The sequence below is a fragment of the Pleurodeles waltl genome, chromosome 8, assembly GCF_031143425.1.
Source record: "Pleurodeles waltl isolate 20211129_DDA chromosome 8, aPleWal1.hap1.20221129, whole genome shotgun sequence".
In the NCBI taxonomy this organism is placed as follows: domain Eukaryota; kingdom Metazoa; phylum Chordata; class Amphibia; order Caudata; family Salamandridae; genus Pleurodeles; species Pleurodeles waltl.
Window position 1 is genome coordinate 19,541,849 of NC_090447.1, and position 288,358 is coordinate 19,830,206.

The 288,358-nt window shown below is 44.4% G+C and overlaps 2 protein-coding genes across 2 annotated transcripts; one reads left to right on the forward strand and one right to left on the reverse strand.

The window, feature by feature from the left end:
• Nucleotides 1-695: 695 nt before the first annotated feature.
• Nucleotides 696-134,235, forward strand: LOC138249311 (vomeronasal type-2 receptor 26-like). The gene is made up of 9 exons (XM_069203269.1): nt 696-752; nt 3,182-4,033; nt 15,734-15,849; nt 19,935-20,226; nt 56,379-57,230; nt 85,941-86,840; nt 92,137-92,364; nt 126,348-126,471; nt 133,311-134,235. Exons 1-9 carry the CDS (start codon nt 696-698, stop codon nt 134,231-134,233), a joined length of 4,344 nt encoding a protein of 1,447 aa, XP_069059370.1. The 3' UTR covers nt 134,234-134,235.
• A 17,361-nt stretch (nt 134,236-151,596) lies between these two features.
• LOC138249312 (extracellular calcium-sensing receptor-like) lies at nt 151,597-262,939 on the reverse strand. Its single transcript, XM_069203270.1, has 6 exons — nt 262,648-262,939; nt 249,596-249,627; nt 248,595-249,425; nt 243,491-243,715; nt 227,625-227,748; nt 151,597-152,519 (listed from the first exon to the last, which is right to left on the reverse strand). Exons 1-6 carry the CDS (start codon nt 262,937-262,939, stop codon nt 151,597-151,599), a joined length of 2,427 nt encoding a protein of 808 aa, XP_069059371.1.
• Between the last annotated feature and the right edge of the window lie 25,419 nt (nt 262,940-288,358).

The window sequence follows — 288,358 nt, forward strand, 5'->3', positions numbered from 1 at the left end:
AGCAAACACTCTGCTTCCAGCGGATGAAGGTATTGCTCCTGCATTCAGGGAGCTGCATTTCTGCAGGAGGTGGGAAGCTGGCTGGGACCCTGGAGGCCTTGAGGCTACCCTCACAGTCGTGAATGGAGCAGAAAGAGGCAGAATAAAGGTCAGAAACTAGGAAAAAGAGGCAAGATAAAGGTGAGAAAGGGACAGAAAGAGTCACAATAAAGATCACTGATAAGCAGAAAGAGGAAAAATAACAATGAGAAAGGAGCAGAAAGAGACAGAATAAAGGTCAGAAATGAGCAGAAGGTGGCACACCAAATGTCATTAACAGGCAGAGAGCTGCAAAATAAAGGTGAGAAACTAGCAGAAAGAGACAAATAAAGTTCAGAAATGAGCAGAAAGAGGCAGAACAAAGGTCAGTAACAAACAGAACGCAGCAAAATAATGGTGAGAAATTAGCAGAAGGAGGCAGAATAAAGGTCAGAGACTGACAGAAGGAGGTCGAATAGAGGTCAGCAATGAACAGAAAGAGGAAAAAAAATGTGAGAAACTAAATAAAAGGCAGAATAAGGGTAAGAAATGAGCAGAACAAGGCAGAATAAGGGTAAGATATGAGCAGAACGAGGAATATTAAAGTTCAGCAATGAGCAGAAAGAGGCAAAACAAAGGTCGGCAATGAGCAAAAAGAGGCAAAATAAAGGTTAGCAATGAGCAGAAAGAGGCAAAATAAAGGTGAAAAACAAACAGAAAGAAGCAGAACAGAAGTAAGAAATGAGAAGAAAGAGGCAAAATAGATGTAAAAAATGAGCAGAAAGAATGTAAAATAAAGGTCAGAAACAAGCAGCAAGAGGCAAAATAAAGGTCAGAAACAATCAGTAAGAGGAAGAATAAAGGTCAGAAGGGAGCAGAAAGAGGCAAAATAGAGGTCAGAAATGAGCAGAAAGAGGCAAAGTAAAGGTCAGGAGGAAGCAGAAAGAGGCAAAATAACAGGCAGAATGAGCACAAAGATGAAAACTAAAAGGCAGAACAAGCGGAAAGAAGCAAAATAGAGGGCAGAAGCAAGCAGAGAAGAGGCAGAAAATGAGAAGAGAAGGCACAAAGCCGAAGGCAGCAGAGGGCAGCAAAATGCAGGCAAGCTGGACAGGAGGACCTCTCACAGGGGTAGCTGGCATAAGGACCTGCTCCCGTGCCCCCCCTACTTTTTTGTACTGTGTACCCACTGACAGATCTACACATACACTCACACACCCTCTCACAGGCCCACTGACACACCCACTCAGAGATCCAACCAAATACTATCGCACAGTCTCACAGACCCACTAAGAGACTCAGGCACACACTCACAGATCCAGTCAGAGACTCACACACCCACTGACTGACCCACTCACTCACTCGCCCACTCACAGACCCACTCAAAGATGCACACATCAACTCACATACCCACTCAGACACTCATGCACCCACTCACTCACTCACTCAGAGACTCATCCATCCACTCACAGACTTTCAATGACACTCATGCACCCACTTCCAGACCCACTCAGACACTAATGCACCCAGTCAAAGGTTCACACAGGCACTCATACACCCACTGACACAGCCATGTACTCACCCATACAGTCATTCACCCACCCACTCACAGCCACTCATACACCCAGAAAAACACTCACACACCCACTCAGAGACCCATACAGTCACTCACACACCCACTCAACTACCTACACAGCCACTCGCACACCACTCTGAAAGGTTACAGGTTACTGTTCGGAAATACATTTTTTCTTTTTAAATGTTGAAATGCACTAAAAAGAAGCAAAGGATGTTATAGTTACAAATTAGAATTAAAAAAACATTAGAAATTCACTGAAGAAACCAAAGGTTACAGGGACATTATAGTTAGGCTCAGATTTCACTTGTACAAAACCAGTGAAATTCAGCAGTTATAGTAACCTGAACTAGCTATAACTTCCGTCGCCACAATGCACTGCTTAGGACCTCACTTATTACATCATTCATGACATGGTCAATGACATTACTGATGGAATCATCCAGTGAGTGTAATTGTGTCCTAAAAGTTTCTGAGAGTTAAAAATTTACTAAGCTACTGCATATGTTAAATCGCTTTTCTTTTTGTACTAATGATGAGTCATACTGTCCCTAATATAGGTTATCTGAGTGGCACTGTGACTGTCTGTCTCAGTGTGGGAGTGGATGTCTGAACGGCTGAATGGGTATGGGAGTGGGTGTGTGAGTGGCTGTATGGATAGGTGGGTGTGTATGTTAGTGTTTGTATTGGTGGCTGGGTGAGTGGCTCAATGGGTGGATCAGTGTGTGTGTGTGTGGCTGTATGGGTGACCAGGTGGTTGTGTGAATGGTTCTATGAGTGAGTGACTGGTTGTATAAGTGGATGAATGGATGAGTGGCTGGTTGACTGGATGTATGGGTAAGTGGGTGTGTGAGTGGCAGTTTTGCACAGTAAGTATTTGTGTGAATAGCTGTATAGCTGAGTGAGTGGACATGTGAGTGATTGTATTGATGTGTGAATGGGTATGTAAGTGGTTTTGTGGAAGAGTGAATGGATGTGTGAGTGGTTGTATGGATGAATGAGTAGCTCTGTTAGCAGCTGTATGGGTGAGTGAGGGAGTGAGTGACTATGTGAGTGGCTGTATTGCTGAGTAGTTTTTGCCATATGTTTCCTGAGTTCTCCTGACGAGAATCTGTAGAATTACGTATCTTCTCTACTATAGAATCATTTGACACCAAGGATGTTTTAACATCAGGAAAAAAAATTTGTAGCTTTGTAAAATCCTGAAACTTTCAACTGCTTAGAAAACCTCAATCCTTCCTATGTGATAATGATAACAAATGTTTGTTTGCTCATAAACATTCTTTAAGATTACTTGAGTGCCATGTTTGCTCTCAAATCCATCTTGAGCCTTTAGAAATATCATAATGGAGGCAAGGATATTGCAAATACCCTAAAAGGTTGGGAACACACCCAAATTTACTATAGATGTCTTGTGTGTCATTTTGCAAACAATATAGTATGTAATAATTTCATAGTGAGCATGGAGTTGACAAATAGTAAACACTCTTCACAGTTGTCTTCACAGTTTGCTTGTTGTTATGGATTAGATAAATGTCAAGTTGATGTTTCTTTTTGTTGAAAGTAAATCTTATTAAATTCTAATAGATCAGCCATTCAGCGGTAACCTCCATCCTGAGGGACAAGTTACAGTTCCCATCCTTCCTACGCACCATCTCCGGCAGCGCTCTCACGAATATTGCCCTGGCACGTTTAATGGGGCACTTTGGTTGGACATGGGTGGGATTGATCATTTCTGATGATGAGATCGGTTTGCAGGGAGGTCAAGCCATACGGATGGGAATCGAAGCAGATGGTGGCTGTGTGGCTTTCGTGGAGAGGATTCACCTGCGGTACTCCAAGGAGAGGGTGCTCCAAGTGGCTGAAATAATACAAAGACATTCAGTGAAGACAATTATAGTTCACAGTGCTGAGCTTCATGTGAAGGTGTTATTGGAAATTCTTTATGAGCATAATCTTAGTAGAAAGATCTGGGTATTCTCAACATCATTTGGTATGTCTCCTGGATTCTTTGCAGGCAAAGCCTGGAAAATATTAAATGGGGCTTTAGTTCTTAAACCTTACACAGGCAGCATGCCAGGGTTCCAAGGGTTTCTTCACCACCTCAATCCGAGCATGACTCCTGGTGATATTTTTATCAGGCTTTTCTGGGAGAAAGCCTTCACGTGTACATGGCTAGAGGACAAAGAGAACAGTACCAACCTCATGGAGTCAGTTGGTAAACCTGGAATGGAGTCGGTACCTTGCTCCCCAGACAGTTTGATGGATGAAATGGCCATATCTTTATTTGAGCTGAATGATTTGAGCTATACATACCACAGTTACATAGCAGTGTTTGCCATCGCTCACTCATTAAACTTTTTCCTTTCCTGCACAATTGAACAAGGACCTTTCAACAAGGAAGTCTGTGCTGATATAAATGACATCCGACCATGGAAGGTAACACAATCAAATGTCTCACATGAAATACGATGACCCTAAAATATGAGATGTAACCATGTTCTAGAACAGATTTGTCAGGTGTATATTGGGATTGTAGAATTCAAGGTAAGTAGCTTAATTTGCCTAGTGATGGCAAGATTGGACAAGACATAAACTATATCTTCTATTATATTCATCCATTTTCTGTGACATTATATTCACATTTTATGGGTAAGTATAATTGTGATTCATGGTAAACCAATCTAAAGTGGGGAACATGTTACTATTTAAAGCTTCCTTGCTGCTTTTATATCTCTATTGGACTAAACCAACCAAGCCTCCTTATTGTTCACAAGTTTGCAAACAATACCCTGGGTCCTCTGAAAGCTGTCACTCTCACATTACCTTTCCACTGCCTGTTCATTGTCGTCCTTCGGTGTTTAATGCTTTCTGTGTGTTCCACTGGGCGATCCTTATAAAAAAAGCTGACCCACATCTCATTCCTGGAAGTAGCTGCAGAACAAAAGCAAGACTTCTCATCCTAAAACACAAAATTCTTGATTGAGTCTAGTCTACGTCAGGAGATAACTAACAAAGAACCTCATCACCCTTATCCTCCTATTGCCTGATGACTGACTAGCTCCTGCCTCCACTACCTTATTTGCTGGTGCACCTGCACCACTAGCCTTTTCCATAATTGCAAAGTGTATGATCTAGAAAAGCTAGACACCACGACATAGAATTAAACTCCACTGCACTCACACATAGAATAAAAAAGTCAATCCACCTAGCACTGCAGCTGGTGCCAATAAAAATCAATCTCCAGCCCAACGAGGAGACTTAGGGGCATATTTATCAAATTTACAAGCACAAAGCAAGCTGTGCTGGGTGAAAGGGATACGGCAGCAATGTGCCATCTTTAACATTATATGACACATCCCTGCTCTCTGCCTGCGCGGCACACTATCTGCTGCCTGGGTTACAGGCAGGATTGTTTTTGGGCGGGAAGGGGCACCTTCCTGCACAGAAATAATCCTCAGAAGCATTTCCCTCTTTCTATGTGGGCTGCAGAATGCATTAGGAGAAATTACCATATTTCTCCTAGTAACACCTCCTCTGGGGAGACGCAGCATTTTGACGCATTTCCAAGTCTACCAATAATGGTAAATCTAGGAAAGCAACAAAACACATGGGTGGATGGGTGGAAACACCCATGCTCGAACCATGTAACACCTCCCTAGGCAGAGTAATGCAAGGCAGCGACTTGCGCTACCTTGCGTTACTACGCATTTGCTAAGCGACGCAGGGCTACGCAAGGTGTAAAGAAAAGAAAGGATATAAATATTTGCATGACATAGTACAATGTAGTCGTTATATGGGGTAATTGTAGGCTCATAACATCAGAATTTCTTCATTTTTATGTTGAAGCTCTTATAAATATAAAAGTCAATTTCAAATCTCTTTTAACGCTTTTTTAACTTTTTTAATTCATATGAATATATTTTTACTTGTAAGTTAATGCTTCTTCCTAATGGTTATGCAGTTTTAGACTATTACTTATGTAACTTTGGACCTGATTTAAATGTTGGCAGAGAGGTTAATGTGTCACAACAGTTAGGGATATTCTGTCCCCCGAATTCTAAATATCATTGTTTCCTATGGTATTTAGATTTTGGCAGACGAGATATCCATCACCGTTGCGCGGTGGGGGCTGCCCGGGGCTGTATGTTTAATTACGGGGAAGGGAAGACCTAGCTCCCGTCCGTGAGCCATTATATGCCCAAGGCAGCCCACCCCCGGGACCACATTTCATAAGGGGAGACTTGCCTGGCCCCTATACCTGAGGCACCCTAGGCCCAGGGGGGGGCCACACTTGGGGCTGAAATGTCCTTGAAAGGGGAGTGGAGGTACATGCCCCACTCCTTGAGCCTTCTAAGGGGCTAGTGACTCCATCCCCGGGGCCGCTTACCTTAATTAATTGGGAGAGTTACAGTGCATCCTCCCTCTCTGAGTCATTATAGTCTCTAGGGAGCCCACTCCCAGGGCCGAAACATCCAAGAAAGGGAGCAGCCATGGGACTTCTGAGCCTTGAATAGGTCCTGGGGACCCTGCCCCCAGGGCCATTATCGTCTGGGACTAGTTCACTTGCTGTAACCTGGGGAGCCCACCTCCTGTACATAGCAGGTTCCCTGCCTGCACCAGCTCTGGGAGGGAAACTTGTGTTTGCTCCTGCCTGGCGGTAACATTTTTGAAACTCCCACCAAACGGGTGTGCGCAGTAGTTTTTGGGTGAGAATTGACCCCTCTGCGGAGACCACTCTCTTGGATGGCAAGTATTTGTAGTAGAGAGTGTGGATGGACTGGTCTCTCCACTGAGACAATTTTCTTGAATGACATGTGTACATTGGAGTGGGTAGTGAGGGGCTACCTTCTCCACTTGGACCTCTTTCCAAGGTCATTAGAGTGAAGAGTAATCTCTGATAAGCAACTAGCATCCCCTTAAGACTGCTTTCCACAGTGACAAATATGCATACTTGGGTGTATTCAGAGATTTCCTACTGATTTCTACTTTTCAAGCACCTGCAAGAGTCTTACAAAATTGTAACTTTTTTTCAAAAAATATTTTTCATTTTTTCATCACAGTACTTATGCCTTACAGTCCTCCTTTCAATACCTATGGGGGGGATATGCATTTCTCCTAATAGAGTGTATTGAGAATTTACTTTTTTTTCCATCACAGTAAGTGCCTTACAAGACCTCTTGAGAAAACCTTAGGTGGACAGATGTCTTTCTCCTGCCTCCTTATATAGCTTTTTAGTTCATTATTACAACACCACACATTTTTCACAGTAAACAGTAATGGCGGCCTTTTAATTTCTTAACCTCCACGAGCCAGCCAATCAGATTGCTCCCTCCCACAGGAGCAGGAAAGCTGACCGGTAAACACGCCTCTTGACCAATCACAGGGCTTAATTTGTTTGGGACTCTTGAGAGCCTCTCACGGACCCAACCATCCAAATATTTTTAAACCTTAATTTCTCAAAAACTACTGAACGAATTTACACTAAATCCCAAAAACCACAAAAAAGTTCTTTATATCATGTATCTCGCACTATGGCCCAAATTTAAGAAAAAATTGGCGCATCACATATGATGTGTCACTTTTTCTGTGCCTCCCTACCAGCACCTACCAGCACCATCGTTGCAAAGTATTTATTTATATGATATATATATATATATCATATGGTATATGATTTATCATCAAATTTTTGATGCTATTGTGGTGCTTTTCTACACTAGCATCAAAAGTGCACGGAAGCCCATAGGTTTCTGTGAGAGCGTTATTTTAATGCCTGCTCTGAGGTGTTGCCCTTTGTTACCTCTATCATCCTAAGCTGCTAGAACACTTCTAATCTACTAATAAGGGCTAACTGGACCTGGCTCAAGGTGTAAGTACCACAAGGTACCCACTATAAGCCAGGACAGCTTCCTACATTGGTGGTGCAGCGGTAGGATAAGTAATTGTAACTGCTTTACGACTTTGTCATTGGTGCATTTCATAAGAAAAACATATACCAAATACTTCAGAATATACACATTGACCTGAACAGTTTAGCTTTCCTTCTCTAAAACGTTCTACAAAGTTTCTGAAAAGTTTCTGCAAACTTTTTAAAGTTTTCAAAAGTTTAGAAAAGTTTTTCTCTGTTCTTTCAAAAGTTCCAAAAACGTTTTTCTCTCTCTGTCCTAAACCTTTTTCTATCATGTCTGCAGTAGAGCTTACTCCCACAGTTGTCCAGGCAACTTATGGGAGTCTACACTTTAAAAGTTTGAGGGGTCTCTGAATTGAAAGAGGTTTAGAAATTGGAAAGAATCCTACAAAAGATCTTCTCCTCAGCCTTCTCCTAGAAAGTGACCAGTCTGGCCCATCCCAGGCCCAGGAGGTAGAGGAGGGGGGTACCCAGTCAGACTCAGAGGAGTCCCCTGAGGTTGCTGGGGAGGGTTCTTCCAAGGACCTGTCAGATAGCAGGCCACCTAGTGACACTGGTAGTGGGAGGGGGTCACACATTAGTAGGGCACCTTTCACTCGTAAATGCCAGGTTACTATGGTCCAGTCAGTTAGGGACAGGTCCAACTCTGCCAATTCCCACATAACGTCTGTGTCTCACAATTCCCAAGACTCCCACCCTGAGGATAACTTAATGGAAAGGGAACTCAGAAAGCTGAGGTTGGAATATGCCAGGCTGAAGCTTAAGCAGCAGCAGCTGGCCTTAGACAGGAAATCTCTGGATGTGGAAAGGGAAAGGCAAAGGTTGGGGTTAGTTCCCCACGGTGACAGCAGCAGTGTTTTTGATAATAATCCTGTTAGGGAGCAAGATTCCAGAAACCTGCATAGGATAGTCCCCACTTACAAGGAGGGGGATGACATTAACACGTGGTTTGCTGCACTTGAGAGGGCCTGTATGGTACAGTTGGTCCCTCAAAGGCAGTGGGCTGCTATCTTGTGGCTATCTTTCACTGGGTAGGGATAGGCTCCTTATTGTCAGAGAAAGTGATGCTAATAACTACAAAGTTTTGAAAGATGCACTCTTGGATGTATTTGGCTTAACCACTGAACAATACAGGATTAAGTTTAGAGACACCAGAAAAGAGTCCTCTCAAGACTGGACAAACTTTGTAGACTGTTCAGTGAAGGCCTTGGAGGGTTGGTTACATAGCAGTAAGGTAACTGACTATGAAAGGCTGTATAATCTAATCCTGAGAGAGCATATTTTGAACAATTGTGTGTCTAATGTGTTGCATCAGTACTTGGTAGACTCAGATCTGACCTCTCCCCAAGAATTGGGAAAGAAGGCAGACAAATGGGTCAGTTCAAGAGTGAACAGAAAAGTTCATACAGAAGGTGACAAGGATGGCAAGAAGAAAGATGGTGAGAAATCTCAGGATAAGCATGGGGATAATGGTAAAACTAAAGATCCTTCTTCAAATCCTAAACACATCTTTAGGGGGTAGGGATAAATCAACTTCTTCCTCTTCTACACAACCCACACACATTAAAAAACCTTGGTGCTATGTGTGTAAAAATAAAGGCCATAGGCCAGGGGATAAGTCCTGCCCAGGTAAACCCCCTGAGCCTACCACCACTAATACATCAAACTCTAGTGCCCCTAGCAGTAGTGGTAACAGTGGTAGGACTGCTGGCAACAGTCAAAATAAGGGTGTAGTTGGGTTTACTTTTGGGTCCATCATAGAAATTGGGGTAGTCAGTCCCAAGACAGTTTCTGTCACACCTGGTGGCATTGGCCTTACCACACTGGCTGCTTGTCCCCTTACAATGGATAAGTGCAGGCAGACAGTTTCAATAAATGGTGTTGAGGCCCAGTTCTACAGGGACACAGGTGCCAGTATCACTTTGGTGACTGAAAAACTAGTGTCTCCTGCACAGCACATCATTGGACAACAGTACAAGATTATTGATGTCCATAACTCCACTAAGTTCCTGCCCTTAGCTATAATTCAGTTTAGTTGGGGTGGAGTTACTGGCCCTAAGCAGGTGGCAGTATCACCTAGTGTACCTGTAGACTGTCTCTTAGGTAATGACCTAGAGGACTCAGGTTGGGCTGAGGTAGAGTTTAATACCCATGCAGCCATGCTGGGTATCACTGAGGAATTACTTCCTCTCATTTCAGCTGAAATGAAAAAGCAAAGGAGAGAAAAAGGCCTGAAAACTCAGGATCCTTCTCCAACAACAGGTGAAAAGGGCATCAAGTATCCCCTACCCACCCTGCCATTCAGGATACCATTCCTGTGGTGGGAAAAACCTCTCCTGGGGTGGCACCTGTACCAAGGGAACCATCACCTGGCACAGCTGTACTCCCTGAGACAGAGGTACCTCTCTGTGGGATAACTAAAATTGGTGAGAAAAAGTGCACCATTGTAGTTAACATGGAGCATCCCTTCAACCCTCCCAGAGAAACTTTAGTGCAGCAACCCTGCACTACCTCACAACACTTAGGACAGCAGCCCTGCCCTAGGGTGGAGCTCATAGGACAGCACCCCTGCCCTGCTCCAACTCAAGAAAAACTGCATCCTTGTTCTCTCTTACAGCCATATGGACAACGTTTTTGCCCAGCTATAGCTCTATTGAGACAGGATCCCTGTCTGGCATTCTCATCACTTGATATAGGTCCAGTGGACAATTCCCACTTAAACATACTAATAGGAACTCTAAGAATATAACTTCACATTGTTGGCAAGCTAAAAAACTTCAAACAGGGTGGTTTACACCCCCACAGGGAAGTAACCATATAGTGGATGATAAAGGGAGTAACCATCTATTGCAGAGCTACTCTCCAATTATCACCACTTAGCCAATAATAATAATAACTCAACTGGCCAAGGTTAGCCTTATTGTCCTTCGTTTGGGGGCGGGGTTGTTTAGGAAGGTAGCCTCTTTCTAGCCTTGTTACCCCCACTTTTGGCCTGTTTGTGAGTATATGTCAGGGTGTTTTTAATGTCTCACTGGGATCCTGCTAGCCAGGGCCCAGTGCTCATAGTGAAAACCCTATGTTGTCAGTATGTTTGATATGTGTCACTGGGATCCTGCTAGCCAGGACCCCAGTGCTCAAGTGCTCATAAGTTTGTGGCCTATATGTGTCCCCTGTGTGGTGCCTAACTGTATCACTGAGGATCTGCCAACCAGAACCTCAGTGTTTATGCTCTCTCTGCTTTTAAAATTGTCACTGCAGGCTAGTGACTAATTTTACTCATTCTGATTGGCACACAGGAACACCCTTATAATTCCCTGGTATATGGTACCCTGGTACCCAGGGTATTGGGGTTCCAGGAGATCCCTATGGGCTGCAGCCTTTCTTTTGCCACTCATAGGGAGCTCAGACAATTCTTACACAGTACTGCCACTGCAGCCTGAGTGAAAAAACGTCCACGTTATTTCAGAGCCATTTTACACTGCACTTAAGTAACTTATAAGTCACCTATATGTCTAACCCTCACTTAGTGAAGGTAAGGTGGAACGTTACTTAGTGTGAGGGCACCCTGGCACCAGCCAAGGTGCCCCCACATTGTTCAGGGCAATTTCCCCAGACTTTGTGAGTGCGGGGACACCATTATATGTGTGCACTACATATAGGTCAATACCTATAAGTAGCGTCACCATGGTAACTCTGAACATGGTCATGTAACATGTCTAGGATCATAGAATTGTCCCCCAATACAATTCTGGTAATGGGGGGACAATTCCATGCATCCCCGGGGCTCCAGCATAGAGCCAAACTAACTCTCTGGGGTTTTCTCTGCAGCTACTGCTGCTGCCAACCCTCAGGCAGGTTTCTGCCCCCCTGGGGCCTGGGCAGCCCAGTCCCAAGAAGGCAGAGCAAGGGATTTCCTCTGAGAGAGGGTGTTACACCCTCTCTCTCTGGAAATAGGTGTTAAGGGCCTGAGAGGAGTAGCCTCTCCTGGCCTCTGGAAATGATTTGAAGGGCACAGATGGTGCCCTCCTTTCATAAACCAGTCTACACCGGTTCAAGGATCCCCCCAGCCCTGCTCTGGCGCAAAACTGGACAAAGGAAAGGGGAGTGACCACTCCCCTGACCAGCAACTCCCCAGGGGAGGTGCCCAGAGCTCCCCCAGTGTGTCCCAGACCTCTGCCATCTTGAATGCAGAGGTGGGAGGGCACAATAGAGACCTCTGAGTGGCCAGTGCTAGTAGGTGACAGCAGAGCCCCCTCCTGATAGGTGCTTACCTCTCTCTGTAGCCAATCCTCCTCTGAGGGTTATTTAGGGTCTCTCCCGTGGGTTTCTCGTCAGATAACGAATACAGAGTTCCTCCGCACTTCCCTCTTCGACTTCTGACAAGGATCGACCGCTGACTGCTTCAGGATGACTGCAAAACCGCAACAAAGTAGCAAGAAGACTACCAGCAACATTGTAGCTCCTCAACCTGCCAACTTTCTCGACTGTTTCCTGGTGGTGCATGCTCTGAGGGGTGTCTGCCTTCACCCTGCACTGGAATCCAAGAAGAAATCTCCCGTGGGTCGACGGAATCTTCCCCCTGCCAACGTAGGCACCAAACTTCTGCATCACCAGTCCTCTGGGTCCCCTCTCATCTTGACGAGCATGGTCCCTGGAACATGGGAGCTGGATAGTCCAGTGGCCCTTCTGTCCAAATTTGGTGGAGGTAAGTCCTTGCCTCCCCCGCCAGACAGTAATCCTGTGTACTGCGGGAACTGCAGCTGCTAGGGCTTCTGTGCACTTTTGCAAGACCTCCTTCGTGCACAGCCTCGCCCAGGTCCCCAGCACTCAGTCCTGCATTGTCCAACCCGCTGAGCTGGACTCCGACTTCGTGGGACTCTCTTTTGTTGTACTGAATCGACCGTCGTGCTCAGATCTTCTGAATGCCTGTTCAGGTGCTTCTGCAGGAGCTGCCTGCTTCTGCGTGGGCTCTCTGTATTGCTGAGTGCCCCCTCTATCTCCTCTTCCAAGGGGTGACCTCCTGGTCCTTCCTGGGCCCTGGCAGCACCCAAAACCTTCAACCGTGATTCTTGCAGCTAGCATGGCTTGTTTGCGGTCTTTCTGCATGGAAACAACTCTGCATTCTCCAGCACGTTGTGAGACATCTTCTGACCAAAGGAGAAGTTCCTGGCACCTTCTCTTGTTGCAGAATCTTCAGCCTCTTCCACCCGGAGGCAGCCCTTTTGCACCTTCACCCGGGGTTTAGTGGGCTCCTTCCCCCCCTGGACACTTGCGTGACTCTTGGACTTGGTCCCCTTCCTTTGCAGGTCCTCAGGTCCAGGAATCCGTCTTCAGTGCTTTGCAGTCAGTTGTTGTCTTTGCAGAATCCCCTATCTCGACTTTACTGTCTTTCTGGGGTAGTAGGGTAACTTTACTCCTACTTTTCAGGGTCTTGGGGTGGGGTATCTTGGACACCCTTAGTGTTTTCTTACACTCCCAGCGACCCTCTACACACTACACTAGGCCTGGGGTCCATTTGTGGTTCGCATTCCAGTTTTGGAGTATATGGTTTGTGTTGCCCCTATTGTCTCCAATTGCATTCTATTGTGTTCTCCAGTGTTTGCACTACTTTTCTAACTGTTTACTTACCTGATTTTGGTTTGTGTGTATATTTTGTGTATATTACTTACCTCCTAAGGGAGTATATCCTCTGAGATACTTATGGCATATTGTCACTAAAATAAAGTACCTTTATTTTTAGAAACTCTGAGTATTGTGTTTTCTTGTGATATAGTGCTAAGTGACATACGTGGTATAGTAGGAGCTTTGCATGTCTCCTAGTTCAGCCTAAGATGCTCTGCTATAGCTACCTTATATCAGCCTAAGCTGCTAGAACACTTCTAATCTACTAATAAGGGATAACTGGACCTGGCACAAGGTGTAAGTACCACAAGGTACCCACTATAAGGCGGGCCAGCCTCCTACACCTTGGACACGACAATGGTGCAATAATAATTCATCATTTAAATACCTTACCATTTGTCAATTCATACTCATTAAAACACTTTTTGTGTGTTTATGGTTTTCTAGTTAAAACGGGAGCATGTGTGGGGTTAAGTTACTCCTGATACTCTCCTTTTGTGTTTCAATTCATAGTCATTAACATAAACAAAGGACAACAGCTGACTGGGATACACTGTTTTGGAATAGGCAAATGTCCCATTGAAACGTATGTATTGCTGTAAGTGCTTCATATAGGAAAAAATCATATTGCACAGGTAATCAGCGAACAAGGTTGTTTTAACATTTTACTTCACAATCATTGTGCTCATACAAATTTTACATTCTATATGATCTTACCCTTTTTGACATCCCAAGTGGGATTAGACTAATGAAATCATAAAGTCTCATTACAGCACCAAATGGTGTACAAGCCCATTGAAGCACGCAAATGCAATTAAGCATCATCAATACAATTGCCCCTCAAGTGGGTTGCATACTATTCTGATACCTGTTCGTCATATCACTCTAGTGGGTAATTCAAACCGTCAGGAAATGTCCTTCCTTGTGCACAAATATCTCTCTCACTATATACATATTTATATAGCAATTAAGATGTTAGAGTTATTTCAAGTAACTATAACTTGTGCACTAAGGTAACTATAACTGGTGCCCCCGCCATGCACAGTTATCTCATCAATAATTTTACTGCAAATGTTACAGTGACATTACCAATGGTGTTATGAAAGAAAGTTGTCATTCGTGATGTCATATCTGTGGGGATAGAAGTGCTGCATTTCGGTTGCAAGACATTCATACATACCACTGTGATTCGGTATTAGAAGGGTTGCCCTCAACACGCCCCTTCCTCACAGCGAATCCCACACCCTAATTGGGAGTCGGTAACAGGTTAACAAATTGCTATTTATGCTTGGGATATGTGAAATGCCTTTTTGCATTTGCAAATAGGCAGATTCACAGAATCAGCCCAATTGCAACTTTGAAAAAGGCATCATACATGTGGTCCTTGGTTCCAAAGAACTCTTTTGAACACAGCTTGTTTACAGGTTGGTAGGCCATGGACCAGTATCAGCTAATGTTTTGTTGCCTTACTCCCTCTTCCCTTGCATAGCTGGAAAGATTACACCCCACCATTTTCAAAGTTCAGCTGCCACCACTGGATGTTATTCGGTATTAAAAGAATTATTATCTGTGTATCCTTCCTCTCGAGGAACAGTGGTTCCATTTATCGTCAAAGTGCAGTTTAAATGTCACATTGTAACAAATGATCAAACTGAAAAAGTGTTTTTGATCTTTTGTAGTAATTATGTAGAAGCTTTAACATAGAATATCATTACATCAAGATACAGAGGGTTCAGATCCGGGTCAGAGCGAAGGTACCAGTGGTGTGACATCACATAATAATAGACTCCCTCAATATCCTCTGTTCTCTGAAGATACATCTTGAGGCAAACGTAATAACAGTAATTAAAGATGCATGCTTGTATTTATTGTGACTTATAATTAAAAGGCCATATCTAATCACAATACAGTAATTACTATCTATCTTAGGAGCAATTATGTATCATCCTTGGAGTGATGTCTTGGAGTGGCATGTCACCCTCTGTTCAGATAACACCTGGGTCCTTGAAGGAGTATTTGGGCCACCATATAACCCTTGATCCGGTGAGGGCACCAGTCATATGGCAGCATTGCACTCTGTGGCTAGCAATTCAAACAGCCTGGTATCAGAAGGTGAAAAGGTATGCCTTACAGTGTCACTACAGAGAAAGGCTGCCAGGCATCACAGCCAATTAAATCCCAAGAATAAATAATTAAGCTTTGAACCACTTTAATACTTTGGAGGAACATTTTGTGATTTTCTGCCAGGGAGCCCTCTGCATATTTCTGCTGATTTTCGGCCTTCGGTCTTAGACCTGCAGTGATTTTCAAACTCTGCCCTGTGGCAGGTCTTAGAAAAGAGCTACCTCATGCAGCCTGCCAGACACTACCTTTGGAAGCTGCAAGCCTCCCAGGAGAAGAGCTTATTAAGCTCATCCTCTAGGCACTACACATGAAATTAAACCCATAATTGTTGTCTCTGATCCTTTATCTAAAAAAATCTCTCAACAGAAGCCTTGGAGTCCTCCAGAGCAACAATGGTCCTCTTTCCCTGCATGGTGTTTTTCCTCCTCTGCTCTGTGGGTAAGGGCACCCAGAACCCTCCATGTGACCTTCATGTCTGGAAGCAGGACTCCTACTCCAGGGATGGGGATATCATCATCGGGGGATCCTTCGTCATTCAGTCAACATTCGTCTCCTCAGAGCCAACATTTCATGAGGAACCTCAACTAGTAACCTGTGAAGGGTAAGAGAATAATGTGTCCTGTGTCATTTAATGCCCTGTCAGACAGTATTCTTTTCAGTTTTTTAGGATTCTACTATAGGTCAACAGGTGTATATCATATACAAATTTCCCATCTCACTGTATGTCATATATAATAGAATTGACATTTCCATCTCTAATATCTCACATATATCATGATAACAGACCAGAACAATATAGCACTATAAATGCACAAGTCACTATTCTCCACTCCACCCACCAGGATTCAGTTCTTTTTCTGGTTACACACACACATACATCTGCAGTGCTGCAATTAACCTTAATTCTAATTGAATCTGTTGCAGAGAAGGTGCTTTCTGCAGACTCACAAATTTCTCTCACGGCTTTCTTCCTGACTTCCTAATTTTGTTTACCACCATCATCGACCACATGCGTCCTCCTTACAAGATGCTGGGAAGATGATGGGGAAGTTAACCAAAGTTGCTCTGCTGCATTGCATGAAAGGGAGAGTGCAAAGCATCATCATATCTACTACAATATGGTGCTGTTTTTCTCTCCACCTGTGCTGATGTTCTTCAAGCCTGCCTTACACTTTGTACGCACCCTTGCACCATAGTGGCCTGTCTACTATTGTTAGTTGATAGAGCTTAGAGTCAGAATGTATGGGTAATTGGATGAAAATGCTTATGTGCCACCCATGGTTCTCCAGCTTGATGCAAAGTAGCACAAAGTTGCACATTGCTTTCATTTCAGTTTACTTTCCAGTGCTGTAAAGTAAATCCCAATTCTACATTGTGACACAAGCCTGGTGCAAAGTGTTAGTATATCTGACCCTTAGAATGTTTGTTTGGAAGACTTCCACAACAGCACTGGTCTGCTTTCCTGTTTATTCCAAACTACCCCTCGTAAGGTCTTTCAGAGCTCCACGCATGTGAGTTAATGATTTATCCTAATCCCTAGATATTGATCTTTTTAAACTAACCCCAGATATTCATCCTGCTCTTGCAGACATACCAGTGCTGCCCATTTCCAAAATCAATCTCCTTGTCCCTTCCCTCATCTCGTTACTAATCAATTGTTTAGTACATTTTGCTAGGGCCTCAATCCAGTACGGACAAGAGAGTGTGGAGCATCATTCACTTCCATCAGGAGTCAACAGGCATACAGTATAATGGAAATGTTCTCACTCCACTGTCTTTATGAATGCCATTTCAAGGATCAACACATTGTGATGATAGAGTATGCTGAAAGCTAATTGTGAATAGCAGAGTAGGGGCCAGATGTAGGAAGCATTTTGCATGGCGCAAACTGCAAAAATCGCAGTTTGCGCCATGCAAAAACGCGCATCGCGATGCACATTCCCATTTTGCGAGTCGGTACCGACTTGCAAAATGGGAATGAGAGTCGCAAAGAGGAAGGGGTGTTCCCTTCCTATTTGCGACTCGCACCGCGATGCAGAATTGCTTTGTGACCGCGGTCGCACAGCAATTCACAGTTACCCCCAGTGTCACACTGGTGGTAACCCATTCGCAAAAGGGAAGGGGTCCCTATGGGAACCCTTTCCTTTGTGAATGTCGCTAGCAATGTTTTTTCAGAGCAGGCAGTGGTCCAATGGTCAGTGGAGGTGTCTCGCCACAGATACCTGTGAGGTATCTCAACACAGGCACTCATGTGGTTTCTCAATGTAGGCACTATGAGGTAACTCACCGCAGATAATCGTGAGGTATCTCACTGTAGATACCCATGAGGTATTTCACCACAGATGCCTGTGAGGTATTTTACAAATATACTGTTGAGGTGTCTCACAGCAGATAGCCGTGAGGCATCTCACTGTAGATCCCTGTGAGGTGTCTCATCACAGATACCTGTGAGGTATCTCACCTCAGGCACTCTTGAGGTTTGTCAATGTAGGCAGCATGAGGTATATCACGGCAGATAATCGTGAGGTATCTCACTGTAGATACCCATGAGGTATCTCATCACAGATACCCATGAAGTATCTCTCCATACCTTAACACAGACACCTATGTGCTATCTCACCACAAGTACCATTGAGGTATCTTGACTCATGTACCCATGAGGTGTCCCACCACACCCCAGATTCCCATGAGGTATCTCACTGCTGATGCAACTTTAATAAATAGAGATAATGACAACCACAGAAATGCAGGTATTCATTGTAGGAGGTCCTTTGTAGATCTTTAGTAGATGAGTTTGGCGTGTGTCGATCCCTAGTTTGCATCTCTGATGTATGTAAGTATAGATGACGTAAATCACCTCCATCTGACCAGGACTATGCTATGAATATTTTGAGTGAATGCATAATTCCTTTCACTTAGTATCCTCATTCTTGTGTTAAATTTCTTCTTTCTTAAAACATCCCCCAACACTCTCAGAAATACTCAATAATCATTGATTTAACATTTCCTGTCATCCCAATCCATTTTGTCATCATCAGCTGCAGTTTGTTTCACAAATTGTTTACATTTTTTCTATTGCCTTTATTCAATTCTGAGATGAATGTGGTCAGTGCATCTAGTTTCTTCATAAAACTATGGTGGCTTTCTACTCATATGTAAGGTAGGCCTGGGTGGAATTTCAATCACGCCAGAGTAATTTGGGTAGTTCTGCGTTACTCTTTGACACAGGATTACTGATAATTATGTGGTTAATCTTCCTGGCATAATCATGATTAAATTGGGGAAAAAATTAAAACGCTAGAGCACATTTAGTAAGTGGCCGCTTGAAGCCTCCATTTATGTTCTGCTGCTGGTACTGAACCTTTGCTCTCAACTTTGGCCTTAACGTTGTGAGAAACCTCTGTCCCAGCAACATCGTAAGGTTCTTCATAGGACCTCCTCAATTTGTACCTTCAAATATTGAATTTGAAAGAACAAGAAGAGAGATTTTGACCATCCAGCAGGTGTGATAACCGCTATGGGGCCAGTAACCACCCCAACCCCAAGTTGACATACTCAGATGGCTGGTAACAATTGGTCGCCTCGTGTGAGGAGAAGTGTGTTGACCCTTTTCAGGGAAAATTGTCAGAAGTTTGTTGTGTCTCTGACATGAAAGGGTTTTTCCTTCAGCGCAGTTAGAAGCTACTATCAGATTTTTATATTTTTTCAAATGTTTCCCTCTGCTTCATTTATCATGCCACAGTGAGATCTCAATCTTGTGCTGACCTTTATGATGCATGAGCCCTTCAGGAAGCTCCATAGATGGATTGTTTGGTGTCTTACTCTGAAAACTATGTTACCCAATGAAATTCCTTCTGACAACATATTAGTGGGCTTCAGACTTTGTTGGTTCAACCTCCATATATGACCATTCTCCTCAGAACAAATTTGTTCTATGAACATAGCCATCCTTTCTTCTGAAATGCATGTCACTTTTCAATGTGGACAGTCTGTTGAACTACCTGCATTCTCAACCACACCCATCCAAGGAGAATTAAAGATTCCACCAACTGGATCCACTCTGGGCCGTTAGCTTCTCTAGCGGCAGGAATAATGAGACTACATTGAAGACCAGCAGTTTATTAGTTTCACTGTAGAAAAGATGTGAAAGGCAGTCAAAACAATAATATCCCCTGTGCTGTCCTATTTAAGGGGTCTCCAACCTTTTCTATAGTGAAAGCTACTTATCAGTGAAAATCATTGTGAGCTATGAATGCTATGCCGTTCGTGCATTGTTACCACAAACCCACACGTCCATCTTTGTTGACTTTAAGCCTAATGTCCATAGAGCTAGATCCAATGGTTTAAATAAAATACTTTGACTAGGGGCACTATGACAGGACTGCTATGTGTGTCAGTGAGAGTGCGGTCTTTGGGTATGTATGCACATGTTTGCATATGAATGGGATAAATGTGTATGGATGACTGACAGCCTGTGCAATATTTCCTTGTGACACGGGACATACCAAGGTGCATGCCATATAAACACCACATACAAACATAACTACAAGGCATGAAACAACTTGGGGTTAAATTATTTCTATTGTCTTTCTGTTTCAGAAATGTTGTTGAGTACCTTGTTAATGTACTGTTTAGGCCTTGATTACATAGACTAACAGATAACACACACTGTGCCTTATGCTTCAGATTTTACATCCGGAATTACCGTGCAGTGCTGGCCATGGTTTTTGCAATAGACATGATTAACCGGACCCCTGAGTTACTACACAACATTACCTTGGGCTTCAGGATCTTCGATTCCTGCATGTCTGAGATGAGAGCCATCCAGGCGACCTTGGAGCTTCTCTCAGGAAAGAAGGGGCCAATTCCTGGATATAGATGTCCCACACATCCACCACTGGCTGGAATAATCGGAGAAACTATGTCGTACTTAAGTGTCCCAATGGCCAGGATAATGGGTGTCCTTCACTATCCACAGGTAAACAGTAGTACAATGTCATTCTACGTACTAATCAAACCAGCATGCTACACATGCTCTGGAATTCTCCATCATTCAGGTGCCCTAAATATGATATGGATCTGAAAATGGTAGCATGGTTAGACCCAGGTGTCTTCAGTTCACAAACACCAATGCTTCCTAAACTTATTAGAACTGTGACCCATTTTTTAGAAGAAAAAACGTTTATGACCCCCCTAGCTTTATTGCACGAGGTGGTGCGATTTGTTAATGTAACTAACACTTTGTGTGGTAGTGCACTGTCATTTGCAGACAGCTTATTTTCCATTGAAATGGCCACTGATTGTGTACAGACATCCAGTTTTAATGACAAAACTAATGGCACACAAATGAGAATGGGTTTCAGTGAATATTTTTCATTTGTGTATCATCAAGTAAAGTATCTTATTAAAATCGTTCATCACACTTCAGAATTCAAAAACATGCTTTCCTAAATGCTAAAGGTGTACAGTTCATTTACAGGTATTTACATTTTGTTGTGTGTTTAAAAAAATGGCATCCTAGAGCCTTTCTTTTCACACTCCTTGTACTCCAGCAAAATTGTCACATAATTCATTTGACCTTTCCTTCTCCGACTGCAAAGTGGGAGGAGTTTGGAAACACCAACACTCATGATAAAAGAATAAGCAGCAATTTGCCAGAACCTTTAGCCCAACATTTGACCTCTGTCTTTGCAGTGCAACAGATGTGACAAAATTAATGTAGACTCTAATGGCATCTTTAAATATTGTTTGGACTTTCACAATCCACCAAAAATCACCACAAATCTGCTTGTGGGCCACAGTTTGGGAAACACTGACGTACACACCCAGATCACAATGTTGAAGATAATGCTAACCATAGAGGAGAATGTACGAGTGGAATTTCTTCCACAATGTTAAAATAATATTAAACGGGCACATGCTTCTCTGTCATGAGGTCACGAAGCAAAACAATTCACTGACACGATTTGTGGCCCGCCAGGACTTAGCTTGCGGGCAATCCCTCTATTTGTTTTATACATCCATATTCAACCATGCTCCCAGGTACCATTTTCTAAGTCTCTGAGATTCAATGACAATAGAAGGGACTAAATATCTCTAACTATCCTATTTTTTTATGTTACTCCTGCTTCTGTCACTCAGTCTTATTCTCTGTTTAGTTCTCTCTGTCTTCTTTTTCACTCTCTCCAATACTTTCTGTTACTCAAGCTCTCTATTTATGCTCTCTCATTTATTCACTTTTTTTCTGCCTGTTTCCTTTCCCTCTCTCATTCTCTCACTCTTTCTCCTCTCGCATACTCCATCCCCCCTTCATGTTATTACATAACTCACTTTACGCCCTACAGGCTCATAAAACAGGCCTTCGTCTCTGAGGTCTCCTATAAAAGACTATCAAGTTAAGGCCCCAGATCTACTGCAAATCCTGCAGTCATAATCTGTGTTTTATATTTCAGTTCATACACAGGGCCAGACAGGTGTTATAAACCTGGAAGTAAGACATTTTGACGATCACTTTTTAACCTCATTAGATCTTTAAAGCTTTCTTCTGAAGCAATGTCAGAAATGGATGTGCTTATTCTAATCTCAAGTCTATTGCTTACATTTCAGTATAATGTCCATGGCACACAGACACATTATTAACAGATGGCCCAATTTACAAACAACATTTTGCAATACTTACAGCAGTACTACAGTAGTACTACCTAATTACTACAAAGCATGATTCACAAACCTACATGTGTAAATCTCGACCTGCACCACTCTTTTCTTTACTTTGTGGAGATCCTCAAACATGTAAGTTTACTATTTACTAGTAAATGCTGATGGGTGCAGGGGGAGAGGGTGGATAAATAGGCTAACTACCACTAAGTGGGAGGGGTTTAGAGAGGACTAACAAGGAGTTTAGGAAGGGTTAGGTAGGTGTTTAGGGAGGAATATGAACCTACCCACAAAAGAGTAAACCTAGTGCTGTTCACAAAGTGCATTTCTAAAGTTACGACAGTTAAAAAGGACTAATAACAGCATTAACCATACTTCATCTCAAAGCCAGAGTAAGTCCAGCATCACTCGTGTCCAACCACTGGTACTGCAACGCCTTCCGATAGAAAATAATGGAGGTAGGATTTTAAGATAAAACCCCATAGGAAATAATGCTAAATTAAACTATTTGAATGAGCTATAAATATAAATGTATTCATTTTATTGTATAAATATTAGTCTAAAAATAACATGCATTTACTTTAAATTGTTAATTAGAAATGAAAGTAACATCATTTTTATTAAACTATATTAAAATTACTTTTAAAAATTCTATCCACCACTTTTAATCTTTTTTACTAAACAGTAAAAAGTATACTTTGTTTCATCTCTTGGTTTGATTTTTGTTTAATGAAACTGTGAGAAATCAATTCTAATTTAATAGAATATATATTCGCATTAATTACATTTTAAACTAAAGTTAAGTTATTAGTTCTGTAGCATGTTTTATTTTATCCTACATTTAAAATAAATGTATACAATTAATTTAAAATAATAATTAATGTAAAGTATTTTTACCTATGTATTTTTTTAAGTTTAATAAATGTTTTTACTTTTCCCTATACTTTACCATATATATATAACCACCATTGGAAATGAGGTATCCCTTTAGTAAAGTTGGGGAAAAGTGGAATTACTTGATGAAACTTGGAAAAAAGTAGTAAAAGTAATATTTTAATAATTTAAATATGTTTTAAATTATTCTTTTTTTAATTTATAAAAAAAAAAAATCCCACCGAAAGTAAAATGCTTATATTTATTTATTATGTATTAGAAATAAAAAATTGCTTTGTGGAGAATTAATTTAGAATAATATCATTATTTTTTTAAGTTTAAGTTTCATTTGTTTTTAAATACAAAAGGTTATCAACAATCATACAGTAATAATTATTATGTAATTAGATTTACATTGTTAGCATTACATTATTTTTATCTATATAGTTAAAAGGCCAAATTTAATTAAATTAATTTACCATAATTTCCTATTGCCATACATAACCTTCAGTGTGCTAGTGCCAGACTTTTCTCCAATATGCCAGTGACTGCATTTTGCGTTGGATGCTTGTATAAGCAATGACCAACTGCAGGCTTGCAACCTTAACTCCGCAGTACTACTCACTCTCATTCTTATTCATCATTTTCTCTCACTCTTGCAATCACACTTGCTGTCACTCATTCTCACTTACATTTATTGACACTCACTTTTACTCACACACACACACACAGACTCACACACACTAATACATACACAAGAGCTCTAACAAACAAAAACTTGCACGCTTGCTACAACTTTTAAAAGCATTTCATTTGACTTACCTCAGCTGCCAGCAAAGGCACCATCTCGTCTCCTGGTGCTTCATTTTTATTACTCATAGGGCTTGTTAGGGGCTTTAGGGGCAAGCCAGTAGTTACAGCTCTGACACTTTGTGACCCCTATGTTTACAGGAGTAAATGTAGTTTAGAAAAATATATATTGGCAATGTAGTCAGTGCAAACCCCGATTTGGGAAAGCGCATCTCTAGACAAATAGTGCCTTGAGCATTTTCTCTCCAAAGGATGAAATAAACTTAGGGGCATATTTATGAGCCTCTAGCGCCACTGGAGTGCCACTTTTTGTGACGCTCTGGTGGCGCAATGCCCTGCGCTGTATTTACAAGGTGGCGTTAAGCCACTTTTTGTGGCTTAACGCCACTTTTATAAATACGACCCCTTCACACGCAGCCCTTTGCGTGGAAGGGGCGTGCTATGGGTGTTACTGTGGGTGTGTTACAGCAACACCCCTTACATTTTGACACTGCCTCAGATTTACAAGTTTGCAAGGATGATAGTGCAAGAATGCCGGCGTTGGCGCTGGCAGCTAAATTTAGCGCCAATGCAGGGGACAACACAGCGCATCCTTGCATTGTGAAAATGATGGAGCGCGGCGCTGCCAATTTTGGAGCAGCGTCGCACTCCGTCATTTTCCTTTAAATATGGGCCTTAAACTGATGGAGGACACAGAGCTGCAACAAGTCATACTGCCCAATAACAATTTAGATTTTTGGCAAGAAAATCTATGAAGTAACTCTCAATGCAGAATTATTCATTATTTGTTTGCACTAGCAAAGCAAAGCTCTCTGGAGAGGTCACAATATGCCATTCTTGACACAACATAAAACCGCTGTTAAAAACAACTAAAATGGATGACAAGTTTTGAGCTTGATTTTCAATGTTAAATTAGTATTGTCAGTGACAATGCAGGAGAAATGTAAAAAGCAAATCTCTGTAGTGTAATATAGAAAGAGTGCAGCAGTTCATTAGGAAAGGAAATACTCTTAACTATGTAATATCCAATTGCAGAAGTATTCAGTATCGGTTGTCATTGAGGCTGATTTTACACTCAACTGGGCTATTTTGAAGGTCAGACAAATACATTCCTTCAAACTTACCTTTTAAATAGGATTAAACATTTGACTTTTTGGGGCAAACTATAACTGGAATGGTTGCAAGCGATTGTTGCTTGCTCGCACTCCCTTGCAACCTGTTTTAAATACCTGCATTCATCGTCAGAGTACGTTCCTCCTCATACCAGTTGAAACTGGAAACAGATAAGTACTGGTGCAATCGCTGTGCTGTCCACTGTGCTCAGGATACTGGGAGCTGGGGCATCTGCAGTCTGACTGCAAAACTCATGCTGATGAGTGCGTAGGTGCCAATGCTCACTTTACTGCTTGCAGCTGTGCTAGTTATTAATCATGCCTTCCCCTACTCCTCACAGGGTGAGATGGGGTCAATGAGGCTAGAACTCCTCACCCTACCCTGTGAGAAGCTGTCACAGTGATTGACATGCAGCCTGGGCATTACCATCCTTAGAGCCTCATTTTTACGGTTGGGGGACCGCCATGTTGGCGGTGGCCTTCAGAACGTCATTGGTAAGGCGGATGTGACCGCCGTATTACGAGTTTGGTGGTCATACCAACAAAAGGCCAGCAGCAGTCTGCCGGCACTGCCAAGCAGCACAAACCACCATGGTGCAGAGGAAGCACATACGGGCCGGCGGAGACAGTGTTTCCGCAGGACTCAATATGAGGTTGCACACAGCCAGTGTGACCGTGGCAGTCCAATCACCACATATCAGAAGGCGGAAACGGACAGTAGAAAGGGAGGCACTCACCTGCAGGGAGCCTTACACGTCTGAGGCCACCATGAAACCATTCACAAACATCACTCTGCAGCCGCTGATCATCGGAAGACATCAAAATCAATGACGTTGTGGACACAAACAACTGTAAGTACACACACCTACCTGCATCACCAACCATAAAAACAGCTTGTAGAGCTGGCAACCACATCATGGGGAGGCACACCAGGGGCAGCAGGTACGCATCGCAAACAATACATACTCACAAACAGACATCAACACAGACACAATATGAACACTTTGGCCAACACACTCACACTGCACAAAGCCACACAGCTCTGTCACAGGGAGACTGAAACTGTAAACTTCGTACTTGTACAGCACACTACTCACCCGTTAGGGTCTCAAGGCTCTGTACGCATACCACTGTGGAACCCCTCCTGTCTTTTCCCCTGCGAGGTGCCCACTCCTGGGCAACCTCCAAGGTGAAGCCAGGCATCCCAGCACTGTTGGGGCTGTTGTGGAGATTAAGCAAGCTATTGCCCAGAGTTACAGAGTGGGACCTATGAATTAGATTAGGCACTGATGGGAGATATATCAGGTCTGAGGAAATTGAGCCCAAGACCCACCAAGGTGGGAATTGAACCCTGGTCCCGGGACAGATTTCAGCATCAGGGTCTGCCGCTCTAACCATTGAGCCACACTTCTCCACTGAAGGCTACATAACATTGTCACATGCATCAACAACACACCTACAACCATATACAAATACAACTCACACACTCACATTCCACACTGGCCAGGGACTGTCCTCACATACACAAACACCACCATCAGTAAACAACCCACCAATAGACACACACATCACAGCACAATTGAAGCACAATGGCATGTACAAAACATAGAGACACAAATAGACCAAGAACAACATGACAACTATGCCTATGCAGTTGGGATGGAGCCATCGGAGTCACCCAGGGAAGGGGACTGCACTGGGATAAATAACACTTTGAACAGGCCCCTAAACAACATGTTCACAGGAAATGGCCCAACACGGGTCTCAGAGACAAACAGTACTAAAACCAATAGTCATGTACATCTGTGCAGTAGGAAAGGGCAAGTTACCAATCAGATACAATTCCTACTGAATGGGACATACCTCTACAGGTGCTAGCTGCAGGGTACACAAATCGAAATGGACAAATCCACAGGCAAATGCAAACACAGCTAGCACAATTTAACACAATCCACATCTGCACAAACAAAACTCAAGATGACACACATCATATGTATAAACAAGCCATATCAGGGCGACAAGTCTAACACCATACCTACACACATTGGACAACACAAAAAAATAGCATACAAAGTAGTACACAATGCCATGATACCACCATTGCATTTACACACACACATACCTATGTACATAACATACACCCTTCTCTTGGGGGACAACATCACTGCTCACAAACTCACGTACTGCAAACAACAGCACATGGAGCAGCAACCAGGCCCAAACACACACAACTGGAGGCACAGAACCAAAGTTACTCAGAAACAATATCAAACTAGAAAAGGAGGTGAAGGACAAATGTATATCCAATGTATATCCAAAGAAAACAACTGTTTGGGTTTAACAATGAGAACAATATCAATCTCCGAAGGTCATTGGCCAGCCCAAACTTGACTCCCAACTGCCATATAACCTCCACAGGAAGGATTTTCGTGGGTGGGAGAGATCAGCTTTGGGAGGGGGGTTTGGTTTTGGGAGGGGTGATCTTCTTGGGAGGGGTGGGCTTCTTCTTCGGGGGAGAGGTGTGGGTACTTGTAGGGGGTCTGAGGAGGCCTTGGAGGTGGAAAGGGACAGCCTGGGAGCTTGGTGGGGTCCTTCTGAGTCTGGGATGGGGTGGGGAACAGGGCAAAGGTTAAGGTCAAACATCCAAAGTTTTTTGGACAGACGGGGACAGTAAAGAGAAGGAGGTTGGGATTTGGAGGTTGAGGGAGTGGTTGTCTGATGTGTAGGTGTGAATGTTGTGGGTTCGTGCTTATGGGAGGTATGCTTATGTGTGGTGGGTGTCTGTTGGGTGGGTGAGTGAGCATGCATGTATGTTTCTAGGGCCTGGGGTGCTGGAGGTGCTAGGGATGCTGGGGTGGGTGAGTGTCTGTTGGGGTGGTGACTGTAGGTATGGCGTATGTGGTGAATGTACGTGGGTCTGTAGTTATGGTGTCTACAGGTGTGCTTGTGGTGGATGTCTGGGGGTCTGCTGGGGTAGTGTCTGCAGGTAGAATGGGTTTGGTGGCTGTGTCAGTGACTGTTTTGGTGGTGTCTGTAGGTATGCTGGATGTCGTGTGTGTGGTGGTGGGGGCGTCAGGTCAAGTTGTGAGTGTTGCTGTGTCTGTGGGTGGATGTTGTTTGTGTTGGTGCCGGTGTGTCTTGTGGTGCTTGTGTTTGTGTGTGCTCTGTCTGCTGAGGTGAATATCTGTGGATCTCTTGAAATACTTTGGGTAGGTAGGGGAAGGAGGGATTTGGACTGGGTAGAGGTAGATGGATGGGGGACGGAAGACGCGGGGTGACTGGCTGCATCAGTAAGGAGGCCAGAACCTGGAAAGATCTCTGAGGGCCAGCTGTTGCACCATGAAGGCCTTCCAGGAATGCATTAGTCTGGTGTAGCTGACATGACAATCCACGGAGGGCATTCACAAAGGCTGTCAGACCCACAGAGATACTTCTCAGGAGGTCAAAAGCTTCCTCACTAAGGGCAGTAGGGGCAACAGGGGCTGGGCCAGAGGTACCTGTGGCAAAGAAGACACCCACCCTCTTGGGGGAGTGGGCACGGCCAACAGGGTGGGGAGCAACAAGGAGGGAGGTGATAGAATGTGGGTTGCAGACAAGGATGGTACTGGAGGATTTCCCGTTGGGTCCACCACCACTGGGGAGTGGTGACTGGAGGAAGAAATCTGAGGATGTTGGTGATCTCCCAGTCTCCCCATGGCAGTCCCCTCACCCTCCAGGCCACTGGGTCCCTCTGTGTCTGTGGTGTCTTGGCCCAAGATCACAGGCCAGATGCTTCCCCACTTGGCTCAGCCCTGTCTCCTTCGCTTGAATGTGCTGCAAAAAGAATGAAAAATAAGGTCATAATGTGTCCGTTATAACACTTCAATCACAACTCTGATTGACATACAATTCCCACATGTCAAGTAGGCCCCACCAAAAACGTACACCTACGTGGCACATGCATGTGTTAAAACATATGCATTAATGCCATCTGGATTTACTAAAGTTGCCCACAGGAAAATCAGGGTCTCACACATCTACAATTACATGGCTGAATTCTAACCTCTCTAACCGTTAAGCTGTGCCACATGTAGCAGAACTAAATTACGTTTTGGTAAATATTAGTATCCCATTGTAAAGTCCATTCCCACAGTTCACACACAAGGTCTTGCACAGATTTATTTGGCATATACATAATGGACTAACAATTAGAATTGATGCCATGAAATCCTGGTATCCAAAGTGCAATATCCTGGAGTAGGTGACATTGAATTACCCAAGTCACACTGTAAGCATGTCTACAATGTACACTTCAACAAATGACAACTGTCCCAATAGAGGGAAAGAGTAGTAACAATGTTACTCAGACGTCAGGTTCAATATGTCAGGGAGAGATGTCTCCTGAATACACAAAACAGTGAATCACTAAGCCCCAGGATAGTGACCAACTAATATCTAACACCCATTACAATGGCATTATCTTGGTGTATTTGTAGTAACCATGTGTCCTTTGCATGTTGGAGAGACACAGAACTTCCAATGACTTATAGAAGGACCTCAATGTGTTGTCCAATGAGAAGCAACATCACTATCCACATCTTGGACATGCCAACCCTGGTGTCTGTCTGTGGATGAATGCCTGTACCCAAACACATGTAATGTCAATATAACTGCAAGTCACTCAATGACACATGCCAGCAGGCACGCCACAACCCTTAACCATTACACATGTGCAGTGCACTTTTACTCATGAATCCACATCAAGGGCATAGATAAACACAGAATGGTTCCACAATTTGGGCCTAACTGTCATGTCCCTCATTGCTACTGCAGTTCTACATGCCAAATGACATATTATGACGTATGAATGTATCTGTCAGACAATAAACAATGATGACACACTCCTGTCTGTGGCACACCATGAAATGTACCACAGTTTTAACTGTACCATTCCACAAACACTTTTCCATGCACATACAGGGAGTGCAGAATTATTAGGCAAGTTGTATTTTTGAGGATTAATTTTATTATTGAACAACAACCATGTTCTCAATGAACCCAAAAAACTCATTAATATCAAAGCTAAATATTTTTGGAAGTAGTTTTTAGTTTGTTTTTAGTTTTAGCTATGTTAGGGGGATATCTGTGTGTGCAGGTGACTATTACTGTGCATAATTATTAGGCAACTTAACAAAAAACAAATATATACCCATTTCAATTATTTATTATTACCAGTGAAACCAATATAACATCTCAACATTCACAAATATACATTTCTGACATTCAAAAACAAAACAAAAACAAATCAGTGACCAATATAGCCACCTTTCTTTGCAAGGACACTCAAAAGCCTGCCATCCATGGATTCTGTCAGTGTTTTGATCTGTTCACCATCAACATTGCGTGCAGCAGCAACCACAGCCTCCCAGACACTGTTCAGAGAGGTGTACTGTTTTCCTTCCTTGTAAATCTCACATTTGATGATGGACCACAGGTTCTCAATGGGGTTCAGATCAGGTGAACAAGGAGGCCATGTCATTAGATTTCCTTCTTTTATACCCTTTCTTGCCAGCCACACTGTGGAGTACTTGGACGCGTGTGATGGAGCATTGCCCTGCATGAAAATCATGTTTTTCCTGAAGGATGCAGACTTCTTCCTGTACCACTGCTTGAAGAAGGTGTCTTCCAGGAACTGGCAGTAGGACTGGGAGTTGAGCTTGACTCCATCCTCAACCCGAAAAGGCCCCACAAGCTCATCTTTGATGATACCAGCCCAAACCAGTACTCCACCTCCACCTTGCTGGCGTCTGAGTCGGACTGGAGCTCTCTGCCCTTTACCAATCCAGCCACGGGCCCATCCATCTGGCCCATCAAGACTCACTCTCATTTCATCAGTCCATAAAACCTTTGAAAAATCAGTCTTGAGATATTTCTTGGCCCAGTCTTGACGTTTCAGCTTGTGTGTCTTGTTCAGTGGTGGTCGTCTTTCAGCCTTTCTTACCTTGGCCATGTCTCTGAGTATTGCACACCTTGTGCTTTTGGGCACTCCAGTGATGTTGCAGCTCTGACATATGGGCAAACTGGTGGCAAGTGGCATCGTGGCAGCTGCACGCTTGACTTTTCTCAGTTCATGGGCAGTTATTTTGCGCCTTGGTTTTTCCACACGCTTCTTGCGACCCTGTTGACTATTTTGAATGAAACGCTTGATTGTTCGATGATCACGCTTCAGAAGCTTTGCAATTTTAAGAGTGCTGCATCCCTCTGCAAGATATCTCACTATTTTGGACTTTTCTGAGCCTGTCAAGTCCTTCTTTTGACCCATTTTGCCAAAGGAAAGGAAGTTGCCTAATAATTATGCACACCTGATATAGGGTGTTGATGTCATTAGACCACACCCCTTCTCATTACAGAGATGCACATCACCTAATATGCTTAATTGGTAGTAGGCTTTCGAGCCTATACAGCTTGGAGTAAGACAACATGCATAAAGAGGATGATGTGGTCAAAATACTCATTTGCCTAATAATTCTGCACTCCCTGTATATGTGAGAGAATACAGACACCATCCCATCAGCACGGGTAGAACATGCATGAAATTGAAGATTAAGAATGTTTTCTAAAGAGAAAATGACACATGCTGACATATAGATAGAAGGAAGGTGTGCAGCAGTCATGGGACATAAATCAGGTCAATTACCCACTTACAAAGGGAAAGTAGATTGCTACATCTGCAAACAATTATCCATGTAAGCCACGTCACTTGTATGATGAACACCTATACATCTCAAACTGCAGTGAGGCACCAGCACCCATCATATACTGAAGATAACTAGCTTATGGGTAGCAGATGTCTATATACACATATACCCAGGCACATGGTAGAGGACAGTGATCCATAACCTACTTCCCTTTGGCCTGTAACATTTAGGAGTAGTGATCTGTAGGTTAATAATTACACTCACTACAGCAAGAAACAGTACATGAATGAGCAAGTGGTTTGAGGATTCCCCCCAGTCTTGTCATAGGTCCCAGGTCCAAAAGGCAAGGCACATCAGTTTGATGCATATGACATGTCAACACAAACAATCTCCTATCTAATGTGTGACACATGGCTCATCCCTAATTGTCTTGGGGAGCAGTCAGTACCTCATGCAATCACTTGGCACAGGCAGGTATTTGTCATGTACTCACTCCCTTTTGGCAGCTGTGCTGCACGCAAACGCCCATCAAGCACCGGGTAGGCCACCAGCAGAATGCGGGCCACTAGGAGGGGGTCATTGTCCCTCGGGCACTCTTCCCACATTGGGAGGACAGCCCAAGCTGGGCCTTTGCAATCTTCCAGGTCCAGCGTCTCAAGTCTTCCTACGTCTTGCACAGTGGCCGCTCCGCTGGCTGTGGACCTCCAGGGTCTGACTCCTGAAAAGTTACCAGACAGACAGGCAGAGAGGGTACACCAGTTGGAGTTAGAGATGCTTAGGATAAAAATGTAGAGGGCAATGGAGGAGAGGAGGATGGCCATAGAAGAAAAGAAGATGCTCCTGGCTCATGAGCTTAGTTTGAGGGAATTAGATCAGAGGAGCCAGTCTAGTAGAGATGGTGGCATCAGTACCAAGGCGCAGCCTGAGAGGAGGGTGCACATTCCTAAAGATATAGTGAAGGATTATAAGAGGGAGGATGACATATACCTGTGGTTTAAGAGGTGTGAGTCTGCTCTCCACATGAATCTGGTCCCTGAAGCACATGGGGGGTGGGCCTGTGGAAGCACTTTGAGGTAGAGGGGAGGTATACTCTGACATCCTTAGGGGATCCTCAGGGGCTTACTTACTCTATCATAAAGAACGCCCTACTGACCTGGTATGGTAGCATCCCTGAACAGTATAAGGACAAGTTTAGGTCCTGCGAAATGAAGGAATTCCAAACATGATTGGAATGTGTTGACTCTGTTTGCCGGTCATTGGATGGTTGGGTGAAGGGCAGTAAGGTTTTGAGGGGCTATACAATTTGATTGCTTGGGAATATTTGTATAGTCTTTATTTTCCAGAGCTGCGCCATCACCTGATTGACAGCAAACTGACTGATCCCAGGAAGCTTGCACAGGAAGCAGATGATTGGGAGAGCACCAGGGTTCAGAATAGGTATGGAGGAGACCACACCAAGGGTGGACAGGGTCCCTCTCAGAAGAATAAGGGGGTAAAGGTAATCAGGGGGAGTCTATAAAGGGCCCCAACCTAGTACCCAGGGTAAGGACTCCCAGCCCCCAGCTGAAAAGAAGCCTTGGTTTTCCAAAGGGAAACCTGCAGAGGGAAGTTCCCGCAAATGTTATGCATGTGACCATGTGAGTCATGTGAGCGGGGACCCCAAATGTCCCAAGTGGACACCCGCACCCAGTAGTGCTCAGTCACAGGGTTTGGCCAGTGTAGCGCTTGGCGAGGAGTTAGTTCCGGGTGGGTGAAAGCCAGATGAGATGACCCTTGTCATGCTAGGGCACAGTGAGGTGGTCCAGGGAACCATTGTGCCTAAAACACAGGCAGTGGGTGGCCATAAATGGACAGAGGGTGGAGGCTCTGAGAGACACAGAAGCTAGTGTGATTACTGTGAGAAGTTACGTGGTGTCTGAAGAGCCGATGGATCCCCATTTACTTCACCAAGTAGTTGCAGTAGACAACTCAGTTCGTTTGTGCAGAGTAGTGCAGGTTCCATTTGAATGAGGGGGGGCCTCAGGTGCCTTGAGAGTAGCAGTGAGTCCAACCATGCCTGTAGATTGTCTGGTTTGCAATGACCTGGAGGATTCCCCTTGAAAGGAGGTGGAACACAGGTCTCACTTGGAGAAGTTGGGTCCGCCTGGCTGTGTTTGTGTGCCCACCTGGTCGATGGCAGCCCGTCAGGGTGATCAGGAGACCTTGGAGCCTGAAAGAGTGCCCCAAGTGTCTGACAGAAAGAGGATGGGTAAGGGGCATGGGAAACCCGCTTCAGACGTTCTCACGCATGGTCCAGGAGGAGGCTGAACCTGAGGGGGATGCCCTGGAGCCCACAAGGGAACAATGGGCTGAACTGGAGGAGGTCCCTGAGCTGACTCAGTGGCAGCAGTAAGGGGACCCACCAGGGAGGCATTCCATGAGGCACAGAAGACATGCCCTACTCTGGAGGGTTTGTGGCAGCAGGCTGCAGACCAGGAGTCTGGCATGGAGTATGGATTAGACTTGATCTACTGGGAGGATGGCCTCCTATATAGTGAGCCTAAGGTTGCTGAACCTGGGTCAGCCTGTATGCTGATGATACCCCAGTGCTTCAGAGCCTTCCTACTGGGTCTGGCTCATGATGTGCCTTTGGCTGGTTATTTGGGGCAAAAAAAGACCTTTGAATGGTTTGTCACACACTTCTAATGGCCCCAAAATGCACAGGCACTCAGATGCACACTGTGGGTCTTGCCAAACTTGTCAGATAAGTGGCAAACATAGGGGGAAAATGCAAGTCTCCCTTCCAACCTTTTCCTGTGGTCAGCACCCCCTTTGAAGGGGTTTGTATTGACATTGTGGGGTTTATGGAGCCCAAGACAGCCATGGGTGACAGGTTTATCCTGGTCTTGCTGGACCATGCCACCAGGGACCCAGAAGCCATTCCTTTGAGGTCAATCACCTCCCATGTGGTGGGACGTGCTTTGATGGGGTTTTTACCTGCATGGGGTTCCCCAAGGAGGTGGTATCAACTTATATGAAGTCTCTGTGGAAGGAGTGGGAGTGACATATAATTAAGTAACGGTTTGGTTGTGAGATTTAACCACACTTTGAAAGTCATGATCATGGGCCTGTCAAAGCCCTTGAGACATAAGTGGGACATCCTCTTGCTATGCCTTCTGTTCGCCTACAGGGAGGATCCTCAAAAGGGTCTTGGATTTAGTCCCTTTGAGTTACTGTATGGCCACCCTGTCAGGGGACCTTTGAGTCTGGTTAGAGAAGGCTTGGAGAAAGCCTCCAGTAAGCCCCCCCAGATGTATTCAGTTTGATGCTGGCTTTTAGCAACCAGACAGTTCGCTTCAGGAAGCTCGCCCAAGGGAACCTGGAAGCAAGCCAGGAAAATATGAAGCACTGGTATGACCAGAATGTCACTCTGGTTGATTTCCAAACTGGACAAAAAGTTTGGGTGATGACCGCAGTGGAGCCTAGGGCTCTCCAAGATAAGTGGACTAGGCCCTTTGATATAGTGGAGCGCAAGAGTGAATTCACCTATCTGGTGAACTCGCGGACTCCAGGAACCCTTTGAGGGTCCTACATGTGAACCGCCTCAAGCCCCATTTTGAGGGGATAGAGCTAACAATGCTCTTGGCAACAGATGATGGGGTGGAGGAAGAGAATGAGCCTCTTCCTGACCTCCTGTCTGCCAAAGAGAAGAATGGGTCAGTGGAGGGTGTGGAGGGTGTGAACATCTTCCCCTCCCTGACACCAGAGGGCCTGTCGCCAAGTGTTGGGATAGTTTGCCCTTCTATTTTCCTTGATCCCCGGGGTCACTCATCTGTGTAGACATGATGTGGACACTGGGGACAGTCCTCCTGTTAAACATAGGGTTTACAGAGTGACCAACAAGGTTAGGGCCAACATAAAGGATGAGGTATCCAAAATGTTAGACCTTAGGGTTTTTGAGCTTTCCAGTAGCCCAGGTTCTGTTTGGATTACCAGGTACTCACTGCGGTCATAAAGACTGACGGGCACCCCACCCACTGAGCTGATGAGCTCATTGATCAGTTAGGGGCTGTCAAATATCTAAGTACTTTTGATTTGACCTCTGGATATTGGCAGATTTCTCTGAGTGAAGGGGCTAAGGAGAGGTCTGTATTTTCCACCCCAGATGGGCGCTACCAATTTAGGGTGATGTCCTTTGGGTTGACGAATGCCCCTGCCACATTTCAGAGGTTGGTCAACCAGGTGTTTGCTGGGCTGGATGATTTCAGTGCAGCCCACCTGGAAGACATTGCTGTGTTCTGCTCCCCTTGGGAAGGACACTTTCAGCACCTCTTCAAAGTGAACTTAGGTGGAGTGCAATTGAGCGTGAAGCTTGGTTGTGGTCTGGGCACTGAAGAAGCTGAGCCTACTTGTTTGGGACTCACTTCCGGGTTCACACAGACCACAGGTCCCTCAGGTGGTTAATGCAGATGAGGGGTGAGAACCCAAACTGTTGAGGTGGTCTATCTCCCTACAGGGAATGGACTTTATGGTGGAACACCACCCTGGAACAGAACACGCCAATGCTGATGGTATGTCCAGAACCTTCCACCTTAGAGAAGAGAACTCCCATGAGGTTGGGCAGTTCTCCCCATTTTTAGCTGGGGGGACATGTATTAGACCTGGCATCCTTGGCGTGGACTCTCCTGTCTTTGTGCCTCTGCTGCTCATGTCCTGGCTGTGTGCTGGACTCTGTTTTTGCTGTTTCTGGCACTCTGGGCACTTTACCACTGCTGACCAGTGCTAAAGTGCAAGTGTTCCCTGTGTAAAGTATATGGGTAATTGGCTTTTCCCTGATTGACATATTTGATTTACTAGTAAATCCCTAGTAAAGTGCACTAGAGGTGCCTAGGGCCTGTAAATTAAATACTACTAGTGGGCCTGCAGCACTGATTGTGCCACCCACACTAGTAGCCCTGTAAACATGACTCAGACCTGCCACTGCAGTGTCTGTGTGTGCAGTTTTAAACTGCCAATTCGATTTGGCAAGTGTACCCACTTTCCAGGCCTAAACTTCCTCCTCCTGTTATTACTAAACTTGTTTTTGTCGGCCTTAGTACTCTGTACACTTTATTGCTCGTAAAGTGTTTGTTCGTTCTCCTTTAAACATGGTGAAATTTGCTTATACCCAATTGGTGCATTTAATTTACCTGTAAGTCCCTAGTAAAGTGGTACTACATATACCCCGGGCCTGTCAATTAAATGCTACTAGTGGGCCTGCAGCACTTCCTGAGCCACCCTATTTAGTAGCATTTTAAAACTGGCGCAGCTGTTGCAGCCTGTGTGTGCAGTCTTACACTCTCATTTCAAGCTGGCAAAATAACCTTTTTGTCGGGCCTAAACTTGCATTTTTGATACATGTAGGTCACCCCTGTGATAGGTCTTAAACATCCCATAGGCCAGGTTGCTGTGTAATGTTTAGACAGACACTTTTATCCTTTACATGTCCTGGTAGTTTAGAACACTTAAGTTTGTTTTTCCACTACTGATAGGTCTGCCTTTCCCATAGGATAGCATTGGATTACCCGATTACATTTACTAAGTCATAATTTTCAATTGGGAGCATTTAGGAAAGTCACATTTATCCTTTAAGGAGTTGTAATTGAAAACCTTCTCTATTGGTAAAGATGAATATAAAGTCACAGTTCCGAAAATGTCCCTTTTAAAAAGTTGGTATTTTCTTGTCCTTACCATTTGGTGCCTGCAGCCTGTATCTGACGTAACATGCTTTACTATAAAGGGAGTCTCTATGACACACTCTTCTAAGAATGAAAACATTTAAAGAAAAAACATTATTTGCTACTGGAACAATCTGTTTCCCAGTACACCCAAAACAACTTCACAGAATATTATAAAAACAGCAAGAAGGCACATTTTAAATAGTGAAAACAAAATGGACATTTCTAACATTTTTTAAAAGTCACTTAAAATGTCATCTAGAACCAAACACCCTAATGTCTACTTTTATGCGCTATACTGCTTAGCATAGAAGGTGAGCAACTTGCAGTCTAGAGTTTCTTAGGGAGAAGAGATGCATTCTGTACCTTGATGACAGCAAAGACTGCCTTTAGCAGCAGATGTGCAAAGACAGTGTTCCCTGCAAAGGGCAAACACACACTGCAGAAGCAATCAATCAGTCTTCCTTTGGGACGCAGCGTTAACGTTTCAGTCTTCAGGAAGATGTAACATCCTGAAGAGCGAAGTGAATAAAATTAATGGGGTGTAATACTAGGGGACTAGTGGCGCTCAAGATACTAGTTGGCCAAGTAAATAATTAAGGGGTGCCTGCACAAGGGAAAACACCCATCCCTTGAAGGTTTGCATTAAACCCAACAATTTACACAAGCAATGTGAGGCCCCCCCTCTCCCAATGGTAGCCACTCCACAAATCAAATATGTTGAGACTCTAGTGAGTATTGTTAGAGAAGACACATCCTATAGATTTAATGCCAACTGTTACAATGTCCAATCCAATCCAGAAGTTTATTGAATCAAATCTTCAAATTTTACAGCAACCATCCATGGAAATACACTCCGAGTCGTCATGGGAAATTCTCTAATCCCAAACGACTTCTTCAGGGCTATAAATCGTAAGCAAATTATTTAAATTAGAAACCAAAATGCTCAAACTCCATCATTAAATAAAGTGTATAAGTCCCATTTACATCAATTAGAATCAGACCCCAAAGTCAAGTGAGAGGAAAGAGATTCCGTCTATTTACAAAGGATATTTTGTTGTTTTAACCAAAAGAAAAATAGTATACCCAAATTACAAGTTCCAAGTCACCAAAAGAAACCAGTAAGAGTGCTTTCAGTCACCAAATAAACCATATTTCACATGCAATCCCAAACTCATGTGACAGTGTAATCATCACCCTAGTTTATGAACACATATGCTTTGTGTCAAGCTTTAAAAGCCCAGTATATATTGTCCAAGCACTATATCCAGTGAATTAATAGTAGACAACTCACAATTGTCCTCTACCAAGTTATACATAACCCCTAATCGTACCTTGTGTCCTCAAAATCCAATAAACTGTAAATCCTCTCCATTAGTAACTATTGTTCCTAATATATCTGCTCTGAAGTGCGAAGTGTGTCGGTGGTAGGTGAGACCAGCTTAGGCAGAATCTTGGGAGAAAATCTGTATGAAAGACCTATGATGATAAGCAGTCAAATGTTCATCCTTATATACTAAACTTGTCAGAAACTGGAATTTCTGGCATAAGTTTAAGAATGTCTGACATAGATTATGTGCTTCAAGGTATGTGTCCTCGACATTTCATTATGATCATATAAGTTAAAGAACGTCAATTCAGACTACACTATTTTGGTTAAATGTCTTTATGTATTCTTAGTTATCCTTCACATGGTGAAAAGTAGACATTTGACTCAGACAGATGTTTCATTGATGGTCGTATCTGTGTCATTAGTCAATTGCATTGACACTTTCACAGTTCTTAGAAAGATAAGGTATTCACTGAAAAAAACAAAGGTTACAGGGAAAACTCTCAATACGTATTATCTTATTCTACGGACCATTTATGTATACCGCATGGTTTTTGGAAAATCTAAAACACATATATACACTTATTATACATGATATCTGACTACAGTTTTCTATTATAGTGTTAAAAAATACCTTTTAAAACAGTTTTTAGTGTAATATACAAAGTGTGTTTTGTGTGTTCGCTGCGACATCGTTCTTCACGGCGAGCAACATCATTGTGATTATCATGTGACCTAGAAATAGGGCTCTGTGATTGGAGTAGACACTTTCAAACACTTTCAAAGGAAGTTCCCTCCTTTTCATTCTTCCTGAAAGTTCTGCTTCATTTAGTTGAACTTTTCAGCAGTGTTGGGCTGTTTTGGGATTTGTCGCTTGTCAAAATAGCCACTGGAGGGAGAAAAATCCAGAAGTATTGGAGGCGAGAGAAGACAAAGATGTGTAGGTGGTTTCAGACCAAGCAGGAGCAACTAACCAACTGCAGCAAGAAGAGCGCTCTGAAGATGAGAGGCCAGCACCGTGTGACCAGAGTGTGGCATGGGAGTCTCTTGCAATCCCTTCTGGGGATCCAAAACTGTGGACAAATTAGTAAAAAGACCATTGTGCGAAAAATCCTATCAAGAGGACCTTCAAAAAAATATTCCTGCGGTATCACCAGCATGGTCCATCACCTGAAGACCATCGAAGACACCTTGAGACGGCCATGCAGAGTCAAGCAGGAGAAGGAGCATCGTCCCCAACCACAGCTGCTGCTGGAGAGACCCTTTCAAGAGAGGAGCAATCTCAAGGGTCCGAGCACCATCCTGAGCTCCGTGATGTGGGAATGCACTGCTTAAAAAGCAGTATCACTCTTACAACGGAGAGCAATCCTTTCACCTGATATTAGAAGCTGCAAGGAATCACAGTAGTTAACCTTTTTATGTTATTCATAGTTCTCGCCGCTGTTTTTAGAGTTGTTTCTCTTTCATGAGATAGGTTTTGAGTTCTTCATGCCATTTTGTTAAACCAAAAAATCCAAAAAAAGTACAAAATTGTTTGAAAAAAATAATAATTAAAATCAGTTAAAAAAAGAAGAAAAAAATGTTCTTCTTACAACCGCATTCCAAGGTTAAAAAATAAATAATGTATGTGTGTGTTTATATTTAAAGGGAGTATTGAATGATTGAATAGGCTGATTGCTAGAAGTATGACTATGGTGTCTGCAGAGGTGAATGAGACCATGTATGGGTGAATGAGGGAGTGCATACCTTTGTGAATATAAATAAGTCAGTGAGTGCATGAGTTGAGTATGGAAGTTTGACTGCGTGCATGAGTGTATGTATGGGTGACTTAGTGAATGCATGAGTGGTGAATGGGTAACTGTGTGCATGAGAGGTGTATGGGTGAGTGAGTCAGGGCATGAGTGTGGTATGTGTCAGTGAATGAATGTATAAATGGTGCATGGGTGAGTGGGTGAGGGTATGAATGGTGCATGAGTAACTCACTGGGTGTATAGCTGATGTATGGATGAGTGAATGAGTGCATGATTGGTGCATGTGTGATTCACTGAGTGCATAAGTGTGTGTATGAGTGAATGAGTGAGTGCATAAGTGATGCATGAGTGACTGAGTGACAGCATGAGTGTTTGTATGGGTGAATGAGTGAATGCATGAGTGGAGTATGGGTCATTGTATGAGTGTATGCTTGTATGGGTAGGTAAGTGAGCGCATCAGTGGTTTCTGGGTGATTGACTGAGTGGATGATTGCATCTATGGGTGAGTGAGTGAGTGCATCACAAGTGAATGGGTGATTGAATGCTTTAGTGGTGTATGGGTAAGTTAGTGAGTACATGTGTAATTGGGTGAGTGAGTGTGTGAGTGTATTAATAGTGTATACAAGGTTTACTGAGTGGATGAGTGGTGTTATGGGTGAGTGAATGCATGCATGTGAGGTACATGTTTGAGTGATTGTGTGCATGAGGGGGTGTATGGATAAGTCAGGGAGTGCATGACTGGGGTATGGGAGGCTGCCTAAGTGCACGAGTGTATGCAAGGTGAATTAGTGAATGCATGAGCTATGAATGGGTGACTGATTGTGTGCATGAGAGGTGTATGGGTGAGTTTGTTAGTGTATGAATGCTGTATGCATCAGTGAATGAGTGTATGGATGGTGTATTGGAGAGTGGGTGTGAGTATGAATGGTGCATGGGTGACTCACTGCATGTATGACTACATGTATGGATGAGTGAGTGTATGAGTAGTGCATGGATGATAGACTGAGTGCATGAGTGCAGGTATGAGTGAATGAGTGAGTGCACAAGTGGTGCATGGGTTTTTGAGTGACTGCATGAGTGTTTGTATGGGTGAGTGATTGTATGCATGAGTGGTGTATGGGTGATTGTCTGATGATGTGTGGGTAAGTGAGTGCATGAGCGGTTTTTGGGAGATTGAGTGGATGAGTTGTAAATGGATGATTGGTTGAGTGGTTCAGTGGTTCATGGGTGAGTCAGTGAGTGCATGTGTGATTGGATGGGTGGGTGAGTGAGTGTTGGAGGTATGTAGTGTGCTAAACATTGTACACTGTGCAGAGGGTCTGGTGAACCACATGCTGGGTTACAGAGGTAAAAACTAGACTACCTAATGCTTTAATTTTTGTGGTCGAGCAGTTAGGCCAATCTTGGAGAAGTGCAAAGCATTTGTTGTACTCACGGTATCATTAAATGACGACACACACTCAAAAGAATAACTTGAGACCAATTTGCAAAAATACTTCAGATTTTTATTAAAAATGTTAAGACCAGGATCATCAAAATTGGGCAAGTACTTTTTAAGTTATGAATTTCTAATGTTTAGAAAATGTCTCAGTTCTGTGCATAATTACACACCATAGGAATCAATGGAGAAATTGTTTGATAATGTATATAAAACCAGGCAATGCATTTACCAATGTCAACCTTTTCCAGGTAGGTCGAGATCATTGGTGGGCCCCGTGGAGCAGCTGGAGAAGTTGAGGAGGCTTCCCGTGTCAGCAGGAGCAGCTGCAGAAAGTCATTGGAGCTGGTGCAAGGCCACTACGGGGGACCACTTAGAAAAGCACTGCACAGGTGGACTTCAAGGTGAGTCCAGTGGGTCCTCTTGGAGTGTTGCGGTAGCAAGGAGTGGGGGACCCTTAGGGCACAGCTGGATCTTCAGTGCAGGGCACAGAGCTGCTGGGTGCAGAGCAAATTGGTGAGTCGGGAGCTGTGCGCAAATGTGCTCTTAGAAGCAGGAGGTAGTTCGTGGTGAGGGTCACTTGCAGGTCATCAGGGGAACTCTGGTGGGAGGTCCTGGTGTTTTCTGAAGTCCCTTGACTGGGGCTTTCTCTAGTCCTTTTTAACTCCAGAGTGAACTGTCCTTCTGGGTGTTCGATGTGGAGTGACCGGTTCCTGGGGCTATTGCACTGTTAGGCCACTGGAGGTCAAGGGGCCACCAACCTTAGCACACTGGTATGTTTTGACTTCACAGTCTGTCAAATGAAATTTGGTCCAGGTGCAGCATCGGGTTCCTAGGTCAGAAGGCAGTCAGTGATCTGTACTTCACTGGTCTCCTAGTCCTTGTTGCAGGAGAGTGATGCCTTTACTCTGGATGGAGATCTTCAGCAATTTGCAGAAGAGTGGAGGACCTCTGGGGGTTTGTAGAGTCCATCTGGTGTTTGATCAACCCCTCAGCAGTGATTGCCAAGTTCTGGGTGTAGCAGGCAAGCTATGGCACATTTTTCTTGGTCCAGTAGGGAATCAGTTCTCGAGCCTTGGGTTTTCTTTGTTGCTGGTCTTTTTGTGTCTTTGGAATCTGAATCTCTGGTCTAGGGGTGCCCACTAAATGTTAGATTTAGTGGGTGTTTAGGGGAGTACCTTGTAGTGACCAATGGGTCACTTCCTTAGGGTAGCTACACCCACTAAGTGACCACTTCTTGAGGACAGGGGTCACTACACATGATTGGCTTTCCTTTTTATACATGAGGGAGGAAAATGAAATGGAGGGGTCACCTCGCATGCAACACATTGGGGGTTATGCGAGCTGGGGCTGACCACTCCTCCTGTTCTTTGTGTGTTTTCCCGCCATTCCTCCCGCCAACAGTGGGGGTTTGCAATGGGTACAGCCATCTGGTTCTTGCAGTAGGCTTGGTGTTTACGTTTCAAAGGTGGTAAGCCCTTCGAAGCTCGCTAGCAGGGCAGTGCACATTCCTGAGGAAGAAGGTGTAACACCTCTATCCAGGAAGGGCTATGTTCTGGGACCCAGAGAGCAAAAGCTCTCACCCCAGGGTTCCAGAATCTTGTCTGGTGATTGCAGGCTGGGTGTGACCAGCCAGAAGTCATGCCAGTGTTAGTTTTGCAGGGGTCACCTCTAAGGTGGTCCCTGGGTGCATTTTGCAATAAATCCAAACCTGGTATCAGTTTAGATTTATCATTCTGAGTTGCTTGATACCAAACAACCCAGGGTTCAGAGTGACCATCATGCATCTGTGAAACTCGTACTGACCAGTGTCCAGCACATGCATTTAAAATGTCTGCTCTGTTCACTTACTATATCCCAGGATTGGCAAGGACACAGTAGGGGAATATAGCTCATGCATCTATGTCCTCACACACAGCATAGTGCACCCTGCCTTAGGGCTGGAAGGCCTGCCAGAGGGATAACTTACCTATATTGCATGCAGGTTAGAATGGACAGGGCACAGAGGCTGTGTGTTATGCCAAGTTTGCATTTTCAGATTGCACCAGGACACTCAGCCTGCAATGGCATTACTGGGTGCATCTGGGTGCATGGTCCTAGAGGGTGGTGCACAATCTGTGTTGCTGTGCCCAGAGGCCTACCCGTAGCACCCCTTGCCCTGGGTGCCTAAGTACCATTCATTAGGGACTTATAGTACCAGCTAAAGGTGTTGCTAACTGTGCCAATGAATCACAACAGTTTTGGGAAAGAGATCTGGCCCAGGGAGCCTGGTAGCAGGGGCCCTGGGCACTAACAAATTTCAGATCACACCAAATACCAGGTAAAAAGTGGTGGCTTACCATAACAAAAGAGACCTCTTCTCACAGTCAGTGAGGGAATTAGTGGTGTATGAGAGGTTTAATGAATGGATGAATGTGTTTATGGGTGAGTGAATGCAAGCATGCGAGCTACGTGGGTGAGTGATTGTGTGTATTGTGGTGTGTATGGATAAGTCAGGGACTACATGAGTGGAGGATGGGAGGTTAGCTGAGTGCATCAATGTATCAATGGGTGAGTTAGTGAATGCATGAGTGGTATGTGGGTAATTGTCTGAGTGTATCAGTGCTTCTTTGAGTGAGTAAGAGAGTGCATGAGACGTTTTAGGGAGATTGAGTGCATGAGTGCATATATGGGTGATTGTCTGAGTGTATCTGTGCTACATGGGTGAGAGAGTGCGTATATGAGAGGTCTATGAATGAGACAATGAGTGCATGACTGTAAGCGTAAGTAAATGAATGTATAGAAGGTATATGAGTGAATGAGGGGTACGAATGGCGCATGGGTGACTGATTGTGTGTATGAGTGTGTGTATAGGTGAGTGAGTGAGTGGATGAATGAATTGATGGTTGAGTGAGTGAGCATATCAGTGGTGTATGGGTGACTAATTGAATTTATGAATGATACTTGATTGTTTGTATGAGTCCATGTATGGATGAGAGAGTGAGTGTATGAGAGGTGGATTGGCTATTTACTGAGTACATGAGTACGTTTATCCCTAAGTGAGTGAGTGTATGACTACTTGAAAGCTTTTATTTTAACACAGAATATTGAAATACGATACAGAGAGATGAAACTATGTTTGAAGAACTGTTCATAAAACTTTGTTCAACTACATCTGGTATTGGAAAAGAAAAAGAAGATAGAGATGTATCAGTATTTAATGTTCAAACATAGACAAATATTACAATAGTCATCACTTATATTGTAAGAATACATTGCACTGTACAATATAATTAATTTTGATTGTTTTGCTGTTCTCAGCTACATAATCTTTCATCTTAAATGATGGTTTGTATAAATTATCATCTTTGAACAGCCGCACAGTTGATCACTAGAAAGAAGTGATACTATGCTTCACACTCACTACATTTAATTAATTACTACCATTTGCTCTAGTTACTACAGTAATCTAAACAAGCTTTTTAAAAATGTTTCTTCAGTTATTACTTCTGGTACAATATCTGAAAATAATATGATGTACCGTTCAATTTTAACAATCCAACTGAAAATATCTTCCCTGCTAGTCCAAATGTTGTCTACAATGCTCATAATCCATGGTCATAGAAGTACGCACAGGACTATTTTTCGTTAGTTAGCATGTAGAAGTTTGGTTGAAGAAATAAAAGGGGACTTTTTCTTTAGTTTAGAATTAATTGTATTGCTTGATGTTGAGGCTGCTGTAATTGGAATATCCTTCCAGTTTCAGACTTTAATTTCTCCGTAGGGCGTTGAATTCTTATATTGATTTCTTTCTGCAATATTAACAGTTCTCTTGAGATTTGACGATCTTTTTGAAAGACATTACCCTTAATAGGCTGAATAAAATCTAATAAACAGATAAAGCCCGTACAGCAAACACGGCTTACACTTGTTTAACTATTTTTTTTCATTAGAACTTTGGTTAGAGAAACAGAAGATATGAATTACGTAGTTTGAAGGGAAGTTTTTCTCTGTACTTTAGGTTGATGTCATTGCATTCTGTTAATCCACTTTTGCTATTCAAATACACAGGGTAGCACCCAGAGGATGAAGGATAAAAGTCAAAGTAGTGAATGTTTTTCCTGAAAACAATATTTGCACTGCTTTGAGGTTTGTAATTTCAGTTTCCAATTCTTCGTAGAAATAATGAAGAGGCAAAGTGTGATCTGCAATTTGGGAAGGCTTTATTCTGGTAAGCTTTTCTATACAGTTTGTGGAATGACACATTTTCACAATCTGGTGCCGTTAAGTAAATAAATTGTCCATAGTTAACGACAGAGGTACATGTATGGGAGCAGTCTTCACATCCCTGGATCCATTTGTAGCTGAGTCCAAAAAGATCATCAATATTTACTTCTTCTTGTTCTAAGACTCAAAGCAACACCATAATAAATTCTTCTGAATCTTGCTAAGTGTTCAGAGTAAATGTTAAAGATCCAGTACATACATCTGAAAGATCTCAGATCCCTGAAGCAGAATGTGTTACAGTTCTATCATTCATTAGACGTTGTAGCAAACTATATAGAGCAGAGCACATTCTCTTACTTGACTTCTGTTCAATTTGGTTTACTACATGAGGTAAATACAATAGTACATTGGCATAGCAGTTGACACCTGAACTGTTTCCTAACTGGTATCTAACAATTTCACTATCATTTTCCAGTTTTCTCTTCTTAGCAGCATATGTCTTTTCCTTTTGTCCTTTCTTTTCTTCAGGGTCTGTGAACTGTTTTGTAATCTTCTACTTTGGACCCAGTATACGTTTCTCATGAAAAGGGTACTGCCCTAAATGAGGAGTGTAAAGATTTCTTAACCAATTATACTCTCGGACACAGTTTACATCACCACTAACCTTACCTTCATCAAAGTCAATTCAAAACAAGTCAGACAAACTTCTAATCCATGACAATGCTACAAATGACATTCTTTCTTTGAAACCTGAGCTTCCACTGTTAACCAAAGCTGCATCTAGACTTAGACTTTATGAGTTATAGACCATTACTGCATATGCTAAAGACAGAGGAAACTGTTGTCTTCGAATGTATAAATCCTTTACAAGCAGAAAGCATACAACACACCAGCCAATCTTCTTAACATCATCTAACTGATCAAAATTTACAGCCAACTATTCTACCTCATCTCTATTTGAACATTAATTAAATCAACAAACTTACCCATTGTACCATTTATTAAGCCTTCCTCAACCTTTGAATTGCATTGTAAAATAACTCAACAGTTTTTACAGACACATAAATGCTTTTCTAGTCCTGATGTTTTTGATACTGATTTTTCCAAAGAATCACATTTTGCTTGTAGTTTATTTGACAGTAAGATTGTGACTCCTTGATGTACCATTTTATCAATAGTTCTAATTTCCAAAAACGTTCCTTTCTCCAGTTGAAGAAACTTTTCTTTAAAGTTTGAGCACTCTTGAAGTGTTGTTAATAAACAAACTATTGATTGCTCTTCTGTGATGACATTGAACATTAGTTCTGCTGCTGTTATGGTGAATGAGAAGAGAGTTTGAATTAGACTACGTTGCAAAGCACACTTCCCCTGTTTTGTAAGAACTCCAACTCTAATGTCTTTCGGTATGACTCCGTATTCTCTATCAGATGCTTGGCACATATGTTTTACTAATTCTTTGGTTAAACTCAAAGTTTAACCAAATGTTTACGTTGCCAGTACTTCCTAATGAATTTCAGGTTTCATTATGGAGAAGAGTCTTGAAACATGGTTGTTATTTTACAGGTATAAGTTGGAGTAGGTCATCCAAGACTACTACATGTTTTCCTCCAAATAGTACATAATAGTTTGCCTTAAAACTTACTGCATCCCTAAATGTATGAAAGCAAGCATTATGTTTGAACCATGCTTACTTCATCAATGATTTGAAGACTATTTTTTTGAATACTCTGGATACTTCATGGCAAGGGTCACCAGATAACTTCTGATACTCAAGTTCATTGTCATATTCAAAAGGTAGCAATACAAGTTGATGCAGAGTAATTCCTTTAATAGTATTAGCAGCTAATCCTGTTGGTGCTGTTACAACAAATGACAAATTAGTATCCGTTGTCATTTGTAGGTAAATGGTGAGAACTTTAATTAGGAACTTTTTCCCAGTACCAGCCTGTCCACTGAAATACAGTAATATTGGTTTATATGTAGAACAGTCACAAAGTTTTTAGTCATGAAGAAATCTGTGTTCTATTTTTGTTTTAACTTCATTGAAAATTTCTCTCTGTTCATTATTTAGTTGTTCTCCACTTCATTCATTGCTATATCTGCCTCACTTTGAATTACTGGTTCTCCAAGAGGATTTTGACTTGCTGATGCAGAACTTTGGCTGCTCGGTGAACTATAACTGGCTATTTCAGCTGCAATAGTTTCTTCTTGTTCAACCTAAGCTTACAACATTTGTATGTTGGAAACACAGAACAATGAATAGTATATTTTACAGCATTGAATGAATCTTCGTAACTGTCATGGTGTCCAATTTGATCTGTTTCAGCCTGACATTGTTTAAAGAGTTGCAATAGTACCAAGTATCTATCTGGAGTTTGGCAACTCAGCTTTCTATGAGTAATGATATTTCTTTTGTTGAGTCTTACCAGACAACCATCACATCAAGTAACTGCAAACCTTCCTTCTTCAATTTTTTCTCAGACATTAATTCTATATGTATAATGCTGTAGTACTTCATAGAGACATATCTTTTCACAATGTGCACTTCTTCTTGTGTAGTATAAGTCCAGCATGTTAGTCTGCAGAATGTCTCTACTCTCAGGATCAACTTCTGCAAGATATTCTATTTCTGGAAAATAGTTTAATACTCTATTACGTCTGCTTGAAAGGCCTAGGCTTACCCACGCAATTCCTCTTGATTTAGAGAACAAACTTGCAGAGCTCAACCTATCTGCACCTATCCAATTTCCCTATGAGAAAGCATTTCCAAGCTAAAATTGTACAATTTTTCGCAGAGACTTTTCACTGTTGAAATCTCTTTCCACATCTCTTTCATTTCTGTTTTTTCTGCCTATGTTACGTAAGAAGTGACGTAGTGAGCTGCAGCATTAGAATTATCAGCAACACATTGTATGTCCACGTTTGCATTCCACATCCTTAAAATAACAGAATTAAAGTCATTTATATATTTTGAATCTTCTGTTCTTTTGATGTTGTACGTATGTTTCAGTGATTTCCATGTCAAGGTGTGTCTCACTGCAGAAAAAAAGCTATTCACTCTTCCTTCTGAGCTAACAGGACGTGGCAATCCAAATAAACATTTTGTATAAAATTTGACTTTTGATTTGTATGTTTAACGACAATATTCGCCACAGCTGTGATTTTTAAATCGTAGAACTTGTTGTTTTAATCCCTTGTCAGCATTTTCTTTCAGAATGGCATGTGTCACATACTGCACTATGAAAGATAAGGCAGAGTCATCACTGTCTGTTCTAAACTCTGGGGCATCTTTTACTCATAGGAGCATACGAATGTGTGGAGCACCTATAGCTTGGTACTCTTTGTGGCAGAAAAAATCAGTGACTTCACCAAGAGGTGGATTTGTGTTGTAGTGAGTGTGTCTACATCATATACAAACACAATCTGTTTTCTCTGAATTTTCTTCATGAAAGTTATCAACAGTAAGAGATAGTTCATGTTCTGCTACAGCTGCAGAATCCAACTGTTCATTTTCTGTGCACTGCTCTTGAGGTCCAAACTAATGAAACAGGACATCATCACAGATCTTTTCTAACTCTATCACTGTTGCATACAAAAGAACTCCATTCATTTCCACTAAACATAGTGCAGGACTCTTCACATGGTAAAGCCTCCTAACTAGAGTATGCATTTGTGAGTGGTGTTCAGCTAACATTCTAAAATGATGAAAGGTGCTTAGGCACACTTTCTTCGAGAAATATGCTAGTGAATGTCCCTGTAGATTTGTAGATTTTCTTACTTTGCATGAATCTAGTCTTTGTAAAAGTATATTTTTCTGTTTAAGACTTTTGCATGAAAAGTTTTGTATAACATTTCTGACTATATCAAAAGATTGCTGTCAAAATATAAAAATACTACTACAATTACACTTATACACTGGGCCCTGTGTACACCTTCAATGATCCTCATCAACTATGACTTGTTCTACATTTCTAGGTACCATTACCTCTTTTTCAATAGGAAAACCATCTTTTGTTTCATAACAGTGTCCAGATTAATCAACTACCTGCTCTAGTCTGTTCTCTTGAAAGAAGCTTTCTTCATTAAAGAAAGGCTCAGTACTAGAAGAATTCTCCACTAAGAAGATTTGATTCTGTTTATAAGTCCTTTCTTTGGAGTTTTTTTCTCCTACTCAACACTATTTTATCTAGTGTTATCATTCTATTCAAAATCTAGATTAATAGCTTCCTTATCAACTATACTCTCAGAATATTTCTTTTATCTCACAGCTTCTCGTCTTCTTTTATACTTCTTCATACTTCTAATTCGATTGTTGATTACTCTACTATGAAACATTCTGATTCTTATTTCCTTGAACTGACATTGCCTTTTAATTAAAGTTTATAGTTCAGTGTAGATTGTTTTATTTCAAATATTATGTACTATTACTCCTTTCTTATTTGATGTTGAAGTTCGTTTCTTTTCCACTTCATTTTGCTATCTCTCGAGTGACCACATACTATTTTAAGAAATGCCTTTGTTCTCTTACCAGCAGCTTGTTTTTCTTTCTGTACTTTCTTTCATTTTGCCCTTTTGTTTCTCAGTTGTGAGGAGGTTGTATTGTTGTTTTTTGTCTCTTTCTTCTCTGAGTTTTTAATGGCACGGCAACTGTGGCCCCTTCAGAAGAAATGAATACCCGAAATAAAGAATCACAATGTATTTGAATTATATATCTAGACCAACATTATTCTATTAATTATTAACTTTATTTCTATCTCTTTTATCTGAGAACTAAGTTTTAGAAAGCAACTTCAGTAATGCAGCAATATATTAAAGAGGACCTCAAAAGACCATGCCTAGTAGGATATCTACAATATGTCAGACAGACCACATATTTCTATTTAAACAACACATTGAAAGTTGTTTTACAGGCTATTTTCATTCAGTATTGAGAGACCACAGAGGAACTGTACAGTAAAAGGCCTCATTCATGATACATTATATATATGTACCTCTGGTAGAGAATACATGGTATGTGAGTGTGTCTCTAATTCACTTTGGTATTACTGCATAAGTAAATACTTTTCGAGTATGTCAGTGAATGCATAAGTGTCCTTATTTGTCTTCCACTGGCCGAGACACACCATGCAAGCTTTGGAAACATGAATATTAGTTCTCTGTTGATTACCATACTTTATGTAGTGGTCATCTTCGTACTCTAAACATTTCAAAACAAAAACTATGTTTGTCAATCACCAAACCACAATGCACCATGCTTAATGGAATACATACAACATATCATAAAGGTGACATATTTCTACTTAAATATGAGCTTCAGAGTTCAGAAAGGGGTTTTACAGGCCAAATTTAGTGACTAGTGACAGAGAGCATACAAAGTCTAGACTCATAGGCCTTATTCATCATTGAAGCAGTATTGCTTTGCATATCCGAACAGATCATGTCAGTAGTTAGCTATATTTCTAAGTAAATAAAGGTATGTAGGTTTACTAGAGCTATCACATGTCTTAGTGTATCAGCTACAATGTTGCTATCTGTTTTATGACTCGTATGACTCTGTAAATCTCTACATAACTGCTGGCCATATACCTCAGTGCCTCTGTTAGAGAATATAGGACTATATGAGTGGGTCTCCATTTTCCTTTTTATATTGCTGCATATCTAAATGGTTTTTGAATATGTCACTAAATGCACAACTGTCGCTGTTTTACTGCCTGAGTCACAGTATGCATGCTTTAGAAACATGACTGTCAGGCTGTTAGTGATTGTGGTATTGTATGTAGTGCTTGGCTTAGTGCTGTAAAAGTGCTCAACTAACATTGTAATGCTGAAAAGTATGTTTCTAAATCACTGACGCAGAATGCACCATGCTAAATTGCATACGTACAACATATCACGGAGATGAGATATTTCCACTTTAATGTGACTTGGAGAGTTCAGAAAGAGGTTTACAAGGCATTTTTAGTCAACAGAGGCAAATGAGAGAGAAAGTAATAGGCCTCATCCATGATTGAAGCAACATCTCTCTGTATATCTGAGTAGATCATGTGAGTACTTGCCTCTATTTCTGAGGAAATGCAGTTGTCTACCAGTAGCAGCAGTATCAACTATTTTAGGGCATCTGTCAGTATCTGACTGCCTGGTTCAGAAGCTGTACGACTGTAAATTGTTTCATAAGTGGCTGATGATATACGTCAGTATCCTTGTTACAGAATACAGAGCTATATAAAAGGTTTCTGAGTATGACAAATGAGAATAATAGGCCTCATCCATGCTTGAAAGAGCATTTCTCTGCATACGTGAGTAAATCATGTTAGTACTTGGCTATATTTCTGAGTGAATGCAGGTGTCTACGTCTAGTAGTATTATCAGATATATTAGTGCATCTGCCAGTATCTATCTACCTCTTTTATGACTAGTACTACCCTGTAAATCTGCATGTAAATGCTGTTCATATATGTCAGTACCTCTGTTAGAGAATACAGGACTATGACAGCGTGTCTCCAATTACCTGTGAAATTGCTGCATATGTAAAATGGTTTCTGAGTTTGTCACTAAATGGAGAAATGTCTCTGTTTGTGTTTTACTGCCTGAGTCACAGCATTCATGGTTTGGAAGTATGACTGACATGTTATTGGTGATTGCCATAGTGTATTTACTGCTTGTTTCAGTGATCTGAAAGTGCTGAACTAAGAGGCATATTTACAAGCCACTTGGACCACCTTAACACTGCTATAGTGTTATTTTTTGGCACTAAGGCAGCGCTAAGGTGGCTTTCCTGCAGCGCAATATCTACAAAGTGGAGCAATGCTTGAATTGCACCACTTTGCAACCCCTTGTGTCACATTAAACCTGCATCGTGCATAATGTATGCAAGGGGGCGTTCTACAGCAGGGAGGCCTGAAATAATGGCACAGTGAACTCTACAACATTTTACTGCACTGTATGTTTCATAATTTTTAACGCCTCCTCAGAGCAAGAATTAAAATGACACACCCACTATATACGAGGGGCCTCCCTGTGCTTTGCTGCACTAGTGTCACTATTTGTGATGCTATTGAGGCAAAGCACCACAATATCATCAACAATTTTGTCACTATTGTGCCAAAGACCACATTGGTGCACCATATGTGAAATATGGCGCAAGTATGTTTCCAAATCACTGAAGCTCAATCCCCATGCTTAATACCTACAACATATGACAGAGATGACATACTTTCATTTAAATGTGAGTTTGAGAGTTCCGAAATTGGTTTTACAAGCTAATTTCAGTCAATAGTGACAAATGAGAGACAAAGTCTAGACTTCTAGGCCTCATCTATCATTCAAACAGTATTTCTCACCACACCTGAGTATATCAAGTGAGTACTTGGCTATATTTCTAAATAAATGCCGGCGTCTACCACTAGTAGCACTATCAGATATTTCAGTGCACCTACGATTATGTTTCTACTTGTTTTATGACTAGAATGAACTGTAGATCTCTAAATAACTGCTGATCATATACGTCATTACCTCTGTTAGAGAATACAGGACTTTGTGAGAGTGTTTCCATTTGCCTTTGAAATTATTTAAAAAATGTTTAAATAAATTACCATCCAAGCACATAGACAGATACTCTATAATTTACCAACATCTATCCTACCAGACTTGTAATACATTCATCTGAACATTGACAAAATGACGCTTCACATGCACCTGTCATAATTTTGTTTCTTTCAATTTTTGTTTTTTTTTCAAACAGAAAAAATAGGACTACAAATCATGGAATTCTAAGTAATACATCCTTTGTATGCATATAATATTCAAATATAGACTTATACAACTATCACATCTTGTAATATATTGTAAAGCTTGACTTGAACACTTAGATTACACTGTCTTTCTAGGAATTGCAGCATGCAATAAATTATAATATTAAGTACTGACAGTTCATTGGCAATATATAGTAAAAGAACTTGTAACAAAGCTACTCTTTACCTCACACAAAGTGCATGTTACCTATTAATAAACATATACAACTATTAAGACTAATCTTAAAAGGTAATCTCACCTTTTTTCAACCTAATACTATATATCTCAATCAATCAATCAATCAATCATTTATTTATAAAGCGCACTATGTACCCGTTAGGTTTCGAGGTGCTGGGGGGGGGGGGGGGGGCGGGAAGGGAGAGCTGTTAGCGGTCGAAAAGCCAGGTCTTGAGGAGTCTCCTGAAGGCGAGGTGGTCCTGGGTCTGGCGTAGTGATGTGGGGAGGGAGTTCCAGGTCTTGGCGGCGAGGAAGGAGAAGGATCTGCCGCCGGAGGTCTTGCGCTGGATTCTGGGGACGATGGCGAGGGCGAGATTGGCAGAGCGGAGTTGACGTGTGGGAGTGTAAAAGTTGAGTCTGGAGTTGAGGTAGGTAGGTCCGTTGTTGTGAAGAGCCTTGTGAGCGTGGGTGAGGAGTTTAAAGGTGATCCTCTTGTCCACAGGGAGCCAGTGGAGGTCCTTCAGGTGAGGGGAGATGTGACATCGGCGGGGTATGTCGAGGATCAGGCGGGCGGATGCATTTTGGATACGCTGGAGTCGTTTGATGTCTTTAGTTGGGATGCCTGTGTAGAGTGCGTTGCTGTAGTCAAGTCTGCTGCTGACGAGGGCTTGGGTCAGGGTCTTTCTGGTTCCTGTTGGGATCCACTTGAAAATTCTGCGGAGCATTCGAAGGGTGTTGAAGCAGGAAGCAGCCTGTTTCAACAAACTAGCACACAGTTATGTATTTTAAAGATTCTTCCCTCACTATTAAATTAACTTTACGTACCTGGAAATTGAGTACGTTGATGAAATATTATTGTTTACCCAATTCGGCCCTCAGTTTGACAAAGACATGAAACATGTTCATAAAACTGTTTCTGCATTTCTCAGGGACCATAACACAGGCTGTGTACACAACAACAACTTACGCTTTAACATGACTGGGATATATAGAAGTGATCATGTGCACTTTACAGATGACGGCAACATAATTTTTTTTTCAAACCTGAAACTCTGCATCCGGTTTTACATGCAACTATCTCATATCAACAATGAACACAAAAGTCTCCTGTGAGGGCCACCCTGTAGCCCAAAATTCTTGTTTTTTACTGAATCAGGCTTTCTATAACACCAACCCATTCAAAATGCATAACTATATCTATAAGCAATTTTCACTATGAGTGTGAATGCGTGCATGAGGGTGCCATTGGGTCTCTGAATGGGTGCGTTAGGGAGTCAATGGATCAGTGAATATGTGAATCAGGGTGTGAGAGGGTCTGCAAATGAGTGCATGAGGATATAAATGAGTATGCAAATCAGCTTGTCCGAGTGTGATTGGGTCTGTAAATGGGCACATCAGTGTGTGAGTGGATCTGAGAATAGGTGCATCAGGGTGTCAGTGGGTCTGCAAATGGATGTGTATGGGTATGGCTGGTTGTTTCTGTGAATGGGTGCTTGAGGGAATGATTAGATCTGCGAATGGGCACATCAGGGTGTGATTGGGTGTGCGAAAAGGTGCATCAGGATAACAGTGAGTCTGTGAATGAATGCGTCTACGAATAGGTACATCAGGGGGTGAGTGGATCTGTGAATGTGTGCATCAGGGTGTGAGTGAATCTGTGAATGGGTTCATCAGTGTGTGACTGGATCTGGGAATATGTACATTGGGGGTGAGTGGGTCTGTGAATGGGTGCATTATGGTTTGAGTGGATCTGTGAATGGGTATCTGTGGTTTCCACTGTGTATGTGAATAGGTGCATGAGGGTATGATTGTTTCTGTGAATGGGTACATCTGGGTGTGATTCGATCTGCGAATGGCTGCATCAGGGTGTCACTGACTCTGTGAGAAGGTGTGTCAGGGTAGACTGGATCTGCAAATGGGTGCATCAGAGTGTTACTGGATCTGCAAATGGGTGTATCAAGGCCTGAATGGATCTGCAAATGGGTGTATCAGGGGGTGACTAGATCTTTGAATGTGTGTGTGAGGTTGTCACTGGATATGAAAATGGGTGCATGAGTGTGTAACTGGGTCTGTGATGGGTGCATGAGGGTGTGAGTGGGTCTGTGAATGGAACCATGAGTGCGTGAGTGGGTCTGCAAATGGGTGCATCAGGTAAGGAGTGATATTCAGATATTTTTGTCCTCGATATTCTGGACACCATATTTTGTCCCACAATAGTTTTGTTCTCGAAATTCTGTCACTGATGATTGAGCACTCTATAAAAGATATAAATAAATAAATACATAATGATGACAAATGTGTGTGCTTGCCAGTGAGCATTCTTTTAGACACCTTGAATGTCATTCTTGCTCTCAAATTCACCTCGAGCTTTCTGAAATACCTTTATTCAGTCACTGGTATTGCCAACAAGCTAAAATATTGAGAACGTGCCCACATTTGAAAGTGGTGCTTTGTGTGCCATTTTGCAAACAATGTAGAATGTTAACATTTTTATAGTGAGCATGGAGTTGTCAAATACCAAACAATCTTCACAGTTTGCTTGTTGTTTTTAAATAGATAAATGTCCACTTGGTATTTTTTTTATAAAAGTAAACCACCTTTGATTCTAATAGATCAGCCATTCAGCAGTAACCTCCATTCTGAGTGACAAGTTACAGTTTCCATCCTTTCTTCGCACCATCCCTAGCAACAATCTCATGAATATTGCCCTGGCACGTTTAATGAGACACTTTGGTTGGACCTGGGTGGGAATGATCATTTCTGATGACGAGATTGGTTTACAGGGTGGACAAGCCATACGGATGGGTATCGAGGCAGATGGTGGCTGTGTAGCTTTCATGGAGAGGATTCACCTGCGATACTCGAGGGAGAGGGTATTCCAAGTGGCTGAAATAATACAACAGCATTCAGCGAGGACGATTATATTTGTCGGGGCTGAGCTTCATGTGAAAGTGTTATTGGAGACTCTTTATGTGCAGAATGTTAATGGAAAAATCTTGGTATTTTCAACATCCTCTAGTATGTCTCCTGGATTCTTTGCAGGGAAATCCTGGAAAATATTAAATGGAGCTTTAGTTCTTAAACCTCACACAGGCAGCATGCCAGGTTTCCAAGGGTTCCTTCACCACCTCAATCCTAGCATGACTCCTGGTGATATTTTTATCAGGCTCTTCTGGGAGAAAGCCTTCACGTGTACATGGCTAGAGCACAAAGAGAACAGTACCAACCTCATGGAGCCAGTTGGTAAACCTGGAATGGAGTCGGTACCTTGCTCCCCAGACAGTTTGATGGATGAAATGGCCACATCTTTATTTGAGCTGAATGATCTGAGCTACACATACCACAGTTACTTAGCAGTTTTTGCCATCGCTCATGCATTACACTTTCTCCTTTCCTGCACAATTGTCCAAGGACCTTTTATCAAAGAAGCCTGTACTGATATGAATGACATCCGACCATGGCAGGTAACATAGTCAAATGTCATATGAAGTATGATGACCGTGAAACATGAGATATAACCATATTCTGAAACTGATTTCTCAGTGGTATATTTGGATAGTAGAATGCAAGATAAAAACCTGAATGTACCTTGTGATTGTGATGGCCAGATTATACAAAGATCTAACTATACCTTCTATTATATTCATCCATCTTCTGTGATATTAGATCCACATTTTATGGTCCTTGAATATACACAGAGGGCCCGATTAACAAATTGCACTTTGTAGTATGTTTCGTAATACCACAAAAAATACTACAAATTGCAATTTAAAAACAATTTGCTATGTTTTATTCCTCCACACTACCTATACCTGCGTGTGCAGAGTCCCCTACCCCTACTGCGGAGTCTCCGCAGACGTAAGTATATTTTTCAGTAGTAAATGGCGTGACACATAGGGGAGCAATTAAAAAAATTGCAGATTTACAAAGGGGACGGGATTAGAGAGGAGTAAAAATAATTTGGTGGGGGCAGAGAGGGCTTTAGGGAGGAACTTAAACCACCCCCATATGAGTAAGCAAACTGCAGTACCTATGGGCATGTAACCTACACTTTTGTAGTAAGTTTACCCTCTCAGTTTGTGAACGCCTCCCCATGTAGATCATACTATCACAAATTTTAACGTCTTTAAACTCATCAGCTGGAATATTTTGGGACCAACTGCAAAAATCAAAGACTCAAACTGGCTGACCTATGTGAATAACTTTGGTGTGATATGCCTCCAAGAAACATGGGCTACTTCGAGGGGTTTAAGTCATTTTTATTCCTGCAAGCCAATCTAGCGCTGTCGCGTAGGCTCTCATTATTCTAATGAGACTACTGGATTTTGAGACTCATTCTTAACCCACTGCTGGTGACACCTGTCACTCCAATCTGGGTTTTGCTCCCGCTAACTAGCAGTGCCTCATCTCTACCCAAGAATAGGGATGACTGGGCAGCCGAGTGCATGACATATTTGGGTTCTCAGGGAAGTCGTGGTCACTCAGGTCTCATCCGGTTCCCTCATTTACAATTCAGTCTCATATATAAATGACAAACAGAAGCAGTATATGTTCCAATAATGAGTTTAATTAAATGACTGCATCTTAGATAGCAAGGCGTGAGCTACAACAACCAGGATGATACAACATGACAGTATTAAAATTGTGACGAGAAAAGTGAAGCATAAAAACAACGCTATCATATCGTCACTATTGTCAATGGACTAATTAATACCTAGGCTAGGATAGAGCACAGCATGTTAAGCTCTAAGTCTGCCCTTCAGGTTCCCCTGGGAAAACATCAACCCCCATACCTGGGCAAAGGCCTGCTGTCTGCGTTAGCATCTGTAGCAAAGCATTTGGCAAACAGCATACAGTTGTGGTTCCCTGGCTGGAATCTCCCTCTAACGTGTAAGGGACAAGGAAGTGTTTTTATAATAACACAGCTGATATTCTGAGAAAGTGTCCCTACATAAAGATGTGTATTTTCTACAAATGTTGGAGACTAAACTTCTACCACGTTCACCAGCAATGTACCGTGCTGTAGCCTTGGAAAAAGCACAGAGTGATCAAGAATGTCTTGTTTGAGAACATAGTGCTGGCCTGGGCAAAAACAGGTAGATAGACGGAAATAAAACAAGACCGTAAAAATGGTTATTGTAACAATAATAAGACAAAGCTGAATAAAATATATCTAGGTTAAAGTGCACAGCGGCCTAGTGTGTTAAAATAACGTGCATTGAGCTATAACTAAAATGGCTACACAACAGCGCTGGAAGGTGGTTTGGTCACTTTCATGTCTCTTGTAATGCAAGAAGATATTGAGGTACTCTCTACCGGGGTCTCCACCTTACAAGCTCTGTCACTTTTCTTTGTTGTTGCCCCAAAATTATGTTGTTAAACTTTTAGGATGCAAAAAGATTCCATCAAGATGTGCATAACCTACATATTCTGGACTCTTTTCTGAGCAAGTTAGAGGGAACAAAATGAGTGTCAACCCATCTAGTTGTGGAGGGGGATTTTAACTCCCATTTGTGTGAAAGCCCCATTGAATCACATATTATCTCAGAGATGTTTGTAATTAGAAGGTTTACATATGGTACCACTTTACAAAGGAATCTTTTAAATACTATTCTTGTTGAATATGACCTTGATTTCTCCTTGGACAAACTCGTTTACTCTCATTCAATGGATGGAAATGCAACTTTCATTGGTAAGGGGTGTGCCTCAATAATAGATTATGGGGTCATTACAACCCTGGCGGTACAAGACCTGGCAGACCATGGCTGAAATGACGGAAGCACTGCCAACAGGCTGGCGGTGCTTCCCTGGTCATTATGGTTTCCCGCCACAATGGCTCCGGCGGTAGTAATCCGCCAGGGCAGCGCTGCTAGCAGCGCTGCCTAGGGGACTACCGCCAGCCTTTTCCTGGTGGTTTGAACCGCCAGGAAAAGGCTGGTGGTACAGGGAGTCGTGGGCTCCCTGACAGGGCCCCATGCAGCTTTTCACTGTCTGCATAGCAGACAGTGAAAAGCTCGACAGGTGCAACTGCACCCGTCGCACGGCCGCAACACCGCCGGCTCCATTTGGAGCCGGCTCCTATGTTGCGGCCGAGATCCCCGCTGGGCCGGGGGCGGAAACCAGGTTTCCGCCCGCAGGCCCGGGGGGGGGATCTCATAATGACCGCGGCGGGGGTGCGGCTGCACTGGCGGCCGCCCGGACGTCAGATCTTGGCGGGCGGCTGTAGCCGCCCACCAAGGTCATAATGAGGGCCTATATCTTTGTTTCATTCCTTATCTTTCTTAAGATCCTAGATGTCAGAATTCATTGCAGTCTATTTAGATCTATTTAGAGATCATAGCCCTGTCTGTACCAAGCAGAAAAACTGATTTCTCATGGGGTTGGGGGCCTTTTGAAGCCTACTATTCAGGGTCGAATACACAGGTGCACTTAGGTAGCTGCTGAGGGCTTTAAACAGAACCTTTATTCAAGTTGCTCAAATAAGTTTTCGATCTGTTTAAATAATGAATCAGGTTCAAATGAGGTTCTAGGGACCTTCCCGTCCATTGCATGCAAAGTCTTGGAGCTTCTTACTCTTCCTGTAGGAGTTAAACTCGTAGCCACACCTAAATGGTTCAATAGAATGTTCTCCAAAGCTTTAAGACACCTCCAAAGGGCTTTAAAAGACAACGTCAAAAATAGTGTTAGGGTTGGGTCATGTCAAAGGAAGTACACTTTAGAAGTTAGTAGGAAACAGAATGCCATAAGGGATAGGGCCTGGGCAAGCCTGTTTGATGCCAGTTGTTTAAAGAATATTGCTAAATTCTGGGGAATTATTGACCAGCCTTGTTTTGCCTCAGAGGAGGCCCATTCTTTATCCCACCATATTGCAGCTCAGAGTTGGCTCTCTTTCTTTGTGGAAATTTACAAGGATGTGTCTCATATGGCTTATCCTGTTGGTATGCAACCTATAGCCTAGGCCTTGAATCTAATTTTTACAATGGTCAAAGTGAAGAAGGGAATCCTGGAGCTGACTAAAAATAAGGCACATGGGCCTGACGGGATTACACCCAACCTTTATATATGTGACATTGACACCTGGGCACCGGTTTTGGCTCACACCCTGAATGCTGCGGTCAGGACGGGACTTTCCTCTTCCTGGGCTACCTCCATTATAATCCTAGTTTTAAAAACGGAGACCGGGATAACCCCTAGTGCTACAGATCAACCTTTCTGATTGAGTCTATCAAGGTTGCAGGACCTGTTCTCTAGGATAGACTATCATCCAAGGTTGCAGAACAAAATATCATCTCAGACCTCTGGTTTGGATTCAGGCCTGGCAGATCGACCATTGACCAGTATCGGAACTTATACGTGGTCCTGAGCCAATTTAGTGGCTCCCAAAGGTTCTATCCATCTTGCTTTCATATATCTTACCTAGGTAAATTGTGATAAACTATAGAGGATTGTTTTAGACATGGGGGCTCACCAGGAGGGACCTTCATGCCCACACCATGACAACAGTTAGATACACTACTGATTCTAACTGCAAGCAATGCTTTAAAACTGGAAGGGGGTCAAACGGGGTGTATCCTGGCCCCTTTTTACTCACATTGTATATCGGCAGGTTAGAACAGGTTTAGGTGAACGCCCGGGCTGACTGTCCGCAGATAGGAGGCATCTGCTGCCAGTCCTGCTTTATGTGGACAACGCAGTGTTGATGACAAAAACGGAAAGGAGACTTCAAATCCTTATGTGTGCTTTTGCAGGCTATATGGACATGTTTGACTTTAATATTAACATCAGCATATCCCATGTAATGGTGGCAGGACCTAGTTCCACTAAATTGAAAATCTTTCATGCAAGGTTTCAGAACTTAGCCAGGATTAAAGTATTTTTGAACATGGGAGATTTGTTTGATCCGGATTTATGTTGGAGCCCCTTGTTAAATGAAAAAAAGACTGACCTAATAAGGATCAATGCAGAAGTATGGAGGTTCGCCTTCAAATTGGGCAGGATGCCATTTAGGGCACTAGTGCAAGTCTACCTGGCAATATGTGTGTCTAAAGTGTTTTATGGGAGTGATATTTGGAGATATATTAAAAAATTATTCTTTACAGGAAGTTAAAAACAAATTTCTTAGGTGACTTCTGTGTGTTCCCTGATGCCTCCCCTCCTTTATAGTACATGAAGAATAGGGGGTTAATTATCTCATGGACAATATAGCACTTCGCCCCCTCTTGTGTTGGATAGATATTGGCATCTCAGCTGAAAATTGAGGTCCTGCTAGAGTGCCTCTCCCTCGACCATGCCCTTCAATTTCTTGGTTTAAATATATTAAGGCATTGTTGCAGAGTCTAGGAAGGGTAGAGCTATTTACTAACCCTGCAGAGATTGTTAAGGGTGATTGCATTTGGGTCGGAGAAAATGTTTTGAAACAGAGGCTGCTAGATGCAGCTCTTCAGAAGTTGTTCGGGTGGGTATATGTCCTGTTGACGACCACTCAATTCACAGAACCTTATCCAACTATTATAACCTCTAATCATGACTGATAACTGCTTGCTAGGTTTGGGATAATTTTGTCACCCCAGTTGTTAGCATCTCCACAGGGTTGGCCGGACGTTCAATTTTCATTACCCTGAGGAGGCGACCAGGTGTCTCCGAAGGACACAATGCATTTTATTATGTTCTGCTGATACTACGAAGCCCCCAGGTAACCTTATACTGTTTGTTTCCTTAACGGCTTGTCCATTTAAACAAGCTCGACTGGCTGTCTTGTTCTTAAAATTGCTTTCTGCAGATATCATTTTTAACATTGCTAGTTTTTTAAAAGCCAAATTGAGACTAGGGAACTTGAGGGGTGATTGAGTGTATCTATGGTGTTAGGTCCTCTCAGAGGTTCCTTTTTTTCATGATTGAAGTTTTTTAAATATATTTTATATTTTAAATTATTAACCTAATAAAGCTTATTAAATTGAATTGAATTGTGACTGCTGAAAGCCATAAACTTACTACAAAGTGTAAACTTACCTAAAAGTGTAGTTACCCTCTGAATCAGATCCACTGGTCCAAAGTGGGAGAAAACATTAATATTTAAAGCCTTCGAGTTGCTTATAAGTTTCTATTTAACTGAACCATCCAAGCCTTTTAATCTTTGTCACAATGGAGCAAACAGTGTTCTGGGTCCTCTGAAAGCTGTTACATTAAAACTATGCCACTGCCTGTTCATTCTAGTCCCATAGTGTCCAATGTTGTTTGCATGTTCTACCAGACTTTCCTCATAAAAGAATCTGGCCCACAGATCATTCCTGGAGAGGCTGGGGATCAAAAACAAGGCTTCTCTTCCTCGAACACAAAACTCTTGATTGAGACTAGCCTATGTCTGGACAAACAAAGAAGGAACCTCAACCTTATCCTCCTACTGCCTGACGCCTGACTAGCTCCGGCCTCCACTACCTTCTTTGCCAGTCTACCTGCACCACTAGCCTTTTCATAATTGTAAGAGGTATGATCTAGAAAAGGTAGACACCATAACATAGTATTGAACTCCACTGTAGTCACACATAATATGACAGTCAATCCAGCTAGCACTGCTGATGGTGCCAATAACAAAGACTTCTCCAATCCATGAGGAGACTAACGTCAGTAAAGATATAAATATTTGCATGATGCAGTACAATGTGCTTATTTTTGGGGTAAATTTTGTATCATAACATAGGAATTTCTTTTTTTATGTTGAACCGCCAATAAACATAACATATGAAAGTCAATTTCAAATCTCTTTCAGCATTTTTTTTTTTTTTTTTAATTCATATGGATATATGTTTTAGATATACGTGCATGCTTCTTTCTAATTGTTATGCAGTTTTAGACTATTAATTTGATAATCTGTATTTCTCTTGGAAAAAAGAACACTTAAGTGAATTAAATATACATTTTGAAAATATTTTAGCTAACATATTAAAGAATGGCAGGTGTGTTGTTCTGTACATGTTAAACCCATTTCAGTGTTCAAAGTACCTTCTAGCATATATGTGTGTCTCACGTATGCCGTGCATTTGCTTTATATGCCCCACCCCCTTTGCAATTTTTCAACATCCCTTAGGCGTGGTGTCATACACTATGCAGTCACTTTATGGCTCCTACTGAAAGACTTCTGTTTCTCTGTCTGCCCCTGTACTTTTTTGCAAATTATTTCAGATATTCCTACCTGCCTTTAGGTAGGGAGGGGCTCCATCACTCACAGCCCCTATATGAGCCCCTAAAAACTCAAATAATATATTGTCAAGTAAGCTTACCTTACATGTGTCTACTAGTTTGTTCTAAAGACACCATGCTGTGTTTTTAAATTAAAAAGTAACATTACTTGCAATTGTTTTTTGTTTATTTTTGTGAAAAATATACTTAAATGAATAATAATGTGTAGGTTTTTTCTAAGAAATGTATGTTTTTGTCAACATTAATGCCAGTCAGCAATACAATATTTAATGGAAGTAATTTGCATTGTTTTAATTCTTGGCCTTTTTAGTTTTACTGGTTTTACTGTTTTTAACCTGCATATGAATATAATGCATTATATTACAAAATGCCTTATTATGTTAAATTGGTACTGTGTAAGTGGTAAGCTACATTTTGTTCAGTACTTTCAATGCTCTCAAACAGTATCAAGTCAAATTGTATGCATTTTAATTGGAAAAGGATATCAGTTTGGTTTGCAAATATTTAAATGAGGTCACATACCTGATGATAACAACAAACCAGTTGGAAAACTATACTCACTAAATAAATCACATGTTAAGTCATTTTTATTCTGACATGATTGTTCTTACCAATCAGTGGTTAAAATTCTGGATATTGAGTGCTTTTTTGAGGTTGGCATGTCTTTGAAATCATTTCTATTTGTTGCTTGAACTTTTTCCACATTTCTCCTGAAGTCTAAATCCAAGGAGATTGCTGGATCCATAGGGAGGAGCAGTAGACTGTCACGCATAATATACACAGATTTCAGTTGTGCAGGTGCTAAACCAGTTTAGAATTTGTGGTCCGTGACAGACAGCAGTTGTTCCAACAGTACATAATATTTCCTGTCTGTGCCATCTTAATTTGATTATTTTATACATAGTATGCAATTTTCTTTGACATATTCCCAGTTCACACAATTGTTTTAAATAAAGGCAGATAGTTTCTCATTGCATACCTTGTATCTCAGTACATGCTTTATTTTTCATGCATTTCCATGGCCCAAAAGTGTCTCTTTCCTACTGGCTTTAACCCAAAACAACATCAATAATGTCATGACTGCACATTTTGGAGATCACCATCTTGTCAGTAAACACCAGGACAGTATAAATTGTGACAATCCAGACCTGTTGGGTATGGATGTTGGATTTCTGCCTTTTTGCATAGTTCACAAACCACAAGTATCTTACCAAGTGCAGTACTCATGACCTCACTTTTAATGCAACAGCTGAAATTTCAAATATTGTAAATAATATTCTTCCAGGTGAGATTACATATTACATTAGTTTTACCACTTTAAGAGAACAACTGTGAATGTAGTCATAATTACGGGTTTGGCTATAGATTTTTCTTTAATTTTGCTTTTGAGTGTTGTTTATTTATTAGCATAGATATTGTATTGTTTTAAGTATTGCTTTTCGTGTGCATCTTATAGTTTGCATGGCTGTTGCATGAGTTAAGAATTATGCTCCAAACCATAACCTACAAATTCAAATGGATTTTTGATTTTATTACATAACTATAACTACACTTTGTGATTTTGTAAGCACATTTCTGAAACATATATTGAGGTATCATAAGCAATGTTCACCTTGACTTCAATTTGGCAACTGATTTTTTGCACAATTTTTAAGTATTTGATCATATTTCCCACCCAAATGTGCCCTTCGTCCAAGCCCCAGTTTCACAAGGCCAGCACATATGGAGCTGGCCACAAAGCCTGACATATGGGCTGACACTGTACTTAGGCACATAGGTGGCTAACCCCTTGTTGTGCCCAATATTGAGGAATGTGCATCATGGGTTGAACTCCGCGAAGAGACTAAAAAACTCCACTGCGATACATGAAGTTCCGCAAGTGGTGCAGTGCGATAGGTCATGCCATTTGCGCTGATTATTAGCACTGGGTGTTTGTCCTGTGCTGAAAAATCTGCTCCAACAGCATCATGTGCAGCGCAAGAGGTCGCAACTTCTTTTCTGCTGCTTGAGTAAATTTTCTACTCGAGCAGCAGCTCCCTCAAAGCGAACGGAAGGTTTTGCAACACAAGCGGTAGCGACCATTCGTGACCTCCCGCATTGGGAAATCTCACTGGGAGGCGGTCTAGAATAAGATTTTCATCACTTGTTCTTGCCACCGTAACATTGGTGAGTGCTAATGAGGAAACAACCTCTGTTTTGCTCTGCAGTTTTTCAGAACTCTGCACTCTAAGTGGAGCGCAGATTGGGAAAAACTCTGAAAATCTGCAAGCAGAGCAAAGTTTACCACCCACCCCTAACTCAGAGATAGACCTTAGAGCAGGACATGCCCCTATGCACAGTGGGAGTTCAACACTACCTGCACACAGCCCAATACCACCCATGAATGGGAGGAGCCAAGCACAGCGGTAGTACAACAAATCAAGTAGACACACTTCCTTGAGTAAAGTTCTCCTTTCATACCAAGATTTGTGTAATTAAGTTCAGCCATTTTTCTATATTCAAGAGAGTTAAAATGAGAAATGTCACTTTTAGGATACCCCAGTCTGCCCAATGCTTAGAAACAAAAACCCAAAATAGAACAATGTTTATTGGAAGGTTTCATGCAGGTTTATCAAACAGCATCAAAAATATCTCAAAATGCTTTTCCCCATTCTTTTTTCTATAGGAACATTAGCCACACCTACAGCTCAAACTGATGAACAGATTTACACCAAATTCACCAAATTGTTCAGTAGTTCTGGAGAAATTGAGGGCAAACAAAGATTATATACATCATGCCGTGGAGTATCTATGGAGCTCACAGATTTCATTCTGAGATCTGATTGGCTACCACCACCTCAACCAGGAAGTGGTGGCAGCCATCTTAGGACTCAGAAGTCAGCTCCAAGTTGTAAAACAAAAAGTTAAAAAAAAAATAGGGGGCAGGTTTGGGATACCTTGACCCCACCTGCAGCCCCAATTTTGTTTTTCAAATTGTTCCACAAATTCACATTGTTCTCCCTTTATTAATTACTCATGCCCAAGGGGTAGGCCCCCAAAACCTAATAAGGCTCAAAGGAGGGGGAATGCACAGCCCTCCCTTTAAAATAAGGTATGACCCATGGGGATGGGGCACATGAGGCCTATTAAGGCTCAGGAAGGGTAGGCATGTGCTTCCATCCCTTTATTAAATACTCAGACTGGGGGAATGGGGTCCCCAGGGCCTAATAAGGCTCGGGGATTGAGGTCACACAGCCCCTCTATTGTTTAATTGTTTTTGGCTCCAGGTATGGGGTCTCTTGGGCTCCTTCTCCTTTTTCATTATTTTTCACCCAAAGGGATGTGTTCTCTGGGGTCCAAGAAGGCTCAGAGATGGGAGGCACATGCACTGTTCCCTGTTAATTTGTTTTTGGCCACAGGGTTGTGGTAACAGGGGCCAAGAAATGCTTGGGAATGTGGGCTGTGTGGCCCCTTCCCTTTTTTATTGACTTTGGCCCCAGGGGATGGGTCCCTGGGGCCTGCTAAGGTTTGGTGAGGGAGCCCCACTCCCACCTCTCCTTGGAATTTGGCCCTGTGGAATCGGGTCCCCAGGCCTATTAAGCCATTGTGATGCAGGTCATGCGACTCCCTCCCATTTTTTATAGAATTTGGCCCAAGGGATGTGGTCCCTGAGGCCTATTAGGGCTTTTTTAAGTGAATTTCAAGCATCCTTTTAATGTAAAGTAATATTTTATTACCAAAGAGAACTGTAAGTAATTGGGTTATTGGCTGATGGGGGTAAAAACCCCATTCAGGCAACAAACACAGTCCTTGTCAGGTTGAACCACAAATGTCACTAAACTAACCTGCCATGAACCCTTTAGTAGCTTGGCACAAATGTAATCAGGCTTAACTTAGAGGTACTGTGTAATGTATTTGCCCCTTCCCCTGCCCAGGCTCCAAGAGGTCTTGGGTGGCAAAAGACTGGTGTCAAGTTCTGTGCGAGTGCGCTGGTGGCAGCTCCTTTGAAATCTAAGTAGGACGGTGAGCAGCCCCCAACCCCCATCCTGCCAGAACCTAATCCCTCTTAGTCTCACTGTCTAGGATGAAGACACCAAGGTCAACTGCCAACTACACCTAGTTATGTGAACTAGGATACAAGCTGCAGTCATCAAAACTTGCATTTTCAGAATTGCAACTTAAAAACTGAATTTACCTTTAAAAAGAAACATAAATTACAATTCATTGACACCAAACTTAACATTTCTACCTATTTCCAATCAAAAGGTAGCACTTATTAAATGAACTGAGGTTACCCAATGTTATCCTATGGAAGAGGTAGGTGTTGCAGTAGTGGGAAATGATTTTACAAGGTTTTCACAAACAGGACATCTCAGATTTAAACCTACATGCTCCACGTTTTCTGGTATCGGGGTGAGCCTGAAACATCCACCCATACTTCCTACTTGGCAGTGCAGCAGGAGGGCCATGCTGTTGATCGGCGCACCTGTGGTGATTAAATCCAATCGCCCACAACCATGTTGCGGGGCGCCACATTTGCCAGAGCCGGGGGAGCCTAAAATGCCCACCCACACTTCCCACCTGGCAGTGGGGCATGGGGGCTGCACTGCCGATCAGCGCACCTGGAGGCGCTTAAATCCAGCAGTGCTCACTACCAAGGCATTTGACGCCACATTTTCCAGGGCCGGGGGAGCCTGAAACACCCACCCACACTTCCCACCTGGCAGTGCAGCAGAAGTGCTGTGCTTCTGATTAGCGCACCTGGAGGCACTTAAATCCAGCGGCTCACACCCGTGGCACAGGATGCATGTGTGACGTGCCTGGGAGCATGCCTGGATGAAGACCGGGCCAAGACCAAGCCTATCTTTGCCCATCACCAACTGGCATTGGTGGGGCTGGGTATACCCTCTTTCATCAGGACCCGAATATTTGAGAGGTCGAGGGCCATTAATCAAGTGAGTAATTACTGCAGCAGATAAGCTGCTGGTGTGTGGGGCGTTAATTATCGGGAAGCATAAAGCGGGGAACACTGTGGCACCAGCAAGCAGGGCAAAGAAATCAAGAAAACCACTGCGGCATGCAGCAATTGGGCCACCTTTGAGTGCTGATGACAGCATACTCTCTGATAATGACAATCTTATCGGAGAGGTAGAATCATTGTTAAATGGCACGTTAACTAAAGGGACAAAGAATGGGGTGCAAAGTAAGGTCCGTGACATTTTTAAGAAGTCGAGGAATGCTGCAATGTCCGCTTGAGATGGCACCATAGTTGTGCCATACACCACAGTGACTTGGCTGAGCCAATTGGGCCACTTATCAATGACATGGCTCTGCCCAGATTACCTCTCTCACCAACAGTAGTAACTAACAAGAGTATATCTTGTTCAAATAGGTTTGCCCCTTTTGCCACAATTGAAAGCAATGTTATATCTATTAATGTCCTGGATGAACCCCACAGTAAGTCTAAAGATGGAACAATAGCTTCAGGTCCTGAGCTCGCCCCCCATGACCGCAGCACCAACCTGCTGCCTCCTGCCTCTGTCCCCTGACCACGCAGCTGTTTGCGTGTTCGAGGCCCTCCTCCACCCGCAGGCATCCTCCTGCGCCTCATCCCTGGGGTCTAGTGGGCTCTGACTAGCTTCACTTGACCCGTGTGCCGCTTTCCGCCGTCCCGTAAGTGTTTTTCGTTTTTTTCGCTTTTTTCAGCGCCTCGCCGCCGGCGCTTCTGCCCCCTTTGTGCCCCCCTGATTGCTGTCTCCCCGATCGTATATTGTGCCATTTTGTTTTTCTGATTGTGTGCTTTTTCTTATTGTAACTGCTTGTATTTTGCTCGTTTTCAGTGTTTTGCCCCTTGTGCGCTCCCCGTTCCCTGCCGCTGCCTCCCTGCGGCCCCGCCCCCCTCGCGCCCCCATTTGCCGCTCCCTCCCGTCTCCCGCCTCCCAGCTGCTCCTCCCTCCCCCCTCCCTTCTTAATGGCTGGCGCTGCGCGTCGCGAGTGAGCGACCTCTGACCTGTTTCAGGTCCTGAGCTCGCCCCCCACGACCGCAGCACCAACCTGCTGCCTCCTGCCTCTGTCCCCTGACCACGCTGCTGTTTGCGTGTTCGAGGCCCTCCTCCACCCGCAGGCATCCTCCTGCGCCTCATCCCTGGGGTCTAGTGGGCTCTGACTAGCTTCACTTGACCCGTGTGCCGCTTTCCGCCGTCCCGTAAGTGTTTTTTCGGTTTTTTCGCTTTTTTCAGCGCCTCGCCGCCGGCGCTTCTGCCCCCTTTGTGCCCCCCTGATTGCTGTCTCCCCGATCGTATATTGTGCCATTTTGTTTTTCTGATTGTGTGCTTTTTCTTATTGTAACTGCTTGTATTTTGCTCGTTTTCAGTGTTTTGCCCCTTGTGCGCTCCCCGTTCCCTGCCGCTGCCTCCCTGCGGCCCCGCCCCCCCTCGCGCCCCCATTTGCCGCTCCCTCCCGTCTCCCGCCTCCCAGCTGCTCCTCCCTCCCCCTCCCTTCTTAATGGCTGGCGCTGCGCGTCGCGAGTGAGCGACCTCTGACCTGTTTCAGGTCCTGAGCTCGCCCCCCACGACCGCAGCACCAACCTGCTGCCTCCTGCCTCTGTCCCCTGACCACGCTGCTGTTTGCGTGTTCGAGGCCCTCCTCCACCCGCAGGCATCCTCCTGCGCCTCATCCCTGGGGTCTAGTGGGCTCTGACTAGCTTCACTTGACCCGTGTGCCGCTTTCCGCCGTCCCGTAAGTGTTTTTCGTTTTTTTCGCTTTTTTCAGCGCCTCGCCGCCGGCGCTTCTGCCCCCTTTGTGCCCCCCTGATTGCTGTCTCCCCGATCGTATATTGTGCCATTTTGTTTTTCTGATTGTGTGCTTTTTCTTATTGTAACTGCTTGTATTTTGCTCGTTTTCAGTGTTTTGCCCCTTGTGCGCTCCCCGTTCCCTGCCGCTGCCTCCCTGCGGCCCCGCCCCCCCTCACGCCCCCATTTGCCGCTCCCTCCCGTCTCCCGCCTCCCAGCTGCTCCTCCCTCCCCCCTCCCTTCTTAATGGCTGGCGCTGCGCGTCCGCGCCGCTGGCGCGCCGGAGGCGCGCCAGAGGCAAGCCCGTCTGCGCCCGTCCGCGCCTGGACCGCGCCCAGCGCCACACCCCCTGGCCCTTGCGCCCCCCGCATCCGCTACTCGATCAACGAACTCCGCGCCTTCAACCCCGGCCCCTCCACTGAATGCTACCGGGCATCCCCGAAGCACACTAAAGGACCTTTTTCCTGCCGTACCTGCAACTTCTCCTGCATCAGAACGACCAATCCAACTACGAAAACATCCAACCCCAACCACCTGAACTGCATCCTCATCAACACCCGCTCCGCACGAAAACACGCCATCGAGCTCTGGGATTTGCTCGACACCACTGCTCCTGACGTGGCTTTCCTGACCGAAACCTGGTGGAACGACTCCTCGTCTCCGGACATCGCCATCGCCATACCGGACGGCTACAAAATCACCAGAAAAGATCGAACCAACGGAATCGGCGGCGGAATAGCCATCGCTCACAAAGCTACCCTCAAAATCCACACCCACTCGGACGACACCCTCAGGACAGCCGAACACCTCCACTTCCAGATCCACACAGACCCCAACACGACCCTCAGAGGAACCCTCATTTACCGCCCTCCAGGACCAAGACCCCCCTTCAACGACACCATCGCCGACCTTGCAAGCACCCACGCCCTCGCTTCCCCGGATTACATCCTCCTGGGAGATCTGAACTACCATCTGGAAAATGCCAATGACGTCAACACCGCGTCACTGACCTCCAACCTCCTCAACCTCGGTCTCCGCCAGCTAGTCAACACACCTACCCACATCGCCGGACACACCCTTGACCCCCTCTTCACCTCTAGCAACCACATTTCCTTCAGCCACACCTCCGAACTCCACTGGACTGACCATCACTGTGTCCATTTCACCTATAAGAAAACCACAGAGCAACACCGCATCCAGCTACCTCCCCACCGCCGCTGGGGCAAAATCACCCAAGAACAACTGACCAGCACCCTCGTCAACAACCTTCCACCCAACGCAATCGACCCGAGCACAGCCGCCATCAACCTCCATCAATGGATCCTCGACTGCGCCAACACCCTTGCCCCTCTCAAGAAACCCACCACCACCCAAGGAAAGAGAAAACCAGCCTGGTTCACAGACGATCTCACCACCTCCAAAAGCAACTGCCAGAAACTCAAAAAGAAATGGATCCAAGAACGCACACCCGACAACCTCGCCGCCCTCAAAAACGCCAACCACGAACACCACCAACGGATCCGCACCGCCAAGCGCGCCCACTTCACCGAACGCATCAACAACAACGCCCACGACTGCAAAGAACTCTTCGGCATCGTGAAGGAACTCTCCAATCCGAAAGCCAACTCCAACGACATCCCGCCCTCCCAGAAACTCTGCGACGACCTCTCCACCTTCTTCCACCAGAAAATCACCACCATCCACGACAGCTTCATCACCGGTCCACCGCCAGACCCCACCCCCGACGTCTCCTCCCGCGACTGCCGCCTCACCGCCTGGACCCACGTGGACGAGGCAGAAACCATAGCAACCATGAACACCATCCACTCAGGCTCCCCCACGGACCCCTGCCCCCATCATGTTTTCAACTCAGCCAACGCCACCATCGCCCCCGAACTCCGCAAGATCATCAACCTTTCCTTCACTTCTGCCACCTTCCCGGACAGCTGGAAACACGCAGAAATCCAACCCCTCCTCAAAAAACCCAAGGCTGACCCCAACGACCTCAAAAACTTCCGTCCGATCTCTCTCCTCCCTTTTCCAGCGAAAGTCATCGAGAAGATCGTCAACACTCAGCTCACCCACTTCCTCGAAGACAATTCCATCCTGGACCCCTCACAATCCGGATTCAGACGAAACCACAGCACTGAGACCGCCCTTCTCGCCGCCACAGATGACATCAGACATCAAATGGACAACGGCGAAACCTCAGCCCTCATCCTCCTCGACCTATCAGCCGCTTTTGACACCGTCTGCCACCGCACCCTACTGACCCGCCTCCAGGAAGCCGGCATCCAAGATAAAGCCCTCCACTGGATCTCATCCTTCCTCTCCGACAGAACGCAGAGAGTCCGTCTCTCCCCTTTCCGCTCCAAAGCCACCAACCTCATCTGCGGCGTCCCCCAAGGATCCTCCCTCAGCCCCACGTTGTTCAACGTCTACATGGCCCCCCTCGCTCAACTGGCCCGCCAACATCATCTCAGCATCATCTCCTACGCCGACGATACCCAGCTCGTCCTCTCCCTGACCAAAGACCCGCTCACCGCCAAAACAAACCTCCACGAGGGACTAAAATCCATCGCCGATTGGATGAACAACAGTCGCCTGAAACTCAACTCCGACAAGACGGAAGTCCTCATCCTCGGACGCACTCCCTCGGCCTGGAACGACTCATGTTGGCCCTCCGTCCTCGGACCCCCACCCACCCCTGCCAGCCACGCAAGAAACCTCGGCTTCATCCTGGACTCCGCCCTCACCATGTCCAAACAGGTCAGCGCCGTCTCCTCCTCCTGTTTCAACACCCTCCGAATGCTCCGCAGAATCTTCAAGTGGATTCCAACAGAAACCAGAAAGACGGTGACCCAGGCCCTCGTCAGCAGCAGACTTGACTACGGCAACGCACTCTACACTGGCATCCCAACCAAAGACATCAAACGCCTCCAACGTATCCAAAATGCCTCCGCCCGACTGATCCTCAACATACCCCGCCGAAGTCACATCTCCCCTCACCTAAAGGAACTCCACTGGCTCCCGGTAGACAAGAGGATCACCTTCAAACTCCTGACCCACGCTCACAAGGCACTTCACAACACCGGACCCTCCTACCTCAACACCAGACTCCACTTCTACACCCCAACACGTCAACTCCGATCCGCCAACCTCGCCCTCGCCATCGTACCCCGAATCCAGCGCAAGACATCCGGCGGCAGATCCTTCTCCTTCCTCGCCGCCAAGACCTGGAACTCTCTCCCCACATCCCTTCGCCAGACCCAGGACCTCCTCGCATTCAGAAGGCTCCTCAAGACCTGGCTCTTCGACCGCTAAACCAGCAGCGCTCCCCCCCCCCCCACCCCCCCTCAGCGCCTCGAAACCCTGACGGGTACATAGCGCGCTTTATAAATACTATGATTGATTGATTGATTGATAGCAAAGGAATACAATGGTGACTCTGAAACTTTACATTTTAAATTGGATGAACTAAAAACATTAGCTATTGCTCTGGATAGCAGGATTGATAACCTTGCAGCGAAGCTAGAAGAACGTAGATCCATATGTGGATTTAAGGAGGATAATAGTGATGTATAGGCTGAAGAGAAATTCGGAGACACCTCATATAGAGGATGGGCCCCTCGCAGTGCAACACACACTGGGGGTTCTTGGTCAAGGTGCCATTTCTGTTCCTTGGAAGGGCCCTGTGGTGACTAACAACCCACCTGCATCAAAGCGATTGATTTGTCCTGATGAGAGGGCCAGACTGGGTAGTAGATTCACTGGCAACTTTAACCCACCTGCTCTCAAGGATATTAATGGTTATTCTGAGAATTTTAATTCCAGGGAGTGTAGAAGCATGAAACCAAATTTAAGTTTGATGCCTTTTCCCATAGGAGATGATTATGTCCCAGATGAATGGTCTTACCCAAAGCCCAAAAAAGACATTCTAGACTGCAGGGATCTGATTCATTTAACTCAGGTATCTAAATTGAAAATACTGCAACATTGATTAATAAAGTTACTTTTTGGTTCAGGATGAAACTTAACTGCTTGTCCTTAGTAAGGTCTGATATTATCTACGTGAGGAGACACACATCTAATTAAACAGCGAATGATTATATTGCAGTACAGATGAGACCTAGCACATTGATTGACAACCTCATAAATATTGAGTTGCGCGCTTGCCATCTCAGAGAGGGACAACTGACAGCAATTAGATTGAAACTATTATCCCCAGAGATTTGATCAGGAGAGAGATCTGAGGGGGTGCTTTGGTGCGTATACAACAGAAACCATTAAAACATGAACCACGTACACTGCTCCACAAGCTATTTATTCTCGATAAAGTGGATTGACTGCATTCTGGGAATAGTATTGAGCTTAATTTTTTTATGCCTAGGTTAACGCAGTTGTGTCCTAATTTTGAAGACAAGTCTGTGATGGAGGTTGACCCTAATATATCCCCCACTGATCCTCTAGGCACCACCAATAATGATTTAGATGTGGTGTAAGAGGATTTATTATCCCTGGAGAACATCAATGATAGGGAGAACAGTGTGGACCATGCACTTATTATACGAGAAGCAGCTTTCTGTCGCGCCACTACCAGCCCCTCCAAGATGGGAGGGTTGGTAGAGCCGCTACTCTGTGAGGCCATCCCAAAATCTGGAAGTAGCATAGTTGGAGGAGTCAGCATGAATCCTAGTGTTCATCTAATGCTGATGTCATGGACCAGGCCCATCTTTGCCCATTATCAACCGGCATAGGCCAGGCTGGGTGTACCCTCTTTCATCAGGACCCGAACATTTGAGAGGTCGAGGGCCATTAATCAAGTGAGTAATTACTACAGTAGATAAGCTGCCGGTGTGTGGGGTGTTAAATATGGGGAAGCATAAAGCGGGGGACACTGTGACACCAGCAAGCAGCGCCAAGAAATCAAGGAAAGCAGCAACTAGGCCACCTTTGAGTGCTAATGACAGCATATTCTGTGATACTGACAATCTTATCAGGGAGGTAGAATCATTGTCAAATGGCACATTAATGCTGAATGGTTGTCTTACATAGAGAAGTGTGACATGTATATGTTTCAAGAGACCTGGGCCACAGAGAAAATATTTGTTAATGGTCATACCTGACATACCATTAAGCCAAGCCACCAGTGAGGTTTGGGAGGGCTAGCAGGGGCTTTCTAATTTTGTTGAGGAATGATTTGCCTAGCCCCTGCAAGATCATGCAGAAGACTTCCTTATGCTCTGGCCATCACTATAACTTTCCGTTCCAGAGTTCGTATTGCTTTTATTAATATATATACAACAGGTTATAGTGAAAAAAGATTCTCCAACCTTATTTTCTCTGGAAGAGACACTTGAAACTGCGCAAGCTGATGTAAAAATCCTCATAGCAGGTGACTGAAATAGTTCATTCATACTCTCCCCAATTTTGAGTGAGGTCACTGCTCTAGAGGATGAAATGTGGAACATCCCCTGTGTAGCTGGAAAACCATGTTGTAATTATATAGCTACCGCTCTTAAGAGGGGCAGCTACTCTGGGGTCATTGTTTACATCCTATTAGATGTGAGATTGTGGGCTCTCCTGGAAGATATGAAAGTTGAGAATCATTCGGATAGTGACCACAATCCTGTGATCTTGTCCTTAACTGGGGAAGCATTAAGAAAGGACAATAGTACCTATGTGACTATGGTCCCTGAACCTATTGTTGCCAACAATGGTCGCTACCTTTCTTGGCCTACAGAAATGTCAGATCAAAATTTGTATCCAAAGATTTATGATCTTTTTGTATCTCAATTCTCCAGATATGCTGGATATCAACCTTCAGACTTCCCCATTTTGGACAAATTCGTAGAATTGAAGGAATTGTTTTACATGAAAAATCATGGGGCAGAGGGAATGAGTAAAACAGTTAGATGGTTTAATGCGGGCTGTAAAGTAGCTAAAACTCACCTGAGACAGGCTATAAAGGAGGGGAATAGAGAGGGAATAGTGATAGACAGGAAAGATTACAGTAGAACTCCTAATAATCCAAAAAAAGAGTGGTGGGACTCGATTTAGAGAGATGTGTTAAAAGCAGCAAGTAGGAGAGACACACAGTCATTATGGAAGTTGCTGGCTGTAATAGGGTCTGATGGTGGAAGTCCCCATCAATATCATATGAGTCTTGACAGCTGGGTCTCCCACTTTACTAGCTTATATGACCCTGAGGGTTTCTCCGAGCATATATGTAGCAAGGACAAGGTACTTCCTGGGGATCATGTATTGGAGCATGAAAAAAGGGGCACGAGAAGTTCAGTATTTTTTAGCCTGAACAATACAGTTAGGGCAATTATTGCACTCAAAAGTGCTATGGCCCCCAGTTCAGATAAAATTCCAAGTGACCTTTACAATTAGAGACATTAGTTTGGAGTAGCTATATAAACCTGTTATCTAAAGCTATTTCTAAGGGAGGGCATATATCTCAGACATGGAGGAGCGCTGAGATCATTCCAATCTACAAAAAAGTGGGTGCCACTTGTTCCTCCAACTACAGACCCAAAAATGTTCCTGACAACCTTCAGAAAATCTTTGCCAGACAAGTTTTAGAAAAATGGTTACTGTGGGTAGAGGAAGAGAAAATCTTGCCCCCCTCACAGGCATGCTTCCGACCAAAGACCAGTACTACAGACCAGGCTTTTAGGAAGGGTGGTTTCTACTGGAAATATGGCTGTACGTAGCCTGCGTAGATCTTAAGGCTGCGTTTGATCTTATTCCTCAGAAAATGCTGTGGCAAGTGTTATTGAATATGGGGTTCCCTTAAACTTGCTTGAATTGATTATTAAGCTATATTCAAAGTATTACGCCGAGGTGTATTGGGGCAGCAGGGGAGAACTGACTGATAGGATTGCCATCAGACATGGTGTACGCGAAGGGTGTGTGCTTGCTCCCACACTATTCACACTTTATTTGAATTATGTGGTGCAGGAACTTCTTGCCTACAAAAAGGATTGCTCTAATGTGAATAATGTAAAAAAAAACATCTTACTTTTCACTGATGACTCTCTACTAATATCCAAAACACCACTGGGGCTGCAGGTGCTTATTGATAAATGTATGAATTGTTGTATGACCAGAGAACTGGAGTTAAATGCAGGGAAGGCTAAAGATATGATTTTAGGTCAGAGGGGAGATAGGAATATGCTAATCTGAGTGGGTGACACAATATTAGAAACGGTTATTTCTTTCAACTACCTTGGGGTTAAATTACTAGTGATCTCAAATGGCTGCCCAAGTGAACTAAATCCTCTTTAACCTTTGAACACATATCCAATACCTTCATGTGGGTATATAAGAATACTGAATGTCAATCGGTCTCCCCAGCTTTAGCAGTCTATCAAGCCAAGGCACAAGGTCCTTGGTGCAGAGATCTGGGGTCATAGTAATAAGAGATGCTTAGCTGCTGCAGAAAGCTGTAATACTACCTGCAAGCACTCCACTGACCCCACTTTATTTAGACCTTGACTTGTGGAGAATTGCTGATTTGGCTGCTTTAAAGCCTCTGGACTATTGGGTTTGTTTATGGTCTACCAATGAACTGAGCCACTGTAGGGATTCCTTCAGCAAATGTCAAACGCATTCCCTGGGTGAAGTCAGTGTGTGACAGGTTTTGCAGATTGAGTTTAGGGAGGGTTTGGGTTGAGCCACAATTACTGTGTAAAGCTGATATCAATGTGCTTAAGAACCATCATTGGGAATAAATAGATGAGCAGCGTGCTTTGGTTGATGACCATTGTTCTTTGACATGTAAGTTCTTGGAAATTCTTTCTGTTGTATTTTATTTGCATGTAATGAAATGTTGTTTTGCTTTGACGGTTGTTGGCAACTGAAAGATGCATTTATGCTGCTACTACTAAACCTACATGTCCAACTTTTTAAATGTGCTGCACCCTGCTTGAAGGGACATTTAGGGTCTACCGTAGGGGTGCCACATGTATTAAAAGGGAAGGTGTAGACTTGGCAAGAGGTGGATGTTGCTGGTTCGAATTGGCAGTTTAAACATGTGCAAAGGCTGTGATGGCAGACCTGAAGCACGCTTCGAAGTGCTACATGAGTGGGTGACACAATAAGCACTGCAGGCTCATGCATTTAGTTTACAATCAATGGGTACTTGCAGTAGAAAATTACTAGGGACTTATAAGTGAACTAGATGCACCAATTGGGTGTAAGCCAATTTTACCATGCTTAGGGGAGTGAGCACAATCATCTTAGCCCTGGACAGCAGTGGTGAAGTGCACAGGCCAAGAAACATTAAGTCTAGCGTGCAGGAAGGAGAAGGCAAAAAGTATGGGAGAAGACCACACCAAAGGCTGACATCTCTAGGTGTAACAACAGCCCCATGCAACACATTTTTGGAATGGGGTTTGCTGCAGAGCCTAGCTGCTTCAGAACCCTACTGGTGCCCAGTAACCTGCTGCACATGAGCTGTGCAAAGCAGGGGTCAGGACCAGGGCCTGGCAACCAAACCACATTAGCATGCACAGCTGATTATGTGATATTACAATATAAACAGTGTCATTTTCAATAAGGCAGACCTAATGACTCTGTCAGAGTGTCAAAACACCATGATATAAGGCTTTATGACAGGTTCAGCATGTATGCATGAATAAATCACATGTATTGCCTTTGTCAAAAAATCACTAATATTTTTATAGTCAAATGTATATTTTATGAATTGAAGTGATTGTCAAAAAAAATATATTATGTTTTATTAACAAAAAGTATAAACATGTCCGTGAGTCTTTTTAACATTTATCAAACAACAACGTGCAGCCATGGAATCAACCTTAAGGGGCTTTGCATTTAAGTTAACAGATATAGAGCTCCAGCTAGAAGTGCTTTCAAGATATGTGGTAGGCTGTTCTCCAGTCATAGATTTGATGACCAGGAGACTTAGGGGTATATTTTTGAAATGTGGCTCTGCACCCAGTGCAGCGCCACTTTTCTTGTGCCCCTTAGCACACTCCTAACACCACCATCTGTGCGCCATATTTACAATACAGCGCACTATGGCAGTAGTTAGGGGGACTAGCATAAAAAATGTTGACATTAGTCCGGTGCTTTGCAGGACTAGCATAAAAAATGTTGACGCTAATCCTGCAAAGCACCCAGAGGCCCATTGAATATAATGGGAGGCTCTTTTTAATGCCTGCAAAGAGCAGGCGTTAAAAATGCTGATACAAATGGTGTAAAGAAATCTCACAGATTACTTTGTGCCAGTTTTACGGCCTTCTTAACACTGGAACACCCCCCCTTGCATACATTATGCCTGGCTCAGGCATAATGTGGTGCAAGGGGTTACAAAGTGGCACAATACATGCATTGCTCCACTTTGTAAATATGGTGCGGCGTTATTGCCACTCTAATACCACAGCAGCGTAAAAAAATGATGCTAATGTGATGCAAGGTGGCACTAGGGCCTTCATAAATATGGCCCCTAATGTTTTTTTTATGTTGCTAGGAGGCTGTTGTACTCCCTGAAGCCTCCAAAGATTAAATAAAATGCTTGATCGTGTCCCTGCCTCTTCTGGGGCCACCGCCAGATTATACAAAATCAGTAAAAAGCCCTTGCAGGCCATTATGGGCTGATCCACGCTGGAGCAGTAAATAATAAATGAGCAGCTCCTGATGCTTTTTTGCCATTCTTTTTCTATTTGTCTCACATTTTCTGGATGCTCTCTGTTCCCATCCACAACACCCATATCTTTAAATTTAGTTGAGGGCTATGGGGGAGTCCCAAGGCCCTAAAGCGGACAACATTGTTTTTTTTTTTTTTTTTTTACACACCTGGGGTGCCCACCCTGGCAACTCACATCATTTTCCATGTTGGGGAATGCAGGGGAAACACTAAGGGTACCACATCCTCACAGGATCCCCTGTCAACAGACATCACCGGGTGCAGCCGGAACCGGCATTGTACTCGCCCAACTGGGGGCAGCTTATTTTTTTGCTTCTACTGGAAGAGCATGGGCATGGAGAAACTTTTGTGTTCCCTCACAAATAGAGCACATAGTATGGCTGGGGAAAGGGGCTGCTCCCCTCCCCTTAATTTAATAAACAGCTCCAGGTTATAGGGTTCCAGGGTGCCTCAGTGATGCTCAGGGAGGGATGCGACATGCTCCCTCCCCATTAATTAAGAAATCAGCCCAGGGGGACGGTGACGGTGACCCAGGTGCTCATGATTGCTAATTCATTCTATGACACTCCACTGTTCAACAGTCCACTCTACAACACTCTATTCTACGGTACTCTCTTCCACTTTACTCTGACATGTATCTCAATGGCACGTTACTTCACTCTAATTCTAATTCTATGACACTATACTTGATGCCACTCTATCAGTGACATGCCACTCTACTCTAGAATACACCACTCCACTATGTGACATTCCACTCCACTCCATGCCACTCCACTCTACTCCCCTCTATTCAATGATTCTGTGGCATGTCACTCCACTGTACTTTATGACATGCCACTTCACTCTACACTACACCACCCTATGCTTCTCTAGTCTACCCTGCAACACTCTATGTCATGGCATTCGAGACTACAACACTATACAAGATAATACTCTATGACACTCAATTGTATGCCAGTACACTCTACTAAACTGTACTCTACTCCACTCTATGACACTGTACAACACTATACTCCACTATATGGCACTGTACACAACTCTGCTTCAAGCAACTTCCTCTATGCCACTCAACAACACTTTAATCCACTCAACTTTATGACATAATACTCCACTCTACTCCTTTTCTCCACTCTACACCAATCTATACCACTCCACACTACTCCAATCTATACTACTATACACAGTTACACTCTATGCCACTACACAACACTATCATACTCCACTCTACACAATTCTACATGGCAATACTCCACTCTATAATACTCCTCTCTATGATACTCTGCTCCACTCAACTCCATGACACTCCACTTAATAACACTCCACTCCATGACACTCTACTCCACTATACGGTGCTCTATACCACTTTACGATACTGTACTCGAAGACACACCAGTTAACTCCACTCTGCTCTATGACATGCTACTCCACTGTACAACATACCATCCCACTCTATGACTTCCCACACCACTCTACTCCCCTCTACACTAGGGCAGTTTATGGTATGCCACTTTATGACACACCACTGTATGCCACTCCACTCAACAGCACACAACTCCACTCTATGTAACTTTGTTCAACCTCACGACAGTCTATGCCATGACACTCTATGTCATTGTAATCCATGCCACAATACTGAAGGAGATGAAACTGTATAAAACTCCCTTCTATGCCACTCTACTCTAAGCCACTCTGCAACACTCTACTCCACTCTATTCCACAGTATGATACTCTGCTCCACTCTATGCTACTCTACACTATAGTCCTATCATCAACAATGTACTCAACTCCCTCTACATGCCTCTTTAATTCAGTCTATTCTATGACACACTACTCCACTGTACTATACTACTACACTTTATGTCACTCCACTTTATAGTACTCTATGTCACCCCACTCAACCACACTCTACTCCACTCTGCCATTCTACTCCAAAACACTGTATTCCACTCTACGCCAGTCCACTCAGCTACTCTATGACACTCCACTCTAAAACACCCCCACTCTACTATACTACTCTTTACAACACTCTCCTCCACTCTAGTCTCAGACACTCCATTCAACAGCACTCTATGCCTCTCTACTCAACTCTATCCCACTCCACTCTACAACACTCTACTCCACTCAGTGGCACTCTACAGCACTCCCCTCTGTGCCACTCCACGATATGACACTGTACTCCATTCTAAATCCAGTCAGATATCATTGCAGTAGTCTATTATTCAGTTACCCTGCACTATGAAGCTATTATATAGCACATGTTTCACTTACCTTACACTTACCATTTATTTATATTTATATGAATTACAATTTTATACTTCTGATATCTGGAAAATGTATCATTAGTAATGGTATAAGCTTTGTATCTTGAAATATATAGTTAGTTATCAAAATATATTTGTTTCTTTTATTTAAAAAAACATTCTTTATCTTAGTTTTTAACATTTTCAAAGGTCAACATGACCAAGTAATAAGACACATTCTTAATAGCAAACAGGAGGACAACAAAGGGAAATAAAACTAAGACTGCCAGGGAGGACACTGGTCTACCATGACCAGCTTCTGATGTATGGTCATACTCCTTTCTCCAGTAACAATGACAGTATGGCAGAGAAGACAGTATGTTGCAATACTGCCATACAACTCGATAATTTATTTTTCTTCCTCAACAGATGGATTGGCACCATGGCACCAGGAGCATGAGTTTGTTTAGGGACAGATGCTCCCATCTGTGGTGGAGAGGCAGATGTAGCAGAAAAAGTCAAAGGTGCAACTGGAGAGTCAGATCCAGGAGGTGTGGTGGGGGTGCTGATGAAAAAAGAGAAGTTGAAGGTATTGCAGTAGTCGAAGAAGTGGCTGCTGCTGATATTTCTGCTTCCGCCTCTTTAATTTCATTCTGATGCCTTCCTTTGGCATGCTCCATCCTAGTGAAATGCCAGCTGGCTGTGGTACTAAATGAGTATTGTTTCAAGTTCCCACAGGAAATTAATGTGCAAGTTACCATTTTGGAGGTCACCTTTTGCCCTCTGGGTGGCAATGAGAAGTATGCCCAGATTTATACTTTTTTTGCACCACATTTGCGTAATTTTTTGACGCAGAAGCGGCGCAAACTTACAAAATACAATTATATTTTTTTGCACGTTACATATTCTAATGGTATCTCCATTACCCAATTAGTTGCTCCTGGGGAATATATTGTAGGGCCAACAGATGAAGATGAGGTACAAAGAAAGATGGAGGAAGTGGAAACTGTAGTGCTTGAGAGTGAGCCCACTATATCCCATGGCCACTTCAGCAGTGTTTCATCCCCTGCACAGCCATCAGCTGTAGAGTGTGAGGATGCCATACAGATACCCACTGCAACCCTCCAGCCAGTCATTAGGTCCCAACAACAGCATTCCAACCTGCATGGCCATAGCCTATGACAAACTTCGCAGACTTCTGGTTCACAAGCCATTGGCGACCAACAGGCATTGTTCAGTGGGGTGGAGACATCAGTTCTGCAGGTTCAGCTCCCTCCTGCAGCACAAACAAATTAGGATGGCCAACCACAATTTGCAGCTCATGCAACAGTCCATTAAAGTGGGGTTCAGCACAATTTCCAAACAATTGGCTGACAATCATGGTCGTATGGACACATAAATCGACCTACTGACAGGTGCCATAGTGAAACTGTGTGCTAAGATGTCTGAGGACACTTGAAGACGCAGGGAGAGAAGCAATGCAGAACGAATGGATTCCACAAATAGGGCCTTTGGGTGACTAGCACAGGCCACCGCCACACTATGGAGACATACTGTGATGTGACAGGTGGAGATGGACCACATCGGTGAGGATGTGTCCAGGGGTCTTGGCCAGATCACAGCTGCAGTCAGCCCATATTGCCCCAGGTGTGGGTGCAGGGCCTCCTGACCTTGAAATCTCTAGCGTCAGTGACATGCCTGCCACAGAGACAACTGTGGTTCAATGCAGTACCAGTCGCACTCCTGCACCTCAACAAGGAAGTACTAAGCAAACTGGACACACTTCCAGGGACTAAAGGTGGTGCTAAACTCAGGGAGTTGAAACATTGTGCTTCTTTCTTTCATGTTGGTGCTGACTGCATGGTGTATAATTTATTGTCAATTACAGATTGCCTGTCAACTGTTTGTGACACTGGCCATTAAAGGTATCTTTAGTTTGAGCATGCAATCAAGTGTGGCACAATTATTTTAACAATGTTGTGTATTGTGGCATGTCTTAGCCAGTGATGTAATGTGTAGCAATGTTTTCCCTGTGCCTTCTCCCCTGAGCTGCTCTGCTCTCCTATGGTGGTTGATGAGCAGGTGGACCAGGATCCTGCTCCTCTGATTCTGAATCAGACACCACACTGTATAGGCTTCTCCTGCAGGCAATGTTGTGTAAGATGGTGCATGTTGCAACAATTTTATAGGCAGTTTCTAGTCTGGATTGCAAGGCTCTGTCACTCTTTTTGAGGTAGCATAAACAGGATTTTAGGAGTCCAAATGTGTGCTCAATCACAGTCCTGGTGCATCGATGTGCAGTGTTATATCACCATTCGATTGAGGTTGCTGGAGAGAGGTAGGGTGTGAGGATCGGTTGGCGAAGGGCATACACACTGTCACCTGTGATATATAAAAATATGAGTCAACATACATTTTGTGCATATTGGGCACAAACATGAGCATTTACATTATGTGCCAGTACCTAATAAGTATCTGTTATCAAACTCCCCACGTTCCAGTCTCCTGTATAGTCTGCTGTGCATAAATATGTAGGAGACATGTGTACTCCCTGGATATTGTGATATGATGTTGTTGACTATGCTATGGACATTGCAAACCCCTTGTATTGTGAGGGAAAGCATGTTTTTCCTGTTCCTGAATAGGTATTCAGTATTAGATGGGGGGCATATGGCTACATGTGCCCCATCTATGCACTTTGTCACGTGGGGAAAATTAGCAATGCGGCAACACTGCAATTTTGTAATACGCATTTCCTCACCATTCCTGGGCATATATATATGGTAATGGTACTGAGAATCATGGCATCAAGGACAGAGTGAAAGAAATGCAAGAGCACACTTTGTGACACCCCACCGGCAACAGGTACCACATCCTGGTATCTACCAGTGCACAGGACCTGGGCTGGGTTGGAATGGAGGTGCTGCTTAGAGTACTACTTTTTTTAGGTGTGGTGTTGAGAGTTCAATTAAATCTAAAACCACAGTGCTATTTAGCCAGCATTTGTCAAATATCTCTTCCTCAGTTTGGTCAATGATGGTCAGCCTGACTCTGAATATCTGCTCTTTTCTCCACCTGCACCTCTTCTGAACAGCCAGTATTCAAATTCGCCTTTCTATCACCTACAGTGCAGCCATTGTGGATAGCCATGGTGCATTCTGGGCCTGCTTTTATAGTTTGCACCTATTTACCACCTGGTTTGAATTGGTGGTAAATTTCATGTGCACACGGGTGAAATAGCGACAAAACACTCTTTGTGACTTCATTAGAAGCCACTGTGTGGGAACGCAGTGGAGCCTGCGGCGCCCTGTGGAGAGCAAACTCACTCAAGTGGAGCGGATCTTACTGCACACTGAGCAAGAGATTGCCTGGGGTCCCGCGGAGATGGCACTATTGTCGGTGGCGCGGGCTGAGCACCTCTCTCTGTTGGAGCAGTTACGCTGTTTAAATTACGCCGCCCACTCGGTGCGTACCCATGCCTCTGCTGATAAATCAGACAGACTTCTGGCGTGGCTGACCAGGGGTGAGCGAGAATATGGCCCGATCGTAGAGATACGCTCAATGTCTGGTATAGAGTTCCATACACCCTCAGAGATACATACAGCGTTCACGCACCAGTACAGGACCCTCTATCACTCTGTTGTGCCGCAGAACCAACAGACCTGTGCAGAATTCCTTTCGGCAATCACACTACCCCGCCTGACAGCGGCACAACGGTCCGCACTAGAGGAGCCCCTTGAGCTCTCTGAAATTCAGGCTAGTATACATGAACTCTCTGCGGGTAGAACTCCTGGCCCAGACGGTCTTCCGGCCGACTTTTATAAGACCTTTGCCTCTATTCTCGGACCCCATCTCCTCCGTGTGTATGAGGACTCTGTACAGGGAGGATCACTGCCGACATCGCAGAATGAGGCGCTGCTGGTGTCGCTTCCCAAGCCAGGGAAGGACCCATTGGAGCTTGGCTCCTATCGACCATTGGCAATGCTCAACACAGATTATAAAATAATGGGCAAGACACTAGCGGCGCAGTTGGCACCAATGATGCCGGACCTCGTTCTCGCAGACCAGAACGGTTTTGTGCCTACACGAGATACATCACATAGCATCAGGCGGCTGTTCCATGTTATGCATTACACCGGAATGTCCGTTGGCAGGATGCCTTTTCCTCGACCTGGAGAAGGCATTTTATTAGTTTGAATGGCCATACCTTTTTGGAGTCTTACGACAATTTGGCCTTGGACCTCTTTTCCTCCGTATGATTAAACTACTGTACACGAGCCCCTGGTCCGGGTCAAGATGGTTGGAGGTATCTCGGAGCCGGTTGAGGTGTGCAGGGGCATGAGACAGGGCTGCCCTCTCTCCCCGGTGCTGTTCTCCCTCACCATGGAGCCCCTGGCTGCAGTGCTACATAGTTGGAGCCCCCACTGGAGTATTCCGCTAGGAGACGGTATACATACCGTGTCACTATATGCTGACAACCTCTTATTGTATTTTAGGAACGTTACGCAGGTTCCTCCAGAAGTTGGGACAATTTTGCATCACTTTGCCACCCTTTCCGGGCTACGGGTCAATTGGGCAAAGTCCTGTCTTTTTCCCTTTGATCCTAGACTCCCAGACCCAAGGTAACACCTCTCTGGAGTTGTAGTTCCCTGGCTGCCACACACGTTTATATACTTAGGCATTCAAATCTATCACCGAAAAGAGGACCTGTTGGATGGAAACCTTAGAAAGGCAGTGTCCTCCATCAGATCCCAAATGGTCTTCTGGCAAACGCTGCCACTATCTGTAGCAGGCAGAAATGCCCTCTTGAAAATGATTGTGCTGCCACAATTACTATATTACTTCTCCAATCTCCCACAATATATACCGGCCAGCTTCTTTAGGGAATTGGAACCTAAATTAAGAGAATTTATCTGGAATAAAGTGCGTTGTAGAGTTGCATTTAAGAAGCTTTATTTGCCACTAACACAGGGTGGTCCTTCAGCACCTTACCTGGAGCATTATTATTTGGCATCTCAGCTCCAATGGGTGTCCAGATGGCTGGCGGGGCTTCATCTCCCTGACACGGCGACTACCGTGGGACCCTGGTCTCTTCTAAGAGTGACGCATCTGTTCCACCCACTTACGCGCTCTGCGCCGCCGGAGGAGCTTCTCCTCAAAGTGGCCCATAGCTGCTATCGCAGGTCCTTGCGACTCACGAGAGGGATTGTCCCATTTGCCCCAGCCTTGGCGCTCTTGGGCACGCCTCGTGCCTCCGGAGTCGTCACTGGGGCAGAGTTAAGGACATGGCACACTGCGGATCTACACAAATTGGGTGACCTGTACAGTGAGGGCAAGCTGATTCCGTTCACCACGGGTCTCCCGGTTGGACAGTTTCTACTATACAACACACTACTACGCTCTTTATCGAGGGAGTGGGGAGATTTAACGACCGCCCCCCCCCAACCCATCTACTCATACAGTACATACAGGACAGAGCAGACATCTGATCAAATGGTTCACGGAAGCTCTCCGAACTCACTCGGTGCACGAGTATGATGTGCTGCGCATGGCCTCGGAGTGTGACTCAACCACGCCCTTCACGGACAAGCAGTGGGCGTCTGTTATTGCTAGCCACACCACTATACCCCACAACTCCAGATTTAGACTCATACAATTCTACATAATACATAGGGCAAACCTTACCTCAGCTCACATTAATAGATACTTCCTTCGCTCTGACGCAGCTTGCCCCCATTTCAAATATTTAAATACAGATCTCCTACACATGCTGTGGTTCTGCCCCTCCTTGCATAGCTACTAGGGAGCCGTGGTCAATTGTTTAACAGCATGCACAGAGCGCGACATACCGTCTACATGGGAGGTCTGTGTTTTGGGTTTATTTCCTAGGGGTCCTCGCCACAGGGCCACCACAAGATTTCTAGATTTGGGATTTGTAACAGCTAAACAACTGATAACTCGCAACTGGAAATCGGTGGAGGCGCCCAATGCGTTGGCCTGGAAATGATCATTCATGACCTGGGCGGGTGCTGAGGGGTTGGCGCTGAGGAGAGAAGATGCACTTGGCCTGTGCAAATACCCACTATCAGACAGCTGGGATGCGATGCTGACACCCTTACAAACTCCATAAACAGACTCCACCTCAGCGGAGATAAACTAGCATTTAAAGACAGTCCAGCATTAATCAAACACTGGGAGTAATATGGGAAGCTCACCGACACGCCCACTAAACATTCCACCCTCACCCTAAACAGCCAAACTGGGGCAAGGTATTCACTATGCAACTGGGACCCAAGCGCGGCTCAAAGCTACACCAGCACACGCATATGACACTGAGGGGATTCCACACACAAGAAGGCACAACACTACCACTATCAAAAACTTGTAGATAAGGTACTCCTTTGTTCATGAATGTTATTGTTTCTATTTGATGTTAATCCATGATCTCCATTTATAAATAACTGTGCAACTGTATACACATTTAAAGGGAAAAGCGACAGAAACAATGGATTGACTAGTATTCTGTGTTTAAATCCAGAGACCCGATTCCTGCATCAAAGAAAATGCCTATACCCAATCCAGGCAAGCCCCGCCCCCTGTACAATGTGACACATAAACTCGGATAATTCATCCATTTTCCTAACTAACGTTACTGTAAATGCACCGTCTGTTGCTGGCATTACTCACGAACCTCTTTAATGTATAATTGATGCAATTGTTTATTGTGTGACCATTACTATAACGCATAACTGTTACGAAATAACTGTAATAACAATTGAAATAACAATAAAAAGATTCCTGAAAAAAACACTCTTTGTGACTGCCTCATTCATCCAAATAGTCAGTATTTGTGATTCCCTAATACCGACTCGCTATTTGGAGTCCCAGGGCCAGATGTAGGAAGGGTTTTGCGAAAAACGCCGTTTGCAAGGCGCAAAAGCCCTTACGCGATGCAGAAACACATTTTGCGAGTCAGTACCGACTCGCAAAATGTGTTTCCGACTCGCAAATAGGAAGGGGTGTTCCCTTCCTATTTGCGAGTCGCATCACGATGTAGAGTTGATTTGTGACCACGAAAGCGGTCGCAAATCAACTCGCAGTTACCATCCACTTGAAGTAACTCATTGGCAAACAGGAAGAGGTCCCCATGGGACCCCTTCCCCTTTGTGAATGCTCACAAAATATTTTTTCCTATGGACCACTGCCTACTCTGAAAAAAACCGAAACAAAAAGGTTTCAGTATTTTTTCCTTTAAGGAAAACGGGCTGCAGATAGAAAAAAAAACTGCTTTATTAAAAAGCAGTCACGGACATGGTGGTCTGCTGTCTCCAGCAGGCCACCATCCCCGTGAGGGCCTAGACTCGCTATGGGGTCGCAAACTGCGACCCACCTCATAAATAATTATGAGGTGGGTCTTTGCGACCCCATTGCGAGTCGCAGAAGGTGTCTGAGACACCTTTCTGCATCGCAAATTGCGAGTTGTAATTTGCGAGTCGCTCTGACTCGCAAATTGCAAGTCACAATTTGCCACTTACCTGCATCTGGCCCCCAATATTTTGCAAGTCGCAATTCAGTCGCATCCCTAATTTGGGTTAACCCATTTGTGACCGATTTGAGACTCACAGCTCATTTGTACATCTGGCCCATAGTGCTTACATGCGTTTGTGTCTGTTGCAAATGGAGTGGGACACCCAACAAGCATCATCTATGTGAAAAATGCATATCAGCTGATAACACCATTCATTGTTCAAATTGTATATTTAAAAGTACATTACAAGGATAATAATGTGAGACCACTATACGTTGTAATGATAATAAAACTAATATACATGATTAGTACAAACTATTCTCATCTGAATAAATGTTTTATGTAATGACTTTTGTTTCTCTTCTCTTGGAAGTAGTTATAACCAAACTAATATGTTCGAGTTATATTTAAAACAAACAGATACAATCAACATTTAAAAAGGCCCATGTGTAAAATGAAAGTTATTTAGCTGTATGAAGTTATGTTAATTTTTATGTTGTCACACTTATTGTTTTCATCATGTCTTTGTGGCTGAATTGATTAATTGACCCTGACAGAAACATTTGCAATAATTTGAAAAATGCTTCACTCTGCATGTTTCTGTTTTTAAAGGAGTTGGACTGCCCCCTACATGTTGTACCTTTCTCCTTTTCTGGCTTGAGTTATCATTTGGGTTTATCTTGAATTTGGTTTTGTCCCTAGTAATCAAAATGACATAGCATGTGCTCAGAGGCCTCGTCTGTCTCTTGACATGACTGAGGTCCTACAATTGTCCTGTGAACTCGAGGGCTGCAATGACAGATGGTAGACAACTGTCCCAGCTGTGAGTTTGGCTGAGAGAGCAGTGTTTGCATGGTTACATGGTATGTGACTACACAGTAAGGATCATTTGTTTCATGACGTGTGATGGGAGTTGTTTGAAGTATGGCACAATACATGTTTGCCTCTCCCAACAATGACCTCCTTACTGTCTGTATTACATGTGTGTAGTTGTAGGCTTCAAGATGCATGACTGGTGTTTGTAAAGGGGCTGGGCAGGCAGGACCGGATCTGCTCAGCTATGCGCCTCAGGATTTCAGATCCCAATTGACCCTGGCTTCACCTCACCCTAGATACAAAAGTTCTTCTGAGCCTGGATACGATTTGCCCTTCTAAGATGGGTCAGCTATACCCTGACTGCAAATTTCTGACTATGAAATGACAGTGGTATTTGCCAAGTTAAAGCTGATTAGATGCAGGCCCCATGAGATATAGGGCCTCCTCAGATCCTAGTTGGCTAGAATGCAGGTACAGGAAGCACGTACATAATTTGTGTGTTGGGGGCTGGGAACAGGATTCATGGTTGACGTCAGACTCAGACCACGACCTGTGGTAGCCTATATATTGGCAGAAGGAAACGGATAAACTGCTAATACATGTGCATGAGCCCTATAAACTGAGGATGATCCATAGGGATCTCACCAGAGAAGACATTTGGGGCCAGATGTACTAACATTAGTAACAGAGATTACCAAATAGCAAAATTGTGAATCACTCTTTGGTAATCGTTATTACTAATGTGCTGAAGTTATATCTGACCCTAATTTCCTAAATAGCGATTCATAGTGGGTCATGGATAGATCTTTCTCATGTGTATTAATGAGGTATGTCACAGTTTGTGACCCACTAGGATTTGCTGCCATCATAGGGATGGTGGCCTGCTGGGGTCAGCAGACTCCCAGTGTCTAAGATTGCTTTAAATAAAACAGTCTTTCTTAAAGGAAAACAGGATGCATTAAAAGAAAAATCAAACATTTAACTTTTATGTAGAATGTACGCAGGGGTCCATCAGGAAAGTCATCCCAAGAGGACCCCTTTCCATTTGCATATGGGTTACAACCAAGTATCAATGTTTTGTGACTGCATTTCGGTGGGAGAGGATGCTTTTTTTAACTCATTTTTTAATATTCCATCCTATAGATTCTTCATTATCTAAAACACCTGCATGTTAAGATGGACACAGGGGATGAAATCTTCTTTGATGAACATGGAGACTCTCCTGCCCCCTTCGATATCCTCAATATTCAGATATCCCAGAAGGAGGAATTCCAGGCAATGAAGGTGGGGACAATAGACCCAATGGCCCCAGAGGGCAAAACAATAACCATTAACATGAGCGCCATCTTCTGGAGCGATGGATTCTCCAAGGTGAGTTTACAATATACAGTGTGAGAGGGCAAAGTATGGTAGTCTCTCTTTCTATCTCTCTTTCTATTGCTATCGCTCCCTCTGTTTATTTCTCTTTGCCAGAAGCTCTTTCCTTCCATCTTGCTATCTCTTTCACACTCTCTTTCCATTTTACTCATCCTTTTTTTCATCCTCTCTGTCTCGCCCCCTCCTACTCGTTAGCTCTCTTCCACTCTCTGTTTCACTCATTTGCCCAATCTCTTCATGTCACTCTCCTTTACGAATTCCTATGTAGTTTCTTCTTTGGTCCCTTTTCATCTCTGTCTCTCACTTCCATCTGCTGTTTCTCCTGCATCCACCCACCAGTCCTTCTCTTGCTTCATCTTTCCCACACTCTTATTCTCCACTTTACTGTCTTCGGAATGCTTACCCATTAGTTCTATTTATTTTCACTTGCTCCCCCTCCCCTCTCTTTATATTCTTCTCTTTCCTGAATACCACTGTCTCTTACTGTTTGTCATCCCCTGTCCTTGCTCTCCATCTTCAGTTTCTGTAACTCTTCACTCCCAGCAGCTCTTCCTTAAATCTCCGATTCACATTCTCTCAGTCTTTCTTGCTCCCGGTCCAACTTCTTCCATATCCATTTCCCTTTCTTTTCTCACCTTTCTTCAAATTTGCTAAGAATTCATTGACCTAGCCAGTTATAACACTTGTGGCCTGCATGGGAGTTTTGAGGTCTTGGGTGGTGTCTCTATTATTCTGCCTTCCTGGCAACTTTGGATTTGGACCCATCTTTCCTCATTCAATTTGAGGGTGAAGAGCTCTGCACTGTGTGGTCATTTGAATGATTTCTCCCTGATTATAATTTCAGGAGCCTCAGGTGTTTTTTCCCCAGATGCCCTACCCATCCCAAAATACCAGTAGTTATAAAAACTCAGCAAGAGAATATCATATTGTGACTTTTAATTGGGAAGCAGTATATTTTTATCAGGGTACATAAAGGTTAGTGACATTATAGGAATTCTAATGATATCTTACTTCACTTTAAAAACAAAATTAGACATTAACTGCAAAAACAAAGTGTCATAGTTACAATATGTTGGCTCAGGGCAGCACCCAAAGCTTCTTGCAGTGCTGCCCTGCGCCAAAAGAAAAGTGCAGGAACACGCTGTATCTACAACGCATTCCTATACTCTTCCACTGTGCTGCCACACAATTGGCTGCCAAGCACCAACGCAGGCATCCTTGCACCATGGTGCAAGGGTTTCTGTGTTGTAGTAATGATCACTTTCCTGCACAAAAACAATTATTGGAGGTGGTTTCCTCCAATTCTGGTTTCCAGAATGCAGCACACATAGAAAGAGTTAAAAAAGGAGAAATAAAGTTACTTCTCGTTACACCTCTCCTGGGGAGTTGTAGGCTTTTGACGCACTCCCAGGTTTCTATATCATTGTAAATCTGGGAAGATGTCAAAATCAATGGGTGTTGCATTGACGCATGGTAAGACAACACAAGGGATTTGGGCTGCATTGCCTTACTCCATATCTGCAAGGACATGAAAAGCCATGCAAACTGACTTTGCATGGCCTTTTAGACATAGGCCTGCAGCCTGTGTCGCAGGTGCATCAAAAACAGTGACACATTGATGGCAGAAGCTGCTTGTAAATATGCCCCAGAGATTAAAGGATCATTATACTTGATTGAAAAAGCCAGTTAAAACATATTGTTTTATATTAACAAAACCACTCAAAATCACCAGTTATAGTTATCTCAAGTAAGTATTGCTTGTGCCATAAAGTAACTATAACCCACTCCTCGCCATGCACAGTGTTGTCATCTATGATGTCATCTCAGATGTTGCAGTGATGTTTTTAATGATGTCATTGAACATGTCATGTGTGATGTAATATGTCAGGTAATTAGTTTGTAAAGTGGCCATGCAAGTCTAATTTGAAAAAAAGCTCATAGTTTTACAAAGTTTGCTTGTAAGGCTAATTGGTATGTTGGCAAAACGATGCATGAGTTGAAGGAATAATAATTTTCATTATTGCTGTTGTACCCGCAGCATGAAGTTTGATGCTCGGCAATTGTCACCCCATAGTTCTCTTTGATGACATGCCCTGCTACCCAAGTATTTAACCAGATTCTCACACCACTCTAGTGGAAATTAGGGATATCTTCAAGAAAGGTATTGGAGGCAGGGAGTGTCAGTTCTTGACTGTTATTTTGTCAACAAAATGGTCAACGTACACACCACATTTGAGTCACAAAAAAGCAAGCTCATCAAGCGAAAGACTTGGAGACTCTAATGAAAGGAGTGGCCATGTGTTTCTCGATACACCTCTCAATATAAGTTAATTTGTAGAGCTGGTAATACACAGGCAGAAAAGTGTCACTACACATGTTCACATTGTTTGGGCTCAAGTGTGAGAGTCTCTGCTCTCCTGCTGTTGCTGGGAGTACCTTGCCACGAACAAGAAATAAAGTCCGCAGCTGGGGTGTGTCAATTCAACTGAAGTTATCTCTTCCTGTTATTTTCCTGAATAGTTATGGGAAAGGTAAAAGTTTCTTTTGTGAGTAGGATTTGTGGACATTTCACTTCGGAACAAACACCCAAACACTCATGTTCATCGGCATTAAAAACACAGCTCAAAGTCTGCATACAGGTAATTAGGCATTAGGTTGGGTCCTTCCCGCCAATCGCCCTCACTGGCTGAGGTCCTGGCTCCGCAGGGGCTGGAAGTGCCCACCTTCCACTTTAACTCATCCTCAGCGTGGAGCTCCCATCTATTTCTGCATCCGTTGTATACTCAGATGCCACTGAGGTTGCAGTGGTGGGGGATGAGTGTTCCTTCACAATGTTTTCAGGATACCTGGGAACTTCATCCCATTGCATACTTGTTCAAATGATGGAAATGACTATGGGCCTAATATAGAGTTTGGCGGATGGGGTTACTCAGTCACAAACATGATGGATATCCCATCTGCTGTATTGCCGTTCCATTATATCCTATGGGAATCATAGTAGGGCGGACAGGATATCCGTCATGTTTCTGATGGAGTAACCTGTCTGCCAAACTCTAAATCAGCCCCTACATTATCCCCTATTCGGAACCTTTGGAGGTTAAAACAACATTCATCGAATGGACACCACATCTGCTCAGCATAAAACTTTCCATACTGCTGGGCAATCACAATTCGCAGTTCAATAAATTGGCTACAACACTGTCTTTCCCCAGACAACTGAGAGGATGCCAGTTTTTCAGAAAGGACAACTCTCTATTCACATACTTACTTGGCAAAAAAAAGATAAGGTAAAACCCTTGCTTTCAATTCATGGCTATAGCAATGTTAACATGACACCACTGCTGCAAGAACTAGTCACTGGTGAATGTAGTTTTATAGGCCCAGTCCAATCGGAGAAGTTCAATGGTCGAGTACATGCTATTTTGAAAACATAGATGCCCTCACCCGGTAATAAAAAACAACCCAGCCTTTGCAAAGATCACAGTTTCTCCTTTCACATCAATAACATAGCTTTAAATACACGCCTTTACGAACCATATGCCTTTCCCACGCATGCCTTTTCTAAGAGAGAGAGAGAGAATTTTAAATTCATTCATTTTAAATTCATTGTAATTTGTATTCTATCCACCCCCCCAAATTTTTAAATGAATTATATTTTTTCAAGATTGGTGATTACAGCAGAGTCTGTAAGGGTGCGGGGGGTGTACACTGAACTGCATGTATTTTTGCTGCACTATTTCTTAGCGCAAAATACATCCTCACATCCATTTTTGGACCCAAAGTTGCATTTTTCACTGTGAAAATAGCACCAAATGCCCACTCCACCCTGGAATTCCACTGAATTTTAACGTAATTCCACACAATTCCTCAGTATTAAATTCCAACAATTCCTCCAAACCCTAATCTGTATAAAACTATTCTTACCTTGCATGGTAAAGGATTCTGTGTGATAATGATACACATGGTAAAGACTGCATGGTAAAGCTTGCTTCTCATGGCAGGTGGAAACACTTAAGTCGCTAAATTAACCTTAGCTCAGCTCTCTGGGAGCTATAGCAACTTAGAGGCAATGTATAAACTATTTGTGCAGTACACAAAGAGTAATAAGGTCACAACACATCACATGAAAAATCCCAACCCAATTTAGAAACCTAAAATCTAATATGGTAAAGCAGAGTCATGATTTTTTAAAGTTTCAATGTGAAAGTATTTCCAAAAAGAATTAGGCACCAACCAGAGTCATCTGGTTGTGCTTGACCTGTACTTAGGGCACGTTAAGGGTGACTGCAATGGAGAGCGAGTCATATACAGAAACGAGGTTTGAACCAGGTTCGAACCAGACTGAGGTTTTAGCTTTTAAAAGTCTCAAAAATGGAAGTCAAAAATCCACAGCAAGGCACCAGGCTGTGGCTGAAAAGGGCCAAAGAGGGGTTTTATCTTCAGACTCAGAGTCTGACCACCACATTACGATCCTGGTGGTCAGACCGGTGATCCTGATGGGCTGATGGTGATGGAGGTCAGAATCAGCCAATGCTGCTCTGCACGCCCTGCTGATTATGACCTGGTTCTCCGCCAGCTTTTTCATGTTGGTATCACTGCAAGGTCCCACTGAATTCGATCTTCTGCTGCCGAAAAGCTCACAGTAGGAGCAGCCTGAATCTTTGGCTAAGAGGCCACTCACGTTCATGGGATCTGCTTCATAACTTAGTTGTGGTCCTCCGGAGGTCTTTGGAGACAAAAAGGTTCTAAGTCTTATGTTTCTGGAAAAGTTAGGAGGAATGCACTTTGCCACCAGCTATGGGTTGAGGACCTGGGGCGTAGCACTTGGGGGTCACAACTCAAAATAGCAGAAGCTGGGTCCAGGGCATGTCCAGTTAAAATTGGTCAGCTGAGCAGGTGCGGAAAAGGCCTTTTGTAGCTTGTTGTGTCCCTGTATCTTGATTAAGAGGTCAGTCTTAGGCACCTTAGAGTCCATTTCGTTGTTCTTCATATATGAAGGAAAGCAGGTCCAGTCACCTAGGCTCTTTTTAGGACACAGACAGTAGGTCCAGTCCTGTTTGTTTCTTCCACAGGTCCAGTAAGTGTTCCAAGGAGGGTACTGTGGGTGCCACATTTATGCCTGAGACCAGCCTGTTGTAGTAGAACCTGGCCACTCCCTAAACAATGGGGTAAACGTTCCTGGGAGTGGCCCTACACAGTTTTGCAGCATTTACTATGTGCCCTACTGCAAACAATCACACAATTCACCTCTCTATTTAAAACCAAGATGTCAGAATATTTCTTCTCCTGCACAGACCTTCTTTTCCTTTCCTGGAGGTGTGGCCAGAGAAATGAGCAACCCCTCCTCTGTGGTCACTCAAAACTGGTCTTAGAGGCATCTGCTAGCTCAGTGGGATTGGAGCCTGACTCACCAGAGGGACAAATTAGGGGTCAGGTGCAGGTGGCTATTTCTGCCTGAGATGCAGTAGGTCTCTTTGAACTTTATTAAATTCCTAGATACAGTCCAGATGATCATCCTGCCAGAGAAGCAGAACATCTCCCCAATGCAAGGCCTTTGTCTCAGCTCTGGGTGCAAGTTCACATCTCATCAAGGGGGCTATTCAGATACTAGGTGGCAATTTAAGCTCATACAAATGGGCATCTAGAGGCTATAGGTAGGGAAAACTTAACTTTCTAAAAGTAACTTTTCTAAAATATATATGACAAATCTGACTGCACCACTGAACTGGGCTTGTAATAACGATTCAGAAAGTTAAAAAATGATCTTTAAAAAAGATTCCTTGCTGGAAATAACAATATTAAATATAATATTGTATCCCAATGCTTGTCTTTGAAACAGCCAACCCAGCTGCAGTGAAATTAGCTTTAAGGGTGTTTTCATTGTAAGTACACTTTTAACATTAAACTTCTACATGTCTGAGTTGTTTTTCAATGGTAGTGAATTTGTTTTATAAGTTGTACTCACGAGCAGGAACTCTGTTTTTCCCACAGTGACAGCAATAGTTTACCATCTGTCCCCAAACTATTATGACCAGTTTGGAAAAATAAATCCTCCCTCCCCACTCCCTGTGATCAATCAAGCACAACAATCAGTGAAGCATATTCTTAACAATCAGTTCACCATTGTCTTGGGGTGCTTTTTAAATAATGGGGTCCAGTACATTTGTTTTACGATTCATTTTTGCTACCTGCAGGAATCACAATGATCTGGGACAGGCAAGCATCATCCCATTATCCAAAACATACTCCAGTAAAGGTTGCTCTTGGGTATCCAATTTGTGGACCATTTTCAGAAAATACAATGTTGGTTTCTCCATGGCCGGAAGTGTCTATCATTTCCTGCCCATTCCTTCACTATGGGTAGGTTTGAAGTCTTCCATTTTACTGCAGTTAGTTGCTTAGCAGCTAGGAACCTGAAAGTTTCTCCAGTCTCTGTTCAACAAACTTTCCAGTTCCGAAGGTCAGACGCCCAGGGCCAACACTGTTGGGTTCATTGTTAATGAGTAGCCAATTACCACCCTTATGCAACCAAGAATCTATTTCTCGAATAATCTTAGTTTCAGACACAGCTACCAAATATGCATGATATTTTCCTCTTGACCGTATCCTGTCCCGCACTGGAGCTCTGCATAGCTACACATTTGCTTCAAATGGACTGGTGTAATGAACCAGTGCATCATTATTTTATAATAAATTCTCTGTTTTGTATGCTTTTCACTTGTCAATAAAGCTTACCTGGTTTATGAATGAGTATAATACTTGCCTGTGCCATTACGTGGATTACCATTTGAGAGTAAAAAGTAGTTAAAAGGTGTTAGCAGATGGTGAAGTAACTCAGATTTGATCTTGGAAGGCCCCGATCTTTTCTAAACTCTTGACCAATCTGGCGTCTCCTCCTGTTTTAACAGTACTTATTTGCCTATGGGCAGCACCACTGGAATTGTGCAGCAGGATGGGCAAATTATGTGGCAGGGTTCAGAAAATTTTGCAGCAAGAAAAGGCAAATAGTGTGGCATAATGCAGAACATTTTGTTATAATATTACTTCATTATTTTGTCATGTTTACACTTTCTGGAAATTGTTTGCACTTCATTAGTTCCAGTTAGCACTCAAATATGGCAATGAGCAAAGGAAAGGTGACTGGTCAGCATTAACAAAAGGCCTTCCGCTGCATGGCAACACGTATCCTTGAGTTTTTGCTACCTTATGAACCATTTGAGCTAGAAACAAAATGTTTTTTTTTGTTAAAATCGGAGGATTAAGCAGTAGATGATGTATTATGTGGTAAATGGAGCAAATGCAAAAAAAGCAGCAGCCGCACAATCCTATACATTCAGTGGCCCTGCCTATGGCCAATTGAATCCTTAACTAACAGGCAAGGAGCTTGTCTGTTTTATTGGCCAACTTATAGAATGTTTGCCGTAGGCATAGTATTGCTTTTTCTTATTTTTCGGTGGCCATGAGATCTATTTCCCCTTTCAGAGAAACAGCCACTTATGAGTCTTCTAGGAATCCTACTCTTCTACGGCATTCCAATTGCAATTTTAGGTCAGTCTCCAGAGAGGTTCTACAAAAAATAGACACTGTTCTCAAAAAACTGCCTTGAATCTGTCTCATGTTACATTGGGAGTGGTTTCGCTAGAGGTGTTCTTATCAAAATACTGGGTGATTCTCTGACTTAGCACCTGACACATCGGACTGTTTCTCTGGAGGTACTTTTCAAATCTTTGGTCTGGCCTGAAGCGAAAGCCCGTTCATCTTCCCCGTCCCCAGTAAAGTACTGTGCGGTCTGATATTGTTATGGTGCTGATAGTAACTGAATGGGTGCCACCTAGAATTTCCTAGGTTCCCCGCATCACATCTATATGCAAATTTGATCTATGGAAATAGGAGATAGGAGATATAGGTGAATTTCTTAGCTTCAGGACTCTTAGTACGCCAGATGTCCACCAGGAGCATGTCTCAGAATACCCGCAACAGAGCCAGCAAAATTGTGCTGTGACGCTAGAGATCTTGCTTATTGTCTGATTGTCTGAGACATCAGAGTCAAATTAAAGTCTCCTGTCCATATCAGGCTAGGTGAATTCAACTCTCCTACCTTGTACAATAGACAGGCCGTCAAGCTTCCCAGTCCCCGAGTGATGGAATATATATGGAAAATGTTACATGGGTGCCCCTGGTATCTCATTTCTGTATAAATGTAGCAGCCCTCTTTCACACCTACAACCACTCTGGTTACCTCAACTTGAAAGTCTTTGTGAAGACCAATTATTATTCCTTCCCCCTTCTTGACTGTAGTTGCCGCTACGTATAGGTTGGATATTGCATGTGTGTCATGCAGTGGGTGTCTGTGATTCTCCAGTAGGTTTCCTTGGGAGGACCCCCTCATGTCTCTTCAGATCTTCTGCCATTTTGTTCTGGAGTTCAAGCCATTTTTGGCACTACCGCTGTGTTCAGTGCAGACTCCCGTGTGAATCTGCAGAGGTCCCAAACCCCAATTAAGAAAACATCCACCCACTCACACGTTCACTCACACAGCCACACAACCATTCACACACCCATTCACACATCCATACAGATGCCCACACACCCATACAGTGACTCATACATCCAGTCAGAGAACCAGAGAACCACTCACACACCCACTCACAGACCCACACTGGCACTCACATAGCCACGTACACACCGATACAGCCACCTACACACCCACTCACATACTCGTATAGCAGAACTACTTTCATACCCACTCAGACACCCATACAGCCACTGGCACACCACTCAGTGACCCACAAAACCACCTCCACACCCACTTCCAAACCCACACCCACACAACCACTGACACACGTACTCACATACCCATACAGCCACTCACACACCCACTCACAGATCCACAGAATGCAATTGGCTGTATGTGGGGGTTTGCTGCAGAGTCTGGCTACATGTCAGACACTGCGGCCAACCCTCCACAGCAAATGTGCTGTGTGCAGCGTGGGGTTGGCTGCATGTAGGGTGTTGGCCACAAAAAAGAAAGGTTACAGGGAGATCAGTTGTATGTGGTTATTAGTTTTTTGCTTGAGTGAGTCAAATATAGGGGTGGAAGGTACGCTCTACTCCGCCAGCAGAGCTCGCAGAGCTTTCCCACTCCGCACTCCTCTTGGAGTGTAGAGTTCAGCATAAACTCAGTCAACCACTGTGCAGTGGAGTTTACTGGTGCTGACCCCTATAGTTGCATACAATGTCTCTGCCTCCACTCTTGTTTCTTACTTTCTTTTCAGCTCGCCCATTGGTTGTGAAATGTTTGAATATCTGCTTCTATTGGCCCATCTGCTTTTCACCTCCTGAATCTGCATTGTCATTGGTGTTTGGTCCATCGCCTCTTGTGGTGACAATAGGATTTGAGGATGTTTCAGTCTGCCTCTGATATATTCTCTTAGGTGCGATGGGGCACAGACCTCTCTGGCCTGGTTACCGCTTTTGCAGCCACTTACGCTGTTTCTGTTGTGCTGTTTTCTGTGCATTCTGTCTCACCAGGTGACCCTCAATGATGTGACACTCAGTAGGACAAATATGGCAGAGGTAAGGCAGAAAGTCCAACTATAGCAATGAGAAGGTTGTGCATGTCTTTCTCTGTGAGCAAGCTGTCCCACCAGAAGCCGGTAGAGGGCAAAGAGTCAGACAGGCAGAAAGCTTGTTGCTGCCAGTGCACAACTTGTGCATTTCCCACAGGATGATTGTTTTTTATCTTCTAGGATGCCATATATGCACAATTCACATACATTCCACACGTTTACCTTACAAGCTAATTGATGTGACAGGCTCAGCTCATCAAAGCTCACTTCTGAAAGACCTCCGGAGATGCTGTGAATTACACCTGGATGACAATGAACTGGCCTGGCCACACACAGTGAGCGGGTCCAGGGCTCTTGTGACATTGTTGACTTTGCAATGCTTGAAGGAGGAAGGGTTTTCTGTTACAGCCCCTACAGACAGAATTCTCTTCCTCAGTGACAGTGCTTTGAAACCCCATAGGAGCATAGACTGTGGAGATAATCCCACTTAAAACTTACAGTTTCCACCAGCTATGGGGGAAGGAGCCACTCTGGGAGATGAAATGGCTGCATGGCCGAATTTACCGCTTTTATTTTTGATCTCTTGGTAGCCAGCTGCAAAAAGCCTGGTGGTAACGCTCACGTTTCATCAGTGTTTGTTGGCTCTGTTGGTGATGAAAACGGTGTCTGGTGTCAAAAGGTTTATGAGCTACATCTAAAGCAAGCCATAAAATTCTTGCTTTAAGCCTGTGCTTAGCAATGCGAAGATAATAGGATGCCACGGAATTCCTGCCCACTCGTAGAACCCCGCAGAATCGTGCAAAGTTTTTCACTAACTCTGCAGAATTCCACGGAGTAAAACTCCACGTGCCCCTCCCAGGCCTAGTCAAATATAGGATGGGAAGGTAATGTTAGGGTACCCTTGCTCCTGCAGGAGTCGCACATGAGTTCAACCCCACTGTCCCCCAACAAGGGAGTTGTAAAATCAGGTAATGACAAGGTAGGGTAGTTCATAAAAGATACTTTTTTTTTGTTGTTTTTGCTTTTTCTGGGGAAAACTAAAACATGCATCTTCGTGAAAAACATATTTGGAAAAAGAGGAACTATGAACTTAGAGTTCAAAAAATGGAAAAATAACTTACTGCCTGGGTGGTCTGGTGGGAATTTGTAGGTTGTCTCTCCCAGCACAACTTATTCCTGAGGCAAAAATGATTCTACCTCACAGACTGCAGTACCTTACCTTGTTGAGGTATGCAGAGTCTGCCTCCCTGCCTCCCTAGCCTGCACCTCAGGTGGCACAGAAGCCACAGTTTGTTTGTGCTGATGCTGTAGCACTAGAGGTTGAAGCATCTTCAGCACTTCTTTGCTTCGCTGCACGTGCGATGCATGGATCACAAATGGTACCACATCCCTGTGGTGCCAAATAATTACTGCTTCCTTGTGCCACTAGAGAACATCTTATGGAACAATTTGCAAGTCTCCTGGTCACTGTCAGATGAAGATAGGCTCTTTGCGGAATAACTCCACACAAATCAAAAATCGGGAAAAAGTTCTGAGGGCAGCAATATGTGACTCAACATTAATAGCATTCTCCAAAAAGTGGAAATTATGGTGGGTTCTTCCTCTAATAAACTATGACATTAATATTAACCAATCAAATCTCTTTGATGGGGGCCTAGATGCTCTTTCAGGCCTCCCACGAGGATCATAAAAAGAAAGTCAGTAATATTGTGTTATATTTGTAATATACCCTGGCCAGCTATTATTATTATTTTTTAATAAAAACGTAAATGGTGAGTATGTAGTTGAAATGACTTTATTGTGCTAATTTCAACTTTCAAGGAAAGTACCCTCCTGTGTGGTAGTCCTCTTCAGTGCAATCCAAAATTTCCACCCCCCCCAGAGTGCACATGGGAGATTTTTGACTGGTTCTCACAGACCTCTCCCAAGAGTTTCTATTCCAAACACAGTAAAAATCATTCAAATGCATTTAAATCAGGGTTCTCCAAGCTATGGCACATGGGCCACATCCAGCCTGCTGCAAGACTTTATTCTTCCCACAGAAGCTTTAGCATTAATAGACCATAATGTAATTTCTCTGTTGTTTTCCAAAGCCTCTGATTCTGACGATCAAAAGCAAATATATATCCAATGCCTTGGGCAGCCTGTAGTTGGCAGCAGAGCCTCTTTAATCTTCTCTACTATACGTTTTTGGACCAGCAATGTCACATATGCCAGATTTTTAAAAAAAAGCAAGTTCCTATTGCAGATAGTCCACACTGCAGAACACTGCAGATTGAGCACATGTCCTTTAGAGTGCACTGTATGACATGACCTTCTTGCGATTCATTTTACACAAATGTTTTGACTTTGTCTTCAATCTGGCCCACACACATTGGCCTGTAAACATAGAATGAAACTGTGAATCCTTAGACTCTAACAAACTTTTTAAAAAATGAAGTTTTTTAAGTCCAAATATCGAGCACATTTATTGGATAAGCATTTGACATACATTCTAATAATTGGCTCCTCAAGCTTAAAAACCTCTATTCAGTGATATTTTGAAATTAAAAAATCAGTTCCATCATTCCCATTAATCTTGTGCTTCATGTTTTGTTGTTTCAATTGAAAACTCCAATTGCCAGGATTGTGTAGAAAGGAGCAGACAGAATTTATTTTAGTTCGGCCTTTATTAATGGCTCAATTTTATTTTGAATTTATTTGCTTTGTTTTAGGATTCTTTCTTGGAGTGTGTTTAATTTTTTAATTGCGTGCCACAAAATTGGACAGATTCTCATTTCATGTCAATTTCTAAATTTTCAGTATTTAAAATGAATTCAAAAATGAATAGCCTGCTTTTCTTATCTACAGTTAAGTAATTGATTATTTTGTCAGAGCATTTGCTAATGTTTGACATTTTTACTAATTATATCTTATTTCTCAGTTTAAGCACGGCATTGTTTCTTTGTAAATGTCACATGTCTCTTTTGTTCTGAAACATGTCTTGCTGATTACAAAAATGATCCAAGCAAACCTTATTTTGTTCATTTAAAGTGTATTCATTGATTTATAAAACAGTTTTTTTTAGCTCACAGATACTTGTAAAATATATAATATGGCCCTCATACTGAAAGGTTTGTAGACCCCTGATCTAAAAAAGGCATAATCAAAAAAGTTGCATTGAAACATTAAACAATGCATGAGCATTATGGGCCTGATTACGAGTTCAGCAGATGGTTTTGCCCCTCCACTGAACTTTCAAAGAAGAGGTTGCCGCCATAGTGGCTACCTCCCCCACCAGGCCCATTACGAGTTTCCTGCTAGGTCGGAGGGCAGAAACCTGAATTTCCGCTCGCCAGCCTAGCGGGAAACACCATACAACATTGTCTCCAGCTCCTAATTGAACAGGGGGCAATGCTGTAGAATGCATGGTGCACCAGCACCCTCACAATGTTCACTGTCTGCAAAGCAGACAGAGAACACTGCAACGGTGCTGGCCAGGAGGGCACCCCTGCACTGCCCATGAAAGTGCATGGGCAGTGCAGGGGCTACCCTGGGGCCCCCTGCACCCATTTTCTGCCAGCCTTTTCATGGCGGTGTTACCGCCATGAAATCACTGGCAGAGAACAAAGTCGTAATCCTGAGGGCAGCACTGCCCTGGATGATTAGGACCGCCATGACCACCAGACCGCTGGGACATCTAATTCTGGCAGTGCTGGCAGTCTCACCGCAGCAGGACTGCCATGATCATAAAGTGGTGTTCGGACCACCGCACTGGTGGCAGTCAGAATGCCACCACGAGTCTGGTTGTCAAGTGACCGCTTGGCTCAAAATGACTGTTTCTATGTTTAGAAAACCACAGTGCTAAATTCATTATTCTACGATCTTGATGCAAGCTGAAAAACATACCAATGAAAGAGTTCCTTGTGAAATAAATAAATGTAAAAATATATTGAAGGAAGGACTCTCTCATCTTTTTTATAATATGGATCAGCAAGCTGATGTCTCCACACCTAGTTCTGGGGACAGGTACAAAGTTTACAAAAGATTACTTAGCGCATTACAAGATGTCATCATATGGTTCAGAGCAGAACGTGGAAACATCGACATATCAGTCTGTCAAGATATAGAAAGATTCCCTTGGGTGCAATTTGTTTTTTATATTGGTGAAGTCTCATGTGTGTCCTACTGTACAGGTGTGCCTTTCGCTTTTCCTTGCCCAATCCATACATTTTGGAGAGCCAAGGGAAAGAAACACCCAGAATCTGTGCATCAGAAGATAGTAGTGTTGAGAGAAGGAGGCCCAAACCAGTTTACATGGGTCTGCTTCACTGCCATTATCTTCAGTGGAGCTCCAAACATTCTTGGTTGCTTGTTTGTGTCATAGTTGAAAATAAAAATCCCTAGAAGTTCACTGGAAAAAACAAAGGTTACAGTAACAGTATAGTTAGGAATGGTAACAATATGTTACTTTACATAAAAAAACTTTAGAAGTACAACTACAAAACAAATATTAAAATGACGTTATAGTTAGATGAAAATGTCAGTGACAACATGACAAAACACTGAAATTCAACAGTTACAGATATCAGTGCTAATTATAACTTTCACCCCCAACATGCACTGCTCATGACATCACATATTAATTCATTCTTGACATGTTCTATGACATTGTTGATGACATCACTGATGACAACATCCAAGCTACTTTTTTACAATGTCTACCTCTAATTTCCTTGTTAATGAAGAAATGACATAGCCGCTCACATGTAATACGTTATTACAGATTACTTCTAATGTCCCAATGGCTTCCCAGGATGGAAGGCAGGTCATAGAGTATAATTATAGCTGTGTTTTAAAGAAAAAAAACACTTCATTTGTTTTGCTGATATAGGCCCTCATTCTGACCTTGGCGGTCTTTTCGCAAGACCGCTGAGTTACCGCCGCGGTGAAGACCGCCGACCGCGGCGGTGTGCCGCTGTGCGCATTCTGACCGCTGGGAGCGTTCCGCCGGAAAACCGCCAGCAGCCACACTGGCGGTCGGCGGGAAAGTGGAGACTGGTCAACCTCCACCGCCACGCCAGCAGAACACCGCCCACAGAATTACGACCCACATTTCTGTGTGGCGGTCTTCTGTTGGCGGTCTTCTGTTGGCGGTCACGTCCCTATGGCTCCCGTCGCCTCCCGGAGGACCAACGCACAAGGTAAGTTGATCGTCCGTGAGGGGAGGGGGTGGGGGGGTGTTGTGTGATGTGGGCGTGCATGGGGGTGTGCGTGTGAGTGTGTAGAGTGGGTGTGTGAGTGCGTGTATGCGGGCGGGGGGTGCTGCTGTGTCTATGGGTAATGTGTGCTGTTCGGCAGGTGCGCATGTCGGCATGTATGTGTGCGGGTATGTGTCCCCGTTGTGTATGTGTGTGTAGGGGGCGTGTATATGTGCATGTTGGGGGTGTGTGCATGTCGGGGTACATGTATGTGCATGTCGGGGTGGGGGTGGGGAGGGGGTTCGTACCACCTCTGGGGGGTGGCAGGGGGGTGGAGGGTGTGGGGGGAGGACTCGGGTGGGTAGTGGGGGGTGGGGGAGACCCCTATCAGTGCCAGGGAAGGAATTCCCTGGCCCCGATAGTGCTTACCGCCATGGTTCGCACGGCGGTTCCCGCCCGCAAGAAACCGCGGCGGTAGGCAGGGTCATAATACCCTTGGCGGTCTTGGGACGACCGCCGGGCCGGAGTGCGCAAACTCCAGCCCCGCGGTCATGACCGCCGTGGCGGTCGGAGTGGAGAAGTAGCGGTCGGTCGCGGCGGGGACCGCCGCGGTCAGAATGCCATTTTTAATACCGCCGGTCTGTTCGCGGTCCGACCGCCGTCTCTCCGCCGACCGCCAGGGTCAGAATGAGGGCCATAATCTTCTAAAATGAGAATCTATAATAAGAAAGGAGATATTGATGACAACATGCTTTTTCCATGCTATTGCTCATTATAGGAATGTCAGAGGCCCTCATCACGACCCAGGCTGTCTAGAGACCACCTGGGTCGAAAGTTGAGGTTGGACCGCCACCAATGTGCCATGGTCGGACTGCCACCACTGCCACTTCTTCACCGGCAAATGGCCTGGGGGTGCTGGCGGTCGTAATCCGCCAGGGCAGCGCTGCAAACAGTGCTGCCCTGGGGATTACTAGTGCCATGTCCACCAGATTTTGCAGGATGGTCCATGGCGGAGACGGGGTGCCGAAGGCCCCATGGGGGCCCATGCATTGCCCATGTACTTGTCATGGGCAATACAGGGGCCCCAAGTCACACTTTTCACTGCCTGAACTACACCTGATGCATTGCAACACTGCCACAAGCTTGATTACAAGCTGCCGTCAACGTTTTGGGTAGTTTCCCGCTGGGCCAGTGGGCATAAACTCTGGGCCAACAGGAAACACATAATAGGGTCAGCGGGCGGAAGACCGAACTGACGGACTTCTGACCTAACAAGTTTGGCGGGTGGCCTCCGCCACCCACCAAACTCGTAATAAGGCCCTTAGAGGCATATTTATACTCCGTTTGTGCCAGAATTGCGTCGTTTTTTTGACGCAATTTCGAAGCAAAACTAACTCCATATTTATACTTTGGCGTTAGATGCGTCTAGCGCCAAAGTCCATGGAGTTAGCGTCATTTTTTAGCGTGGACACCTACTTTGCGTTAATTATATGCAAGGTAGGCGTTCCCGTCTAAAAAATCGACTCCGAGGCATGTGCATCAGATTTATACTCCCGGGCAAAATCACGCCCGGGAGTGGGCGGGTCCAAAAAAATGACGTACAGCCGCTTTTGCGCCGTTTTTTAGCGCCTGCAAAAGGAGCCCAGAGGTGCCCTCCCATGCCCCCAGGGACACCCCCTGTCACCCTTGCCCACCCCAGGAGGACACCCAAGGCTGGAGGGACCCATCCCAGGGACATTAAGGTAAGTTCAGGTAAGTTTTTTTTTTTTTTTTTGTGGCATGGGGGGCCTGATTTGTGCCCCCATACATGCCACTATGCCCAATGACCATGCCCAGGGGACAGAAGTCCCCTGGGCATGGCCATTGGGCAAGGGGGCATGACTCCTGTCTTTGCTAAAACAGAAGTCATTTCTATGGGGGTTGGGAGTCGTAAAAAATGACGCAAATCGGGTTGAGGCGAAAAAATTGCCTCAACGTGACTTGCCCCATTTCTTGACGCCCAAGCCCCATATCCCCCTACGCCGACGCTGCCTGGTGTACGTCGTTTTTTTTAACGCACACCAGACGGCGCCGGCGGCTAACGCCGGCTAGCGTCATTCAATAAATACGGCGCCCGCATGGTGCTTCAGAATGGCGTTAGCCGGCGCTAATTTTTTTGACGCAAAAATGCATTGGCGCAGTTTTGCGTCAAAAAGTATAAATATGGGCCTTAATCTTTGTATTTTTCAACACAGTCTGAAGCACAGCCTTTTTTTGCAATCTGACCTACATGTCTTTTGATGTCATTTAGCAGGTCATGATTGATGTCAAATGTAATGGCCTGCACTGAGCATGAGAGGGGACACGCGTTATACTTTAGATCATTGAACAATAACAGATGAATTTCAGAGTTTTTTAAGTTTTAGTTTTCAGCCATAACTGCGCTTTAACTCTAGTGTTTGCAGTGAATTTCTGAGGATTCATTTACATAGGTTAAGATGAAATTACCTTACCTAACTATAATGTTACTTTAGCCATTGTTTTTTGTCCGAGAATACATGTATAGCTATCTGAAGAAAGGTGTGATATCACCAGTGTACTCATGGTTGAGTCAGAGTTTTATAGGAAAGGCATTTCTTGTTTTATTAATAACTTTAGGGCCATTTGAAGAATCTGCACAAAACCTTACAAAAATATTTCACCCACTTTGGGTTTTTTGAAGCCAGGTTTTATGTAGATTTGTTAAGCGGGACAAAAAAAGTTGGTGTCACAAAAGTGTGATTTACTAGGCGTATGCTTTTTTTGTTTTGGTACAAATCTGTGCAGTAGTTTTCGATAAATTTTCATTTTTGAGGTGTTCGGGTTCGGTATGAAGAGGTTCAATTCTGCCAATACCTTTACACTTGGAAGCTGTGTTGTTAATTTGTCTATAGCTTTAGTTCTGTTTGATAAACTTGGCCAGTGTTTGGCAGATGCTTAGCATGTTTAGCTTACTTATTGTACTTTTAAATATGTGCAGAGTCGTTGACAGTGGGCAGTTTTAAAAGGGGTGTCTAAAATGGGTTCATTTGCTAATAGCTATAGCAGTGTTTGATGAATCCTCAAGAAATTTGGCAAATAAGTAGCATGTTTAATCTTCTGTGGGTACAGAACATTTTATACAGATCCATCAACAAAGGGTAGCTTTGATGTTCTGTAATCAATGTGCACAAAGGTTGGCAGGCTCTTACATTTTATGTTAAGTGCAGGACTCACAAGTGTCATGCAGATCCAATAAGGGAACAAACATGATTAAAGGGTTCCAAGAATAATTGAATTACTGATAGAGCGTTCCGTACTAATAATTTACCTGTATTTGGACGCTCCTTAGGCCGATGAATCTTTTGGCTAAGTGGGACCCTCGACACCCTTGATCAGTCAATTTCATTAAATCAATAATCAATAACGAACATAAGCAATACCCTGATCAACATAACACTTAACAATTATTCCAGAATACATTTCGGCGAACCCTGACCTTTCAGTCAGGAATAACCACACCAGTTTATTCAAAGTTAGCGAATTTATTTCCTTATATTAACAAAGCTAGCACAATATAGATGTGTCTCAACACCAAATGATAAACATAAATGAACATTAATAGCTGTCCATAACGGCGAAACAGGTGCAATCTATGCAGCATTTGAATAACAAGGCATTCGATAATAGCAATGCAAATCACTAAAACTATGATCTGTAACGAACTAATTGCATACATTTAGTCAGCATAACAAGGTCTCAAATTGCATCGTGCAACAAAAGGAATCCTCATCTAACCTCAAATTAGCATCAGCATGTGGGACTTCATGCAAAAACAATTTAGCAACATTAATTTAGAAAAACTCCTAACTAGGGATCTTATCAAAATCAGCAGTTGGTTACCTAAAAGAAACACAATGCAATTGTACAATTTCCTTTCATATTTACCAATTACGATCAGCATACAAGGAAGTCTTCGTCTCACAGGTACCGTTTCTCGATCAGCATAGGTACCGTTTCGATCAGCATGGGACGGGGCAAAGGGGCAGGGGTGGACGGGGCAATTGCCTCACGGCGGCAAGGTAAAACTACTACTTCATGCAAAGGGATCAAAGTTAAAGTCTCTAGGGCAAGAATCATTTAAAGTCTCTTTCTCTCGATTAGAGAAAGCATCAAAGTCTCTTTCAAAATGGCGTCAAAATGGCGGGTATCGAGCTGGTAATAAGTACTTTCTTCTCGTGCACCTGGTTTTTATAGACAACAGTTCAAATCCAGTAGGGTCTTCCATTGGAGGGTTCATAGGTTAGCTTCAAATTATCCAATCAAAAACGACAGTTCTCAAGCTTTTACTTAAGCATACATTATCCTTGGAGATGGGTACGCAAGTTGCAACATTTTATACCAATTAACTCACTTTCAGAGCCTCCATTGTCCGCACCTGCAGATCGACCTTGGAGCAAAGAGAAAAATGCCAAGCTGACACGAAACTTTAAGATAAGCATGTGAACGATCTCAGTGGAAGAGTACAGCTTCAAGCAAAAATACACGTTTATTAGCACATTGGAAAAATACGAGCATCTAAACCGTGAGACCAGGCAACTAGGCCAAAGCCTCCACTAAAGTAATGCTAAGCTAAAACATTTCAAACAAGCAAATCATAGCACACGTTTACGATTATGTCGGATTAGTGCAATTCTAATACATCACGTTATATAAAGCACGCTTATAAATGTTGGCAAACTACTCTAAGGGCACATTTTGTCCCCGTACAATCTTTATTAGTTCGGTTAAAGTCACACATGATTATTACAGTACTACGTTTAAGCGCTAATAAATGAAAACCTTCATTTTCTGCTTCATCATTACTAATAAACTTAGCTCAGTGTTATAGATCAGCTTAACATGTGCCATGCACTTGCATGTTTATCTTATTTGCCACATTTTGAATTTCATGCAGTCCCTTCAAGTGGGAGCGGCGGGTACACTTATTGGGGCGGTCATTTTAACTTCCATAGGATTAATTGGTTTCTACTACAGAAAGAAGCTGTTCAAGAAATGATAGCAAACATAGAATAAAACAAATAATTTACTCAGGGAATTGCAGTTGTGTGGCTAGGAGTACAATGTTTAGTAATTTTAAAGAAATTAACATAACAACAATGAGTCAGTGGGTTTACACGGTTAACAGCTAGAGATAGCTGGACCCAGGTTTGCAGACTTTCTACTGGCCTTACATTGAAAATGAAAAACACCCATTTGGCAAGGAGTTGTGTAGCTCCTGCCATCTATTTCAAGTCTGTGGTACCAACGTTTGATCTACAAACTCATTACAATAGAGTTCATAAATAATCCTGGAACTTTGACCTCTGTTTACATGAAATTCCCAGTGGTCCAATATATGGTTCATAAATATTAGCAAATAAACAAAAAATGTTGACCCCTTGTTTTAACTAAACTTTAACTGTCTTATTTCATGGTTGCATAAAACTTGAAATTGTTGCACTGGGCTTAACTTGTTAACAGCCTATCAAGTGCCATCTTGATTCATTACCCATCAACAAAGTTATTTGAAATTGAACACTTTCTTGACTCACCCCCCCCCCCCATATATAACTCTGCCTCTTCTTGATGGTTTCACATGAAACTCAATATATCACGAGTGAGCTAAGCATGAAAAGGGCATGACAAATTTAATGGACCTCTGTCATAAGGCCCTAAAGGCATTAGCAGATCAAAGATTTTCTGACCTCTAAATTGACTTGGAATGACAAGAGCAAATGAAGCCTATGAATGGTCTGACACATATCAAGCTGATTTTTGCCAAGGTATGTTATTAGTAATTGAGCACTTTTTGAATCTCCTCTTGTAAATGTGCCTCTGCTTGATTATTCAGCACACATTTCAAAACAATAATAATGCACTGAACATGGTAAATGTCAGCTAAATCCCACCCACATTTGTCAGTGTTTGATAAATTTATAAGCCAATCAATATACATTTCTCTGGCAGCCATAGCTCCGGGATAGTTATAGTTGGATCAGAGTTTCTATAGGAAAGGAATTTTTTGTTTTCTTCTTAACTACGAATCCTCAGGAAGCTTTCCAAGTTTTGTGGTGGGGCTCCAAGAAGTGTGATTTCTCATTTTGAGTCTTCCATGCATAAAACTCAGTTAGATAGCATTACAACAAGCTTGGCACAAAGTTAGAATTGTACTCAAGGATTTCACTATATTTAGTTCACTCTAAACGCATTCGGTAGTTTTTGAGAAACTATCATTTAAAGACGTGCTCAAGTTGAGCATAAAAAGGTGGAGTTTTTCGTATATCTGGACCATTAATCCATTGATATCCACAAGTCCTGATGTGAGAACACCTGCAAATGCAAACATTTTAAAAATAGGCCAATCTGATTGGCAAAGTGACGGGTTTCTTCTGTCAACAATTTTTGGATGTGCAGATCTGGATACTAAATGATCTGATTGGCAGTCTACATACACTGATAGAAAATGTTGCTGCTGTCATTACAGGACTCTTGCACTCAGTTTCCAAGTCCTTAAACAAGTTGCAAAAATGCAAAAAATGGTAAGGGTGAGCCCACCCTGAACCCAGGCCCACGTGGGAGGCACCAGAGGGACCACTGACATTGGTCAAAAGTAAACAAAAATCTTAATTTAGTTGTGGGATCCATGGATCCCAAATGGGATCTGTGGATACAAAAATAAATTTGAAAAAAGAAAGAAGGGTCTGTTTAAAAGCAAGGCCTTGCAGCCCAGGCCTGCTTTGTAAGTCCAAAAGCTACGTGCAGTAGGGGTTGGCTGCCATGGCAGGTGGGCTTATGGCCTGGCCAGAGAACAAGTTTTGCAGCCAACTCGGTTATGCTTAGTGTAATTTGTCCACACACAAAACTCAAAAATGCACCTAAACAATTGAAGTGCAGTTATGGTTTGAAGTGAAATCGATAAACCACTCAAATTTTCAGGTTATGGTTAAGATCACAATCCATAGTTCACACAAGTGCTTTGCAAACCATAATCCACACTCGAAATTCAGTGCTCTCAACCTCACAATATTTATACCAATACATAACAACACCTAATAGGAAAAAAGTAATTAAATAACAGCAGCCAATAAATAATACTACTTTCGTAGTCAAACCTTTGTGTGGTAAGTGTACTGCACTATGTAACCTTATCATGCAATATGTAATTTAATATGTAACATTACCTATAACATTTGTAATGGAATCTGTCACACTAATGGTGAGGACATGAGCATTCCTGTTGGTGTGTGAATTATGGGTTGTCATACAATTTGCATAGAACCGTAGGACCATGGAGTGACTTCTACCGGCTCGTAGTCTTTTCGTAGTCCCCATATTATGTCTGTTTTTTACCTTGGACATTGTTTCCAGTCCCCTTCTCTGTGGTCTTTTAATTGTACTTTCTGCACATCCCACATGCTGACTGTGATCATTCCTGGAGAAGTTTTAAGGCATGGGTAAGGTGGACCATTGCACAGGGCCTCACTTTGTGAGAGGTTTCCTAGTAAGTGACCGGAGACACCTACTTGGCCCTCATAATTGTTTACTAAAAGTTATTGATTTTTCAGCTCGCACTACACTGCATAATGCCCTTTTTGTGAGGTTGTTAACAGCCGCAGAGTATCCTTTGGTGCTATCATTCTTCTCCTTCCAGCGGTCTCACCCGTACATTTGTAAGGGATGCCTGTCCACGCTGGGACGCAATCCTTTCTCCTTATGTGCTGTTCAGTGGTATTCAAACAAATGTCTCATGCTGTAGGACAGTGGTTCCAAACATGTGCTCTGCTCTACGGACCCCTGACGGCCAGCGAAGCTTCCTCAGGAGGTCCCTGACTACTTAGAAAATTAAATAAGAAGTGTATATAAATATAGTGACTAGAGGTAGAACTGAACATTTAAAACATACTATAAATGTCAAGTCATTTGAATTTGGAGGCTAAAAAATAAAGTAGTATCTTCACATTGAATATTGGGACCAGTACACATCCATCAAACTGAATATGGTATGGATGATGTGTGGCTTTAATTGAATTTAGAAATGCTCCAACCTTCATATTAAAATTAAATGTTTTATATTGTTTTATTATGTGTTAATATTTGTTTATGTGTTTGATGAACGCTTGTTTTTTGTGTATTGTTTTGTATTTCAAATAATCTACAATGTTTAGGCCGTGGTCCCCGGCTTCTGCTGATGACTGAAGTGCTCATTCTGAGTTTGGCGGTAACCAAACCGCCACGCTGATAGTGGTCTTGTGACCATCAGCAGGATGGCGGTGCACACTGCCAAATAACGTGTAACGTGGTGAATCCAACGCAATACAGACAACTCACCGCCAGCCCCGCCACCGCCGATGAGCTGCAACCGCCGGCAGAAGACAACTCCAGGCAGGATGCAGATCTTGTCCCACCCTCCATGTTCTGAGTAACCACTCTGCCAGGATATCCGGTGGGGCCATCCCGCCATGAAACACTGGCGGAAACAGAAAGTGTAAATGCAAACACCCACCTCCAGGCACAGAGACGCCACTTTGGCCGCCATGGCAAATGAGCTGCTAGTCTTTCCAGCATTGTATCTCGCCATACACCTCCAGTACCACCGTCGACGACGAAGATGACAACCATAAGTATACCTAGCACAGAGTGGAGGGAAATGGCAGTGATACACACCCACACACAACACACATACCCCAGACACACAGTGAAGGCCACACACACACACAACATACGTCAATGGCAAATACATAATACACACACAAAGCAATGCAGGCACGTGCCAAACATACATGACAATGCACAAAAACACCACAAACACACCTCACAACCACACAACAACAGATACCCCACAAACACCCCAACCATGTCATAGACAGGCATGTTGTGAGACACCGCACATACACACACACCATGAACTCCATGTAGCAATGAAACACAAACAATAGCTGTGAACACATATCCAAACAATGATACAGCTGAAACAACACATACAACCAACAATCAAGGAAATACACACATCCAGCACTAGACACACGGACGCACACAACACCCCATACAAACACACAAGCAAGCAGACACACACATCCCAACATCCCCATGGCCCAAACCATCTACCAAGCTCATGCAACAACGCAGACACATTCCACACACAGATACCACAGCCTTGTATACAGATGTCACACCACAATGTTGAAGGAAACCAGGAAAAGTATCTCAACTTGCCAACCACAGCAATTTGGGCAGTTGTATTTAAAAAAATAACTATATACTAAGGTGTCAATGGCAAGTACAAATGTCCAATTTATTTTGAAGGACACATTGTCCATGAAGAATGGGCCAACCTGACTCCTGAATGAAGCTAGGCCTCCATGACATAGGGGCAGCAATGGGACAGGCGGGCATCTCAGGGGTGTGGGGATGGTGGGGGGGGCTTGGAAGTGGAAGGGGAACGTTTTGCCTTGGGCTTGAGAGGGGTGACTTTAGCACTGGGAGGGGTGGATGTTTTGCTGGGCGGAGGAGCAGGGGAAACATCAGAGGGGGACCCAAAGAATAGGAGGTGGAAGGGCCTTGGAGGGGCAGGAGGATACGCTGTTTAAGGGGCAGGTGGGGTAGGAATGGAGTAGGGAAGAGGTCAAGGGCAGCAATAAAAATATAGATACATGGAGGGGGTCACATGATTGAAGGTGAGGAGTGGAGATAGAGGAAGTGTTAGTGTGACATGTTTGTGTGCTCTACGTGGATGCTGGTGTGTGCAGTGTCTGCATATGTGTGGTGGCTGAATGTTGGGTGGGTGAGTGGGTAGATATGCATTTCTTGGGAGGGGGCAGGGATGCAGGGAGAGGGAATGGGTGATGTGTGAGTGAATGTTGAGGTGGTGTGTGCAAGAGAGGTGGATGTGCTGCAGGTGGCAGAGACTGTAGTCGTGGTGAGTGAGGATGTGGTGTGTGGGGTGTGTGACTGTGAGTCTGCTGTTGTGCTGATTGAGGGGATGACAGGAATGGCAGCAGGACCAGTATGTGTTGATGCTGTGCTGGCAGGAATGAGTGGTGATGTGACTGTATAGGAGGAGGTGGTGGGAGAAGTGTCTGTTGTTGTGTCTGCAGATGTATGTTGTGTGTGTGCATGCCTGTGTGAACATCTGTGATGCCCATGTCTGTCTTTGCGCACCTTGTCTGTTGTACTGGGTGTATGTGTGTGTGTTGGTGTGCTTTGGACGGGTTTAGGGAGAGGGCATGTGGATTGGGAACAGGTAGCTGGAGGGGGGACGGAGGATGAAGGGACACTGGCTTCCGTCATCAAGGAGGCCAGAGCCTGCCTGCAACTATCTCTGGAGGCCAGACAAGGCACCGTGAATGCCTTCCAGGAACGCATTGGTTTGCTGCATCTGGGATGTGTTGCTGCTGTGGTGGCTACTTATTTTCCCACAGCGGTTTGGACTGCCAATGGATTACCGGCGTGTTGGTTTCCACGATGCTGATTTGTGTATCGGAATTTGGCGGGTGGGATTTTCTCAGTGTGGTGGTGGGGAACCGCCTCCTTCTTTCCGTTGTTTGGGCCGACGGTGTTGTTTTTCCATTCCAAAGTTGGCGGTGTTGTGTTGGTCACTTGTGATACGGCGGGCTTCACTCAGCCATCGCTGGCGGTGTTTCAGCTGCCTTTTGCATGGCGGTCTTTGGGTATGACCGCCAAACTCGGAATGAGCACCTCAGTGTTTATAAAATGAGGGTCCCCATAAGTCAAAAGGTTTCGAGCCACTGCTTTAGGAGTATGCCACAGACTTCTTACATGTATTGATTTGATTTGCATCCACAGCTTGCTAAAAGGACCTTGACATGGTTTCATTTGAAGTGTGATCCTGCATAAAGTTTTCAAAACAATGAACATTAGTCTTAAGTGTGAAGAAAAGTCTCCCTAGATGGCAAAAGATAGTTAGCATTTGGAAGATTGGCTCAGGAAGTTGAACTTCAGTCTTCCATCCAATTGGAGAACAGTAAATTGATTACTCTTACAGTGAATAAGAGAAACATTTGTTTTTATAGCACTTAGAAACAAGTTTGGTTTGAATCACTCTACAAAAACAATTTATTATTAATAGCTTCTGCTCTGTTACTGTGTTATCGTGCACTCTGTTGTTCAATACTGTGCTACAATATGTTTAAAAAACACCATCATGACACTTTTTAAGGGTTGAAAATGGCTAATATATGCCAAATGTGGGGTGTGGTGGTAGCAGACATTTAGGCCTTCCTTTTGGCTTATGTAGTTTTTGCCAAGACTGCAGTTGAAGCGGGCGCCAAAAGACCGCCAGTGTTGGCAGTCCTAAGACTGCCGTATCATGAAGCACCAACGGATTTCCACCCATAAACAGGTGGAAATCTGACACCGTTTGCCTGACCGACAGCAGGTGAAAGGCGGGTCCACCGCCAGCACCGCACGCTGGAAGTACTCCGCCTGCCATATTACGAGCAATAATATGGCACGGTGGACCTTGCAGGGTGGTGTGGCATTGGCGGTGGAACCGCCGACATCCACCCCCTCCCAGACGACCACCTCGACGTGGGCTGTTGTGCGGCCCAGACAGGTTGGTGGACCGACCGGAAAGGGGGGGGAGGTGTGGTAGGTGCATGTGTGTGGTTTGTGCATGTATGTGTGCGAGCATGTGTGTCGGAATGAGTGTGCATGCATGTGTGTGTGACTGATTGCTTGCTTGGTGGTGTTTATGTGAATGTATGCAGACTGTTGTGGTGGGGGGGTGTATGAATGTGGAGGAGGAGTGTATGTGATCAAACGAGTGGGGTGTGTCTGTGTTCGGTTGGGTGGGGGTGTGAGTTTGTATGAGAACGAGGGGGGTGTCTGGATATATGCATGCGGTAGGCTGGGGTGTCTGGATGTATGCTTGCAGTTGGGTGGGGGTGTCTGGATGTTTGCAGTCGGGTGGAAGGGTGTCTGCAAGTGTGTGGACATGTGGGGATGTGTGCACCAGTGACAGGAATGGGGATTCCTGTCACCTGGTGTGTTACCACCAGGGTTTTGTGGCAGGGCAACCCCAGCAAAAAGCCTGGATGTTTTCTGCCTCCTAATACGGCTGGTGGTCTTAGGCATGCCACCAGCCCGGAGGAGCTCACCACCAGCCGCGCTGGTCCGACTGCACCGGTGGAGCTGGCAGTGTTGTGGCATTTTGACTTCAGCCAAACCGCCGAACCTGACTTCAGCCAAACCGCCGAACTTGTAATACAGCAGTCTTTACTGCCGGGACCGCAGCAGTAAGACTGCCACTGCATATTTGACGGTCTTAAAAGTGCTACACTCGTAATGAGGGCCTTAGTTATTTTTGTTAACACTAATAAAGCAAGATGTAACATCACACTGTTTTCTCAGCATGCTTTCAAGCAAAGCAAGTAACTATTATTCGGTTGAATTAGCTTATTATACCATAAGGGCAGCTGGAAAAAAGTACCAGAATGTAATGAATTAGAAGGAAAACAGTAAAGGAGTATTTAACACAAATGTTGTAAAATTAGGGAATATAAATGCGGAAAATAGGAAGATTTGGCTAGATATCCCTGAACAAAGAAAGGAGAAATAAGAGATTTTTGAGTAAACAAAAAGAAGCCTGACAAAGTGAGCAAGCTCTATGACATTGTTGAAAATCAGGAAATTTCATCCCACCATTCACTACATCTGAGTATAAAGAAAGCGATTTGAGATTCCTTTTTATTCCATTCAAATCTGAATGAATAAAAAAAAATGCTTGAGTAATATTAACTGAGATCATAGAGAAAGTAGAATGGGTGCAGTTATCATCCTAATATAATCTAAAAGAAAGATAAGATTCCATTTGGAAAGAAGAGAGTACATCTTGAGAACGAGTTCCATGAGGTTACAGGAAACAAAAGAGGTGATTGGATTGTTGAACCAAAATTCTAAAAAAATGATTTTGACAGAAGCCCAGGAGAAACCAGAAGAGACAAATAATTGTTTAGTACAACACTTATTTAATGGTCGAATTTCAATTTTGTCAAATTTTATTTTGTAACCCAAAACATTTGAAAAATAAAGCATTTCTTGAGAAAAGTGGTAAAGGGTTCACAGGTCCAGAGATACAAAAGAGAATATCATTAGCATATGCAGCTAATTTAAATGATGAGAAACACGTTGGAAACAATGCCAGTGTAAATGAGAGAGGAGATGGGGCACCCTGGCTGGAAGCCTCTTTGGATTTTGAGGTATGGGAAAGTTAATCCATTAATCATAACAGAAGCTTTTGGAAAATGGTATAGTGCGGATATGAGGGAAAGAGTTGTATATACCAAACCATACCTTTGTTAAACTTTAAATGTAAAAGACCATCAAAGTCTATGAAATACTTTTTCTGCATCAATAGTAATTGCAGCAAAATGACAATTGAAATTAGAGACTTCAGTTAAGCTAAATTATAGGGCCAGATGTAGGAAGAGAGCAATTTGCGACTTGCAAATTGCGAGTCCCTGCGACTCGCAATTTGCAAGTCGCAAATTGCTATGCAGTACGGTGTCTCAGACACCGTCTGCAACTCGCAATGGGGTCGCAATGACCCACCTCATGAATATTCATGAGGTGGGTCACAAATTGCGGCCCCATTGCGAGTATAGGCACTCGCTAACATGGAGGCCTGCTGACGTCAGCAGGCCTCCATGTTAGCGACCTGCCTTTTCAATAAAGCTTTTTTTTTTTTTTAAATGTAGCCCGTTTTCCCTAAGGGAAAACGAGCTGCATTTAAAAAAAATCCGAAACCTTTTGTTTCGTTTTTTTCAGGGCAGGGAGTGGTCCCTTGGACCACTCCCTGCCCTGAAAAAATATTTTGGGGTCCAGTCTCAAACTGGAAGGGGTCCCATGGGGACCCCTTCCAATTTGCGAGTGGGTTACCATCCACTTGAAGTGGATGGTAACTGCGACTCCATTTGCGACCGCGTACGCGGTCGCAAATGGAGTTGTATACCACTGCGACTCGCAAATAGGAAGGGAACACCCCTTCCTATTTGCGATTCGGAAATGCATTTTGCGAGTCGGTAACGACTCGCAAAATGCATTTCTGCATAGGAAACACGCATTTGCGAGTCGCAAACGGCAGATTTTGCCATTTGCAACTCGCAAAGTGTTTCCTGGCAGAACCAATGAGACCCTAAAACCAGCCTGTCCTGGTCCGTTTAATATGGGTAAAAAGGTTTCTTACTGCTAAGCAAGAAGTTTTGCAAAAGTATTACAGTCCACATTGTCTGAGGAAATAGAGCAATAATTTTTGCACAAAGTTGGATCTTTCCCTGTTTCAGAATAAGGCAGACAACTTTGGGAGCATTAGATGAAAAAGAAGAAAATAAATGCAACAATTTGGGTTGTAGTATAGTAGCGAAGTGAGAATAAAATTCTACAGTAAAACCATTTAGCTTAGGTGTTTTACCTTTCTTTAACACAAAACAAGCAGAAGTTTACTCAGGAAGGAAAATATCTTGACCCAAACTGAACAAATCAGTAGAAGTAGTTGGTTTGTCAAGAGTTTGAAGAAAAAACTTAATATCGGATTCTGTAGGTTGGTATTCTGGGATATAAAGGGCCAGATTTATAGAAAAATGGCGCAGCGCAGTGCTGCGCCAAAATTGTCAGAGCCGCACTGCGCCGCTTTTGAACCGCAAGGATGCGCTGTAGTTAAGTGAATATGGCACACCCCCATGTTGTCCCCTGTGCTGGCACTAAATTTAGATGCAAACACAGGCATCCTTGCACCATTGTGCAAGGATGTCTGTGTTGAGTAGTATGATTATTTATGTGTGGGAAGGTGTCCCTTCCTGCACATAAAAAAACACTAATGGCACTTTGACAGAATGAAGCACACACAGAAGTGCCAAAGCATAATTTTCAAATGATTGTTTATGTGCAGGAAGGGACACCTTCCTGCACATACTGATAATTTCTGGCATTTTGCTCTTTCTATGTGCAGCACACATAGAAAAACCAAAAAACGAGGGAGAATAAAAGTATTTCTTCTCGTTGCGTCCTGCTAACGCTACCCCTGGGGAGTTGTTAGATTTTGGCACTGCCTCAGGTTTAAAAAATTTCATAAATCTGAGACAGCGTCAAAACGCAATGGGTGTTGCTGTGGCATGCCCACAGCAACACCCATTGCATGCCCCTTCCACATACAGTGCTGCGTGGGAAGGGGCCGTATTTACAAGGTGACGTCAAGCCACAAAAAGTGGCTTAACGCCACCTTGTAAATATGCCACAGTGCTTAGCGCCACAGAAGCGTCACGAAAAGTGACGCTCCTGTGGCGCTAGGAGCCTAAAAATATGCGCCACAGTGTTCTAAAAAAATGTGAATTCATTAAGAATATCACAGTCTTTAAAGATCTGGGTACCTGAGTTGTATTCTAAAGATTCCACCCTTGCACAGTCTTTTCATAATTTGATATAATTGGCTAGAAGCTTACCCAATTTATTGCAGCCCCCATAATATTGAGTGCCACTCCTTAGTAAATATGAAGAGGTACCCTCAGAGGAGATTTTATTAAAGTGGAGTTTGGCTGCAATAAAATCATGGAGCACAGTATTTGAATTAGAAGAGTAATATTGATGTTCCAGTTGTTTAATTATGGTTGATAATTGAGTGTGTTGATTATGTGAGGATTTTTTTTGTTAGAAACATGGGGGCATATTTATACTCCGTTTGCACCGGAATTGCGTCGTTTTTTTTTACGCAATTCCGACGCAAAACTAACTCCATATTTATACTTTGGCGTTAGACGCGTCTAGCGCCAAAGTCCATGGAGTTATCGTAATTTTTTAGCGTGGACACCTACTTTGCGTTAATTATATGCAAGGTAGGCGTTCCCGTCTAAAAAATCGACTCCGAGGCTTGTGCGTCGGATTTATACTCCCGGGCAAAATTCACGCCCGGGAGTGGGCGGGTCAAAAAAAATGACGTACGGCCGCATTTGCGCCGTTTTTTGCGCCTGCAAAAGGCAGGCGTTAAGGGACTTGTGGGCTCTGAAGGAGCACAGAGGTGCCCTCCCATGCCCCCAGGGACTCCCCCTGTCACCCTTTCCCACCCCAGGAGGACGCCCAAGGCTGGAGGGACCCATCCCAGGGACATTAAGGTAAGTTCAGGTAAGTGTTTATTTATTTATTTTTTGTGGCATAGGGGGGCCTGATTTGTGCCCCCCTACATGCCACTATGCCCAATAACCATGCCCAGGGGACAGAAGTCCCCTGGGCATGGCCATTGGGCAAGGGGGCATGACTCCTGTCTTTGCTAAGACAGGAGTCATTTCTATGGGGGTTGGGAGTGAAAAACAATGGCGCAAATCGGGTTGAAGCGAAAAAATTGCCTCAACCTGACTTGCCCCATTTCTTGACGCCCAAGCCCCATATCCCCCTACGCCAGCGCTGCCTGGTGTACATCGTTTTTTTTAACGCACACCAGACGGCGCCGGCGGCTAACGCCGGCTAACATCATTCGATAAATACGGCGCCCGCATGGCGCTTCAGAATGGCGTTAGCCGGCGCTAATTGTTTTGACGCAAAACTGCGTTAGCGCAGTTTTGCGTCAAAAAGTATAAATATGGGCCATAGTCAATAATAAAGCCCTGTGCAATAGTGTTAAAGGTGTCCTATACTAGTTGTGAGTAGATAATAAGTGAGGTGAGTGCAATACAAAAGGAAGAGAAGTCTATGTCCCACAGCAAAGCATTATTAAATCACTATCTAATAGGTGGTTTATGGAAAGATAACAAATTAAGATCAGGTATCAGAGGAGAGTGATCTGAAATCAGTATCTGAGCAATAACTATCTTAAGTAGATATTGAGAAAGGTGATTACTTAATAGATAATCTAGTCTAGTAGGGGAATTATGTGGTAGAGATATGAAAGTGTATTCATGAGTTGGTGGGTCACACAATCGCCAGGAATCTACTAAGGACCCGTGCGAAACAAAAAAACAGAATTGTTTGTACATTTTATGAAGGATAAACCTAACTGGTGATTTTCTGTCCAAAAAAAGGATCAATACTTTGATTAGAATCTCCAGCCAAAAGAAACTTCTCATCATTAACCTGAAGGTATGTTTTATCAGTATCAGGCCAAAACAAAAAATCATTCTGCGTTAACAGTAAGCTTAGAAACTATCCACCTACTTTCATTATCCGTTTCTTATGAAAGAACAGAAGCATCTATTTGCTTATTACATGGAATAATAACATAATGTTCCTTGTTTGTACTGAGGGAAACAAGCACATTACACACCTGAGAGAGTGTAAGTTTATGTGCTTTCAATTCTCCAAGGTCCGTTTCTTGAAGAAGCACTACATCGGGAGTGTATATCACCAAATGGGGGGAAATTCTATGTCCTTTAATAAGAGTATTAAAAACCATTTACATTCGAAGTAACAACTCTGAATAATAACAATTTGAAACTGGTTAAAATAGAAAACTCACCCATAATAAATACATTGATATTCGATGGTGGTTGGAAGCAAACAACAAGGGCAAGGAAGGGGAGAAGTAGGAATAGGGCATATTAGAAAGGGAAAAAAGGAACATGAAATTACTAAAGAAGAAGGCAGCACAAGGCATAAAGATGGTTACTTAGGGGGATACCTACTATGTAAACAAGGGAGGGGATGGTGACAGCACATCATGAGGTTTTTGTAGCTTTTAACACTCCATAAGTTCCATATAGTCCACGGACAATGATAATAATTGTTCTAGGGTTACATGCAGTAGAAAGTTTGTGACCAAATCTATGAAAACATTGGATGTTGAGTTTGGGTAAAGTAGGAAGATTAGGAATCTGTGTCAAGAAACTGGTGACGAAGTAAACCGGATCTCTGTCCTCAGCATCTGTAGGAAGACCATATATGTGAAGATTATTACACTCATTTCTGTTTTAAAGGTCTTCAGCGTGTTTGTTAAGTAAGTTAATGTCTCTCTGCATGCCAACAGTCTTGGAAATCATTAACATTAATTGTTTTGCTTGGCTTCCACAACACACGACTCCTTGGAAGACCATGTCCTCTCTAAATTCTGTATCCTGACATTAGTTTCCTTTGCCTAATAACATTCCCACAAATATGGAGGAAGACCATTTACTAGTTCAGGGAGGATATTGCTAAGGCATTTAGTAAAAGATGTCTGCTGAGGTTTGACAGCAGAATGGCATTTAAAAGTGATGGTAGGCACGTTTGCTGACAACAAAGAAGTTGCCATTGATTTAATGTGTTTCAGTGCAGTACAGTCAGAATGATGAGCATCATGTGATTTCTGAGTGAGCTTAAGCTTCCTCAGTCTTCCCATTCAGGACGGAGCCTTACCAAGAGGAGATGAAAATATAGTCACGCCATCATAGATATTTAAATCCCATAAATTTAGAGAGAATTCATTATATCAAGGCACAAAAAATTAATGCTATGAGCTCAGCAATAGGTGCGGTAAAATGCATTTATGCTAAAACAATGGTTTTAAAGTGACATAGAAAGTTGAAGGAAGGCTAAATGAGTGCATCCTGGAAAATCAGTGAAAATTAGCAGCTGGCCAGTGATAGGCAGGAGTAGCGTTGTGATAAAACCAAAACTCTCTACTAAAATATAAAGAACATGCCAGTGAGAAGATGAACCAAAACCTCCTTAGCAAGAAGAGAAACTCCATCCCAGGGCCTGCAGGAGGCAATATTGGGTTCTTTGAAGAGAAGAAAATGGCAGACACAATGCTGAGGTGAGGCATGGGTGGTGTATAGAAGGAATGCACCATAAATAGGCTGTCACAAGGAGTCACGCCTCACCATCCAGAGGTCTTGAAAAGGGTTCTCCTCTAGTGGCTGGGCATCAGAATGGCAGTTTGAGAGAGCCTGAAACAATGTTATTGTGGCACAGCGGGAAGACTCCACATCCTGCGGCAATCCTCTTTGGCATCAAAGCCCACTCTCTCTTCTCTTCTCTACTCTCTTTTGACCTTCTTCAATCTCTTCCTGCCCATCTATGGCAGAAAAAGCTCTTTCATTGTCATTGCAAAGCTCTTTAAAATCTTTAAACGTTCCTTTCACTCACCCAGTAGAGCCCATGGTGATGAAGTATTTATTCAGTGTTGGCCCTGAGGCCCCAATATTCCTTAAAACAGCTGAAAATATTGTCTTGCTCTTTCTTCCTCTAAAGCCTCTCCTTTCTGCTGCAGGTCCCACGTTCCATCTGCAGTGAGAGCTGTCTGCCTGGGTACAGAAAGGCTGCCAGAGAGGGGGAACCTGTGTGTTGCTATGACTGCATCCCCTGTTCTCAAGGAGAAATCAGTATTGGTAGAGGTGAGTTTCTATTGTGCATATTCCCTCTATTGTTTCTTTGCTTCTACTAGTGTTTTACTTTTCACAACTCTAGCATAACACCTAGAGGTAGGAGTATCAAATGACTTCCCTGCTTCCAACCCTGGCAAAAGTCATGGAAAAGATAAAAACAAATACCTAGCCATCCACCTTACTGACAGCCACATCCTTGTCTCCACTTAATCTGGATTGAGGCCCAACCACAGTACAGAGAACACCATCATTGCTGCCATGGACGACATTTGGATATTTATGGACAGATTTGACACCGACCCCTTTGTCGTACGGGATCGTTCGGCAGCGTTTGACACTTATCCATCCTTAGCCCATGACTGCACAAAGCCTGCATCTAGGGCCCCACCCTTTACTGAATTTGCTCCTTCCTGACAGGCAGTCCTCAGTCGGTCACCCTGGCCCCCTTCACCTTGGATGCTGTCAACCTCATCTGCGGAATTCCATAAGGATCTTCACTTAGCCCACCTCTGTTCCTTGCCTACATGGCCTCATTCACCAGCATCATCCGAGACCACATAATCAAGATCATATCCTATGCTGACGACACCCATATCATACTCTCCCTCTCTATTACAGGACGCCAAAAACCCAGACCAATTTCTTCAGCTGCATGACCAAAGTCACAAGATGCCAGAAATCACCTTTAACTGTTTTGGTGTTTGGTGAGGTACTGTTTGTGATACAGGAGGGCTAGGCCGACAGTTGTGACTTGTAGGAGTGACTCAATCACCTACAAACAAAGGTGCTGTCAACCCTAAACCAGCAGTCTTACCTAGGAGCGAGAGTCCACCTACAATAACTGAAAGCCAAATGCTTCAAGCTCAACATAGAGAAGGCAAAGTAGTAATCTTCTCCAAAGACTTCTCACTCTGGGACTCCACCTGGTGGCCTGCCGAACTCAGACCCACACCACATCCGGGAACCTACTCCAAGAATCTCAGATCAGTAATCGACAATCAACTCACCATGACTGGTCAAGTGAACGCCATTTCTGTCTCCTGCTTCAAAACACTCAAAATGTTCAAGAAGATATTCAAAGGGTTCCCCACCAACACTCACAGAACCAATCAATCATCAATCAATGCATTTATAGAGCGCGCTACTCACCCGAGAGGGTCTCAAGGCGCTGGGGAGAGGGGGGTGGTTTACTGCTGCTGAAAAAGCCATGTCTTGAGGCGCTTCCTGAAGGCGAGATGGTCCTGGGTGGTTCTTAGGTGTGCGGGGAGGGAGTTCCATGCTTTGGCTGCAAGGTAGGTGAAGGATTTACCTCCTGCGGTGGTTCTGCGGATACGTGGGACGGTGGCGAGGGCAAGGCTGGCTGAGCGAAGCTGACGGGTGGGCGTGTAGAACGAGAGGTGGCTGTTGAGGTATTCGGGGCCCATGTTGTGGAGAGCTTTGTATGCGTGGGTGAGGAGCCTGAAGGTGATCCTCTTGTTGACGGGGAGCCAGTGCAGGTGTTTCAGGTGGGCAGATATGTGGCTGTGGCGCGGTATGTCGAGGTTGAGGCATGCGGAGGCGTTCTGTATGCGTTGAAGACGTTTCTGTAGCTTTGCGGTGGTCCCTGCGTTTAGGGTGTTTCCGTAGTCCAGACGGCTTGTGACGAGGGCATGGGTAACTGTCTTTCTGGTTTCGGCAGGGATCCATCGGAAGATTTTTCGGAGCATGCGAAGGGTGTGGAAGCATGATGACGAGACGGCGTTGACTTGCTTGGTCATAGTGAGGAGGGGGTCCAGGATGAATCTGAGGTTGCATGCGTGGTCTGAGGGGGTTGGTGCGGTGCCCATCATCCAAGCCCTTATCACCAGCAAGCTGGACTACAACAACATTCTGGATGCAACACTCAACTGACCAGAAGTCTCCAGACCACACAAAAATAAGCAGCCTGGTTTATCATGAATCTTCCACCCTGCACTCACATCAGCCCACACCTTAAAGAGCTCCACTGCATCCCAGTCCACAAAAGGAACAGTGTTCAACTTCTCAGACAACAAAACCTGAAACAACATTTGCCCCTTGTACCTCAGCAATCACACAAACTTCCACAAAAGTATCAGACACCTCTCCTGAGCCAGACTCCTACTCGCACATAACCCCACATACCAAGAACTACATCCAGTGGTCAAGCCTTCTCCTACCCCGCTCCTAAACCTGAAACAACAAGCCCCTGCACATTATAGCCCCCTTGGCAATTCTTAAATTCGGCAATTCAAATCTGAAAACCTGGGTCTTCAAATAACCCTGACCCAGACTCGGCTCTTACAGCTCCAGCATCAGTGCCAAAATACTCTTCTGGGTGAATTGTACACTATACAAATACATATAACATAACATATGATTCTTCATTATATAGATGACGTTCAAGTCCAAATTTCATTTAACATTCTATAATTTAGACAGAAATTAACATTTCTTCAATTTCACAATGCATCATATTGGAGCCATAATATATTTGGTACGGACTGTCTTACAGGTGTACTGCATAATTGGTCCATATTTGAAACATCTTTTACATTAATATAAAAATTAAAATAATGTACCAGAATCACATCTGAAAAGAGTCAAAATGCCTTTAATGCAATAAATTTTAACTTAGAAAAAGAAAGAGCATTAGGAATGGCTGCACGCACCCTAGTTGGCAGAATTTCAAGAATTATAAAAATATTATTTAAACTATTCACAATAATGTATTCACGTTTTCCTAATTATTCAGAAAATAAATTAAAAGCTGCTCTAAGATTTCAATGGCAGGACCTATGATATGTGATTTGTGTGTTATGGTGTGCTACTTAAATACCATTAAAATACAAATAATTATTAAACACATTTCAGCTTCAGTTCATTGCATCCTAGATGTACAGTACAACAGATCTTACAAGTTACCCTTCCTTTGGATTTACCAGTGCCTGAAACTATTGATCATATTCGGTCATTGATCAATGAATATTTTAATACTGGCTTGAATCCATTGCTAAACATATTATATTGACCATGCTTCTGAAGTCCACCTTTCAATATGCAGACTTAGGAAACGTCTAACTCCTTTCTAATTTTCGCTAATCCGGGAAATATCTAAGGTGGGCTCAGACCTACAAAAGGCCCAAATATAGCCCTAATGCTGAGGCAGACGTGCATACGGAGGGCACAGGTTGCTGCTGAGTCTGGACCACTCAAATGCACTCTCTTCACCTCTCCATCAGACAGGAAATAAAAGCCAGGCAGTTACTTGTGGTCATATCTTTCTTGCTGGGCAACTTTGGTCGTGCAGTTTCTCCTATATACTTCAAATTCTAGTCTTCTGTCACATGCTACTCCCAGATGTCCTTCCTACCACCAGCCCACGGACTGCCCCTACAGAGTCTTTTCCCTTTAGGACTTACACAGTTGCTGATGGCTGATAACAGAACATTGTCTCATTTATGGAGGCAGCACTAAAGACTCTGTTGGAGCAGTCATTTTCAGTAGAAAATCTAAAAACAGAAGTAACTTCACCACCCGGTCTCTACGGTGATGTTCTCCACCACAGGACCAAAGTTGCAGGGAACGGAAAACCAGATGAGAGTCTAGACCCGTACTGTACAACCCTAGTCCATGCTGAGCTTACAGCAACCTAGTCTCAGTCTGTGCTGCCTGGTACATGTTCATCAGTGGTCCACCCACTGCAGTTAGAGGAAGACAAAGTCATTGTGACAGCCACTTGAACATGAGACTTATAGTACCACAAAGTTGACTAAGACCAGCCCTGCTCCATCCAGGAGGCAGCTCGAAGAAGAACAGGCATATGTACCCCAAAGACCCACAGTGTCTCATAAAACAAAGAACAGTTTGCTACAGTGGGCTCACATTGAAAAGCTAAAACATTATGACAAGGCTTCAGACAGCGCCTACAGCAACAAGTCCACTTCTGGCCCTCCGATTAACACAGACAACATTTAGATGCAATGGGAAGCATCTAGGAAATCAAAGCTGATGAAGATAGAGACATTAACTGTAACAGCAGGCTTCACAGCCCTGAGTAAAATCAACCACAATTAGCAATACTGTCATCTAACATGACTTTTCCCACAGCATCTTGTTAAATCCCTGGGGAATGTTACTCCACAGTTCCTAATATGTATTCCCACAATAGCAAAAATATCCCACCACAGATATCTGACATTCTCAGCCCAGCCCTTTATTTACTTATTTTTTGAAGTGTTTTATTAAGCACCAATAGTAATTTTTTGATGATAATGGGGTGCTAGCAGAGAATGAAGGAAGGAAGCAAAGCATACATCGTAAGAAATCACCCAGACACCCAGAAGTCATTTACACCTGATCTGGAGGATGGTTCTGACATCTCTCCATTGTAACCCCATTAAAACCGTCTGCTCCGAAGGTTTCCCTAAAAAGCTTCTTTTCAGTAGTTTTTCAAGTATGAGGCTGATGGTTTTCCTCTGAGATGTGGATCAAGGACTTTCCAGAGTTTCTGACCCATTGCCATTTATTGAAAAATCCTGTTTCAAAGACAATTAACTCATTTACAGCCACAGCCCATACTAATGGGCAAAAGGGCCACATCCCCTACCTATTTTCCTGAAAATAAGAGTACCTGTCAGGCTGAGCAGAGGTCAGCCTCACAGACACTGTTTTTTATCAGGTCAGGCAGCCAGGAACTAGACATGCACTAAGTACGCAGGCTTATGGCTGTCTGAGCTGAACTTTGAGAGGCTGGAGATGTCACAGCTCCTGTGGGCATGACATCTTCAGCCAAGCACAGCACCCGAAGGCACTGCCCCTTGTGACAAGGGGGAGTGTCACTGATTGCCTTAGAACTGAGCGCTTCAGTCCTAAGCTCTGAAGAGCCCCTGAACCGAGTGTCAGTCACTGACACCTCATCACAGACTGGGGTGGGTCAGCAACTCTCACTGAACCCATCCCATTCTGTGATAAGTAGGGACTGCTGCCTAAGGTCAGCCAGTGAGAGAAAGCAGCAGTCTCAACTCTCTTGGGTGTGCAGTAGCAGAACTGCATGTAAGTGTGATCTTTTATTTTTTAATGTTTGGTGCAAGTGTACAAGCATGACTATATGGGATTGAGTGTTGTGGATAGATATGTGTGTGAACGTGTGTGTGACTGCATGGTTGAGAGTCAGTGTTTATGTGTGTGTTTGTGCCCTGTACGCCCCCTCCCTGTTATAAGTACCACTGCTCAGTTATTTCCCATCTGTGTGAACATGTGTGTGATTGCATCGGGAAGGGACGGTGATGCTCAGAGTCTACCTCTGCTTCAAACCCCTCCCATAGGAGACTCAGGAAGTGAGAAGTGAGGAGAGATTGCTGAAGGGCAGGAGGGAATTGTAGGAGTATGAGAAAGGGAAGGAGCAAAGGGTTGCGGCCTGAGGCATGATGTTGGCATTGATTTATTAGTAATAAAGAAAAGTACAGAAACAACACATGATGTTTTCATCGATGGAACATGACAGACTGTATCACATGACAGCTTCCTGCTTCCTGTGCAAACTCAATAACACGCTGTAGCAGTGAAAAGAAAACTCTGCATAACCTCTCTGGATATAGTTAGCAGACCATAGTTAATAATCTCTGCGGGCCCAATTCTCAGAAGAATAGTAATCTGCATACTGAAATTGATGCTTCTGCACAATAAATATACTTTTATCCTGATTCACATGATTTAATAGTGCTTATAATTTTAGTAAGGTTCTTTAAATATGCCTATTTTGGCCAATATATTTATGTTGGATCTGTGGGTATTATTTGCATAGCATAACAATGCAGAGTTATGGAATTTTGAAAATGTCACTAAAATGTTTTGTTTTTCCTTCACATTGAAAGCTATTTTATCATGTGATCTCTTGTTATTCCCAAACACCCAACCACAAATAAATTCCCAACTAAGGGCCTGATTTAGATATTGTCAGATGGGTTACTCCGTCACTACGGTGATGGATGTCCCATCCACCAAAATCTACATCCCATAGGATTTATATTTTGGAGGGCAAGATGTCCGTCACCGTTGTGACGAAGTAACCTGACCGCCAATATCTAAATCAGTTCCTGAATTTTAAAAATAGTTTATTTTATGATGCATTAATGTTTATTAACATTTCTGCATGGAATTTATTAAAATTCATTGAATTGTATTTTAATAAAATGCATAATTGTATTAATTTTAGAATGCAAAAAGAATAGTAAATCATTTCATAATTAAATACAAAATATGTTCTATTGTCATATATATTGTGCATTAAATTAAATGAGTTAAAATGTGTAACTATATAAAAAAATGTGATATTTTAACATTATTTCCATGATTTACTGTGGGATCATTTTGAAGAACCAGGGGTTGATCATGCGTAGTACTAGACTTCTTAATAGTAACCTACACTTGTTAAGTTGGCCCCATAGATTTTTTCAGGGGTTTGAGAAGTACAAGTCTACACTTTTGAGTACGCTCTAGTTTTGTGAATAGCCAAAAGTAGTAAAGTTTCTCAAAAGTGTAATAATTAAGTTGCACGTTTAAATAACTCATAGATGTAACTTACCTTTGTGAATGGCAATGAAAGATGACAACTTTGCATGAACTAACTTTGACCACTCCAGCTTTTGTGCATCAGGATCAGCTTTCATGTGCAGAATTTCTCCTTGTTTCATGTGTGTGTCAGTCTTACACACAGAAAATATTTGTTTTTAAATCTTGTCTTAATTCTTCTGAATTCCAATAAGTTTCCTTTCAATCTGTAATTTTTTTAAATATACTAACTAGATCTACAGTGAAGATATCAAAAGAATCTCTTATTCTCTTTCCAGATGCAGTACATTGCCTAAAATGTCCTAACAGCGAATGGCCCAATGCGGGACACACCCACTGCACTGAAAAGTCCATTGAGTTTCTTTCCTATGAAGAGCCACTGGGTCTAACACTTGCCATCTGTAGTTCCTTTATGGTCGTCATTACTGCTTCGGTCCTGAGTCTCTTTGTAAAGTATCAAGACACACCCATTGTCAAAGCTAACAATCGTGGACTCAGTCACCTGCTCCTCATCAGCCTCATGCTCTGCTTCCTCTGCTCCCTCATCTTCATCGGCCGCCCTACGAGGCTCACCTGTATGCTCCGACAGACTGTTTTTGGGGTCATTTTTTCCATCAGTGTCTCCTCTATTTTGGCTAAAACTATGATTGTTGTCATTGCCTTCAAGGCATCTCATCCCAACAGCTCTGCAAGGAAGTGGTTGGGGTCAAAGACGCCAAGCTGTATCATCTTCTTCTGTTCTCTGGTGCAAGTCTTCATCTGTGCAGTATGGATACTAAAGTCTCCTCCATTTCCAGAACTGAATCTGAAGTCTTACACAGAGAAGATCATTTTTGAGTGTAATGAAGGAGACACCATCTTCTTCTACTGCATGATGGGGTACATGGGCCTCCTAGCCACAGTCAGCTTCATAGTGGCCTTTCTCTCAAGGAATCTCCCTGGAAGCTTTAATGAAGCCAAGCTGATCACCTTCAGTATGCTGGTATTTGTTAGTGTGTGGATCTCCTTCATCCCGGCGTACCTGAGCACACGAGGGAAATACATGGTGGCGGTGGAGGTGTTTGCCATCCTGTGCTCCAGTGCTGGACTGCTCGGCTGTATTTTCTTTCCCAAGTGTTATATCATTCTGTTGAGACCAGACATGAATACAAGACTGAATCTTATGAAGAAAGCGCATTTTGACAACAGAATAGTTGAATGACGAATAACCCTGATTTATACTATTCCTTCAGTGGGATATGCAGGAACATGCATTAATTTTCTCCTCTTTGTTGATAAACGCTAAATATTAATTTTTGGATACTATAAAACACACAAACATATATATATATGAAAGGTGGTAGAAGTAATGGAATTAACCTCTCTCCATATAGGAATAAAACAAAATGAAAATTTCCTTGTTTGCTTGCTATTTCAGAATCCTTTGTTGCAACTCCCACCTCCTCCGTTGCATTGCACGCAGAAACTGATATATAGATGTGCAAGTGCTGGATAAAAACAAATAAATATATACTTCGTAGAGCTCTGTTTGCTACTTTGTAATTGTGCACAAAATCAGCTATAAGGTTGCTTCAATATATTTTAAGAAGTCCCACCATCTTGTGACAGGTATTAGAAAACCCTTAAAATGTGGCTGCTATAAACCATTCACTTTCTTTGACCGCAGCCGCACTTCTGGAGGTATTTGCAGATGTCCCTTGTGCAGTACTTGAAACAGTAATAAAGTGAAAACACAACACAAGAAAAATGTCACTCTAATTTAGTAAAATATTGTAAAATTCAGTAGGTTATTTGAGACCAAAATGACATAGATCCAATCAGTAGAATCTGAGATATGCAGTATTAACAGTTTAAGTGAAAGTAGTGGCTAAAAGCACAAAGTGCCACCTGTGGTCATCTGATTGTGCCAGACCAGGACAACGTCACAAGTTCAGACTGACATCGCTGAGGCACGGGCCAGATACAGAGACCAAGTCAGGCCAGCTGAATAGAGTACCTTAAATACTTGTTTTGGAGTGTTAGGTGATCCCGCATCAAGGATGACTCATTCAGTGGCGGTTCTGAGAGGATGCATGATGCCATGCAGAATCAAGGTGGAGGGTTCAAGATAGCTGGAACCTTTTCTGTCCGTGAGACTCTGATCAGGAGGTCAGTCAACTGGCCCTTAGAGTCACTCCTGTGGTCCTGGATTCAAGATTGACGTCTAGTCCCTTTCACTCAGGCAGCAGGGCAACAGGCAACCGGGCAGCAGAGTACCAAGGCAGCAGAGTAGCGGTTCTTCTTGCAGCAGAGCAGCACAGCAGCTCTTGTGAGTCTTCCACATGTCCAGAGGTGTACTGAGGATTTGGGTCTGAGGGTCTGATATTTATACTTGGTGCCAACTTTGAAGTAGGACAAGGTTCTGGATGTTTCCACCCCAAGGTTGTTTGGTATTTCCTGTTTCCCTGCCTGGCCCCAGCTCATCTGTGGGCACAATTGACTAGTGTGAAACCCTTTGTGAGTGTGCTAAGGCAGAAACTTTGTGATGTGCAAGTGTGGTAGGTGACAGTTCCTCCCACATATCGTGTCAGAGGTGGTCCATCCTGCCAACACCTATCCCCCCTTAGTATCACATTCTGGGAGGAATACAACAAGACCAACTGTAAGCTAAACACCTAGTCATGTGACCCAGGAAACACACTGTATGCACCAAATGTTAGGAGAAGAAAATTACAACTTTATAAAGGTGGCATTTGCAGAATTGTAACTTAAAATCCAACTTTACCATTAAGGGAGGTTTTAAATTACAATTCTTAGAAACCAAACATGACACTTCTACCTATTCACAGCCAAAAGTTAGCACTTTTTAAATGTAATACGGTAAACAAATCTTATTTTATGGGAGTGGTAGGCCTTTTAAGAGTTTTTCACTACCTAGGTAAAAGTGCATATCCAACTTTTTAAATACACTGCACCCTGCCCTCTGGGCTGTGTAGGGTGTACTCTAGGGGTGACTTACATGTATTAAAAAAAAGGTTTAGGCCTACCAAACAGTTTATTCTGGAAGTTTGAAATGATGGTTTAAAACTGCACACATAAGTGGCAATGGTAGACCTGAAGCCTGGTTGACAGTCTACTTAATTGGGTGGCCCACTTAGTTCTTAGTTCTGGAGGCCCACTAGTAACATTTAATTTACAGGCCTGTGGTACCACTTTACTAGGGACTTATGAGTAAATAAATGTGTCAATTGGGTGCAAAACAACATTGCCATGTTTTACGGAGAGAACACAAGCACTTTATCACTGGTTAGTGGTGGTAACGTGCACAAAGTCTTAAGGCTAATAAAAAGGAGATCAGCAACAATGGAGGAGTAAAGCAAAAAGCTTATACAAAAGACCACCATACAGGTGACAGGTGTAACATAAGGGACCCATCTCTACAATTAAATAAATTGTACATGATCCACTAAAAAAAAAGTATTTTTATTTAGGCTCCAAAGGTCCATTCACACACACAGCACACACACAGAGCACTTTGGATTCCTTTTAGTGACCACAATAGGCAAGGCCGACAAGGATGACCCCATAGTTTCAATCGTTTGCTCTTTGCACATTTTCTCCAATTACTTAATCATTTCTTCGCCAACACCCAAAGCTACACTTCTCATGAAGGGCCAGATTTATGAAAAAGTCATGCAATGCAACTTGATGCATTTGTGACAGGGAAAGAGCAGGATTGTGCCAATGCCGGTACCTTTGCACCTTGGTGCAAGGGTTCCTGGGTTACAGGGAGTATTCGTTTTGTGCTGGAAGGGACACCTTCTTACACAAAAACAATCCTTTTAATCATTTTCCTCTTTCTATGTGTGCTGCAGATACGCAGAATGCAGCACTAATCAGAAGAGAAAATAAAGGGGAGGAATAAAGATATTTCTCATTGTTACGCCTCTGTTGGGAAGGCGAACAATTTTCATGCATTTCCAGGTTTACAAATCTTTGTTACCTTGGGAATGCTCCAAAAACCATGGGTGGATGCATGAGAATGCCCAAGCTCCAACCATGGAACTCCTTTTCAATGCAGAGTAACGCAAGGCAGCAGTTTGCAGTACCTTGTATAATTCTGGATTTGCTAATCCTCGCAGAGTCACATACTGTAAAGTAAATCCCAGTAAAGAGCATATGTTATCTTGTGTGATATAGGGGCGATGCAAGCCCTTTGTAAATCTGGGCCTTAGCATTACACAGGAATAGTCCCATCTTTGAGTTTGATGGAGTGAGATGGAGTGAGCAAACACTTGCAATTCAACCAACTTCTCGCCTAACACTTTTCTATGCTCCTCTACCATGTTTTCCAGACCCCTAGCACCAATTAGCTGTACAACATCCCCCACATAGTCATATTTACTTCTCTTACCATACGCTTCACAGAGTTTCTCCCACCCACACATTCTGTTTTCCACTGCAAAGTTTCCATCACCATGTCTAGCACACCCTGGAGTACAGCAAACACCAGGATGTCCCAATCATTGTCTGTTGCATAGATTTTGCCTTCAACAGTTTTGTCTGTGAAACAAAAAAAGCCATAAAATACCCATTGAGATCAAATCTCTGCTACATGTGCTGTCAGAGTGATATCACGATTATTCCATACTCTGTTCTGCCAGGCTGACTCAAACGTTCTATGGGATACAATCAATATGTTAGCACCTGAATCTAGTAAAAAGTCAAGAACTATGCCATTAATTATGATATTCACAGTAATTTCACCAATCTTGTCTAAACCACGAGAACCAAGCTATGGACTCTCAGTCACAGAGTCATTTTCTTTCCCCACCAGGCATATTCCAGTTTACTTTGCCCCACCTGTACAAACTCTCACAAAATGACCCACTTCACCTCAACTGCTGCAAGCCTTGAAACTTGCTAAATGTCTCATACATCCACATTGTTCCCTGGAACAGGAAGGTCAGCAGACTGCTCCATCTGTTTACTGGGATGTTTTTAGAGGCACCACACTACACTCACCATTGTGTTACCTTTAGCATTTTCCTGTGATGACTGGCTACTGTTGGTTGTGTCCACATATCTTGTACTAAAAAAATAATTGCAAGCTACTAACCTCTTCTGAATTGTTTGTCAGAACACTCACTACAAGCTGCTCCCTGATCTCAAGCCCAAGCTCAGTCTCACACTGTGACACAATCACTCCAACTAGATGTTCCTTGTGCATACATAACTTTTCTGGGCAGTGAACTATTTCTCTTAGCATGTGACAGCAGCATTATATTGAAATCAGTGCTTCTCCTTTTGCTTAGGAAGATGAGCAAAATCCTTCTGACCCGCCATACCCAGGTAGTGTTCAAAAATAAATATCTTTCTGCTTGCTCTAAACTGATGCCGTCCACACTATTGATGTACACATTAAAGGCACAATACCACAGACAAACCTGCAAAACGTTAGGAAGAACAAGGACCAGTAAATACCTTAATATACCAACTTTGGTGTTGTGAGTCTGAAAAGCCACATGTTATGCCCCATTTTCATTGTTACTTTTCAGGTGCTATAAATGAAGCAATAATTAGGCACGACTTGTACACTTGTGTGCACTAGATTTCAAATTGATCTGTTTCGTAACATCAGACTGATCACTCCCAACCATGATTTCGGGGCTTCTGTAGAGACAGTGGTGATATCTTGCAGAAAATTTGAAACATTACAATAGCCAGACTATCTAAGTCCTCCCTAAACTATCTCAAAACCATCCTCCACCCAGGAGCCAAGGTGATAACCCACATAAGAAAACCCACAAAGTTTCTACTGATCTGGCTCTGGGCACTACTCCTTTATTCCTAGGTCTAATGAATATTCCTTTCCTCAGTTCTGAGGGATGAGGAGACATATATTAAAATTTCTCTATAACAATAACAGTGTAACCTACACATGCCACACATTAAATCCCAGAGACCAAATAGAGTTCACAGGGTTTTACTACAGACTGAAAGTCAAGCTCACATAAATGAGTCTCAAAACGATCATATAAATATACAGAATCACCAAAAGCGAATTAAAGCACTGCACAACATTGAATTTAATCAGCATGTGCAGAACTAATAGATCAATAGTGACAAGGCAGATAATGAGAAAAACTGTCTAATGCATTAAGTCCAAATCCAAATTTGCTCTCATAACCATTAAATCTAGATTCCTACCTATTGAAATATATCCAACATTCAGAGGAAAAGGTCAGCAACACAGAAGGTCTGTAGAGGTTTCTGTCCACAGAGGTGAGAGTGGCATGAAGCCACACAGAAAAATAAAGTGTGAGGTCTGTACCTCAGAGAGATCCGCTCTGATCAAGGGGCAAAGGGAACCTGATTCTACCACTAGATCAACTACACTCAAACCTTTATTCTTCCAGAGCTGACATCACAGCCAAGACTTTCCATGGAAAAACAAAGTTACAAATCACATGTTTTAATTTGCGTCTTCATCCTTTCAAGTCTCTTGCATTCAACCTTGGTGCACCCTCCCACTCACGAATTTCAGAGGAGAGTTACAGCTGACAATTCAGGAAACTCCTTAAGTCCTTGGTAACCCATCTATTCCGACTTTCTTATCTTTCCTTTACAATATATCCCCTATTAACCTCAAGACATGTACCATGATTCCTGCAGCTTTAGGAAAATATGCAATAAAAACAAACTTTCAGGTTGAAGATAAGAAATGCAGAAAGAACTTGGGCCTTCACTCTGGCCAAGCTAAAAATAAACATGAGTACACTTCAGTTTTAATTATGTTCCTACATTTCTCATGGTGAATATAAAATGATTTTATATTGAATAAAGTCCTTAAAATACTATAACATAAACTTACTTGCAAAACGTTGAATAAAAGTGGTTTACATGAAAAGTTATATTCATTTGTGCACTTTACTCGCATGCAACATGTTATTGAAAAGCCACTTTCACACGTTTACAGAAGAAAATACCCACTCCTTTATTTCACGTTTATGAGACATAATGGCACAGCCAAGTTATGCTCTCGCGCTACTGTTCGGAACTCCCTGAAGTGGCTATTGCTTGTATCAAATACAAGGTTATTCAAGTTAATCCCTCCCTGACCTACCCCCACCCTGTACAACAACTGGGAATTTAAAAACCGCAATCTAAGAAGGAAATTTAGGGTCCTGATCATGAGCTGGGTTGTGTCGCTCTTGCACCATGCAAACCTTAAGTAAGATTTATGAAGCTATGCAAAGCTACTGTGATTGGCCCTGAGTGAATGTATATATGTGGAGTAAGGCAGCGCAGCGCAAATTGCAGCATTGCCATACTCTGCCCTAGGTGTCCCTTCCTGCACAAAAGCAATCTAGCATTCAACTCAGGCACCCTTGTACCCTGGTACAAGTGCGCCTGCATTGGTGCTAAGCTGCCAAAAGGGTACAAGCTCAGAGGAAAAGACAGGAATGCACCATATTGCCTTAAATACGGTGCATTCTTGCCCTTTACCGTCAAACAGTGCACCTTGATGCGCAGCACTGCATGACATTTTCATAAATAAGCCCCTTTAAGTACCTTTTAAAACACCTCATTTAAAACACTGCCCCTCATAAAGGGCCCCTTTTCACGAACACACTTGCTCTGTAATTGCAAATCTTAAAAGCTAAATTTACAGATCACCTCATAAGCCTGCGCCTACTTAGGTCACTTTGTTGATGCAAATGAACTTCCCCAACTTAAAAATGATATTACTTACCTAAAAAAACGATACTCTTGACAACAATATTTTTGCATCACAATATTTTTGTGTCACTATCTATTTTGACGGTATTTGTGTCTCCCGATATTTACAGCTCAATATGTTGTCCCAGCATCTTTCTGTTTCCGGCACCCTGTCCCCGGCTGCGAATTTAGGGTAAGAGGACACACAGGCTGCTTTGATTATCTCCTGCAGCCACTGTGCGGCCTTTCCGTTGTGCCTGTTTGTGATTGCAAGGGCGTGATGGCCTACCTCATAGCAGAGCTTCGAGGACACCGTCATTTCAAAACAGGGCTAAATTGCTGGGTAGGAAATAACTTATGTTAGATTGAGCATACTGGGGGACACAGTGAGTGGAGTGCATAGTTCTTTCTTATCCGTATTCATTGTCATGCTCTTTCCCTAAGGGTAGTAAATCAAAGAGTACTTGCTCATAGCATAATATTTAATATTTATATCCACAGAACCCATAACATTGTATATTGCTCCCTTAGTTTCAGGTGCCATTCAAGATCCTCACTGCGTAGGTTTGAGCCCCGATGTAAAGCATGCTGGATATGCGCCCTCCCAGCACCACGGTGGAGACCACTGCTAAGAATGTCCCAGATGCAGTCATCATTTCTGGTGTTTCCACCACCCCCCTTCTCCGGTTACCTCCTTTGTCACCAAGGACATTACTCCCAACGGGCCACTCAGCGGGAGTTGCTATTCACCCACTTTTCGATTAGTGCCACAAACCTCACTACATTCTACTGGGATATGCGAACATTGTGCAGAGACAAGATGTCCTGCCAAGATCCTATCAGATTGGTCCCTGGAGAGGGGAGAAAGCCCAAGGAATTAATCACTGTGAGAGATAACCCCTAACGGAGAAGGGATTTAATGTTAACGCATCATCTTGGTTGCCTGGATGGCACAGTATTTAATATACAGCGCACCGTGGGTAATAGGGGCAATAGCGTAATTTTTGGGATGCTATTGTACTGTGCAGGATTAGCCCCCTAATCCTGCAGAGTACATAGGGGCCATTGAAAAACAATGGTATTCACCCTTTCAACGCCTGCTCTGTGCAGGCGTTAAAAATCACCGCTAAAAATGACCCAGTGGAATTTCTTAGATCCCACTGCACCATTTTTACTGTCCACCTTGCATGCATTATGCCTGGCGCAGACATAGGCCCTCATTACAACCCTGGCGGTCGGTGATAAAGTGGCGGTAATACCGCTAACAGGCCGGCAGTTAAAAAAATGGAATCACGACCATGGCGGAATCCGCCAACACAGACAGACACTTTAACACTCCGACCGCCACGGCAGTAGCAAAAAACACCGCGGCGGACACCGCCAACAGACAGGCGGAACACAATGTACCGCCCACACTATTACAAGGCACCAATCCACCAGCTTTTCCGGGGCGGTACCAATGCCATCCGCAGCACGGCGGAAACAGTACACTGAAGGGGAACCACTCACCTTTCGACACTCAACAAAGAACCAGGACGCCATGGAGCCCGAGTTACAGGTCCTGCCCATGTTGCTCTATCTATTAATACACCACAAAGTGGAAAGAAGGCGGCAGCGGCGCCGACGATGGTGAGTACTGCACCTAGCACACAGGGGAGGGGAGGAGGGAAAAGAAAGTGACACACACACGCAAAACGCAACACCCTAGCCCCCACCCACAACAACACACACACATATCCAATAACATCACAGATACACCCTGTCACCCCCTGGAAGAACGCAAGGACCAAACAAAATGAGTTTAACTAGTGTAATATTTGAACAATCAGATAGCCCAAGAGAACAGCAAATAATCAGTATACACAAATATTTACAGCAAGTACACAAGTCATAACACTGTCCCATGAAATGTCCCTGGACCAGTGGTCCCAAAAAGAATGGGTGAAGCCCACACATGACACCTGCCTCAAAACGGAGAGAACACTGCAGGAGCATCAGGTAAAAAAAAAACAGCCACCTCAGGGGGAAGGGGAGGGGGGCACCTCAGCCGGATGATGGTACGACGTCACTGCTCCTCGAAGGGGCTCCATGCCCACTGCTTGGTCCTGTGGAGTGCAAAGCCACAGTCTCTCAAGTGGGTGGGTTGCCCACTGCTTGGTCCTGGGGAGTATAAAGCCACAGTCTCTCAAGTCTCTCAAGTGGGTGGTTTGCCCACTGCTTGGTCTTGGGGAGTGCAAAGCCAGCGTCTCTCAAGTCGGTGACATGTTCCACTGGCTCTGGAGGGGGCTTTGTGCCCAGAGTGCTTCATCCTGCCAACGACTGTGTTAGTGGATGCTTTTCTCCACTGGTTCTGGAGGGGGCTTTGTGCCCAGAGTGCTTCATCCTGCCAAGGACTGTGTTAGTGGATGCTTTTCTCCACTGGTTCTAAAGGGCGCTTTGTGCCCAGTGATGATGCACCTGGGGTGCGGCAGTTGACTTCGTCTCCCCTGGGTGTCACAGCCACGCGACGTACCTGGAACAGGTAGCATGATACTCCATGGAGGCAGACCCACACTCCATACTGCGGTGACTTAGGCTGCCAATTGCTGGTTCGTGTCAGTGCTGGAGGTGGTGTCTCAAGTGGCGTGTCCAGGGTCCAGGACGTCACCTGCAGACTCTGACGGCTGCACACTGGGGATTGGGCTGACGTCCGACAGAGTGGCATCAGCTGTGCACGTGGCGGTGCTGATGGTGATGCAGGCGGCGGTGGCTGCGGCGGAGATGCTGCCAGTGCTGGCCGTGGTGCAAGTGACTGTTGCAGTGGATGGAGACCCCATACCATCTCCGGCAGCCTCGAATGGCTGATCCTTGGGGACGATGCTGCAGACTGACATTGTGGCAGCGGCGGTGCAGGTGGCGGTGCAGGTGGCGGTCGGAGCAGCGGTGGTGACTGCGGTGCATGTGGCTGCCATCCCTGATGATTTGGTGGTCACCAGCCCCTCACCAGGTGACATTGTGCCCAGAGGTGATGTGCCCTTTGGCTTGTGGCCCTTCCCCATCTTGACAGTCGCTGCAGGGACCTTGGCACTGCCCACTCGGTGTTTGTGCAAGGCCTTGCTGGGTGGGTGGTGTGACTGTCCCCTGCTGGAAGCTGGGCCCTTTTTGAGCTTTGTAGGTGGTGGAATAGGGTGGTCCTTTGACCGTACTGGAGTAGCAGGGACCACAGCGGATGCAGATTTGCTGGCTGAGGTGCTGAGCTGGGATCTAGACATCCTGGCCATAGGAGAAGGACAGGGGGGAGGTGTAGGGAAGAGGTTCAGGTTAGCTAGGTAAAGGTTTTTTGACACACTGGGACTGGAAGATGGAGGGGGTTTGGGAGTGGAGGAAGAGGTAGTGGTTGTAGGAGGTGTACGTCTGCTGAGTTTGGGTGAAGGTATATGGGTTGGAGGCTGTTGTTAGGTGGATGGCTGTTGAGTGGGTGTGTGCCTGCGTTTGTGTATTTTGGGAGGTGGGCTCACAGACACACTGGGAGAGGACACAGGGGACGTGCACGTGAGCGATGTGTAGTGATGGGCGTGCTGGTGATGGAGGTAGTGGCTGAGGATGTAGTGCATGCAGGTGTGAGTGGAGACGAGACTGGGAGGGAGGTGGAGGACGTGGAGGATGAGGACACAGTGGAGGCAGTGGATGTTGGTGTGTCTGCATGGGTATGGTACGTGTGTGAGTGCCTGTGGGATGTGTGGTGCTTATGTTTTCCTGTGCCACTTTTGTGTGTTGATGTGTGTGCATGCTGGTCTGATGGTGTGTTTGGGATAGGCTGAGGTAGAGTGGGTTGGGTCTGGGTAGTGGAAGTTGGAGGGGGGAGGCTGGGCACAGGGACAATGGCTGCCATCAGTGCTGATGGCAGAGCCTGAAATGCTCTCTGTTAGGCCGCCACGCCAGAATGAATGCCCTCCAGGTATGCATTTGTTTGCTGCAAATGACTCTCGACACCCTGGATGGCATTCAGAATGGTGGACTGCCCAACAGTGAGGGATCTCAGGAGGTCAATAGCCTCCTCACTGAGGGCAGCAGGGCTGACTGGGGCAAGGCCTGAGGTGCCTGGGGTGAAGGAGATGCCCACCCTCCTGGGTGAGCAGGCACGGGAAACACGCTGAGGGGCTGTTGGGAGGGCGGTGCTGGTAGAGGGGGTGGCGGCTGTACCTGTTGTTGCCGTGGTCACAGAGTTGCCTGCCACCGCAAGGGAGCTCCCATCAGAGGAGGAGTCACTTTTGCTGGTGTCCCCTCCTGTCCCCGGCGTGGAACTCCCCTCGCCCTCTGTCCCACTGGTGCCTTTAGACTCAGTAGATTCACCCTCATGGGCTATGTGGGATGCAGCTCCCTCCGTCTCCGGTGCCTCTGCTCCTCTGCCAGATGATGCTAATGCACACAAGCACAGAGTGACAAAACAAGAAGGGGGGGGAGACAGAGTAGACACATGGTCAATGCCAGCAACACCACTACCGTTGGCGGACACAACACACAGGGAGCAGCCCTATGCAGTAGGCCATGCACTAGCAGTTAGTAGGAAAATCACCTGCCCATGGGGGACTATGCCTAACACCATTTGCTGCACACATGGAACCCACAGGAGCCTGCCGAGTTGTAGATGCCCACTAACACTATGGGGGTTGGAGTGCCTCAGAGCCTGCCTAACAAGGGACCTACCCTACAAAGTTCGCCCTGGCCTAGGGGAATCCACAGTCCACATCCCCCACCCAGACACTTCGTAAAGCACGCAAAGTCAGCTGAATGAAACTGTACTCACCCCCTTGTGGCTGCTGTGATGCCCTCAAGCACCCCCAGGATCCGGAACATCAGGGGGGGTCATGGTGCGAAGGGCACCCCTTCCACGTTGGGAGGCCATCCCCAGCTGGGCGTCCGCCGTCTTCTTGCTCCAGAGGCGCAGGTCCTCCCATCTGTTGCGGCAGTGGGTGCTCCGTCTATGATAGACCCCCAGAGTCTGCACTTCCTTGGTGATGGCACGCCAAATACCCTACTTCTGGTGGGCGCTGACCTAGAGGAAAGGTGCAGGATGAAAGGAAATTAATCTCCCATCCGGGCCATCATACTCATTGCCCACCAGTTCCCACCCATGGCCTGACGTACATACACTCACCATCCTCACATGTAGGCCTCACCCCCCCACATGTATCTTCCATCCACACCACTCCAAAAAGGCATTGACCATGCATCATGCTCACAATGTACTCACATGTTTGTCTGGAGGACCGTAGAGTAGCGTGTACTGGGGAGGACCCCATCCATCAGTTGGTCCAACTCCTCTGCGGTGAAGGGGGGGGCCCTTTCCCCAGACACATGAGCCATTGTCACTTCCAGACTGAGTTCACAGCAGCACTTGCAGTGTAGGTCCCCTCCGGTGGAAGGTCAGGTATCAAGTGATTGAACAGATAGAAAATGGAGGTCACATCCGCACCGGTGCGTACCGTCACCGCTGGCGCACATCATGATTGGCTCCTGGAACCCATAGGACTCAATGATATCCAATGCTAAATTGCACGCTGGTCTTCAACCACCTACAGCGAAGCTGCACAACGCCAGCGCAATTACCTCATTTCCCCTTGTCCCTCCTTACAGGTCAGGCAGCCGCCATTTCAGGGGGGCACATGGCATGGCACCAAACTGCATCACAGCACATTTTGTCAGGAATACGGACAAACTACGCCACACACGGATTTACTCACATTACTGCAAAAACACTTGTGCAACCTATGTGGTACCTGATCCTCTGCTCACCATTCTCCTCCATAGGGCACATCCACTGGGGCAGATGATGTGAAGGGATCATGCTCCGGTGTAGAGACCCCTGGTGGACCTGTTGACAATTGAAGACAGACACATCATTATCACCTACAGACTCGATCGTTGCACAATCCAAGAACTGTGTGCCCAATTGGAGTCAGATCTGATGTCAGCTATCCGCCATCCCACAGGAATCCCCACTCTAGTGCAGGTCCTGTCAGTACTCTATTTCCGGGCAAGTGGCTCCTTTCAAACTACAGTGGCCATGGCATCAGGGATGTCTCAGCCAATGTTTTCTAACGTATTGACCAGAGTGTTGTCAGCCCTGTTAAAACACATGCACAGCTACATTGTTTTCCCCCAGGTGGAGGATTTGCCCACAGTGAAAGCTGACTTCTATGCCCTGGGACATATCCCCAACATAATTGGTGCCATTGATGGTACACATGTGGCATTTGTCCCCCCCGCAAAAATGAACAGGTGTACAGAAATCGAAAAAGCTACCATTAAATGAATGTGCAGATGGTGTATTTGGCAGACCAATACATCTCTCATGTGAATGCCAAGTATCCTGGCTCTATGCATGACGCTTACATTTTGAGGAATAGCGGTATCCCTTATGTGATGGGCCAATCTCCACAGGCACCAGGTGTGGCTAATAGGTGAGCTCAAGGTCCCCACACAGTATGCATAGGTGTCTGGGTATGGGGTAGTCACTAAGGGTTAGTGTGTGTCTAACAGATATCCCTCAACATTTGCAGGTGACTCTGGTTACCCTAGCCTCTCGTGGCTACTGACCCCAGTGAGGAATGCCAGGACAAGGGCAGAGGAACGCTACAATGAGGCACATGGGTGAACTAGGCGTATTATTGAGAGGACTTTCGGCCACCTGAAGGCCAGATTCCGGTGCCTCCATTTAACAGGTGGCTCCCTATACTACTCACCGAAGAAGGTGTGGCAGATAATCGTGGCATGCTGCATGTTGCACAACCTGGCTGTGCGACAGCAGGTGCCTTTTCTGCAGGAGGATGGGCCTGATGATGGTATTGTGGCAGCTGTGGAGCCTGTAGACAGTGAGGAAGAGGAGGCAGAGGAAGAAGATATTGACAACTGAGCCAACATCATCATGCAGTACTTCCAGTGACACACAGGTAAGAGACGGGCACTGCTCATCTCATATCTGACTACTGTAGGACATTGTATAATTCAGCCTCTTAACCTCTGTCTATGGACACTGACAGTTCACTTTGGCTTTCCATTTCACAAATCTGGGTACCTCATTCTGCCTTCTGCTATATTTACTGCTGCCCGACAACTGTCATACATTGGTATGAGCAAATTAACATTTACATTGATATTTGTGGATGATGTTGTAATTATACATTTGTGAAACTGCAGACTGACTCCAGATTGATTTGTGATTCAAGGGTGTTTATTTATGGGCTAATGTGTATAGGGGTATGTTGAAGGGGCTGGGATGATGGTGGAGGAAGGTCCATAGTAGAGTCCAGTCTCTTGGTATCACAGGTGCATTGTCCAATGGGGCATAGGAAGGGGAGTAATGGCAGTTGAAGGTAGATAGGGTGACAGAGTGGGACAGAAGGGTAACAGTCAGGAGAGTCGTATTTCCTGGCGGGGTCTTGGCAATTGATCACAGGGACCGTTTGCCGGGTGGTTCTCCTTCTGCAGGGGGTGGGTTGCTGGTGGCCTGTTGGTCCTGTGGTTGGACCTCCTGTTCACTAGCGCCGGCAGACGTGGAAGGCTGTTCATAATTTGGGCTGGTGTCAGGGGCCCAGTGGTATGCCACTGTCTCCCTCATGGTGTTGACCATGTCTGCCAGCACCCCTGCAATGGTGACCGGGGTGGTGTTAATGGACTTCAAGTCCTCCCTGATCCCCAGGTACTGTCCCTCCTGCACCCGCTGGGTCTCCGGAAACTTGGCCAGTACCGTGCCCATGGTCTCCTGGGAATGGTGGTATGCTCCCACGATGTTTGATAGTGCCTCGTGGAGGGTCAGTTCCCTGGGCCTGTCCTCCCCCTGTCGCACAGCATCCTCCCAGCTTCGCTATTATCCTGTGCCTCTGTCCCCTGAACCGTGTGCCCACTGCCACTGACCCCAGGTCCCTGATTTGCTTGGGTTAGTGAGTTTGCCTGGGGTCCCTGTAGTGGTGGACACACTGCTAATTGAGGTGTCCTGGGGACAGTGGCATGAGCCCACTGGTTGGGTGCTGTGGTGGTGTTTCCTGAAGGGGGAGGTTCTGTGGTGGGTTGGGACTGTGGCAGGGGAACTGACTGTCAAGAGGCCCCTGATGGGCCGGGCTGGTCATCTTGATCCAGGCGTGCAGAGCTGCTGTTGTCACTGTGGGTCTCTTCTCTTGGGGGACTGGATATGGCTTGCACCTCCTGTCTGGTGACTTTGGGTAGGAGTCCTGTTGGGGTGTGACTGCATTGTTATTTTATCTGTGTGTGCCATCTTGTGCAATTGGTGTGGTTCCCTCTATTACTGTGCTTGCAATATCGTCTTGGCCCTTGTGTGAATGGTGATTGTGTGCCCTGGGTGACTCTCTCCCTTGGACATGCTTTGGTGATGGGTGTCCATGCAGGTCTGTGATGGGTGTACATGCATTGGTGTAACATGCAGGGCTTGGTATTGGGATGGGTGGGTTGTGATAGTGGGGTATATGTGAGGTGTTGGAATGATGGGTGTGAGGGTAGGTGTAGAAGTTTGTGGTGGCATGCAGGTAGGGTGGGGTATATAGTAGTAAAGATTTGACTTACCAGAGTCCAGTCCTCCTGCTACTCCTGCGAGGCCCTCAGGATGCATGATCGCCAAGACTTGCTCCTCCCATTTAGTTGTGGGGGAGGAGGTGGGGGTCCACCGCCAGTCCTCTGTACGGCTACCTGGTGTCTGGATACCACAGAACGTACCTTCCCCCGTAGGTCGTTCCACCTTTTCCTGGTGTCATCCCGTGTTCTTGGATGCTTTCCCACTGCGTTGACCCTGTCAACAATTCTCCGCCACAGCTCAATCTTCCTAGCAATGGATGTCTGTTGCACCTGTGATCCGAATAGCTGTGGCTCTACCCGGATGATTTCCTCCACCATGACCCTGAGCTCCTCCTCAGAAAACCTGGGGTGTCTTTGAGTTGCCATGATGTGGTGTGAGGTGTGATGTGATGTGTGGGGTGATGTTTTGGGGTGTGTGGTGTTTTGTGCGTGGATGGTGTATGAGTGATGGTGTTGTGTGCCTCTGGATGCTGATGTGGTCTTTGCTTTTCTGTCTCTCTGCTTCTTCAAAAGGTTTCATTGTAAGGGGTTGTGGGTAATGTGGGTGTGTGTTTTATATTGGATTGGGTGTGTGGTTGTGGTGTGTGTATGTGTGTCAGGTGTGAGTATTTTGAATTTCCAATGTGTGTGTATTTTGAGCGCGGCGGTGTGTTCCGCCAATGGTTTACCGCGGTTGAATGACCGCCACGTTGATTCGTGGGTCGTGATAGTGTGGGCATATTCCTGTTGGCGTGACGGTGTGGGTTTTGGTACCACCAATTTATCACTGACTTTTGGTGTGGCGGACTTGTGTGGGTGTCTGTATTGTGGAGGATTTCTCAGTGTGGGTCATAATACCTGAAGCGGATTTCTGCCGTGGACAAGGTATGTTGGCGGCCATCGTCACGGCGGTCAGAGGACTTTACCGCCAGGGTTGGCATGAGGGCCATAATGTGGTGCAAGGGGTTACAAAGTGTCGCAATGCGTGCATTGCACGTTTTGTAAATATGGCAAGGGTGAATTTGGCCTCGTTGAGCCACATTAGCATCATAGAAAATGATGCTAATGTGGAGCAAGGAGGCGCTAGGCCCTAATAAATCTGGGACTAAATGTCACTTTCAACGTCAGACCCGTTTTTCATCACCACACATTGTCAGTCTGTGTTGTTCCTTACATTGTGCATTGCCTAGTTGTTCACTATTACTGCATATCCCTTTGTGGAGCCTGACTATGCATTATTGTCAGCTGCATTGATCTACATGAGTTCTTCTTTACCATGCCTTAAAAATGTCTTGCTCATAGGCTCTATGGGACAGATGTGTCATAGTACCATTTTGTATTTCCAAAATAGCGAATTTTAAGAAATCGCTGTTTGAGAAATGCAAAATTGTACGTAAGAAAATAGCGAATCCCTAATAGTGATTTCTTAAAATTCACAATGACTATTAGAGAATCGCTATTAGAAAATGGGACTCCATTCATACCTACGGACCCGAAGGCCCATAGGTGCAAATGGTTTTGCATTTCCTAATTTGCAAATTCCTTTTAGGAATTCACAACTTAGGTAATGCAATTCCAAGGGTGCTGGGGGCCTAAGGCCCCTATAATGCACCCCCTCAAAGAAGATTGTGCACATGTAAAGCACACATGTCCTAGGGGCATGTGTGCGATACATGATCATTTAAAAAATGCATTTTTAATGCATTTTTTAAAATTGCACATGGTTACCACCATGTGGTGGTAATTGCATTTCCTAAATGCCCAGTTCACATTTAGGAAATGCATGATACATGTGGATAGGTAATCGCAAATAGGTATTTCCTATTCGTGATTTCCTTTTAGGGAATCACAATTTTCTATTCGCAAATTTAAATAACAATTTTAGGGAATCGCTATTCTAGCGATTCCTTAAAATTGCACCGCAAATGCCTTTCATAAATTGTGAAAGGCTATTTTGCATTTGCGAATGGTGGAATTTTGTGATTCGCACTGTTTGCGAATGCAAAATAGATTGATACATCTGGCCCTATATCACTTTATATGCAAGCAAATAGACTATGGGCCTTATTTAGATTCTGGCAGACGGGTTACTCCGTCACAATGGTGATGGATATTCCATCCCGTGAAATCTAAATCCATAGGAAATATGGGATATCCGTCAGCGTTGTGACAGAGTAACCCGTCTGCAAATATCTAAATAAGCCACCAAGTTTACCTTCCTGTTTTTTGCACATACAGTGGCTGCCATTTTCTTCTCCTAGGAGCAATTTAGTACCTCTAAAGAATAAAAAAATGAACACAACTCATGAGTTGCTTTCATTCAACTCTTTTATTACCAAAGTGTACTTTGCCAACAACACACTGTTTTGAATTCATATCAGGCCTTAAAAGAATGATAAAGCACTTTGGAAAGAAAATACACCCCAGCAGTCCAGCACTGGAGCAGAGGATGGCAAACACCTCAACGGCAACAGTGTATTTCCCCCGTGTGCTCAGGTAGGCTGGGATAAAGGAGAGCCACACACTGACAAAAACCAGCATACTGAAGGTGATCAGCTTGGCCTCGTTGAAGCTTCCAGGCAGATTCCTTGAGAGAAAGGCCACTACAAAGCTGACTGTGGCGAGAAGGCCCATGTATCCCAGCATGCAATTGAAGAAGATGGGGTCTCCTTCATTGCATTCAAAAATGACCTTGTTAATATAAGACACTTTGTTCAATTCTGGATAAGGGGGAGAAATAATTATCCAAACAACACAGATTAGAGTTTGGACCAAGGAGCAGAATAAGACAATACAGACTGGTGTCTTTAATCCTAACCACTTTCTTGCAGAGCTTCTTGGGTTTGTTGCCATGAAGGCAAGAAAAACAATCACAGTTTTTGCCAGAATACAAGAGACACTGATGGAAAAAATGACCCCAAAGACTGTCTGCCTCAGCATGCAGGTGAGCCTCTTGGGACGGCCGATGAAAATGAAGGAACAGAGAAAGCAGAGCATAAGGGTGAGGAGGAGCAGGTAACTGAGCCCACGGTTGTTGGCCTTGACAATAGGAGTATTTTGGTACTTGATGAAAATTAGAAGCACAGAAGCTGTGAAGAAGGTCATTGAGGAGGCAGAGATTGAGAGTGTTATACCCAATGGCTCCTCAAATGTTAGAAATTCCAATACCTTTTCAATGCATTGATCTTGTCCTTCATTGGACCACTCACTGTCTGGACATTTTGTGCAGGAGATCATATCTGAAAAAAAAGATGAAAACTACTTTAGAAATATTTTGATAAAACAATTCAAAGCAATCTTCATTGGTGCCTGGGAGTATGGGGCCATGCTTTTGTCTGGTGCAACCTTCAGGTTAGATTTCATGCACAGTTAGCAGCTCAACATCCAGAAGAGTTAACATCTCATACCACCTCCTGGGCAGAAGCACAAATGTTTCAAATAAAGCTATGACAGCTCGGAGATCTGAACAGATGCAGTTATGATTTCTGAAATCCATGAGATTTTCTTCAAAAACGTATTCATGTTCATATATTGCCAAAGTTGGAAAAGTCCGTTCTGACCAAAGTGTGTCAGAATTGCTGCCTCAGCAGTTCTGCAGCGATGACGGCTCATGGAGTGATCCTACACTTATTTGGGGAGAGGATTCATGTCATAGGGGACGGTTGGAAATATACTCAGAAAGCTCAAGAGGGAGTGTGAAGGGAAAGGGTGGTTAGCAGGGTGGGGTTGGCTGAGGAATGGGCACCATGCACCTAAACCTCTCCCAAATAAGGCAGGGGTTACTAGCTAATGGATTATAGTCTGAGGGCCACAAGCCCAAGAAAGGATATTATAACTGGGGCAAACATTGTGGCATCTGTAGGGATATGGTAGACATTAATCTAGAACATATAAATACATGAATAAAACGTGAAAAAGTGAGAGGATGAGGAAGCATTGGAAGACCCCCATAGAGCTAATATTACAAACAAAGCAGAAGGAATATTATTAGGAAGAAACCCCATAAGAGAGATAAAAAGTCATGCGTGGAATGCTGTTGGAGGATGAAGACAAGTGCCCATAGGGCAGTGTCTACAATGACAGCCATAACAATGTAGGCAGACACATTAAAGATCACATTGAGAGGCAGCATGAACTCATGAGAATTAAAAGCTCTGGTTGCCAAGGGTGTTATCCCATTGAGTAGGGATCTTGACTTGTTCAATTATATTGTTCAGCCCTACCTTGTCTACCTCTTGCTTGACCTGCCAGTGCATGAGCAACCAAGGGTATGGAATGTTTCAAATGCGGGGGCAAAGGAGAACTTCCTGGTGAGTGATTACATGATGAAAGTGTTCTATGATGTGTGAGTTAAGGAACAGTATAACACTTGGTGACTTCACCTCAGCCGACATCACCAGATCACGTGTTCCACTATGGATATGACCAAGTCAACCATCACTTTCATAATGATCTCCAGATTGGTGATCTGTGACATTTGTTTCTACCCAAGAGAGTGTCATACAACAATAACCGGAGGACAGAGTCTGGCAAAGATATATGTGATGTTCAAGATAAGGCCCAATTCAGTAGTCAATGATGAAAGGACAACAAGGGCAACATAAACGTCAGGGTCCCTGTCCAAAAAGGATCAATAGTCATTTAGGAAGGTGATTAGTGCTGTGGCAACTTGACCCTAGGCCAAGTCCTTAGTTAGCCCAAGGTGGCTTATCTTCAGGTGACAACTGACTAGTAGAGAGGGCCCAGCAGCGGACCACAAGGAGAAATCAATAGTACCTAAAGGCAGCATCAAACATCCCTTACAGGCCAAACACTGGCGAGTGCACTATAGAGTCTTTTTTTAGAGTGGTCAGCCCCGTGGGAAGATTGCCAACAATATCATGGTTGCCAGGGCTACACAGAAGTGCACGGGCAGCCAAAGACTCCCATGGGAAATGTAAGATGGTATCACCAGGATCAATGCCGGCACAACAACTAACAGAATATTGCATTCAAGTCAAGAGTAATGCTCTGTTCTTTCTGCGGCCCACCTTGGCACCATTTCATGCTCAGCACGGGAAGTGTTGGTGACAGACTTCCCCTGTACTGCACTCACGTTGGTATGTGGTAAGGCAGTCACTAAAGACCTCTACCTCCTTCCATGGGTGCATAGTACTCACATCAGCATCTATGACCCCATTGGACCAGTCAGGGTGACTCCACTTTCCTAGCTGGGTACTAGCTTCAAATCAAAGTTGCGGGTAAGGAACACTGCTCTAGCGCATCTCTGTAGTGCAGCTGCGCCAATGTGGGCTGCAGGTCTCAAGGTCCAGGTAAGTCAGTGGAATGGCTTAGGGTACAGGAAGATCCTCCTACCACACAGTGATAGGGAGCTACTCTACCACCCAACAGCTCCGGAAGCACCATCCTGCTTGTGCAGAGACGCATCCCCCTTCAAAGGGATCAGGGAAATATTGGCCCACACAGCTTCCTCACAAGGTGGCCATCTTTTCCATGGCCAAGTTACACCGCCATCATTTCAGCACTCCCATATTCATTGGCGTGCATTGTAACTCCATTTGCCCGTAAGTTATGACTTGGACAACTGTGGCAGAATAGAAAAATAGTTGCATAAAAGAAATACGTATTTTCCAGATGAGTAGGAGAACAATTTTTTATAAAAGGTCATCAATCATTTTTTTGCTGCATGAGCTGCCTTAATTTAACAGGGACCCTCCATCTGTAGAATTTAGCATGTATATGTTATGTTATTTTGGAAATGTAAGTAACGTAAGCCCTAGTCCATGGGGCAATAGCAAACATTGCATAGCACAAAGGATGCATGCCTATGAGTGTATTTTACAGGAGCAGGGACAGGCATTTAGAAAAGGTTGTGATGACGTCAAGAGTGCAAATAGAAGATTCATTCAAATTTACACATGGAATGAGGGGACAAGAGAGAGCATATTGATTCGTGCATGGGAACAAGGTGTAATGGTAGGATTGAAAGAAAAGGAGGCTTTTCTTCTGGCCTTCCCAAAGGGCAGAATAGTACGGGTAATACTTGGATAACAGAGATGTTAGGAAGGTAAAGGCTTGTTTTGTTATTACTTCTTTAATTGCTTTGATCTTTAATTTCATCATGTTTGTGCTGTACAGGTACCACCAGAGGATTAAGTTTTTTTTTTTGCTAGGTTGTCCAATGTTGTTGTATGGGTAAATAATGTAAAGGCATTTAAACTTAATGTATCAATCAATCAATCAAGTATTTGTAAAGTGCGGCTTGTCGCAGCAGGATGGGAGAAGGAGCGTCCTCGGGTACGGCGGCGGCGTGTGCAAGGGATCTGTGTGAGGGCCAGGTGTGCAGAGCAAAGGTTCCTGCTGGATGGTGGAAGTGCAGGTTTTGGTTAAGGTAGGCGGGTCCTGGGTGATGGAGGTCTTTGTAGTGTGTCGCTTAGGCTCTCATTATTTTAATGAGACTACTAGATTTTGAGTGGCAGAATCACCTGCGGTGTGGGAGACTGATTCCAACCCACTACAGGTGACACCTGTCGCTCCAATCCGGGTTCTGCTCCAGCTAACTAGTAGTGCCTCATCTCCACCCCAGGGCAGGGATGATTGGGCAGCCGAGCGCATGACATAACAGATTTCTCCGGCAAGCCGTGGTCACTCAGGTCTCATCCGTTTCTATCAGTTACATTAGTCTCACATACACAATGACAAACAGAGGCCGTGTATATTTCAATAATGCTTTAATAAAGCAACTGCATCTTAAATAGCAAAGCGTGGACTGCAATAACCAGGAGAGTAAAACACAAAATAATGCTACCATATTGTCACGAGAGTCAACAGACTAATTCCTACTTAAGCTATGATAGAGCACAGCGTGTTAAGCTCTAATTCTGCCTTTCAGGTTCCCCTGGGGATACATCATCCCCCATACCTGAGCAAAGGCCTGAAGTCTGCAAAACAGCTGTAGCGAAGCCTTTGGCAATCAGCGTACAGTTGTGGTTCTCTGGCTTGAATCTCCTTCTAACGTGTAAGGGACAGGGAAGTGTTTTTATAATAAAACAGATGGGGGGTTATTCTAACTTTGGAGGAGGTGTTAATCCGTCCCAAAAGTGACGGAAAAGTGACGGATTTACCACCAGCCGTATTACGAGTCCATTATATCCTATGGAACTCGTAATACGGCTGGTGGTATATCCGTCACTTTACCGTCACTTTTAGGACGGATTAACACTCCTCCAAAGTTAGAATAACCCCCATGATGTTCTGAGAAAATGTCCCTACGTAAGGATGTGTATTTTCTATGAATGTCAGAGACTAAACTTATACCACGTTCACCAGCAACCTATCTTGCTGCAGCCTTGGAAGAAGCACAGAGTGAGCAAGAATGTCTTGTTTGAGAACAGAGTGCTGGCCTAGGCAAAAACAGTTGGATGGAGAGAAATAAAACAAGACCGTAAAAATTGCTATTATAAAAATATTAAAACAAAGCCGAATAAAATATATCAAGGTTAAAGTGCACAGCGGCAGGCCTAGTATGTTAAAATAACGTGTATGAAGCTATGACTAAAATGGCTATACAACAGTGTGGTGAGGAGCTTGAAGTAGCATCACTTCTGGAACGGAAGCCAGTGGAGGTCTTTAAGGTGCTGGGATATGTGGGCTCTCCTGGGCATGTTAAAAACCAGTCTGACAGCAGCATTTTGTATTGATTGGGGCCTTTGCATGAGTTCGGTGGTGGTGCCTGCATAGAGTGTGTTGCCGTCATCAAGCCAGCTTGTAATGAGAGCATGAATAACTGTCTTTCTTGTTTTGATGGGGAGCCACTTTAACATTTTTCTCAACATGCAAAGCGTGTGGAAGCAGGCTGAGGTGATGGATTTGACTTGACGTCTCATGGAGAGTTTTCTGTCTAGGATGATGATGAGGTTGCAGGCATAGACTTTCAGTGTGGGGTTGGGCCTAGTTCTGCTGTCCACCAGGAATCGTTCCAGAAGCCTAAGTGTTAGCCAGAGATGAGAACTTCTGTCTTGATGTGTTTGGCTTTAGGCGATTGTCCTTTATCCATGCTGACACACTCTTCATGTATTTGTGGAAATTGGTCTTGGTTGAAATGTATGTCAAGAGGGATAGCTAGGAAAGATCCTTGAAGAAGGGTTGAAGTCTGTTGTAATTACACGATCATGTAATGAGTCAGGTCGTTGCATGGAGCACAACCTTCAAGGGAGTGAACATAGAGGTCCGGACACCAGTGTGTCCAGACTCACCTCTAGACTGAACTGGGGACTGAAAGGCATATGCTGGGAGGAAAGGTTTGATGTTCTCAATGGCTCAATGTATACCAAGTGTTAAGGGCTTTCTTGTTCAGACCCTTTTCAACTGACTGCAAAGGTGTATTTATCTTAAAAGGATATATTGGAAATCTGACCACACTGGACCTATATTGGACATGCAGAAAGTAAAGATCATGGTGACAAAGATGGAAACTTAGAGGGTTCTGTATTGGGTGGGAAGTGGATGTAATTTGGAGGAGCCTATCAATGTGTACTGTTGTGAACCAGCTGAGTACTGTTGCAGTGCATGTATATATAGGATTTATAGGGCATGAAACTAGCTAGGAAATAATAACAACGCACTATATTTAAAACAAGAAGGTCACAAGGTAATTGGCAGGAACCAGAGATGGGATGCAGTAGATAAGTGTGTTCAACAGGGTTTGAAAGTAAAAAGGGGTGGTCTATGTGGAAAAGCTGTGAAAAGATATGTCTTGTCATCTTCTTGTGGAAGAGAAGAGACAAGAGTTGCTGAATCTGGAGTCGTGTTTGAGAGTCTCAGATCAGAGAAGGAGAAGGTCTGCTGTCAAGTTTTCCCGTTCTTGCATCTCCTTCTTTACAATCTTGTGATGATGGCGCTCCAGACACTTCAAATTTCTCTGGAGATTCTGATTCTGAATGTTATGTAAGTAGAAGCCAAGGGGTACATGATGCAGTATATCTTACAATGTATCTGGAAATTTATATGGGTGGGCAGGGGGAACAAGTAGAGTCCCCAGGAGGACAGTAAATGTGATACTATTAAGCTTACAGATGTCCAAGATTGGTTGGGCTGTTGTGTTCAGGACACTTTTTTAGAAGGGTGAGCTGGGACACGTCAGTCTGCACAGTGTTGCTTTGTAAAGAAGCCCCTGAACTTGTGTTGGAGTTGTGAAGTCTTCTTCCAGAAGAAAAAAGCGTAGTTTTGTTTTTGAAGCAGCAATAGTTGGGAGGTGGCAACATGGAATACAAGCAACTTGGCAGTGTTAGTAAGTGGGGTGCAAACCTCTAGATGTATTGATGAAAGCCAGTCTTAGTCTATGATGTGGTGAGGTTAAAGTAGGTTTTAAGAGTTTAGCTTGGAGAAAGCTTAAGCCATTGAGACTTGGACAGTGGTTAGACATTTCTTTAAACAATAAACATCACATAGGCATTATGGGGGTCATTACGACCCTGGCGGCCGGCGGTAAGCTGGCGCTAACACCGCCAACAGGCTGGCGGTGTTCTGCCAGCTATTATGACCGTGGCGCAATAGCCACGGCCATACCGCCGGCCCCTCCACTATACCGCCAGGCTTCCGCCTGGCGGTTATAATCCCCAGGGCAGCGGTGCAAGCACCGCTGCCCAGGGGATTTTGAGTCCCCGACCGCCAGCCTGTCCGTGGCGGTAAACACCGCCATGGAAAGGCTGGCGGTAAGGGGACTTGGGGTGCCCCTGGGGGCCCCTGCACTGCCCATGCACTTGGCATGGGCAGTGCAGGGGCCCCCAGCCATAGTCCCGTCGCGCATTTCACTGCCCGAGTTTTGGGCAGTGAAATGCGCGACGGGTGCTACTGCACCCGCTGCACATCAGCATTGCCGCCGGCTCTATTACGAGCCGGCAGCAATGTTGATGTGACTTTTCCACTGGGCCAGCGGAAAAGTCATAATAGGGAACCAGGAATACCACCAGCAATGGCGGTATTCTGTCTCCCGCAGCCTCGGCGGTCTTTTCCAAGACCGCCGAGTTTGTAATGACCCCCTATGTCTTCTGATACAGTTGGGTGTCATTGGCGTATTGATGTATTTTAATGTCCAATCAGCCTCAAGGACTCAGAGAGGATCTATGCAGAAGTTGGAGATCAGCAGAAAGAATACTGAGCATTAGGGTATGCCACATGTATTGTATTATATTGTATTGGTTCATTTATAGAGCGCATTCCGGCGAAAGCATCGAAGCGCTAATCAAACTGAGGACAGAGCGAAATCACACAAGCTACCCACAAGAATACCTAATTTACAAAAAAGGACAGGTTTTAAGGCTTTTCCTAAAGGAAAAATGAGTCGCCATTTGACGGAGCGTAAGAGGCAGGGCATTCCAGAGCCTAGCCGCTTCCACCGTAAAAGCACGGTCTCCCCACCTAGCCTTATTGCAACAAGGCACCGTAATCATATATTTGGAAGAGGATCTCAGATGTCTCGTCGGTTGATAAAATTGCAGAGTGGACTTCAAATAGTCACAACCCTCCGACTGCAATGCTTTGTGAGTAAGACAGAGTGTTTTAAAAATAATCCTCTTCTTAATCAGTAACCAATGTAGGGATGTCAAACATCTGCTAGGAGTGTTGTGATGAAGAGATATCCATTTGTTAGATGTGACTTTAATCACTTCAATATCTGTTTATATGTCTTTTAAAGCCCATTCTGCTAGAGATTATGCTGACAAGGGCTTGGTGCTCAACTGTGCTGACATCTTTGTAGAGTCTGACCACAGATATGTTAGCGCGTCTGACCTTAATAAGTAAACTTACAAGGGTATGCGAATAGGTCGATGAACCTTTTGACTCGCAATTGAGATGCTCCAACCATAGATCCGGTACAGGCAGACCAATAATCAATGATCAATCGAGAACATCAACAATCAATGATAATCAATGACATTAATAATCATTGGAGTCAGTAACTGTCACACACATGACCTTTCAGTCATGAATAACCACCCCTTTTAGTAAAAGTTAGAATATTTATTTCCCTATATTAACAATGCTCAAAGTCACGTAAGTTAATCTCAAAATCAAATGATACACATACAGAAAAAACACTGGCTGTCCAAAGCGATGAAAGAAACGTAATCTAATCAAAGCTTGAACTACTACACATTCTAAGGTTACAGTACAAATTAATAACAAGAACAGTTGCGCAAACGAGATCACATACATCTAGATTCAGCAAACATCTAACTATGGCTCTACCTAGGAAGAAAAAGCAATTAGGTATAGCATACACATGGGTGCAATAATACCTCTCCTCAATTGGATCACCAAGCTAAGACAGTCTTCGTCATCAGGACATCAGTCCGGTTTGCAAATCATCAGGATTCATTATCAAAGTTCAGAAACGCCAAGTCTTTAAGTAACTTGAAAGAATAGAGGTAAACCCTCAAGAAGAATAGAGAGAATGGCTTCTGCACAATGGCAAACGTGCGCAAAGGTATGCTAGCTTCTTTTCAGTGCAGTCCTGTTAAGTTAAATTCCCGCAAACTATTTCCCAAGTCCCTATTGGTCAAGGGATTGCCCGTTCACACTTTGTCCAATAAAACTAAAACTTCAAATCTATGAATTCTACCACTGTTCCGTTCACATGTAGCTGATTGGCTTCTCCTGCAATGTCATCATCCGACTCGTCAGGTAACAATATTGTTGCAGCTCATATTCCAGTCAGTGTCTCCATTGTTCTCCTCCTGAGAAAGTCAGTCTTACACACATTACACCCATTTTGTTACATTTAACAAGAACAGCATCTTCTAGCAGTCGGTTCTCATGAGAAAGACTTTTAGCTATGAGCACATTTACCCAATACAATGGAAAATCACAGTTTAACACTCATGGGCAGCCATCTTATTAAATGCTAAGAATTACAGCTTGACATGAGGCCAGGCAACTAGGCCAAGACCTCCGCTAAGTTAAGGCCTACAATTAATAAAGCTAATACGTAATACTTAATCCTTTATGTGACTACATTAGTCAAACATGTACTCAACATTTCATATTGCTAAACTATTAATAAGTACACTTCGTGAACATTGGTGGCCACTCATCGTGATCACATTTTCAAATGCGTACATTTTTTTTCTATGTTATTACATTTTCTATGCAAATCCTATACTCAGAATGCATGAACACTCATGAAAGATTTTTATTAAAATACCTGCGCTAGCAGAGACAGAGGACACATTGTAAGCACTTTGGAATGCATTGTCAATTCCATGGTTGGTGATTGTATCTGTGCTACATGGTGGCTTGATATCTATGGTAGTCCTGCAATTTTCTTGTGGTGCTGGCTTTAGGTCATTGTTTCCATAATTTTCCTCAGAAAGGGAAGGTGGGTGACTAGGTGGAACTGAGCTCCATCATCTGCATTCAAGTTGCACTTATTTAGTATAGAGAGGATTTGCCCTTCCTTAAGAAAGTGCAGCAAGAGGCCTTGGGTGAGGAAAGCTGTAAATCTGTTGAAAAGACAGGTCAGAGGTTTTCCTCAGATTTCTTTTAGAATTAATTATGCTGGGAATATGATAGATGTGATGGATTCAAATTTCAGAGTCTGAATGAGGTTGGCTAGGACTTCTGAGATGAGAGTTTGAGATGAGGGATTGTGATGAACATGTTGAGTGGGTTGCATTTGGCACGGAGTTTCCTGAATTTTATCACCCTCGTTTTAAATCTCTGCCCTTCTACAGTGAAACTAAAAGATTGACTATTGAAGATACTTTTTGATAGCCTTTGACAAGTGATATTTTTGAATGTGTGAGAATCAAGAATATTTGCCAATTTACATCTTTGTGGAACCTATGATCGACCTACAACTAAATAAAGATGGTGATGAATGGACAACTCAATTTGATCACTATTACAGCTCTAGGTAATACAGATTACACTTGGGAAGTGTATTTGTACAAAAGTTGCATAACATATAAGCAAATCTTCTATAAATATTTTTATAATATATTTAAATCACCAAGACATACATAGTACATGATCACAATATCACATTAATTGTGGGTTCATAAGTAGTTACTTATAGGACTGTACATTTGTTTCTTGAAATATCAACCTGTTCATTTGAGGTCCATACAGGGATTTAGTTTTTATATAAAATGATTATCATTTTATTGTGCCAGTCCTAAAAAGTAGGTGCACTATTTGATTTAGATTGTTATGTGATGATCAATTATGTTGCTAACAATAACAATTTTGGTTGACTTTTAATAAGCCTAGTACGTCTTTGACGTTATCTATGGGAGCTGATTTAGGGCCTGATTTAGAGTTTGGCGGATGGGTCACTCCATTACAAATGTGATGGATATCCCATCCACTGTATTACGATCCCATTATATCCTATGTGAATCATAATACAGCAGACGGGATATCACTTACGTGACTCATCCCCCAAACTCTAAATCAGTCCCTTAGTGTCCGACTAGACTACGGACTCAGTCTGTTGGATTAAAAAGTTTAGGAAAAGACAAGGCCAAGGCATTTAAAGGTAGGCGCCTGAGGCCTGTTTTACACACCTAGTCCACGTAGGAGACCCATCAGTATCTACGTTTTGGAGAAAAGCAGAAATAAGATACAACATCCACTTGTGGTAAAGGTAAATCTGCTCCTTAATCAGTGTACCATATTACTTAGCCTACATTTAAACAATTTTCTAGGGTTCTCATATGACAATCCTTCATGTGGGTAAGCATACGAACAAAATCTGACAAGCTGGTTGTAGGATAACTCTAGTACCAGATTCTGGATTCAATATCGAACTACTCAAAGAAAAAGTTATACAAAATAAGTAATGTGCTTTCTGGAGGATACTCTATCTAGCCACAGATTCCTAATCTTTAGACTATTTACTAGTGCCAGACTGTTTGCAGAAGATTTAACAGCATTCTTCCTGCACACCTGTAATTGGCAGCATGGAGCTCTGTGCCAGCTTCTTTCTGCCCCAAAAGTGACAAATGAAGCACCACCCCTAAAAACTGACATCAGTTCTTTCTTCACTCCATCCACATTGTCGGACACGGAGCCCAACAAAATTAAGCAACAAAAAGGGTGCAGATGACCAGATTGGGATTATTTAGATTGGAAAGGATACCATTTCATAGAACAGGAAGCAGGAGAGCCGTGAGGAATCTGTAGCGAGAGTATCCGCCAGGAAGAGCATTACCAAAAGTAAGTAACTTGTTCTTCTGATGGATACTTCTAACCACAGAATCTTCACCTATCAAATGGATACCAAAGCAGTACCTCCCAAGGTAATCTATCTGTGGAAAGACTCAGGGGGTCATTCCGACCCCGGCGCCCGCCGGGCGGAAACCGTCCAAACACCACCCGCGGCCAGATGACCACGGGGGGCATTCCGACTTTCCCGCTGGGCCGGCGGGTGATCTGCAAAAGATCGCCCGCCGGCCCAGCGGGAAAGCCCCAGCAAAGATGAAGCTGGCTCCGAATGGAGCCGGCGGATTTGCTGAGGTGCGACGGGTGCAGTGGCACCCGTCGCGATTTTCAGTGTCTGCCAAGCAGACACTGAAAATCTTGCTGGGGCCCTGTTAGGGGGCCCCACGACACCCGTTCCCACCAGCTTCTTCCTGGCGGTGTAAACCGCCAGGAACAGGCTGGCGGGAAGGGGGTCGGAATCCCCATGGCGGCGCTGCTTGCAGCGCCGCCATGGAGGATTCCTTTGGCCAGGGGAAAACCGGCGGGAAACCGACGGTTTCCCTTTTCTGACCGCGGCTTTACCGCCGCAGTCAGAATTGGCCAGGAAGCACCGCCAGCCTGTTGGCGGTGCTTCCGTGGTCATTGGCCCTGGTGGTCAATGACCGCCAGGGTCAGAATGACCCCCTCAGTTCAAAAAGTCACGCAGCACCAAACCAGCCAAGCACCTATCCCACAAGACCTGGCTTTTGGGCAGTAGCACTTTGTGAACGTTGGCACTGATGCCCATGTCGCAGCCCCAAGATGTCACGGATAGGCACTCCTTGGGCCAGGGCAGAGGTAGTAGCCTTGGACTTGTGAAATGGGCCCGCAACCCCTCCAGAGGCTTCTTCTTCTGCTGTGCATAGTGGAGGCCTATCCATTTTGCCAAACTAATTTCTGCACTGTCTTGCATGTTTTGTACACCAGAGAACATCACTAAGAGTGGTTTGTCTACCCGATGGTCTAGGTTGTGATCAATGCAAACACTGAAAGTTCTTTTAGGGTCTCCCCGATGGAGTCCCCCATCCTCTTTCGAGGGAAGCTGTGGGCAGAGAACGTTGGAGTACTGATGGATTGCCCAACATGAAAAGCACTCACAACTGTAGGCAAAAAGTTGTTGTAATACTGCTGCAGTGAGAGAGCTTAGAGTTCACTCACAAGACAATGCAGTGTCACAGTAACCTTAAATGCAGAGCTTTAGTCAGAAGACACGGTGAACAGCTATTTATGGGTTCGAATTGCATGCATGAGGAAAGTGAGGACCAAATTAAGATCCCACTCTGGAATTACAAAGGTCTTGCGGGGAAACAAATGAGTCAAACCGTTTAGAAACACCATCACAACAAGGTGATTAGAACTAGCTTAGCTGATCTGGTAAACATTAAAAGGCCAAAAGGCCTGATGAATAACTTTTAACTGTGTCCACAGAAAGTCATTTCTGGGTGATAGATAAAATGAATAGCGATCCATCTGACAGCTTGCACTGTATGAGGAATCGGGTTATTGGCTGAGGGGGTGAAACCCTACTCAGGCAACAACCACCATCTTTGTCAGGGTGATCCACAAAAATTCACTAAATTAACCTATGCTTAACCCTCTGGTAGCTTGGCACAAATGCAGTTAAGCTGTAGGTCCTCACGGCAGTTTGTGGTTGAAAATGTTCTATGTTACAGGGGCCTCATTTGTGAGGTTTTGGCGAAGGGCAGTGCTGCAGGGATTCCTCCTGTAATGCCCTGCGTCAAATGAAAATGGCAGGAATGTGCCATGTCTCTGAGATACGACGCATTCCTGTCCTTTTCACTGGCGCTGGCTCACAATGGGCTGCCATGTGCCAAAGCAGGCACCTTTTCACCATGGTGCAAGGGTGTTCGCGTTGCAGGGATGATTGTTTTCGTGCAGGAAGGGACTCCTTCTTGCACAAAAACAATCATGAGAGGTGTTTTCCTCTTTGTATGGGTACTGCAGAATGCAGTACATATAGAAAAATAAAAAACAAGGAGAAATAAAGATTTTTCTCCACGTTGCGCCTTACTTACACCTCCCCTGGGGAGTCATAGGCTTTTGATACATTCCCAAGTTTGCAAAGTCTCGTAAATCTGGTGCTGTGTCAAATGCCATGGGTGTTATGTGGGAACACCTACTGTAATGCCCATGGCACACCTCCCTATCGCAGGGTGAAGCAATGTAGAGACTTGTGCTGCGCTGCCTCAGTCCGTATCTACAAAGCCATGAAAAGCCATGCAAGGTGGCTTTATGTGGCCATGTCGATATTGCCCTGCAGTGTGCGCCTCCGGACTGTCACTAAGGGATTTGTAAATAAGACCCTCAGGTTTTTTGCAAAAGTGCAACTAACACCACTAACAAGGGACCAAGACCTGAGGGGCACCCCTTGTTGGGGGGAGGGGGGTTAAGGCTCACTACAAAAAGAGACCATCAGCAGGGTTCAAAGCCTCAGGAGCTTGTCATGTCCCTGTATCTAAAATAGAAGGCCAGCCAACTAGCCCTTGGAGTCACATCAGGAGGTCCAGGGTTCAATGAGATGGTCCATTTCTCCTTCATGCAGGAAGACATTCCTTTGGCTGCAGGGCAGTCCTTCTGAAGTCTTGTTCAGGCCCAAGAGTGAACTGGAAAATGTGTTCTGAGGGTCCAATATTTATATCTAGGGTTAACCTTTTGTGTGGGGAAATCCAGCCCTAAACCCCATATGAAGTCTGAGGTGACAAATAACAGGTGCCAGGTTCCTTTGTGTGTTCTGGAGGCAAGCCACCCTTTGTCTCACTGTCTGGGAAGAATACACAAACCCCAAAAGCAGGACCATTCACAGTCATGTGACCCAGGAAACTTGCAGAAGGCACAAATAGTTAGGACAAGAAAATGCTAACTTTCCAAAAGTGTTGTTTTCGGGATTGTAATTTAATATCCAACTTTAAATTTAACATTGATTTGAAATTCCAATTCATTTGACTCCAAACACAACATCTCTATCTGCTCCCAATCCAAAAATACCTCTTAATAAATGAAAGTTTGTAACCCAGTGTTAGTTAATGGGAGAGATAGACCTTACAGTAGTGAAAAACAACTTTAGATATATGGTTTCACTAGCAGGGCATGTAAAACTTTAACCAACATGTCCTACTTTTCAGTTCAAGGTAACCTTCTGTATGAGCATTTGGGCCCTGCCTCAGGGATAACTTATAGGTATTAAAAAGGAAGCTCTATGCCTGGCAGAAGGTTTGTTTTGGCAGGTCTAAATCGCAGTTTAAATTGCACTAAAGGCATAGTGGTAGACTTGAGACATGAGTTCACTTTATTGAGTGGCACAATGAGTGCTGCAGGCCCACTAGCAGCATTTAATTTACAGGCCTTGGGTACAGCTAGTACCATATACAAGGATCTTACAAGTAAATTAAATGTGCCAATCAGGTGCAGATCAATTTTACTAAGTTTCAGGGAGAGAGCATACGCTCTTCAGCACTGGTTAGCAGTGCTAAAGTACATAGAGTCCTAAACCCAACAACAATGAATTTAGCAAAGCAGGAGGGGTGAAGACAAAATGGTTTAGGGTGACCCTGCAGAGAGAGCCAGGTGTAACATAATCAATAAGGGAATATCCAATATGCATTATTCGATTGTTCCATTTTGTCACATTCACCTCGTCTGCGTGGTCACCTCAGATTTGTCACCTTTTAATGTACATTATTTTTCATGGCATTAGGACTCTGTGTAAAATGAGACTACTATTCAGAGCTATAGTGCATGTGCTCTGGTCCTAAGATGGCACGGGTAAATTGGTTTCACTGAATTGCTCAATTTAACTGTCCTGTTAGACTGTTGTAGATGGGACAGAAAATGTAGTTATAGCATTTAAGCAATAATTATATATATTGGCTCCAATGTGTATCCATGGCACCCACATGTGTCTCAAAAATATGTGCCTGCAGGAGCGTACTGTGCTCTGGCTGAGTTGCAGTTTAAATGCACTGCAATGAAACATGGCAGAAAAAAAGTGTATTTGTCAAGTAGGAAAAGCCTATTTCTATACTTTCATGAAGCCCACAAGGAGGGGTGTTAATAAATACAAATAAGACACACTACATATTACGATCTGTGTGCTCGCACAAATGAAACAAAACCCAAAAGCAATTTTATTTGATACACTTTTCCCTGAATAGGCCGATCAGGATTAGATTATTAACCCCTTGTCTGCACCGGACAACACTAGAAAAATGTTTCAAATTTATTTCCTGCTGAATTTTCAAAACTCAACATACTGGTGATATCACCATCTTCACTGGAAAAGTAGTTTTGTACAAATATAAGTTGTCTGAGGCAGAACAAGCTTCAAACCATTTCTGCATCTCATGACACTTCTAGGGCTGGAGTACACATCCTTGGCTGGGAGATACTACGACTCTGGCTCAGAGCATGATAGCCTGCCTCAGCGTCCAAAAAAAGCAGATGGATGTTACTCAGCAAAAGTTGAGAATTTGAGAGTTTACAGGCACAGTTGGAAAAACAAAAGACAACTTATTACTACATGTTTTAACTTGAAGATGCTGTGGAGGGCTTAACCTTTTCTTTCCGAGGACCCTCCCAGACAGTCAGGCTCTAGTGACAGTAGAGAAGAAAACCAGTATTGACTCTGTCAGGTGGGAAGAGAGGTCATTTAAAAAGGGGAGTGACTAAGGACCTAAAGACTGCCCTGTCTGATGGCAGCTGGGTTCTTTCACTATTAACCCCTTTGCTGCCAGGCCTTTTCTCTCTCAGGTGCCAGGCCTTTTTATGGCTTTGGGGCAGTTTGTGCTTAGGCCCTCATAACGTTTTGTCCACATAAGCTACTCACGCCAAATTTGCGTCCTTTTTTTCCAACATCCTATGGATTCTAGAGGTACCCAGAGTTTGTGGGTTCCCTTGGAGGAGACCAAGAAAGTAGCCAAAATACAGCGAAAATTTCCTTTGAGTTGAAAAAAAAGCCATTTGTATCCACGTTTTACTCTGTAACCTTCTCCTGCGATGTCATATTTTCAAAAGTAATATACTGTTACGTCTGCTGGATTCTTCTGGTTGCAGGAATATATTGGGCTTGTAGGTTCATCAAGAACCCTAGGTTCCCAGAACCAATAAAGGAGCTTCATCTTGCAATGGGTTTTCCTTGTATACCTGGCATACAGCAATTCATTTGGTTAAATACAAAGAGTGAACATAGGTATCAAGGAAACCTTTGTATTTCCAAAATGGGAACAAGATAAGGTGTTGAGAAGCAGTGGTTATTTGCACATCTCTGAATTCAGGGGACGTCTTTTTTACACACTGTCTTACATTTGGAAGGAAAAAATGTAGAGAAAGACAAGGGGCAATAACACCTGTTCTGCTATTCTGTGTTCTCCCAAATCTCCTGATATAAAATGGTACCTCACTTGCGTGGGTAGGCCTAATGCCCGCGATAAGGAACGCAATATGGACACACAACATTTTTACATTGAAAACTGATGTGTTTTTTGGAAAGTGCCTAGCTGTGGATTTTGATCTGTAGCTCAGCCGGCACCTAGGGAAACCTATCAAACCTGTGCATTTTGAAAACTAGAAACCTAGGGGAATCCAAGATGGGGTGACTTGTTGGGCTCTCACCAGGTTCTGTTGCCCATAATCCTTTGAAAACCTCCAAATTTGGCCCAAAAAACATTTTTTCCTCACATTTCGGTGACAGAAAGTTCTGGAATCTGAGAGGAGCCACAAATGTCCTTCCACCCAGCCTTCCCCCAAGTCTCCTGATAAAAATGGTACCTCACTTTTGTCGGTAGGCCTAGTGCCCATGACAGAAAATGCCCCAAAACACTATGGTCCTCATTAAGACCCTGGCGGTTGGCGGAGAAGTGCCGGTCTTACCGCCAACAGGCTGGCGGTAAAAAAAATGGAATGGGTCTCCAGCCCGGCGGCTGTCACAAGACTGCCGGCGGTATCACGACCCAGCTGACCACCATGGATTTCATGGGGTTGGGAACCGCCATGAAATCCATGGCGGTAACCACTATCAGTGCCAGGGAATTCCTTCGCTGGCACTGATAGGGGTCTCCCCCACCCGCCACCATCACCACAAGCCCTCCCCCCACACCCCTCTGCCCCCCTGCCCCCCCCAAAGGTGGCAGGACCCCCCTCCCCACCCCTACCCCCAACATCGCAACCCAGACACACACCGTACACACATGCAGACACCACCAGCACACATACCCGCACACATATCAACAAACATGCCAACAGCCACACACACAGACATATAAGCACACATCCATTCAGACATACATACAGACAGACACGCACACATTTCCAAACACAACACACCCCGCATGCATACACGCACTCACACACCCCCTCTACATACTCACATGCACACCTCCATGCACGCACACAACACACAACACCCCCCACCCCCCTCCCCTAATGGACGATCAACTTACCTGGTCCGTTGATCCTCCGGGACGGGATCCATGGGGGCTGCTCTGCCGCCAGCACCCCGTCAACAGAACACCGCCATGCCGAATCACGGAACGTGATTCGGGGGGCAATGTTCTGTTGACGGGGCAGTGGAGGTGGAGCAACCTCCACTTCCCCGCCTACCGCCAGTATGGTTGCTGGCGGCTCTCCGTCCGGAAAAGGACGGAGGGCTGCCAGCAGTCATAATTCACCGAGTGGAAAACCGCCTGCACTGGCGGTCTTCAGCACGGCGGTCCCTCTGCGGTCTTTCAAAAAGACCGCAGAGGTTGTAATGACTACCTATGTGGACACATCAAAATTATCAAATACAATACGGGGGCACCTGTGTTTTTGGTCCTGGGCTCACCAGCCATATAGGAATATAGCCATATAGGGAAACCCACCAAACTCAAACATTTCTGCAAACTAGACACCCGAGGGAGTCCAGGGAGGTGTGAATTGAGTGGATCCCCTAGTGTTTTCTTACCAAGAATTCTCAGCAAACCTGAAATTGAGCTACAAAATCACATTTTTCCCACATTTCTGTGTGAGATCACCACAGCGGAACAAATTTCCAACCACCAAAAGTTCCCCTCAGTCACCTGGTAAAAATGATACCTCACTTGTGTAGGTGGTCCAAGTGCCTGTGACAGGGAACAGCCAAAAACATGTCGAAATTGAGGGGGAACCAAAGGGCAGTTTGAAAAAAAAAAACGTTTCTAGGCTGACAAGTGGGGCAGAATTGTTATCGGTATAGATGCGACAATGCTGGGTGGTAGGGATTTTGTGGATTCCTGAAGATTACGGAAGGTTCCATCACAAAAATGTGGGAAAATATGTGATTTCCAGAAAAGTTGGAGGTTTGCAGGGCATTGTGGGTAAGAAAATGGTGTGGAGTGCATGTGAAGCACACCACCCAGATGTTTAGTTTTCAGATGTGTCTAGATATTGTGGATTTTTCTACATGACAGTGTCTCAAAGTCCAAAAAGTGCAGCCCTCACCATTCCAAGTGGGACGATTTTGAGAGTTAGACAAACTCTCATGGCCCAGATGTAAAACCAAAACCCCAAATAATCAATTGTCCTCTTGCTTGCCGTGGGATAAGATGTTTTAGTGTGCGGGGGAGAGGTGAAAGACTGTTACCCCCTTCAGTTGGGGTGGGGGCGTAACCATGCCCATACTGGTTGGTAGCCACGACCCACAATTTTTTTATTTTTTTTATTCCGTGGCATCTAGTAGGCTTTCTGCCCCCCCCCGAGTGGATCGAGTGGATCGGGGGTAATTGCCCCATCTGCCAGTTGGCTCCATTTATTTGAGGTGGGGGTATGGCCATACCCCCACCATCTTTGTTTGAAAAACAAATCTTCCTTGGTCACTGGTGGGGTCTCTACTCCCCCTTGGGGGCAGATGGGCCTTCCACAAATAGGCCGATCTGACCCCAAGGGGGGGCAGATATGGCCAACAATAATGTGCCCCCATGGGAAGCGACCCTTGCCAAGGGGCTGCCCGCCAAACAAAACACACACATACACACACACCATTCCCTGGTGCATAAGTGGTTTCTGCTCCCCCGGGGGCAGATCGGCCTAATAGAAATAGGCCGATTTGCCCCCAAGGGGGGCTGAAATGGCCTAAAATAAATTCCCCTGCCTGCAGAGCGACCCATGCCTAAGGGGTCGCTCCCCTTGCATGAAATTGACAAAAAAATAAATCCCTGGTGCCTAGTGGGTTCTGCCACCCCTTGGGGACAGATCAGCCTAATAAAATAGGCCAATCTGCCCCAAGGGGGAGCAGAAATGGCCTAAAATAAATTTGCCTCCCAGGGCAGCGACCTTTGCCTAAGGGGTCGCTCCCCTTGCATGAAATTGACGCAATAAAAATAAAAAATCCCTGGTGTCTAGTGGTTTCTGCCCCCCTTGGGGCAGATGGCCTAATACACATAGGCCAATCTGCTCCCAAGGAGGGCAGAAATGGCCTCAAAAGATACCCCCCTCCAGGGGAGCGACCCTTGCCAAACGGGTCGCTCCACACGTCTAAATGAAAATGAAGAAAAAAAAAAGATCCCTGGTGCCTAGAGGTTTCTGCCCCCTTGGGGTAGATTGGCCTAAGAAAAAAGGCTGATTTGCCCCCAAGGGGGGCAGAATTGGCCGAAAATAAAATTGCCACCCCAGGGGCGCGACCCTTGCTTCAGGGGTCACACTACATCTGTATAAAAATACAAACAAAAAAAATCCCTGGTGCCTAGTGGTTTCTGTCCCCCTTGAGGGCAGATCGTCCTAATTAAAATAGGCCGATCTTCCCCCAAGGGGGGCAGAAATGGACTAAAATAAAACTGTCTCCCATGGGAGCGACCCTTCAGAGAAGTTGTCAAAAAAAAATCCCTGGTATCTAGTGGTTTCTGCCCCATCAGCCCAATAAACATAGGTTGTTCTGCCCCCAAGGGGGGCAGAAATGGCCTAAAAATAATTATCCCCCCAGAGGAGCAACCCTTGCCTAAGGGGTCGCTCCCCTCCTGCAAAAAAATAAATAATAAACAATCCCTGGCGTCTAATGGTTTCTGCCCAGATCGGCCTAAAAACTATTGAACCCTAGGGAGCAACCCTTGCCCAAGGGGCCGCTCCCCTTATTCATATATATAAGAAAAATAAACTCCCTGGTGTCTAGTGGGCATGTCTGCTGCCCGATTGCTTTTTACAGCTTCCGGCGTGATCAGAGGTGACCTCTGATGAGGTCAGCGCGTGATTTGCGCGCTGATGTCATCAGACGTCACTGGGGGGGTGGAGGTCTCAGGAGTGGAAGGGGAAGCAATTTCCCTTCCATCCCTGCCATTGGGGAGAGGGTGGGAGGCTCATGGGAGGAGTGCTAGCACTCCCCCGTGGGCCGGGTGCAAGACGAGCTGGTCTCGTGCTCGGCACACAGCGACCATGGCCAAGGGCGAGACCAGCTCGTCCAGGGCACCTGAGGGGTTAAACAGATCCTGCTGGGTAATTGTACAGTTAGGCAAAGAGGAACTACTGCTAGAGGGCAATGGAGACAACAAGAACATAAGTAGGAATGGGATGTAGATTTTTCCAATCCCTGGCTAGTATACCGCATATATCGGGTGCCATAAATACCACTTCCTCAGAACATTCCTGGACCTGGAAAGACTTCCTCTGTAGAAGAAGGCCCTGCTTGAAGAAAACTCATGACTTCATCTGAAAGAAGAAGATTCAATCAATGACTCAAGGACCCCTGACTCCTGCTAGCACTAGCTACTTGTACTGCCATCCAAGGTCCATATTTATAAACTTTTTGTACAGGGCAGCAAGTGACCTTGCTGCACTGTCCTGCATCAAAGGGAAAGGGCAGGAAAGTAGCGTAACTATGACATATGGTGCATTCCAGTCCTTTTTCTCTTCTCTGGCACCCTTAACAGCCTAGCACCAATGCAGCACCCTGGCACCATGGCGCAAGGGTGCCTGCATTGTAGGCACCATCCTACACACAAACAGTCCTGGAAGGCTTTTTCCTCTTTCTTTCTGTGCTGAATTCAGTACACATAGAAAGAGGAAAAAACAAGTTTAAAAAAAGATATTTCTCTTCCTTCTGCCTCCCTGTGAAGGCAATGCAGTTTTGGCTCATCTCCAGGTTTACAAAGTCTTCTAAATCTGGAGATGCATCAAAATCTATGGTTTTTGTGCGGGAACACCCACTGCAATGCCCATGGGATGCCTCCTGCGCACAGAGTAGGGCAATGCAGTGATTTGTGCTGCCTTGCTTTAGTCCATATCTATGAGGCTATTCAAAGCCACGCAAAGTGGCTTTAAATAGCCCCATAGGTATAAGTTCAATGTTTGTGCCACTATTGTATCACGAAAAATGACTCACCGGTGACGCAAAAGACTCGTAAATATTTTGTCAATAATTACGTGTCTGACTTTGAGAGACCCTTGCCAGCTCCAGACTTAGCAATTACCTTGCTAGAAGATTTAGGGCCAGATGTATTAAAGGATATTGCATTTGCAAACGGTGCGAATCAGTAAATTTTGCCGTTTGTGAATGCAAAATCGCCTTTCACAATGTATGAAAGGCATTCGCAGTGCAAATATAAGGAATTGCAAAAATAACGATTCCTTGCAACTGCTACATGAATTGGCGGGTCGCATTCTGCGTGTCACAAATAGCAACATGATTTTGTGAATCGCATTCTAAGATTCGCAAATTGCGACCTGGATTTGCAAATCGCAGAATGCAAATTGCAAAATCATGTCGCTATTTGTGATACGCAGAATGCGACCGGCAAAATCGTTCTCGCAATGCAATGCATCAACAATTCGCAAATAGCTAATATTCGCAGAATGGCCTTTTGCACGTGCAATTTACCATGAAGTGAAATCAGGTGGTAAACAGGTGCAACCTATATAAAGAGGCCCAGAATGACTTAGCCTCTTTTCCACAATGGCTGCACTCTATGTGATGGCGAGGAGGATGAGAATCCTGGCAGGTTTGAGGAGAGGGAGGAGGAAACAGGAGCTCATTTTTAGAGTGCCATTACCCTTTTTGACCAGACGGAGAAGGAGATATATGATAAGTACAGGTTGAGCTCTGCCAAGTTACTTGATCTGATAGCTGATCTACAACCCATACTGCAGCGCAACACACACAGGACCAATAGTATACCTACCCATGTGCAGATATTATGCTCCCTGCACCGATTAGCCTCAGGGAGCGATCAAGGGGTCATAGCAGCAGGTGTAAGGGTCTCACAGAGTGCTCTCTCACAATTTTTCAATGCATTTCTCAATGTCAAGCTGAGCAAAATTCAACAGCACATAAGATTCCCCAACACCCACAGGAATTGCTACAGACAAAATTTGATTTCTACCAGATTGCCAAATTCCCACATGTAATAGGCGCCATTGATGGGACACATGTAGCTATCTGTCCACCATCGGCCACAGAGTATGTTTATCGGAACCGTAAAAGTACACATTCTATGAACATACAAGTAATTAGCGATGCCTCCAACATTATAACCGATCTGGTGGCCAGATATCCAGGTAGCACACATGACTGAGCAACTTGAGACCCTAACGAGTGAGTAGTGTGCTTTACAAATTCCTGATTGATTGATGGATTGACTCCTACATCTTTCGACACAGTGGAATTTACACAAGACTACTTGCTGGGGAGTTTGGCGAAGGATACCTACTGGGTAATGTGATAGTTGACAATGTCGGATTGATGTATATGTGATGTCATGGATGGCAATTACTCATTTTACTCTTCTGTCATTCCAAGAGACAGCGCCTACACTGTGCGGTCATTCATATTGATACCCTACCTGAGTCCTGCAATGCCCGCCGAAAGGAGGTGTAATGCTGCTCACAGGACAACCCGCAGCATTGTGGAGAGGACCTCTGGCCTGCTGAAGAGCTGCTTCAGATGCATACACAAGAGTGGAGGTGCACTAAAATACAGCCCTGAAACAACATGCAAAATCGTGGCTACATGTGCTATGTTGCACAACATTGCTACAACGAGAGGCATACCTGTAGAACCCACTGAGCCGGACTCAGATGAGGATAATGATCCCTTGCCCCCCTTTCCCCAGCAGACAGAAGCAGTGCAGCAGAGGGCAGACACAGACGTGCTGAGATCACCTGCAACTATTTCTGATGTAAGTAATGACAATACCACGTCTATATTATGTATTGCTGTAGGTAGCATCTTTAGTGCCTTGACTTCAGGTAATATATGTGTGATTAGGACATAACTATGCGCTATACACAAACAGGTGCGAGTAACAGTGTCACACTATTAGCATCATAGTATAACTGTTTTGATACATGTTAAGCTAGTCCCCTGTACCCCTCAACATTATTTCCTACGTCCACGCACTCCACTTGAGTGCTCAGTAGCCTCAGTGGCACCTCTTGTAGCGGCTTCAAAGACAGTACTGTGTCTTGTACTGCGACGCCTAGGATCCATCACAGGGGCTGTGAGACTGCTGAGGCTAGAGAGCTCCTCACTATCCCCACCACCCAGTTCGCTGTTTGCAGCACTCCGTGCTGTCTGCATTGTCTCCAAAACATTGATTATTTGCACCAATCCTTGTGCAACGTCCCAACTGCAATGTGTCATCTCCACCTGTATGCCCACAGCACGTTGTGATATCAAGGCAGTTGTGGTAGTGAGCCGATTGACAGATCTGCAGAACCCATCCAACCTGCCCATCAATTGGTGATGGCGCCTACGGTGGCTGACATGCTCCTGCTGCATCACAGTGCAGAGTTCCCTAATGGCGTTTGTCATCTCCTTTGCGTTTTCTGCTGCTGTTTGCTGTCCCTCATGCAGCTTGCACATGTTTTCATTGAAAGACTCGAACTGCTTGTGCATTACTCCCATGTTTTCATTGAGTGCATCCACCTGCTTGTGCATTGTTCCCATGTTGTCATTGTGAGACTCAAACTGCCTGTGCATTGCGCCCATGTTATGATCGATTGACACCAACTGCCTGTGCATTGACCTCATCTGTTTACATTGCAGGTGCTGCACTTTCAGCATGGAAGCTTCAAGGCTGCCAAAGAGTGATGAGCCCTCACCTTCCTCTGTGCACTGTCTGCCTGCTTCGCGATGCCTCCTGAGGGGAGTGGACTGATGCTGGGGCAGAGACTGCTGTCTTACTGTGCTTCTAGCCTCTGGGTTGGTGTGGGTTCTTCATCTGGCATTTCATCAGAGTCAAGGTTATACTCAGGGAGAGGTAGCACTCTTGTCCTGCGTCTAGTTGGTGCATGTATGAAGGACTCACTGGTGTTTGAGTCGGACTGTGGCTGAGTTTCACTATCCCCCACATTTGCACCTTCTGCTGCGTCAGGGCCCGGAACATCTGCAACAACAATGTGCAGCATGTCGTTTTTGATTAGTACTCAAATAGTTGCATAATAGTATTAAATGTACAGTGGCATAGTATCACTAAGAGTCTTTTGTGTTGTTTCTCTATTTGGCTTCACACTATCTTGATATTTATGTGGTAGTTGCACCTTAGGGGTGTGGACTACCACTCCCATAAGGCATTGTTGTGTTGTCTGTAAGATGTGGCATGGACTACTTATCACACTGCATGGTGCCAATAGCTATTTTCTAAGGGGCATTTGTACATGCACATATGGGGAGACACATCATTACTGCCCTTACCTTTGCTGGTGCGGGGTGTGCCTGAGGAGTCAATGTCAGTGACACCACTGACAGCTTCAGGAAGCAGTGTCGACTCCACCATGTCTTTCATTGGTGTGGATGGTGTCTGGGTGGATGGTCCTCCTCCTGTGTGCCTTGCGTCCTTTAGCCTGCTGGCTAGCCTCTCTTTGGCACGTGAACGCAAGTCGTACCATTGCTTGCGTATCTCCTCAACAGAGCGGTGCGCAACACCCACTGCGCATATTTTGATCTGGATGTCTGACCACAGTTGCCTCTTCTCACTTTCAGGTACCTGGAGTGAGTTCTTCCCAAAAGGTTTTTTGTGGTTCCTGACCCCCTCCTCGGTGAGCACCCCCAATTCCTGCTCACTGAATTTGAGCTTGCGCTTACTGTCACCTTTTTCCTTCACATTCCCATCAGTAGCCATGTTCCTTTTTGGCCTGGCTGGCTCTCAAGGCTGCCTCCTTTGTGCTGGGCTGTGTCTCTCTGCCTGCTCCTGTGGGTGGGGCTTCTGGAAACAGCCTGTGCTGACTCCCTTCCTGGTTGTGTTCCGGTTTGCAGTTTTTGCAATTTGCGAATTGCAAATACCGATCCGCTAATTTTTGCGATTTGGTATTTGCAACTCGCAAATAGCAATTGTGAATTTTACGAAATCGCTATTACCGACTCGCAGATTTCATACATCCCATTTTGCTTTCATAAAATAGCAATTTCTTAAAATTCGCTATTTAAGAAATGCAAACCCAGAGCTTGATACATCTGGCCCTTTGAATTCTAAATTTCAGAAGGTAAAAACCTTGAATGGATTACCGGCCTGGTATAACCAACCAGTAATTTTAATTAGCAGCTTATGTACCAGAACAAAGCCATTTTGATAGTTATTGATCAATTTATCCGCTATGCTGGGGATGCTAATGGCCAGTGCTCTCTCAAAAAGCTTATAATTTCTGTTGACCAGATTAATCAAGCAATATTTGCTTGAATCATATGCTCGCTCTTCCAGTTTAAAAAAACTCACATCAAGGCCTAAATAAAATGATGCTGATATATTCTCTCCCCTCATCATATGATCATAAAATTACAAAAGGTGTTCTCCCAACATGCCTTTAAACCTTTTGTAAAACCCTGCTGGGATCTCATCTTTCCCACACTCTTTGCCTTATGGAAAATCAGATACAGTAAGAAAAAGCCTCTTTTTACATGGTCACCCATGTATTGGACTGATGCTGCCGGTTTTTCAACGTTGAGAGTGTACTCAGGCCTGCTACCAGACTGAATGTATATGTATTTGGCTTTACCTAATTGGCATCATTTATATTACTTATAAGTCCCTAGTATATGGTACCATGGATGCCCAGGGCCTGTAACGTAAAGTGTCCCTCATGTACTACAGCACTCATTGGGCCACCACAAGTGTTTAAACTGCTAACTTGACTTTGCCAGTTTAATTAATGACAGAATCCAGACTTCCCTTTTTTAATATATGTAAATCACGCCTATAGCAGGCCTATTGAGCCCTAATGCAGGATGCTGTATATTAAAAAGTAGGACATAGATTTTCATGTCCTAACAGTAAATAATCCAAATTGTTATTTTTTGCTGTGGAAAGGCTAATAGCCCCATTGCTACACGCTAACAACTAAGCAGTGCTAACTTCTGAATGGGACTACTAAAGTTGGTATTTCAAGGTATCAAAATAATTGATGCATTAAACCCAACTTGATCCTCAAGTTGAATTGAATGTACCTTTTAACTAAAAGAAACTCTGTTGCCCTAGTTTCCCGTGGTCATTCACAGATGCTGGTCACAAGACACCCTTCTGCTCTCCTTGTGAGAAGTATGAATAACTCCCAGGAGAGGGATAAACAGAGGCCTGAAGTTAAAACCGGTGTTACCTCTACCTGGCATGAAGCCTCACTTGGTGTGAGCTCAAAAGGCGAGCTTCAAAGGGGAAGCCTCCTTTCAGGCGCAGATTAGACACACAATATAGGGGCTATTCTTTTTTCCTGGTAGACAGGTTGGTATGAGAAACAGAGAGAAAACCATTGGCCAAACCGTTTTTTGTGTGGGCATGTAGCTCTGAGGTAGCCGCGCCTCTAAGGTGGGATATCAAGCACCACATACTGAGCGAAAGGTTCTGCCATCTTGGGAGTCCACAGAATAGTGCACTCTGGGACAGCTAGTTGCCACACATAGCAAGATGTAGTCATCAGGTAGACAGGGAGCTAGTAGCCCATTGGCTAGTAACGGCCAAATCCCCCAAGGACACTTTCTCAGTAAAGGTTTTCACTCCTGGCACCCAAACCTCAGATCACATCTGGACTGGAGTGAAGACTGAAGAAGGACTGCCCTTGGTTTCCTGGACCTGGCAAGAGAGGCTGCACCAACTGCTAGACTGCACGTGTGGGCTCTTGCGCTAGCAGAGAGAGTACTGTGCCTACAGCGCATGGCTTGTGGAAATGCCATCCTTAAGCCCCAGAGAGAAAAGGTAAACTCAAAGATTGCTTGATTTCCTGTTACAGCTCCTCCGCCAAAGGAAACTACTGGTTTTGTTGTGACTGGAGATCACTAGTCCAGGGGAAATTGGACTTCAGCAGGACCCACCAGGACCTTGAGGGACAAAAACCCCTGTGGACAAAGTTGCTCCACCAAGATTGTGAACTGAAAAGTAGCCCCAGGACGACCCCCATTGAATGCACAGCATCCTCAGCATCCAATAGCATCTTCAGCATCCTGCATTCCTTGATTCAGGACCATTCCATTTATGTCTATGGCAGTTTGTCTATAGGGCCTGGCACTTGACTGGAGTCTGTTTTGATGACAAAAGGAACTTTTCTACAAAGCCTTACTGGCCCCCATGACTTTCTCCCTGTCAGAGTTGGTCACCCAATGTGGACCAGATTACCAAACACAACTATAAAAACGTTTTTCAAAAATTTCCAAAGTTTCCGCTAACCACAGGACTTACTAATAATTGTTGACAATTTAAGTACAAAGCAGTGATTTACGTTTATTCAAAAATCTATATCCATAAACCTTCAGGTGGATTTTGTTTTTCGGTGTTTAAAAATTCATAAAAATAACATCTATATTTATAGATTGATGCCAAATCTAATTTGTGTTGTGTGATTTTCTTATTCACTTTGTTATAGTACTTCCAAATGCGTTGCACTTGTTCCTTGGTTTAAGCCTGACTGCTTGAAGCCACAGCTACCCAGGGTTGAGCAAAGGTTTTTACAAACACACCTGACTGTATGCAAGACAGTGAAGTAAGTGTATTACACAGTGACGACACACAACCACACCCCCTAATACTCCTCCTTCTTCACAGCTATTAGCTGTGCAGTTTCACTCTCCGTAAAGAATGTCAGTAGATGTGTTGTTATGTCAAGGAAGAAGGATCAGAGAGAGGAGATGCTCAAACTATTTTGTATTTTGGCTTTTTATGTATAATGTCATCCCTTAGTGCTTTAAAATATTAAAAGGATTTCCCTAAAATACATTTTAACATTCTATCTATAGAGTAAACACTTGTTTGATCCAATTCGTATTGCTCTTTGCCTTTCAGCCAAAATCAACATTATTCTTGTAAACTCTCCCTCTTCGTGCCACGTGGGAGTGTGCACTCAAACTGACCATCTTTTCAGTGCAATAGTGGTCTCTCAGGGCACATTTTACAAGCTCCTATTTGACTCAATTTACTTCTAAATTCGAGTCTACATATGGCCTTTGAGAGTGGAGCATTTCACTAACAGACTCAGCAATTGAAGGATATTCTACCCATTAGGGTACCAGATTAATATCATCCCATTTCATTAATAGGTGCAGTGCTTCTCTGCTAAACTCCAAAATTTGTTGTTAAATGCACTTTAATCTGCTAACATTTGTGTATTAATTTGTTATCTCTTAATATGTCATTTTAATCTATCTAGCAGCTATATTGCTGCATATTCCAAAAGTGCCAGGGTTTTACCGAAAGCAGTCTACATAAATTCTTTGGTTTAATGATTAGTCTCTCTCTCCTCCTCCTCCTCCTCCTCCTCCTCCTCCTCCCCTCCCTACCTCCATACCTCCGTCCCTTGGCTCCCACCAGTGTTTAACCCCCCCCCTTAATCCTTAATTCTTCTTATCATAATAAAACTTGTTGTTTGTTCTGCTGTTATCATTGGAGCAGTATACACTTTTTGAAAGCAGCTATTAAAATCACCACTCATTATTAGTATGAACTTCAAAGTATTAAGGACAAAAATACACTATTTAAGCTCTATGGATCGTTTTCGTCTGAGGGCATTAATATTCTCAAAACTGAAGTAGTGCGAATCCATCGAAGAAGCAATCCATGGCCACTGACTTTCACTGTCGGTTTCTACTTTAAGAAGCAGGACAACTCTTCTCTCCCCAGCCTGGCCTCCTCAAGCTTGGAATTGATCAGATGGATGTCCTTTAAGAAGATCACTGCAGAATTGTAGCTTAACATACAAGACTCAGAGATTTAACATTGTGTGAAAAAGTATAAAACCAGGCCTACATATTTGGCATTTGGTGTTTGGAAACAAAGAAAACTGTTGTGATCTAATGTCCCAAGCCTCCGTGTGTTTAGAATCGTATGATGTGTTTCCTTGGTGATGGTTGGGACGTATGTTCTCTGCCAGTGATAGTCGCGGCGGCTGGTGATGGGAACAACACGTTGAACAGAGCGATTCTACATTAAAGCCGTTTGAAGTTACACAAACTCAGCGTTGTTACCAGATATTTTTGCGACTATGGAGCTCCAGCACAGTCATCCGTTTATTGACCCCATTCAATGTGGACTCCCCCAGTGTTGTTCTGGCACGCCCGCATCCCTTGGCGCTCATATTTGAGTTTATTTTTGGTTTCACCTGCCTCGTCGTTGCTGGTGGAAGCGGCAGGAGTGGTTGCCGCAGCGAAACAATTTTGTGCGTCTGAGCTGTTGCTCCTGGCTTCTTTTGGCTGAAGGAGACACCTCACGAGGATAAAATCATTAACATGCCAGGGCTTAGTGCAAGCAAGACAGCAAGTAGGTGAAGCAGAATGGTCTACAGCCATGCTGAAGGATGAAGTTCTCAAACAAGGCTCAGTCGTGTAGGAAGAAGCGACGTCTGACCTCTCATGTCCTCACTTGTTTCTTTTAACCACTTCGCTGCCAGGCCTTTTCCCCCTCCTGTGCCAGGCCTTTTTTTGCCTATTTGGGGCAGTTCGCGCTTAGGCCCGCATAACTTTTTGTCCACATAAGCTAACCAAGCCAAATTTGCGTCCTTTTTTTCCAACATCCTAGGGATTCTGGAGGTACCCAGACTTTGTGGGTTCCCCTGAAAGAGGCCAAGAAATTGTCCAAAGTACAGGGAACATTTTGTTTTTTTTTAAAAAATTGGAAAAAGTGGCTGCAGAAGAAGGCTTGTGGTTTTTCCCCTGAAAATGGCATCAACAAAGGGTTTGCGGTGCTAAACTCAGCAGCTTCCCAGCTTTCAGGAACAGGCAGACTTGAATCAGAAAACCCAATTTTTCAACACAATTTTGGCATTTTTCTGGGACATACCCCATTTTTGCAATTTTTTGTGCTTTCAGCCTCCTTCCAGTCAGTGACAGAAATGGGCATGAAACCAATGCTGGATCCCAGAAACCTAAACATTTCTGAAACGTAGACAAAATTCTGAATTCAGCAAGGGGTCATTTGTGTAGATCCTACAAGGGTTTCCTACAGAAAATAACAACTGAAAAAGAAAAATATTGAAATTTAGGTGAAAAAAACATAAATATTTCTCTACGTTTTACTCTGTAACTTTTCCCTGCAATGTCAGATGATCGAAAGCAATATACCGTTACGTCTGCTGGACTCCTCTGTTTCAGGGATATATAGGGCTTGTAGGTTCATCAAGAACCCGAGGAACCCAGAGCCAATAAATGAGCTGAACCCTGACGTGCGTTTTCATTCTATACCGGGTATACAGCAATTCATTTGCTGAAATATAAAGAGTAAAAAATTGCTATCAAGAAAACCTTTGTATTTCCAAAAAAGGCACAAGATAAGGTGTTGAGGAGCAGTGGTTATTTGCACATATCTGAATTCCGGGGTGACCAAACTAGCATGTGAATTACAGGGCATTTCTCAAATAGATGTCTTTTTTACACACTCTCCTATATTTGGAAGGAAAAAATGTAGAGAAAGACAAGGGGCAATAGCACTTGTTTTGCTAATCTATGTTCCCCCAAGTCTCCCGATAAAAATGATACCTCACTTGTGTGGGTAGGCCTAGCGCCCGCGACAGGAAACGCCCCAAAGCGCAACGTGGACACATCCAAAATTTTGGGAGAAAACAGAGGTGTTTTTTTGCGAAGTGCCTACCTGTAGATTTTGGCCTCTAGCTCAGCCGGCACCTAGGGAAACCTACCAAACCTGTGCATTTCTGAAAACTAGAGACCTAGGGGAATCCAAGGAGGGGTGACTTGCGGGGCTCGGACCAGGTTCTGTTACCCAGAATCCTTTGCAAACCTCAAAATTTGGCTAAAAAAACACATGTTCCTCACATTTCTGTGGCAGAAAGTTCTGGAATCTGAGAGGAGCTACAAATTTCCTTCCACCCAGCGTTCCCCCAAGTCTCCCGATAAAAATGATACCTCACTTGTGTGGGTAGGCCTAGCGCCCGCGACAGGAAACGCCCCAAAGCGCAACGTGAACACATCCAAATTTTTGGAAGACAACAGAGGTGATTTTTGCGAAGTGCCTACCTGTAGATTTTGGCCTCTAGATCAGCCGGCACCTAGGGAAACCTACCAAACCTGTGCATTTCTGAAAACTAGAGACCTAGGGGAATCCAAGGAGGGGTGACTTGCAGGGCTCGGACCAGGTTCTGTTACCCAGAATCCTTTGCAAACCTCAACATTTGGCTAAAAAAACACATGTTCCTCACATTTCTGTGCCCGAAAGTTCTGGAATCTGAGAGGAGCCACAAATTTCCTTCCACCCAGCGTTCCCCCAAGTCTCCCGATAAAAATGATACCTCACTTGTGTGGGTAGGCCTAGTGCCGGCGACAGGAAACGCCCCAAAGCGCAACGTGGACACATCCAAAATTTTGGGAGAAAACAGAGGTGTTTTTTTGCGAAGTGCCTACCTGTAGATTTTGGCCTCTAGCTCAGCCGGCACCTAGGGAAACCTACCAAACCTGTGCATTTCTGAAAACTAGAGACCTAGGGGAATCCAAGGAGGGGTGACTTGCGGGGCTCGGACCAGGTTCTGTTACCCAGAATCCTTTGCAAACCTCAAAATTTGGCTAAAAAAACACATGTTCCTCACATTTCTGTGGCAGAAAGTTCTGGAATCTGAGAGGAGCTACAAATTTCCTTCCACCCAGCGTTCCCCCAAGTCTCCCGATAAAAATGATACCTCACTTGTGTGGGTAGGCCTAGCGCCCGCGACAGGAAACGCCCCAAAGCGCAACGTGAACACATCCAAATTTTTGGAAGACAACAGAGGTGATTTTTGCGAAGTGCCTACCTGTAGATTTTGGCCTCTAGATCAGCCGGCACCTAGGGAAACCTACCAAACCTGTGCATTTCTGAAAACTAGAGACCTAGGGGAATCCAAGGAGGGGTGACTTGCGGGGCTCGGACCAGGTTCTGTTACCCAGAATCCTTTGCAAACCTCAAAATTTGGCTAAAAAAACACATGTTCCTCACATTTCTGTGCCCGAAAGTTCTGGAATCTGAGAGGAGCCACAAATTTCCTTCCACCCAGCGTTCCCCCAAGTCTCCCGATAAAAATGATACCTCACTTGTGTGGGTAGGCCTAGTGCCGGCGACAGGAAACACCCCAAAGCGCAACGTGGACACATCCTAAATTTTGGAAAAAAACAGAGGTGTTTTTTGCGAAGTGCCTACCTGTAGATTTTGGCCTCTAGCTCAGCCGGCACCTAGGGAAACCTACCAAACCTGTGCATTTCTGAAAACTAGAGACTTAGGGGAATCCAAGGAGGGGTGACTTGCGGGGCTCGGACCAGGTTCTGTTACCCAGAATCCTTTGCAAACCTCAAAATTTGGCTAAAAAAACACATGTTCCTCACATTTCTGTGGCAGAAAGTTCTGGAATCTGAGAGGAGCTACAAATTTCCTTCCACCCAGCGTTCCCCCAAGTCTCCCGATAAAAATGATACCTCACTTGCGTGGGTAGGCCTAGCGCCGGCGACAGGAAACACCCCAAAGCGCAACGTGGACACATCCTAAATTTTGGAAAAAAACAGAGGTGTTTTTTGCGAAGTGCCTAACTGTAGATTTTGGCCTCTAGCTCAGCCGGCACCTAGGGAAACCTACCAAACCTGTGCATTTCTGAAAACTAGAGACCTAGGGGAATCCAAGGAGGGGTGACTTGCGGGGCTCGGACCAGGTTCTGTTACCCAGAATCCTTTGCAAACCTCAAAATTTGGCTAAAAAAACACATGTTCCTCACATTTCTGTGGCAGAAAGTTCTGGAATCTGAGAGGAGCCACAAATTTCCTTCCACCCAGCGTTCCCCCAAGTCTCCCGATAAAAATGATACCTCACTTGTGTGGGTAGGCCTAGTGCCGGCGACAGGAAACACCCCAAAGCGCAACGTGGACACATCCTAAATTTTGGAAAAAAACAGAGGTGTTTTTTGCGAAGTGCCTAACTGTAGATTTTGGCCTCTAGCTCAGCCGGCACCTAGGGAAACCTACCAAACCTGTGCATTTCTGAAAACTAGAGACCTAGGGGAATCCAAGGAGGGGTGACTTGCGGGGCTCGGACCAGGTTCTGTTACCCAGAATCCTTTGCAAACCTCAAAATTTGGCTAAAAAAACACATGTTCCTCACATTTCTGTGGCAGAAAGTTCTGGAATCTGAGAGGAGCTACAAATTTCCTTCCACCCAGCGTTCCCCCAAGTCTCCCGATAAAAATGATACTTCACTTGCGTGGGTAGGCCTAGCGCCCGCGACAGGAAACGCCCCAAAGCGCAACGTGAACACATCCAAATTTTTGGAAGACAACAGAGGTGATTTTTGCGAAGTGCCTACCTGTAGATTTTGGCCTCTAGCTCAGCCGGCACCTAGGGAAACCTACCAAACCTGTGCATTTCTGAAAACTAGAGACCTAGGGGAATCCAAGGAGGGGTGACTTGCGGGGCTCGGACCAGGTTCTGTTACCCAGAATCCTTTGCAAACCTCACAATTTGGCTAAAAAAACACATGTTCCTCACATTTCTGTGCCCGAAAGTTCTGGAATCTGAGAGGAGCCACAAATTTCCTTCCACCCAGCGTTCCCCCAAGTCTCCCGATAAAAATGATACCTCACTTGTGTGGGTAGGCCTAGTGCCGGCGACAGGAAACACCCCAAAGCGCAACGTGGACACATCCTAAATTTTGGAAAAAAACAGAGGTGTTTTTTGCGAAGTGCCTACCTGTAGATTTTGGCCTCTAGCTCAGCCGGCACCTAGGGAAACCTACCAAACCTGTGCATTTCTGAAAACTAGAGACCTAGGGGAATCCAAGGAGGGGTGACTTGCGGGGCTCGGACCAGGTTCTGTTACCCAGAATCCTTTGCAAACCTCAAAATTTGGCTAAAAAAACACATGTTCCTCACATTTCTGTGGCAGAAAGTTCTGGAATCTGAGAGGAGCTACAAATTTCCTTCCACCAAGCGTTCCCCCAAGTCTCCCGATAAAAATGATACCTCACTTGCGTGGGTAGGCCTAGCGCCGGCGACAGGAAACACCCCAAAGCGCAACGTGGACACATCCTAAATTTTGGAAAAAAACAGAGGTGTTTTTTGCGAAGTGCCTAACTGTAGATTTTGGCCTCTAGCTCAGCCGGCACCTAGGAAAACCTACCAAACCTGTGCATTTCTAAAAACTAGAGACCTAGGGGAATCCAAGGAGGGGTGACTTGCGGGGCTCGGACCAGGTTCTGTTACCCAGAATCCTTTGCAAACCTCAAAATTTGGCTAAAAAAACACATGTTCCTCACATTTCTGTGGCAGAAAGTTCTGACATCTGAGAGGAGCTACAAATTTCCTTCCACCCAGCGTTCCCCCAAGTCTCCCGATAAAAATTATACCTCACTTGCGTGGGTAGGCCTAGCGCCCGCTACAGGAAACGCCCCAAAGCGCAACGTGAACACATCCAAATTTTTGGAAGACAACGGAGGTGGTTTTTGCGAAGTGCCTACCTGTAGATTTTGGCCTCTAGCTCAGCCGGCACCTAGGGAAACCTACCAAACCTGTGCATTTCTGAAAACTAGAGACCTAGGGGAATCCAAGGAGGGGTGACTTGCGGGGCTCGGACCAGGTTCTGTTACCCAGAATCCTTTGCAAACCTCAAAATTTGGCTAAAAAAACACATGTTCCTCACATTTCTGTGCCCGAAAGTTCTGGAATCTGAGAGGAGCCACAAATTTCCTTCCACCCAGCGTTCCCCCAAGTCTCCCGATAAAAATGATACCTCACTTGTGTGGGTAGGCCTAGTGCCGGCGACAGGAAACACCCCAAAGCGCAACGTGGACACATCCTAAATTTTGGAAAAAAACAGAGGTGTTTTTTGCGAAGTGCCTACCTGTAGATTTTGGCCTCTAGCTCAGCCGGCACCTAGGGAAACCTACCAAACCTGTGAATTTCTGAAAACTAGAGACCTAGGGGAATCCAAGGAGGGGTGACTTGCGGGGCTCGGACCAGGTTCTGTTACCCAGAATCCTTTGCAAACCTCAAAATTTGGCTAAAAAAACACATGTTCCTCACATTTCTGTGGCAGAAAGTTCTGGAATCTGAGAGGAGCTACAAATTTCCTTCCTCCCAGCGTTCCCCCAAGTCTCCCGATAGAAATGATACCTCACTTGCGTGGGTAGGCCTAGCGCCGGCGACAGGAAACACCCCAAAGCGCAATGTGGACACATCCTAAATTTTGGAAAAAAATAGAGGTGTTTTTTGCGAAGTGCCTAACTGTAGATTTTGGCCTCTAGCTCAGCCGGCACCTAGGGAAACCTACCAAACCTGTGCATTTCTGAAAACTAGAGACCTAGGGGAATCCAAGGAGGGGTGACTTGCGGGGCTCGGACCAGGTTCTGTTACCCAGAATCCTTTGCAAACCTCAAAATTTGGCTAAAAAAACACATGTTCCTCACATTTCTGTGGCAGAAAGTTCTGGAATCTGAGAGGAGCTACAAATTTCCGTCCACCCAGCGTTCCCCCAAGTCTCCCGATAAAAATGATACCTCACTTGCGTGGGTAGGCCTAGCGCCCGCGACAGGAAACGCCCCAAAGCGCAACGTGAACACATCCAAATTTTTGGAAGACAACGGAGGTGATTTTTGCGAAGTGCCTACCTGTAGATTTTGGCCTCTAGCTCAGCCGGCACCTAGGGAAACCTACCAAACCTGTGCATTTCTGAAAACTAGAGACCTAGGGGAATCCAAGGAGGGGTGACTTGCGGGGCTCGGACCAGGTTCTGTTACCCAGAATCCTTTGCAAACCTCTAAATTTGGCTAAAAAAACACATGTTCCTCACATTTCTGTGCCCGAAAGTTCTGGAATCTGAGAGGAGCCACAAATTTCCTTCCACCCAGCGTTCCCCAAAATCTCCCGATAAAAATGATACCTCACTTGTGTGGGTAGGCCTAGTGCCGGCGACAGGAAACACCCCAAAGCGCAACGTGGACACATCCTAAATTTTGGAAAAAAACAGAGGTGTTTTTTGCGAAGTGCCTACCTGTAGATTTTGGCCTCTAGCTCAGCCGGCACCTAGGGAAACCTACCAAACCTGTGCATTTCTGAAAACTAGAGACCTAGGGGAATCCAAGGAGGGGTGACTTGCGGGGCTCGGACCAGGTTCTGTTACCCAGAATCCTTTGCAAACCTCAAAATTTGGCTAATAAAACACATGTTCCTCACATTTCGGTGACAGAAAGTTCTGGAATCTAAGAGGAGCCACAAATTTCCTTCCACCCAGCGTTCCCCCAAGTCTCCCGATAAAAATGATACCTCACTTGTGTGGGTAGGCCTAGCGCCCGCGACAGGAAATGGCCCAAAACACAACCTGGACACATCACATTTTTTCATAGAAAACAGGGCCTACCTGTGGATTTTGGCCTCTAGCTCAGCCGGCACCTGGGGAAACCTAGCAAACCAGTGCATTTTTGAAAACTAGAGACCTAGGGGAATCCAAGGAGGGGTGACTTGCGGGGCTCGGACCAGGTTCTGTTACCCAGAATCCTTTGCAAACCTCAAAATTTGGCTAAAAAAACACATGTTCCTCACATTTCTGTGGCAGAAAGTTCTGGAATCTGAGAGGAGCTACAAATTTCCTTCCTCCCAGCGTTCCCCCAAGTCTCCCGATAGAAATGATACCTCACTTGCGTGGGTAGGCCTAGCGCCGGCGACAGGAAACACCCCAAAGCGCAATGTGGACACATCCTAAATTTTGGAAAAAAATAGAGGTGTTTTTTGCGAAGTGCCTAACTGTAGATTTTGGCCTCTAGCTCAGCCGGCACCTAGGGAAACCTACCAAACCTGTGCATTTCTGAAAACTAGAGACCTAGGGGAATCCAAGGAGGGGTGACTTGCGGGGCTCGGACCAGGTTCTGTTACCCAGAATCCTTTGCAAACCTCAAAATTTGGCTAAAAAAACACATGTTCCTCACATTTCTGTGGCAGAAAGTTCTGGAATCTGAGAGGAGCTACAAATTTCCGTCCACCCAGCGTTCCCCCAAGTCTCCCGATAAAAATGATACCTCACTTGCGTGGGTAGGCCTAGCGCCCGCGACAGGAAACGCCCCAAAGCGCAACGTGAACACATCCAAATTTTTGGAAGACAACGGAGGTGATTTTTGCGAAGTGCCTACCTGTAGATTTTGGCCTCTAGCTCAGCCGGCACCTAGGGAAACCTACCAAACCTGTGCATTTCTGAAAACTAGAGACCTAGGGGAATCCAAGGAGGGGTGACTTGCGGGGCTCGGACCAGGTTCTGTTACCCAGAATCCTTTGCAAACCTCTAAATTTGGCTAAAAAAACACATGTTCCTCACATTTCTGTGCCCGAAAGTTCTGGAATCTGAGAGGAGCCACAAATTTCCTTCCACCCAGCGTTCCCCAAAATCTCCCGATAAAAATGATACCTCACTTGTGTGGGTAGGCCTAGTGCCGGCGACAGGAAACACCCCAAAGCGCAACGTGGACACATCCTAAATTTTGGAAAAAAACAGAGGTGTTTTTTGCGAAGTGCCTACCTGTAGATTTTGGCCTCTAGCTCAGCCGGCACCTAGGGAAACCTACCAAACCTGTGCATTTCTGAAAACTAGAGACCTAGGGGAATCCAAGGAGGGGTGACTTGCGGGGCTCGGACCAGGTTCTGTTACCCAGAATCCTTTGCAAACCTCAAAATTTGGCTAATAAAACACATGTTCCTCACATTTCGGTGACAGAAAGTTCTGGAATCTAAGAGGAGCCACAAATTTCCTTCCACCCAGCGTTCCCCCAAGTCTCCCGATAAAAATGATACCTCACTTGTGTGGGTAGGCCTAGCGCCCGCGACAGGAAATGGCCCAAAACACAACCTGGACACATCACATTTTTTCATAGAAAACAGGGCCTACCTGTGGATTTTGGCCTCTAGCTCAGCCGGCACCTGGGGAAACCTAGCAAACCAGCGCATTTTTGAAAACTAGAAACCCAGGGGAATCCAAGATGGGGTGAATTGTGGGGCTCTGACCAGGTTCTGTTACCCAGAATCCTTTGCAAACCTCAAATTTTGGCTAAAAAAACATGTTTTCCTCACATTTCAGTGACAGAAAGTTCTGGAATCTGAGAGGAGCCACAAATTTCCTTCCACCTAGCGTTCCCCCAAGTCTCCCGATAAAAATGATACCTCACTGGTGTGGGTAGGCCTAGCGCCCGCGACAGGAAATGGCCCAAAACACAACGTGGACACATCACATTTTTTCATAGAAAACAGTGCCTACCTGTGGATTTTGGCGTCTAGCTCAGCCGGGCCCAGGGGGGGCAGAAATGGCCTAAAATAAATTTGTCCCCCGCCCCCCAACCCCCCTGCCCCCCGGGAGCGACCCTTGCCTATGGGGTCGCCCCCCCTTGCGTGACATTGGTGCCAAAAAAAAAATCCCCGGTGCCTAGTGGTTTCTGCCCCCCTTGGGGGCAGATTGACCTACAATCGGCCAATCTGCCCCCAAGGGGGGCAGAAATGGTCTAAATACAATTTGCCCCCCAGGGGAGCGACCCTTGCCTAATGCGTCGCTCCCCATCTCTAAAAAAACAAACAAACAAACAAAAAAAAAACACAAAAAAAACAATTTGCCCTGGCGCCTAGAGGTTTCTGCCCCCCCCGGGGGCAGATCGGCCTAATACCAATAGGCCGATCTGCCCCCAGGGGGGGCAGAAATGGCCTAAAATAAATTTGCCCTCCCAACCTCCCCGGGGAGCGACCCTTGCCTGCAAGGTCGCTCCCCTTGCGTGACGGCGCAAAAAAAAGATCCCTGGTGCCTAGTGGTTTCTGCCCCCCTTGGGGGCAGATTGACCTACAATCGGCCAATCTGCCTCCAAGGGGGGCAGAAATGGTCTAAATACAATTTGCCCACCAGGGGAGCGACCCTTGCCTAATGCGTCGCTCCCCATCTCTAAAAAAACAAACAAACAAACAAAAAAAAAAAACACACAAAAAAAAATGTGCTTGGCGCCTAAAGGTTTCTGCCCCCCCGGGGGCAGATCGGCCTAATACCAATAGGCCGATCTGCCCCCAGGGGGGCAGAAATGGCCTAAAATAAATTTGCCCCCCTCACCCCCCCCCCGGGGAGCGACCCTTGCCTACAAGGTCGCTCCCCTTGCGTGACGGCGCAAAAAAAAGATCCCTGGTGCCTAGTGGTTTCTGCCCCCCTTGGGGGCAGATTGACCGACAATCGGCCAATCTGCCCCCAAGGGGGGCAGAAATGGTCTAAATACAATTTGCCCCCCAGGGGAGCGACCCTTGCCTAATGCGTCGCTCCCCATCTCTAAAAAAACAAACAAACAAAAAATTTGCCCCCCTCACCACCCCCCCCCGGGGAGCGACCCTTACCTACCAGGTCGCTCCCCTTGCGTGACGGCGCAAAAAAAAGATCCCTGGTGCCTAGTAGTTTCTGCCCCCCTTGGGGGCAGATTGACCTACAATCGGCCAATCTGCCCGCAAGGGGGGCAGAAAAGGACTAAATACAATTTGCCCCCCAGGGGAGCGACCCTTGCCTAAGGGGACGCTCCCCATCTGTAAAACACAACAAGAAGAAAAATCCCTGGTGCCTAGTGGTTTCTGCCCCCCGTGGGGGCAGATCGGCCTAATAAAAATAAGCTGATCTGCCCCCATGGGGGGCAGAAATGGCCTAAAATAAATTTGCCCCCCAAGGGAACGACCCTTACCTAAGGGGTCGCTCCCCTTACGTGAAAAACAAACAAACAAAAAAAACTCCCTGGTGTCTAGTGGTTTCTGCCCCCCTTGGGGGCAGATTGGCCTCATAAAAATAAGCCAATCTGCCCCCAAAGGGGGCAGAAATGGCCTAAATATAATTTCCCCCTATGGGAGCGACCCTTGCCTAAGGGGTCGCATCCCACACCTAAAAAACAAAAGAAAAAAAAATAAATAAATAAATAACCCTGGTGTCTAGAGGTTTCTGCCCCCACTGGGGGCAGATCGGCCTAATAATAGGCCGATCTGCCCCCAGGGGGGGCAGAAAAGGCCTTAAAAAAAAATGACCCCCTGGGAGCGACCCTTGCCCAAGGGGTCGCTCCCTTCTGTCAATTTCATATAATAAAAAAAAAAATCCCTGGTGTCTAGTGGGGTTTCAAAAGCCGGATTGCAAGCAATCCGGCTTTTGAATCCCTCGGAGAGACTTCAAAGGGAAGGAAATACATTTCCTTCCCTTTGAAGCCCCTCCGGGCCTCCCCCACGTGATCGAAAGAGAAATGCTGAGCATTTCTCTTTCGATCGCGCTGGAAGCTCTGCTTCCAGCGCGATGGGGGAGGTTGTGTGATTGTCAGCGCGCGCTCGCGCGCTGACGTCACAGGGGGGTGGGGGGGGGTCGGGGGTTGAAGGGGAAGGGATTCCCCTGTCAGCCCTGACCTAGGGGGGTGGGGGGGCGGCCCTCGGGAGGAGCGCTAGCGCTTCTCCCGAGGGCAGCATTCAGTACGTAATGGTTACGTCCATGGCGCCACACGGGCGCTGCCATGGACGTAACCATTACGTCCGTGGCGGGGAAGGGGTTAATTGTAGAAAAGCTTCATAATGGAAAAATACCTTTTACATCAGTACAACTTACTTATATAAAGTGGATAGCTAAACAAAATACTGGGAAAGATATTAATATATTCCTCATAAATACAACGTGGACAATTGATATAAATACATTTGTTTTTTTGTCTGTTTGTTTTTTTAAATATATATGTAATTTAATAAATTATTTTAGAGCAAGTTACTTATTACTTTTTGTGTGTTGACCATGGATACCTCTTCAATTTTGCCACCACCGCAATTTTTATCTCATCCTCGAGTACCATTGATCGAATGGGAAGAGTGGATAGGTATTTTTCATAACTATTTGGAAGCTCTGACGGTCAAGATTTTAGCCCTAGGAGAAAAAAAAGCAATATTACTGAACTCATTAGGAAAAGAGGGCCAACATATTTTCAAATATTTGCCAGTGGCTATGAGTGATGCTGGGCTGGTCAAGCTATGGAAGACGAATTTGTGGAGGCAAAAAGAAGACTTGAAGTGAGGTTCTCTAAAAGCACAAATATAGTTATGAGATGATATAAGTTCTATACTCAGCCTCAAAAGGAAGGCGAATCCATGGATGATTTTGTGACACACTTTGAGTTATCTATAAAATGCAAGTTTAAGGCAATGATGGATGACATGATTGGAGACCGATTGGTTGCACAATGTAGAAATAAGAGAATATAGGACAGAATTTGGGCAATGAGAGATCCGTCTTTAAAAGATGCAATGGAAGTGGCCAAAGTTATCGAAGAATCGGACTATTGCATGCATGAGATTAATAAAAAAGACGCAAGGGAAGAAAGTGAAGTCTCGCCAGTAAATGCAGATGTTGCTGCTATCGGGAAACAAAAGGTACTTAAAAAACTTTGAAATATGATGCTCCTGCTAAGTCTCTGTACAAGGTTTGCAGTAAATGTGGAAGCCCATATCACAACTCTGACTCAATAAATTGTTACACCATTGGCAAGGGGTGCAGAATTTGTTGTCGCAAAGGCCATTTCACCAGGATGTGTAAAGATAGGGGCTTTAAGAAAGAAAAAGTGGCAACATTATCAGAAGAAGTCACTGACACATCAGATTTGGTTGTGGATAGAGTTGTATGTGTTAGTGAGGAAAATGAAATGCTTGGAAGGAAAAATAGACCAAAAGCTAATTTCACAATTAAAGGAAAGGACGTAGAATTGAAGAGCGATTCAGGGTCATTGTATACTATAATTCCAAAGGATCTGCTTACCTATGTGTGGCAACATGTATGTTTGTTGCCTAAAGATATCAACCCTGGGGGGTTTCAAGGTGAAAATATCAACATAATTGAATATATGTCAACAGATATAGGGGCATATTTATACTCTGGTTGCGCCGAATTTGCGTCGTTTTTTTCGACGCAAATTCGACGCAAAACTAACGCCATATTTATACTTTGGCGCTAGACGCGTCTAGCGCCAAAGTTCCCGGAATGTGCGTCATTTTTTTGCGTGAACCCCTTCCTTGCGTTAATAATATGCAAGGGAGGCGTTCCCGTCTTAAAAAATGACTCCCAGGCCTTTACGTGGTATTTATACTCCCGGGCAAAAATGACGCCCGGGAGTGGGCGTGGCCAAAAACGGCGCATTTGCGCCGCTTTTTAACGCCTGGGTCAGGGATGGCGTTAAGGGACAAGTGGGCTCAAAATGAGCCCAGAGTGCCCTCCCCTGCCCCCAGGGACCTCCCCTGCCACCCTTGCCCACCCCAGGAGGACACCCAAGGACAGAGGGACCCATCCCATGGACATTAAGGTAAGTTCAGGTAAGTATTTTTTTTTTTTTTTTGTGGCATAGGGGGGCCTGATTTGTGCCCCCCTACATGCCACTATGCCCAATGACCATGCCCAGGGGACAGAAGTCCCCTGGGCATGGCCATTGGGCAAGGGGGCATGACTCCTATCTTTACAATGATAGGAGTCATGTTGATGGGGGATGGGCGTCGAAAATAAATGGCGCAAGTCGGGTTACGATGATTTTTTCGACGCAACCTGACTTGCCCCATTTTAAGACGCCCATGCGCCATTTTCCCCCTACGCCGGCGCTGCCTGGTGTACGTGGTTTTTCTCGCGCACACCAGGCAGCGCCGGTCTGCTTGCGCCGGCTAACGCCATTCAATAAATACGGCGCCCGCATGGCGCTTCAGAATGGCGTTAGCCGGCGCTAATTTTTTTGACGCAAAACTGCGTTAGCGCAGTTTTGCGTCAAAAAGTATAAATACGGCCCATAACGTTTAAGGACCGGCAAATAAAAGGAAAAGTCTATGTTGCAAAAATGGGCCCTCTAAATTTAGGCTGGTTTCATCAATATGTTTTGAACATTGTTACAAGCCCCCAAGCACCACAGCAAATAATGGTAGTGGAGAATAAGTCATGCAATGATATTTTACATGAGCAACAAAGAGTCTTCAGGGAAGAAATGAGAGAGTTGAAGGGTACATAAACAAAATCAAATTTAAGAAAGGGGCAATTCCTGCCCAGCATAAGGTGAGGAGAGTTCCTATAGCAGTGAGAGAAGAAGGGAAAGGTTTGCTCAAAGAAATGCTGCATACTGGAGTAATTGAGCCTGGTGAAACTTCGTAATGGATCTCTAAAAAAGGCGATGGAAGCTTGAGGTTCTGTGTGGACTTGAGGAATTTAAATCAGAATATTATAACAGATAATTTTCCATTACCCAACATTAATTAACTGATTTTATTGAAGGGAGCTAGATTTTTCTCTAAAATTGATTTGAAACATGCATATCACCAAATACTTTTGCACGAAGATTCTAAGCATCAGCGGTCAGTTTCTTTCAAAGCATGAAAAAAGAGCAATTACAGGATATGGATAATGTTTTATATTTCCAAGATGGCATACTAGTCTTTGGTGACAGCGTGGAAAAACACAACAGTACATTGGATCTTGTGTTAAGGAAGATAGCTGGGGCTGGTATGCCTCTTCAAAAGGAGAAATGTAAATTCTTGGTGGAGGAAATAGATTACTTAGGGCATACACTAACAGCTGAAGGATTGAAACCCAAAAGACATTTGTTGAATGACATAAGCGCTGCACCTAAACCCACGGATAAAGACCAACTTCGTTCTTTTTTAGGTTTGGCTGAATTGTACTCGAAGTTTGTGAAAGACTTTACCAGTAAAACTGAAAATTTAAAAATACTGTTGCAAAAAGGTCAGAAATTTGTCTGGAATAATGAACAGGAAGAATGTTTTCATCAGATCAAAAATTACATATGTGGGGCACACATACTAATCCCTTTTGATACTAAAAAGAACACTATTGTGACTGTTGATGCCCGTGCGGTTGGGTTAGGGGAGGTATTGTCTCAATTACATGGAACACTGTGGCTTTCCCTTCTTGCACTTTGACTGCAATGGAATGCCATTACGCAGAAATTGAGAGAGAAGCGTTAGCAGCTGCGTGGGGATTAGAATATTTTAGAACGTATATTTGGGCATGAATGTCATCTTAAGTTCTGATCACAAATCACTTTTGAAAATATTATCCCCTGGGGAGGAGGAAAAGGTTCGGCAAGGTTGGCTAGATTGCCTTCACGCTTACAGGAGTACAATTATCGTATGGAGTTCATTCCAGGATGGAAGAATTCCCAAGCTGATTGTTTATAGCGTATGCCTATTGATTGGAGGAGTATGGATGAGAACAATGCCGTCAGGAGAGCCCATGAAGATGCTGTAGCCAGTGTTGAGAAGGCGTTGTTAGGGACATATCGTACTGTAGGTGAAGCAGAATGGTCTACAGCCATGCTGAAGGAGGAAGTTCTCAAACAAGTTGTAGAAATGATAAGGCATGGTGTTAGGAGGGAGAGTTCTGCACCAAATTCTGTAAGACCTTTTTTGTAAAATGATAGATGAGTTGTCGGAGATAAATGGATGAATTGTGATGCATGGTGATAAAATAATTCCCCCAATAGTTGTTCGCAAGACTTTCTTTGATGTGGCTCATGAAGGACACTTAGGACAGACTGTAACTAAAAAAATATTGAGGATGGACTATTGGTGGCCTGCAATGGATGGCCATATTGTGGAATGGGTCAAGCTGTGTGTTGAGTGCAGGGAGTGTGAGAAAAGATTGAAGGTGGGTTCTCAAAGTGAAGTGAGCAATATTCAGGATCCTGGTGTTCCTTGGCATATTGTATGCATAGACTTCAGATGACCAATGTCTTGGTTGCACCACAGGAAGCGGTTTGCTATGGTATTGCTAGATGTTAATATGAGGTGGTTGGTTGTTAAATTGCTTTCTGAGATATCTACTAAGACAACTATAGCAACATTACATAACGTTTTTCAGGAGAAAGGTTTTCCAAGAGTGTTTTATAACTGACAATGGTATGCAGTTGACCTCAAATGAGATGCAAGAATTTTTTATATCTTCTGACATTAAACATTCCCGCACTGCATTGTGTAATCCACAAGCAAATGGCATTGTAGAACGGGCTAATCATATGATTAACGGTGCTTTGCAACTTGCATTCACTAATGGCATGGATGAAGAAAGTTTGATATATGATTTAGTATGAGCGTATCGTACAACTGTAAATTCAAGCACTAATGAAGTATCTTTTATAAAAATGAGGGGTAGGGCACCTACTACTAAATTGAATCCTTTGTGGATGCAAACATGTTAGAAGGAACATGTGATAAAGAGGGTACTAACAAACCTTTTGAGTCTGGAGATACAGAAAGAATTCAACCAGGTGATGGAGTAAAGGTTAAGGATGGGCGTATCAAGAGAGGTGTGGAAAGATTTAGAGAGTTGTTTCAAGTAAAGGAGGTTCATAGGTGGAAAGTTGTGTTAAAAAATGGTGAATGTTGAAATATGAGGAGAGTTGCCAAATATGGAAAGGAAGGTATGGACAGCAGTTCACTTGACAAGAATGTCTGTAATAGAAATATGATGATGAGAAATGAAGATCTGTTGGGGTGCAAAGAAGGGTTAGAAAATGATATAAGTGATATTCTGGTTACTGATGTCTTTTCGGAAAGCAGTAACCACGGAGTATCACATTCTACAAGTTATGCCCCTATTGTTAATAAGATTTCTGGTAGAAATACTAGTGTGGTGTAGCCATTTTAGCTATAGCTCCATGCACGTTAGTTTAATACACTAGGCCGCTGTGCACTTTGACCTAGATACATTTTATTCGGCTTCAAAATTGTTATTTTTACAATAACCAGTTTTACGGTCTTGTTTTAATTTCTTCTATCTAACTGTTTTGCTTAGCCCAGCACTGTGTTCTCAAACAAGACATTCTTGATCACTTTGTGCTTCAGTGAAGGCTACAGTTTGGTACATTGCCAGTGAACGTAGTAGAACTTTAGTCTCCAACATTCGTAGAAAATGCACATCCTTGCGTAGGGACATTTTCTTAGAACATTAGCTGTGTTATTCTAAAAAAAGTCCTAGCCCCGTTACATGTTAAGAGGGAGATTCCAGCCAGGGAACCACCACTGTTCGCTGATTGCTGAATGTTTAGCTGCAGATGCTAACGCAGACTACAGGCCTTTGCTCAGGTATGAGGGTCGATGTCCTCCCAGAGGAACCTGAAAGGCAGGATTGGAGCTTAACATGCTATGCTCAAATTATGATTCAGATCAAAAATAGTCCATTGCTTCTAGTGGCAATATGATGGTGTTATTCTTATGCTTCACTCTCATCATCAACATTTTAATATTGTCATGTTGTGTCATTCTGGTTATTGCAGCTCACGCTTTGCTATCTAAAATGCAGTTGTTTTATTAAACGAGTCTTTAAAACTTATACTGCTTTCATTGTCATTTATATATGAGACCTAATTGTGAATGAGAGAACTGGATGCGACCTGAGTGACCATGACTTCCCTGAGAAGTATGATATGTCATGCGCTCGGCTGCCCAATCGTCTCTAACTTTCGGGAGATAAGAGGCACTGCTAGTTAGCCGGAGCAAAACCCGGATTTAGAGCGACAGGTGTCACCCACTGTGGGTCAGACTCAGACTCCCACCCTGTGGACGATCTTGCTGCTCAAAATCCAGTAGTCTCATTAGAATAATGAGAGCTACGCGACATGGCAACGCCAACGTTTGGTCAGGCTCTAATTTTCGGGTCCTCCACAGTATCTCTGTCTCATTATATATAATGACACCTCAATGCAGTATGCGGAGACGTCTGTGGTACTGAGGATTTCCACCACAGCTGTGTAGGTAATCCTACTACAACTGGCGGTTGTTCAAGCTTGAACTTTAAAAGGAAACCCCATTTTGGTGTGCCTTCTCTGAACTAATAGTGTTACTATCCTGGCGAATCCCCAACATGTACAAATAGCTATTAACATGAGACAACCTCTGACAGCACACTTACTAGCAATAGCCTAACAGCCCAGGGAGGTCCAGTCAGATTTGTGGTGGACGCCCATGCAGCTTATAGAACATAACTTTTTTTACTCTTGGGTCACATTTCCAGCAGTTGATGGGAACACTAATACATTTTATCAATGTACACCTGCGAACGCACCTGGACAATACAGAGCGTACGCATATTTAGAGACACCTCTATCTTATCAAGAACATAATAATTGGCTTGATGGTGCCCTACCCCATACAATATTACCAGTCAGGTTAGGACCACTAATTAATGACGGTCCTACCTGGCCTTTGTTGGCCATCTATACACCACATCCTGCGGTTGGAAATTTAGCAGTAGCTGAGGTTCGTCGCTTATACATTGTATTAACAGCAATATATAAACGATTAGTACAATTTGTGATGCAAACATTAAATACAAACCCAGCACGTGCTGCTCCAGCACATCCACATGCAGTAACGCCAAGTATAAATCCTGCGACTGTACATTCAATTATGGGTAAAGTACCCGCCAAATGAGAAGAAACTCAGTTTTGGTTAGCACAGAAAATTAATACGCTGGAGGCAGTATTTCCCCATACGGGACCTCAGGATAAAAATAGAATATTAACAATGTGCTTGCCTTTCAGGATGGTCCCTACAGTAGAAAACTGTAATACCTGGGGTACGGTATTTGCCGCGCTCTATACAACCGCACACGGTACACCGACACTTGCCAATTAACCGGAAGTGCTGAAACAAATTCAAGATGAATATGGGGCTGCCCCGGCCCTAGATTTGGGGATGCAATTGATGGGCAAATTTACCACAGTGTCCTCAATCATTTTAAGTAACCTTAAAAGGGACGCAGTCGCACTTGCAGTGCGCATGTGGCTTCGTGACGTTCCACAACAAGATCAAGAACGAGAGCTGCCTAAAATAATAACAGTGACCTATTCAAGTATCGGTCGAGATAGCCTAGGGGCCAGACCACAAAAACCTAATTTTCAGGGTAAATCAAATAAAGATAACCCCAAACAAACACCTGAGGGTAATAAGAAACGCTGGGATAAAAAGCAGTAAATGTCTAAAAAAGAAAGGGGAGAATCTCCACGTACGGAGACCCCACAGAATAGGTATAATCTCAGAAACAGAGATAATATCAAAACGCCTGGTAGATATCAATACACTGATACACGCCAATCTCGTTCCATTCGGGACTCATCGTAAAAGAGAAATGAGAGAGGTGGGCAATCAGAGCGAAGAACAGAGTATGTGAAACCGAGACAGGAATCACAACGCTCTTCGGAGGTTTCTATTAAAAAGGAAGAGAAACCCGCCCAACAAAAACAACAATTTAAAAAGAAAAAAGTGGCAGCAGTCGCAGTCCGACACGCCACACAGGAAGAGGGTCCTCTTGAAGAACAAGAATTGGGCTCTAGCATTGCTAGACAGCGCGTCAGATGTCGCAATAGTTCGCCGGAATCTTCTAGAGCATCTGGAGGTGAAAGCAACTGATGACTGTATACAAGTAGAAACAGCGGACATGCATGTCTCCAAGCCTGATAGGGTTACAAAGTAACGCTACAATTAGGAGACATTGAACGCACAATAGACGCAATCTGTTGGGATCGCATAGTAAAAGTGTATGATGTCTTGTTGGCCGAACAAGATTGTCTGCCTACCTTTGTCCGTACCTGCCCATAAGGAGAAGATGTCATTAAGCCTTCCTTCTCACCCCTTGTTCCAGAGGAACTAGCTGATTCCTATTCCATTGAATGGGCTCTAGCACAAGCACCTGCATTATTCAGAAATCGCGTAGGATGGGATAAGGATTCCCCCTACCATGTCCTTCCCATTAAAAGTGAACCTCAGCCACAACCACAGTATCTTATAAAATGTGAAGCAAAAGCAGCAGTGAGAGAAACCTGTGTCTCGCCAATGAATAACCCTTTATTCCCCGTAGCTAAACCAGACCATTCATACAGAATAGTCTTAGACTACTAGACATCTAAATAGTCATATACGCACCTATGCTATACAAAACTCACATAGCACTGCACTAATGAGCAACATAGTGCGTAAAAAGTACAAAACAACACTAGACATTTCTAATGGGTTTTTCTGCCAGAATATGGTGCCTGAAAGCAGAGACTTAACAAGCTTTAGCGCACTAGGCTCTCAGAAAAAATTATGTTGTTTATCTCAGTGGTATAAGAACAGCCCAGGACTGTTCGCTGCTCGTGTGACTGCCATTTCACATGAGATCGACCCTGAAGCATTGTCCTATGTAGATGATATATATCTCCCGGATGATGAATTACTACAACATTTAAGACGGGTAGCCTGCATTGTTGTAGGGTTTTCCGAATTTGGCTACAAATTTAATTTAAAAAAAACAAAAATAGCCTTCCTCAGCGTCCTGTTTCTGGGGTATGAGCTGTCAAGTGAAGGGAAGAGCCTAGCACCACAATTCTTAGAAAAGTGCGCACAGTTACAACCACCGAATTCGATAAAAAAACTCCAATCATTATTGGGTTTCTTAAATTTTGGCAGAACCTACATTCCAGATTATGCTACGCGCAGAAAACCTTTATATGACCTAATGTGTCCCGATTTCAAGTAAATACTGGACAACTGAGCATACACGTATTCTTAGAGAATTGCAGACAGACATGCGTGCAGCACAACATTTACACACATGGGACATCAGGGTAATAGCTGGGGCCATCGGTTTCACCTATGTGACATTTAATGAAGGTGAGACAGTCCCGATTGCATACAAATCACATTTGTATTCAGCAGTTGAACAACGATTTGCTCCCACATAGAAAATTCTCACTGCTGTACAGATGGCTGTCATTAAAGAAATACCTCTTGCCCAAGGAAAATGTATTATTGTTGTTTCCCCAATCCCAGCCCTAGAGGCTGTTGCAAAAGCTAGCGTTCCGAACGCAAAAGCACTACATCCACGTTGGATACAATGGGTTACGTCTCTGACAGCCACTGATGTAGACTATATTTTCGACCCAAAGTTACAAACTCAGGAATTCCTACAATATGAAGTAGAATACCCATTTCCAGCAAATACCTTGCCTATTGATCAGTATCATAGAGTCATGTACACCGATGGCTCTGTGCAACCAGTGATTGGAACTAAACATCAATATTCTGCTGCTTGCGCAGTCGTAAGTGGCTATATGGAAGGGGATACATTTTGTCCTCTACACACCTTTACACAGACCCTAGGGGATTGTACAGTACAATTGGCTGAGCTAAAAGCTCCGCTGATGGCACTGGCACAGCCTACGGTGATCGTTTGTGATTCATATTACTGTGTCCAGTCCTTTAATGAATACCTGCATTATTGGCGCCAGAATGGGTTCAGAGACTCCAAAGACAACACCATTAAACACAGACTACTGTGGGGGAAAGTAGCAGACCTGAAAGAGACGCTACCGAATGTCCATGTTGTACATACACTTGGACACCAGCGCGTTGGAATACATGTTGTTGGAAACACATTGGCTGATGAAGCCGCAAAGTCAGCAGTGGCAGTAGCCACTGTAGCTGCAGTGACTCGCTCGAGTTCCTAACCAGACGCAGACATTTGGGCTGCCATGAAAGCTACGGCTGATGGTACGCCCCATTCTAAAGGATTTCCTAACAAATATCATTATCATATGGAAAGTATGCTGAACGCTGAAGTTAAGATACCGGGCATAGGAGTACGAGACATCCCCAATAAAGATGTAAGACCACAATTGATTAGAGCAGCGCATGAGGAGGTAGCATATGCACATGCTGGCGTGGAGGCTACAATTTCAATCTTACAGGCCCGTTATTGGTGGCCAGGTCTCTATAAAGAAACTAAGCAGTATGTCCTTTGTTGTGACATCTGTCAACAAATCAAAGTTTCCACTGCCAAGCGCCAACCGCAGACACCCCTCTTAATTTCAAACAAACCATTACAGTGTGTGTACTTGGACCATTGCGGTCCCCTAACACCTGATAGTGCATATAAATATATACTAGTCGCTGTTGATTCATGCTCCAGATTTGTATGGGTATGGCCACAACGCTCGGCTGATGCTCGGACTGTTAGCCCGGAAAGTGCTGCCTCCACAGGAATTAAGGATGTGCCAGTAACATCTACCGGCTGGATTCCCAGAGTTGGGGATCTTGTACGTAAAAAAGTTGCAGTGAAAAAGGATTTTGGCCCTTCTTATCGAGCACCAGTCCCTGTACTAGGGATACACGGTACCAGAACTGTTATTCTACCACCGTTGGCAGGTGCCAAAGAAAATCGTTTTGTCTCTATTGACAATGTCAAATTACACAATGTGGCCAATCCAGCACAGCCGACCAAGAGGAACATCCAGTAGTCCCCGAATCCCTCTCACTACTGGTGAAAAAGTTCCACTACAAGTTGTTTGTATCAACACCGATACCTCTCCGAGCTTGGAGAGGGTGGAAGATGATCTTGAATTAGTTCCACTAACGTCAACTAACTTAGAAACATTTGACCAAGTCAACTCGACTACAAGCCAAACGGATGGTGCTGTCTATAGTGTGCCACCACAGGAAACACCAACTCCACCACTGACAACGGCTGCGCCATTTGCTCGAACTGCCTCTGGTTATTTTGTCGACTTCAACAATGATTTCTCAGACTCATTCGTCTCTTTGACAGCTGATTTGTCAAGTGCACATAACCTAACAAACTGGCTTAAAGAAACGCATTTCATTTTTCCATGAAACTATATATGGCTTTTCTGACTGTCCTAGCCTTTCTACTTTCGACTGGTTTTGTTATTACCTTTTTCTTATTAATACATGGTCATTTTCTTCCTGAAAGATCAACTGTCGAACAAGTGGAGGAGGTTTTGAAACCACATTTTTCGACACACAAAGTCCAACCAGATTTATCCTTTGTGAACATTTCCACAGTGCCGATTCCTGATGGAATTGTTTGGGACAAAGTAATGTTTGATATATATGGTCCCACGGAAATTATTCAAATGCCGTATGTGTTCAAATTATCAATGAGTGATATAGTGATACCAGGCATTGTATCTGATGATTGGGATGTGAAAACAGTTGATTCTATGATGACAGAATTGCAATAATATACTGTCTTTGAAAACAAAGAATTTAAAGAAAATTATGGTGATATGTTTTGCTATAATTATTATGGGCATCACTTCATACATAGAGTGAGCAGTCCCAAAATGATATTTGATTACACGCAATGGGAACATTGTCCAACTCCACCGCAAGGGAGTTCTAAAATATATTCCGAAAAGTTTGCATATTTTTCTGGGCAAAACTAAAAGAATGCTGAGTCGTATTATTTAAGGTACCACCTACAAAGGATATATACGTTATTGACTAATACGAAATGTATATACTCGGAATCCTTTGTTACCCGGCTATCAATAGAAGGCTATGAATATTGATCCAAATCAATTGATCTGAAAAGTGTCTGGGGAACAAAAAATTGGCAAATTAAGGGAAAAGAAACATTGTTTAGAGCATGTCTTATTCCTGTGCAAATGATCTTCTTAAATGAAACAGTGCAACAAACGAGTTGTTTAGGCTTAGCAACCATCAGGGAATTAAACATGCCCAGTATACCTGCCCCTGCTAAATTTTACAAATGGCAAAAATACACGAATGCAACTAAAGATGAGCTTGATGAGTGGGTCCAGAATGGTACGTTTAATGCTTCACTGACACGTCCAGGCGGGTGGTTATTGTGGCCAATAGATACCAATGAGTGTCATCAATGTTTTATTAACTCCTCAGGGGGTTTTAGGACAAGTAGGCCAGACCCTTGCTATATATCTCCAGAACATGCAGATATCATTACAACATATAGGGGGTCATTACAACCTCAGCGGTCTTTTTCCAAGATCACCGAGGGACTGCTGTGTGGAAGACCGCCAGTGGTGGCGGTTTGCCGCTCGACCTATTATGACCGTTGGCAGCTCTCCGTCCTGTTACAGATGGAGAGCCGCCAACAGCCATACTGGCGGGAGGCAGGGAAGTGGAGGTTGCTCCACCTCCACCGCCACGCCAACAGAACACCGCCCAGCGAATCACGTCCTGTGATTCGCCGTGGCCGTGTTCTGTTGGCGGTGTGGTGTCGGCGGAGCTGCCCCCATGGCTCCCGTCCCCTCCTGGAGGATCGACGGAACAGGTAAGTCAATCGTCCGTTAGGGGAGGGGGGTGGTGAGGTGTTGTGTGTTGTGTGGGTGCATGGGGGGTGCGTCTGTGTATGTAGAGGGAGGGTGTGAGTGCGTGTATGCTTGCGGGGGTGCTGCGTGTTTTGAGAATGAGTGCGTGTATGTCTGTGGGTATGTCTGTATGGACGTGTGCGTGTATGTTTGTATGTGGGTGTGCGTGTCTGACTGTGTGTGTGGATGTAGGCATGTATGTCGGCGTGTGTGCATGTAAGTGTGTAGGTGGTGCCTGCGTGCGTGCGTGTCGTGTGGGTTTGGGTGATGTGATGTTGGGGGTCGGGGTGGGGAGGGAGGCCCTGCCACCTTTGGGTAGTGGCAGGGGTGGTGGGGGTGTAGGGGAGGGGGTCGGGGTGGTGGTGGGGGGTGGGGGTTGACCCCTATCAGTGCCTGGGAAGGAATTCCCTGGCACTGATAGTGCTTACCGCCATGGATTTCATTGCGGTTCAAACCGCAGGAAATCCACGGCGGTAAGCCGGGTCAAAATACCGCCGGCGGTATAGTGACGGCCAGGTCTCCAGCCCGGCGGGCAGAACGGAGAACCGGCAGATGACCATGGCGGTAACCGCCATGGTCATAATACAAAAAAAAAGACCGCCAGCCTGTTGGCGGTCTTACCGCCGCTTCTCCACCTTCCGCCAGGGTCATAATGACCCCCATAGTGTAGGAAAATTATGCCAACAGTGGCTAAAATCATCCTCACTGAACACGGTTAAAGAACACCTCAGTCTCCTGTCTAACTCTACTGACTTACAAGATTTCTAGTCAGGCCCCAGAACACCAGGTAGGAAGCGTTTCTTATAGAAATCTGGAAACGTTCCCAACAAGATGCTGCTGCCCGGTTAAGGCAAATAGATCAGGAAAATCTAAAAAAGGCATTAGCTGTTGTGGATAATGGGATTAATACCTTGTCCGAGCGGATATATACAATTAACAACATTGTCTCTTCTGTTATAGACATTATACAATCTGATATGCCTTCTTTATACCATGGACAGAGTCAGAGCAGGTCCATTATGCAGTTGGGTTGTATGCTTCAAACATTGAAGGCGGGTCGCGTTCCATGGCAGCACATCAGTGCAAGGGAGATATTTTCTTCTTTTAATCTAACGTGACAACAACAACTAATGGCTAAGAAAGAAGCAACTTATGCCATGCTTAACATTGAGAAATTAGAAAAGTTGCCTTTTACCGTGGCCGAAATACCATCAGCAGAGTGGTTAATACACAGGGTTATTAATCTGCCTATTTCGACACTACAATTCACCTTCTGTTTGAAACACATTCCGGTAGGCAGATATGAAAAGCTGGGAGATAGTTACATCCATGAGGTGTGGGAGCTTCCCTTCTCGTACAAATGCTTCAATGGCGTGAAAGAAGTCTTTCTTAGCGGCAGTGAATGCGAGACTTCAGTCAGTCATTAGATGATTTGTAAACAGCTGTCCTTGTATGGGGCGTGCAACGCCTCGGCTGCAAACTTGGCCTGTTATCTTAAGGGATTTCTAGTCCCCTTGATTAGACCTACGTTCCAGCTGCTTTCAAACGGCAGCTACGTCCTTCTCAACAGTGAAAACTGTTGTGGCATGTGAGCCGGAATAGTTTACGTTGTTTCGGTCTCTAAGGTTGTTACATGCTGCGGGAATGTACTGTTTCCCCCCATTAAATTTAAAGAGGTAGCTGATATCTGGCCTTACATTGCTACTTCAAACGTGAATTTTGACAAGTTTAGTAGACTCAAGGATTTATTGTTTCAGAAGCATGTGGCCCTTACATCTGCACGCGAGGCCAACGCACTTCAAGTGGCAAGGTCATCAGCAGAAATACAGTCCCTGTTAAATACGAACTTTCCGAGACACTTTGGTGAACTCGTGGGACGAATATTTAATGCATCCAGCATGACTGGAATAGCACATTTTTTCAAAGCTGTTGGTTCTGGTTTTGTTCACACCTTTTCCTCCATATTCGGTTTGATACCTTCAGCTATCCACTCAATTTTCGATAGTATTTTTGGGGGATTTCCGATAACTTTGGCTTTATTCGCTGGCATCCTTCTGTTGCTGTTGTTTATGCGCAATGGCTGTCCCGCCGCAACAAGGACACATGAGGGCGCTCCCATCAGGGCAGCTGTGTCGTGAACGTATGAGGCAGCATTTTGGAGCAACACTCCTGGAGCATTTGGAGTGTGACTGGTCTTTGTCATTCAGACCGGTTTTGTATTGTGTGCAGTCAGTGTTTCAGTGCCTCTGGTGCTCTTTCGAACATACACTGAAAGTTTGTCTTTCACAGCAGCGCCCCCCAGCAATAGATGCTGATCTGTTGATGTTCTCGCTGAGGGTTCATTACTAGACATGCGCACTGAGGCTGCGTTTGCTACGTGAAGCTGATTATGAGTTACCCTTCCTGGAGGAAGTTGCAACCAACTCATCAATGGGCACTCCACGGGATTCCGCCTTGGTTGATACTGGGGCTATGGAAGCAAAACAAAGCCAAGCAGGGAGGCATGCTTCACTCTGCTATTTATAGCCAATCAGGAAAGCAGTTGAGTTTCCACATGTGGATGAGTCATCACATCCAATTAGAAGCACATGTCTACACCACACCCAATTAGAAGCACATGTCTATACCTGCTCACATTACCAAACAAGCATTGGTAAAACAAGCATTGATAAAACCAGTTGTGTAACACAACACATTATGTTTACTGAGAAACATGAAGGTTTAACCAAGAACAGAGATATGATTTAACCCTAATCCCTGGGGATGCTGACAGATAATGCTGGAGGCGCCTGGGGGGTTCCTGACAGTCCTCCCCACAAAGGACCCTCTCAAAGGGCAGGGCTTGGATGGGTGCAGGAGATAGAATATTTTAGTAAGACGTGGAGCTTGAACTGTGGACATGGGTTCCCAAGAATTGTCCTCAGGCCCATAGCCTCTCCAAGCCAATAAACAGTGTAGAACACCACAGACGTGCCTGGAGTCAATCATTTTGTCCACTTCAAATTCCCATTGCCTGTGTACTTTTACCGGGGGAGGTGGTGGGGCATTGCGGGTATCAGGGGAATAGGGACGGAGTAATGACACATGAAACACGGGGTGTACCTTGAAATCATCTGGCAATGTCAGTTCTACTACCACAGGATTTATGATTTTGGCAATAGGAAAGGGGCCTAGAAATCAGGGGTTTAATTTTCTGGATCCTGCAAGATGGAGATTTTATGAGAGCCACACCTGATCTCCTATCTGATAAGAGGGAGCAGGTCTACTTCTTTTGTCTGCTTGTATTTTTACTTGAGCTTGGTAGAGTTTTAAATGGTGTTGTACTTGTTTTTGAATCTCCTGTAACTCTTTATGGTGCTTCTGTACTTATTGTACTCTTGTGGATGTTTGGAACCCAGTTATAGGTAGCATTCTTGGGTACAGACCAAACAAACAGTAAAATGGGGATACTCCTGTAGCCATGTGGACACTGTTGTTACATACAAGTTCTACAAGAGGTAAAGCCTTATCCCACTCAGTAGACCTTGTGTCAATGAAACATCTCATTGCTTCAGCGGTTGGTTGGCACGTTCCATCTGCCCATCCGTTTGTGGATGATATGCAGAGGACAAGCGGACGTCCATACCGACAGAGGAACAGAAGCTACGCCAAAACCGTGATATAAATTGGGGGTCACGATCGGAAACAATAGTGGTGGGCAACCCATGAAGCCGTACAAACAAATCAGAGAGCTTAGAAGCGGTAGGGAGGCATTTTAATGGAACAAAATGAGCCATTTTAGTTAGGTAATCTATAACCACCCATAAGACAGCGTGTCCATTGGAAGCTGGGAGATCAGCAATTTCTTTGAGAAGTAAGCTACTGGATAGAAACGCCCAGACTCAGGATCTCGTTGGGACAAGACACCACTCACTGACATTCAGAAAGCATCTGCTTCCATGAAAAATGGCTGAGCCGGGTCGAGATGATGGAGAATGGGTGCTTCAGTAAATGTGTTTTTTAAGATGTTGGAAGGCTTTCTCAGCTTCTGCATCCCAGAGGAACTTAACCCACTTTTGTAGGAGACGATGTTTTTGAGATACCACTGTAACAAAGGGGGGTAAAAATCTCTGAAAAAATGTTGCGATGCCCAAAAACTGTTGCACTTCCTTGATTGATCTTGGTGCTACCCAATCCAAGATGGCCTGTACCTTGGACCTAACCATGGAAATTCCATCAGGAGTGGTCACATATCCCAGCAATTCTACAAAAAACACATTTTTCCAGCTTGGCGAAGAGATGATCCTCACGAAGCCATTGTAAAAAAGCTCTTACATGCTCTATATGTTCCTCAGTGGAAGATGAATAGATCAAAATGTCATCTATGTATACCACTGCACAGATATCCAGAAACTCCTGCAGCACTTCATTGATGAAAAATGTAAATGCTGCAGGAGCGATACACAACCCGAAGGGCATCACTGTGTACTCGAAGAGTCCTAATTTAGTTCGGAACGCCATCTTCCACTCATCCCCCTTCTTCACTAGGATCAAGTGGTAGGTGCCCCAGAGGTCGAGTTTAGTATAAACGGTCGACTGACGTACCTGATCTAAAAGTACCAGGATCAACAGAACTGGATACTGATTTTTTATGGTGACTTTGTTCACTGCGCGATAATCTATAAAGGAGCGCAGCTCGCAATTCTTCTTGGGCACGAAGAACAAAGACGACGATACTGGTGACGTTGAATGACGAATGAAACCCTTAGCCAATAGATCATCCAGGTAGTCTTGCAGGTATCGATTCTCAGGCTCAGAAAGAGCATACACCCTACTACATGGTAGCATTGCCCCTGGAATCAAGTATATATGACAATCATATGACCTCTGTGGCAGCAGCTGGGTGTCCTTCTGTTCACTAAAGACATCATGGAAGTCTTTATATGGTGCAGGAATGGCCAGTGTGTCGTCAAGCTTGATAGTCGTACTATGTGTGGACCCACAATGCAAGGGTGTCACTAGTAATGGTTTGTCTTGGTAACAGGAGTGACAACAATGTTTAGAGTCTAATATCACTGTCCTTGCTGCCCAGTCAATTTTCGGATTGTGTAACTGAAGCCAGGGTATCCCCAAAATGGCTCCAAATAATGGGGTATCTATGAGGTCAAACTGAATTTGTTCTGTATGGTTGTTTGCACAAAGCATGGACAAAGGTGTTTGATAAACGGTGAGCCTGGAGGACAATTCTTAGCCATCCACGGCTCTGACTGGTTCAGGGACGTCTTTTCTGACAGTCGTAATATTTAGGGTTTTAGCCAAACCCAAGTCTAAAAGGTTTCCGGTAGCCCCAGAGTCAAGCAATATGGGAATGACCTTACGGACCTGAGGGGACAACACTGACGTCACAATAAGAGTTAGATGTCGAGGTACTGGACTGGTGGTATTAGCCAGAAGATGTGAGACCATATTGAAAGAAGCGCACGATAAGATGGTTTCTGAAGTTATCGAGCCATTTAGTTGTCTGCCTGGTCAGGAAGAGAGAATTCAGGCCCTGTTACTGCTCCAATGGATTTCTTTGGAGCAGTATGCTTATTAGGACATTCCCGAGCAAAATGCCCTGCCTTACCGCAGAATATGCACAGTTTCAATTTTTTCCTACTTTCTTTCTCTTCCTTAGATAGTGGGCTCTGCACACTGCCAATTTGCATGGGCTCAGGTGTATCATGAGTGGGAATGGTGGACTCCTTTTTCTCAGTTTTGAACACCACTAAGCGTGTATCACCCCAGAATGTTTCTCCCTTACGTTCACTCAAGCAGTGATCTAATCGTACCACCAGGTCAATGAACTCAGAACACTCTGTAGGAGGTTCCACAATTTGGGCTAGAACATCCTTGAGATCGTCCCAAAGGCCACAATAGAAGAGGGAGGTCCTCTTCTCCTCAGGCCACTCAGTCTCTGCCACCAACTGATTGAAAGAGGTGATATAGGACAGTAGATCCTTGTTTCCTCGGCACAAATTCAGCAACTCATTGTCACTGGCTTGCACAAAGAGATGTTTAGTGAACAGTTTCCGCAAGGCTTCCTTGAACCTGTTGAAATCATACAGCATAGGGTCATTGCGCTCCACCAGCAGAATAGACCAATTAGCTTCATTGCCTCCCAAATAAGTGATAATAAAAGCTACCTTTGCAGCATCGTTGGGGAATGCAGCTGCCCGACACAAAAACTGTAGCTGGCACTGGTTAAGGAAAATGTTGAACTTGGCACTTTCTCCAAAAAACCTTTCTGGAGGAGATAAGGGCACAGGGGTTGGTGTTGTGACCATTACCTGCATGGGTTGTGTGGTAGAAGTCATTGGGCCTGAAGCAGGTCTAGGAACATGATTAGATGGGTAAAACCGAGGGGCTTGTAGTACTCGAGATCTTTGTTTTAGTTTGACTCCTCCCCAGGGGGTGTCTTGTGGTTTATACCGCTGTAGTTCAGTGTGCAACTCCAGGTTCTTTTGCTTTAAGGAAAGAACTTCCTTCTGTAATCCCGCTAGGGCCCTAGTTAAATCTAAGAAAGATGGAACATCCTGATCATCTGGTAAAGCCTGTGCTAAATCTTTGAAAGTACCCATTAAGGAAACCATCGCCCAGGCAGCCCTGTATGTTGTGGCTTGGCTTTATGTCAAGACGGGCCACTCACCTGAAAAGCAGGATGTCTGTAGGGGCGATGGTATGCACCGACCTCCTGGAACACCTCTTGCCACTTCCTGGTGGACAGAGAAACCCCAGAAGGTATCCCAAAAGGAAAGAGCGAGTGGAAGAGAAAGAGACAAAACACTGCCACGTCTTGCTGGTCCAGCCAGGCATCCTGTATCTTCGAGGGAGCAGGTCGTTGTGGACAGAGTGATAGTAGAGTTAGTGCACTCCACTTCCTTGAAACTGAATCTCTCTTTCTGATATGGGCACAGGAGCAGTAGAAGAACACCGGGATGCTCCAGCACTTTTCTTGAATAATAATCACTGTTGGCACAATTACTAACACTGCATTACCAAAAACCCAAACTGAGTACCATAACAATAAGTACTACAACACTAGGGCTGGCTTCACAGAGATTCAATGTTGCACACTACAATTAGAACTGTGGTTGCACTCATCATGCACAAGAAAGACAAACAAGAGCATTACTTATATCACATCTAACTTTCCTACATGCATAGGATTAAACTAAAAGGAACAAAAACAATTCAAGAAATACAAATGTTTACTCTGGGTTTAAACAGTTAGGGCGGCACAGTTTGGTTTGGTTTCACTGTGTGCGTGAAAACCCCTTTAAAAGAAAATTCCTAAAACCTGAAACACAGACATGAATGACACAATTTAAATCCTAGAGTTATGCTATTAGAGAAAGAAAAGTCACGTAAATACTCTTTTAAAACTGCACTGTCACTTTTTGTAGTACTTGAGCACAAGCAGATTTCCTGAAGCACATTTAGGCAAGTAACTTCAATAATAATGTAGAATGTTCAGAAATGCATTTGTCTCTTCAAGATAAGCACTCTGCCAAAATACCAGGTCTGAAATATACCAGCTGTTCTAGGAAAGCGGGGCACTCAAAGAACAAACTCCCTGGAGAATACTTGTCACTTAGATGCAGTCTTTTCCGGAGTGCTGGAGGAATGCCTGGTGTCAGCTGGTACAGGAAGGAAGAAAAGAATTGCCTCAAAAGTCCTGAATATGAGGATGACAGCAGGGGCTGGACTGCCAAATAAGATGTTGAGATCAGGAAGCAAAACAAAGCCAAGCAGGGAGGCTTGCTTCATTCTGCTATTTATAGCCAATCAGGAAAGCAGTTGAGTTTCCACATGTGGATGAGTCACCACACGCAAATAGAAGCACATGTCTACACCTGCTCACATTAGCAAACAAGCACTGGTAAAACAAGCATTGATAAAACCAATTGTGTAACACAGCACATTACGTTTACTGAGAAACATGAAGGTTTAACCAAGAACAGAGATATGATTTAATCCTAATCCCTGGGGATGCTGACAGATAACGCAGGAGGCACCTTGGGGATTCCTGACAGGGAGGCATGCGGGCCACCCTGCATTTAGAAAATAACTTTTGCCCTGGGGATGTGGTGGTCCCGAGGCGTGGGTGGGCCTAGCAGGCCCGCCTGCATTCATAATTAACAGTGCAATAGGAAGGTTCTGGTCCCTAGGGCTGCGGGGGGGGGGTTGCGTGTGCTCCCCCGCATTCACTAAAGAACTTTTTGCCACGGGGAGGTGGTGTTCCCTGAGGCTTTCAAAGTCCCTAGTAGGTAGATCTGTGCACCCTCTTCCTTTTTTTCACCTCCAATGCCCCCAGGACCATGCCCACCAATGGGAAAAGTAAAGGAAAAGCACAGGAGACCATGCTTTGTTTTTTTTTTAAACCTGAGAAAAATCCACAAATCCTTCTGTTAATGTTTCAGATTTTTGCTGTTTAGCCCTGGCGGGGTCCGTGGAGAAACTCTAGACCAAGGCTAGGGGATCAAGATGACCCTACTCTGGCCCCTTTTCTTTTTTTAAATCTTGTTTTGTTAGACTTGGCTGAAACCAAGTCCCAAAATGGTTGCCAACACTTCCTTGATGAAGTGTTGGTACCCAATCAGATGTCAGTCTGGGACAGTTGGATCCACGGAGGATGCTCCATATTTTTTAAACTGTAATATCTGAAAACTATTGAATGCATTTGCACCAAATCACAAAAAGCATGCTTTCTAGACCACGAGCTAACTTTCTGCCAAATTTGTGGTAATAACGTCCAGCAGCTCAGGCTGTAGTCATGTTCAAAATCCCCATGGGCCCTCCTTTTTCCCAGCCTCCGCTTGACAGATCACCCCAACATTTTTAGGACACTAGCTGAACTGACTGAAGTATAACAATTGAATATTTTGTGACAATTCCTCAAGTGGCCCCAAAGATCTTGGCAAGTTATTGGCAAGACAAAAAACTTTCTGCCTATGGAAACTAGGTCCTAGCTGCCCCGGAGGCCACCACCTCCGTGGGGCTTTACACAACTATTGTGCAGCCCCCCCACAGCCCTCCTGGGGTCTCGCGTTTGCTTGAACTAGAGCTATTAGCGTTGTAAATTCCTAACAGAACTTTTCTTGCCACATAAATTGAAACTGAAAAGTAAAACAGTTGGCATAAGTTGGCATAAGCAAAGCAATCCAAAGTGCTACGGCCGCCATGAGCACGGGAGTTATTGGCTCCCTACGTGAGTGTCTAGAAAGGTTCGTAGCTGGGATGAAAGGCAAACCGAAACTAGAGGAAGGGTCATCACACGCTGTATCAGGAGGAAGTGTGACGTAGTGTGATGGCCAACAGAAATGTTCACCTAGTTAAATCGCCTGGGGAGGGAACTCAGCACACATAGGAGGGACATTTCACAAAATGCAGCAATAAAAATGAAGCCTTTAAAACAAGCACAACAAAGAACAAATAGCAAGGGTGGGCGTGATTAGGAGCCCACAGAGGTATTCCAACAATTGTGTGCTCCACCCTAAAAAGCATTCCGTTCTCAATCCTCTCTGTGAAGTTTTTAGTAAAATGCTTTATAAAGCATACAGATTTATATGGAAATCTGTAAAGCTGCACAACTTTGTATAAAGCTCCAACTGTCACTTACAGTTGCTGTTAAAAGCTAGCCTTAGCATATTTCTTTAACGGAAGCCAAGTCATATAGTAAATACTTTTGCAGTTCTTTTCAAGAAATCTAGGCTAAAACTTTTCAGCTGTACACACTGGGCAAAGTGCTTTGCATGGACTGGAGTAGATTACATTTCGAAAATGTATTTCTTTTGACAAGTGGGAATAGGTGTTTTTTTTTAGTTTCTATATTATGGATGAATTTGTCTTCAAATCTTGAAAAGCAGGTGCTATGTTGTTTTTTGCCTTTGTATTTGCAAGCATCATTTCGTCAACATGACTGCCTAAAATTATGTGTTTGCAATTTTTACTACAAATCTGCTGAGCAATATGTAGAAACGCCCCTTTTGGTGTCAGTATGGAGAATACAATGACACAAAGACATCAGTGGAACAGAGTCTGGTATACGTTTAGGAGGTGAATTAAATGCTACATGCCAACATCGGATTTCTGTTTCTTCATAGGTCTGCATTAGGCTATGGTACCATATAGAGATAAATTATTTCAAATATAGATATACTGGACTTTGGCTCTGCCAGTGGAGTATTTCAACCTCAATTCAAGTTATTGGCGTTTTCGTACATCATTCCTCCTCCATGGATTCCTCGCATTGAATTAAATGAAATACTATTTTGAAGGAGTTTATCTACTACGTCCTTGATTGAAGGTGCAGACAGGGAGACAGAGAAAACAATTGCTCTCACAGAGAGAGCGCTGCTTTAGCTCCTGCAGGAGGTGGGGAGCCAGCCGGGACCATGGGGCCTTCAGGGCTCCCCCCTTGGGCTCCAACATTGCGAATGGGTGCCCTGGGAGGCACCCAGGTCACATGGCCAGGCCCTGAGGGGTGGGGTCCCCGGGGCCGAGATCGACCTGGGGAGGGGAGCCACATGGCCACTCCCCCCGAAAAAAATTAAATGTTAATACCGGGCTCAGGGTGATGGGGTCCCCGGCGTGAGATTGGCCTGGGGAGGGGTCACACGGCCCCCTCCCCAAAAATAGATATAATTGTTTAGGCCGGGCCCTGGGGAAATGGGATCCCTGGGGTCAATATGGGCCAAGATGGGAGGTAATGCAGCCCCTCTCCCCCCAAACAAATTTAATATTTACACTGGGCCCCGGGGTATAGGGGGTGATTCTAACTTCGGCGGGCGGCGGAGGCCGCCCGCCGAAGTTCCCCCACCAAAATACCGCTCCGCGGTCGAAAGACCGCTAAGGGTATTTTGGGATTTGCCCTGGGCTGGCGGGCGGCCGCCAAAAGGCCGCCCGCCAGCCCAGGGCAAATCAACCTTCCTACTAAGATGCCGGCTCAGAATTGAGCCGGCGGAGTGGGAAGGTGCGACGGGTGCAGTTGCACCCGTCGCGTATTTCAGTGTCTGCTAGGCAGACACTGAAATACTTTGTGGGGCCCTCTTACGGGGGCCCCTGCCGTGCCCATGCCATTGGCATGGGCACGGCAGGGGCCCCCAGGGGCCCCGCGGCACCCCCTACCGCCATCCTGTTCCTGGCGGGCGAACCGCCAGGAACAGGATGGCGGTAGGGGGTGTCAGAATCCCCCATGGCGGCGCAGCAAGCTGCGCCGCCATGGGGGATTCTAAGGGCAGCGGTAAACCGGCGGGAGACCGCCGGTTTACCCTTTCTGACCGCGGCCAAACCGCCGCGGTCAGAATGCCCTGCGGGGCACCGCCGGTCTGTCGGCGGTGCTCCCGCCGACCCTGGCCCCGGCGGTCTGAGACCGCCGGGGTTAGAATGAGGGCCATAGTGTCTCTGGGCCCGATATCGGCCTGTGGAAGGGGGCCATGCAGGGTCGGGTGGTTATAGTGGTTGGCTGAAGGGACTGAGCAGAGGCCAGGCCCTGCGGTCAATTCTCGCTATGCACAGCCAAAGGCCATGCGCAGCAAGGGGTTGGGTGGTTATAGGGGTGTGTTGCTGGGCATGGACGAAAGACAGGCCCTGCGGTCAACCCCAGCCTGTGCATGGCCAAAGGCGGTGCGTGGCAGTGGTTGGATTATTGTATAGTTATGAAAATTACTATATGTTAAAAAAAACATAGAAATTCACTGAGAAAAACAAAGGTTACAGGGATGTTATAGTTAGGAAATAGAATTTTAATAAAAAGTAGAGATTCACTTTAGAAAACAAAGGTTACCGGGACGTTATAGTTAGGCTCACATTTTAAACATACCAAACCATAGAAATTAACCAGTTATAGTTAGAGTTATCTCAAGTAACTCAAATATTTTAGGAAAAAACTGCTTTCAGGGGGCGCTAGTTATAATTACCTTGGGGCAGGAGTGCTAGTTACTTGAGATAACTCTAACTATGACTAGTCAATTTCTATGGTTTGGTACGTTTAAAATCTGAACCTAACTGTAATGTGTGTTTGTGTGTGTGTGTTTATATATTTATTACAGCTTCTGTCTCGAATGTTTCAGTTTGATCCATCAAGTGGGGTCCTAGAAAAAGGGGGCCCTAAAACACATTTTCTCAATTCATTTTTCTATAGCACTTTTAGATACTGCTACAGCCTGAACCGCTGAACGGAATTACACAGAATTTGGCACAAAGCTACATTCTGTTCCACAGATCACACTTTTTGTGGTTTGGTGTAAATCGGTTTAGTGATTTCAGAGCAATTTAAGGCCCAAAAATATAGATACATAGGGACATGGATCCACGCACCACCGGAAGAATCTGATTAACTGGTCACAACCTGAGAGAAATGTTGCAGCCGCCATTTTGTTTTATCTGTAAAACGGTCCCCGAGGCTGAAATATGGGGGGCAGTGGAGCTCATGGATCCAGGGTAGAGGTTTCCTGACCCCATGAGGGTGCTATAGTTGATGTGATGGAACAAATAATGGGCTATTAAATGTCAGAAAATGTTTTTTTTTTATATTTTGTAAGATCCGCGGATCTACCTGTGGGGCTCAGCAGGGCCACCAGTGTAAATCCATGGGTGGATCAGCGGATCTAGCAAAATGTAAAAAAAAACAGTCTTTATGCTGACAGACACTCCAACATTCAGTGTTGCACACTCAGAGACACTGTCACACCCAGTATTACATGCAGGCAGACTGTCACATCCACTCTCACACATACAGAGATGCTGTTACATCCACTGTCTCATCTACACAGACACTCTCACACTCAGAGAGACACTCTCATACCCACCCGCATTTCCAGGCAGACACTGTCACACTCCCTCTCACACCTACACAGAGACTCTCACGAATACTCTCACATTAACATAGACACTCTCACATGTAGTTTCAAACCCAGAAATGCACTCTGACACTCACCTTCACACCAATACAGCTACTCTCACATCTAGTCTCACATGCAAGCAGACACTGTCACATCCACTTACGCACCTACAGAGGTGCAGTTACATCCACTGTCACATCTACCCAGGCAATCTCACACTCAAAGAGAGACTCTCACACCCACCCTCATATCCAGGCAGACACTGTCACACTCCCTCTCACACCCACACAGAGACTCTCAAGAATACTCTCACACTAACAAAGACACTCTCACATGTAGTGTCAAATCCAGAGACACACCCTGACACTCACACCCAGACAGCTACTCTCACACCCAGTCTGACATGCAGACACAGTCACACCCACTCTCATACCTACAGAGATGCTGTTAGATCCACTATCAAATCTACACAGACACTCCCTCACTTAGAGGGACATTCTCACACCCACCCTCAAATACAGGCAGACACTTTAACACTCCTTCTCACACCCACACATAGACTTTCTCGAATACTCTCACACTAACATGAACACTCTCACATGTAGTGACAAACTCAGAGACACATTCTGACACTCACCTTCACACCCAAACAGCTACTCTCACATCCATTCTTACATGCAGACAGACACTGTCACACCAAAGATCACACCTACAGAGATGCTGTGACTTCCGCTGTCACGTCTACACAGACACTCTCACTCTCATACTCAGAGAGACACCCTCACACCCACTCTCACATCCAGGCAGACACTGTCACACTCTCTCTCACACCCAGACAGAGACTCTCACACTAACATAGACACTCCAAAAAAAACAAAAGGTTACAGCGATGTTATAGTTAGAAAATAGAATTTAAAACCCCCAGAAATACACTGGAAAAAAACAAAGGTTACACAAACATTATCGTTAGGAAATAGAATTTAAAAAAACTTAGAAATTCAGTGAAAGGTTACAGGGACGTTATAGTTAGGTTCTGAATTTTCTCATACAAAACCTTAGACACTCAGCAGTTATAGTTACCTGAGCTAACTATAACTTGCACTCCTGTAATGCACTGCTTATGACCTGACATATTACATCACTTATGACATGGTCAGTGACATCACTGATGACATCGCCCGTGACATCTCAAATGACATCATTGATGACATCATCCACACAACCAGTCATACATCCACTCATCACCCCATACAAACTCTTGCTCATCCACACACACAGCTATTCACATACTAATTTGGAGAACCCTAAAACTTCTGACAAGGACCCACTGATTCACTCACACAGCAACTGACACAACTATTCACCCACCCATACAGCACTAACATAGCTATTTTCACTCTCATACAGATACTCAAACACTCACTCACAAACTCATACAGTCACTGATACATCCTGTCATACACCTATGCAACAACACCCATACCCACTAATAGAACCATGGAGCTACTCACACACCCACTCCTTCACACATGCAACCACTCACACACCCACACACTCAGCCATACAGTTTCTGCTTGTAGGAGGTTGGCCAGGCTTATAGTGGGTACCTTGTGGTACTCACACCTTGTGCCAGGTACAGTTATCCCTTATTAGTAGAGTAGTAGTGTTCTGGCAGCTTAGGCTGATAGAGGTAGCTATAGGAGAGCAGCTTAGGCTGAACTAGGAGCCATGCAAAGCTCCTACTATACCACTTATATCACTTAGCACTATATCAGGATTATGTATTTTTTACATTTGGTCTTTGTGTATTGCTAAGAGAGAATGAGACAAAGGAAAGCTAAGTGCCAGCAGGGTGGGCCACTCTGAGTTAATGAGGGGGGAGCTGTCACCTATGACATTTGCACATCACAAAGGCCCTGCCTGACCACATTCACAAAGAGGTTTCACACTAGTCTTTTGTGCCCGCAGACAAGGAGGGCCAGGACAGGGAGGCAGGACATTCCAAACTCCTATAGGGGTGGGAACATCCAGAACCATCTCCTGCTTTAAAGTTGGCACCAAGTATAAATATTGAAGACTCAGAAGGACTGCTGTACTCCTGTGCTGGGAGAAGGACGGATACTCTGCTGTCCTGCAACTTTGCTGCCCTCCTGACTGCTGCTTGAGTGAAAATGACTGGACCTGCATCTTGAATCCAGTACCACCAGAGTGACCCCATGGGCTATTTGGCTGGCCTACTGATCAGAGTCTCAGGGACAGGAAAGGCTGTAACCAACTTGCACCCAGCACGTGGCCTCTGCGAACTGTGAGTTTTGCTGCCCCAAATGTTGCCACCCCAGTCCTCGACCCACAGAAGTGGGCCTGAAGGTGCTCTGCCAGTCAAGCTATGGTGTCTTAGTAGGACCAACGCAGACCGATGTATCTCCTTGCAGCTCTGCATCGGAAATGCCACTGTGCAATGCATCCATGATGCAGGACCTCGCATCGCAGCTAGGGGGGGTGGAGTTCGCTGAGCTCCACTATGTGGAATTCTGCAGAATTTTTAAAGAACTCAGCGGAATTCTGCCATTGGACAGAATTGCTTGATGCGCTCGTCAGTGCAACGTTTTTCATGCTCAGGAGCACGATGAGCGTTCTCACACTGAAAATATCACACGAACGACACCACATGGTTCACATGTGCACGGTGGTAGGCATAACTTTATAAGCTTTTCAATCCCACCCTTTTCTAAATTATCCACCCCTCATTTTCCTTTATTTCAGCAGTGTGCCTTTGAGTTTGTGTATTTTACATTTCTGTAATTTTTTTGTGTATTTTTCAGGACTTTTTTTAATACTTTACTGCTTTTTGCTTTTCCATTTACGTCTTTATTTTTTTATTTCTTCCTTCCTTGCTTCTATTTCTTCCCCTTTCCTTTTTCCGCCCAGCACTATAGCAGAGAAGAGTGGCAGAGGGAGTGGCGGCACCTGTGCGGCTGCTAACTGCTTACCTTGCGGACATTGGCGTCACAAAGGGATGCAGCCTGACCCATTTTTACGAAGGTGGTGGTGACAGCACTTGTGTTCTTTGTGCAGTGCCACCTCCCCTCCATGTTGGCAGCAGGTAGCAGTCCTGGGATCAGTCACGCCCTTCAGGAGCGTCAACTGCTACGGGGGAGGGTGCACAGGTGTGTGCATTAGCACACTGGGGTCCAGTGCACTCAGCAGCAGTTGATGCACTGTTGGGCAGACATACTGGACTGCAAGCAGGACCTGATCGACATGCTGGGCATCAAGGGGGAGGGCCTCAGTGAGTAATAGATATTTATTTGTGGTGTGTGTTTCATAATGCTATTTTTTTCTAATAGCAGTGCTGACTCTCAGAGGTGAGTTGAGTTTATGTTACAATGAATAGTATGTGATTCAGTTTAGGCTAGCCAGGTGCTCAGTCAGCGCTTCCTAATTGTATTCATTGCTGCAAGCCTCCTCCTCCTGTCACCAGGAATAAGACAGTGGTAGGAATAGTAAGTAATATCAGTGAGTTTGCATTCCCTTCTCTGCGCATTTATTTAAGTAGCGAATGCAGCCCCTCCCAATCGCAATCTCCCGGTGGTGTGTAGTATCATAGTATGCATCTAAGCACAACAAAAAGGGAGACTGAGATGGCCCATCAAAGGTGGTTAAGAAACAAAGATAATTTGTTGCAATATGAATGCGTTAGTAGTGGTACATATTTGCAAATGTAGTTTAGGAGATTTGGAGTAGGGCTTAGGTGTAGGAAATTAATAGATCAATTTGAGTCAATACTAGTACTACTAGGTGATCTGATTTAGAAAAGTAAAGTGTTACTGTGTTTGCCTTTGCCTGTCAAAATATTTTTGGGGGAGTGCACCACTAATCTATTTTTTATATTCTTTATTTCTTACCTCATCACCCAAGGGGAAGAAAAGGCACGATCTCAGGTGTGTCCGGAAGACGAGGGTGCCAGTGCCATCACTAGTGTGGCAGCTGGCAGATTTGCTGGCCCCAGTAAGTATTCCTGTTATATTATTACCATAACTTTCACCTTTCCTCATTTAGAATAGGTTTTGTTTTTATGAACTGTGCCCTTATACCTTTTTTTGTACTTATTTTAATTCTAAGCTTTATTCAATTCTTGGTATCTTTGCTTTTTTCTAATTTCCATGTTTCTGTGCCTGACACCCTCCTGTCTGTAGTATGTGGCTTTCTTCTTCATTGTTACTAAGCTTAGTTTTTCCTTCTCCCCTATATATGTTGCGGACTGGTATTGTAAGATTAAGAGGACAGTTTTTTAGGACAGGTACTTTACGGAGAAGATAGCTTGCCCAAGTCAGCTTTTCTATACGTGTTTGTGAAGGTTTTCTTTTCAGTGCTCATGCTGTAAACTGTAAAACGAGCAAGTGCACATTGTCATGGTGCCCCCCATGTTGTGTGTATGTATTATTTCTTTATACAGTTTAACATACTAGCACTTTCGATGATAGTTCAGCATGGCTGGAAAGTAGTATGAGCATGGCCCCATTGCATTTGCCAACCAAGGCCTCACCAAATCACCGTATGTCCTCCTGGATTGACCAAATATTTCACCCCTTTTTTACACTTCGGTGATGTAGCACTGCACCTCCATTACGAAACGTTTGTGGTTGACTTGTCTACCCGGCGTTTGTAACATAGTTATCCAACAACACTCCTAAAGTGAATGAATGAAGAAAATAGAACTGTAGTGATCTATTGCAGTTTTATTTTGTTGAATTAGTTCTAAAAAAATAACAAGGGGAAGTGTATCTGGCATCTAAAATGTGTAACATTTTTCCAGCTGCACCAACCACCAGTAAAGGGGCCAGAGGCAGCTCCAGTGCTCCAGACGCAGCAGCGATTGAAGGGGGAGAACACACAGCAGCAGTGGCAGGTGTCGGTATGTCATATGGCTTGCTTATTGACAATTATTAGTATACTCACTGCAACGGCGTTGCTTGTGAACTCCCTGTTTTAGCAGCTACAGTTCCAGCCATTCTTCTTCCAGTTAATTGGCTTGCTCAACAATCCAACTCTTGTATTTTGAAACATCCTCTTCAGAAAAAGGAACGAAAGTGGGCAGGATTATTTTATAGTGTCGATCAAGTAGGGTGGCACAGATGTACTCTTTGGATGGCATGATGTCATTTTGCAGCCTTGCACTACAAGCCAAGTGAAAGATTAAGCTCTCAATCAAAGCATGTGCTTCTGGGTTTACATTCAGACCGCTGAGTGCAAATCTATGGCACATAAAGACTAGCTGGATGCCAGCTGCATGGTCAAACAACAAAGGAGAGCAAGAAAGCATGGAGAACAAAGAACACATGCAGGCCTATGGCAAAGGGACACTGGCTGGATGCACAAAAAGGCTACCAGCCACATGGTCAAACAACAGCAGCGAGTAAGCAGGCATGGAGAATGAAGAACACATGCAAGCCAATGGCAAAAACACACTGGCTGGATGCATAAATGGCCACCAGCCACATGATCAAGCAACAGCAGTGAGCAAGGAGGCATGGAGAACAAAGAGCACATGGAAGTCTATGGCCAAAACACACTGGCTGGATACATAAACTGGCCGCCAGCAACACGGTCAAACAACAGCAGCATGCAAGGAGGCATGGAGAACAAAGAACACATTCAGGCCTCTGGACACAGGCTACACAAAATGGCCCTTGCCCACATGGCATGGAGAACAAAGACAAATGGTGGCCAATGACAAACTCACACACACACGGGCCAGAAAAAGTGGCATGGTGGTATCACTGAAGAAAGCACTAACATTAATTCAGCAAATGCAAAAATCGAAACTTAACTGCGCTATAAAAATTTTACAACACATATCTTCCTCAGCCATCAAATATTACCCCAAGTATACACTTTTGCAGAAATTAAAATGAAATGCAAACAATAGACAACATTTTTAATTTAATCCAATACTATCCCTGCCCTAAATGAAGTTTTCAAAACATACATTTCTTTCATGCACTGATGACTACTATTACTGGGCCTACTGGCTAGATAGCCTATTGGAAGTCTAGGCCACATAGTTAAATAAATGAATATTGCAAATGTAACAAACATGGAAAAAGAGTACTGAATTGTGCAACATTTGTTATTTACAAAGATGAAAAATGAAATGTAAAAAAATAACTAAGCCCCTAATTAAAATTAACCTCTAGGTCACCCACTACAATAGAATGTAAAATAAAAAAATGTACACATAATTATTGGTGCATCAAACAAACATCATGCTTATAAAATATTTTTTGAAGTTACGTGTGTAATATTATTTTTAAAAAGTCCTTAAATCCAAAGGTATACATCAAGAAGACGAAAAGCGTGATGCTTCCACCTCAAAATCCAAGTGAAAAGTGACCAGGAGATGGACAACCCACTGGGAGGGGACTGCTGGACAGGAACAGGAAGTTGGAGTCTCTGGGACACTTTCTTTCTATTATAAAAACAACTTGATTGGTCCATTGGATAAGAAAATCCACTCGAAAACGTATTTTTGAAAAGATTAGGCTGCATCTCATGTAGAAAATCTAGTCCAGAGGCGTCCACTAGTGGCACTGTTTTTGGCACCATCGCGACCAGAAGCTGCACCAGCCGGCACAAAATATTGTGGCCTGAGCGTGCCTTGAGACCCTCACAGGTGATTTGCAGTGCTTTAAAAATCATGTTTGATTGATTGATTGATCTCCATTCCCCAATCTCAAGCTATATTTGATGCAGTCACTTTATTTTCTGATAATCTGAACCAGTAAAGTGACATCAATTTGAATGTTATATTGATATTTTTTTAAAGTTAATATTTTATACGTTCTTCAAGATGGTGTAAGACTCAGATCACATTAAAAATAGGGAAGTGTGATTTTGTAAAGGAATCAATAGAGTATATTTGGATTTAGTTTTTTTACATTTGGCAGGCTTGCAAGTGAATTTACATAACATAACTAAAGTGGGAATAGGCATTCCCCAACAACTTGTCATATTGGAGAATTCACTACCAAATATACAGCTTGTCTCTCACTTAGGCTTATCTTCTGACCGGTCACTTAACACCAACCTCAATATTATTGTTGAGTGTTCCAGCCACCCTATCTTGCTGTCGTACCTTGTGCGGAAAACTCCTTCTACCCCAGTGCGGCAATCTCAAATTCCAAAACTCTAGTGAAGCCCAAATATTATGCCAAATATCCTAACAATATAATTACAGCCTCAACCTTCAGCTTCATAGAGGGCCAAAAGTCAGTTCACTTAGGACTAAGAGGAATTAGACAAGGAGCCCATTGGGCTGCTGCCAGATCTCGGTAGCTGGTTCAATAGAAAGCACAATCATTGAACTCTTTAAGTTATGAACACCAAGGTAATCCTCCTCCAAACCACCATCTCTTTGAAAGTCTCCTGAAGCTAATGTTTAGATAAATATTAAATATTCCAAGGGAACTTTATGGACATCAATTAGAAATCTTTGGAGGTTGTGCATTAAGGTTTTGCACATGGTGCAAGGCAATGTAAATCTGTGAAACGTGACAAAGCATTGCGTCAGTTTATTGCCATTACAAAAATCCTGAAAGTGCAGCACAAAAGTGCCTAGAGCCTCCCACGCACCCATGCACCTGCTTAGTAATTTACTCCCCAGAGAGTGTTGAAATTATTGTTGAGTTAATGAAATTACCTGAACACTGTAAAACTATAATGGTATTGAAAATAAGAGGTACGATATACAATGGTAAGTGGGCCAATAAGAAGACAGTGGCAGGTGTCACAGCATTGAGTCAAATCAAAGATTAGGGCACAACTGTTATACAATTTTCCATGGCACATTTAGAAGCTGCACAGTGGCAATGAATCCCAGCTTTACATGCTCGTTTTTACTATACACACTTTCATAAAGTAAAAGAACACAGATACAACATTGGCAGGTCACTGTAGGCAAGAATAGGGCTTAGCGGGACTCGCAGAGTTTCACTCTGCAGAACTCAGCTGAGCTACCTAAAAATTCCACAAGATTCTGTGGAGTTCTGTGAGTTGTAGAATTTTGGTGCATGGCGCTACTGGCACTGACTTTTAGAGCCATGAGCTTCTCCCGCACTGTAAAAACAGTGCCAACTGCACAACATGGTGTGCCAGAAGGTGCTGCTCCTTCCTCCCACTCAAGTAGATTTTCTATTTGAGTGGCAGCTTTCTCAACGCGAGCAGTACTGACCTTCCATGAGCACCCACATTGAGAAATTACCCTGAGAGGCATTCTAGCACAAATAAATCGCACTAGGGGGCGTAAATTATCTTAATGTTGGTAAGCCACATATGAGAAAAATTCCGGCAAGTGGCACTTTTTCTGGAACTCTGCGCTCCAAGTGGAACGTGGAGTGGGCAGAATGTTTTGCCCACCCCTAGCCAAGAACACTTATCCTAGCAATCTAGCGTTAATGGGGATACATCTGTGGTCCTCTGCAACATAAACACATGAGGTTCAAGCAGAAAAATAGTCAATGAAGTTCTCAGTCAAGGTCATGTAAGGACTTTGGGATTGACAGATTCATTTTTCACACTTGCTACACCTTGCTCTCTTCAAGAACCCACAATTGCTAAGAGGCAAAATGAAGATGCACTTCATACAAATAACATAAAGCATGTAGTATGTGGGAAAATAACATGGTGTATGAAGCTGGAATCATTGAAAATCTAAGCCCACCTGTGCCATTGCTGATTTCTCCTTGTGCACATGGGGCACAGTCAAAACAGCACACGGGCTTCCCCTCTCTAGCAGCCTTTCGATATCCAGGGGGACAACTCTCACTGCAGACAGAGCGGGGAACCTGCGGAAGGAACAGAGGGAACCTCAGTGCTAAGGACTAAAGAGAGAAGGAAGTGAAAGACAAACAGGGAGAGTATTCCTAGGAATAATCACATATAACATGTGGAAGAATCACACAGAAGTAACTAAGCGTGTGCTAGCACTGGGGGGCATGGCTTAGACACTTAAGATAGCTGCCACAAACTAGAGCAGCTCCGCACCACTCATCTCTAATCCTGTACCAGCATGCCTATTTAACAATATAAAACCCACAGCTGGCTGATCCTCGGTGTTGCCCATCTGCTGGGAACAAGATTGAGCGGTATGGCGATAGACAGAGGCACCTCAAGCTGGGTAAAAGGAAGCAACAACACTAAGGCCCAGAAGACAGCATTGTGGCCCACCTACAGAGGCGGAACCAGTAGGAGACTGACCAGAGGTGGCTGATGCCTGCTGTGAATACCCCAGCGATGAAAGAACACCAACGGGTGGCTGGTGCCCAGCTCTGAAAAGCGAGGTCTGTGACAGAAAGATGCCCACTTCTGAAGTGGTTCACCACAGCTGAGAGTTGGAGCTGCAGCGGACTGGAGTGCAGAGTCCTTCTGTCTTCTGTTGGTTGTCTGAACACTTGAATGTGACCATACAGAGAGCCCTAAAGTTCTACATAAGGAGGGAGCAGGCCTGGGGGTCATGCGGGGGACCAGAGAAGGAGGAGGCCACCCCCAGTTGGGTCTTCATGGCCAAAGGAAACCAGATAAAGACTCCCCAGTGGATACCTGATTGAATCCTAGAGACCTGAAAGGAGCAGGGCCCACATAACTACCCACACCCCGGGCTTAGCTTTAGCCACGATGTCTGGAAGTTCTCCAGCCCCAGAGGCTACTCCCACTTGGAGCCACATGAAAAGAGAGTAAGGGGAAAAGTGATATTAGCGGCCCGCACACACATCCACTATTGCCCAACAGTCAACAGGACGGGTGCTGCTGACTCGCTCATGGGCCACCATGAAACACTCCTGGAAAGGGCTCATGGTCTCCCTCAACAGACTACAACTCGAGAGCTGATTGGGGAGCCCCTAATCTCTGGAAACTCACAGTGGCCAAAGTTAAAGGGCCTCATTATGAGTTTGGCGTTCGGACGAGCCGACCACCAAACTTGTGGGAACACTCCTTAAGGGAGCTGCGGCCAATACCGTAGCACAGCAGCACCCTCGGAATGCACACTGTCTGAATGGGCAGTGCACAGGCCTCCCTGTAGCCCCCTGCACTGGCTTTCCACCAGCCTCTTCATGGGGGGTCCCTGCCATGAAGAGGTTGGTGGAAAGTTGAGTTCTAATCAGCATGTTGGCACTGAATACAGCACCACTGTGGCTGACCACAACTCAGACTGGCATCAGCCCATCAGGAACCACGTTCCTGGTGGTGACAGCAGTCCCCTGGCAGGTCAGCCCACTAGGGTTGTAATGTGATGGTCAGACCGCCTGGAGTGCGGCAGTGTGACCATCACTGCAAATCTGGTGCTCCTCAGGACCTCCAGACTCGTTATGAGGGCCAAAGTACTCAAACAAAAGAAACAGGGCACACTGGACAGGTACGCCCAGCCATCACGAAGCCATCAGGCACCACTCTGGGCATTGGAGATGGCCATCAACCAGCCACAGGAGACATTAGAGGGCAGGATTAGATTGGTGGATTCCGATGTCATGTTGCTGTTTGAGACCTCTGCCGAGCCATGGACTGAATAGCCAAGGACAGAATGGTTGAAGTGAAAACCACTTTGACAGACATGCAGTGTGCGCTCTCAAAACTCTCCTCCATCTCCAAAGAACTGGCTGCAAGAGTGAAGGATGCCTAGGGGAAATCCCGGAGAAACAACTTCTGCCTGGTAGGGTTCTTGGAGCCTGCGAAGGATCCTCAACAAAAGATTCCAAGATAAGTGACTCAGCACGGTAATTCCAGTCGGTTCCTTGTCCTCATGCTCCATCTTCGAAAAGGCCCACAGATCCTTGCCTCAAAAGCCACCTCCACCAGCTCTGGCCAGATCTCTAACCACCCGCATTATCAATTAACTTGATAGAGACAACATCCTATGGTACACTTGCACACAAGATGTAACAATCCAATAAAATAATTATATTTCCGGATTATTCCAGCCTAGTCCAACAACAGAGAAAGTCTTTCACAGAAGCCAAGAAAAAAGTTTGTTACTACATTCTGTGGTAACCACCAAATTGAAAGCTGGGGCGGTGGGAGAGAGGGGTAGACTTCAGGGCTCCCAACCATAGGGACATATGATTGGCCAGTGCTCCCAGGAACCCTTCTCCTCCAGTCAACCCACTTGATGAAGAGCACCATTGACTAACACAAGGCATTTTCTAGGAGACAGACAAGAGATGGAGAGGTGCTGGCACCCTGCTTGGGCACAGCGTGCATACTTCCCTCTGCCCAAAAGCTCATAGCTGTAAGCGTCGACATAAGAAACTCTTTACACTGGAGAACAGGTATAGCTGGTAATTTTGTCAGGGTGGACTTCAGTTGGGACATGGCAATACTGTAAGTTCATTGGCATTGCAAATTGGTCTGCCGTGCTACAGGCACATCATGTTCCTGAAGTATAGGGTGGGTAGAATTGGGTAGTTGTTGTTGGTTTAAGTATTTGTTTACATTGTTGGTGCTAACACAGCCCCTTACTCGGACAAAGTTCAGATAATATCCTGGAATTTGGTGGTCTAATCGACAAGATCAAAGAATGTGAGTCCTCTGGGCTGTGAAAAAAACACAGGCTAAAATCCTGTACATCCAGGATGCCCCCATCCTGGGCAATAAAGTCCCCTCCCTATGTGCTGTGGGTTCACTCAGGCTTTCCACTCTGGTTTTAAAATTGGATCCTGAGGAAGAGCCATCCTGATTTAAAGCACCCTTCCATTCATGGTTACAAGGGAATGGTGGGATCAGAGAGGGTGATATGTGGCCATCACTGCCTCTTGTATGGTGAGCCCCTGGCACTAATGAATGTCTAACCCACTTCCACTCTGTCCATCCTTTCTGGAAGTGCTAATGAGATTAATAGGGAAGCAACACACAACAAAGGGCAACTGATCTGGAGTGCCAGATTCTTGATATGGAAACCTGTTACTTAGACACCCGAAAATGAGGTTGTGCAGAAATCTGACTCACACTCATGCAGTCCCACAACACACACTGCTGGGATGATGCAAAGAATGTATGGTTCACTTCAGAAACACATCTCTACAAATGGAGAGACAAGTTGAGCAATCTCTTTCACTGTCACGGAACCCTTATCTAATACCTGGTATATTCCAATGGGTCAAAACATACTAGTGACACAGCTATTGCCCCCTACGTTGCGCAATACTTTTCTGAGATATAGACAAGAAGACAAGTAACACCCCAAGCACAGATCAACCAATTTGTGTCAGACCTATCCCTTCAGGCTCTCTCTGAAGTTGAAAGGCAGTACTTGAAGGGGGATCTCAAGACCGTAGACCTCCTGGCAGCCTTGAGCCAGTTGAACCCAGAGAAAACGCCTGGTCCGGACGGGTTCCTGAGAGAATTCTTTAAAATGCTAATGCACAAATTGAGTGACCCCCTGGAGGCAATAACGGAGGAATTGATGGAGACATTGTGTTTACTCCCCATTTTTTGTAACTTTAAGATCACTGTGATATTGAAACCAGGGCATCCTCTGGAGAGATGTTCCTCATACCACCCCTTCTCACTCCTAAACACAGAAGTAAAAATTATTGCCAAAGCACTGGCAGAACACTTGCTCCCACGCAGTTTCCACACTGGTCCATCCAGATCAAGCAGGAATCATGCCCGAAACAAGCTACTTGGCACAACATCAGGAGGCTCTATAACGCCCTAGCCCAGGCAGACAAATTGGAACGGCAAGCAGCAATTATTCTCGCATATACCAAAAAGGTCTTCGACTAGGTGGGGTGGCCATACTTGTTTGCCCTTCTCTGTTGCCTAAAATTTGGGCCCAAATGTTTTACTTGTATTCAGCTCTTATACACAAACCTGACTGCCGGGTCTACATAGGGTTACAAGTATAAGAACCATTCACAATTTGTTGTGGCACAAGACAGGGGTGTCCCCACTTTTGTTCACCATCTTCATTGAACTGTTGGCTCAATGGCTCCACATCGACGCTCAGACAAGGAGCTCTAAGTAGGAGGGCTCAAGTCCTCCATCTATCCACTTCCCTCCTATACCCCCAGAGACTGGGATGGGCATGAGATATGCTTGTTGTCACACATGGCTTCAAATACCTAGGAGTACACATTGTAACGGCATGGGAAACTAACATCCAACCACTAATGGGCACACTAAAGGGAGATATCAGGACATGGTCAGCTCTCCCCCTGTCCTTAATGGGTCACTCCTGCTCCGTTTTGTATACCAACTGAAAAACTACCCTTCTTCTTCTGTAAAACTACCCTTGTGCCACACAATGCATTCTGAACACCACAGCTTCCTGTGAAACCAAGGCTCTCCCACCGTATCTCCCTCAATAAATGCTTTCAAAGCAAGTGTGATGGAGGGATTGCAGCAGCCATTATTGAGTCTTGCTATGAGTCGTCACACCAGGAAATAGTCAATGAGTGGTGGTACGACACCAAGAGACCTGGCATTTGCTTCTGCACAATAGAGCACTCCATAGAACCCACATTCAAACCATCTCTATGGGTCAAAGGCAGGATTGCTGGTCCCCGCGAAAACCAAAGTAGTGAACCAGATGTAGTTCAAGGGCTGATCTGAAGGACATGGAATGTGTAGCCAAGCTAACAGAACTGAACAACATCCACTTTGGTGGGATCAGTGGCCAAGCTGGCAGGATCCTGAAAATGGGACACAATAGGCCTCTTCACCTTTGGTGATGTGATGGGGAGCACAATAGTTAAATCATGTTAGATCCTACAGGCCTACATCATATCCAACTCTACTGTTACCTACAACTGTGGTACACAGTGAAACTATATGTTTTGAGACTCAAGGAGCTCCCAGAGTATAATCCTCTAGAAGCATAATTATTCATGTTGAAACATAACACAGCACAGATCTATCATTCACTCAAACGTCACATACTCTACTTGACCTGGGAACGGGAGCTAGGGTCCCTTAGGGATGAGGAATGGGCAGAGGCAAGAGCCTCACCATGACTTTCGGCAATCGCAACACTGTTCCATTTCATTCGGGTGAAATACATACACAAAACAAACTTTACAAAACAGAAACCTTGGTAAGTAGTATCAACTGTCTCACCTAACTGCTATTGGTGTATAACACAAAAGAGAGGATTACTACACCATGTAAGAGCTGTGTTAAGATGGAAGCAGATGCTTTCGTGGGGGCAGCTCTAGGATGTAATGTGCCTCAGGACCCAAAGCTGACCCTCCTATATCTGACCTCAGACCTTCAAAAATAATATAGCATGTTGACATTGCTAGGCCTGGTCTTTACACTGGCTATGAGAGAGTGGAGGAGTGGCGCAGGGGACAAGACTGGTGCATGAGCAGATTCAATATATGAGGCATGGGGCTGTAAATATGTAAAAATCTGGAAAGGATGGACAGATTATCGGGGCATTACTAATCACACCAGGAGAATCACAAGCCAAGATGCTAGACATGGAATTCTGCAGATATATGGGATGCCGGCACTTGGTTGAATCCGGTGGGAGCAAGTTACTCATATCAGCAAGGGAGGTCTGGGTGAGGGAGGTCTGGCTGAGGGGGGCTAGGGGACATAGAGAATAAAGCAACTAGGTTACATTTTTGCCATCCTGCCTTACATTCAGTCATGGAACCTTTTGTATTAAACAACCAGAAAAGCATAAAATGTGCTATAAAAAAGAAAAGTGTGATAACATTCATATTTGCATTTATTGAAAATTGAGCACACTTAGGTGGATAACTTACCACTGAAGACTAGATAGGTATACTTACCAGGACACTAGTGACATAGGGTTAAGTTCATGATAGGGACTTATGAATGGTCAAACCTAGACAGTGTGCTAAACTTAAAGCATCTTTTTGTGGTGTACATACTTACAAGTGCACATAGGTGAAAGTGGGCATCAGTTGGGTTCTTGTTTTGTGTGGATTGCACTAGAGAAGTTCTGTTTTTTTTTATGAATTATGTCTATAAGGAGCAAACAAGGTTTGCAGCTGCTGCCACTTGGGGTTTTGTGCAGCCTACTGTCCTTGTGTGACTGAGGAGCTATCTTTTTGGTGAAGATGAGCTGCTATGCACCACACCAAGATGTCCACTGGTCATACTACCTGCTGGCTGCATTCACTGACACTGTCCCAGGAGCCATCTTCTACAGAGATCTGCTGTGCAGTGGTACTCCTGTTGATGAGTTTGATAGGAAGTCTTTCAATAATATTTGGAAGCTGCCAGCTATCAATGAACAAAGGACACACTGTTAAATGACTCTCCTGACATGTAGACCAGGCATTGACTCCCAGGCGAATACAAGTCATCTTGGTGTTATGTGTGAGATGCAAAGCTGCGCTTCACATCATGCATGTACCAGGCACCTAGTGAAGCAGTGTGTTATTCAGCAATGTGGTGCAAACTGGAGCTGCCACCCTTGCTGATTGGTAATCTGACGTCTGTGGAGGTGTTTAGCACTGCCAGAAGCTGCCTTTAGTGGTAAGAAAAGGTTCTCAAACTTTACATTTTGTAGCCATATGCAGGAGGTAAAAGACTTAACCGAAATGTAGAGTGCACTAGGTGCATGTATTAGGCTTGGTATTGTTTGCTATAAGATCGGTCAGAGCATTAGGATACATTATTGATGCGTAAGCATACAGGGCGCTTTTTATTGCTGGCCATGGTAAATATAGCAACCCTTAATATAGTATAGAGTAGGACAAACCTCTCCCAGACTATAGGACAATTCTTTGAATTCTCAATATAGAAGGGGTGGTACCATCAGCACCATTTCTAGCAGTACCAGGTACTTCACTCCAAAACATGGAGCTATAGAATGAGGAGTCTGAAACTTACCTAGATGCAATGGGGGTGACAATTTTAAAGGAAAAAACAAATTTGCACTTTTGACATATAGTTTAGGTTCCAAAGGCAGGAACATAAACACTTATCTACCAAGGGGGTGTTAGATTTGTCAGCCTTAGAGGGACCTTCCTCCAAACATTTTGCCTTCTCCCCTCCTGTTTTGTTGTGATTTGTTTTTGTTGGCCTTAGGATGATGCACTTTACCACTGCTAAGCAGTGCTAACGTGCTTGTACTCGGTCCCTAAAATGTGGTAAAATTTATTCATAGCTTACTGGCAAATTTAATTTACTTATAGGTCCCTGGCAATGTGATGCAGCATGTACTGGGGGCCTGTAAATTAAATGCTACTAGTGGGATGGCAGCATTAAATGCACAACATACATCAGTAGCCATTTAATACATGCCTCACGCCTGCAATTGCTGCCTGTGTGCAGTTCAAACTGCAATTTCAACCTGGCAAAACAAACCTCCTCCCAGGCTTAAACCTCCATTTTTAATGCACATAGGTCACATCAAAGGTAGGCCCTAAACAGCCCATGGTGCAAGTGCAGTGCATTTAAAAAGTTGGACATGTACTTTTAAGTTTTACATGTCCTGATAGTGAAAAACATTCCAAAGCATTTTTCACTGCTGTGAGTCCTGCCTCTCCAGTAGGATAACACTGGGTTACCTTATTTTATTCAATAAGTGATAACTTTTGCTTCAGAACAGGTAGGAAAGTCATGTGAGGTCTTTAAAGAATTATAATTTCAAAAGCTCTTTAATGTAAAATCGAATTTTAGGTCAGGATTCTGAAAATGCCACTTTTAGAAAGTTGTCATTTTTTTGTCCTAGCCATTTATTGCCTGTAGCCTGTATCCTGGGGTGCATGACTAGGTGTGAGTGGCAGTTGACCTTTGTGTATTCCTCGCAGATAGTGTAAGAAAGATGGACTAGGTTTTAACTGAATGGGACATCTGGCCAGGATGGGAGGGGTAGACATGTTTGCTGACCCACTTACATTTCAAAAGAGCTGCCTCAGCACACTCATGAATAACTTTACACTAGTCTTTTGTCACCCCAGAAAGCATCAGGTAGGGGAAAACTCCAGAGGTTTCCTCCACTTCAGAAGCTGGCACCAATTATAAAAATAGGAGCCTCAGACAATCTCTGCAGTTCACTCATGGGCCCGCTGAGGACACTCAGAAGACCTGCTTTGTATTTCAGAGAACTGCCCTGCTGCTTGAGGCCTGCTTTGTACATCTGAGGAATGCTCTGCTGGCCGAAGCCTGCTTTGAACCCTCCGAGGACTGCCTTGTTGCTTGATGCATGCCTTGCTGCTTGAACTCAGGACTACCAAACTGACTCAAAGGGCTCATTAGCTGGCCTCCATTGAGAGCTACAGGGGCCAAAAAAACTCCAACAACTTTCAAAGTGCACCTCAACCCAGACTTCAATGGGTCCTGACCCTCCAAATGGTGCCCACGCAGTCTTGGAGCCTTGGAAGTGTTGCAAAAGGTGCCCAACTGGCCAGAATCCAAAACATGGCACTTACACATTTTTCAATCAAAAAGGCCTCTGAGAACCAAGAAGAGCCCGGGACCAACCTGCTTGCCAATCCACGTAAAGTGCATTGCTGGTTGGTCTAACTTCATGTAACTTCCGCAACATTCTTCTTTTTTCGCTACAAATCCTGTTCAGCGGCTCCTCTGTGGAAAGGTATATGGCCTCCTGAAGCCCTTGTTAGATATAACCTGCAACTTTAACTTCCTGAAGATTTTCAACTTCCCAAAAATTGACAAAGTCCAAATGTAGAAATCTTCACTGCAACTTCGTCCAACAGCTCCCCAACAATGATCCCTCCTCCTTGAACACCACTGGCAGCCTTGACCCACTAAGCTTTACCTTCTCAGACATTTTTCTTCAAAATTACCTCTTAGTCTGAAAGTAAACAGAGACCGGGCCCAATCCACTTTTTGTATCAAAACCGTGCTCCATCGCAGTCAGTCATAAGTTTCAATTTTGCCACGGTCCCACACGACTGGAGGCCTGCTGTTGCCATTTTGATCTTTTAGGTGCTAAATTTCACAAACATTTTTAAAAATTCATAACTTTGTTTATACTGTTTGGGTTTTTTTTGGTGTCAAATATTTTTTTAGATTTTCTATTTTTCTAAATTGCTGTGAGATTTTTCTTGTGCTGTGTTTTGACTTATATTATGTTCGCATAATTCTTACAGCGCCTCTAAGAAAAGGCTGACCACTTTGATTCCCAACTACCAGAGGGTTAGGCACAGGCTCACTCTGTGATTTTTTGAGATACACCCTGACTATAATTGTGGCCTTTGCTTGAGAAAGGCTCAAATCCCCTCAAACAAAAACCCAATTTCTAACAGTATGTATCTAAAAAATAAGGTGATGGAGGTGTGCTTGACAAATATGTCAATCACCCCTCCACAGTGCCCCAGTGGTACCATGCTTGACAAAGGAATCAATCTGGTAGGTCTAAGGTCCATAACTACCATATGCAACGACAGGGGATTTAAAGAAGTTTTCATACTCACTGAACGAACAGAAGATAAAAGCACCATAAAGGTTCATCAGAGTCTACTAATTACAAATATAAACTTCAACCATGCTGTGGAGAATACTAGAGGCATAGAGCATGTTGCACAGTATATGAAGAGATCACAGTTGACGGGAGTAGCAGTGGAGACAAGGTGGACGTGACAAATTTAGTGAAAGTACAATTCAAGATTAAGGAGCAGACAGGAGTACCAGGAATGAAGAAAAAAAGAGAATAGTGACAATAGAAGAGTGCTCTGTCACGATGGTTATAAGCTTTTGGCCAATGCCAGGTTTTATCCAGCATTGCTCCTATCGGAACACTTTCTTGTGTCTGTGGGATGGGGCAAACAGGGCGAAGAAGAAGAAAAACATTGGTTAATGGAGAAGAAACTGCTATTCTAGAAGAGGAAGAAGGTATATTTTGTCTGTAGAATGGAATGGTGGACAATGTCTTAAAGGTGGTGGCAGGCACAAGTATGACCTATTATTGTATTTTGAGAAACGGTGTGGCTCAATATGTAATTTTAGGGTTGTGGTAACTTTGCACCCATATCGGGGAGACTGAATTTTAAACATTTCCAGTTGACTGATAAAGTGCAAGTCTACATTTTTCACAGATAGGGGAAAGAGAGTAAATGTGGTGGGTGGATTTGAGGCTATGCTAGAATAGAAGCCTAATGAAACTGATGATGAATTTATTTTGTCAAAGATTAATCTTGTCTTCAGAGATGGGATGAGCACAAAGGTAAGCATGTAATCAAGGATCTCAGTTATCCTGGTTAAGTATTGTGTAGCAAGGAAATTAGGAAGCTATCACATGACAGTAGCACTGAGGAAAAAAAAAGATGAAGAAAAGGTTACTGAAGATGGGAATAGCTCCATGGGAGAAATAAGTTTCCACAAGTTCTAAGTGAGAAACTGGATAAACCAGCTTGGCTCTAGCACAATACTATGTTGAAGAAACATGCATGGCTGTGTGTTGACAATGACTGGATGTTTCTATTTGGACTGATGGGAGAACTCATGAAGGGGTTTGAAAGGTTATGCAAATTAGATGCATAGATAGTGCTCAATGTGGCATTTTGTGTATATGGTCAGATGATACGACTCTGAGGAAGATACTAAAAAAAACTGTTGTGGATGACAGAATGACACTGACAGGAGAAGTGGCCTACTTGAGGCACCATATCTCGACAGACATATGGAATTAAAAAGAAGCTATTAAAAAGCAATTGAGCTCCTTCCCTGGACTTGTCAAACTGTATTACTTAGTCGTGTATCATAATGCCACCACTGGGATTCTTATTTAAGAAGAATGAGATATTTAATTTGAGTGAAAAGTGAGGAGTGAGTTAGCTTTTGAACAAGGGGTGATATTATCAAGGCCAAACTATTAAGAGTGTTCCACTTGATAGAAGCATCATCAAGGTGGATTCTAGTGGGTGGGACATGGGTTGTGCCCTTTGTTCCTACCATATTGAGGGGTAAAGAAACCAGGTACTCAGTGGTTTGCAGGATGTTTTAGGCTGGTAGTGGGATGTACGCTGCTTTAGAACTTTTTTCCAGGGCACAGGGTTTAAACTGTCAATGGATCATCAGCTGTTAGTAGGCTTGCTTATCAATACTGTGGCCAGGTGTGCCACCAAGAGAAGCACAAGATGGCAATATAGTTTGCAGAAGTACAACGATAAGAGAGAGAATGTTCTGGGTCTGAATTTTACATGTATATTCCAATTGATTCTCATGAAAATAGGATTTCAAGTTGGAACAGTCAAGAGTATGAGTGTGTGTTTATCTATTTTATTTGTGAGGGGCACCTCCTGAAGAGGGGTGGAGAAATAGTCTGTAAGGAGATAAAGCATTTTTTATGGTCAAGACATTTATTAAGGGGGTTTGTCTTGATGGGAAGGTGTTAAATAGTAAGACAAGATTAATTTTACTATGTTTTGAAAGACTTGATCTTGAAAAATACGCTTGTAAGAAACTGTTTGTTATTCCTTGTCATGGGCCCTGTCCATCGGGTTAACTACCAATCTCTGCTATAGCAGTTACCAAGACCATGACTATTGCAACCAATTCAACCTCCCAAGCCTTGCCTTTACACCTCTTTTCCATGGAAGCTTCATTAACAGCCTTCTGAGTGAGTGTCTTGACCTCTCGTGGCTCTTCCATGATGCAGTGGTGCAGAACTGTAAACATAAATGTCATAAAGTTTACATGTTGATTCCTGGCACTTCTTAAGAGATACCGCTAGGTTTTTGTGACAATGCCCCATAGAGGTTTTGTGATTTGTTAGCCATATTGGGTGCATCTGGCTTCATAAGCCACACCAACTGTAGCAAGCAGTGTTCACTTTTAAGGATCCTAAAAGAGCCAGGAGCATCTGTTGACTTCAGATGCTCTGTGTATTCTCTCTGTTTGCAACAACGCTGCATTGTCAGTTCTGCCCATTATGTGACAGGCAGGGTGCATGAGAGGGGCCTAAGGGGAAGTGGAAAGGGAGAGGAATGCATTTTGGCAGGAGTACTAAGAGAGAAACACAATATTTTGTTAAGTATCCAATATTTTTTAGGACTTTCAAAACAGAGAGGGTGAGAGTGCATTTGTGTTTTGTTTGTGTGTATGTAAAAACTCCTGCTCAAATCTGACAGACACCTCACCAAACCCGACTTAAAGTACCTCTACCCAACTAATTATCAGAAAATACATTTATGAGGGGAAGTTTAATATCCCAAACACGTCCCCTTAAGCTACGTACCCTACAACAAGCATCTTGCTTGTGCACACTTGTCAACCAACCTATGCAGACACATTTGAGGACATCTGCAAAGTGGGCAATCAATGCCCTCAACCTTCAAGGGTCCCCTGGTAAAGTGACCTTTCAGTTTATCTTCCTCTATCGTACTTGTCTTGATTTCCTTATTCCAGCCTCTCTCTCTGTCTCTTCTGCTGCCTCTAAATCTGATTGTCTCTCTCTACCCAGTCTCATTTTAAGAGTTTTGGGGGCCTTGGCTCAATCGACTTCTGCTGTTTAAGTGCAATTCAATATTGTTTGGTATCCTGCATGCTTGAATTATTAGAAAATAGTTACCTTAGTTCAAAGTTGTTCCAAGCAAGGGACCCCAGAATATTAATACACAACAGGTTGAGGCTTTACAACTGCAATGTGTGTGGAAGAGAATGTGGAATAAAATAAGGAGAGTGTGCTGAAAAACATGTCACTAGAGTAGTCTGTGCAAGAATAAATGCAAGAGAAGTCATATGAAGACCATCTGTACACATACAACTGTCTCCAATCCACACCTGTTTAAACAATTGGTATTTTTATGTAGATCAATGTCAGAATGCATAATCCACTCCTCAATACTAATGCTAATCGTTGTTATTTATTCTTGTGGTTTTTTTTGTATTTATTCAGCATTTGCTCATTTATCTCAAGTTACCATTTGCCTCTTAGAGAATGTCCCCAGTACCTCCTACTCAAGGTACAGGACTCAAAAGAGTTAGACGTTAAGGGGCATATTTACTAATTGGTTTGCGTCACGTATGCACCACACAACATGGTACATGCATGACACAAACCTTACATGTGATTTATGAAGCCACACAAGACTACTTTGCATGGCCCTGAATGACTCCTTGATTCTGGAATAAGGCAAAACAGCGCAAATCGCTACATTGCCTTACATTGCCTTACTCTGTCCAGGGAAGGCATTCCATGGGAATGTGTTGCTGTTCCCGCGCAATTCCCACGGTTTTTAATGCACTCCCGGATTTACCAGAGCTGGTAGACCTGGGAATGCGCCAAAATGACATACCTTCTCAAGTGAGGTGTGAAAAGGAGAAGCATTCTTTATTTCTCCTTGTGTCCATTCCTGCGCAAAACAATCCTGCATGCAAAGCAGGCATCCTTGCACCATGGGAAAAGGCAGGAGTGTGCCATATTGCCTAAAATGCAGCGCATTCTTGCCCTTTAACTGTGACGCAGTGCAGCTCAGCAAGGTGGCTTGCTGAACTGCACAGCGTCACCATCTCATAAATAGCTCTAGGTCCTTAACTGTACGCAAGTGCTCCTGATCTAAACCAAACTTTATACACATGAGGTTTAATCACTGTCTTGTTTTGATCTACTCTGAGTGCACCAGAAAGATCCATCATGTGATGAATCAGTTTATCAAGCGACAAAAACACACTTAACTGACAAAGTCAGTGGAGTTGCTCTCTCTTTCTCTCTCTCATTAATCAATGATTACTCCCACTTGTGGTGACAGGTTCAGGCAGGAGATCTGCATCCTTGCTGCATGACTTCCAACACTAATACAGTTGGATTGTAGTCTAGAATATTGCCGAAACCACTCCCTCACCAAAATATCAAAAGCCAAAATACTGACGTGGTGAGTGGACCAAAGAAGGTATACGTCTACTTTTTTTAATTCGACATTTTGAAGATATATATGTATCTCTTTAATCAGCCCCAAGGGCATATTTGCAACACCCCTGCAGCACGATAGTACTGCTGGAATGTCACTTTCCTCTCACCTTGCAGGGCTTTTAATGGCCTTGTAAATATGGTCCCCTTTCACACATAACACTGCATGAAATGGGTATTCCACAGGTGTAGCGGTGCATGTTCCCATGCAACACCAAAGGAATCTGACGCATTCCCACATTTACAAGGTTTCATAAATCTGGAAATCTGTCAGATTCCTATGCCACCACAGGGGTGGCTAAAAGTGGCGCAACGAGTAGAAATACCTTTATTTCTCCTTGTTTTTTTCTCTTTCTTGGTGTGCTGTATTCTCTTTTTGCTTGGTTTTGCATAGCCTTATAAATATGGTGTAAAGAAACGCAGTGCAAATCACTGAGTTGGCTTACACTATGTCAGAAAGAGGTTCCATGGGCATTACAGTTGGTTTTCCAATTCAGCACCCATGGGTTTTGGTGCATTTCCAGATTTACAATGCATTCCAAACCTGAAAATGCGTCAAACTTTTACACCTCCTCAGAGGTCGCACAACAAGGAGAAATATCTTTATTTCTCCTCATGTTTTCCTCTTTCTATGTTTGCTGCATTCTGCTGCACACACAGAAAGAGGAAAAAACCTCCATGGATTCTTTTTGTGCAGGAAGTTGTTCCTCCCTCCACAGAAGCAATACTGTCTGTGATGCAGGCATCCTTGCACCATGGTGCAAGGGTGCCTGCATTGGCGCTAGGCAGCCCAGGGTGTGCCAGTGCAAGGGTAGAGGACAAAAATGTGCAGTATCTCATAGATACGGTGCATTTCTGCCCTTTCTCTCTGGCACAGGGAAGTGCAGCAAGTCACTTGCAGAGCTGCCCTGCACCACAGAGCTTGCAAATAAGCCCATGTGTCTGGCATCAGCAGCTGGCTTGACCTGTGGTAAAGTTGTATCACAAGATCTATATAAAGCCTTCTACGTTGTCCTGCCTCCACTCTTCACAGTCTTGTTCAGTACAAGCAATACCCAATTATGTTAGTGTTGACAGTAGCACATAATTCCTAGGTCCTAAAAACACACAAAATTACTGTTCATAAAAAAAAAACTTGTCATCGCTATTCATTCACCTCATATAGCCACGTGCGTAAGAAAGACAACATGTTGGGGTTGTAGTCCGGTATTATACATAATACACCTCTTAGACTCCACCATGTGTTATAATATATACAAAATATCAACAGCCGAGCCTGCAAATTAGGATTAGGCTACGCTATCTGTCCATTTACACAGTTGATGGAATGTGAAGTGGTGTCTGGTTGTGGAGATAAGGTCTGATCTTTTATTTGTTTGTGAAATAATCTATAAGTGACTGGATGGTGGTCAAGTCATCTTTTGATCCCACTTCCAACATAATGAGACTTGATTACAAGTAAGTATATGGTGGGTGTTAACTCCATAAACATTTAAACATTTTCTTCCCCAAGTTAATGTGGTTGTCTTTCGTAAGGGCTTGATCAAATGCTGTTAATCTAGTTCTGTGTGTGAAATAGTCTCAAACTTTCAGAAAGTATCACAGACTGTAATTCTCATCACTGGAGTTTCAATTATCTAAGCTATCAATGAAACAAAGAGATGAAATACTAAAAAACAGAGACAAAGACAGTGGTCAGCTGATGGAACAGCTTTTTCATCAGTGCAAGGTGTACTTACCCCAGTTCCATTGCCCCACAAGATGGCACCCAGATTGATGATGACTTCTTTGCCTTCCGGAGCTGTAGTGTCAATTTTTCCAACCTTCACAAGTTGAAAATCCCCGTTTTGAGATATTTGAATATTCAGGATATTGAAAGAGGTGTGCGCGTCTCCATTTACATCAATAAATATTTCTTCACCATTCTGATCTTTAAATTTAATATTTCTCAGATAGTGAAGTATCTAAAAAATGATACAAAATGTTGCAAGTTACTAGAAATCACTAAATTCAACTGTATGTTTTTTCATTCTCAAACTTCTGCCTGCCCCTCCAAGCTGTTTTTGCCACTCCACTCTGCACCCTGCAGGTAGGACAAGAGCCCTGTTTAAGAAGTAACCTCCAACGCATGGGGCAGTTTCTTAGATACAAGAAGACTGTAAGACTGCAGGGACTTATTTTTTAATGATGGTATCAAATTTGGGAGGTGTGTAATGATATCATTACTGCTAGCGAAAGTCATGTGATTAATCAATTTGTTTTTACTTTCTTTAAAGAGGTCCAGGACCAACATCAAAGATGATCTTTTTCCATTGTTTAAAACTTTCATTATCCAGATGTAGGTTGGATTGCTGATTACACAACTACTCATTTTACTAAAACCTCATTATGATCATACTCTTGGATTTGCATTGATATTGCAGTGATTTTAATTAACCACAAATGAAAATGTTTCCCACAAGTTCATATTTGATTTAGAAATCTGGTTTTCAATGGGGAGATATGCACTAACCCTACTTTGATCAGTTCATTGGAGAGACTCTGGACTCAAACTAAGATGTCTATAGGCTCCCACCACATCCTATCCATAGGGGTCTCACCATAGGCTTTTTGAGGTGGTTGTGGACAAGATGAAATGCTTGCTGTATGGGAAAAATCTATACAAAAAACTCAATTCCAGGTTTCACCCTCCAAATAATGAAGCACCCTGGATAGGTGAGTGTGGCTTAGTGCCACTTTGTACTGTTGTACTTTGCACCACTGTACTGTTAACTGGTGACCCTCTTTCTATCTAACTTAGGCTTTAGTAGACCCCATTTTACTTGCAGTGGTCACGTCCTACTCTCCCTGAGGTCTGCAGCTAGCATTGTATTTGTATGTGTTTATGTGGTCCCATACAACTTGGTTCTAGCACTATGCTTGTTCTAATCATAACAAAGGAAAGATGTACATCTCACATAGGAGGCTGGGCACGACTGCAGAAAAGGGTTACACTGAGGATAGGATAAGTGGAGAGAGACTGTGAAGGAGGAAAGGGGAATGAAAAAGTAGCTGGGAAAAGGGGAATAATAGGGTTGAGAGGATAGGATTTAGGGATTACCAGGCCTTCTCCCTAGATTTATAGCCAGGAGGTTACTTAGCAATCAGATGTTGCTTGGAGAGCAGGGGTTTGAGTTGTTTTCTGAGTAATAGGAAAGATATTGCTTAGTGGCTCTCTGTTGGGATTATGTTCTAAATTCTTTGTTTGTAACCAGATAAGGCCTGTCAACTGAATATTTATTTTCTGTGGATTTTGGATGCAAGACTACAGTGGGTTTCTCGCAGCATTGACATTATATTTTATTCTTTCTCCCTCATGCAGAATATTCCTTAGAAGCATTAGGTAGTTTCCGGGATTTGGGATAGTATATCGTTTTCTCCATTGAGGTGAGAGAGAGTCAGTACATGGATGACATTTCTTCTGTTTTAAGAAGAAGGGCTACACTTTGTGTCACTGGGGAAGTTGTCTCGATGTTGTGTGAGATGTGACCTTTGAAGCTGATGGTGTCATGATTGTGGCTGCCTGGGATTTGCACTGTTCACATACTGAAGTAAAGTTGTTCAGGTTCATTTTGTCAAGTCATTCTTGGACCTGGTACTGATAGTTGTTGGTAATGAGGATACATTATTTTTCGCTGTGTAGCTTGAGATGGTGCTGGATATCCCGTCTTGAATTATTGTAAGCCATATCTTCTATCAAAGAATGTCTTAGTTGGAAAGGACCTTTAAGTATTGTTAAGTAGCATGTGAATATCAGTGGATACTGAGGGTTTAGTCACATCCTGTGCTCCACATAAAGATTGAAACACACCAGTGATTGAAAAAGCGTTGAGGAATGTGGCAGGTCAATGGGATGGCTCAGACCTGGACCAGCTGAGGATTGTTCCTTATGCATGACCCGACACAGTAAAGAATGATGCAATTGAGCATATTCATTGGGATAGAGAGTTAAGTAGGACATGGTGGTCAATGGTGGTGAATGCCGCATAGAGCTCCAGCAGTGGCAGGAGGCAGAAGTCTTCTTTATCTGTAGTCTAGAGGGAATCACCATTGACTCTGTGTTTTTTGTGCTACATTGTGGAATGAAGCTAGAGAAATAATTCTGCAGCAGTTAGTGTGTGTTGACTTTGACACATATTTGAATAGTGGTGACTTTCTCAAAGATCTTTCCCAAGAATAGCAGATTGCTGTTTAACTGATCATTTATGACATCTTCAGGAATTAAGGCGAGTATATTGAGAGGTGGCAGGACCTGTCTGATTTTGACGGGTCCATAAAGATGTGTTATTGAAGAGAGGCATTGATGATGTTCAGCACTCATGTGAAGACTTTCCCAGATACATTCTTCAGAATAGAAGGTGGACGGATGCCATCCTTGTAGAGTCTGACTTTCAGGAACTTGAGTAAGGATGCCAGGTCTGCTGCTAGGAGGGTATTGCATGTTGACCATCTGGCTTTTCTGCATGTATAAAGGTAAGGATAAGCTTGGGAAGTTGGTGTGGAAGTACAGTTGATGATCAGATTAATTTGGCTTACCTTGTCAATAAACAAACAAGTTGTTTATAGCTTTGTATTTCTTCTTTGAATGTGCAGTGGTTGCTCCAATGGAGTTTGCACAATGTTTCCCCAGGTGGCTCTGAAATTCTGCTTGTTGTGGCTTTTAGTAACTATGGCTGGTTAACAAAATGAGGATAATTATCCATTATTTAGCAGCATTTTCTGATTTAGTGAGCTGTCTCTCTTGTGATAAGAGCAATTAAAAAACCTGCAAAATGTTTAAACATTGAAGGCTTATGTGTTCAGTCCAGGGTGATGACCACTATCAATAAGGACTGGTTTTACAGTCTTCCTAGCCAACTGCTTTGATATGAATTCCCTTATTATATTGCATTTGTGAAAAGCATTATCTTACTCTACCCCCACACCAGTATCCGACTCCAGCTTGAAATATGCCATAAATGGGCATCCAAGATATAGATGAATAATCCAGGTCCATAGTCAAAGTGGCCCTTTATCCACCCCCCCACCCCCCCTTCATGGCCATTGTTATGACCCAGGATATTGAGTCAGACTACATCCTATTCCTGTGATATCCATATTAATTCTTCTTTGGACCCTCTGAACATTGGTCCAAGACACTGTGCCACAACCACCCTCTAGGGGTTTTGCATCAACCAAGCTACAGGCACGTTTCTCTCTTTCTCCCCCTTTCCACTGCTTTTATCTATTACATTCAGGTCCTATTCACAGACCTTGAGGTAGTTGCAGGCGTGGAGTGGACTTGTAGGGTGGGAGGAGGTATTGGCATTGACATCTTCAATGCTATTTCATCACTGACCATGACAAGACTCAAACGGACACATCAAGGCCACCTTAGTCTTCTCGCAGCACACACAACCTATTTTCTCCAGCCCCTATAAAAAGGTGGGTTTCACACATGCTACATTCAATTAAAAGCCAACATACTATAACTAAAATGCTTAAGCATTGTTAACCTCAAACCTTTAGCAGTCTAATATTTTTTTAACATATTTTTATAAATACTCTTTCTCAGAGCTCAAGTTCTTTACTCTAGATTTGAATTATGCTTGTAAATGTTTACCAGTGAAGGTCAATAATATTGAGCTACGATAATATTCCATCCACTACATCTATTTACCACCATAGTTTAGGGTTAGTATATATTTGGTATTCTTAACACCATCCACACCTACTTTGCAAAATACAATCAGAATTAAGAATAATAATTTCTATGTTGAGATGGGCTGATATAGTAAAAGCAATACAAATGCCATATGGAATATTTTATGCAATATGCTAAGTCACCACCTTCATGCCACCTCCAGCATTACTGGTGGAGTTAATGATGGTGCGGGTTCATGAGTGGAATTGATGTGCTTTAAAGTGGACTTTATGTGAGTTCAGCTAAGTCATGTTTAGGCTTCTGGCCACTCTCTTGTCACTTTCAGGCCAACCAAGGTCTCATGACATACACAATCAATATGGTCAATAATATGTTTCTGATGTGAGAGTTGGCATTGAGAAAGTGCAGAATGGACTAGATGTTCAAGGAGGGACAGGAAAGAAGATAAGAATGGGAAGAAGGTCAGAGCCACTTTTGGTAAGGAGTTCATGCAGGTTGGGAAAGCACACAGAGGCAGTACAAATATGGTGCGAGTAAGGTAAGTAGGGTGGAGCTTAAGCAAGAGACCCTGAGAAATCAAGTGCTTGGGGCACCAAAGTGTTTACCTGATCATATCCTTAGGAATGTTTAAGTGAGGCAAAGGCACATATCATGAATTTCTAATAAATATTCACATTTGTCTCAGGCCAAAACATAATGGGGGTCATTCTGACCCCCGCGGGCGGCGGGAGCCGCCCGCCTGGAGGGAGCCGCCATATGGCCGCTCCGCGGTCGAAAGACCGCGGAGGCCATTCTGGCATTCCCGCTGGGCTGGCGGGCGACCGCCAGAAGGCCGCCCGCCAGCCCAGCTGGCGACCCGCCAGGAACAGGATGGCGGTATGGGGTGTCAGAATCCCCATGGCGGCGCAGCAAGCTGCGCCGCCATGGAGGATTCTGCAGGACAGCGGAAAACCGGCGGGAGACCGCCGGTTTTCCTGTTCTGACCGCGGCTGAACCGCCGCGGTCAGAATGTCCTGAGGAGCACTGCCAGCCTGTTGGCGGTGCTCCCGCATCTACTGTGCCCACCTGCATATTGGAGTACTTTAGTACAGTTTGAGCTATGGGCTTCATCATATTTATCAATTTAGTCTTAAAAAACTAGATACATTGCCCCTTCCCACCTGCCACGGTTGGATGTCCTTAATGTTGGCACAGGATCCATCGATGAAAGGCCCCTGCCCTGGTTTGCACTCCATCAGCTTGTTTAAGGCATGAGCAAAAGCGTAGACTGCAGCATAACTGTGGTAAGTGTAACTCATATCGTTCAATTCAAACAGAGACAAGGTTGCTGCATCAAACGTTTCTTGTTTGGAACATGGTGCCAATAGCTCTACCTCCATGGCTGCATTTGTAGTGTTGCTTCGGTTAACCCATAACAATTGACAGCCAAAGATCTGCTCCCATAAGAGCTCAGTGAAGACATCATCTGGATGAAGAAGGGAGAGAAAGTCTTTAAAGCTGGGCATGCTGCCTGCGTAAAGAGTGAGTGCCAACGTCCCATTCAATATTTTCCATGTCTGGTCAGCGAATATAGCAGGAGAGATGACAAAGTATGCAGAGAATATCAAGGTTTTCTCAGTAACATTGTGAGAATACATGGTTTCCAACAAGACCTTGACGTAAGCTTCTGCACTGTGAACTATAACAACCTTCACTGAATGCCGTTGGATCTGTTGAACAACTTGGAGGACCTTCTCCTTGGAGTACCGCAGGTGAATTCTTTCCACGAAAGCCACACAGCCACCGTTCTCCTCAATCACTTGCTTGACGTGCTGACCACCCTGCAAACCAAGCTCATCATCAGAAACAATCATTCCCACCCACGTCCAACCAAAGTGAGCCATAATCTGTGCCAGTGCAATGTTCTCAAGTGTGTTTACAGGAAGAGTCCGCAGGAAGGACGGGAACTGAAGCTTGTCACTTAGAGTGGCGAGTGAAGAAGAGTGGCTGATCTGTCAAGTGTGAAGACACAGGTCTGTTTGTATCAAGATCATTAGTGCAAGTGCCCAACACACTCCACTTGTGGGTCTTTGCCGCCCATCACAGTTAAATAAAAGTTGAAAACATGGAATAAACAGCATAGTTTAAAAGGAATGAGTATATGGTATAGTTGTCAAATTACACCAGCCTTACAACTAGGAGCTTCACGGTACTCTGCAATTATGAATGAGAAAGCTTTAGATTATAGGATCTGCCCAAGATGAGACAGTGCAATACTGAACTGTCTAAAATGAAATGATCAAAGCTAGCCTTTGTGACAATGATCAGCCTAAAATCTGTTGGTTGGAGGTTTGGATAAAGATATAGGCCCTAACTTAAGAAAAGTGGTGCTGCACCCAATGCAGCACCACTTTCCTTGAACCCCTTAGCACCCCCCACCACCACCATGTGTGCGCCGTATTCATCATACGGTGCACCATGGCACAGGATAGGGGCAATAGTGTCAATATTTTTGACGCTATTGATTTACTGTTCAGGACTAGAGCCAAAATGTTGGCGCTAATCCTGCAGAGTACATAGGGGCCCATTGAAAAAAATGGTATGCCCCCTTTTAATGTCTGCTCTGTGCAGATGTTAAAAATGCACTCTAAAATGGTACATCAGAACCTCCTAGATTCCACTGCAGCATTTTTGCAGTCCCTGTAACGTGGTAACACCCCCTTGCATACATTATGCCTGGTGCAGGCATAATGTGGTACAAGGGGTTACAAAGTGGTGCAATGCATGCATTTGTAAATATGGCACATCAAATTTGGCCCTTTTAAATTTGGGCCATAATTCTAAAAGTTCACATCCCTGAAGATAGCCTAAAGGGGACATTGCCACAGTTTAAAAAACTGGGTGATTGTTTGATGGGGGAGGGGGAGAACAATCACAATCCTTGTCAGTTGAACTACAAAAGTCACTAAATAAATCTATGCTTCATCCTCTGGTGGCTTGGCAAAAAAGCAGTCAGTCTTAACCTAGAGGCTATGTATAATTTTTTTGTGCAGTACTCAAACAGTGATAAAAACAAAATACAACACAAAAATTGTGAAACGTTAAATAAATAAAATGACACCAAAATTACAAAAATCCAATAAATAGAACCAGAGATATTCATTTTAATTTTAAAGTTTTCATTAGAAATAGAGCCACAAAAAATCACAAAGTGCCAGTTGGGGTGTGTTCTGATCACAATGGACAACGGTTAAGGTTAAGGCCGACCTCAATGACGCACTGGTCGGATACAGGGACCAGGTTACACCTGTTAGAAAAATTACCTCCTAACTTAGAGGCAGATATATTTCTAAGCAGTCTAAGCAAGCAGCTGTAGCGAAGCATTCAGCAATCAGCATGCAGTCGTGGTCTGGCTGGAATCTCCCTCTAACGTGTATGGGACAGAGATGTTTTTTATAATAAACCAGCTGATGTTCTGAGAAAATATCCCCATGTAAGGATGTGTATGTTTCTATGAATGTTGTAGACACAGTTGCCGGCAACTCTATTTGGCTGCAGCCTTGAGGAAAGCACAAAGGGAAAAGAATGTCTTGTTTAAGACGCAAAGCTTTCCTAGGCAAAGGAACAACCAGATAAGGAAAATAAAACAGCACCGCAAATGTGGCCTATGCTACCATAATAAAATGAAACTGAATGAAATGTAACTGGGCTAAAGTGCACAAACTGCAGGCCTAGTTGCTAAAATAGCATGTCTAAAAACATGGCTAAAATAGCGATACAACACCCTCCCCTACCTTGTTCAAAGGTGGTAAAATTCTAACATTAAAACATAAAAGCAACTAAAAAGCTATCCTTGAAAACATATAAACATGAATTTCAATAATGACAAGTTAAAAGACACTTGAGCATGTGAAATATTAAAACGGAACAATTTAAAAAATCAGCAGTGATGCCGATAGAACCAAATCTAAAAGTCAGTGTCATTTTTAAAATCACCAATTACACCCGGGACAATTATAGCTAGGAAATGTTCCTCTTCGGCCGGTGGTAAGGTAGCCAAATCATTTCCAAGGAAAACAAAGAAGCACTCATCTTCCAAAGCCTGAGCTCCAGCTGAGACAGCAGCATTTTGTGTTGTGCCCAATGTTGAGTTAAGAGCTGCATGATCCACGAAGGGCAACTCATAAACAGCTTCCCGAAGCAAACAAACTCTCAATACGCATGTCTGGTCATAAGCCCTTAGAGAGAACATCAAAATATCAGCATTCAATGAAAGTAAGCACTGCGTAGAAAGACAAACTTTTAGTGCACATTCAGAAGGCACCAAAGGCATCGAAACATGGGCTGCACACAATCCAAAGCCGGTCTGAATGGCAAGTCGCACTCCAGTTCTTCCAGGAGTGGTGCTCCAAAATACTGTTTCATGCATTCATGACACAGTGGCGCTGGTGGAAGCATTTTCAGTCGCATAACAACAGCAAGATGCCACCTATTATAGCAAAAGTAAGATAAAATCCCACAAAAATACTCGAAAATATTGAGTGTATGGCTGAAGGTATTAAGCCAAATATAGAGGAAAAGGTGTGAACGAAATCAGAACCAACAGCCTTAAAGAAATGTGCAAGCCCAGTAGTACTAGATGCGTTAAATATTATTCCCACAAGTTCACCAAAGTGTCTCGAAACATTTGTACTTAAAAGGGACAGTATTTCTGCAAATTACCTCACAACTTGAAGAGCTTAGGTCTTGCACGCAGATGTAAGCACCACATGTTTTAAAAACAACAAAGCCTTGAGTCTACTCAACTTGTCAAAATTCACATTTGAAGTAGCAATATGAGGCCAAATATCTGCTACTTTTGTCTGTTGTGTAGGAAGAAAAAGGACATTCCCGCAACAAGTGACATTTTGGGAGACTGAAGCGACATAAGTTATTCTAACTCGCATTGCACAACAGCTCTCACTGTTAAGAAGCACATAGCTTGCATTCAAGAGCCCCTGGAACGCAGTTCTTATCAAGGGGACTGGAACTCCATTAAGATAGCAAGCTAAGTTCCCTGCAGAAGCATTACACGCCCTGTGCAAGGACTGCTGTTTACAAACCATCAAATGGCTCACAGATGTCTCGCATTCACTGCCACTAAGAAAGACCTCTTTCATGCCATTGAAACATTTGTACAAAAAGGGGAGCTCCCACGCCTTGTGTATATCACTATCTCCTAGCCTTTCATATCTGCCTACTGTAGTGTGTTTAAAGCAGGATGTCAATTGAAGTGCTGGAATAGGCAGATTAATAACCCCGTATATATTAATCATTCAGCAGATGGTATTTCAGCCACAGTGAAAGGGAACTTTTCTAATTTCTCAGTGTTTAGCATGACATAAGTCGCTTCCTTCTTAGCCATTAGTTGTTGTTGTCGTGTTAAATTAAATGTTGAAAATATGTCCCTTGCGCTAACATGTTGCCAGGGAACGCAACCTCCTTTCAGTGTTTGTAGCGTCCAACCTAACTGCATAATGGACCATAGTTGGCTCTGTCCATGTTGTAAAGATGACATGTCACTTTGCACTATATCTATTGCAGAAGAAACAATGTTGTTTAAAGTGTATATGTGGTCAGACAAGGTGTCAATCCCATTATCTACAACAGCTAATGCTTTCTGTATGTTTTCCTGATCTAATTGCTTTAACCTGGCAGCAGCTTCTTGTTGGGAAGGTTTCCCAATTGTATATGCATATAAAATGTGCTTTCTACATTGTCTTCTGGGGACTAACAGGAAATCCTGAAAATCTATATCGTTAGACGGGAGACTGAGGTGTTCTTTAACAGCATCTAGTGAGGAAGGTTTTAGCCATTGCTGGCATAATTTCCCTACACTGTATGTTGTTACTATGCCCGAATGTTCTGATGAAACATAGCGAGGGTCTGGTCTAGTTGTTCTAAAACCTGTGGAGTTTACAAAATGTGCATGACAACCATTCATGTCTACCGGCCACAATAACCACCCACCAGGACGTGAAAGTGATGTGTTAAATGTTCCATTTTGGACCCACTCATCGAGTTGATCTTCAGTTCCATTAATGTTTTTTTACCATTTGTGAAATTTAGCAGGGGCAGGGATACTGGGTGCATTCAAGTCCTTAATTTGTGCCAGGCCTAAACAACTTGTCTATTGTTCAGTTTTGTATAAAAATATAATTCAAACAGGTATTAGGTAAATCAATTTTGTCTCCGTTAATAAAATATGTTGACTTTCCATCACTGTCAAATTAAAGTAATATGACTCAGCATTCTTACCATTGCGCCCAGAAAAATATGCAAACTTCTCAGAATTCATTTTGAAACTCCCCACTGGAAGAGTTGGACAGTGTTCCCACAGTGTATAATTACAAATAGTCTTTGGGGTACTTGCTCTGTAAATTAAATGATGTCCATAATAATTATAACAGGAACATGTCTCCATAATTTTCTCTGCAGACCTTATGGGAGGAAAAATGTGGTTTTAGGAACTCATCCACCAGTTCAACTGTAGAGCGTTCAGGAAGGTAATGACCATGTATTAATAAGAAAAAGACAATGACAAACCCAAACCAAAGAAGGAAGGCAACTATAGTTAATAAAAGCCACAGATAATTTCAAGGAAGAATGAAACAGTTACTTTAGAGCCAAATTATCAGCTTACATGCTCTTGACAGTTCTGTTGCAGAAGAGGCAGATGAGTTGGTGAAAGTGTCATTGACATTTGCAACATATCCAGAAGCAGTTTGTGCAAAAACTGGAGCCATGTTTGGAAGGGGAGAGCTGGCAGAAGTCTCCCTCTGTGGTTCATAGTAGACAATACCATCCGTTTGTGTAGAATTTGAGTAAAATTGCTCAACGTTATTAGCATTAGTTGTTGCAGAAGAAGTTAATGGTACTAATAAAAATAATTTTCCACCCTCCCCAAGTTCTAAGAGGTGTCATTGTTGTTGCTTAAAACCTGTAGAGGAACATCCTGGTCTGTAATGAGAGGCATTTGGGTCCTTCCCAGGAGTCCTCTAGGTCTGCTGTGTAGCATTGGCCACATGGTGTAGATTGACATTGTCGATGGAGACAAAGCGATTATCTTTAGAGTCAGGCAGCAGTGGTAAAATGACAGTTCTGGCACAGTGTATTCCCAGGACTGGAACTGGTGAATGATAGGAAGGACTGAACTCCTTTTTCAGAGCAATCTTTTCCGGCGCTACATCCCACATTTTAGGAATCCAGCTGGTAGGTGTTATTTATGTCAAAAGGTGTTTCTGTCGCCTCTGCACCAGAACCATCAAGATCTGGAACATACATTTGTGTTCTGAAAAGGCATTCAAATGAGGTGGGGCCCCCGGGTCCTTCTGGGAAGATATTTTAGTGCTCTCTGGACTCCATACAGGTGATTACGCCAACTACGACCCATGCCTAATACTCTGGGTGTTAAGGATTGCTTTAAATCCCAGGTTCTTTTCTGCACTACACTATTTCCCTCGGGATAAAATGGAGATGAATAATACATTTGGACCCCTAATGAAGCAATGGCGTCCCTGAAACCCCTTGAGGCGAAAGCAGGGCCCTAGTCCGAAAGGAAAGATGCATCTGCATATGTGCCGGTAAAAGCTTGCAAATCTTTAATAACAGTCCGAGCGTCAGCCAAGCGTTATGGCAAAGCCCATAGAAATCTGGAATATGAGTCAACAGCGACTAAAATGTATTTTGCACTATTAGGTGTTAGGTGAACACAATGGTCCAAGTACACACATTGTAAAGGTTTGTTGGAAATTAGGAGGGGTGCCTGTGGGGGGCATTTGATGTTGGACCCTTTTATTTGCTGACAGATGTTATAGCAGAGGACATACTGCTTGGTCTGTTTGTATAGACTTGGCCATCAGTAGCGTGCTTGTAACAACTCCCTCATGCACTGCTTTAATCAACTCTGGTCTTTGCTCTTTTTTGTGGATCTCACGATCGCCCACCCCTGGTATGGTTACTAGGGCAGTTTTGAGGCTTGACTTTTCAGTAGGAATATTTTACAGGGTATGCCATCAGCCGAATCTTTTCACAGCAGCGAGTGTTTCATCATACAATCTTGTTCTAGAATGAGTTATTGCAGCAAGAGAAGCCATAGCTACTGCTGACTTGGCTGCTTCATCAGCCAAAGTATTGCCAGCAACGTGTATTTCAACACACTGATGTCCCAGTGTATGTACAACATGGACATTGGGTAGCGTTTCCTTCAGTTGGTGTTGTCTGAACCCATTCTGGTGCTAGTAATGCAGATATTCCTTGAAGGACTGGACACACTAATATGAATCACAGATGATTAATGTTAACTGTTCTGGAGCCATGTGTTCCAGTGCCATTACCAGAGCCTTGAGCCCTGCTAACTGTCCAGTGTAGTTCCATAAGGCCTGCGTGTAAGTTTGTTGTGGATGGAATTCACCATCTTTCATGTGGCCACTCACGACCACTGCGGGCTGGGCTGAGCCATCAGTGTACATAATTGTTTGGTATTTGTCGTTATGCAATATGTTTGCAGGAACAGGGCATTCAAGTTCAGATTGTACAAATTCTTCAGTTTGTAATTTTGGGTGTAAAATATAGACAACATCAATGGCTGTCAGAGACGTTGTCAATTGAATCCAACGTGGATGTAGTGCTTTAGCGTTAGGAACGCTAGCTTGAGTGATAGTCTCAATGGCTGGGAGTGGATATACGTCAATACTGCCTTTCCCCTGGGCCAGAGGCCTCTCTTTATTTACAGCTATCAGAACAGCAGTGAGAATTTTATCTGTGGGAGCAAAGCGTTGTTCTGCTGTAGAATATAAATTTGATTTATATGCAATCGGGATGGTTTCACCTGCATTTAATGTTACATAGGTAAAACCAATGGCACCAGCAATTACCCTGATGACCAAGTGTGTTTTGTTGTCCCTTGTGTGTGAGTGTTTAGCTGCAAGCATGTCTTGTTTGAATGCTCTGAGAATACGTGTGTGTTTGTAGGAGGCTGGCCTGGCTTATAGTGGATACCTTGTGGTACTTACACCTTGTGGCAGGTCCAGTTATCTCTTATTAGTAGAATAGAGGTGTTCTAGCAGTTTAGGCTGATAGAGGTAGCTATAGCAGAGCAGCTTAGGCTGAACTAGGAGACATGCAGAGCTCCTACTATACCACTTATATCATATAGCATTTTATCACAAGAAAACACAATACTCAGAGTTACTAAAAATAAAGGTACTTTATTTTAGTGACAATATGTCAAAAGTATCTCAGAGGATACCCTTACTAAGGAGGTAAGTAATATACACAGATTATATGCATACAAACCAAAATCAGGCAACTAACAGTTAGAAAAGTAGGGCAAACAATGTAGAATCACAATAGGATGCAATAGGTGGAAATAGGCCTAGGGGCAACACAAACCATATACTCCAAAAGTGGAATGCGAACCACGAATGGACCCCAGGCCTAGTGTAGGTTGTAGAGGGTCACTGGGACTGTCAGAAAACACTAAGGGTGCCCAAGATACCCCACCCCAAGACCCTGAAAAGTAGGAGTAAAGTTACCCTACTACCCCAGAAAGACAGTAAAGTCGAGATAGGGGATTCTGCAAGAACAACAACTGCCAGCAAAACACTGAAGACAGATTCCTGGACCTGAGGACCTGTAAAGGAAGGGACCAAGTCCAAGAGTCACACAAGTGTCTAGGGGGGACAGGAGCCCACTAAACCCCGGATGAAGGTGCAAAAGGGCTGCCTCCGGGTGGAAAAAGCCAAAGATTCTGCAACAACGGAAGGTGCCAGGAACTTCTCCTTTGGTCAGAAGATGTCCCACGGCGTCCTGGAGGATGCAGAGTTGTTTCCACACAGAAAGACCGCAAACAAGCCTTGCTAGCTGCAAGAGTTGCGGTTGAGGACTTTGGGTGCTGCTGGGGCCCAGGAAGGACCAGGAGGTCACCCCTTGGAGGAAGAGGAGACAGAGGGGGCACTCAGCAACTCAGAGAGCCCTCACAGAAGCAGGCAGCACCCTCAGAAGTACCTGAACTGGCACTTAGAAGAACTGAGGACATCGGTCGACTCAGAGTCACAAAGGAGGGTCCCACGACGTCGGAGTCCAACTCTGCGAGTTGGGCAATGCAGGACGGAGTGCTGGGGACCTGGGCTAGGCTGTGCACAAAGGAAGTCTTGTAAAAGTGCACAGAAGCCCGAGCAGCTGCAGATCACGCAGTACACAGGATTACTGTCTGGCGTGGGGAAGAAAGGACTTACTTCTACCAAATTTGGACAGAAGGGCCACTGGACTGTGGATGACACTTGGACCCAGCTCCTGTGTTCCATGGACCACGCTCGTCAGGATGAGAGGTGACCCAGAGGACCAGTGATCCAGAGGTTTGGTGCCTGCGTTAGCAGGGGGAAGATTCTGTCGACCCACGGGAGATTTCTTCTTGGCTTCCAGTGCAGGGTGAAGGCAGACAGCCCTCAGAGCATGCACCACCAGGAAACAGTTGAGAAAGCCGGCAGGATGAGGCGCTACAATGTTGCTGGTAGTCGTCTTGCTACTTTGTTGCGGTTTTGCAGGCGTCCTGGAGCAGTCAGCAGTCGATCCTTGGCAGAAGTCGAAGAGGGAAGTGCAGAGGAACTCTGGTGAGCTCTTGCATTCGTTATCTGAGGAATAGCCCAGAGGAGAGACCCTAAATAGCCCACAGAGGAGGATTGGCTACTGAGAAAGGTAAGCACCTATCAGGAGGGGTCTCTGACATCACTTGCTGGCACTGGCCACTCAGAGCTGTCCATTGTGCCCCAACACCTCTGCATCCAAGATGGCAGAGGTCTGGGACACACTGGAGGAGCTCTGGGCACCTCCCCTGGGAGGTGCTGGTCAAGGGAGCGGTGACTCCCCTTTTCTTTGCCTAGCTTCGTGCCAGAGCAATGCTGGGGGATCCCTGAACCGGTGTAGACTGGCTTATGCAGAGAGGGCACCATCTGTGCCCATCAAAGCATTTCCAGAGGCTAGCTACTCCTCCCCAGCCCTTCACACCTATTTCCAAAGGGAAAGGGTGTAACACCCTCTCTCAGAGGAAAGTCTTTGTTCTGCCTTCCTGGGACCAGGCTGCCTAGGCCCCAGGGAGGCAGAAACCTGTCTGAGGGGTTGGCAGCAGCAGTAGCTGCAGTGGAGACCCCGGAAAGCAAGTTTGGCAGTACCCAAGTTCTGTGCTAGAGGCCCGGGATGCATGGAATTGTCCCCCCAATACCAGAATGGTATTGGGGTGACAATTCCATGATCCTAGACATGTTACATGGCCATGTTCGGAGTTACCATGGTGACGCTACATATATGTAGTGCACGCGTGTAATGGTGTCCCCGCACTCACAAAGTCCAGGGAATTTGCCCTGAACAATGTGGGGGCACCTTGGCTAGTGCCAGGGTACCCACACACTAAGTAACTTGCCACCTAACTTTCACCAAGTGAGGGTTAGACATATAGGTGACTTATAAGTTACTTATGTGCAGTGAAAATGGCTGTGAAATAACGTGGACGTTATTTCACTCAGGCTGCAGTGGCAGTCCTGTGTAAGAATTGTCTGAGCTCCCTATGGGTGGCAAAAGAAATGCTGCAGCCCATAGGGATCTCCTGGAACCCCAATACCCTGGGTACCTAGGTACCATATACAAGGGAATTATAAGGGTGTTCCAGTGTGCCAATGAAAATTGGTAAAATTACTCACTAGCCTGCAGTGACAATTTTAAAAGCAGAGAGAGCATAAACACTGAGGTTCTGGTTAGCAGACCCTCAGTGATACAGATAGGCACCACACAGGGAACACATACAGGGCATACATTATGAGCACTGGGGTCCTGACTAGCAGGATCCCAGTGACACATAGGCAAAAACAAACATACATACAGTAAAAATGGGGGTAACATGCCAGGCAAGATGGTACTTTCCTACAGTGTTTGACTGTCCAACATTTGCTTGAAAAGTCGGGATATATTACATCAAATAATGGTTTATTGTATTGTGCATAATCTGGAATGTATGGTCTGCCAAAGTTTAAAAAGGCCAACAAAGACTGGAGCTTTTTGATAGTGTTTAGAGGTTGTAGTTGTGTACGCTGGGATCTTGCCTTCATCCGGAAGGCTATTTTGGGTTTTTTTCAATTGAATTTGTAGCCTAATTCGGCAAATCCCACAACAATGCGGGCTACCCATCTTTCACGTTGTATGAGTTCATCATCTAAAAGGTAAATGTCATCTACGTATGACAGCGCCTCAGGGTCAATGTCGTGTAAAATGGAAGTGACACAAGCTGAAAACAGTCTTTCACTGTTCTTGTACCCTTGTGGGAGATGGCAAAACTTTTTGGGGAACTAAAAGCACTGAAACTTGTTAAGTTCCTACTTTCATGTGCTATACTTTGGCACAAAAAAACATTAGAAATATCCAAGGCTGTTTTGTATTTTTTGCGCACTATATCAATCAATCAATCAAGGATTTATAGAGCGCACTAATCACCCGTTAGGGTCTCAAGGGGCTGGGGGGGGGCTACTGGTCGTAGAGCCATGTCTTGAGGCGTTTCCTGAATGTCAAGAGGTCTTGGGTCTGGCGAAGGTGGAGCGGTAGGGAGTTACAGGTCTTGGCGGCTAGGTGAGAGAAGGATCTTCCTCCGGCGGTGGTGTGGCGGATGCAGGGGATGGAGGTGAGGGCGAGGCTGGCGGAGCGAAGATTGCGGGTGGGGGTGTGGAAGGTGAGTCTCTCGTTGAGGTATGCTGGGCCTGTGTTGTGGAGGGCCTTGTGTGCGTGGATGAGGAGTTTGAAGGTGATCCTTTTTGATACTGGTAGCCAGTGAAGGTCTCTGAGGTGGGGGGAAATGTGGTCGCAGCATGGGATGTCCAGAATGAGGCAGGTGGATGCGTTCTGGATTATTTGCAGCTTTGTTAGGAGTTTGGTTGTTATTCCTGCATATAGGGCGTTTCTGTAGTCCAATCAGCTGCTGTCCAGGGCGTGGGTGACAGCTTTCCTGGTTTCGACGGGAATCCTCTTGAAGATTTTGCAGAGCATGCAGAGAGTGTTGTAGCAGGAAGAGGAGATGACATTGACCTGCTGAGTCATGCTGAGTGTGGAGTCCAAGATGAAGCCTAGCTTGCGTGCGTGGGTGGTGGGTGAGGGCACAGTTCCTAGGGAGGTGGGCCACCAGGAGTCATTCCAAGTTGAGGGGTTGGTGCCAAATATGAGGATTTCTGTCTTGTCTGTGTTTAACTTGAGGTGGCTTGATTCCATACAGCTAGCGATGGCGTGAAATCCGTTGTGGAGGTTGTTCTTTTCAGTTGTAGAGTCTTTCGTGAGGGAGAGGATGAGCTGAGTGTCGTCTGCGTAGGAAACTATGTTGATATGGTGGGTTCGTGCAATGTTGGCGAGGGTGGCCATGTAAACGTTGAAGAGCGTGGGGCTGAGCGAAGATCCTTGTGGAACGCCACAGATGATTCTGGAGGCTTCTGACAGGAACGGTGGGAGGCGGAGTCTCTGGGTTCTGCCTGAGAGAAATTACGAGATCCAGTCGAGTGCCCTGTCGTGGATTCCAGCGTTGTGGAGGCGTGTGCGGAGAGTGTGATGACATACCGTGTCGAAAGCTGCGGAGAGGTCCAGGAGGATGAGTGCTGCTGTTTCTCCTTCGTCAAGCATGGTCCCAATGTCATCTGTGGCAGCAATGAGTGCAGTCTTGGTGCTGTGGTTTCTGTGGAATCCGGATTGGGAGGTGTTAAGTACCTTGTTGTCTTCCAGGAACCGGGATAGTTGGCTGTTTACGATTTTTTCTATGACCTTGGCTGGGAAAGGGAGGAGGGAGATCGGCCGGTAGTTCTTGGGGTCATCTGGGTCTGCCTTTGGTTTCTTTAGCAGGGCATGATTTATGCATGCTCCCATCTTTCTGGGAAGGAGGCTGACTCGAAGGAGCTGTTGATGGTTTTGCAGAGGTGGGGGGGCGATGATGATGTTTGCCTTATTGAAGATATGGTGTGGGCAGGGGTCCGATGGTGATCTGGAGTGGATGGAGGCCATGGTGGTGGCGGTGTCCTCTATGTTGACGGGGGTCCAGGTGTGGAGGAGGTGGGTGTTGTTTGTGAGTGAGGTACTGTGTGCATTTTGTATGGCGAATGTGCATGTATGACTGTTTAAATGTCTGTCGTCTAAGTCTATTCTATATAAATGGTCCGGTTTAGCTCCGGGGAACTATGGATTGTTCATTGGTGAGACACAGGGTTCAAGTATGCCCTGGTACTCTAGCTGTGTGAGGATTGCTCTTCCAGGTGCTTTAGATTCATGCTTTGTTAGATATTGAGGTTGGAGTTGGGGTCAGATTGGTATTATATGATGGGGGAATCTTTATCCCACCCTACGTGGTTGCTATATGATGTAGGTGCCTGCGCTTTAGCCCAATGAATGGAGTAAGCTTCCCTGACCTCTCTAAGAACAAGGTGCGAGAAAGAGGGTTCAATTACGTTTTTCCCATATGGGAAATTCTGGTGACCAATCCTTTTCTGCCAGCAAAAGATAATGAATAGTGACAAACTGATCACAAAAAATGGCTTTTATTTTGCACTCAATGTTCCCTTCTATTTGTAATTTTACTTTATACACCCTGTTGGGTGTGGAGACACACATGTGCGCAGTCTCAACTTGTAGGACATCATTAGTTGCTTTCACCTCCAGATGCTCTTGAAGATTCTGCCGAAATATTGTGACCTCTGCCTCTGTCTAGCAGCGCCAGTGAAAGCTTCCCGTTCTACAGTAAAGCTCTCATCCTGAGTAGCATGTTATATAGCAATCGCAGGCACCTTTTTCTTTTTAAATTGTGCTTTTTGTTGGGGAAGTTTCTCTTCTTTCTTAACAGAAACTTCAGACAAGCGTTGTGAGTCCTTTCCCGGTTTCACATACTCAGTTCGCTGCTCTGACCACTCACCTCTCTCACTGTGTTTATCCGGTGAGTCCTGGAACAAGATTGGCGTGTGTCAGTTTATTGATATCTGTCAGACATTTTTATATTATCTCTCTTTCTAAGATTATAGTGATTTTGAGGGATCGCCGAATGCAGAGATTCTTCCCTTTCTTTCTTTGGTGTTTATTTGTGTTTACACCCAGTGTTTTTTGGAACCCTTCGGTGATTGCTTGGTAGAACCTTTTTTAGATTTACCTTATTATTTTGATTTAATAGGTCTGGCCCCTAACTACCTTGACCAATGCTAGAGTAGGTCTCAGCGATAATATTTGCAAGCTCGCATTCTTGATCCTCTGCAGGAACATCCCAGAGCCGCATACGCACTGCTAGTACAACTGCTTCCCCTTTAAGGTTACTCAAAATTATAGAAGATACAGTGGCAAAAATGCCCATTAATTTTATCTCGAAGTCCAGGGCCGGGACAGCCCCGTATTCATCTTGAATCTGTTTTAACACTTCCAAAAGATTAGTAAGTGTTGTGTACCGTGTGTGGTAGTACAGAGCGTGGCAAATACTGTGCCCCATGTATTGCAGTTATTTACTGTGGGAACCATCCTAAATGGCAAGCGCATAGTGAGAATTCTATGTTTATGCTGTGGTCCAGTATGGGGAAAAACAGCTTCCAGCGCATTTATGATTTGAGGTAACCAAAATGTAATCTCCTCCCATTTTTCGAGTACCTTACCCATGATCAAATATACAGTCGCAGGATTAATGCCTGGCGTGACTGCATGTGGTTGAGCTGGGGCAGCACTTGCTGGGTTAGTATTTAATGTCTGCATTACAAACTGTACTAACAGTCTGTATATTGCTGTAAGTCAGTATATTGCTATAAGCTCCGTGTATAAGCGGTGAACTTCAGCTACCGCCAAGGCTGCTGCATCAGGATGCGATGTATATGTGGCCAATAAAAGCCAGGTAGGGCCATCATTGCTCAGAGGACCTAACGTGTAATACTGTGTGTGGTAGGGTTCCATCAAGCCGGTTATTATGGTCTTTATAAGATAGAGGTATATCTAAGTATGTATAAGCTCTGTATTGTGCAGGTATGTTAGCAGGTGTGTAGTGATCAAATGTGTTAATGTTCAACTGCTGGAAAAATGACCTAAGAATAAAATATTTCTGTTCTGTAGGCTGGATGAGCCTCAAGTACAAATGTTACTGGACCCCCCTGTGCTGTAAGGCCTTTGCTAGCAAATGAGCAGGGAGGTTGCATGTTTACTGCAATTGCTACCGGTTATGGGTTCGCCATAGGAATGGTAAAGGTACCTGTTCAGAGATAAGGACACCAAATGGAGATCGATCCTGTTAAGGTCCAAGCTTGAAAAATCTACACCGTTGGATAGCTTCTTCCTACCTACCTGAGGAGGAATCCTCAATACCACAAACGTCTCCTTATATAGTATTGAAACAGAGATACTCAGGAGGATCAGAAAATGAGTGCCTGACCAAACATTGGCAACGCCATTTCACATAGGTTCTCATTATCCTAATGAGACTACTGGATTCGGGTGGCAGAATCACCTGAATTTTGAGGAACTGAGTCGAAATCCACACTATGTGACTACTGTCGGCCTAATCTGATTTTCCAGATAACTAGCAGCGCCTCATCTCTGCCCAAGTGCAGGAATGATTGTGGCACCGGGGGCAAGACAGAACTGACTCCTCAGGGAAATCATAGTCAATCAGATTTCATCCTTTTCTCTCATTGACATTAGGCTCACATATGCAAAGACAAACAGAGACAGAGAATGGTTCAATAAGGTTTATTGAATTAGCTGTATATTAGATATAAAGGCATGAATTACAATAACTAGGATGATAAAAGATGCTAAAAGCAAAAGCTTCAGAAGAGTGAAGCTTCAGAAGAGTGAAGCACAAAAAAAGTCCCACCATACTGTCACTATGTGAAATATATGTGGTTCCTACCTAAGCTAAGTTAGAGCATAGTGTGATACGCCCGTATTCACCCTTCAGGTTTCCCCCCTGGGAAGACATCATCCCCCACACCTGAGCAAGGAAGCCTGTTGTCTAGAAAGCCACCATCCCCATGTAGGTCAGGGGTCTGGTAGTCTAAGAAAGCAGCTGTAGTGAAGGCAATCAGCAATCAGCATGCAGTCATGGTCATCTGGCTGGAATCTCCCTCTAACGTGTATGAGACAGAGAAGTGTTTTTATAATAAAACAGCTGATGTTCTGAGAAAATGTTCCCACGTAAGGATGCGTGTGTTTCTGTGAATGTTGGAGACACTGCGTGCCACTTTGTTGGCAACTCTATCTGGCTGCAGCCTTGAGGAAAGCACAAAGTGAAAAGAAAGTCTTGCTAAAGACGTAATGCTTTCCTAGGCAAAGGAGCAACCAGATAAAGAAAATAAAACAGCACCGCAAATGTGGCCTATGCTTAAATGATAAAATGAAGCTGAGTAAATGTAACTGGGCTAAAGTGCATAAATGGCAGGCCTAGTTGTTAAATAGCGTGCCTAAAAACATGACTAAAATAGCTATACAGCAACAGCACTGATCATTGCCCAGAAAGCACCATACTCATATAATGCTCATTTGGGTCGTGGGGTACAGTCCACAGGGTTCTCTGTCTCATGTTGGTATATTGACTAAGTCTGCACTGCCAGAGGGTCTGGAGGCCCAAAGCGTGCGTCCTCTTGTGGATAAATTTCAGAAAATGTATCACTGACATATTTACCACACATCACACAGGGCTGTTGACATTACAGACACAAACACTAACACTATGCTCACATGTCACAAAATGTGATGCAGCATTATGCTATGATGCAAAGGCTATCAGGTAATCTTGTGCAAGGCTTTTCTACTGAAGCATTGCCTTACATATAGGCACCTTCCCACAGATGACTGCAAAAGATTGCATTATTTAATGCCTTTTCTTTTCACAACTATTTCATATGAAAATCATTGAAAAATCATGTAGGATTGTCCACCCTAACATTTGGTCATTGTACTGCTCTGGAAATTTGTACAGCTCCCGACCCATAACTCCCACTTTGTATAAATTATGAGGAGTTCCACACTATGCAACAAAATTTGATTTAGCAAAAGTGCATTTACTATGGATATTCAGATTCTTCATTAATCCCATCCAGTGCTAGAAACAAAAACCTCTGAGTCAACTTTATTTGTTGTCTAAGTGTCAATCATTGGTCACTGCATGATCAACTGAAAAGGAAATGCAGACCTCCTGTTTTTTGTTCCAAGTTTTAAGGAAATTTTGTGCAAAGGCATATTTAAAGTCTATTTTTTCTGTTTCTGTTACATTCCAGGCGAGGCCATATGCCCCTCACCTTCCTTTATATCCATTGCTATTGAACAACTTGCATTTGTATAGGGACAAAGAGGCCCTTTATGCTTGAATCAGTAACTGAGTGCATAGTAAGCAGCTGACAATAAACTCATACAGCTGGCACAAGAAAGCCTGGCAGTAAACACAGACCTGATAAGAGGAGTGTCAAAGTTCTAGGTGATGAAAGATGAAAAAGTCAACAGACTGCATGGGAAAGGAGCCCTTGAAGAAAACTTTGGGACATATTTACGAAACATTGGCGTAGGGTAGAGCTGCAAGTATTTTTGCTGAACTGCCCTATGTCAATTTGAAGGGGCAGTAAAGCACCATATTTACGAGATACAGTGCATTCCTGTCTCTTCCCCCTGTGCTGGTGCACAATTTGCTGCCTAGCATCAACGCAGGCACCCTTGCACCATGGTGCAAGGGTTTCTCCGTTGTTGGCAGGATTGATTCAATCCATGGAGGTGTAAGGTTTTGGTGCACTCCCAGGTTTATAGATACTGAGAATGCGTCAAAACCCATAGGTGTTGCATGAGAACACCCACAGCAATGCCCATGGAACACCTCTCTGGCACAGAGAAAGGCAAAGCAGCAGCTTGAGCTGCGTTGCCTTACACCATATTTACGAGGCCATGAAAAGCCACGCAAAGGCACTTTGCATGGCCTTGTGGATATGGGCCTGTACTCTGCGCCGCCCGAGCATCAAAAAAAGTGATGCACCGGTGGCGCAAAGGGCTTGTAAATATGCCCCTTAGTAAAAGTAGGCCCATTCATAAGTAGACCTGTGATCCACCTCTGTGCATAAGCTGCAGTAAAACGGGACCAAACACTGAAAGCCCCCCAGAGCTGCAGCAGTGTACGTGCACTACAAAAGGCATCCCAAAATGTAAACACAGACTCCTGAAGTAGTGTTTACAGATTGACGACCATGAAAATGGTTCAGATGATCAGGAACCAGCCGTTCCCATGAAACTGAAAGGCCAGGGATATCTGGGAACCCTGAGGTATCATAGGACATGTGCACTTTAAAGGGGCATTCGATAGCCCAAACAGGCAGAAAAATGCAGGAATAAATGTGAAAACATAGAGTGACTGCAAATAGTGAAGTAGCGAATCATATGGGAAGAACAGGCCTCACAGGCAACAAATATAGCTGGTAGAGGTCCAAGAGTATACCAACAAACTGAGACAGCAGATTCCAGCAGAGGAGACAAGGAGGAACTCTGGTAAATCACCACCTTACAGATAACAGAAAATAAATGTATGAAGAATTGGAGATCAGATGATGACCAAGGTTAATGGGTGGCTCCTTGCAGATTACCCAGGCAAAACAAAAATATGGAATGGAGAAGGACGAAGGGCCTCAAATTCCCAACACAAGGCATGGATGCAGTTCATCAAATCAGAAAGATGTACAGGAAATAAATAAAAAAACTCATGTCATTTAAAAAAACGCAGCAGACTTTGCAGTGAATCTCTGGTGGGGATTTTGGAAACCATTGAAAAACTCAGAATCAACTGGGGTGGTTTCCAAAGGTATATACAATTAATTAAGCCTTGATGAGCAGTCCCTCAGCATAAGCAATACCTTTCCTTGGCACTCAGGCTTTTTAAGGCAAGTCCCTACCAGGCATGGTAGCACCTTCTGAGAAACAGGTTCTTCTCAGCTTCACAACAGTCAGGCATCTTGGAGCAGTGCCTTCTACCAGGCAGGCTATTCTTAGAAGATGGGTCTAAAAATCTCTATCAATCCCTTTACGGCATACTGGTACTGTACATTTAAAAAACGAGTGCTGCATTCAAAAGGATAAGACAGAACTCAGTTAGTTAATAAACTTTCCATACACAAGAGCCAACAAGCTCTTCTTCACTTCCATGTAAAGTTTAGGTTTTCAATCTCCTGGGAAGAGTGATTTATGGAGTTAACATTATACTGTTGGTGCATTTCTCTAAATTAATCCTATTAAAACTCCAATGCTTACATGTCCTTTATTTTGTTTTACAGGAATGTGTCTTATAGAATCAAATCTTTCTCAGATTTCAAATAACTAAAACCAGAAATGTGCGATCTACATACAGGCATGCTGAGATTTGCTTTGCCTCTCAACACCATTGATGCTTTTCCCTGGTACAAGTCACGGAACTACTAAGAACTACTGGGTAGAGGACGGTTAATGCATTGTGATGTAGAGTTGTTTAAAGAGGTGTGTCTTCAACTCTTTCCTAAATTGGAGCAGCCTTGTTGTGGTCCTGATGAATAAAGAGATGTTGATCCAGATCCTGAGGGCATAGGTGGAAAAGGCCTTCTCCTTTGTTTTTTTCTTTTTACTCTTCTTAGTCTGCATTCTGGTGGTGTCCTGCTTGCAGGTGTGGCAAGATCCATCAGAGGTGGTGTGTTTTTCTGCAAGATAAGAGAGGGTGCTGTTAGTGATGGCTTTGTAAATGATGCAGTTGGATTTTAAGATAGTGCGGCCATTAATGGGAGTCAATGAAGTCCCATCAGAGTGGATGTGAAGTGATCACATTTCTTCAGGCTCCTCAAGAAATGTGCTGCAATGTGTAGGATGCCCTGAAGGGGTGCCAGTGTGGAGTATGAGAGGCCATGGAGTAAGGCATCACCACCATCGAGATGCAGGAGTATGAGGCCTGGAACAGCAGTTCTGAACTTGCTTCCTGAATGAAACAGTTTGACTTTCTTTAGAAAAGAGAGCTGGTACCTGACTGTCTTTGTTTTTTGACAGTGTGTTCCTTGAGGGAGATGTTGGGGTTCAAAGCTCAAGGTTCATATTGTTGAGCCAGGTTTGTAGTGTTTTTCAGTTGTGGTTCTTGAAAAATCAATTGAATTCTGTCTTGGTTTCTTTGAGCTTCAGGTAGGCACTGGACATCCAGATTCAGGCATCATTGGAATACACAGTAGATTAGTATCTGTAATCAATGTATAATTATCTCACAACTGTTATCAATGTACATGGCAACAAGAGTCCAACTTCACCTCTGGTCTTTTCACTTCAGTGTAACTGTATCAACATGGCATAGTAAATGTTACATAACATGGTCAATTAGAAGGATATGTTATCTAAAATACACATTATAATGTCCTAATGGCTGTGTCCTTCGCCACTGTTTATGATATGACTAAATTGGGCAGTTGTGCAGGGAATCTTTATTTAAATAGTTTTTAATCTTTAAAGATAAGCTAATAAACAAAAAGCATGCTTCTGGTTTTCAAAGACAGTTGCATATGAATCCCAGGTAGGAAACTGCTCCAATCACAGAAGTTGACCATAAGGACAGCATATTTAAACACAGTAACACAGATCCTCCAGATATTGGCATTTTACTTCCCGCCCTGCAGTACATAATCTTTTCTTCCTATTGCAACTAATTCTTAGTCCCTGATGAATAGCCATTGTTTATTGCATATTTCTGGATTCAACCCAAGGACCATAGACTTTCTCATATTTCTAAAGACAACTCCTTCCTTTTAACACATATTTCTCAGCAAGCATGCACCAGTCCATGTTCATATACCACTTTGCTCAGATCAGGATCTTGAAGCTACAACACAACCTCACTGTATCTTGTCAAGCAGGTAACAAAATGCTTCATGTATTATGTTGGTGGGCCATCACTTATATTCCCAGGAGCACAAACCTAGCCACCCAGCCCTGTGTGATCTCCAGCATTGAGTTCATACAATCACCAATCCTGTCCAACAACACTCTCAACCTATGGGAAAACCATATAGTGTAGACAAAAGTACATTTGACCACAGATATCATGGCAGAGATGCATATTTATCTTGGTGTTTTTTTTTAGCATCTGTAGTGTGCACTATACAATGCAGCAGCAGTCATCATGTGAGATGTCCAGAGCAATAAGAGGGAGAACACTCACACAAAATATTTCATCATAATTGGAGACTATGGGGCTGATTTAAGAGCGTCTAGCACCTCCTCGCGCCACATTACCATCATTTTATTTACACTAATGTGGCCCAATGAGGCTAAATTGCCACGCCAAGTTTACAAAGTGCTGCAATGCATGCATTGCACTACTTTTTAACCCTTTGCGCTACATTATGCCTGCGCCAGGCATAATGTATGCAAAGGGAACATTCGCCGATTAGGGGGACTGAAAAAATTGTGCAAAGAAATCTAAAAGGCTTTAAAAGGAGGCACACCATTGCCTACAATGGGCTTCATGAGGCTTTTCAGGATTAGCATCAAACCTTTTGACACTAGTCATGCAAAGCTCTGAACTAGTGTAAAAACTTTTGATGCTAGTTTTCCTAGCTACCGCCATGGGGTGCCATATCTTAGATTAGGGGGCGATAAGGGGCACAAGAAAAGTAGCACTGCACTGGGGGCAGCACGACTTTTCTTAAATCAGGCCCTATATTCCTACATCAGAAAGGCCCTTGTAAGTATAGTTATCTCTTTCTGCATATCTATAGAGGGCTGGCTACTCACTAACAATCAGTGTGGTTGCCGACTCCGTAGAGTGAAATGTCACTACTAGGAAGTACCAAAAATCTATTAGCTGCAGGGGGTCAGCGCCATGCATGTGATCTCCTTCTGCTGGACCCCTCATTAGCCCCTGGCACCATCAGCTGTGACCCATTTTAGCAAAGACCGGCTCGCTTTCTTCTTCAGAAAACACACACAAGAAGTCATACTTAAAATAAGTTGATCCAGAACTACCAGCTCACCTACGGCATTCGCCAAGGACCATCTCTGCTGGTAATACTTTTCAACAAGTAAATTAATCTAAAGGCTTGCATCTTTACTAGGTACAACATTTCTTTTGACAGGTCAGTTCTCCAGCATGTATGGCACCCTGGGATAGGTTTTAACCTTTGTAACAAGTATTGTCAGTTGTCTCAAGCACCAAAGGAACCAAACACTACTGCAAATTCTTTAGATTACCAAATTCCTCTTTTTTAGGCTTGGTGTACATGGAGTGGTCAGATTGAACACACCAGGCTTAGTGTTGACGGTTTGTATGTTGTATGTTAGATACATATTGTACAATGGGTATATTCCAATTGGAGGGAAAATCAGCCACAGGAGGTAGAAACAGAGTGTTTGCCAGTTTTCAGATGTAGCAGCAATCCACCTCATTCGCATTTCTCCACTCTTTCTTGGTGGCAGATGCCACACTTGATTTGGTTATCTGTAAGGGAGATTTTAGAATTTCCGGAAAGCTGTGCACTAATTGTCTGTGGTGCTGTGCCAGGTTGGGTAGCAGCAACATGTCTAAGAGCTTGTAAACCCTTTGGAGTAAATGGTCTCCATCACACCATATACAGCAGTTTGCACTTCTAGCATTGATTAAGCAAGGCTTGCAGTACACCAGTGAACCTGCCATCTTCTCCTTCATATCCTAACAACCACAGATGTTTTCCTATATTCTGTGGTATGTTAACTACTCATTCATGGTGACAGCCAAGCTTTATGTCTTGGGTGCAGTCTTTTACTCAGCACTGGTGCTCAGACCTCCCTGAAGTGAACTTGAATAAGTGGCCGCCGATGTTCAAAGTGGCACTCAAACCCTTTGGGAGACCCAGGCAGTACCAAGACCACCTAGCTGTAGGTGTTATCCAGCTCCTTGGAAAGCATCTCCCCAAAAGGTGGATGTTCACTCTGGTTTTCATGGTGATGGCAGATAACCCATTATATTCAGTTGATATGGATCTCAGCCTCCAGCCAATCAGGGGATGTTGTTAACTTCTCTTGGCAGAGCTGAACACTAGATGCAGGGGTTAGGGAGGTGAATGTTAAGCATTTACCACAGCCTTACACACCATTATTTTTTAGATGTTCAATCACATGGAAATGTCTGGGTTATCTTATGCACCAGAATAACTTAACTGTATATTCCCAGCACAGTGACCCTCCAAAAGTCTACACTGGCCCATAACAATGGATTGTAATAATCTTAATAATGCAACATTTTGGATTTATAAGGGTAAACTATCTGTGCATCAAAAACAAGTCCCTCATTTAAAGTTTGGTGGGCGTTGTGCAAATCCTCTGGAGAGGCGGAGCTCCAGCCCCAACTTGTTTGGCACAAAACCACTCACTTAATTAAAAGATCTCTGCCGGCTTGGAGGGGAGTATTTTGTCGAAAGTGATCCAACCAACATGTCAGGTACACTTTCAAGAAAAATGTAATGCTGGCCAGCCACCATTGCATCGCAGAATATTTTTGCTGTATTTCAGAAACAAATCCTCAAAATAGGGGTTTATTTGTGAGCTACAAAATAATCATTGATTCTGAAGCACAAGGAGTTTTCTTTTTGTGAGTAGGGGTCATATATGATTTTTATGTGCATAGGATCTTCCTAAAAAAGATGTTCAACACCAAAGCCTGATAATACCATCTTTTATTAACCCAGACAGTTCCCTCAACACTCTATGAGCAGTAGGAATCACATGAATATTTATAAGCTCCTTGCTCCACCTTGCGCCACTTTAGCGTCATTTTTTTTTTTTACGCTAATGTGGCCCAACGAGGCCAAACTCCTCGTGGCACATTTACAAAGTGGTGCAATGCATGCACTGTGCCACTTTGTAACCCTTTGCTCTACATTATACCTGTGCCAGTCAAGATGTATGCAAAGGGGGCGTTCCCCTTTTAAAAAATGCCGCAAGGAAATCTAACAGATTTCCTTGCGCCATTTTGTATGGCACTTTTAACGCCTGCTCAGAGCAGGTGTGTTAGACCTGACAACCTTAGGGTGGTCACCCTCAACGTTTTGCCTGTCTCCCTCTACTTTTTTACACTATTTTTGCTGGCTTTACGACTCTGCCCAATTCACCACTGTTAATCAGTGCTAAAGTGCATATGCTCTCTCCCTTAAAACATGGTGACATTGGTTCATACCCAATTGCCTTATTTATTTACTTATAAGTCCCTAGTAAAGTGCACTACATGTGCCCAGGGCCTGTAGATTAAATGCTACTAGTTGGCCTGCAGCACTGATTGTGCCACACAACTAGGTAGCCCCTTAACAATGTGTCAGGCCTGCCCTTGCAAGGCCTGTTCATGTAGTTAAACTGTCACTTTGACTTGTGATTTAAAAGTACTTGCCAAGCCTAAAACTCCCCTTTTTCTACATATAAGTCACCCCTAAGGTAGACCCTGGTAACCCAGAGGGCAGTGTGCTGTGTAGGTAAAAGGCAGGACCTGTACCTGTGTAGGTCATATGTCCTGGTAGTGTAAAACTCCTAAATTCGTTTTACACTGCTGTGAGGCCTGCTCCTTTCATAGGCTAACATTAAGGCTACCCTCATATACTGTTTGAGTGGTAGATTCTGATCTGAAAGGAGTAACAGGGTCATATATAGTATGGCAAGAATGGTAATACAAAATCCAGCTGACTGGTGAAGTTGTATTTAATATTACTATTTTAGAAATGCCACTTTTAGAAAGTGAGCATTTCTCTGCACTTAAATCCTTCTGTGCCTTACAATCCACATATGGCTGGGTTAGTTGACAGCTATCCTTGTGCATTTCACTCAGACAACCCCAAACACAGGATGCTCAGTTACACCTGCACACATCTGGATACCGAATGGGTCTTCCTGGGCTGGGACGGTGGAGGGCCTGACACTTACATATCAAAGGACAGTGGCCTGCCTTCCCACAATGGACTGCCAAACCCCTACTGGGACCCTGGCAGACAGGATGGAACTGAAAGGGGACACTGAGCACTTCTAAGCCAATCTTTGAAGTCTCCCCCACTCCAAAGGCACATTTGGGTATTTAAACAGGGCCTCTGACCCTAGCAATTCAGACACTTCTTAACAAGATACCTACTAGGAAAGGAACTCTGAACCAGAGCATGCAACCTGCGAAGAGAAGGTGCCTGGCTGCCCAGAGGACTCACCTGACTGCTTTGCTGTAAAGGACTGCTGCCATGCTATTGCCCTGCTGCCTTGCTTCCCCCTGGCTCTGCTGAGAAGTACTCTCCAAGGGCTTGGATTGAGCTTGCCTCCTTTTTCCTGAAGTCTCAGAGCCAAAAAGACTTCATCTCTGCAAAATGACTCCTTGTTTGGCGAAAAGCGATGCACAGCCTGGCGGAATCAACGCACAGCCTGCCAGAACCAACGCACAGCCTGCCCTGCGGTGAGAAAATCACTGCATGCCGAACCAGAACGACGCAGCTTGGTTCCCTGAGTGGAGATCGATGCAGCACCAGCGTTGCGACCGGAACTTCGACGCACGGCCCACAGGATCAACGCATTGCAGACCCTGAACGACCCAGCCTGACTTCCTGCGAGAAGAATCGATGCAGCGTCTGTCGGTCGACAGAAATTTCACCAGATCGACGCAGCTCCTGTGACTTCATCCTTAACACCCAGGATTTCCCCGCATTTCTGACCTTAATATACTCAGATAAATATTCTATATTTTACTAAACCTGTGTGGTGTATTTTGTGGTGTTTATACTGTGTTATTTCATGATTTATTGCACAAATACTTTACACATTGCCTTCAAAGTTAAGCCAGACTGCTCAGTGCCAAGCTACAAGAGGGTGGGCACAGGATAATGTGGATTGTGTGTGATTTACCCCGACTAGAGTGAGGGTCCTTGCTTGGATAGGGGATAACTTGACTGCCAACCAAACACCCCATTTCTAACAAGGTGTTAAAAGGGGGTTTCCATTATTCATAATGAGCCCCTATGTACTCTGCCGGAGAATTGCCAACATTTTGGCGCTACTCCTGCAGAGTACATCAATAGCGTCATGAAAAATGACTCTATTGCCCGCTAGTGTGCACCATGGTGCGCTGAATTTTAAATACGGCACATACATGGTGGCGGTAGGGGGGTGGTAAAGGGCGCAAGAAAAGTGGCGCTGCACTCAGTGCAGCGCCACTTTTCTTAAATATGCCCCTAAATGACTATCTTTGTCCTATATCTGTGCTGTCTGTTGGGGTAGTTGAAATAACACTTGTGTTTTTATGGTGAGGTTTGTGTCCATTAGTGATAGCCTATAGCTCTAGGTAGAGTGCAACCTACGTATTTGAAAGTAAACAGTGGAAAGACCGAATGAATAGGTTAGCAAATTAAAAATCAGCACAAGGAGCCTGAAAACAACAATGATATATTGTCCAAATGAAAATGAATGTTTATATTTAAGTGTATTAGTTGATGGCCATACAACCAATACATGTTGTTAGACCTGACAGCCCTTGGGTGGTCTTCCCCAAAATGTTTTGCTTTACTCCTCCATATTTTTCTGATCTTGTTTTTGTTGGCCTTAGGACTCTGGGCACTTTGCCACTGCTAACCACTTCTAAAGTGCTTGTGCTCACACTTTAAGACATGGTATAATTGGCTTATACCTGATTGGCATATTTAATTTACTTAATTCACTAGTAAATTGGTATACATGAACCAAGGGCCTGTAAGTTAAATGCTACTTGTGGGCCTGTAGTACTTATTCTGCCACCAACTTAAGTGGCCCTATAAACATGTCTCAGGCCTGTCATTAAAGCCTGTGTGTGCAGTTTTAAATTGTCATTCCGATCTGGCATTGTAAACCTTTTGCATGTTAATCTTTCTTTTTTAATACATATATTTCACCCCTAACCTACAAGGCAGGGTGCAATGTATTTAAAAGGTAGGACATGCCCTTTTAAGTTTTATATGTCCTAATAGTGAAAAACTCTTAAATTAGTTTTTTGCTATTGCAAGGCCTACCTATCAAATAGGGTGACATTGGAGTTACTGTATTACATTTAATAAGCTGTAACATCCAAATGGGAACAGGCAAGAGGTTTATGTTTGCTGTGTTTGGAATTACAGTGAAAATTCTCTTTTACGGTGATGTCACACTTTTGAAAATGCTGCTATCAGAAAGTTGGCATCTTCCTTTCCTAGTCATTTAGTACCTGCAGCCTGTCTCTGCATCACATGACTGTGTGTAGTTGGCAGTTGGTCTTTGTGCATTCCTTTTAGACAGCCACACACAATAGAGAGATTAGATGTGCCCGAATGACAATCACTGGCAGGATGGGAGTGTGGAGATAGGCACAGTCCCACTTACATCTGAGTAGGCTGTGTCCTGCCTTCACATAAAGGATTACATACCCTTGTAGTTTGTCAGTCGCCAGGGCAGGCAGGAAATTTGTGCACTTCAGGAAACCTCTAGAGGCTTCTCCCACGTCAAAGGAGGCACCAGGTATAAATGCTGGACCGCAGATACCAACTCTTCAGTGCACTTTTGGACTTATAGAAGGCTCTGCCAGGAAGAAGGACTGTTATGCTTTTAAAGGGACTGACAATCTGCTAGACTTCTGAACTTGAAGACTGCTGCCTGCTGTGCTTACCTGCTGACTGCTGCCCTCTTGCCTGTGTGAGAAGGACTTGACCTGCAACCTATAACTAGGACCACCTGCATGACTCCAAGGGTGAGTCTCTTGTAACCAGCACCTGGACTCTACATCTGCCTTACTTGTAATCCTGCTCCAAGAGCACATAAAGAGTCCATCAGTATTACACACCACACATGTCATTCAGGTCACCCACACTGTGCCACGTTTGTGAGCTTGACCCAGGCTGCAATGCAGCAAGTCTGTGAGGAAGTGGCTGTGAACTGTCAGCATCACCGCCACAGTGTGATGGAAACAGAGGACTTATCGCCAAGCCTCATACCTAAGGGCCACAACCGATAACTGTAGGGAAGTGACCCTACAAGAGAACACCATCAATCAATAACCATTGTTGACTCCTGGAATGTTTCCTCAGCCAAATATGACTAGATGTAACCCAAATAAATAGGCTAAAATGCTCCTCAGTATTAGAGTATAAAATAAAAAATGTTTAGTTTTTTCAGGTATTTTTGTACTTTACCAGCGGGTAATGTAGAATCCCCAGGATCCGGGCCATTGGGACAGTTAAGGACGACATGGTCTCTCCGATGATTCCTGCCAGCAGCTGGTGGTTTAATGACCTGTACCCAGGAATCGGATCCTTCCTCCTGGAAAGCATTTCCAAGGTGCCCCTAATGGCTCTGATCTCAGACATGCAGGAATCAAATAACTGGAAGCCCAGTGTGATGTTGGGCAAGAATCCTGGAGTTTGGTTAATTTCTTCTATGGCGTAAATCATCCCCAGTACGTCCCTGTAGTATCGAATTACAAACCTGCAAGATAAATTGGCACAGATATTGGAAGTAGTGATCATTTCATCCAGTCAATATGTCCTTAATTCTGAATAGATTTGATCACTACAGCCAGAACTACAAGTCAATACTGTATTTTGTTGGCTCAATCATTGTCTGTAATTGCAAGGCAGGATGGACACAGATGTTACCACATGAATCCACGGTTCAATCTAAAAGTGTTAGGAAGGAGAGGGCAACAGAAGTGGCCTCTCGTCTGTGCATCTTGCGGTACATTTTTCTTCTGGGAGGACCCTACAGCTCTCTTCTCTGCTCTCCTCATCCCAAAAAGCTACAGCATCCAGCAAGGTGGTAAACCTAACAAGGTAGGACTATTAGTAGTCATGCATCGATCATTGGGCTCTGTTCCTTAACATCAGAAACAAAGTTAACTTAATTTTATATCCTTTCCAACCACTTGCCCTTGGTAGCATCTCAGACTGTCTCAGCCCATCTCATCTACTAACCTATTGCAACAAACCCAAACTACTTCATTGACATGTCTAACATGCGTGTGATAGATTCACTTCCTATAGCATCTCCTGCTGCAACTTCAACCTACGAGGTACCCTGCATGCAGCACCATGAAAATCTCTTTTTATTCCATGATGAGGACCATCAACATCACCCATTATGTCCCAATTCTGATACCCACCTAGAGACACCCTGGAATGTATATGCTCTCACATGACTAACCTCATATGCCACCATCCAAGCCACCACCTTTGACCTCAATCACATATTCACTGAACAAAACGCACAAAAGAACACTACCTAGTTCCTCAATAGACCATTCAAAAACATTCCCTTCCGTAATGGCCCTTGTTATTCACAACCTCAAAATCCAGCTACAACATTTTGACTACCCTCCATGCCCCCAACCATAACCTCCTGGTAACACCTAGGCCCCTCACAAAACTCCACACTGCAGTATAACAAAGAACTCATTGAGAGCAAGCAACACATATGAGAACAAGAGACAAACTGACAGATCTAATCATGGAGAAGACTTGACCATCTAAAAAACCTTTGTTCCACCTGCAGATAGGTCTTCACTAGATCTCATCTGCTATGCCACCTCATTCAACAAAGCAAGCAAAACAGCAAAGCTATTTTCTAAACTCTCATACTCAGAGCCCCAGCATCCAATGATCGTACAACCTTCTTCACAGAGAAGTGCACTGCCATAAATTAGTTCTTGCTCAAACAAGATGATTAGTTCTTTCTCAAACAAGATGACAAAATCAGGCCACACATTGTCAACTCAGGCCCAATCACTAGTATCTCTGCAATTCTTCCCAGCAATCTAGACTTGAGACCATCAATGCTGATTACCTATCCTTCCTCCATTGATCAACAGAAACCACAAACCACAGAAATAGCATTTTTCTATCAGTCATATTAAAAGAGAACATCTGCAATGATCTTATCAACATCATGAATGACTCTTTCACTAGCAACATTCTCTGGTACTCTCTAAAGATTGGATAATACCACCACTTTTGAAGAAACCTAACCTGAGCCCAGATGATCGATCTTAGTGCTGTCTAATTACACACTTTTCACACTGCCAAAAAACAGTCTCCAGACAGCGTCTAAAAAAATAGAGACCAACACCCTCCTACTGGATTATAAATCTGGAAACATGCAGCAGTGCATCATTGGGACAACCACCATCTAATTGGCTGATGTTACATTTCATTTCACAACCAATGGCAACCCCTGCCTGCCCTTCTGTCTCACTCTCTCAGTGTCCTTCCATTCTGCAGACTACATAATCCTGCAATGCTCCTCTCCACCAGAACTAGTTTCAAAGGATACATAGTCCCATCTTCATCCTTCTGGGTATTAGCGGCACTGTCTTCTGACCTAAGCATCAAGGTGGGGGTTGGATAACATTTCTCCTATTCTCTCCTTCTAGTCCCTTGGTACAGGTAAATAGATAAAGAATGTTATTTTTAGCCAATCCTAAAAATAAAAACCTATCACCAGACTTTTCCACTCAAAAGGTGAAGGAAGTCTATCTTGACTGTCACCAACTCCAGAAACCGTTCTTATATGAATCCACCTAATTTGCCTTTTTCAGCCTACCTATGGGATTGTCAGAAGGTAGCATGAGTCACAGTTTTTCCTATAGTCGTCTTCAGGGTAAAATGTCTTGAAAAATTCTGCATCATCCTTACAAACAAGGATATAAATGTGTCTGTGGAAATCTTCTGCTAGTCTGTACCCACGACTTGAACCAATGGAGTAGGTATTTTGTTGATTGCGGCAAGTTGTTTGGCCTGCTGACCAAACATGCTTTCTGCACAAAAACAATCCTGTTGCAGCAAGGCACAAGGTTGTCTACATTGATGCTAAGCAGCCTGATGTGCACCAGCTGAGGTAGAGAGCTGAAGAGCACCATATTTTAGTAAATATGGCACTGTTCAGCTCTCTCCTGTTGCTGCCCTACGTTCTGTGAACGTTTTAGAAAATGTTCCCCCTAGTACTTAATGAAAAAGGCAAGATTATTGGAAGCAAGCAGAGTTCTGGAGTGGCGACTGCGATGTTGGTGCACATATAGTGCTGACTGGCTCACCATCTCCAGTTCAGGTGATGGCGGGCCTTTTTGCTGGGACCTATCCCTGATTATCACTATAGCCTTGGTGGTGCAAACCAATATGCTTGCACATAGGGTAAATACCAATTTCACTGTCCCGTGGGGACACCGGCACTGCCGATGCACTTGGCATTGGCAGTGCAGGGGCCCCTGTGCAGTGCCCCATCGCGCATCGGGCAGTGATCTGCGCGACAGGTGCAGCTGCACCAGCCGCACAGAGTCATTGATGCCAGCTGGGCCGGCGGGCGGAAACAATGTTTCCGCCCGCAGGCCCAGCAGAATGTTCTTTATGCGGCCGGCAGGGTCCCTGGGGGGCTGGCGGTCAGTTAAATGACCGCCAGCATGAACACAGCGGTTAACACGGTCTGTTAATCCTGCCTCTCCTGCATTGCTGCACCATTTGAGGTCATTGAGTGATGGCCTAGTTTCCATCCTCATCCTGAATGGTTTGTTTAAGCACACCATGATGCTGTGGCCTAGCAGTACTGCATTCATGGCGGTGTACTGCAGAGAGGCAGTGTGACCTGCTGTTATCAACTTGGGAGAGCTTCACATGTCCATGGCTGTTTATGTAGATGTTACAGTGTGAGCTGGCATATGTGACATTTTATTTTTTCAGCGAAATGTATGTACTGCACATTTCTACATTATGGTGTTGCTCGTAGTTTTTTGTATTGTTTTACAGCTTTTGTTTTTCCTTACACTTTCAGGTATTTCTTCCACCTGCTTTTGCATGAAGGCATTTTCCACTGTTTTTCAATTACCTTTTCCACTTGTAATTGGGTTTTATTTACCACAAACGTTATTTTTCAGATGTGGTACCTATCACGTACAGTAATTGCATAGCACATAGCACCATAGTGCATGTGGACCACAGACATGTGCATAACATCTCATGCATTTTTTTACTCATGATCAGATTAATGTGGTATTCATCCTCGTATGTGGTAAATACCACCACGTCTAACCCATTACCAGGGACTACGTGGTTATTTCAACATCTCTTTCTTTACATGGGGCCAGTGAGAGGCAGTGCAGTCCTTAGAGACAGGAGTCAACAAGTATATTTGCCGTGCAGGGGTACAGTGGGGCTTGAAGGTCCAGGTGGTAAGGTAAGGCACTTAGTGACTGGAGAAAGGCCTCATGTCCAGGTGCTCCCATCCTCCTTTGAGTGCAGCCATGCACAACAAGAAGTGGCAGGAGGTGCTGTTGCCAGTCAGCCTTAGAAACCTGTTACAGGGCATGTGCACAATGGGGTCATCTCCAGCAGGGTGGCAGGTCACAGAGGGGATGGGGCAGATTTATGTGCTGCAGGAGCCCCTGAGTGTGAGTCTTTATGTTTAGCTTAGTGTTCTCTTGAACAGCCCTGTGAACAACAGGTGTGGGGGTACATAGTATTGTGTGCTCGTCCTGCCTGGGGCATGTCAGCATGGCAGGCTTGGATGTTTGCTGTTGCAGAAGGCCAGATTAGCATGGCGCATCTGCCACTCCCCCTCACAGTGGGGCCCGTAGTGTAGAGGGCCAAGTGGGTGAAGACGTTGGGTGCCGAACATCCCCTTTTCTTTGTTAATACTTCTGCCCTTGAAGGGGGAACAAACTGTGTGGGGGGAACAAACATACCCAGCCTTACGTTAATAAAGAGGCTGCAATAGGGGCAGTGGAATGGTGGCAACAATTGGAGAGCCTGTGCCTGATCACTGGTGAGTTCTGGGGGTACCTTGCTATGCGCATTGTTACATTATTTTGAGGCTACCCTGCTGTGCGAGTTGTTGTATTACTGAGAGGGAGAGGGACTGACACTAGGTGGTCTTGAAGCCTAACTTCTTCTGCTTTATATCCTCACAGCAAAGAATGGTCTCTGCCTCTAAAGTCGCACTGTGCCACACCGGGGAGGGCCTCCTTTTATGAAGTAACTTAGCACTTTGTTTTTGGGGACTAACACAGGAGCAATAGGTGTGCAGAGTTGAGTGTGGGTGGGCGTATATACATGTTTGTGCTTAACACACTGCCCACATCTAGCTGCTCCCACTGATGTAGTGAAAATCCGTACCATGTCTCCCATCTGGGTGTTCGGTGAATGCCTGTCTGCCACCCCAATGCAGCCTTCGCATCTGCTTGCTTGTGAGTATCAAGGAATGTCTGTGTGCCCATCTCTGAGGGTGCACTATGTCTGTGCTCCCTGTCTGTGTGCCCATCTCTGCAGGTGCTCTATGTCTGTGCTCCATCTCTGTGTGCCCATCTCCGCGGGTGCACTATGTCTGTGTGTCCATCTCGTGGGTGCATTATGTCTGTGTGCCTATCTCCCTGGATGCACTATATTTGTGATCCTTGCCTGTGTGCCACCTCTGTGGGTGCACTATATCTGTGTGCCCATCTCCGTGGGTCCATTATGTCTGTCTTCCCATCTCTGTGGGTGCACTATATTTGTCATCCTTGCCTGTGTGCCATCTCTGCGGGTGAACTATGTCTGTGTGCCCATGTCTGTGAGTGCACTATGTCTGTGCTCCTTGTCTATGTGCCCATGGGTGGGTGCATTATGTCTGTGTGCCATCTCTGTGGGTGCACTATGTCTGTGTGTCCATCTCGTGGGTGCATTATGTCTGTGTGCCCATCTCCACAGGTGGACTATATTTGTGATCTTTCCCTGTGTGACATCTCTGCGGGTGCACTATGTCTGTGTGCCCATCTCTGTCGGTGCATTATGTGTGTCTGCCCATCTCTGTAGGTGCACTATATTTGTGATCCTTGCCTGCATGCCATCTCTGCAGGTGCACTATGTCTGTGTGCCCATCTCTGTGGGTACACGAGTCTGTGTGCCCATCTCTGCGGGTCCACTATGTCTGTCTGCCCATCTCTGCGGGTGCACTAAATCTGTGTGCCCACCTCCACAAGTGCATTATGTCTCTGTGCCCATGTCCGCGGGTGCATTATGTCAGTGTGCCCATCTCTGCGGGTACACTGTGTCAGTGTGCCCATCTCCGTGGGTGCATTATGTCTGTCTGCCCATCCCCGTGGGTGCACTATACTTGTGAACCTTTTCTGCGTGCCCATCTCTGCAGGTGCACTATGTCTGTGTGCCCATTTCCGCGGGTCCATTATGTCTGCTTGCCAATCTCTGTGGGTGCACTATGTCTGGCTGCCCATCTCCGCGGGTGCATTATGTCTGTCTGCCCATCCCTGCGGGTGCACTACATTGGTGAACCTTGCCTGTGTGCCCATCTCTGGAAGGGCACTATGTCTGCGTGCCCAACTCCGCGGGTGCGCTATGTCTATGTGCCCATGTGTGCGGGTACACTATGGGCACCTGCCCATCTCTACGGGTGCACTATGTCTGTGTGCCCTTCTCAGCGGGTGCAGTATGTCTGTGTGCCCATCTTTGCGGTACGTTATGTCTGTGTGCCCATCTCTGCGGGTGCACTGTCTGTGTCTGTCCATCTCTGCAGGTGCATTATGTCTGTGAGCCCATCTCCGCGGGTGCCCTATGTGTGTCAGCCCATCTTCGTGGGCGCCCTATGTGTGTCTGCCCATCTCCACAGGTGCATTATGCCTGTCTGCCCATCTCCGCAGGTGCACTATGCCTGTGTGCCCATCTCTGTGGGTGCACTATGTCTGTGTGCCCATCTCTGTGGGTGCACCATGTCCGTGTGCTCATCTCCGTGGGTGCTTTATGTTTGTTTGCCCATCTCTGTGGGTGCACTGTATTTGTGATGCTTGCCTGTGTGCCATCTCTGCAGGTTCACTATGTCTGTGTGCCCATCTCTGTGGATCCACTGTGTCTGTCTGCCCATCTCTGCGGGTGCATTATGTCTGTGTGCCCATGTCCGCGGGATCATTATGTCTGTGTGCCTATCTCTGCTGGTACACTGTGTCTGTGTGCCCATCTCTGTGGGTGCATTATGTCTCTCTGCCCATCCCCGCGGGTGAACTATACTTGTGATCCTTTTCTGTGTGCCCATCCCTGCAGGTGCACTATGTCTGTGTGCCCATTTCTGCGGGTGCATTATGTCTGTTGGCCAATCTCTTTGGGTGCACTATGTCTGCCTGCCCATCTCCGCGGGTGCATTATGTCTGTCTGCCCATCTCCGCTGGCGCATTATGTCTGGCTGCCCATCCCTGCGGGTGCACTACATTTGTGATCCTTGCCTGTGTGCCCATCTCCACGGGTGCACTAGGTCTGTGTGTCCATCTCCGCAGGTGCACTATGTCTGTCTGCCCATCTCTGCAGGTGCACTATGTCTGTGTGCCCATTTCCGCGGGTCCATTATGTCTGCTTGCCAATCTCTGTGGGTGCACTATGTCTGCCTGCCCATCTCCGCGGGTGCATTATGTCTGTCTGCCCATCTCCGCGGGTGCATTATGTTTGTCTGCCCATCCCTGCGGGTGCACTACATTGGTGAACCTTGCCTGTGTGCCCATCTCTGGAAGGGCACTATGTCTGCGTGCCCAACTCTGTGGGTACGCTATGTCCATGTGCCCATGTGTGCGGGTACACTATGGGCACCTGCCCATCTCTACGGGTGCACTATGTCTGTGTGCCCTTCTCAGCGGGTGCACTATGTCTGTGTGCCCATCTTTGCAGTACTTTATGTCTGTGTGCCCATCTCTGCGGGTGCACTGTCTGTGTCTGCCCATCTCTGCAGGTGCATTATGTCTGTGAGCCCATCTCCGCGGGTGCCCTATGTGTGTCAGCCCATCTTCGTGGGCGCTCTATGTGTGTCTGCCCATCTCCACGGGTGCATTATGCCTGTCTGCCCATCTCCGCAGGTGCCCTATGTCTGTGTGCCCATATCTGTGGGTGCACTATGTCTGTGTGCCCATCTCTGTGGGTTCACCATGTCTGTGTGCCCATCTCCGTGGGTGCTTTATGTTTGTCTGCCCATCTCTGTTGTTGTAATTTAGCAGTGATTAGATTAAGCATTAGCGGAAGACATTTTGGGCCTCATTCTGAGGCTGGCGGGCGGCAGTAGCCGCCTGCCTGGCGGGAACCGCCATATGGCCGCTCCGCGGTCGAAAGACCGCGGAGGCCATTCTGGCTTTCCCGCTGGGCTGGCGGGCGACCGCCAGAAGGCCGCCCGCCAGCCCAGCGGGAAACCCCTTCCCACGAGGAAGCCGGCTCCGAATGGAGCCGGCGGAGTGGGAAGGTGCGACGGGTGCAGTTGCACCCGTCGCGAATTTCAGTGTCTGCTAAGCAGACACTGAAATTCTTTGTGGGGCCCTCTTACGGGGGCCCCTGCAGTGCCCATGCCATTGGCATGGGCACTGCAGGGGCCCCCAGGGGCCCCACGACACCCCATACCGCCATCCTGTTCCTGGCGGGCGAACCGCCAGCAACAGGATGGCGGTATGGGGTGTCGGAATCCCCATGGCCGCGCAGCAAGCTGCGCCGCCATGGAGGATTCCTGAGGGCAGCGGAAAACCGGCGGGAGACCGCCGGTTTTCCTGTTCTGACCACGGCCAAACCGCTGCGGTCAGAATGCCCTGCGGGGCACCGCCAGCCTGTTGGCGGTGCTCCCGCCGACCCCGTAGGAATGACCCCCTTTGTCTTTAGTAACTATTGTGAACATTTTGCGGAATCGATTTTGTATTCATGGCAGCCTTTTTCTCTGCTACATGCTGCCATGTGCTCACCATGTGCTCTGTCCTACCTTTCTGTTAACTGCTCTTGAAATCTGCCTAGTGACAACTTATATTTAGCATCTCTTACTTTCGCACATGCTCAGTAAGGTCTGCAGCTGTTAGTCCTTGGAAACTGTTAGCTCCTCCTACCTGTCGACTGTGCATTTTCCACATGACCTTACATGTATACAAGTCTTGTTTCTATAATTGTACCATCTCCTTTTAGCCCCTGCGTGGCTATAAAAGGACCATGCTCTCTCAGTTCAGTGTGCTACTTCAGACATTACCCTAGGGTGCTGTTTGAACTGTAGTACCACCTCATGAGGTTAATAAACTTTTGTCTTTTATTCCAGTTTCTGTGCCAACTTCTTCCTACATGGTCTGAGGACTTTGTGCAGAGAAAGGTGAACCCCTTGCACTAGTAGGCCTTGCTGAGGCTTACTTCAACAAATTGGCGCCCGAACAGGGACTCATCGGCGACTTGGATGCCCAACGGATTGGTCGCGACGAAGGATTGGAATCTCGTTGTGGATGATCAATGCCTGAGGAGACCCGAGTCTTGGCAACCACGGCGTTTTTCCCTTCTTTCTGATTTGACCATCCAGGTGGCGCCGGTCCTCGACTGAGATCCTTTTTGTTCATTCGTCATGCAGTGACCATTTGGTCGATTTTAGAACTTGGCAGTTGGAACCTGGACACCCTGTGATTGGTAAGAGCCGTTTTACGGCACTTGCTGTGGGTTTTGATGCCTGTGTTTGGTAATGTAGTTTAGCACTACTTACTGTGGCTTTTGTGATTTGGGTGACTAGTCAATTTGTATTCTTTGGATTTGATATATAAATTGCAATTTATATAGGCAGGTAATGAGGAGAATTTTCTCCAATTTGATTTTGATTTGAACGGCATCTTAAGTGCTACTTTGATTATAATATTGCATATTCTGCACTATTTTTGGCATGCCTGTTTTTAGCGCACTTCGTAGGATGTGTTGCTTTTGTAATGGTACCAATTTGAGACTGGAAGAATCGCAACCGGCACCCCCAGAGGGGACGCCAAATAGAGATATGTATGTTAAACATGGTCTTTCTTCTATAATGTACAGCACATTATGGAATAAATACACCCGCGCGGATCCTGAGTTACGTTGGCCTATGCATGGGTCATTTGATTTGCGAAAGATTGAGTATGTGGAACAATGTATGTTTAAGCGAAAGTCTAGGCAAGATATGTTTGACTGTGTACGAATGTGGGAGAAAGAAGCGCGTGGACGAGTGAAGCGTGAGCAAGCCTTGCTTGAGAAAGAGCAGCGGAAGAATGTATATGTGAAAGCATTGGAAATGAGAAAGAAAGAAATAAATGACTTAAAGGAGCTAGAAGAGAAAGAACGTAAGCCACAGGTAACTGGCCAATACACTGTTAGGCAACCTCTCTATCCTATCCTTAATAAACCACATGATGATTTATTGTTACTAGATCGCCCTCCACCTCCGTATGTCGTCCCTTCTGCCCCTCATGAGTTACCTAAAGTCTCCAGTTCGGAGCAACAGAAGATGCGGGACAGTCGCTCTATGCTGCCTGCTGACCGTGCGTCTGAGCTTAGATCGATTGTTCGTAAAACAATTTGTAGCGCTGTTTCTGCTTCTGAACTTTTAGACAAAATGAAAGGGTGGACGGAAAAGGAGCAGCTATATTTTACTGAGGCATTTGGCTCAGAAGTTATTGAACTATATCGGAAATATTCTGATGAGTTAGAGCCCGATGATGTAGCAGCTGATTATAAGCAAATGCGTGATGGTCTTTTTGTTTCCTCCCAGGTGACTGATGCAATCAGGCGTTTAATGAAATTACGTATTGTGGCAGTCCGTTTGCAAGAAGAGAAAAGGGCTGCGGACGCAGTTGCACGAGCATCTCAGACCGAAGGGGCGCAAGCTTCCATCTTTGAAACAGATAAGACTATGATAGTTCACGCGAAACCAATGCGGGAGGCCGCACCTTTGTATGTTCCTCCTAAAGGATTGGGTACAAATGATGATAAAACTTCTGTTGATGCTAAGGGTTATTTTATTTATAATTGGGTGTATACTCCTTGGAATAGGGCAGATGTAATGGCACTTTAAACAGCATTACCTGACCCACGGAAAAATCCAGCCGCCTTTTATGAGGAAGTTGAGGGAGCAATTAGTTCTTGTACTATGACTTTGGCTGACATTGATTTATTTTTCGGATTGATATTACCGCCAGATATGTGGAGAACTGTTTGTAAAATTGATGATCGTACAGTTTTTGGGGCATCATGGAAAGAAATAGAACAGATGGACGGGGATAGGGAACCTGCGAAAAAGCCATATCAGTTGATTCTAGATCTTCCTGCAGCCATATTAGTTAAGTTGAAAACGATTATTCCCCCTAAAAAGATAGATTGGACTGTTTTAGCGTCTTGTAAACAAAAGGCAGATGAATCGGTCTCTGATTTATTTACACGCTTTGAAGAAGCATTTCATGATTTTAGCGGTCAGTCATTGTCAGATGATACGGGCAGACATTTGTTCGTCGATAAATATGTTGCAAATCTGTTACCAGGAATAGATAGTCGTCTAAAAGCTAGTGAAAGTTCATGGACTACCTCTACTCCGGTTTCTCTTTTGACTATGGCTCAGTATTATGAACGTCAGGAATTAGAAGCAAAAGGTAGCGAGGAGAAAAAGATTAAAGAATTAAAGACGAAGGTTATGTTAGCTCAAGCTTATGGTCTGCCTTTTTGAGGTAGTGATAGAGGTGGACGTGGATCTTATGGTTCTTCTTACACTCGTTCGAATTTGTCTGTTGATCAGTGTGCGTATTGTAAAATATTTGGGCATTGGGCTGCCGATTGTCCAGCACTACGTGTTCAGCAGTGTTCACGTGGTCGGGGACAAATGAGAAATCGCTCAGGATATTCAGGACTTAGAAGAAGCACGAATGATCATGCTAGGGTTGATGCTAATACACGAGGGCAGGATGGGTTTAACGCTTTTGATAGACGGAACCAATACCAGATGTCTGATCATGTGCAGCCTGATTTCCAAGATTCTGCTTATGCATAGGATTGCCTAGGATGGGGTAAGGAATCAGTTGAAGTTCCAGTAGATCAGAGGGGTCCCTATGTTACAGCACATGTTTTGGGTCTTACTGATCAGTTTCTGGTTGATACAGGAGCTACTCGTAGCGCCTTGTCTAAACAATTGATTCCGA

Coding starts and splice junctions, on each gene's coding strand:
- LOC138249311 (XM_069203269.1), top strand. CDS start 696: ATGAGCAGAAAGAGGCAAAATAAAGGTGAAAAACAAACAGAAAGAAGC. Junction 15,850..19,934: donor CAACTAGTAACCTGTGAAGG/GTAAGAGAATAA, acceptor CTTATGCTTCAG/ATTTTACATCCGGAATTACC. Junction 86,841..92,136: donor CTGGAGAAGGCATTTTATTA/GTTTGAATGGCC, acceptor TCCATCCTATAG/ATTCTTCATTATCTAAAACA.
- LOC138249312 (XM_069203270.1), bottom strand. CDS start 262,939: ATGGGGCACAGTATTTGCCACGCTCTGTACTACCACACACGGTACACA. Junction 249,426..249,595: donor CTCCTAGTTGTAAGGCTGGT/GTAATTTGACAA, acceptor CACACTTGACAG/ATCAGCCACTCTTCTTCACT. Junction 243,716..248,594: donor AGGACATCCAACCGTGGCAG/GTGGGAAGGGGC, acceptor ATCATTTTTTAG/ATACTTCACTATCTGAGAAA.